We start from the raw sequence: 283,158 nt of genomic DNA on the forward strand, positions 1-283,158 counted from the left end.
TCAATCAGCATAAGCAGAGGCAGCTTGTTCTCAGAGGTACTTCTATTTATCTCATCACAATACCCTCTTGATACCTTCTTTGTTGTAAGAATCCAGTGATTTTTTTTTTCAGGTTTTTCCCCAACTCATTTAAAATTCCCAATGATATTTAGCTTATCTTTCCAAGTTTCTTACCATATGGTCTTAGTCACTCATTCAAGTCTGCATCTGCTCATTATCTAGTATATCATGTCCTCAATATCAACTCTGAAACAATTGGAGTTTACTGTGAAGTAATTGTGTGTTGCAGTAATAATCAACTTCTGCTTCACATTTTTTTTCTTTAGAATTACAGCAGTATACTTAGTATACTAGTGAGCTATATTAGCACATACTTAGTATATTATTGAGTTTTGACATAGTATTTCCACCTGGGAAGTTCAGCTACAGGGAAATTCATCACCACTACTCTTCTCTGAACTCTGCTATCTGAACTCTGAACTCTGACGTTATCACTATCCGTACTTGAAATAAAATGAATAGTATATAAATATATTTTTTCTGTTCTATTCTCCTTCTGGTTCCTGTCAACGAAAATATTTTTAAAAATTGAAAGATGTGTGAATATGTACTTTAGAAGTAGGGCATGCTTAAAGACTTTGCTCTCAATATTTTTCATAAAATGGTAATCTTGATGTGAAAGGAAACAACTGAGCATGAGGCATCAGTTCCCCTTTAAGAGTACTGAGTATTTAAAAAAAAATAATGGAATGCCTGGGTGGCTCAGTCAGTTGGGCGTCCGACTTCGGTTCAGGTCACGATCTTGCGATCCGTGGTTTTGAGCCCTGCGTTAGGCTCTGTGTTGACAGTTCAGAGCCTGGAGCCTGATTCAGATGCTGTTCCTCCCTCTCTCTCTACCCCTCCTCTGCTCTCACTCTGTCTCTCTGTCTCTCTGTCTCTCTCAAAAATAAATGAAGTTTTAAGAAATAAAGTGCTGAGTATTTCATATATTTTAGTTACATAAGGAAAGTTGTATTTTCTAATTAACTAATTTCCAGAAATATCTATCACCATAGAAATTACATTTTTAGATGTGATAGTTTCAATGTGTCATTTTCACAGGTGTCTGCTAACACCTTAAATGGCACACAGAACCTTGATACATATTTGTTGAATGCATGATTAATAAAAGTGTCTTGGGTGATTCGGCTTTGTCTGGAGTCTGGTAATCTTTGAAGTCCTGCATTTGGTGATACGCAAACTGTCCACTTTAAACTGGTGATGCATTGAGCAACCCAGACAATTGGGAATATGAGCTTGTACAGAAGGTTTGGGACTAGGGTGAGACAACCAATGTACTTGCATAAGGTACAAAATTTTAGTGGTTGTGAAAACCTCACTCATCAAGAAAAAGTTCATTGTAATGCAATATTTTTCAAAAATCAAATTAACGCACAAACATCCAAAATGGGAGGAAAAATCAGCATGTTAGATAATGGCTGCTCCCACTGTTTGGAGGATCAGAGGAAGTGCTACTCTATGGTGGCAGGGAACAATCCAGAAGTGCAGAGAATGGTAACATCCAATGGGTCTAACTTTAACCAGTGAAAGAGAGGAGATAGTAAGAAGGAAGCAGACAAACTCTTAGATCTTCCTCCTGTGACATGACTCTTCCAAGGTGTAGTGTTTCCATAAGGCTGTCCTGGAAGACATCCCAGCTATGTCATCTTGTAAAGCTGTGAGGGTCTCAGAACAATGGCCTAATATTTTCTTTACCTCCTTCCCTGGCCCACTTCCTTTTTCACACTCTTTCTACCCTGAAATCACACCTTTCTATAAAGTAGAGCACATAACAGCATCTGTTTTGTAGGGAACCCCACCAGCTCAGACTACAGGTGAGTAAGATGTTGTCCCTGCCCTCAGCGGTTTAACAGCCAAGTGAAATCTACCGCTGATAAATTCACTAGACAAATTCAGTGTGGTGCAATAAATGCTCTGTAAGCCCCTCATGAAGGAGAACTAGGCACTAGGTGAGATGAGTGAGTTTTGAAGAATGAAAAAGAGTTTCCAGACAAAGAGCCAGCAGGTTAAGTATATTGCAAGCAGAGAAACAGAGTAAACAAAAGCAGAGGAGTTGGCAGGAAACAGCACCTAGAAGAGCTCATTATGTTCTCACGTATTGCAAGGTGCTTGATTCAAATACCTTTCTAGAGACCTCATTCTCATTAGCTCTGAAGCAAGCATTAACATAGGTCTACTCTACAGTATTATCTAACAGATTAAATGAGGGAATACGTGAAAAAGTCCTTAGAAAAGTGGCTAATAGCAAGACCTTCCTCCCAACGTCCTTAGGTGGCTGATACACTTTTAAAATCCTGTTTTCAAAGAAATACACTGAGATTGCTACTCCATCGAGTCTTTTCCATCTTTGGACAAATTGTATTGCATGTTAATAATTTGAGCTATTTTAATATGCATTCCGATTTAAAACTGACTAGTAAACATCTGTTGAACCTCCCAGAAAATGGATTTCTGAAAATGAACTAGTGACTTAATTTAATAATGTGCAGGAAGTCATCTAGCTATCAAATCTCAAACTTGACATAAATAAATTTTTTGACATTTGTGTTTCTCCACTTTTACTTTTGTATTAAAAGAATCTATATTTGTGCTTTATGGAACACTGAACAAAAATTACTAATGCTGCAATCTGCACAGTCGTGTCTGAACAATCATTTTCTGGAATTATTTTTACCATGTACCTTTTCTTGTTTGCTTTTTAAGAGACAGAAATATCCAAAAATGTGGAGTTTTTTTAACCTATAATTTTTCTGGTTAAAAATATCTTTAATACATTAATGTATGCACATATTCTTTTCTACTAAAGTGCAGAACATCAACACAAGTTGTAAAGAGGCTTTATGGTGGCTGAATAACTTTTGTGTTTTTATTAGTCCATTCAATAAACATTAATTGCTAGGTTCAGTAAGAGGTTGTTGGGACTTTTTAGTATACATTCCCCTACATCAATTAACTTCCTATGATTTGAAATATGGAAAACTGCTTAGGGAATTTAAAGAAGCAGGATGTCACAAAGATGAATGTTACAAATAATTATGCTTCAAGTGTTTAGAATAAGATACAACTATGGACTGAAGCCCAGGAGGATGATACATGAAAGAAGAGTAACATAAACACAGTTGAAAAGCTATTCTAGCAGCAAATTGTGAATCCACATAATCTCTCAAATGATTATTGTCTAAAGTGGGAAAACATCCTGAAACAATTGTAGGCTGATACTATTTTTATATACATTCATGTTTTAATCTCAAACACACTGGAAATATATATAAATGAATTGGTAAAAGTGTTAAGCACTTCTTTATAAAATAAGTATTTGAATAATCTACGGTCTGTATATATTCTACTAATAGGTATCTGATGATATAAGAAACCAAATAGCAGACACTTAAAAAAGGTAATGGGGGAGAAATTAATTCTGTAACATATCTTGTGGTTTTGAATTTATCTTTCTCTTTTTTCCTACTCCTTTTGAATATTTTTTTATCACATTATAATAAGGAACACAGGAAAAATAAACAACCAGTAATAACACGAATTCATAGATCTTTTAGGCAAACTCTAAGTAATCTATACTTAGTTCCTCCATGCATGAAGAAACAGCAATAAATCTTGCAGATGTTTTTTCTAATATCCCTATCTATACCAGTAATTACAAGCAATATCTCAAAATCACAGTTGCCATGTTTACTCCCATGTTATAATATCAGGCTTCTGTAATCATAGCTTAGTAAGTTAGGAGAGAATTCAAATAGGGTTTTGATTCCAACAAAAATTAAGTTCTGAATATTCCTCTGTTGGTTTGCAAATTGGCCCCTGCACACTGAGCACGAGGAGAGACGTGGGGCGGTCACTCCAGACCGACACACGGCGGTTTTAGTAAGCAAAGGAACTTATTTACAGGTTAGTCTCAGCAGCTGCGAGACGAATGATCTCTGCATCGACACACCAGAAACTTAAAGGTTGATATAGAAGCTTTACCTGGGTTAAGTGTACCGTCCAGATGGTCTCAGCAACACATTGCTCTCTCACAGCTGTGTCCTCAAAAATGGCCCCGCGGTGGGAAAGCGGAGCAGAATGGGCAGAACCAGAACCGGCATGCCAGGAATGGGGGAGGGACTCCCATTCTCCCGCATCCACAGCTTACAGGTCAACCAGCGGTCATATCCTCTCGATGACCCCCCTGCAACATGCCGCGCCTTGGGACCAGCTCTTAACAATCTTATACACACCTCTCTTCAGAAATGTGCCCTGAGCAGTCAAGAAGGGTTTTCATCAGCATGGAGGTGACTACTTTGGCAGCTGACTGTAATGGAAAATACCACGGCAACAGCCACATGCAAGAGAAAACACAGGTAAGAGTGATCCCCTGAATAAGTAACAAGTTTTTCCACCACGAGCCTCATGATCCAAACCACTGATTTATTAAGTCCCCTAGGCTGGGATTTGGTCACTCAGGGTGTTCACTTGTGTTATTTAATGAAGATCATACATGAGCAAACTCATCAGGTATGAACGTACAACACTCTGTTTGGATAATAGCAAAGGTGCGTCCTTGTGAGGCAGTAATCATGTCCAAGGCTGTTCTCTCTGGAGGACAACTTTTCTCATTAGAGACATTTCAGTCTTCAGTAAAGAATGCCTTTGCCAGCTGTCATTTACAGTTTACTGGGTGAGTATTTTAAGGGCTTCTTTGTATGCCACAATGTCCTCCAGACCAATGGAGCAAACAAAGATGGCAGCGAAATGGCTGTACCAGTGGAAAACAGAATGTGCCCGTCTGGCTTTAAGGAGAGGGAAGTTGGTAGCTTTAGGAACTTAACCTGTTTATACATGCCATACATGTTGGCTGAGGGAAGCAGCACTGTCAGGCAGTAGACTGGGAGTGGGACATCCCTGACTAGGACACCCTCTCCCCTCTTTCAATGGTATGTATTCCATTCCAGGGTTAGTACACTGAAATAGCGCCAGCTTACAGCCAGACAATAAGACCTAAATGGAGACTGAGTAGTTCTCCTTCACCTAGAAATGAAAAATAATAACTCACCCATCCCAATGGGACATACCATGGCAAATTCCAGTATATAACACTTTTCCCAGGCATGATGGGGCTCGGTGCTCTCAGCAGCATAGTACATTGACCCAAGGTGAGAGCCTGGGCAATGGCTATTTCCAGAGACTTCCATAACTTTATGGTGCTGGATGCCTCAATAAGGGTCCCCAGTCTGGCATATGAAGCAACAAGCCCTACTGATTGATCATTCATATGTATTAAAGCCTAGAAGAATATATTAGTGAACCCAACCAAGGTGGTTTTATTTGTTTGTAATTTAATCTACTGCTCTAATATTCCATTTTCCTTTCTACCAGCCCTGCTGCTTGTGGGTTATAAGGAAGATGGAATCTCTATTCAATGTTATATTCTTTTGCCAGTCTTGCATACTATGACCTTTGAAATGTGACTGACCCCTGATCACTGTCTATTCTGTATACTAGGGTATCTGTACATGGTACTCAACTTCTCTAATCCCCTAAGGTGGAAGGCTGGTTTGTGCAGTGGTAGAGGAAAGCTTGAGTCTGCCAGACATGGAATTGACACACAACCAGGGCATATTTAGAAACCTTACCTGAGGGGAAGGGGGCAATGTAATCAATCTCCTCATGGTTGAGAACTCCAGTCGATGGCCCCAGACTCCTTTGGCAGTTGCCTTGGGCATTGCTTTAAAAACATACAACATGCTCTTACGACATTAATCAAGTCACTATTTCAAGGACAATCCAGGATCCTTGGCAATACGCCATCCCACCCAGGTTCTACAGTGGCCAGTCTTGCTTTACACCCAATCTGCTCTATCTACTGAAGGGTCAGTTGCCAAGATTTGTACCAAGCAAGGACATTAGTTTCCTGATTTCCAGGGAGTGGCAGTGCCTTATGAGCTGGGACATGGAAGAGCGTGAAGACTGCTTCAGGTTCTTGCGGTTGAACCCAAATGTCTTCCTACATATCCTGGCCCCACAAGGCCTTATTCATGATTATCTATCCTTTGGCTTCCCATTGTCCAAGTTATAGGGTTAATCCCTTTAGAACAGCCCAAATGTCAGCACAAAGGGTTAACGGCCAGAGGTCAGGAGTGATCACCAGTCCGTCTGCTCTGACATCAGCCCACTGGTTGCTAAAGTTTTTTCCTGTTTCCATCCTGATGGTGTTGAGATGAATAGTGACTGAAGTTGCTATGAGTGGCTTGCCCTGAATGAAACCTACCTATATGCCAGGCATCAGCAGGAATTTCCCCTGCTTCCTCTCTGTGGGCCACAGAAGCTACCACAGGAAGAGAGCTGGCAAAACAGCCAGCTTAGGTCTCCAGCCTGTAGTACTGCTCTCCCACCTTATCTGCCAGCTAGCAGAGTGGTAGACACTCACATGCCCTTCTCTGAGCTCAGACCCTCCAACTTTCTAACCCCAACTTAAACTTCTAGGTAAGCATATGTATCCAGCTGAACTGCTCACATACAGGACACCCACGGTGGCACCATTCACTTCCTCCTCTGCCTCAGTACACTCTATGTATTTATTTCATCAGATAAACTCATTAGACCAGCAGGCATGATTGGGGCATCCTTGTACTCACACAGTGGTCCACAGCATCTAACATATGGGCTACCTCTCCCAATAGAGAGATCAATGGCCAACACGGGATTTCCCTCAGGACACTTCTTTCCCTAAACCCATTTTTTAGGTCTCGTGGCTGGCTTGCAAATTGTTGGTTCTCAAACTGGCCCCATAGACAGAGGGCAAGGAGAGACTAAAGGGAGAGTCAGATCTCTCCAGATTGGTAGGTGGCAGGGTTTTGTTTTGTTTTGTTTTTCCTTTCTTTCTTTTTTCCTTTTTTCTCCTTCTCCTTCTTCTCTTTCTCCTTCTGCTTCTTCCCCTTCCTCTTCCTCTCTTTCTCCTTTCTCTCCTTCCCCTTCCCCTCCTCCTACCCCTCTTCTTCCTCTTCATCCTCCTCCTTCTTCTTCCTCTCCTCTCTAGAGAGAAAGAGGAGGAGGAGGAGGGACAGAGGGAGAGGGAGAATAAAAATCGCAAGCAGTCTCCACCTCCAGCATGGAACCTGATGCAGGGCTTGATCTCACCACTATGAAATCAAGAGTTGGACACTCAACCAACTGATCTGTCCAGATGCCCCAGTGGGTGGCAGTTATAATAAGCAAGGGAACTTACATATGAGTCCTATCTTGGGCAACCCCCAGACAAATATATCTCGTCATCCACCCACCAAAATCTTAAGAGTTTATACAGAGGTGTTCAGAGTTCAGTCCTGCATTCGGTCCAGATGGTCTCAGCAATGCCTACTCTTAAATCTGTGTCCTTGAAATAACTTCAGCTACGGAACAGTGGACAGAGGTACATTCTAAGGACAGGTAAGTCTATGAGGAGCCTCTGATTGCCTGGATCCAGCTCATAGGTCAATCAATGGTCATCTTCTCAATGACCTTCTTCAACATCCATCATTAACTATATTTGATCAATCTTTATTTATATATTTGGTTGTTGTTCCATTTTTGTTTCTCCCCTTTTTGCCTTCTTTAAACATAAAATCAACTCCCTTTTGTGAATTAACTAGAGATTAACCATTTTCTCATTATACAAGGTTTTTAATTACCCATCTCCAACCACTCATTTATTCAGAATTTGAAGAGCTCAAAAATAATATAATTGATGAAACCATATATTACAGTTCTGAATTAGACTGGCCTACTATATTATTCATGAGCTGTGTGATCCCAAATTCCTTCACTTCTCAGAGTCTCAGCTTCTTTAATATAATGGGGAAAAGTAGATCTGCCTTATAGTGTCCCTACGAGCAGATGAAATGAGATTACACACACTAAGTAGCACCAGGCATAGCGAAAAGCACAATCAATACATTTTAACCATTGTCATTTTTTTTCAAATATTAAACATGCTAAAGCACTTTGTACTGCAATAGACATGGAAAGTGTGGTACAACTGAACTCAAACAATGGAGAAAATACATTTTAAAATAAAGTTCTGTGAAATATCATAGCTAAGCATCATTAATTTAAATAATCATTTGTTAGCATGTTAATAGCAAATCAATACGTTTTAGCATTATTGCTGTCATTTAAAAATAATCCAAGCCACAGCCACTTTTTTAAAAACAGTTGAGAGCTGAGTACAAAAAATTGCATTAGAGAAAACAAATGGTCTATTACAATTGCTTTGGTAGATTAACATGAACATGTGCATATACATGGATACACATCTGATTGTTGGCATATTGACAAATTAACTGCTAGTAAACACCATGATTTGTCTTTCAGATAACGTAATAAATCTTATCAATATACAACTATATTCATCCATGTTTCAAAAACAGTAGTAAACTGTGAATTCTATCTCTGTACTCTACTGTTTCAGTAAATCTAATCAAAAACAAGGACAAAAACTTCCAATAAACGTTTTTCTCTTTTCCTCTACCTGATTCTGATAATTATTATTTTTTAATTTATTTATTTTGAGAGAGAGAGAGAGAGCAAGGGATGGGTTGAGAGAGAGAAGAAGAGAGAGAGAGAGTCCTAAGCAGGTGCCCCACTGTCAGTGCAGAGCCCAAAGTGGGACTCAGTCTCACAACCATCAGATCATGACCTGAGCCGAAATCAGAGTTGGACACTGAACTGACTGAGCCAACCAGGCACCCCTGATGATTATTTTAGATCTCCACGGTAGCAATGATTATTCAGAACAATCATACTCAATTATCTGGGATATGGGCATCATTACAAGAAAGCTAGAACACTTTTAGCCAAAACACTCCAAGAATTTTTGCTGCTTACTAAATATTTCCAGCTCTCCTCCATGGGTATACATGGTAAAATCTTGCTTCCCAACCCACTTTGAACTTGGTCTGTGTCACTTGCAGATTAAAGCTTGAATGGTCAATATGTGATTCTCTATATTCCTTTTTCCTGACCTGGAAATCATTGAAGCATGAGACTGATTTATTGTGAAGCTAATCAACAAAATATATCTAAGTCACAGTTTTGTGGTGAAATTTAAATGGGATAATCTTAGCAGATATAAAAATTAATGAAAACTTTTAGAAAGATGGAGAACTGAAAACAGGGTACAACCTTTTTCTAGCCCTTCAGTGTACTGTGTTTTACATTTAATTTTTTGCATTTGTGGTAGCCTCCAAGATCATCCCCAAATTATATTTTTCTATCTTTTTAAAAATTTTTAATAATTATTTATTTTTGAGAGATAGAGATAGAGCACGAGCAGGGGAGAAGCAGAGAGAGAGGGAGACATAGAATTTGAAGCAGCTCCAGGCTCTGAGCTGTCAGCACAGGTCTCAAATTCACAAATGGTGAGATCATGACATGAGCTGAGGTCGGACACTTAACTGACTGAGCCACCCAGACACCCCCCCCCCCAAAATTATAATTTTCTGGTATTCATACCTTTTTATATCATTCCTTCCCCCCTACCCCAGAAGAATAAGGCTGATCTGCTTGATAATAGAATACTCAAGAAGTTACAGTATGTGGTTTCTGAAGCTGAGTTACAGACATGAGGCTATCATCTGGTACTCTCTCACACAGTCCATTGTGAAGAAAGCCAGCAGCCAGGTCATGAGAACATTCAAGCAGCGCGAAGGAGAAACTAACAGCTAGCATAGGGAGGAACTGAGGCTGCCTGCCACTAGCCATGTGAGTGAGCCATCTTGGAAGGGGGATGGATGCTCCAGGCATAGAGTCTGCAGCCAAGAGGTCCAAAATTGTAACTGATGACGAAAGGACTTAAGACCCATTGTTTCTACGCATAGATAGCTCTCCACTCAGTAACAACAGTTGATTGAATGCCTATATGTGCGAGGTTCGGTGCTATGTATGTGCTGGGGACCTGACAATCTTAAGGTTCTTTGGTTCTCTTTTCCTTTTCCTTTTCCCCTTTTGTGTAAAATGCAAGGGAAGAAAAAAGAAAGAAGAATTACTTTCAAGTGTATATAAAGAAACATATTTTAAAAAGCCATAACAGTTTTAATAACATGTCTTATTTATAGCATTTATTCTAGTGCCCACTTCCTAACACAGCATCTTTGGGATTACTATAGGTGAGCTGCTGCTACAATCCGAGTGTGTGATCACATGTTGTCCATGGATGGCAATCACAATTAATGCCAAATGAAACCCTAATAGAAAATTGTCAATGAGGTGGGGTTATTTATGACAAAAATGATACAGTCACCATTCTGTGACCGATAAAAATATCGATGAGGTGAGTACAATAGAAAACAACTGAAAACTGTGAGAATAAACAGACCATAAATACTTAAATGGATTTTCAAAGATTTTTTTCCTTCCATGTCTGCAGATTTGATTGATCTGTACTATCTGCTTTATAAGCATCTAGGAATTTATTCTGCTCTTACAGAGGAATCCCATGGAGTTATCATTGGCAGACTTAATTATGCTTTAACATCTATAAGGATGTTGGAATTCACTCTAGAAATATTTAGGATTCTTTCCTATCTGTACTGCAAACAGCAAGGAAGCATTTATTTGCTGATGGAAGATATATCTCACGTCTTAATCTAATGCATGTAGTACCTTATTAAGAAATGAATTTTGAAAGCGATCAGTCATTCCAAAGAAGAACTACTAATTTTCTGTTCTAGCCACCTCAGGAAAATATTGTTGTTGCTGTTATACAAACTATCCAAGCTTAACATCCAAATGAGTATTGCTGGAATCATGAAATTGCTGGTCAGACAGTATGACAGAAAGAAGTAATATTCAAAACAATTAGCAAACTGAATAGTTCTGGCATCAACCAGTCAAAATTGACACTGGCTGTAGCGCTAAAGTAGGGTTGAGATCGCTTGCTATACCGTGAGTTAACCTATTATAAGAAAGAGGCAGCTGAAAAGTTGAGAAACCATATTCAGGGGGATTTAGGTTAAGAGCTATTGGTAATAGGTACAGACTTATTTCAATATTTTAAAACCGACATGGCTATACAGTGTATGAGTGAAGTCAACATGGCTTGATAGGGTGAAAAGGAGTCTTTAAAATTACTCCAGAGGTTTTGTCACTGCCTAAACCATATGTGGGACTCCTTTTTGGTATTGCTTCAGAGCCAGTTTACAAGCTTGTACAAGTAAATGTCTCATTAATTTCATCACAACTCATTTTTTTTTACCAAAAATGGTATTATGCAATTTGTTCATTTATATTATTCACTAACTTGGCTCTGAGTGGCTTTTAGCTATTTCCAAAAATCTGACTCAAACTCCAAAGACGAAGAGATGTATTAAGGATTTATTTATAGTGTTTTATATAGCATCTAAAGCAAATACAAGTGAGGATAAGAAAAATCAAGTTTACTAAGGTCCTATTACATACCATTACAGTAATAGAAACTTCCATACAGTTATCCCATTTAGTTTTACATTATTGTACTTTACACTGCTGATCCCTTGAGATTCTGACCTCCAGACATAAACAAAAATTTCAGAACAAAAATTTACAACTCTTTAGAGAGATTGAGTTTCTCTTGTAGGATATTCTGCCTTCTAATTATAACTTGTGACTCTAATTAGTAGATTCATGGATAATAATATATTAAAAGAAAGAGGACAAAGCTTCCAAATATCTTAAAATAAAAGGAAGTTAAGATTTATTGAGTGCCCATTACATGCCAGGGCTACTACATGCTAGAACTAGTTATTGCACATATGTAACAAATTTTAAGACTCTTTATTTGGCCTGGCAGTATGTTACATTTCTACATCTCTCAGTATTAACCAATTGCTAACTGAAAAAAAAATTTCTATCATTGTATTTCTTAACATAATATTTTTAAGCACCCACTATATACTAGGCACGTGTGAAAGAATTATACATTATATTATTTAATCTCCACAATAACCTCTATAAAATAGGTACTATTAAAATTCCCATTTTATAGATGAAGAAAGGGAGACTGAGTGATGTTGAGAAGATTATCTGTGGTTTCAGGGCAGTACCAGGATTTTAACCCAGATTCTCTGATTCTAGAACTATGTTCTAATCACTATGCTGCATCAAAGGAATTGATGAGAACATTGACATAGGCTTGCTGCTTGTTAAAATCAGAATTGCGGTTATATGCTGAGTACAGAGTTTGTGCTCTTTTGTATGATTTGCATACAGATGGGCACAGAGGAGTTGACCAACCTGGAGGATTGAAGAGAGAAAGATGGAGCTTGCATTATGTGATAGAGTACTCAGTCCTCAACATCCCCAAAGTATCTTCCCTGACATCTGTTCCAAGAATGACTGAAATTCTCTCTGTGAATCCATTTTCTTTTTTTTTTATAGTTTATTTATTTTTGAGACAGAACACGAGCAGGGGAGGGGCAGAGAGAGAGGGAGACACAGAATCTGAAACAGGCTCCAGGCTCTGAGCTGCCAGCACAGAACCTGATGCGGGACTTGAACCCACAAATCGTGAGATCATGACCTGAGCCAAGTCGGACACTTAACCATCTGAGCCACCCAGGCACCCCGTGAATCCATATTCTAGGTAAAACAGTGATTATGCTGTCTTGACACATGCATTGCAAACTACACGTCGCAAATAAGTAGTTACTTATGTACTTCAAATATAGAGTTTTAAAAATTGTTTACTTTTTAAATTTGCTTTTTTCAGAAAAGATTTTGTTACTCAACATACACACACAGAAAAGAAGAAACTTATGCAATCACCACCCAGTTAATAATTACATCATTGCTAGAAACATTGAGTGCTTTTTCCCAATCTTATCTACTCCGTTTTGCACAAAGATAGCTACTAGTTATCCTGACTTTTGAAATTTCATCTCTTATTTTTCTTTAGTTTATCACTCATGTAGTTACCCTAAACATTAACTTTTTTACTTTTGCCCCTCTTTTAACATTACGGAAATCAAATCATCCAGTGTATATTCTATAACTTTCTTATTTTTTAGTATTTCTATGACATTCATGTATGTTAATGTGTAGCTTTGTTTATTTTTGTGCCTATATAGTATTCTGTTGTACACCTCTGTTCACTTTTTCTGTCTATTGTTGATGGATAATTTAATTATCTCCAATGTTTTGTTGTTAAAAAAATGCTACAAAAATATTCTTATACAATGTTTTCAGGTGCACATTTAGAAATAAGTCTTTAGTACATACCTACAAGTAAAATTGCTCTGTCATAGAGTATGGTGAAGATTGTCCATCACTATTCTCTTACGATTCCATAAAAACAGAAGACTACAGAAGACATTTCCCATCCTTCTTACAGCCATTTGTGGCCACGTGACTAAATTCTTGCCAATGGAATCTAAATGAAATGGAAATGAGCCTTTCTGCTCTAGATCTTAACAAGTTGATGTGTACTTCTTTATGCTCTCATTTGCCGTCTCACACTCTGGAGCATTGATATGTCTGCAATCCAGATTATAGACCATGCCAACATGGACAATGGTCTAAGAAAGGGCCAACAAATGAGATAGATGACTCTCAAACGATTGTAGAAGAGGTCACCCCCAAAACTGGACTATTAACTTATAATTATTATATGAAAGGCAAGCAGGACTGGGATTTTATTTTATAGCATCTTGGCCTCTTTACTATGTAATATATAGCAGATGTACATGTTTAATTTGACTAGGTTATGCCCGAATGTTTTTCAAACTGGCTGTGTCAGTTGGCATGCCCATTACTAGAGTATGAGAGTTTTCATTATTGTAACTCTTCCCTTATATTTGGTATTGTCATTCATTTTAACTTTGTTTCCTTGAGTATCAAATGCTAGCTCATTGAGTTTTCAGTTATATTTCCCTGATTACTCTTGAGATTTTTTTTCAAATGATTTTTGTCCAAACAGGCTTATTCTGTGAAGTACATATTTAAGGGTTTGGAGGGGGGGGTGCCCATTTTTCTATTGATTTTCTTTCTCTTAATAATTTGTAAAATCTCTTTATAATTTTGGGGAACATGCTAGTCTTTTGTTAAATATGTATATTGCAAATATCTTGCATTCTGTTTTTGTGGATTGGTGATGGTTTTTGTTTTAACGAAGCCAGATGGCTCAGCTTCTTCCTTCATTATTTGTGCTTTCTTTTTTTCTTTGCAACACTGTGGAAGGAATTCTTTTCTTCCCTAATAGCACGAAGACAATCTATGTACTCTAAGAGCATCAGACTATTGCTTTTGCTTTTCACATTTAGTTCTTTGGTGTACTCACTCAAGTTCTGATATGCTTTTTTGCACAGAATAGTAAAGGGTGGAGTTAAAACTGGCAGATAGAAGTTTCAAATAATCATGGGTGTGCCCATGGATTTGTATTTCATGTAAACAGTCATTAATGTATTTTAAAAGAAAAAAAAGATTGGGAACAACAGGTTGAAGGCATTATCTCCAGAATTTTCTTTAATGTGACTGAAGAGAAATAAGTATTAAACCCTGCTACTGGGTTACTGATGTACAGAACAGGCTGGATGTGGCTTATCAATGCTTCATGTGAAAAAGATGTGGAGTTCTTATTCCACTTCTAACTGTTGACAAGCTAGACATACCTCCAACTATGTGGCATGACTATCAATAAATCTAATGATATCTCAGTCTCCATTAAAAATAGAATGCTCACGGGGCGCCTGGGTGGCATAGTTGGTTAAGCGTCCGACTTTCGCTTAGGTCATGATCTCGCGGTTCGTGGGTTCGAGCCCCGTGTAGGGCTCTGTGCTGACTGCCAGCTCAGAGCCTGGAGCCTGTTTCAGTCTGTGACTCCCTCTCTCTCTGACCCTCCCCTGCTCACGCTGTTTCTCTCTCCTAGAAATAAATAAATAAATTTTAAAAAAAATTAAAAAAAAAATAGAATGCTCACTCATGGAAGAAAATAATATCCTCCCCACACCCCCACCCCCCAGCCCCGTAATTTGTACTAGTTAAAACAACAACTAGGCTCTTGCATCTTTTTCTGGTTTAGCTTTTGAAGAGGTACAGAGGTAAACCAGGTGTCATCATGAGGAGAGCAATCAGTTGGTGATAGAGTGAGAGACCACTACAGGTAAACAGCAGTGGAAGTAATGGAAAATCTTAGCTTGAAATGGATAAGATATAGATGGGTTATAATCATTGTATTTAGAAATTTCAAATATTTCCTTGTGAAAGAAAAGACACGTGTCTTAGTCAGTTCAGGCTACTAAAAAAAAAAAAAAATACCATAGACTGGGAAGCTTCAAAAACAGACATTTATTTCTCATAATTTTAGAGGCTGGGCAGTCTCAGCCAAGGTGCCAGCATTTTGGTTCTTTGTGAAGGCTCTCTTCTTGGTTTGCAATGGCCACCATTTTACTGTGTGTTCATATGTCATTTCCTCAGTACATTTATTTATGAAGAGAGAGCTTTCTTATCTTTTCTTCTTTTTTATTTTTTTAGGACACTAATCCCTTCATGAGAGCACCACTCTCATGACATCATCTAAGTTTAATGACCTGTCCAAACCCCATCTCTCAATATAATCATACTGAGGGTTAGGGCTTCAATATATGAATTTGAGGGCCCACAAATGTTCAATCCATATCAATACGTATGTATACTATGTTCCTCCAAGTTAACACTTGGGACCAATGGGTGGAGACTATAAGGAAGCAGGTTTAGGCTAATTATAAAAGGTCTTTACAGAAGGTAGATAATGTGTCTTCAAATAGAATTGATTAACTGAAAAAAGTGGTGATCTCCTTCCTCAACATTGATGGCATTGAAACTGAGACTGAAAGACCATTTATCAAAGATGTTATTAGTCATAGATAATATTTATTATTGGTTGCTACTGGCAAGGAATTATTCCATGCACTCTCCCTGAATTTTCCTATTTAAAATTCACAGTGGCCCTAAGAGATAAGATCTACTTTGACATCATTTTTAAATGAAGAGCCTGAAGCTTAGAGAGGTTAAGTAATTTGCCCAAAGTCACATAATTTGTAAAAGGCAGAAAGCACATCTGTCTTATGTCCAGAGACTGAATTCTTACCCATACTGCTTTTCCCTTGCCATTGTTGTAGAAAGATTTGCTGCGACTAGGAAAGAAGCTGTACTATGTGATCTTCCAATTCTGAGACTACTTGATTCTGATAAAATAAAAATATATTACCTAGGAAGCATAAAACAGTATGGAAAGCAGATACCAGAGAGAATGGAAAAAGGGATAGGTAAAATTTAATGAGGGAGGAAAAAGTCTGGAAAGATCCTAAGTAAAAGGCACTAGTCCAGGAAAAATACATTCCTGGCTGGGTGTAGGCAGGGGGTATTTCCTGAGGGTTGTGCACATATGACAGCAAAGTGAAGGGGGAGTAGGAGGCAGCAGAGACATGAGACATACAAAAGTACTCCCTGCTCATAGCAGAGACATTATTTGGAGATTCGAAGTTAAATTCCCAACACCTCCTTTTGTTGATACTTAGAAAGAACTAATGGAAACAAGGAAAGGATATCACCTCCATATCAAGTGTCCAGGGACCTTCAGTGAACTTATTTTTATTATTTTTCTTCTAAGTAATTAGTTAGAACCCCTAACTGCAAAAAGCAGTGACAGAAAGATGCTAACTATATCTGAATGGACAAATGGATGATTTTCAAGCATTCGTTCACTCATGCACACATGCATTCATTTAGCAAATGTTTATTGAGTACCTACTATTTTCTAGGTACTCTTCTTGGCAATGGGGATACAACAGAGAAAAAGTGATCCCCATTTGCACCCTCCAAAATATTTTCTTATCTTCACAGAGTGTATTCTCTGCAGAAGAAAAGTACATGCAAAAAACAAGATGAATATGTAAAATGTAAAGTGTGTTAAGTGAAAGTGCTATGGATAAAAAGAAAACAAGGAAAAAAACAGGAAGTGAGGGTGTATAGAGAATTGTTGAAAATTTTGATAGAATTTCAGCTGAATATTCAAGTTAAAAAGGAGAGAGGGAAAATGGTTTAGAAAAGGGATATGCTGTAGTCCCATGTGGTTTTAAAGTTCATGCTTATGAATCACAAATACTGTGAAAGGTTTTGTGGCAAAGTGAAAAGGACAGTGGGAAAATCACTTCCCTTATTGTATCCTCATTTCCTCATCTTTAAAATGTGAATGCTAACAGCCCTCTAGGCAACACAGGTGTGTGTATGTCTCAAATGGATGTGGCCTTCAATTGTAAAACAATGTGTAGGTGTTACTTCACTTTACTACAAAACATAATTTACATTTTTGAAAATGCCCTCCTAATCTCTAAATATACGCACATACACACATTCAACTACACATACACACACACACATATTCTCTGAATCTCTCAATATGAAGATGTATATATGCTCACACACACATACATTGTATCCATTCCATCTCATATCTCATAAAATCCACCTAGTACAAATATTCTGGCAAGGAATAGGCAAATCTTTGGTGGAATAGGATCCTTTGAGATTTCCAGAAGTCTCTCAGCAGACCAAGAGCAACACATTCCTTCCCCACTCAGGTCTTCTGAACACTTTGCAGAAGTGACACCTCCTGAACACCTCCTGAAATGCCAGTTTCCTTCCTCCGTCCAAGATACTCAACAAAAGGGAACCTGTCGTCTGTGTTTATGGTAATAAATCTCCTTTCCAGCATTTCTCCTGCCATTCTAATGCCTTCCTGAACGTAATAAAAAGGTCATTTTCCACCTGAATTCATCTTCTCCAAGTTACCTTATATTTCTGCAAATCCAAGTTTCAACAAGTTTGATTTCATTTCTTCTACAGTATTTTGTTTGCTTTAACCAAGCTAAAAATCCCAGCTGCCACTGCAACCTGTGCTTTCCTCTAATTGCTTGAGTGGGGATTATATTTTATTGGCTGACTGTATAATGTAGATACATTGTGAAAGCTCAACTGCTCCTTTTTCTTGAGTGGCAGAGAATTAAATGCTCGCTTTCAGATGGTGTCCAAGGATTTCTTATGATTTTGTTCCCCACATCAATTCAATAAGTTTCTATGTATCAATTATGCCACGATCAGTATTCTTACCATAAATATACAACAATCTCCCAGAACCACTCAGACCCGACCAGGCCTTTCACCTTGTGCAACCAACTCAGCTATATTGTCAGGTATTTTGCAATCCTGTCTCCCGTTTCCAGAGGAGCAGTTCAGGAGCAGCCTTCCAGAAGCTACACATTCTTGGTTCCGGAGGAATTCCATCCAATAAAAGTAGCTATATTTATTCTTGGTAGGTGCAGGTATTGATTTAAGTGCAATTGTCATTTGTAGGCAACAGTATTTGGAATACAGCGCCGTTTGTAATAAAAGTTTATGAGGTGGGGCGCCTAGGTGGCTCAGGTCATGATCTCATGGTTTGTGGGTTTGAGCCCTGTGACTGGCTCTGTGTTGACAGCTCAGAGCCTGGAGCCTGTTTCAGATTCTGTGTTTCCCTCTCTCTCTGCCCCATCCCCCGCTCATGCTCTCAGTCTCTCTCTCTCTCTATCTGTGTGTGTGTGTGTCTGTCTGTCTTTCTCACTTTCAAAAATAAACATTTAAAAAAAAACTTTTAAAGAAGTTTATGAGGTGCGTGGGGCTACTGAGAGGAGCTCTCCCAGGCAAAGATTTGGGCAAACCTTGGACTCCTTCCTGCAAATGATAATGACAAGACACACACAGTTCTTGTTTGTTCTGTTTAAGACATTTTGACATCTTTGTCTGAAGGCCAGTGCATCCACTTCCGGGGAATGATGAATCAATGACTTCACACCAAGAAAACAGGCGTGGTTCTTGACTAGAGGAATAGGATCTCCGGCCAATTTGAGCAAGACCTCTCCTGCGAGAGGCAGGAGCCACGCGATCCTGGGGCGGACCGTGCCCCAGGCGGCGAGTCCAGAGCGTGCAAGGCTGGGACGCGAGCGGCCTGGCTGTCCCCCTCCCCTGCCGTCAGGAACCTGCAGCCAAGGACCCCGCCCCTTGTCTGTCCCGCAGGATGTAGACAGGACGGCCCTCGGTCGTGCAGAGTGGCTTCTTGAGGAAGGTGGGAGTACCCCGCCAACTCTCCAGTAGTATTGATGTGCCCTCCTTCCGGCCGCTGGGTCCGAGACGAGATAGGGAGCAGGTGACAGCCAGGCAGAGGATCTGAGGGGCCCGCGGGAAGCGGAGGGAAGGGACGGGCAGGGACGACAGAAACCGAGAGGGACAAAGAACTAGGTTAACCTCCCGGGCTCTTCGGGTCTCGGGACGAAACCCAACTCTGATCTGCAGAAAGGATACAGCGGCAGAGGCTGCTGGGGGCCCGGCCAGCAAGCCTTGCACAGCGGAGAGAAAAACGTTAAGAAAAGCCTCGGTTGCAGGAAGGGAGGAGGAAGAGAAGACAAAAGCATCCCTCTTTTTTTTTCCCTTCGTCTTTTTACTGACTTCCTCCCACCCCCACCCCAGTTTTTATCTTTATTTTTTGTGTGTTTGTTTTCCACTACCAAGTGCAGAAGGCAGTCGCGGCGATTCTTGGTCTGGGGAGAATCCATTATTTAACGAAAACACGAGAGCGGTTTTCTTCTTCTTTGAAATAAATGCAGCAGGACTGTTTCTCTCTCTACCTCCTCGGTTCTTCTTCCCCAATTTATTTTCTCCTATAACACCCTCACCCCAGTCCTAGTCTATTCCCCGCTGGTCTTTGGGACTAATTCAAAGAATTTGTCTCAGTTTTTAAGTCCTGTGTATCAGGTTTTTATCTGCTTAAATGCCTTCAGAGTAAGCTATTCCACTAATTTGGGCTTCCACTCTCAATGTTCCAGTCCTTTCTAGTCCAAGGGTTTCATTACTAAGTGAGCTCAGTCCCTCCCTCCACCCCCTCCTTCCCTGCAGGAACACACATTTTCATTCCAAGCCCCTTGCATTCCAACCCCTTGCTGGGTTGCTTGCTGTTTTGCCCTGAGGCTCTCCAAGCACATCAAAGAAGTTTGCTTTGACTGTCCTTAGACCCAGGTGGTGCCTAGTGGTGGGGCTGCTCTCTAGATTGGGAATCCACACCTCTTCATTCTTCCCTCCCTCCACACCCCCCCCCCCAGCCTGTTTCAGTTCCTGGTAATAAAAACAATCAAAATACTTAGACAAAGCTGTGAAGTCGGGTACTTTGACTTGTACTCTGCACTCCCAATACTTCTCTCTCCTCCTTTTCCTCCTCTATGCCCTTTCTCCATCCTCAGTTTCTGGCATCTCAAAAATTCATTCAAAATCATGGACTCACATTATGAGAAAAGAGCTGGTAACTATCACTTTAGCTGGGCTGTAAAGTAGCACAACATTCAATCAAGAAACGTGCATTGAACACTTCCTAGGTGCCAGACACTGGGAAGTCATCCAGGGACTGTAAAGTTAAATAAGTGTGTTTCTTTTTTCACCACTCTTTTTCTTCCTCCTGCTCCCCTACCTCCTCTATCATTATCATCAACATCATCTCTTAGAATATTGATTGAGTCTTTAATGCATGCCATAGAAGTAGCAGCTTTAGGTGCATTTTCTCTTTTAATTATTATGAGGGCTTTTATAATGGAGCGTTCCATTTTATAGGTGAGAAAACTTGAGATTAAAGAAGTCTAGTGGCTTCCTCAAGCTCATATATACAGCATGTGCTGGTGCAGGGGTTTGTAAACCAGACAGTCTGACTCCAGGCTTGTGGTACATTACTTCTAAGGAGTCACTGTTTCAGTGGAGGAGCCAGACTTGTAAACAGATAAATAGAATTCAAAGAGGTAAGTGCTAGTGCGGTAGAAATACGGGAGCTGCATGACTAACAAAGCCTAGGGGGGATCAGGAAAGGCTTTAAAGACAATTTGACTTGTGAGGTGGGTCTTGATTGAAGCAGGAGTATCCCGGGAAAACAAAGGGATGGGGGTGGTTGGTGCATTTCAGCCTGAGGAACCCATTTGCCAAGCCTCAAGTTGAGAAAGGCTGCCTTGGTATGTTTAGGAAACAGTCAGTGCAATCCGATTACAACATAGGGTTCATGAGACAGTGTTGTGATATGAAACTAATATGGTCAAATAGGAAACTAGGGGCAAAAATGTCAAAGACTAGAGATTTGCTGGGAAGTTTAGCTTTTGTGTTTTTGTGTGTGTGTGTGTGTTTTTTTTTAATATTTTTATTTATTTCTAGGAGAGAGAGAAAGAGAGAGACAGCGTGAGCAGGGGAGGGTCAGAGAGAGAGGGAGTCACAGACTCTGAAACAGGCTCCAGGCGCTGAGCTGGCAGTCAGCACAGAGCCCGACACGGGGCTCGAACCCACGAACCGCGAGATCATGACCTAAGCGAAAGTCGGACGCTCAACTGACTAAGCCACCCAGGCGTTCCTTTAGCTTTTGTTTTATAGATAAAATGACTCCAACAGAGATTTTCAAGAGAGGGCACGACATAATCACATTGGTGTTTTTGTCTGTCTATCTTCAAATGACCAGGAGAAGTCTGGAAAAAGGAGATCCTGTTTGGAAACTTGCTTTACAGATGATGGGGGCCTGAGCTAGGCTGTGTGAGACTGGAAAGGAGGGATTTTCTTCACAAAAGAATATTAGCATTAAGTGTTCTACTTGATTCTAGAACAAAGGACTTCAGGCACAAAGAATTTTGTTCAAAATAAAAAGGCCTCATAAGAGAGCACCCAACCAGCCCTTTTACTTTTATAGGTATAGTTAAAGTCTGTGAAGCTTGGGAAGATTAAACCACACATCACCTAGAATGATCATAGCCACCTTTATTTAGAGACTACTGTCCACACACTTAGCATCCTTTAAAACATATGACCCTCCTAACTTTTGAAAGTAAGTACAAAGCTACTCTTAAGTCCATTTAACAGAGGAAGAAGCTGAAGTCAGTAACTTGGTGAAGGCTACACAGATATTTAGAGACAGAACTGAGATTCAAAATTATGGTCATCTGACCCCAGAGTTCATGCAGTTTTTATATGTTATGTATGGAGATTGAAATTTAGACATCCTTACTCCTAAACTAGTGCTCTCTTCGCTAGTTGTTGCTGCCTTCATCATCTGCAATATGCAGTTTAGGCATCAGTGGGCACACATTCCTGATATCTGAATGTCTACGCTACAAATGCTACAAATGTGCCCTAAAGTAGCATTTATTGTGGATTCACTATCGTATACACTAAGCAAGATACTATGATGATCATTTATAAGATTGTGGCTTTTGGGGCACCTGGGTGGCTCAGTAGGTTGAGCGTCCGACTTCAGCTTAGCTCAGGTCATGATCTCACGGTTCCTGGGTTCGAGCCCCGCGTCGGGCTCTGTGCTGACAGCTCAGAGCCTGGAGCCTGTTTTGGATTCTGTGTCTCCCTTTCTCTTTGACCCTCCCCTGTTCACACTTCTCTCTATCTCAGAAATAAATAAAAAACATTAAAAAAAAAAAAAAGACTGTGGCTTTTTTGGTGAAAGAAGGAACAAATACAAGTGACATCAATATGCAACCAGAAACCTAGCTAATCAACGGAACAGACATGAAGGACCAAGGGCTACTGGAGAAATAGCTAATGTTAGCGCTTTTCTGTGCCAGGGGCTTGATATGTGTTCTTTTATTAAAGAGCAGTGACTTAGGTGAAATAACTTACTTAGTGTCACATAATACTAAATGGATGAGCCAGAAATCAAGCTTTAGTTTATCTGACACCAAATGCAGCTCTTAAGCACAATGAGATGGGTTAGTGAAGACTAAAGTTGGTTCCATGGACAGTAGTACACTAGTAAATGTTTAACAACCAGCTCTCAAGCACAAAATCGAAAACAGCTCTGATATGTAGTGTCGCCAATCTCTAGTTTCCAGAAAAACTAGAAAGAAAAAAGGGGGTGTAAATGATCCACAATAGTGGATTTCAAGCTGCCCGTGTGACATCAGTGAAGTCAACATTGGGAAGTGATGTGCTTCAGGAGAGCCTAGAGCATCCAACTGTACTGCAGAGAAGGAGAAGCTTGGGCAGTGTGTTAGAAGAGGCGTGGAAGAGATTTGGAGTAATTCCTGGAGAAAGAAGGGGTGGTGACGGCTGGAATGAGGGTTAGGTTCATTATATTAAAAAAAAAACAAAAAAGTAGATAGACGAAGCTGTGGTTAAGTCAGGTGGAAAGTGTGATGTGATTCAGTGTGATTGACTGGGGGCAGTTACTCACTTAAACTTTTTCCATTCTTGAGGGGTGGAAATTTGCTTGAAAACAAGATCTACAAGTGGACTTATCTGAAACTTTCCACAGGGCCTCATCTAGATGACTGACACGACCAAAAACATGCCTAAAGACTGAAATCAGGGCTAGATGAATCAAAAAGATTGGCCAGTATGGATTTCTGGCTAGTTATCTACTTTCTCTTTCTTTATGGCAAGGACGCAGCAGCCTGATGAAGGTGATAAATTGATGGGAAATGAGTTTTAGCAAATATATGAACAAAAAAGTTGAGAAGAGTTACTCAGTGCTTCCTTTCAAAAGAGATCCTGAGGAAATAGTCTCTTGTTCTGTGAGACTTGCCTGAATGTACCTTACAGTGACCTTGTATCTAGGAGAAATCAATATATTTGCAAATGCTTCCAATATTTATCTTGTCTCTTTAATTCACATCTCTTTTGAGCATAAAGCAACACTAATGCTCCCCTTATTCCCACATAATCAGAAAGTGCATAGGATAGTAAGGAGAAAAAACATTACCAAGGACCTGCAAATAATGCCTGTTTTCCCTCTGTGGCAATAATCTAGCCCTTTAAAAGGAGAAAGAATGAGAATAAAATTAGTTTTCTCATGATGCAGAATATTTCTGTTCTCTCCCACGTCCCTCGATAATCAAAAGCTCTTGTTGTACACAATCTCAACAGAAAACATACTGATCCTAAGAACCAATAAAAAATAATATAAAGGAAATTAAGTGGAAGTCTACTGTTTTTGTCTGCTCTTTGGAGAATGACCCCCATTCCTGTGATTCTGAAGTACTGTCAAGCATGATGCCCGGTGCCCGGCCAACAGGGGTGGACACTAGACTCAGGCCTGGTCATTCATGGTCCTGGATCTTCTAATTCACAGTAAGTGACTCAAGAGATGAGTGAAAGCAATCAAACTCTTTTCATGAATAAGAGAGTACCTCTTCCTTTAGTATTTCAGTCTCTGTGGATATAGGCTTAGGTCTGAAGATAATCATCTTTTTAGTATGTGGGGTGCAACAGAGGAAGTTGAGAAAACAGTCAAGACAAGCAAAAGCATGTCAAGCTGAGATCTGGAAAAAAGGACAAAGAGCCTTGACAACTTTGCTCAAATGCTTTAAACCAGCCATGCCTAAGCATATACATACTTTTGGAATTCCCAGTCACTTAAACCAGTAAGTCACCCCTCTTTTTTTTTTTTTAAACTCTTTGGACTGGAACTGGAATTTTTACCCTTTCAGTTGAAAGTAACATGACCATTACAAAAACTTTAGTAAAAATTCCCCAAACTGATGACAAACTCCTGCTGGCTGACTGAGATTATGAAAATAATGTCACCCTAACTTGAACAAAAAAGCAGGGGAGCCTGGGTGGCTCAGTTGGGTAAGTCATCATCTCAGGATTCATTCGTGAGATTCAGCCCTGCATCAGCTCTGCACAGACGGGGTGCATAGCTTGCTTGACATTCTCTCTCTTCCTCTCTCCCCCCTCTCTGTCCCTCCCCTACTATCAAGCACACTTTCCCTCTCTCTTCTCTCTCTCAAAATAAATAGACTTAAAAAAAAAAAAAACTAAAAAGAAAAAGAATCAGAGGAGAAGGGATGGGAAATACCAAGAGCTACATTTCTTTCTTGGCTTGTATTCTAAGATATGCTAATTTATTTTATTTTGTTTCTCTCATCTGTGACTCATCTCTCTTTGGACATCTTCTTTCATTGGCACACAGACCACAAATACAGTCATTTCTTTATTCATAAATTATCATGGCTTCATTATTTACCTTAAAATGCAGAGCCTTCACAGAACAGGCCAAGGACAAGGTATCAAGTTGGGAGGAAAAGAAAGGAGGAAGAGGTGCCTATCATTTTAGAATTGGAAGAACAAATCAGCACCAGCTCGTTCCTTTTTCAATTTCATGGCAGATATTTGAGCAGATGGTGAAGAATCACCTCAAGATAGAGTAGTTTGGGATTTTTCTTAGTTTTTCTGAGAAGATTCCAGAAGTTGAAGACTGTAGGAGGGACAAAGTGGGACTAGAAGATGATTCAGTTGCTGATCTGAGGGAAACACCCAAGTAACTAAGGCCTACCTTCTCAGGCCCAGTGAGTATAATTCCCCCTCTACACGGGCATCTCAAACTGCCCTTTGACATGTCTCTGCCCTTAAAGTTTGAATTTAATGCTTATTTAGTCCTGAAGTCCAGCTTTGTCGAAACCCTGGAAAAAAAAATCTAGGGAGTATCTGGGACCTTGTACTCTTTTGAAATGTCCTAAGCCTAGGGAAAAAAAAAATTGAGAGTTATTCTTCTTGGGACTTCTCTATTAATTTGATGTTACCCACATCTGGAAAAAAAATATTTCACTCCATAACTTGGATGTTCATATTCTATAAAAAGGCAGACCATTTTCCTTAAGAGATGTATCAATTAGCAAGTTTTAACAGAATTTCGAAACTGGAAGCAATAGCCAAAAAAAATTTCATCCACCAGCTAGAATACATAACAGATTCTGGTGATTTTGATGAAAGCATGTGCATGTTTATGAATCTTTTCATGCGTTGTCTTATGTAGCTGTTTTAATATGTACTGCATTTTCTCACAAGCTTTTCATCTTGAGGTACAATTATTAAGTGAATTTCTTACAAAGAAAAGTAAACACATTAGACACCTCCATAAAAAGTTAAAATGCTGGACATTAAATTAAATATTTGTCCTATAGCACTGTTGATTTCATACGTTATGAATCTATGCTGGTGGAATATGACAATTTTACCAAATCCACCCTCTAAAGAACAAAGTGTAAAGAACACGGAGGCTTAACATCTTGAATAGCGAACTGCCTATATAGACTTTGCAATATTGATACTGCATCCATAATCACGCCTTAGTGGAATATTATACAGAGCATTATTCAGAATGTTTGTTCTGGAGTTTGGATAAATGTACTGTATTTGGAATTGATTAATGCTGTCTGATGTGCATCCAAATTTTTTATTATCCTGAAGATTTGACTAAAAAATTATAGGGTATCTTGTGTATTTACTGTAACTGAAAGGGGCCTATTTGCATTTGAGGGAAAAAAAGTGGTACACAAAGCTGCGTCTAGTTTTGGTTATGTCTTCTGGCTTCTGGGACCTCTGTTACCTCATCTACTGTATGATGTAGTTAGACTGGTCCAGTGGTCTTTCTTTCTAAAATATATTTATTATTGAAATATAGTTGACATACAATGTTATATTAGCTTCAGGTGGACAATACAGTGATTTGACAATTCTGTAAGTTAATCAATGCTCACCACCAGCGTAGTCACTATCTATCAACATATAATGTTTTACCATGTCACTGACTACATTCCTATGTTGTCCTTTTAATCTCCATCACTTATTTATTTTCTAAATGGACATTTGTACCTCTCAATCTCCTTCACCTATTTTGTTCATCCTCCCATCCCTCTCCCCTCTGGCAACCACCAGCTTATTCTCCGAATTTATAAGTCTGTTTCTATTTGTTTCTTTGCTTGTTTGTTCATTTGTGTTATTTTTTAGATTCCACATATAAGTGAAATCATATGGTATTATTTTTCTTTCTCCGTCTGACGTATTTCACCAGCATAATACCCTGTAGGCCCATCTATGTTGTCACAAATGGAAAGATTTCATTCTTTTTTATGACTAATATCCCATTGTGTGTATATACCCATCTTTTTTATACATCCATCTATGGATGAACACTTGGGTTGCTTCCTATTTTAGCTATTGTAAATAATGCTGTAATAAAATAGGGGTGCATATATCTTTTCAAATTAATGTTTTTGTTTTCTTTGGACAAATATCTATACAAATATCTACAAGAGAAGTTACTGGATCATACGGTATTTATATTTTTAATTTTTTGAGAAACCTCCGTACCATTTTTCCACAGTGGCTGCATCAATTTACCTTCCCACCAACAGTGCCCAAGAATTCCTTTTTCTCCACATCCTGGCCAACACTTATTATTTCTTGTCTTTTTGATTCTAGCCATTCTGACAGGTAAGAGGTGATATTTCATTGTGGTGTTGATTTGCATTTCCCTGATGGTGACTGATGCTGAGCATCTTTACATGTGTCTGTTGGCCATCTAAAAAGACATTTGGAAATTTTCTATTTGGGTCTTCTGCCCACTTTTTAATGTCTTTTGGTGTTGAGTTGCATACGTTCTTTATATGTTTTGTATATTAACCTCTTAACAGATATGTCATTTGCAAATATCTTCTCCCATTCAACAGGGTGCCTTTTTCTTTGGGTTTTCTAATTATTCCCTTAAAGTCTAAAGGATGCAGTAAAACTTCAGGCTGCTGATCAAACTTCAGCCAAAGCAGCTCCACCTATATCAGTTTATTAATTACCTCACACAATGATGCATTATTCATCCATGTGTTCATAAATGGATTAAATCATTAGTCAGATAGTATTGTGTTCCTACTATGTGTCTGCCCATTCTATGTATATAGCAGGGAATAAGAAATAGATATGTTTCTGTTCTTGTTGAGCTTTCGGTCTAGTAAAGAGAAGCAGATATTCAATATTCAGTATTCAAGACATATAAGGCTATGTGGTATATGGTAGTAGAGTCTATGGAGAAAAAAAGAAGTAGAAAAGGGAGATAGAGTATTAGGGGTAGGGATAGAGTATTAGGGGTAGGGGGTTGAGATTTTAAATAGTTGTTCATGGAAAGGGTCAATAAAAAGTTAACAGTGAGGAAATACCTTGAAAGAGGTGATGGAGTAAGCTACACTAATAACTGTGGGGGAAAAGAGTGCCAAGGATTAGAAACAGCAAATACAAAGTCTCTTTCATGGGAATAGGACAGGTCCATAGGAACAGTGAGGAGACCAATTTGGTTTGAATGGGTTGAATAAGGGAGAAATAGGCATTTGACTTCAGAATAAGCCTCTATTAGAAGAAACGGGTTTATAATTAAAAAGGATTGAAAAATAGAACACGTGGGTGGCTCAGTCAGTTGTGTCTGACTTTGGCTCAAGTCATGATCTCACCGTGGGTGGGTCTGAGCCACGTGTGAGCTCTGTGCTGACACCTCAGAGCCTGGAGGCTGCTTTCTCTCTGTCTTTCTCCCATTTGCGCTCTGTCTCTGTCTCTTTCTCTCTCAAAAATGAATAAACATTAAACAAATTTTAAAAAGATTGAAAACTATCTAAACTACTTGTCTCTGAAACTCATTAAAATTTTAAGTTTCTTTCTGATAACGCATGATCAATGAGCCTTTATTCAGTGTTATTAAGCTTTTTTTTTTTTTGCTAATTATCATCACTCCTTAGGGATTATATGTTTATCCAAGAATTTCTTCTCAATGCTTTCCTGTAGAGTCAACCATCTTACTTATTTTAAGGGAAAATAGTATGGATGAACCGAAATTAATTTGGCTTTCTGGAAGCCCATTAAATCCATGGTGATTTGTTTGTTTTAAAGAATCAAATATACACTGTTTTCATATTTCTACAGTCATGTATCTACCTCAAATTCCTGAATGAAATTTTCATAGATTGAAATGGCAATAGGTACATGACAAAGCAAGTAGAAATAACCTGGAAAACGTCCTAAGAATTAATCAAGTTAAAATTTCCATTAAGAAAGCAAACATCTGAATAACCACACTCTGAGTCACTTACTAATCATTCAAAACTGAAGCTGCTTATTTCAGTTGAAAGTTGAAAAGATAACAGAAACCTGTGAAGAGAAACTCTCTCCACAGTAAAGTTCAAGGAAATATTTCTGAGCAGGACAGCTAAGCATGTGTCCTCCAATCCTTATGTAGAGTGATTTTCGGCATTACTGAGAAAAGAAACTTTGGGGCTCTAGAGTAAAACAGTTTTATCTTATACTTACATAATCTCTATGACTCTTTCAAAGAGTCATGTCTTCATAGACTTAATATAAATCCCATTTAGCCCTCTGTTTCTATCTTTGTCATCAGCGTGTTAACCCAGGTGCTTGCCCATCGCTTATCGGGTCAATTAGAAACTTTACTAATCAGGCTTCAATTCCCAGCATGCTGCCCACCCTTTTTTTATTTTAAATAAGGAGGCATGGACCTTTTTGTTTTATTCTCAATAGTGGCAAATAGTTTTTATCATGCTCTTCCTCTTGTAGATTAACTTCTTCACTTTATAGTTCAGAGTTTTCACTGGTGACTAAAACTTGACTCATTCTCTACCCTTCCTAAACTTCAGTCAGCCCAGTTGTGACACTGTGATTTATAATAAGAAATATGCATTTGGTCTTGGACCCATTCCAAGCAAGAGCTCCTTAAACCCTTGGAATTTTTTAAGTGATAAGTGTGATAAAGATGTCTTTTGTTATGTTAATGAGTTACTTTGGAAAAGCCTTTGGATAATCTAAGAATGAGTGTTGGTTGCTAGGAGGCCCAATCAGGTGATTAGAGGGTTGGAATTTTTAGTCCCACCCCTCCTGGGTGGGGAGAGGGACTCAGATATTGAGTGAAAATCACTATAGGCCAATGATTTTAATCAATCATACTTATGTAATGAAGCCTCCCCCAAATCCCAAAGGTCAGGATTCAGAGATTTTACAGGTTGGTGAGTATGTGGAGATTTGGGTAGAGTTGTATGCTCTGAAAGCGTGAAAGCTTTGCTCTTCTTCCCACACATCTTGCCATATGTATCTCTTCCATCTGGCTGATGCTATCTCCAGGTAGATAATATCGGAATGGAGTTGAATTCTAGAACATCCAGCTAGTGTCCAAAAATTGATTGGTGGTATGGAAGAACAAAACCCACACATTGGAACTGATAACGGAATCATACTAGTGCAATCATTAAAGACTCAGTTGAAACACCTTTCAGGTCTTGATAGCACTCTCCCTTGTAAGTTTGTTTCGAGGTGTTATATTCTATGAAAAAGTTCACTTACCATTCAAATATAAATATTTATAGAGTGCTCAATGTATTTGGAAAGTATTGGCCAGAAATGTATAATCATCAATGGGGAGATGGAGGGGAAGAAAGTGAATTGGATTTGTTTCATGCCTTTGAATTGCGTACAAGTTTTGTTCAAAAACTAGAATAGCACACAGAACATGATGATATAAGGTGAAAGGAATAAATGTCACCAGCCTCCAATATGATCTTTAGTGAAATTTCATTTCCAGTGGGAAACTGTTTACATTAGAACAACAAGAACAAAATTATCTCAGCTTTTCAAATGTTCACTGCTTGACCTGACTTTGTCACATACTGTGGGTTAATGTTTTAGTACAGGGCAAAGGTTCCTGGTCTGAGCCTTAATGGCCCTGAGTTCTGATCTCCTTAGATTCTAAGTAGGAAAGTAGCCTAGTGTGCTGTGTGACTGCCTAGAACATACTGTCCTGACTGATGATGAAGTCTTTTATATTGATGATGCAAAGCTCTTTTCATGTTCTCAGAAGCATGAAATATATTTTTCTTTGGCTGACCATTATTCCTTTTACCTCTTGTAGTGAGAAGTACCCATTATGATGCTCTGAAGCATGGCTAAACCGTCTGGTAAATATCATTGGAATACTATATATTCTCAGTTGTAACAAAAGCAATTGTGATCCAGATGCAGTTGGAAACGTTTTTCCTCTTTGAGAACAAGGTAAGGTGGATCCAATCTCCCATTGTCTAGTTTTGAAGGACAAATACTCTCTTTACTACATTGTGGGGCTTATATTCTCAAGTTTCTTAACTCTGAGTTTTTGCTTATGGTAAATTATTTCAGCCTATAAATGGCCTTGACATCTCGTTCGCACTGTACCTGGCTCATACAGATAGGATGCACTGCCTGATTAGTTAATTTCCCCAAGGAAAATATGTTTGAGGGTAGGAGACTTTATTAAAGTTTTCAGAAGGTAAAGCAATTTCTATGTAAATCAAGCCCCCCAAACAAAAAAAATGTCATAAATTTGTTAGACATCTCTGATAAGCAAAGTGGATAATAAGCCAAGTGGATAGGGATGAAGCTCTAGAATCAAATGTTTTCCTCTAGCTGAACATTGTTCATCTGACCTCTTGTAGTACGAAGTAGCTATTCTATGCGTGACTAAACTGATGGGTAAATATCATTGGAGTCATCTAGAGTCAAAGTGCCTGAGGTAGAACAGAGGCTTTACCATTACTATGAATCATGATGTGACCATCCTGTCTCTGGGCTTCAGTTCTTCATCAGTGAAATGAAGATGCCAATGGCACCTATCTCCTAGGATTGTTTTGATGGGGCATTTATATCATTAGTTCATATAAGTTGATTAGAATAGCCTAGGGGCGCCTGGGTGGCTCAGTCAGTTAAGCGTCTGACTTGGGCTCAGGTCATGATCTAGCGGTTCGTGGGTTCGAGCCCCGCGTCGGGCTCTGTGCAGGCAGCTCAGAGCCTGGAGCCTGTTTCAGATTCTGTGTCTCCCTCTCTCTCTGCCCCTTTCCCGCTCATGCTCTGTCTCAAAAATAAGTAAAATCTATAAAAAATTTATAGAATAGCCTAACATACAGTAAGTGGTCAATAACTGTTACTATTTAATTAATTAAAGTATATTTGAAGGCCTTCCACCATTTCCAAACTCATAATTACATGGCTTGGTCTTTGTCCCTTTCTCTTCCTCAGCATCATCTCCTTTACTCTATGTTTATTTTTATAATTCCTGTTTCAATTTCTATTATGTTATTTAATAAATTGTCGGATGACCCTCACTTTCATGGTCTTAGCTATATATAACTAATAGCCTTTGGTATGACTGCTCCAAGTGGCTTATCAAGGCATTTTCCTGGACTAGGACATATTCCTCTGTAAAAAGGAACTCTAGAAGCAAGTGACTTTACGGACAAATATGTATATTGCTTTCAGAATCCCACACATGTGCATGTGTGTGCACCATATCCTTAGGTTATGGAATGTATTTTGATTCACTCTAGCTGCACACTTTTGAAGGTGGCACTCTACTCGATCATCATCTTTAATTATGAGAAACTGACTTTTGTTCAAGGTCAGTGGCTGAGTAAGTGCAGAAGAAAGATTTTAACCAGACTCGACTATTCCCCAAAGCCAGAGCTCCTTCTACTATACCTAGCCAGCTTTTTTTTGTGTGTGTGATCTCATTTAATCCTCACCAGTCTCAAGAGAGTGGCTCTACTGTTATCACTTTTTACAAGTAAAGACACTAAGGCTTTGAGAGGTTAAGTGAATTGACCAAGATCATGCAGCTAGTAAATGTCAGAGCCCAAGTCAGTCGGTCTGCCTTTTGCAGATTTACTTTATGCTGTATTAACTCCAACCTGAAAGCAAAAGGGAGTCAAGTAGACAGAGTGGAGGATCCAGGCTGAATATATAGTTAGGATGATTTGTTCTAGTAGGAGCTACTTAAAGCTGCTGTTAAAAGAAAAACAATTTCCTAAAAGAATTCTATGAGATCCCTTTGGAATGCTAGCAATTCAAACTTAGCTTATGAAACACTGAACTAGAAGGTATTTTGTCTCCTAGCATTAGCCTTCCAGTTGGTTCAGATAAAATGTTAATGTTAAATCCAAGCAGGAATAAAACTACTTATTTTAAGAGGAAAAATATAAGAGCTCTCTATTCTAGGATACTGTTGATATAAAGGGAACCAAAGGGACTAGACAGGCAGGAGTTTGACAAAAATCACAACTGAAGGTGGAGCTTGATAGTTTCCAGCATTAAAAAAAAGATAAAAGAATTCAGAGATCACTCTGAGTGTGTGTGTGTGTGTGTGCCTGCATGTGTATTCTTGTTTTAATAAGCTTCCCCTGCCGCCCAACTCTTCACCCTATCTAGTCGTGACTCCAATCCTTCCCATGAAGGCGCAGTATGCGACCATTACTAGCTGGCATTCTCTGCAGGAGACTAGCCTCACGCTGGGTGACCCTGTGATGCACGAAGGGCTTTTTAATGCCCTTGCGAAGTGGTTGAGGGACCACGATTTTATTACGCTTCTGGGATGGGTGGTGATCCAGCATCCCTGATTTAGAGACGCTCAGGGCTCCGAAAGCTCCACCCCGGAGTTCTAGAGGAAAATACTCCTGCATGGTCTCTGCCTGATCTGAAAAAGATACAGCTTCCCGAGGTTCCGCCTGGGAGATGGTTCAATCTTTAGAAATTGCCAGAGAAGCCCGTCCGTCTGCTGGGAAGCCTGGCTTTCTGGAACGGACGAGAAGGAGCTTGGCTTTTCATCTGAGTAACTTGAGGATTTTGTTTGTAACTTAAAACCGCCGCTTAAATCAAAATAAGAAAGACACACGCTGTGGCAAGTAGACACTGGGAAAACCCGTGTGACGAAGTATGGTCTAGAAATTCCTCATTTAATTTCCCCCGGGAAAGAGTAAATATTTTCTCTTTGTTACTGGGGCGGTCGACTCCAGTGATCTGCCTTCAAAAGAAGGTGCGTTCGAGAGGTGGGTTAGAAGGAGCAAAACCGGGAGGAACGAGCCCAAGATTTGGATTGCTCCCGGCTAACCAGAAGCGGCTCCAGTTAACTCTCAGAGTCGTCTCCACCTTTGCCACCCCCTGCACACCATTCTCCCTCCTCCGCTCCCGCCTTCGGACCCAAGGCGCGCCTCGCCCCACCAACCCGGGGAGTTCTCCACCCCCCAACGTCCTGCCCCACTACTCTCTTCATTGAAGATGGAGGCTGCAACACCACCGCCGAAAAATCCCTGAGGACCGAGCCACTGGATGCGGCGTCTGGGGACAAGCGAGTTTTGAACCCTGGCGAGGCTGCGTGGTCACCAGAAAAACCGGTGACCGCACCGAGAGGGCGACCGTAAAGACTCTGGCCAGAGGCAGTCCCGGGGCCCCCCTGCGCGCGCTCGCGGCTCCTGTGTCTGCTTCCTATTGGCTAGCGTGGTCTCGGGGGCGGAGCCGCCGGCAGCCCCGCCCCCTCGAGGGCTCCCGAATCCCGCGAGCTCCTCACCCGCGGAGTTCCAGAGCCGTGCTCTGCCTGCGACTCGGTCCTGCAGCGCCTCTAGGCTGCAGGTCGGTGCTCCAACCACCTGCTCGGCGCTGCGTCCTGGGAAGCGGGGAGGAGAGAGGAGAGAGGAGGGAGGGGGGCGGCGGGGGTGGGGGGAGGAGGAGGAGAGAGGAAGCTTACACACGCCTTCCAGTCCCTCCACTCAGAGCAGCCCCGAGACCGCTGCCGTCGCCGCTGCTTTCGCCGCTACGGCTCTGCCACCTGAGGAGACCGCCTAGACTCGCCGCCCCTGTGGCCACCCCGGCGACTGCCGCTTAGCACCGGGCTTTTCATGCACACCGCCACTACCATTATTATTATTCCAAGAGAGGGCGAATAACACACCAGCGTCAAAGAACCACGTACACCTTTCTGAAATACTCAAGCGTCTCCTGGGAAGAGAGGGTCGTCGGTCCCGGGAGGAGCAGCCGCCGGGGCCAAGGGCAGGCGTTGAAGGGGAGGAAGGAAGAGTTGGGGCACTGCGTGGTGGAAAGTTGCTTGCGGCGGAGACCCGAAGATCCAGCGCCACAGCCCGGAGGGGGCGGTGCGCCTGGGAGAAGCCGCTGCCCCCTGCGTTGGGACCTGCGAGCTCGCGGGCAGCGCGGGGCCGGGGACGACGCCCCCTCCTGCGGCGCGGACTCTGCCGGTGGCCCCCGAGGAGGAGGAGGAATATGGCATCGAAGGCGGGCCCCTCCTGCCGTCTAGTCTTCTGCCTCTTGATCTCCGCCGCTGTCCTCAGGCCAGGTAAGCAGGGGCCTCGGAGCAGCCCCAGGCCGGCGTGGAACGGGGGCGATTTCCTCGGTCCGCGGCGCAGGCCTTGCAGCTCCGGGGCTGTGCGCCCGGGCGGGTGGGGGCGGTGCGGGCGCCGGGCTGGCCCTGGGTTCAGTCACCTGTGCCGCACGCTTGGGCCCGGCCGACCGGCTCAAGTTTGGGCAGGGACTGGGGGCCTTGGGTAAATCTCCAGGAACTTTGGGTGCTGCCGGGGTTCGGGCTCCAGGGGCCCGAGGGCAGGATTCGTCTGGCTCTCTCCGCGTCCCCCCGCCGCTGCGGCTCCCGCCTGGGCGGCGAGCCCTCGCCCTCTGACAGTTCCTCCAGCCTTTGGATATCAAAAGTCCACGTCACTGCGCTCCGGGCAGTTTTCCTTTCGCTTGGCTTTCCGAGAAAATAACTGCCCGCACTTTTTTTCGGGTTAAATCCCTCGGTAACTCCCCCTCGGTAAGAGGTGAGGAAGGGATAGGAAGGGTCGAAGAGAAAGGGAGGACTTTAGTCACTCCTTTTCGGAAAGACCTCCTGCAGCTTAATTCGTGTTTGAGTCCCCCTCCCCCATCGTCTGGGAAGGTAATGAGTGTCAGGATGACGCCAGGCGAAGAACGCGGCCCGAACTGGACTTGGCAGCCAGGGTGGTGAGACCTCAGTGAGCGGCTTGTGGATGTTTCAGGACCTGTGATTCGACCTCAGTGTTCAGTTATGTCCTGAGCCTCGGAAGCAAACAAGTCAAAACCCCCCAGTAACTAAAATCTCTCGCCGGGAATCCCTTTCCTACCCCAGGGACGGCCCCTGTGCTGTCATCCTGAGACCCACCGGTCGGCTGACGCGAGGGGGTCCTAACAGGCACTCTGTAGGTTCGCCGTCAGGTGATGGAGCAGCAGGTTCATTTGCTCGCTAGGACTTGAGTCATTTTTGAAATTGTTCTCTCCCTTTGAAGTTTTATCTCCAGCCCTTCGTACACATTTGCAAGTAAAACTCCTACTTCCTTTTTTTTTTGTTCCCGGCTTCTGTTTGTTCTCTTACCCTTTTCTTTAGTTTTTGGCAAAGAAAGACTCACTTCCTTTTCGCGTCTTTAATTTCTGCGCATACCGTCAGTTGTTACCAAGCTGAGGCCAGAAGAAGAGGTTTGAAAGCCTTCGGGTCTCTCCCAGGAAGAGGAGACAGTGCGGCTGAGGGTTAGAGTCAGAAGATCCCAAGTGTCTGTGCACGGCTGCTGTGTAGTGTCGGCCTCGCGGCGTGGTGCGGAGGAGGGGGTGCCCTCTCTCGAGCTCTATTATAAAGTTCTATTTCTGGGTGAGGTCCTGAGCTCACCTGCAGTTCTGAGGCTGGAGGAAGAGGCAGCTGTGACAAATCTCTGGCTCTGGGGCGGGGCGTGTGAAACGCGAGTTGCACCGGATTTGAAGCAGGTGGGGTAGTGTAAGCACCCCCGGGAGGTGGGAAGGGGAGAGCCGCTTGCTTGACTTGGGCACGTTGTGGATTCACTTTGTCCTGATCCCATCGTCCGATGTGAGAAGGAAGGGCACTCACTCTGGAGCCGAGGGGAGGGGAGGATTGACTAGGGTGAGGTAGTTTGTAAAACGCAGACGCCCGCCCTCCCCGCTTGGTTTTCAGTTTAACCCTCTCCCCACTTTGAGAGTGCTGTCTGACCACACCGGTTCCCCGGGAGCACACGCACACGCCCGGCTTCCTTTTCCGTGCGGTGGCTCCGGGGTCTGTTTTCAGTTGGGCCACTCAGAGGCCAGGTTTTTCCTCACATTTAACTGCTCAAAGGGGAGCGGTTCCGCTTTCAGACTTCCTTCTCGGGGATTCTTTTGGCGCCCCAAGCTCGCGTTGACAGCGCGTTCCCGGCTGCGCGCTTTCGGGGAGCTGGATGAATTCTCGCCGTGCCGCCAAACCTCCGCGGATCTGAGCGTCAGAAACCTCAGATCGTCAGATCAGTGGTTTCCTTGAATTTATCGGGTTGGCATATGCGCAGAATTCTCGGTGCGGTGTCAGGGTGTTTGAAAAGAAAGGTTTGAAGCACTAAAAGTGCCTCGTCCAGACTCAGGACGCAAGTCCTGGAAGGCAAGTGCGCCTCCCTCGGAGCCCTCTGCAGAGCTGCGCCCTTTGGGGATACGGTGCCAATGGCTGGCTTAATCAGAGACCAACCGACTTACCCGCCTGCAGCCCTTCATGTCGGAGCACTTTTAGGAGTGTGTGGTGAGACCTAGAGAACCAAAAATCGAGCCTGTGGATCTGCTCCTGCAGGTCTTTTGGTCTGTAGTCGCTACATAGTCATCGATGTGTTCTGGGCATGGCATGTCACCTGTTTTAAAGGGAGGGGGACAATATGCATGAACCACAGAAACTGAATTCAAAGATGAAGGCAATGAAGTAAGGGCTGAACATCCGAAGGAGGAAGAAACTCATTATCCTTGTAGAAAGAGCGTCAGCCTGTGGTGACATTTTGTATTGCTTTAAAAAATGCTTTCCTTGATTATTTATGAGGAGGTGCAGTTAACCCTTTCGTCTCTTGGATCATTGGTGTGCACCCCTCTCAGGAATTTTTCTTAATTTCTCACTGATACAAGGTTAATTCCCAGAGATAAGCACACTTCAAGCCACACCCTTCCCCCATAGTGGGATATTAGGTTCTCAATGCATTGTTTATCTCAGTAGGCCTTGGGGAAACCATCAACTCAAATAATGTCCTTGCAGACTGCCTGATGTGGGACTATTCAAATTTATTAATTTAAAAATGGCAAACTGCTTAGTAGCCAGTAAATATTGCTTTTTCCTTGATGATTTATTTAATCCAATGGCAATTTACAACTTAATAGGATACTATTTTCAGTAAACTGCTTTTCTAAGCTTGGCTCAGCATCATTCACTTTTGGGCACTTGAGCAACTTATTTCACATATTTGGGCTTCAGCTCTTTCATATGTAAGTAAAACAGTGGACTAAGTATCTACTGTCTGGGATCTCTTTAGCTCAGAACTGTTTGACTTAAGGTAAAATGGTGATTTGGTAAAGGCAGAGTCATTATCCAATTGTATTTTCTAATGCTTTCACACAGACCGAATGGATACAGTTCATATAAATTGTATTACTAGAAAATGTCAGTGGAACCCAATTGCAAAATTTCCATCTCTTTACCAACTTGTATAAACCCAGTATAATACCTTGTGCTTACTCCTCCAGGCCTGAAGAGGGCTATTAAAAAAACAAAAAGTGTGATAGAGAGGATTTAGTCTTCTACTATCCTGGGAAAAAGAGAGCTTTTTAGGCCTCAGAAAACCCCATTAGTGTAACCCATCCATCCTGGAAGACTGCCTCTATGTAAACTGCATATGTGGTTCCTAGAATGAAATGGAAGTGATCGTTGATGCTAATATGTTCCAGTGACAAAGCCTTATATGTACATCCTTAAGATGCTCCTAAACAAGATAATTGATTTGCAAGGTAGTTTTAAGTGCGATATAGAAAGAAATAGAAAATAGTGATGCTATAGTTTTAAAATCTATAGAAATCCAAAATATTTTCATGACACAATTTCAAACTTTGGCTTTTTGGAAAATTCAATTTAGCTTATCTTTTTAAATGGAATTTTGAAAGAGGATACTTGTTTGCTGTTAACTTATTAAAAAGAAGAAAATCAATAAAAATCTACTTTAATAGTCTTGTTACCAGAAATTATTTTTTTATTAGAGTCAGCACTCATGTGTTCAGTTTTCAGTTATGCCATATAGGAACGTTCTGACTTTGGGAAAGCTATTTTCATCCTCTTTCTTATCTCCCATCTGTAAAATTTTCTGTCTTTATAATGCATGGTTCTGATTTTGGTGAGATTAGTAATCCCCTTGCTCAGCATTTGAATTTTTCAACGAAAGCATGCTGTATTATAATAACATGCTATATGACACATTATGTTATTAACAGAAAAGCACTCTTTAATTTGTAACATTTAATAATCACTTTGACCATTTTAAAACTTGATTTTTTATTTTTTATTTTAAGGGAGGGGAAGAGACAGAGAGAGATGGAGGGAGAGAATCTTAAGCAGGCTCCATGCTGATGGGAGACCCCACGTGGGGCTGTCTCACCACTGTGAGATCACGACCTGAGCAGAAATCCAGAGGGGGACACTTAACCAACTGAGCCACCCAGGCAACCCATACACCATTTTTTAAAAAATCAGGCAAAATGATCTCTTTTTGTTTCTTTTTTCTCCTTTTTCTCAGGTTTTCATGTCACTAAACATAGGCCTTTGTAAAATTGATCACTAAGTTGTTAGCATTACTTGGTGTAAGAAGATAGTATTTTGTCATACAATATCTTAGATACTTTATAATTGCCTTGTCTTATATTCTTAACACAAACACACTTCTTTCTCTTCTGGCCATTTATTTAGCATAAAACATCAGCAAAGAGTTCACATCTCTGAAGCTGTTAACTCAGGCAGACACATATATGTATATCCCAAATATGCAGGAATGCAACATAGGTGCAACTGTGATAAAATAGTCTGTATATACAGAAACTTGAATTTAACTTTTCTCAAATTGTCAATTTTATTCTTCCTTTGTTAGGTTTTCACAAAGGCCCATTTCATTTCTTACACATGAATGTATGTGGCATAGTAAGATATGAGCTAAGTCACTGGAATATTAAAGTTTCCTTAAGAGTGGTGGGTGATGACTTAATATTCATTTATGTATTTACTCTTGGATATCAGATCTCGTTTTATTTTCAATAAGAAATGAAAAAAGACTGGAAAATGTTTATATGAATTTCTCATTACTTTTTTTTTAAACTAAAAAAGTTTTTTAAACTTTTTTTTAAACATAGAATTTCCCCTATGGAGTATAAAGTCAAGACTAAAATATATGTTTTATATTTAAGAAGAGGATACTATACGCTATTTGATAAGGTTAAATCCTACAGTTATTACAAGCGTCCTTATAGTGTGCAAAGTATTATATATTTGGAGTTATGTATATTTCCATTCAGCTAATTTCTCTGTTTAAATAACAAGATTTATATGCTTCCCTTCACCTTCTTACTAGATGTAATATCATATATTTCGGCTAGGACTAGTTCCAAATGTGCTATGGTATTCGGTAATTGTTTTATGGTAACCTGTTGTCATAGTCCATTACTGTAGTATATTTTCCAAGGATGAAATTAGCTTTTAGTGCTTACTCTCTTATTTATCCAGTCCATTCAAGGGGAAATCTGTCCAATCAAAAATAGTTTCTAATCAAAGGATTACCTAATTCAACTTTGAGTTGAAGTATTTCAATGAACATGCCTGCCTGTGTCTGATCTTTTAAGAATTCATAGTATTGCCACATAAGGAAACTAAACTGTGGGAGAATAGATTAATCAGAAATCAGAATGCTGTCCAGCTTCTCTGGCTTGTTAGCCTCCCCCCCCCCCCCCAACTCTCTCCTTTATTACTCTGTGAGCCATACATCCTGGTGTATCCACAACAGTCCTGGTTTATCCTGATGTCCTGGATCAATTATTAATGGTACCTTATTTCACCTTTAGAAGTACAGTTTGGATGACAAATTATATGGTCACTGTGACTATTAATGACTTACCTGTTATATGTCTATCTTAGACTACTTAACTGTAAGTACTCTCATCCTGATGAAGTACATATTTCTAATCTTTTTTATTTATAAGTTACAGTGAAATATCAACAAGAGACCACATGTCCCTATAGTGTCAAGTGTAGGAGAGATATAATGTTATAACCCTGAATCTCAGAATTTTGTAGTGGGTATAAAACATTAAGGATCCATGGTTTGGAATGGAAATCAAATTGACCTGAGATACCAAGAGAATAATAGGGTTTGGAATTCACCTGGGAGCTATACTTTGTTTCTAGGGAAGGCCTATTTCAGTCTGATCCTGGAATCCTTTCTCAGCCATTTGCACCATTCCCTTTCTGTTCTTCTATGAGGTTTCTCGGTAGCTCCACTATCAGTTTGGATATAAAAATAATTGCCAAGGATGTCTATAGAATTGAAAGAATCTCTTAAGTCTTTTTGTATGTGTAAGGTACAGTTATATCGGTTTTAAATGGTGAGCTGACTTGGGGCAGCCAGCGATATGGCTAGGACATTTGGGGCCAAGACTGACTTCCTAATTAGACACCCATGTGTTCTTTGGTTCATGTATATCTAAGTGTCTCAGGTTGGTACTCAGAAAACCCCAAAAGGAATGGAGATAGGAAAGGTGAGAGAATACTGTCTAAGCACACAAAGTAAAGGATGCCATAGTTTTGTCCTTGTTGATGCAACAGAATGAAGGGAGATGGCATTGGTCATTGTGGCTAAAACTCTTGCCAGCACATACCCGAGTATTTCCTCTAATTAGTTGGGAAGTTTATTGGTATGAAATTTACCTAGTTCCTAGTCAGGAAAACATAAAAACACATGTAGCTACACTTATTAAAATTTTGAACCATAGTATATCAATTAATTATGCCGTATAATAGAGCACTCCAAAACATAGTGGTTTAAACAGCACCCATTTTAATGCAGTTCATTATTCTTCAGACTGGCAATTTAGAGTGGACAGCTGAGTGCTTTTCTGATTTTAGTTAGATATCTTCATTTTACTGTAATCTGCTGTGGGTCAGCCTAGGTAACTTGCTTTTGGGAGTTGGTATTTGGAAGTCAGGGAAAATTAACTCTTCTCCATGGTCTTTCATTCTCTAATGCTTCCCTAGACTTGTTCTCTTGATGGAAGCAGGGTTCTGGGAGGAAGCAGAAATCTGCAAGTCTCCTTCTGGCCAACCATCACTTTTGCCACATTCAGTTGGTGAGGACAAGTCCCAAGCCCAGCTCAAATTCAAGGGGGAGTGGTGGTGGTGGTAGTGGAAATCATCTCTTATTGAATGGAAGGAGATAAAAACACTTGGCAAACAGTATGCATAAAGATCAGGAGAGAGGATTAGTACCATTTTTGCCATCAGTCAACCAACGGGGGATGTGACAGCAGCTAGTATCCTAGTAAACCCATATTCATAGTTTACACCTTCCTCTTCTAGGTCCTTTGGCAAGAAATATGACATTAAAGAAGTTCAAGCAGCGTCAAGAAAAGCACTTTTTCCTATGGCTGAACCCTTATCTTTCCCTGGAATAAAATTATGGAAAGTTAAGTGTGTGTGTGTGTGTGTGTGTGTGTGTGTGTGTGTGAGAGAGAGAGAGAGAGAGAGAGAGGAGAAGAGGGAGAAAGAGAGGGAGGTAGAGGGAGAGAGCATGCACAATTTTGAAGGGTTAAAGGAATGCAAATCATGGTCAAAAGTAAAATGTGACAGAAGAGGGATTATTGAAAAAAATGGGAAATTACCTTAGGTCCTTAGATATTCATTTTGTATTCATCTCGTTCAGTTGTCTTTTTGTTTTTTGGGTTTTTTTGTTTTGTTTTGGGAGAAAGAGAGCAAGTGCCTATGTGCAGGAGGGGGAGGGGCAGAGGGAGAGAGAATCTTAAACAGGCCCTATGTATCATGGAACCCAACACAAGACTCTGGGCTTGATTTCACTACCTTGAGACTTGAGCTGAAATTAAGAGTTGGGTTCTTAACCAACTAAGCCACAAAAGAACTCCTGGTTACTTTCCTTATTTGACAGCTGAGATAGATGAAGCCACAGGTGAAAAGATTATGTAAAATTCAATAGCAAATTAGCCAGTTTTTTGAGACAACAATGTTCTCAGTTTCATTTACGCCTAAACTCATAGATTCAAGGTTTGGAGCTATACAGGACCATAAAATTACTTAGGTACTTGCCTAAGTGTCACAGTGTTGGCCAATCCAAGATTAAAACTCATATAAATTAACCTGAAACTAATATTAGAGTGTATGTTAACTAACTATAATTAAAATAAAAATTAAAGCAAACTCATGGAAATCGACCATTCAGCATTTATAAACAGCATTCAATAAATATTCAGTGCTCAAATGTGCAAAATATTGTGCTTGGTGCTGAGGATACTGCAACAAACTACTTACTAGACAGTCAAGGTCTTATCATTCCAAGAAATTATGTTCTTTCTGGGAAATAGACATCAATCAACTAATTATATAATTTTCTAGAAGTTTTGCTAAGTACTACAAGGATGAATAAAGAACATTTTACATCAGAGTGGCCAGATGTGGCCTGTGCTTTAGGAACAAGTTGGAAAGATTCTTTCAGGAGGTGATCTGAGGCGTATACTGAGGAATAATTAAGCAGAAGATATGGGCTGAGAGAATAGCATGAGTTAAGATGCCGACATGGGAAGGAACATGGCTTCTAACTCCTGGAGGTCACCAGGAATTTGTTCCTGTAATTTCTCTAATTTACTCACCAGTTGCAGGGTTTAAAGAGGATCTATTTGATCTTATTCAAATATTCACATACAGGTAAATATTTACATATTTACTTTCTCCCTTTAAAAAAAATCAAGTGGGAACACACTATACATATCATTTTGTACCTTTCCTTTTTTCTTAACAGCACATTTTGGAGATTAAGAGATTATCCCATGTTAGCATATATAGCTCTACCTCATTTTTAAAGATATATTGGATTTTATTGTATACACCATAATTATTTTAATCATTTTCCCAGTTCTTGGAAATGTAGACTGTTTCCAGTCTTTTTTGTTATAAACTTGACTATAGTGAACTTCCCAATACATGTTCTTATTCATATGCACCATTACGTTGGTAGGAAATGTCCTGGATGTGAAATTGCTGAGTCAAAGAATATGTGCATTCATTTAGAAAGAAATTCTAAAATTACAGTTCAAAGAGTATATACTGTATTATATATATTTGGAAGCTGCTAAGGGAACACATCTTAAAATTTCAAATCAAAAGAAAAAAATTGTTAACTGTGTGTGTTGATGGGATATTAACTAAACTTGTGATAATCATTTTGCAATATACACATACATTATATCACTATGTTATACACCAAAATAATACAGTGTTATGTGTCAGTTATTTCTCAATTAAAGAAGAGTATGTATCTTTAAAATCTCAACAAGACTGTTGAGATTATACTAATACTATTAATATTCCTCATATTAATAGTACAGAGTTATGGGGAAAGTATAACTTAAAAGAAAACAGGATAATAGGTTGATTCCTTATTTATTTAAAGCTGTGGAAAAAGTGAGAATTATAGAGGTAATAGACATGCACATGCTCACATGTGAGGCAAAAGCTATAGATAGATGGGTGCTTAGCTTTATGATGCATGTGTTGGGACCAAAATTAGGTGAAAGAAGTGCATTTATTTAAATTATTACCATTGCTCTTTCCACATGGCTTTCCAAATATGGCTTTTAGAACATAAACTATGTAAGTCATATTTTCTTTCATTTTGAAAGATTCATACTCTATAGGGTAGGATGAACTAAAGCGGTGGATTAACAGACAACATGTGAACCTTAAGAAAGTTGATATTGGGGCACCTGCGTGGCTCAGTCGGTTGAGTGTTCAACTTCAGCTTCAGTCATGAACTCAAGATTCATGAGTTTGAGCCCTACATCAGACTCACTGTTGTCAGCCTGTCAGCACAGAGCCTACTTTGGATCTTCTGTACCCCCTCTCTCCTTATGCCCCTGCCCAAAAAATAAATAAAACATAAATTAATTAATTAAACTTAATTAAAAAGAATAGTTGATATTGTTTTACATGACACAAATGATTTCCAAATATCTGTGTTAGTTCATTGTAGGTATAATCTACATTGTGTAGGTGGACTAATGCCATTTTGTAAGCCCTGTATAGTAGGTCTTACTAAACAGATTTCACGTATTTTTAAGTAAGTCATATTTGGAACAATTCTTCCAACAAGTTTGTTTTAAGAGGCTCATCAAAATTGTTTACTAGTGGATAAAATGTATCATCTTCTGTAAATTTATAAAAAAGTCCATCAGTGCCATTAAATATATTTTACCCTGGAATTTTTAGATCTATTATGGAAGGGAATAAAATATATTTTTATTGCAACTTCTTTATAGAAAAACCATAACATTATGTTTGTGAAGGATTTTCAATAAGTATGTGATGAAGACATATTTTTTAAACAAGGCAACAAATAGTCATAGTGGAGTTTAAAAAAAGTTTTTTTTAAATGTTTCATTTATTTTTGAGAGACAGAGAGAGAGAGAGAGAATGAGCTGGGGAGGGACAGAGAGAGAGGGAGACACAGAATCCAAAGCAGGCTCTAGACTCTATGCTATCAGCACAGAGCCCGATGTGGGGCTGGAACTGGTGAACCATGAGATCATGACCTGAGCCAAAGTCGGATGCTCAACCAACTGAGCCACCCAGGCGCCCCCATAATGGAGTTAATATTAGTATGCACAAACTGTAATTTCATAAATACGGCAGTTTCTGCCTAGCATTTAGTTTTAAATGTTTCAACTGTGGCATTTATACTTTATTCTACAAGCAATTTCTCTGTCTGGTGATAGGGATGACACTTTTCCAAGAAAAATGCTTATGATAGCTATAAGACATGGGTTTTATATTGTTACAGAGATGGGCATGGCTCTAAATATGAATAATGCTTTTACTATCAGATCTAAGAGTAAAACATAATACATATTTGGATTTACCCTGTTGGATTAATCCTTTACTCAACCCAAGCCCAGTGGATGGTAATTTAGTTCTCAAATAGAAATTTTCTTTAGGAAATGACTGTTTTAGAATGAAATAAAATTTCTTATCATAGTAGAATGACAAATAACTATCTGTTTATTAAAACAAAACCTCCATCTGCTCAGCTGTTTTTCTCTTTGCTGATAAGAAGTATGTCTCCTTTCTAAAATAAATGATACAACAGTAAAAAAGGAGTAGAGTTTCAGGGTATGGTTTAGAGGTATCATTTTTTAGAATTGATCTAAAACGTTTAGTTAGAAAGGATTTGAGCAGCCTGAATAGTGATTTTATGGTAGATCTTATGGTTATACCTGTATGATATTTTAAAAAATAACTCTTTGCTTAATTTTTGTGTACTGTCAATGCTTACAGATTTCACAGACTGTCAGTACATAACCTAGATCCTATTGCATCCGAGTTCAGGGGCATGGGTGATAGATCAGAACCTTAGTTTGATATCCTAGTTCTTGTCTCTGTTTTCTGATTTGTAATATGAGAATAATAATATTTCCAAGTTCATTTAATATGGATATTCCAATAAGGGAATGAGTATATAGCATTCTCAGTGCTTGACATACAGTGGACTCTCAACCAATAATAATTATTATGAATCACATTTTGTAGTAATCATATAATTGTAATAATATCAGTTTATTCATATCAGAAAATATCTCATTTTCTGATTGAAAGATCTATTTCAGTTGCATCTAAGTACATTTTGGGGGGTTTCCATAACAAAGTTAGACTTCATAATCTTATTAGAATGTTTCATAGTCCCAGTATCTGTCAAGCAATTTCAGTTTTAGCAACTAAAGGAAAACAAAAGAAAAACACAACCTGAAAGTTACAATCTTAAATGTGATTTCCTGGGAGCAAAAGCTATTAAAAAATACATGTTCTAAAATTATAAGGACTTTGTAATCTACAATATTATCCTTAGAAATTTATATTGTATACATGTTTCTATAATTTGAAAGATATTAGACCTTAGAAAGAGAAAAATTACACTATTAATATAATGGAGTCATTTTGGTGATGAAATTATGATTTTAAATACAAGGCACATTTTCTCAACTATAATTCAATAGAGGGAGCTCCACTACTTTCCTTTTATGAGCACTGTAGGGTGTTTCTATTTATTCTGATTTTCTGGTGATGTCTAATTTAATAGTGAAATTATTAAGAATTTATAATTTTAATGTTAATGATATTTTAAAAATTGAATAATATCCTCTTATAAATGAGATTCAAAATGCTTCTACAAATAATATATGTTTTAAAATCCTTGGTTTTAATTCTCTGTGTCCTTTGAATAGTAAGTCACTAGAAGAAATCAAAGTAGTTATACCCCTGAAAAACATACTCACTCTAATATAGCAGGGCATCAAAGGGGAACAAGTTTATTTCCAATGATAAAATACTAAATTTTTGACACTACTTTTGTGATATCTATTAAATGAAAATAGCTATTTATTTGAATAGGAAAGGAAAAATAGCTGGTATTTTTCTCCAAATGATTTTTATCCAAATGATTATAGATTTCTCCATGGAACCATTCTGCCCTCACATCTTTCTGTCTTTTTAATTTTCCCAAATGTCCCCTTGATTTAAGAACTCCAACTATATTCTCAATCTAATTTGATTCATCACTTGTGTGTTATCCCAACAATTTATTTACCGTTTAGGAGAATCACCTTTGTCATGGAAATATTGCATCATATGATTTCTAAGATCCTTATAGCCTAAAAATTCTAAGATCCAAAATTATACATGATTTAGAGAAATATGTATAGGTTTGAATAGATGGTCAACAATAACTTTTATTGGAGGTCCAATTAAGAAAGAAATATTTAAAATGATGATCCCTCTTGATGTTTTTATTCAGATGGGAATTATTTTATGGAGTTGTGCAGAAAATTCATAGTTCCACACATTAGACCTCTTAATTTATTACTAAAATGCTATCAGCTAAAGAAATGGTCCAGTTCTCTGGTGTATTTAAGAATCGCCAACAGAGAGACAGGTTTTAAACATTTCATATTGAAATGAGATGCACTGCTAAGAGGGTAGCCTGGGGACTGAGGCCTGTAGCTTATAATTTTAAGCATTCTTTAAAGTAAGTAATTGTTTTATTGTGCTTACTTTCCATTATAGATTAGAGTTTGAGAATGTGGCTTCTAGAGCCAAATTGTGTGGTTTTGAAACTCACGTCTCTACTCTCCACCAAAGAGCCAGGTGGCATTGAGCAAATGGCTTAACCCCTTTCCTATTCTAACCAGTGCAGAATGGATAAACTCATTCATCAGCGTGACTGTCAAATAACAAACTCTTCAATCTCTTCTCCCTCTGCCTCCAAAATGATATAAGGTGAATAGAATCCTATTCTGCTCTGCTTAAAATGATGCAGTGGCTCCCCATTAGAGTAAGGATAAAATACAAACTTCTTAGCATAGCATTTAGGGTTCTAGTTACACTTTTTAACACAAGTCTTTGTTGGAATTCCATGCTCCAACCATACTGCCAAATGTGCCATTGCCTTCTTGTTCCCTGTCCCTTTTTTAAATCCAAGAATGCTATGGTTACACCCTCTCCCATCACCCTTTCTTTGCCCAAATAACAATTTCTTTGCTTCAGAACATAGTTTAGATGCCATTTCCTTCAAAAATTCTTCCCCAGTCTCTCTACAGCGCTCATGTTCTGTACTTTTAAAGCTCACTTCACTTGTTTCCTATTTATTCTTGTCATTCTTCCCTTTGAGGATTTTGAGATCTTACAGGCAGGGTCTATGTCTTCTTAATATTTTTTCAACTCCGTGTGTATTGATACGTAACATATCCCCAGCACATATATGATCATGGAATAAATGGATTAATAACAATTAGAAATCTTGATTATTAATGAAGCCTGTTTATAATTGGAAAATATATTCACTTATGAATAGGAAATATTTATATTGAGATAAATTTTCAATTGCTTTTAGAAACTTAATCAGCAAGTAAGTCCGTATCACTCAAAGCAATCCACAGATGTAATGCAATCTCTATCAAAATACGAACATTTTTCACAGAACTAGAACAAATACTACTAAAATTATTGTGGACCACAAAAGATCCTGAATAGCCAAAGCAATCTTGAGAAAGAAGAACAAAACTTGAGGTATCATAATCCCAGATTTTAAGATACACTACAAACTATAGCAATCAAAGCATTCTGGTATTAACACAAAAATGTAGATCAATAGAACCGAATACAGAGCCCAGAAATAAACCCGTGTACATATGGCCAATTAATCTACAACAAAGGAGGCAAGAATATACAATGGTAAAAAAAGATAGTCTCTTCAACAAATGGTGCTGGGAACCTGGACAGCTATCACAAAACTTGGACAGTTTTATGATAAAGAATGTGATCATAGGAATAGTGAGTATTCTATAACTGGAGAGGACAAGAGATATTTAAGAGGACAGCTTGTCCTGCTGAGGGAGGAAGAGGAAGGAATGAGAGGACCTCTTTACAGAGACAAGAGAAAGATAAGACCTGGAAATAAGCATGAAAGGACAATTGCTACTTAAAAAAAAAAAAAAAAGATACTGCCACATTATATACGTGGACCAGTAGCATTATACTATAAAACAACTTTTCTGCCTTGCTGAGACGCCTAGTTGATAATACATTCTAGTAATTCCAAATTTGAATCTCTCCTGTTAGTAACAATCACTTAATTTCTTCTCTTGAAGAGAGAAGAACAAGGGCTATCCAGAAACTTCTTACAGAGAAATTCTGATGCAAAGCTCTCTTGAAGTCCTGAGAATTATTGGCCAAATTTAGCAGTGCTTTTCAAATTTGACAATGTGTGAATTCATGGTTCTTTATCCAAGTGTAGGTATCTGAATGGCATCAGTTTGCTAAAATTCTAGAGGTAAACTAAAGTTAAATAAGTAATGCTAGGGAATCTCATTTAATAATACAATTAGGTAAATATACAGCATACATATTAGTTTCCAACTGAGCATATATCTGGCATATACTCAGATCTGTGGGGGAAAGCTGAAGGCTTGTCTATACAGGTCCATGGCTGAGCCAATGAGAGTATAGTAAGACATTGTTTTTCAAACTCCCCCACAGATGGATGGAGCATATATTATTAATATACTCTTGAGTGATCTACTCTAAACCCAGTGTTCCTGGGGTAAACTTGAGCATTGAGCCTCTCCTTCCCTTTACCCAAAGAGTGTGGCTAGGGCTAGAATAAAGACTTTACTTCTCAAGTTTGTAGAGGAAGTTAAAATTAGAGAAATGAGTATAAGAGAAAGATAAATGGGTGATTACTCAAATTCTAGAAAGGAAAGTCTGATGAGTGAACAAATTTGAAGGAACAAAAAAAGGATGTTAGAAAAGCAGAATTAGGAAGACAAAAATGAGCCAGTGAGATGTCTGGTTCGAACAGGTGCCTGTATATCTGTTTGGAATCAACTGCACAATGCTTCATGCGTGGGCCAGCTGAGAACTATTCAAGGGCAGCATAAACTGGAGATTTGGTCGTAGTTACAGGTTTTTTCCTTGGTTTATTCACAAATAGAGCCCAATGAAATCCATTTTCATTGGCTATGAGCATTACTCCTCATCCTTAGATTTTGCAAGACATTCGCTCACACTCTACCTTATTACCCCTTTCCCCATGTCCCCTACTCCTCGTTATTGACTGTTTCCTGACAGCTTAGACTTGACCTGCTATCATATTGAAGTCAATATATACAGTTTATATTTATATTTACTTGCTTTCTTAGTAAGTTGTGGATTTTCTTCCTTAAAAAATTAAATTCATGTGGAAAGGTTTGTTATGTTTTCTATCCAGTTAGGCACATATATGAGAAGCATGCCTGCTTGGACTAACAAAGCTCTAGTCCAGGAATTACTGAATGATTAGTATTATTTTTATTCCTTCTTCAAGCACAGTCTCCATTGTTTAGAATACTATTCTTGTGAACTTAATCCTTCAGTGTGAAAATATCAAAGGTTCTATGAGCAAGTCACCCAGTAAACATGATTTTCCCAATAGTTTCCATCTTAGTCTGGTTAATATCATATTAAGTGTTAATGATATTTCAAACTGGCTCTTTTTATACTGGCTCATTTTTTAAATCAAAATTAAAGGATTTCTCCATAAGAGAAATAGAATAACAGAGGAGTAATTACATTTCAACAGCAGTATTAGTAGTCAAACAGGCTGAGCTTTCAAATGAGTTTGCTATAGGAATGGCAGACGGAAATAAAAGTAAAATAATCCTTCCCACCTACAAAAAGAAAAAAAAAAAACCCAAGAAACTATCAAACAAAACCCAGAAACACTTCAAGCATAAGATCATCTTTTACTTTACTTTTCTGTCGGTTATTTACTTTGCCTTCTGGAAATATTGCACAATCTATTAGCTTTTTCTGTTTAGATGTTGCTAGGTACAAAATGCACTAATAACTTTTAAAAAATAAACATTGATTGTCACAACGTAACCAGTGAGGACTTTTTAACCACGTAACTACATTGTTGAATATAGTTGCTTCACAAATAACAAAGTAAAATGAAAAATACCTTAAGAAAACAAGCTCCATTCAAACAGTCCATATACTCCACTATCTTTATTATTTTATGATTAAACTAGAAAACATTTAATACTGAGTGCTGGTTCATTATTGATGAATCAATAGCAGTAACCAGGACCAGGTTTCCTTCATGAGCTTTCCTTCTCAGTGAGGCCTGAATGCCAGTGATCACTGAGGAGGCGGGTGACTGAAGAGGGAATATCGGCCCTATGTTTCAGTTCTGCCTTTTTCAACAGCCCTGAGATTTTGGTTAGTCACTTCTTAATTCTGTTTTCTGTGTCTTTGCTTATTCAATGACGACATTAGGCTAGAACAGAGTGGGCGTCCTTCCATGTGATTATGAGTATTGTGTGATTTTATTCCACTGCCAACTAAAAATGATCTTTGCATTGTATCTTTTTGTATGATTGATACTTCTTTTGTTCTCATAAGTATGCTCAATTAAGAGGTAGCCATGTAACATTTTCCAGATTGAGATTCCCAGTCACAGTGGTCCATTAATGAAATAATTGAGCCATAGAAATAAATACAATGTAGGCAAGTGTTAACAGAGTGTAAAATTATGATAGGCAAAGAGGGATACAACTTCTACTTTACTCCACACTGAACAAACTTCATGAAACTACAGTATTATATTTCATTTTAGTCTCCCTACTTTAAATAAACAGATATAGAGAAGTTGGATTTGGTTCAAGAGGAAAACAATAAAACTATTATAGAATACAGGTTCTGTGAGGAAGGAAGGGTTAAGGTCAAGAAGGAAGGGGAGAAGAGAATTAATAGCTGTGATGAGAACATTGATCCTAGAGTTCCTGTCTCCATAGACCACTGTCCCGTAACAATAATGACAAATAGGACTCAACTGCTGAAGGAAAAATCCTTGACTTTGAATTTGCTACCTTTGGACAAGACTCAGAAATTGCTCTGATACCATTAATAAGTTACAGCCACTTGTTAGTCTGGGATATTTTATATGTATTCCATACTCTAGTCAGATTTTCTGATGTCTCTTTCAATTTAGAGATGAGTATGAGAGGATAATAAATGTGTTGATAAGTGTTTCATTTTTCTTATCTGTAAAGTAATAGGAATCAATGTAACTTACTTGGTTCAAATGTTCTATGACCATTTGAGTGTTGGGATGTTGGATCTAAACCTTAGTTTAATACTTAACTATAAAAATATTCTAGGATAACCTGTTTTAGTTTGAGAAATCAATCTTTTCTTTCTTTTTCTTTTAAAGTATAAAATGGACATATTTTGAACTTAGTAATTGGATTCCAAATGGATCTAACCACATCCTGTGGATCTTTCGCTTTTGAGGGCTCAAGGCCCTGAGACTTTATAGTCAAGATTTAGAGACTATGAACTGAATGGCTATATTAAAGATTTTGTGAAAGAATAGAGGAAGACGAATAACTGAAATAAGTTACTTAAGTGTGCAAGTTATGTAATGTCTCTATGTCAGTTTCCTTATCTGTAAAATGAAGGGAATAATGGTAATTATACCAGAAGTTTGTTGAAAGAACTAAGATAATCTTTGTTAAGTGATTAGCAAAATGAATGACAAGTAACAGGCTTTGGAAATGTTAACTATTGTTATTCATATTGCCATTATTGTCAACATCTTAAACTGAACATTTAATGTATTGTACCTTCCAAGAGAAAGTTCAAATATGACACATTTCAAATGTAATAGAAAAGATGAAAAAATTTCCAAGTACAGTAGAAAATTATCCCACTACAGTTTTCCCTATTCTTATTTATTAAAAATACAAAGTTGAATTGTAAGAAGAAAGGGGTAAAAGAAAAATGTGTATAGTGTGCTCATTTGCATGAAAATGTATTTAAACAGACATAATCATTAAACATGCCTGGGTATACATTGATATTTTCTCCTGAAAAATATACAAGAACCTTTAGTATGGCTATCTGTGAAAGGAGGAACTGAGGATAGGATATAGGAAGGAACCGTTTTTAAAAACTTAATGCTATTTTTATAAAGGTTATTTATTTATTTATTTATTTATTTATTTATTTATTTATTATTTAGAGAACAGGTGGGGAAGGGGCAGAGAGAGAGAAAAAGGAGAGAGAGAGAATCCCAAGTGGGCTCTACACCACCAGCACAGAATCCGACGTGGGGCTCGAGCTCACGAACCATGAGATCATGACCTGAGCCAAAGTCATATGCTTAACCTCCTGAGCCACCCAGGTGCCCCCCAAACTACATACTGTTTTTAAACCAGATCACTCTTTTTATGACATGTGTATTTATAATGTGTGTATTATTTTTAAATAAACTACCAGGGTGAAGATAATGGTAACAATGATGTTACTACCAAAACTGTAGAAGATACATGCTTCCCAAGTAGTAATTTACTTATTTTGAATTAAGAAATTAGGATATTTAATCATATATAGTGCTATCCATGATTATGAAATTTTAGAATACAAATTTTACTCAATTTTATATGTTTCATGCTTTTCTTTCCTTTGGCACATGAAAGTTTTTCAGTTTATTCTAGTAAGCCTACAAACATACTGGAATTAAAATGATCCTTCATGTTTATTAGCATTTAAGGAAACATCAGTCCATATTTAAGTTTAAATCACATTTAGGATGAGATTGTAGAGTGTGCTTGCTGATTGGTGTTTTGAAGTGATTTGAAAATGTAAAATTATAAGCCTGTTTGGTGACTTGTGAAAGATTGCTCAAACATATAGTTAACAGATTTACACCTGTGATGTCAAGCTAGTGAGTATGAGAAGAAAACATACAATGAAAGGAATTTAAATTTTGTATCAGTAATAATTTTTTAACACCAAAGGTTGTTGAACCATGTTTAATGGAATGGGTTATTTTAGCAGCTGGTGACATAGTAGTCCCAGAGAAATGTTTCCAAAATTCTTGTGATCCCAATAATGAGCACATGACCAAATTCACTTGTGGAATGGTGTATATTTATACTTACTGTTGGAATTCACAGTACAAATAAGCTTTGCTAATTTCTGATGTAAAGAAACTTGTTTAACATTGTTTAATCTGATGTCTAATTGGAGATACTCAGAGAACCACTGCGTAAGAAACATTGTTGTATCTATGTCTGCAAATAAAATATATCATATGAAAATATTACACAGATGAAACATATTATCCAGATTTATGATTATTTAATTTCTGGCATCTTCTAGAACTATATTTCTGCATTATAAATAAAAATACAACAATAGAACAAAAGACACCAACTATTCATTTCTATGAGTATGCATGTAAGATTTCTGCGTGATTTGGACTTTATCCAACTTTTAATTTTAAACTTACCTTAATATAGGTAATTTTAAATTTGAGGAAGTGGCTAATAATAAATTGTATTATTATTTTTTGCCTAGTATATTGGATACTTAGTACCTCATAAATGGATGCTAAAGGCCTGGGAAGTTTTCAAGGATATAACATTACTACACAGAATGTAGAAAAATTATGTGGCTTTCTGTTTTGCTAAGCTATTTTTCTCAATCGTAAAACATTTCAAGGCATAGATATCTATAAGTAAAATGTGTTTCTTATTCTAATTTAAGGATTGCTTAGAGAAGTGGAAGAATATTAGATCTTTTCATTAGAGGTTCACAAGAGGAATTTAACAAAGTTAAATTCTGTGAGACAGACTTAACCCTCCTAGAAATCTCTGCAACATCAAGGTTGATTCTTTTTGAGTACAAATTCATAAAAACATGTTTATAACACATCTGATTTAAAAAGACACCAATTGGCCACCATCTCCTGATAGCTATTAACTCTGGCATTTTTCATAAAGATCACTCATAAAATGATTCTTCTAGATTCTGGTGGTCCAGGGGCACCTGGGTAAGTCAGTCAGCAAGCATCCGAGTCTTCGTTTCTGCTCAGGTCATGATCTCAATGTTCATGGGCTCAAGCGTGCATCAGCTGACAGCGCAGAGCCTCCCTAGGATTCTCTCTCTCATCTTCTTTCTCTACCCTGCAACCCCCCCCCCCCAACTATCATGCTCTTTCCCTTTCTCTCTGTCTCTGTCTCTGTCTCTCTCTCTCTCTCACTCTGAAAATAAACAAATAAACTTAGAAAACTATAAATAGATTCTGGGGGTCCAAGTAATGGTATCTTACTTTAGATTGTATTCTGGCATTTAGAAATCCAAACTGTTCTGATTTCTATGTCCTCCTTTGTATCTGAGACTTAGTTTATAGCTAGTTGAGAGCTAATTTAAAAGAGATTAGACTTTTAAATATATGTAAACATGTTTTAAAAGAAACAACTGAAAGAATAAGACAGTATAATTAAGACAGGGAGTGAAAGTTTTTACTGTTGTTGTTTGTTTTAAATTTAAAAATATAATCAACACCTGCCTGTAATTAATCAATAATTCCAGAGTGTTTAAACTGACCTCATTGTCAAGCATTGAAACTAGGCCTGTTTAAGTAAAAGTGCTTTAAATTTATGAGCTGGGATGAATACTTTATGAAGGGCACTATGAATCCCCTCAAATTGCAATAGTAATCCAGCAGCTACAGGAGCAAACAAAAAGGCTTTGTGTGTTTTCACAGGACAGTTCTAAGCCCATTTCCCCAAGAATGCCACATCAGTGGCCCGGGTGCCATGGCACTTTCACCAGCTGTGGTGACAGCCTGTGAAACACCTAAAACTGAAAGAATTAAAAGTAATCCTTAGATAATTGAACTCACTAGGAAAGTACAGAGTAGTTTGGGGCAGAGGTTGATTGTGCTTAGTTCTCCTTCTCCTTCAACATGTGTGCCCACAACACAGGACTCGCTACCTAAATATGTCTCTGTTTGAGATGTCAGTACTTAAGCTGGATATGTGAGGATGGGGAAGCGTAGACATCTTGAAACCTTCTAGGTTTCTGTTGCTGAACACACTGTCATGGTCAGGAAGCCACTGCTCTCACAGATGCCTAGGCTTTTCCTAAATGCCTGATTTCATCTTCAAGAAGCCCATAGAACATTTTCGGCTTCTTTGCTGCTATTTACATTTACTAAGACCTCAGAGATTTTCTTTGACTCCTTCAACCTAGGCAGATTTTATAAAAGCCAACCTTTGTCCTAGAGGATTTAAAAAAAAAATATCACTTTGGGGCTCCTGGCTGGCTAAGTCAGTTAAGTGTCTGACTTAGGCTCAGGTCATGATCTCAGAGTTCGTGGGTTTAGCCCTGCATCAGGGTGTGCTCAGATAGCTCAGAGCCTGGAGCCTCCTTCAGATTCTGTGTCTTTTCTCTCTGCTCCTCCTCTGCTCGCACTCTCTCTTTCAAAAATAAATAAATGTTAAAAGATTGCATTTTTTTTCTCTCCTTTGTTCTCTCCTGTGGAGAACAAGTGGATAGTTACCAGAAGGGAGGTAGATGAAGGGATGGGTTAAATAGGTATTTGGGATTAAGGAGTGTACTTTTTGTGATGAGCTCTGGTTGTTGTATGGAGTATTGAATCACTATTGTACACCTGAAATTAATATTATACTGTATGTTAGCTAATTGGAATTTTAGTAAAAACTTAAAAAACAATTATTATTGCTTGTAAGAAAATGCAAGACATAATACATATTCCACAAAGTACTTCCCACATTATTTCAGAGTTACATTGAGTATACTTAAAACTACACAGCTCTATGTACTTCTAGAACTCATGCATTCATTGTCAGGAACATTTATTTAGTTTGGAAAGTGATTTTTCTTTTAAATTTAAGATTAACTGCCATACACGAGGATGTGGAGAAACGGGCACCCTCCTACACTGCTGGTGGGAATGTAAGCTGGTACAACCCCTCTGGAAAACAGTATGGAGGTTCCTCAAAAAATTAACAATAGAACTCCCCTATGACCCAGCAATAGCACTGCTAGGAGTTTACCCAAGGGATACAGGAGTGCTGATGCATAGGGGCACATGTACCCCAATGTTCATAGCAGCACTCTCAACAATATCCAAAACGTGGAAAGAGCCTAAGTGTCCATCAATGGACGAATGGGTCACGAAGATGTGGTTTATCTATACAATGGAATACTACATGGCAGTGAGAAAGAATGAAATCTGGCCTTGTTTAGCAACATGGATGGAACTAGAGGGTGTTATGCTGAGTGAAATAAGTCAGGCAGAGAAGGACAAATACCATATGTTTGCATATGCAGGTGGATTAGGAGGAAGTTAATGGAGGATGAAGCAGAAGAAGGGGAAAAATAGTTGGGAGAGGGAGGGAGGCAAACCATGAGAGACTCTTGAATGCTGAGAACAAACTGAAGGCTGAGAGGGGATGGGGGAGAGGGGAAGGGGGTGAGGGGCATGCAGGAGGGTACTTGTTGGAATGAGCACTGGGTGTTACATGGAAACCAACTTGACAATAAACTATAAAAAATAAAAAGAATACACACACACACACATACACATACACACACATACACATACACACACAAGATTAACTGCCATAGAGAAAGTGTGGCAAGCCAATGATTATATTTTGGAAAATAATTTAATAATTCATTAGCTTACAGAAATTGCCTTTGCCTTTTCTGAGTTCATCATAGTGGACTGATGAGGTTTTGTTCTATGTTGTTATCCTTTCCATTAATGTGGAATGTAGACATAGTTTTATAATTGGTGAAACAAATGCAGAGTAGGTAATAATGACCATGGTTTATATGGAGTTTTTCATAATATTATAATTGGAAGCATAGTAAATAAATCATGCGTCTCATGCCACAAATATTATACCAAAGCTTATACCTTTATCAAATGACCCTCCTGCCAATTTATTAACAAAGAATTTGTGCTCTTAAATTTTTTTGTGTGTGTTTACTTTGGCCTCTTTATATCATTGCATTCAAAAATATGGTTAGTGGAATGCCTGGGCGGCTCAGTTGGTTAAGCACCTGACTCTTGATTTCGGCTCAGGTCATGATCTCATGGTTCATGAATTCAAGACTCATGTCCAACTACATACTCACAGTGCAGAGCCTGCTTGGGATTCTTTCTCTCTCTCTCTCTCTCTCTCTCTCACTCACTCACTCTTTCACCCTCTCTGACCCTCCCTTACTTGTGCATGTGCTCACTCTCTCTCTCAAAAAAAATAAATAAAAAATATGGTTAGTGGTCACAAAGAAGTATTATTTTACATTTTAGGTTGAACAATAATATTCAATAGAACTTTTTTAGGATGATCTTCCATACATTGTCATTCCAATCCTATCAGAAACTTTTGTCCTTGGTGAATATACAGACATTTAGAGATCCAAAAGAACAATTAGGTCCCACTTTGCACATGCAGATATTCTTTCTTACTAAATTTTTCTCTGTTTATACTGATATGATATATACATTTTTTTCTATAGGATTTCAAGTGGCTTTTCCACATTAGCTTTCTATTTAGATTATTTTCTCTGGAAATATGCTTTTCCCTTATTAAGTTAAAAGCAAATAACTAGAGATGACTCATGATTCTGGCACCTGTGTTATTTAGGATATTTTATGACAGTGGCCTACAGGATCTAGCCTAAGCAAAAAATGGGGAATGTATAATAGTATATTTTACATACTAATGCATTTTATATAATAATGTATTTTATAATATAATCTCTATAACCTTGGGAGATTATATAGCTAGAACACAGGACTTGTGACCTAATTAGAATCAAGGGCATAAATGCTGTCGGTTCTCTCTGTCTCTGATTCTCAGTTCTTTCTTTTTATGTGGCTTCCTCTCTTGCTCTCTAGACTATCATATTTAGATTATAATGCTGTATGACTGTCTATAGCTCCTGGATTTAGTTTTCTTCTGCTAATAAACTAACCATCATGGTTTGCCTAGTTTTGATTCCACATTTGCCCAGAAAAATTTCTGATTGGCTCACTTTAGGTTAGGTACTGACTTAAGGCCAATTAATTATAATTGTGGGAGGGGAAGTCGGTAGATTTCTGTGCAGTTTCAGGAAAACCAAAGATGTGGTAACAGAAAGGACTAGACAGGCAAGATAATACTTGCTTACTATAGACCTTTTTAATTTAACTTAATTAACTTAGTATTTATTAGACATCCACTATAAGCAAGACATTGCCTATAGCTATTGTGCTGGATAAGGATGAATAAGATACAGTATCTGTATTCAGAAAGTATAAGAGAATACAGCCGCTGCACAGATCATTGGAGTACTGTACAGGCAGAGAATGGGGTTTGGTGATGATCATGGGGAGAGAACTAGGAGGTTAAGGAGATGAAAGGTTTCTCCTCTGGAGAGATTTTGGGATAGAAGAGGTCTAAATGTGTGTGGGGCCCAAAAGAAAAAAACAAGCCGAAGCAGCAGAACTCAACTTGAAGCAAATGAGGATTGAGCAAAGTTTTAAAATTGGAAGAAGAGGATGAGCCAATAAATGGAAGAAGAGGGCTTAGGAATTTGTTGGGTTTCTTCCTCTAAGAGGAAAAAGATGGATAAAGGCATTAGCAACAGTCGAGTTGTTAAATAGATTGTAGTGGACTTAATAAAGTTTGGGACATTCTTCAGCAATATCTACTACTTAGGAGTTAAACTATGACCATTCTATCCCCATTGCCTGCTCCTCTGTCTCTTGATTCTTTTATCCTTGACACTCATGGTGTCATCAGTTGTTGGCATAGTTAACCCTACAGATGGCATTCAGGAAAGTAGATTGATTGTTTCCATAAGTTATCATTTCTTTCCAAAGATCATGGCTTCTGGATTCTGGAGTCATTTCTTAGCAGTTCTTTTGTTATATGTTAGCCTGCGAAATGGTAATATTTATAAAAAGGACATATGTATCATTAGGTGTCCTTAAAGTGTTTGCAACTTAATGCATGTTGGCCTCTGGATAATTTTTAGCTCATAGTGACAGGTTTCCTGTTGCAGGAGAACTGAATTAGTTTTTTAAAGTAATAATTTTTTGGTGAGGCTATATCAAATGGTATGTTAGATTTCAAATGTATTACTTTGCCCCATTTCTCATCTTCTGCAAACTTTTAGAATTCTAACAAAAAATATAATAAAAGCGTGTCTCTGAAAATTGTACTTTGAGGAATGGTGATGGCCATTACTCTTGCCTGGAGGTTCATACATGTTCCTCTTGGCATTTGTTCCCTTATTTAACTGACAATATATGTTTACAGTTTATAGATACAAATCCTATTATGTTTTCATTTTCATTTTTGTGCATTTTTAATAAACAATGATTTTGAAAAAATAAAACAGATCTTTTGCTGGCTGTACACACACACACATATATATATATATGAATTTGCCCATGCACAGATTTAAAACTTTATATGTAATGATTTTCACAATACCTTTTTAAACAATATTTTGTTTTCAGATCCGACTGACTCTAACTTTGAATAAGAAGAATTCACCCAATTTAATGAAGCCTTTTAAAAGGTCTAACATCTGTTCCCTAAATGAAATTATTGGCCGTATTAAAAATACTTAAAATTATTTTTTTAAGAAAAAGTTTTCTTTTTAATTAATTCAACAAACATTTATTATTTGGGGTTAGCTATTGTACTAGGCTGGGTGCTGGGGATACAGTAGTGAACACAGTATTGTCCCATGGAGTTTTCATTTCAGTGGAACAGTGGTTCTCAAAATTGGACACACATCAGAATCACCTGGAGAGCTCACTGAAAACCGATGATTGGGCCCAACCCTTAGAGTTTCCAAATCAGTACTTTTGATGTGGGCTCTAGAATTTGCATTTCTCACAAGTTTCCCATATGTTTCTGATGCTGCTGATCCTGCGACCACACTTTGAGAACAGCTGTGCCAGAGGAAGGCAATGCTGCCTATCCACCAGCCTCTGTGTGCCCTGCTGACCCACGCCCGCTGCAGGGTCCCCTTTGTACTTATTTCCTGTAGGAAAAATGCTTTCTATAAATGCAATTTGGTGTGTGGATAGCGTACAGATTATGCAGTTGCTTATCAAATTATCAAGAAATTTACAAGGTCAGATAGACGTAGCTTTCAAAAACAAAGCTACCTTGTTTATTTCAGTGTATAAAAATGTATAATCAGCATTTTGACCTGATTTCCAATTTAATCATCACTTTATTTTAACATAAAGCTTTTCTTTCTGATCGTTTGGTAACCCTCCAGTTTTCCGTAGTCTTTTAAAAGTGATGGCTAGTGGTTCATTTATTGCAATAATTAAGATGGATAGCAGCATGCCAGCTGGAATGACTACACTTGTGTTTGTTGTATAAATTATTTTCCTGGTATGAAAGCCTCTTTTATGGCTCTTTATTTGGTTATATCTTTTGTACCCTAAATCATTAAACATAGCATGTTTAAGGGAGATATTTATAAAGAAGCTGGTAATATTTACCAGTTTTTAATCACTATTAATTCATGTCTGCATTTTTCTTTACACTGGAGATTGCCTTTAACTTTGTTTCTTCTGCCAAGAGGAGCAGAAAGCCCTTCTAAGCCCTCATAAGTTCCCCCCCCTTTTTTTTTTTTTACTACCTTTACACTCCCTTTATTTTGTTCTGATTCTCAACTCTTTCCCTTGTGAATTTTAAGTGGCTTTGGGCAGTTCACCCAAAGTACACAGAAACACAGCCCCCAATGTGAATTTCTTACAAGGCATATTGAAATTCCCCTAAAACACAGATAGCAGTAGACTTTTATCATTAAAAAAAAAAACGCTAGTTGAGTTTGATAGTCTTCTCTAATGAAGTTGATAGTCTTCTCTAGATGCAAAAGTAAATGCATCTTAGATTCAACAGAAATTATTCAGATAAAGTTTGGACACTGGTTGCATATCTGTATCTGTCATAGTACCTAATATATTTCAGTAAGTATTTGCTGACCTATTTTTGTTCCATATGTTTTAGCTTCAAAGGAAATTGCATATCTATTGCCATTCTGAACCTTAGGATACTCATTGTTTCTGTATTTACAACATGCATCTTTCGTTTTAAATTATAAATCTGAAAAGATAAATAAAAATATGATACTCTGTCTAAATATTAATTTAGTTATTATCTATATGTCAGGTAACTAGTTAAAACAATTTAGAGTAGGTAACAAAATTTAGTTATAATAAGTATATATTATTATGTATATATGCACATATTAGACCTAAGTAGATTTATTGTCTGCAACTCTTTAACTGTCCTTCTCAGATTTCAGTATAAAGAAAAACAGTGAATGAAATAGGCAAAGACTATACCTGGTTGTTGTCATTGATATTAATTTCTGTATTTTGTAACTCTCTCTATATTGTGATTTTTGTGCTTTTGGTCCTAATCTTGCAGGTTAGATTTTTCTGAGCACCCAAACCATGAAAATTTGCCTTCCTTGGAAAATGTGAAAGAGCCGGTCAGTTCACACAAAGACAACAAGGGTCACTCTGTTTGGAAAACTTTGGCTTTCTTTCAGCTGGGTGCCATTGGCCTAAGAATACAGAGTCTTCTTACTCTGTAGCTAAAATTAACTTGGTTAGCAGATAGGCTGTATCCCTGTGTATATAAACATTGTTTTTTAAAAGTGGCAAACATTCTCCTAAATCCCCTTACCCTATTCCTACTACCATCACCTACTTTATATTACTTCCTTGCCAATATTTTTATTCTTATATACAAATTTGATATGTTGTCTTTACTCCTATTTTCAAATAATTGAAGTTAAAAGCATAATAGCTGTAAGGAGTAACTATATTGTCTTGTAAAGACTTATAAAGTTAATTTAGGTGCATTTAAAAGTATAAAGGAAGAATGAAAAAAGTAAATATCTCTCTTGGATAATCAATAAGAAGATCGAGTATTTTTCTTATAGACAAAATGTTTAGACACCTGAAAGTTTCTAATTTGCCATTAGTAAGCAGATTTTTTAAAAGATTTTAAAATATATTTATGTATTTATTTTGAGAGATCGAGAGAGAGAGAGAAGCAAAGAGAGAGAGCATGAGCAGGAGAGAGGCAGAGAGAGAGGGAGAGTGCTATCAGCACAGAGCCTGACATGGGGCTTTTATCTCACAGACGTCGAAATCATGACACGAGCTGAGATTGAGTCAGATGCTCAGCCTACTGAGCCACCCAAGCATCCCCAAACAGATACTTTATTATTAGGTTTTGAAAACTATTTTTTGACATCTGCTCTAAAAGTCGCTTAATTTGTAAATGACAAACAAAACATCATCATTTTTACATGCACTACAAATTTTTTAAAATTTTAAAACTTTAATACCATTCATTAAATAGTGTTGAAGGAGAACATTTGAGTAATAAACTGATCGAGCACAGTGTCTCTTTTTTTCCTTAGTTTGATTGAGATATAATCGACACGTAACTTTATAAAGTACAAAACGATTACCACCATAGCATTGGCTACCACCCCAATCCTGTCATGTAGTTACCATTTCTTTTTTATGGTGAGAATATTTGAAATCTTCTCTTGGCAATATTTACTGTATGGTACAGTATTATTAGCTATAATAACATGCTGTACATTAGACCCTCCAACATGTTAATTTTGTGACTCGAAGTTTGTACCCTTTGAGCAATATCTCCCCTTTTCCTTGACCCCCCAACTTTTGGTAACCACTGCTTTACTCCCTGTTTCTCAGAATTTATCTTTTTTAGATTCCACAAATAAGTGCTATTACACAGTATTTGTCTTTCTCAGTCTAAATTATTTGACTTAGTGTAACACCCTCTAGGTCCATCCATGTTGTCACAGATGACAGGATTTCCTTCTTTTTTTTTTTTTTTTTTTTTTTTTTTTTTTTTTTACGAGAGAGAGAGAGACAGCGTGAGCAGGGAAGGGTCAGAGAGAGAGGGAGTCACAGACTCTGAAACAGGCTCCAGGCTCTGAGCTGGCAGTCAGCACAGAGCCCAACGCGGGGCTCGAACCCACGAACCGCGAGATCATGACCTAAGCGAAAGTCGGACGCTTAACCGACTAAGCCACCCAGGCACCCCAGATAGGATTTCCTTCTTTTTCATGCTCTCATAATATGTATATCACTTCTTTATCTATTCATCCATTGACAAACACTTATACGGCAAAACGTCTATCAAGAATTGGCACACTTTTGGGGCACCTGGGTGGCTTAGTCGGTTAAGCGCCCGACTTTCGCTTAGGTCATGATCTCGCAGTTCATGGGTTCGAGCCCCGCGTCGGGCTCTGTGCTGACTGCCAGCTCAGAGCCTGGAGCGTGTTTCAGTCTGTGACTCCCTCTCTCTCTGACCCTCCCCTGTTCATGCTGTCTCTCTCTCTGTCCTAGAAATAAATATAACATTAAAAAAAAAAAAAAAGAATTGGCACACTTTTGGACAGAAATTTCCAATTAGTAAAACCACATCACTAAATTATCTAAGAGTAAGTTGTTTTACTTACTTTTCATGTCTTGGCTATTATGAATAATGTTACAAGAAATAGAGGCGTGCCAATATCTTTCTGAAATCTAGTTTTCATTTTCTTGGCTATATACCCATAAGTGAGATTGCTAGATCGTATTGTAGTTCTGTTTTTAATTTTTTAAGGAATTTCCATAGCAGTTTTCATTGTGGCTGCACCAAGCATAGTGTATCCCTTGCATTTCTATAATGGTTTTGTTAATGTTCTTCTATAATTTGATTATATTCAGAAAAGTAATACAGTGATGATAAGAATGTTTAACATTTTTCAACCACAGCTTCAGAGATGACTAAAAGGCTCTCAAGTTTGATATAGAGAAAGATCTCTTCCCAGACAGAAGTGAAGAAATATTCAAGTGAAAGTTCTCCTAAAAACAGGATGGTGGTGGGTAGTGGAGGTAGTGGCTGGATTTGCCGGATGAGAAAGGAGAAGAGAACAGAAGCTGTTGCTCAGAGATTGGGGTCAGACAGCTCAGGGATCAGATTCCTGCTCAGTCATCAGCTAGCCATGTGCTTTTGAGAAAGTTATTTCAACATTTTGATCCTTTTATTCCCATTTCTAAAATGAGGAAGGTAATACCTTTTTATGATGTTATTATACCATTAAAATTTTTAAATGCATGTTAAAGCATTTTATACATGCATTAGGCAGTCATTAATGAGTGCTACTATTAAAAACTCATATTATTAAATAAAAGAGAATAAGCCACTATTAAGGAGAAAGCAACAATCTTTGAACTGCCAGAAACGTACAGCACATGTAAGATGTTTCCCATGGAAGTTGAACCTTAATCAGAGCATAATAAGGAATTGCTATAAGTATTAGCATTTTCTTAGAAATTGACTACTGACTTCCCAAGCAAGACCTGCATCCTGGTCAGCGGTGATTCCCTTTTGTGTTGACCGGAGTTATGACTGCATTGACACACTAAATGACAAACTGAGATATATATGAGTTGTCTCTCTAGAATTTGTATCTTATATTTGATGGAACATCACTGAGACTTATGAACCTTGCTGACTTCTAATACAACCACCTGGGAAGTTTCTTCAGGGATGACCCAGGAGCAACAGAGCAGAGGTGCGGGACAGAATTTTCAGAACATAATATGCAAATACCTTTGTCATAAGAAATATCTTTTGCTTCCCAAAACATTCATGGTTGCTATCAAGATGGTTGTTTGTTCATTTATTTGTTCAGTGAGTTTTTGTCAAGGGTTTATTTTGTTATTAAGAAGGAGCTACACCTGGAAATATAATATAACCAAGACAGCTATAGTCCCAGCGTTCATCAGACTTATAGTGTGTCTAAAAATTTTTTTTAAAAAAACCATTCCAAATCTTTCAGCGGGTATTCATAGAAGAAATTATGTAAAGTTATCACTCCCTTTCTGTAGCTCTTTTAATGACCACTGCCTTTCTCATTATTAGATATGACCAGGTGCTTTAGATGCTCTGAAGCAATGTAAATGCCTCAAGATCAGTGGTTTTCAACCTTGCACTTGGAGAGTTTTAAATACCAATACCTCACTTTTATCACAGGCAATTGAATAAAAATCCTGGGGCTTGGGGTCCAAGCATCAGTATTTTTAATTTTTTTTCAATGTTTCTTTATTTTTGGGAGTGAGACCAAGAGAAACAGAACATGAGTGGAGTAAGGGCAGAGACTGAAAGAGACACAGAATCCACAGCAGGCTCCAGGCTCTGAGCTGTCAACACAGAGCCTGACATGGGGCTTGAACTCATGAATTACAAGGTCATGACCTGAGCTGAAGTCAGATGCTTAACCAACTGAACCACCCAGGCGCCCCAGTATTCTTTTAAATGTGCGCGCGTGTGTGTATGTATATGTGTGTGTGCATGTATGTGTATATATGTGTGTGTATATACATACATACATATAAACACACACACACATATATATATACACACACACATATATATACACACACACACATATATATATATTTAAGCTTATTTATTTTGGGAGAGAGAGAGCGCGTGCCAGAGAGGGAGAAAGAGAATCCCAAGCAGGCTCTGCGCTGTCAATGCAGAGTCTGACAATGCAGAGCCTGACATGGGGCTTGAACTCACAAACCATGAGATCATAACCAGAACTGAAACCAAGAGTCAGGTGTTTAACCGATTGAGCCACCCAGGCACCCTGGGCATCAGTATTTTTAAAAAAATTGGAGTTGATTCTAATGTGTAGCCATGATTGAGAACCACTTCTTGGGAGAGAAAAACAGAAAAGAGAAACAGCAACAGCTATATAAATCTGGGATAGTGAGCCCTGACAAACACCAACCAAAGAGGATGATAGAAATAATACTTCTAGAACTTTGCCAAACTTCCCTCACATGTGTTTCAAGCATATGGCTTATACAGAAAGGAAGTAAAACAACTTACTCTTAGATAATCTAGTGATTTCATTTATACCCAGTGGAAATTTCTGTCAAGAAATGTGTCAATTCTGGACATTTTGTCATGTTGTTAGGAATTTCCTATCTATACAAGCAGTGGATTATACCTGGCCAACAGGAGCTATATAATTACAATGAATTGAGGTCAGACTGCTCTATATATTTAAGATAATAGTACCTACATGAGTTTGAATTTGGGACTTGTAACTTTAAACTGGCTTTATTTGATTCTCACAGTCACCTTTGATGTTGTAACAGGGCCATCTGAAGAGGGGTAACATTTGCAATTTCAGTTTCCAAGGTTGCCAATCTGGGTCACCCAGAATTAGCACAATGGGAGAGGCAGGCAGAAAAGGCTGCGTTAGAAATTACAAAAGTAAGTCATATTATGCTGGAGGAAAGGAGGCAGTGTCTGTTGTGATGAACACTGTAAAATCCATCAGAGATTCCATTCACAGCCAATTAAGGCAGAAGAGTTAATGTTCATTTCTTCTTTGTGTATGTATGTGTGTGTTTGTATGGTGTGTGTGTGTGTGTGTGTACCCCAATATTGTTTGAACCTCCATGGAAATAGGCTTTGCTAACTTGGTTTATGATCCACTCTTGGCTTATTTGTAAATCTAAATGCTAACTCATTTATTCTGTTTACCTTCCTGAGGCAGGCAGGCTTCAATTCACTTAACAGCATGCTAGCAACTCAGAGACTGTGAAATCTAATCACATTTTGACCCATCCTTAAATTGCTTCATATCCACACTTTAGACTTTTCATCTGTGAAAAAATGTATGATGATGCCATATTCTCCCACAGGGATTTGTTTGAGGAATAAATATTAAAAATGATTGTGGGGCGCTTTGAAAATACAAAGTATTATGAAAATGTAAATTATTTTCAAAATTTTCTTTGACATCAAGAAAAAGCATAATATTTCCCATTATAAGCCTCTTAGGGAAATTTAATATTTGGTTTCTCTTTATAATTTTGTATATACTTGGGTACAATACTTCTCCCAACCCATTAATGGAGTTGGTAAACATCATATAATATTGAGGATATTGCTATTAGGCAAACTTTCAATTATTCATGTTAATGGAAGAACATTAATGCAGCTCTTACAAAATGACAGACTGTCAGAAAGTTCTCAGGAAGGATGAAAGGCCAGAAAACCTAGAGGCCCTCATATGTATAAATTTGCTGCACTGTCTTTGTCAACTGTGGCTAATAATTATGTTGGAGATCATGTGGTCAGGGAGAACCCCTTTCAACTGTGCAGTCAGGAAGAACTGGGAATTGGGAAGAAGTGTGATCTCTACCCCTCCAGGGCATTCCAGTTCACTCTGAATGCCCTGCTTGGTAGAAGAAAGTTCATCTGTCATGGTATAATAACAGTAGGAGAGGTATCAAAGATGTAATAGTAGTAGTAATAATAGTAACAACAGCAGCAGCAGCAGCACAACAGTATTAGGAGTAGTAAGAATACTACCAGTGGCACCAGGAGAAATAGCTAATATTTATGGACTACTAGAGAGCGAGTCTGAGAAGAATAGTAGTGAGAAGTTGAGGCTGTTGTCATTGAATTGATTGAGATAGGACAGGCTAACAAGGCTAACATGCCAGACACTCTTCTAAGCTCTGTATGTGTTCTAACTCAATTAATTCTCACAATAGTCCTTCTAAAATGAGCTATTTCTATTTTATGGGATATTGTCTATGAGAACATTATTCATCAAACCCAGCAAAGGGCCAAAGGGCAAATTGGTATGTAGTTTTCAGTTTTCAAAGTTTAGAGATGCTGGCTGATCATCTGAGGAGAGCTGAACAGGGACTTCTTAGCAATGCTGCCCTTAAGACAGCAAAAGTCCTCAGGTGACTCTTTGAGTACATGGCATAGACAGCTTCTGATGCTAAAGAGCAGAGCATTGTAGAAAGTTCTTCAGTCCTCTGTGTTCATAGGGGCCTCATAACCTAGGAGAGAAATATAACCTAGAATGTAGGAGTATAACATATTTACCCTGAAGATGAAAAGTATAGGAAATGACTTAATCACTTATCAAAACTTATATTGTAAGCAGGAACAAAGGGAACAAAAATTCACAGCGGTAAGGGCATTTCATGTACTGATACAGGTTGCTGAAAGAGGAAATGGAATCTTTTCCCCTGGAGGTATTCAATGTCAGGAGTGATGGCATCAGTATAGCATATACGTAAAACCTAGAGAAAGAAGGGATGAACCTCTCGAGTCCTTTCAGACCTATGATTTTACAAAGTAATCCATAAATTTTTAATATCTCAAAATAGTACTCATAATGGGAGAAAAAGAGGCATGTGTCCAAATAATTAGAACTTCAGTTTCTTTCAGGATTCTACCTTAACAACCTTGAAGACTGTGACAAATAAATAAATAAGAAGGAAGGTCATAAGGCATTAGAAACAAATGTGCTTTATTCTCATTGTGAACTCATATGGGAGATAATGTTTGATTATATAATTAAAATTAATTTGAAATATAGTCCTCAAAGTTTAAATAAATATATCTTTTTCACAGTAACACTGTTAGAGGTAAAACACAATAGAGTGATTTTGTACTTAAAACCAGTAAAATTAGTGATCCATAAGTACCTGTTTTCATGTAAGTTATTAATCATACTTTTATGCATGGGAAATACCAAACTGTAATTAAACATTATATTTTTTAAAGTGCCATCTTGTTTCCTTTATACATGAGATGATTTACAATCTTAAGTCCTATGTTCTTCCAAAGAAAAATGATTTAGATATAGTACAAGAAGTTAACATGAGCAGAAAACAAATGATGATTTTGTTAGTTTAAGAAAAATTTTCCCCAGCTCCCTAATTTTGGAAAATACTGGGATAAAATGTGAATAAAAATATGAAATACGTATTAATGTTCATCCAGTATGTTTAAAATTTTATATCAGATACTCAATAAGAGCTGATGGGTGTGTTAATGAGTATATTAATTAGAATTTTTCCAAAGAAGTATTTTAAAGTAAATGATCATAAATCTCATGCATATATACTTCTCATTACATGAAAACAATAATAAAAGGTTTATGTAAGTGTAACATTTTCAGATCCTTATGATTTGCCTGGATTCTATGAATTTGTGTGTATAGTTAGGAAATATATCTTGCCATTCCAGCAAGCCTGCTTCTAAATCAGTGTTCTACCACTAGCTTGCATTATGACCTTGGATAGCTTTAGTAAGATCTCTGAATTTCCCTTCTTTCATCTGTAAAATGTGTATAATGATAGCATTTACCTCAGTATTCCTGTGAGGACTAAATCAATTAGTAAATTAAATGCTTGGCACAGTGATGTGTAATATGTCACTGAAAATTATATTTTATAATTATATAATTTAAAATATAGCTAATAACAATGCCATATATTTTAGATTAAGTACTACAGGTTGAACAGTTATAGAAATAGTATATTTGTATAGTGATTCTAGTGTTAATTTTATGTACAAATTTGCTGTATAAATCAGTGTACAAAATAGTTTCTCCATCCCCTCTATGCACATTCTCATATCATTTCAATCTTGCAGAACGAGGGATTTGTGCTATAGCCTTAAACATGTCTAGGCTCTATAGTCAAACATACCTGACTTCTAGTTCCTGCCCTGGCACTATCCCATCTCTGACCTTCTGTTGTCAGAGAATTGATATTTAATACATTATTTGAAATTATAAATGTAACAATATCAAGTGTCTCTATTGTTGACATAGACCAGGCTTACTACTGAATAGATATGTGCTTATAGCTGTTCCTTATTGCAACATGTGCTTGATCATTGTAGACTTCCTTTTAATTACAGTCTCTTTTATTGAGGAAACACAAAAGAAAGGTAATTATAAAATTGAATGTGTAATGTATTTGGCTGAAATTTTGCACTCACTAAATGGAGGAAAATGGTATAGTACATAATTACATTTACTCAGGCCTAAAATGGACATGTGCTTATTTATCAAACATTTTTCAGTTCAATTTAGCAATTGTAATGTCTACTGTATGCAAAACATCATGTCCCAATGTTGATGCGGGGGATAAATGTAAATTAGATACAGTTCTGCTATTTAGTGACTTCAAATCCAGTGATGGACAAAAACAGAGAAACATACGTAGTAACATAAGTAATAAAAGTGTTTGAAGAGATGCACATTCAAAGTGCTATGAATTTAGAGGGAAAATACAGATTAGTTCTAATTGGAATGAATTGGGTAACCTCCTTATGTAGTTGACCTGTGAAGGATGGGAAGGCTGCTGTGAAGTTTAAAGACATTCTAGGAAACAACTGAACAAAGACTCAACTGAGAAAACTCAGAGTATGTTTATGGAAATGGAATAAAGAGTGTGTGTGTGTGTGTGTGTGTGTATGTGTGTGTGTGTGTGTGTGTGTGTGTAAGAAATGGGCTAAGTCATTGTGGTGGGAGATAAAGTTCAAAACTTAAGTTGTAATTACACTGAGGAAGGATTTGATTTTTGGGTTCAGTGCTGTGGAGCTTGTTTTGTGAACACATCAAAGGCTTTTTTGGCTAGGAGAATGAAAAATGCCAATTTATATTGGAGAAAAGCAAGTCTGATGCTTGCATTTAAGATACGTTTTCAGAGAGAGAGAGAGAGTAGAAGGAGGGAGAACATTCAGGAAGCTATGGTGAAGGTAAGAGCAAGAGGCAAAATCAATCTGATCCAGAACCTTGTCAGTAGAGCTGATAAAATATATCAGAGCACCCACAAGATCCATGTCCACCCTGATAGTTTTGCCTTCTCTGTAAGGTACTATTTTGCATGAACCTGTCAGGCTAATAGCCTGGAAATGTTGCAAAGTTCTCTTAGAAAGCGCCTTGGAATAGTTGATGGATATCCATTTTTCCATGCTCATTTACTGAGAGACTTTGGGCAGGGTGCCTAAATTTGCTCTTTCTCAGTAAACATGAATTACTTGCCTTCATCACTTTGGTCTCAAAGAGGTTTTAAGGATTAATTAGTTGAGATAAAGTTCTTTGGAAAGAAGAGCTACAGAATACATGGTTGTCCTGAAACAAATAAATCTTATAGATGTCTCTAGATCTGTGCTTTGGAAGTAAATTGTGAAAAGGCAGAGATTGTGTCAAGTGAAAGATAAGCAGAGATCACCAGATAATAAGCCCCCAGGACCAGCTTTTGCATAGGAAATGAAAATTTATGTCCGCTGACAACAGTATGCACATATACGTTTAAGAAAACAGCCTTCTGATTAGCCTCAGAGCCACATTAATGCCAGCAATAGAAACATTTATTGGTTCTCTTTCTGGAAACCATATGAATGAATATATTGAATCAAAGTGGCCTTGTAGTTTTATTTGAATGTATATTCTTTTAGTTATTACTTTTAGAATTATATGTTTTCTTTTTCCTACCATGATATTTGTCTCAACCCCCCTCTCTCTTTTTAAATTATGTCTACACATTTATGCCCAAAGGTATATCTTCATTATACTTTTATCAATAGTTTTTTTTTCTTTGATGCAACCATAAGTTAACACCAAGCACACTTTACAGAGAACATTCATTCTATAGGTTTTACTGTCATTCTGTAGGTTGTATGGTTAAAATGTAGTCAGAATAACAAGATATTTGGGGGCCTAAAGTCAGTCTATGTTTTATTTTATTTTTATTTTCTTATTGATATTCTTTATTGCATCTCCATAAGACAACCATGCACTCTCAATGCACTGTCTACCTGCCAACAGACAAGGCAGATGTGCTTGGTAATTCTCTCCGGGGTAATCTGCCAACTCCCCTGCTTGTTTCCATATTCGGCCCATTTCCATTATCTCTTACCTGGCTCCTGATTCTTTGCTCCATCTGTCATTCCCAATACCTCTCTCTCTCTCTCTCTCTCTTTCTCTCTCTCTCTCTCTCTCCCCCCCTCTCCCTCCCTCCCTCCTTCTCTCTCTCTCTCTCTCAGCTCTCACTCTTTCAAGGATGTAGTGTGGATTCTCCTTATCAATGATTTCCATTGGAGAATAAATTCATTAGGATGTCCCAATAGGACCTGAGACCACTAACAGGAGGCTTTGGCAGTGCTTGAACTATCTTTTTCCAATTATAGCATTTAATCTCTCTTTAATACTTCTTTTACATCCTATCCAGTTGGCATTGGTATATACCAGCTGTGTAAGTTGCTAAACTTTTCAGTTCTTAAGTTTTCTACTTGTAAAATTGAGGTAGTAAGAATAATCTTAAGTTTTCTACTTGTAAAATTGAGGTAGTACGAATAACAACACCTTCAGAGGAGGTGTTGTAAGAAAATTAGATAATACATATAAAGCACTTAGCACAGTTTCTGCCACAGAGTTTGATAGTTGGCTATCATCATCCTTATGATTATTAATAGTAACAATGTTGTTATTCTAAAATTTCCCCATATTGCTTCTCCTTCTTTGTTCCCAATCTTGATAACTAGCCAAGTTTTAGACCAGTATCCCAAATTATCCTTGACACGTCTCCATCTGTCATATCCTACAATCTAATGACAAATTCTGTCATTAGATTTACTTCTCAGATACCTGTTGCATTGCAACACATTTTCTTCATTTCTATACATACTCATACTCTTAGTGGAAGCCACCATCGTTTCTTCCTTGAGCTACCACAAAAAAATTCCTAACTCATTTCCTACATTTCTCTTGTAGATCTACAATTTATTGTCATATTCTAGCTGGATAGATCTTTAGAAATCTCAAATCTGATCATATTAACTTTGCTTAAAATATATCAATAACATCTCATAACCTCTTACAGAATATCACACATCTTTGATATAAGTGATAAGAATCCCAGCACCCTGTGTTCCCTAGTGTCATTCATCTTCTCTATACCCAAGCTTCAGCTTTACTGAACTTGCTTTAGTTCCCCAAGTTTTCCTACCCCTCTTCTCACCAAGGACTTGACACGCACTGGTTCCTCTCTCTCTACAGCTCCTGTTTCTCCTGGCTAACTTTTACCCTTCAGTCTAGTGACTTTTCCCAGAAGGTTTCCTGATACCTTTCTCCTTCTCCACTCTACCCCCTACTGACCTATTATTTTTCTCTTTTTTTCAATTTTTTAAAATGTTTACTTATTTCTCAGAGAAAGAGAGAGAGAGAATGAATGAGCGGGGGGGGGGGGGGGGGGGGCAAAGAGAGAAGGAGACAGAATCCGAAGGAGGCTCTGAGCTGTCAGTACAGAGCCCAACATAGGGCTCGAATACACAAACCACAAGATCATGACCTGAGCCGAAGTCAAACACTCAAACACTCAAAATCACTCAACTGACTGAACCACCCAGGTGCCCCTTAGTGACCTATTATTAACTCTAGAATTTTTATGCTAACTTCTTGGTGTTTTTTTTTTTTTTAAATTTTTTTTTTTTTTTAGGTTTTATTTATTTCTAGGAGAGAGAGAGAGAGACAGCATGAGCAGGGGAGGGTCAGAGAGAGAGGGAGTCACAGACTGAAACAGGCTCCAGGCTCCGAGCTGGCAGTCAGCACAGAGCCCGACGCGGGGCTCGAACCCGCAAACCGCGAGATCATGACCTAAGCGAAAGTCGGACGCCCAACCGACTAAGCCACCCTGGCGCCCCCCTTCTTGGTGTTTTATTTACTTACTCCAGGTCTACTATTCTCCAACTGATTCTTAAGTTCCTTGAGGACAGTGACAGTTCTGTTTTTTTTCCACCACTTTTGCCCAAATACATAACACAGATGAGTAATAAATATTTAGTAAATAAATACTGGATGAAATTAATGAATTATAGTGAGAAGATAATAGACTTATGTTAACAAATCCAAGCGTGATGACTTGCTGACTATTACCCTGAACCCTGAAGGTTGCAAAACCTTAGTCTCAGGTTTTTTGTTTTTGTCAAAATCAGGAAGTTGGGAGATAATTATACTCTCCTCATGATGGTTATGAAAGTTAAATAAGGTAATGTATGTAAAGCATTTAACATAGTGTATTTCTATAAATGATACTTCTTCTTTCCCTATTTATATTTAGAGTTGTTCTTTTGAAGTAGTAGCAGTGATTTTGAAGTGTGAAGCATTCATGGTCTGTTTTGTATACTTTCCTAGGATATGCAGAACACAATTTGCTCCCTTTTTGGGTCAATATTCTTTAAATGATTGATGATAAGCCCTTTTACTGTCTCTGGGAATGGAGGAATTATTATGCCACCTTTTATTTTACAGGTATGGGTATTGTTTCCTTTGCTATAACTTGAGGAGAAGAGGCGCTCTAATGGTTACAAGTACCAGAAACAAATTGTTCTTTTGCTGATTAATTGGAGATGTCTGATTATACGGTCTTTTGGTGCTGACTGACTCCCAGTGAAGAGAAGCGTTCCCTTCTCAGTTCCTCCTATGACATATGGCTCTGCTTTTCCTTTCTTAGAGAAATCTTTACTTTGATTGAAGATAACCTTTAATGAAAATCAGGGGTGTTTTGAAAATATGTCTTACTTTATTTTTTTAAAAGGTAAAACAATAGAGGGGTTAAAGAGGCAACTCTTTTGGTTTTAAGAATATTAAAATACAGTCTTCACCAGATGTCCATTTTAAAATTAGATTTTTCTTTCATTGGGGTACTATGTATATTGGCTAGCTTTAGAGTGAGAATTAAATGCTCAGAGAGCTTCGAAGTTAATTCTCCATTAAGAAACAGCTGAGAGGTTGAGTATGACACCATTTCTTTTTGAATCTGCAGTCAAGCAGATGTGCTTCTTTCAGTCAGTCTGCACTACTATGGGATTAAAAAAGTTAATGATGGCTCAAATTCACTTGATTGAGCAATCTTTTTAATTTATTTTTATTAAGAAAAGTTTTTTTGAAGTGAGAGAGAGACAATCTTAAGTAGCCTTCACACTCAGTGCAGAGCCTGACATGGGGCTTGATCTCAGGACCCTGGGATCATGACCTGAGCTGAAATACAAAGTCAGACACTCAGCTGACTGAGCCACTCAGGTGCCAGAGTCACCCAGGCACTCCCATACAGCACACTTTTTTTTTTTTTTTTTTTAAACCATAGCTTGTGATGGTTGAGGAATTGGATATTGTTTTTCTTCTGCTGTGTTACAGTTTTGTTCATTTAGTTGGTTTGGCTTGGTTTTGCTACTCAGTTAATTTGATGTGCTAAGGCTCATCTGCCTCAGAATTTGGAGGGTGTTGGCATGAGAAAGCTATGGCCAAAATACAAATGAGGCGTATGGTGGTATAAAAACATATTTAGGACAAAAGTTAGTGTTTGACATTTTATGTGTTCAATTGTAGCTTTAGTTTCTTGAGTTTCCTAAATATTCACTTTACAAAAAAACATGCTACTGTCAGAAATGGAATTTTCCCCAAGTTCTATTTTTTTATGCCAAACCCTAAAATATTTCCTTACATTTCTTATGTATTATCAACCACCTACTCTTTGATTTCTACCATTTTCTTGTTTTCTTACAAATAAACTTTTCATATCAATTTCTACTTCTGTGTTTTTTTGATTGATACATTCTGCTTTCTTTTGAGATCATTTCTCTTTTTCTCTAAATTCCAGTGGATCTATAGGAGCTCTAATTTTTATAATCCTCTAAAAGAACGTGCTCTAAGATTAAAAATTAACATATAATGCCTGTATTTTCAAAACAGTAAATTTCTCCTCATTTCTCTTAAAACTGTAAAATGTAATGAGGTGTTATAATTTGAATTATTATTTCCTTTCTTAAAGGTTACCATGAGACCAAAAAAAAAAGCAAATTTAAGGGGAAATTCTGGAAAGTATTTAAGCTCAATAGGCAACTTGATTTCTGAGGCACATTCAGATTGACACCACTGCTTTTCAATCCTTAGTTTGAGAAAATTGTGACAAGTAGCTAAGTTTGGGTTCTATAAGGTATAGCTAATGAAAATGAAAACAACAAAACAGGGATCAAGGAAACACTAAGGTTTCTAGAGCACTAATAGGAAAATGAGGTAATAAGTCAAAAGAACTGTATTACATTTGCCTTGAGAACTGATAAAAGTGACAGCTGAAATTACATTACAGGGAGCACAATAAGTCTGTGATGTTTCCAGGGTCATTTTGACAGGGAGAGTCCAGAAGAAGATAAGGAAAATGAATATAAAGTACTGAATTTTGTTAGGTCTTAAAGTTGATGGTAATAAAAAGTGCCATAATGATTTTTTTTTTAATGTAGCATACTAGAAATTATCAGGGGTCTCCAAAGAGTCTTTTTTCCCCAGTTGAAGTAGTTACTACAAATCTGAGGCTTTGAGGTGCGTTGAGGTAAAAATAAACAGGGATTTATGAGAAATTAAGTTTCCCTAGAGAAATGAGTAAATAACAATGACATGGAAATAAGTGTAGTATCACATGGTTCACATTGTGAAGAAGGTCACATAGTGAAGATAAACTTAATTTCATTTCCCCAAATGAATGTTGAATGCCTACTATGTGCCTGCCACAGCTAGTGGCACTATCCTAACCATCTGGATATGTGTATGGAAGATGGATGGGGCAAAGAAAGACATAAATAAACTTTTTCAGATTGCACAGTACACACACAATAAGCACAATACAAAAGCTTTTTTTTTTTTTTTGCAAATTTTAAAGAATTACAATATTCATTAAAAAAATTTTTTTTAATATTTTTATTTTATTTCTAGGATAGAGAGAGACAGCGTGAACAGGGGAGGGTCAGAGAGAGAGGGAGACACAGACTCTGAAACAGGCTCCAGGCTCTGAGCTGGCAGTCAGCACAGAGCCCGACGCGGGGCTCAAACCCACGAACCGCGAGATCATGACCTAAGCGAAAGTCGGACGCTTAACCGACTAAGCCACCCAGGCGCCCCTCATTAAAAATTTTTTAATGTTCATTTTTGAGAGAGAGACAGAGAGAGACAGAGAATGAGTGGGGGAAGGCCAGAGAGAAAGAGACACAGAATCCAAAACAGACTCCAGGCTCTGAGCTGTCAGCACAGAGCCTGATGTGGGGCTCAAGCTCATGAGCCGTGAGATCGTGACCTGAGCCAAAGTAGGACGTTTAACTGACTGAGCCACCCAGGTGCCCCAACTTCATATTTTAAAGTTAGAAAGATAAGCAAATATTAAATACTTTTTACAATTCTGTGAAAAGTAAGTGCTTCAATTTTATCATGGACGTTTGACTTATCTAATGTCTTGGAAAGAGCCACTGTTGGATGTTCTCCTTTTTCTCTTCCTTTTTTTCTTCTCTTTTTCTTTTTTACCTTACCTTCATTTCTTTCATTTCTTCTAATTATTTTTCATCTCTTATGAAGATGAATTTAAGTTGCTTATATACATATACATTAATGCATACATTTTAACTATATGGTAACATATCAGAAATGATTTGTAAAAAACAAAAAGTAGATATTATTATACCAGGTGTATGTTTATTTGGTCTGCTATGACAAAATCCTGCAGACTGATGGCATAAGCAACAGAAACTTATTTTCTTACAGTTTTGGAGGCTAGGAAGTTCATGATCAAGGTGTCAGCCTATTTGGTTCCTGGTAAGAGCTTTCTTCCTGGCTTACAGATAGCTTATTTCTCATGGTGTCCTCTAATTCAGGGACAGAAAGAAAGAGGGAGAGAGTGATAACTACATTACGGTTATGATATCACTTCTTTTTCCTCTTTTTTTAGTGTTTATTTTTGAGAGAGAGAAAGAGAGAAGGAGACACAGAATCTGAAGCAGGCTCCGGACTCTGAGCTGTCAGCACAGAGCTCAACATGGGACTCAAACCCACTGATGGCAAGATCATAACCTGACCTGAAGTTGGATGCTTAACTGACTGAGCCACCCAGGCAGGCACCCCAATATCACTTCTTTTAAGGACACTAATACTGTATGATCAAGCCTCAATCTTATGAGTTCATTTAATCTTAATTACCTCCTTCTAGGTCCTATCTTCAAATACAGTCCCACCAGGAGTTAGGGCATCAACATACGGATTTGAGGGGACAGAATTCTGCCCATAGCACCAGGGGTACACAGGAGGTAGTAACTGTCTTTGTTCACTAAGTGTGTCATTAGACAACATGCTGTGCTTGAAAGAGACTTCATTTAGTGTCACAGAGAATGTTGAAATGCTCGGCCCTATGCCACATAAGTAACTTTGGACGAACTGCGTAACTTCCCTACATCTCAGTTTTCTCACTGGAAAAGTAGGGTTGACAGAATCTACTTTTTGTGTGTGTTATTGTAGTAACCAAATAAAATTAGGTATGTGCTGCATCTTATGCAGTGCCCTCCAGGCATGAGACATCTGTGAACTTTATACTACTTTCTCTTCTAATTTCTAGAATCTAGTGGAAAGAAGGAAGGAAAATGATTATGTAGATGCCATTTTTTTAATAGATGGCAAAATGATTCATGTAAGGAAAGCATGTTTAGTTCTAATTTTAAGGAAAAAGTAAAAACTATTTCCTATTTTTACTTAAAAAACTTTGAGGAACATAATGAATGCATGATTTTAGCCACAGTTAAGTATATATACATGTGTATAAATTTATATACAGGTATATAACATATACACATTAAACACATGCATATAATACATAGATTTTTCAAAGAACATTTTTAATATTGGTTTTCAATAAAAGCTTAGGATAATTCGTTTACATGTAACTCAAGTTAAGTCTTACTTATGGACACCTAACCTGATGTGATGTATACATGTTTTGGGTTATCCAATGTATATTTAGAGGGGCTCTCAACATTGATTCCATACATAGGCTTCAGAATCTGTTAATTCTTTGAAAATGTTGTGGTATCTTATCATTGCGTTTTTCTGAGGGGAATTTGTATTACTTTTCTTAGTTTCTGAAAGAGGTCTTTACCTCTGAAAGGATGAAAGCCAATATAATAGAGACTGAGCTTCAAGTGCCAAGAGGAAGGGACAGTTCCTACATCTCTGTGGCCTCTTCTCTCAAATACTAGACATTTAATCGTACTTTGGGAAGGACTAGGTAAGAGCTGATTCAGGATTGTGCTCACTAAGAGTCCATGAGGTTCCTTTATTCCCCAAAGAGCATACAACCTAGAAAATCATCACAAGGTGCTCAGATACTCAGGATGCAAATGTAGAAAATGAGAGGTCTCCCCTTTATTTTGCTCCAGAAGGGACAGCTTTCTATTTTTCAACTTACCATATGTAGTCCACTTTGCAGCATCTTAGACAACACGTATGCTTTTCTTAAAAACAAAAGAAAAAGTGTTCCAAAAGTATTCAGTTTCTTAGGTATGTAATGTCATTTATTATATTCTCAGAGTTATTTTTTTTTTTTAATGTTTATTTTTTTAAAGAGGGAAAGAGACACAGAGCACAAGTGCGGGGAGGGGCAGAGAGAGAAGGAGACACAGAATCTGAGCCAGCACAGAGCCCGATGCGGGGCTCAAACTCATGACCTGAGATCAGGACCTGAGCTGAAGTCAGACACTTAACTAACTGAGGCATCCAGGTGCCGCATATATTCTCAGAGTCCTAATTCCAAAATATTGAGAAGACTATTGTAACACAGAGGACAAGGACAAGTTCTACATGCTGATATCCACCAAAAAGGGACCCAAATTTGGCTGTAACAATGATTGTCTTAAAAAAATATTGTGTCTGGGGCGCCTGGGTGGCTTAGTCGGTTGGGCATCTGACTTTCGCTTAGGTCATGATCTCGCGGTTCGTGGTTTCGAGCCCCGCGTCGGGCTCTGTGCTGACTGCCAGCTCAGAGCCTGGAGCCTGTTTCAGTCTGTGACTCCCTCTCTCTCTGGCCCTCCCCTGCTCACGCTGTCTTTCTCTCTCTCTCCAAGAAATGAATAAAACATTAAAAAAAATATTTAAAAAAAAAATATTGTGTCTAAACATCAGTGAAAATGAACTAGCTACAAACTGAAATGGCGAGGAGCTGAATGGTTTGATTTGCTGGATGGGAATATGAGAAATTATATACTTTAAGTTTGGAAATTATGTCTCATCAAATAATAATTTTTGTTGTAAAAATCTTCCTTTGCACCCAGAGCACCTATTTCTTAATGCCACTCCTGGGGCATTGAGTTTGGCAGTCATTTAGAGAGAACCTAGCATGTTCCGGCAGGTACAAGGATTTTTTTTCCTGGATGCACTTACAGTGCAGCTGAAATGACACACATATTCACTACTAACTATAATGCATTGGGAATGAGGGTTATAATGGAGATATTGCTATGGGAACATAGATGAGGGAGCAATATATTTTAGTAGAGGTGTGGAAGGTGTCTGTGCTGGAGAGAGGAAGGTAAGAGGAAGGAGATTTATCATCCCTGTGGGAGTACGGAGTAAAAGATTGAGGGGTTTTAGACACAATTTGGCTGTATTTTAAGCAAGGAGATCAGTGATGGATTCGTAGTAGCTTTAATCTGGAGCAGTTTTTTCAGGATTGGCAACTGGTGAGCAAATGAGTTAGTAAACATTTGTTTATATTCCTCAGACTCTACTTAAACACATTTTTAGATGTTAGGTGTTTTACTTCTGTTATCTCCCTTAATAATAGCAATAACTCTCTGAGGTAAGAGTTGTTAGCTTTACTTTAGAAAGAGAGAAATCGCTTTGGAAAGAATAAGCAAAATGGTTCTGGTTCCACAGTTAATAATCACCACCAGCAGCCTAGCTGATTGAATTAAATGTAAGAGAGAAACCTATAAAAATGAGGAGACAAATTATGGAATTGATAGAGAAAAATAGTATCTGTGTTATGCTTCTTTTGAGACCTATAAAAAATAAATTCAGTCTTTGTGTTGAACACAACATTGAAAATGCCAGATCTTAATGACCACGTAATCTATTTATAATTAACTTTTGTCATGAAATGCCAATAAAATTGGTAACTTGAAGAATTACTTTTCTCACTATTTTTAAATTGAAAAGCAAATAAATCACTTTTTAATAGTATCTATTTTTCTCAGACTCCCATGTCCTAATGAAGGCTCAAAAAGGGGATGGTGTCTGATAGAAAAGTGCTTCTCTGAAAAGTGGGTTGACTTGTCACCCTTAGAAATCCTGGGTTTCCCTATCTTGCACAATCCATAGCATCTAAAGTGGAACTCCAAAGAAGTGCTCTAGTTGAAAAAATTCCTGGGAGTTTTCTATTTTTGAGTCAAAAGCTTGATGAGGTTAAAAATATTTTACTCCACTCCTAACACCTCAGTTTTGAGCAATTTTGGCCTCTACAGGTGACAATACTTTAAAACAACTAGTAATTTCAGCATTATTTTTAGTGGTAGTGGTGTGCAGTTGAGGCAGGATGTGTTGACTTTCTTCCTTTTACTTGAATCAATGCATTTTATGGAGACTGATTAATGAATCCGTGCTTCTCAATTTTTGCTTTGCCTTTGAGATATTTTATAGCCTTGGGCAAAATATGCAGTCTTCCAAACCACAAATGATAAATGGAAAACATAGTTCCTTTCTTCTCTTTATGGGGGCTATAGCAATCATTTAATGTGTGCAAAATGCTAGATGTTATCATTATGGTAAAGTATTGGATTTCTTTGCTATATTATGGAGCAGAATATTGAACAATAATAAGATAGAACAGCTTTTCAAACAACTGGTGTTCTAGTCACTGATAATTCTGAAATTATGCCATATGATGTGTTTTCTCTAGTCAGTTCCTAAAGAGTCAGTGGGATACAAAGTGTTCTAGTTGGGGAAAGTACTAATGGACAGAAAGAACAAGTTTAGTTATAACTCTAGGGAATGCATAGTTCAACAATTGAACACATTTTCTAGGAATTATTAGACTCATAACTGACAGTTGTACTGTTCCATTTGAAAATATAGTAGCCATCCCATTTTACAACATAGTATATAGGTAGGTCATAGAGTTTTACTATAATCTTCTAATGTAAGTTTCTACTGTTAGTAATGAAAGCAACAACTGGTGACTAGTGCATTTTTGAAAAAGGTAGATGAAATAAAAATTTTGTATAAGAGCTTTATTTCTATATTACAGATGGAGAATCAAAAGTCTTTTGCATAATGATTTTATCACAATAATTTATGGCAAACATTATAGTATCCTTAGTTCTTTACTGTAATATCCTTGGTTCTTTGCTAAATCCCACTCCCATACACAAACACGTGCTGTATTTATTTCAGGGCCTATGAAAAAATAAATATTGTGACACATGACTTTTAACATTGTAGAATCTCATTTGTGTATAAATTCCTTCAGTGGAGTACAAACAGGGGCAAAGATTTAACAAAGACATTAGGCTGAATTAGTTATCCTGGGATTTCAGTACTGAATAATTTTTTAAATAAATAACTGCAGGAAGTATTTAATCACATTTTGCTGGGCATTTTTTTCCGCATCTATTCTTTTGGAAAACAACAACATATATTCGGGTATTCTTAAATTCTGTACATTGTGCTTCTAATTCTCTGCCAGGACTATGTTTATTTCTCTTATGACTAGGATTTATATTAGTTCACTATTAATCAGATTACTTTAGTTGATAATACACTATTGTCACAAATTTAAGTAGAAAACTATATAAACATGTCATTTTATTCTATAAATTGATGCTGTTTTAATTCTATAACATAAAGGAAAAAAATCCTCACTATTTGAAGTCAAAGTAATCACCATTTTAGTAAACTTTGAGCCCCTGGTTAAGAGTTCATGTACTTTTCACAGAGGGAAAATAGAGCCTGTGAGGGCCTAATTATATAGTCAGTAACTGATTCATGGTGACTATTTAAAATTGAGTCAAATAAGCTACTCTTATTTGCATAGTTTGGGGAAAATACAACTAATATTTTTTTAAAGAAATGCATTAAATTTATTTTAATGTTTTATTATTTGAGAGTGAGAGAGACAGAGCATGAGTGGGGAAGGGGCAGAGAGAGAGGGAGACACAGAATCCAAAGCAGGCTCTAGGCTCTGAGCTGTCAGCATAGAGCCTGACGTGGGGCTCTAACTGACGAACTGTGAGATCATGACCTGAGCCGAAGTTGGACACTTAACCAACTGAGCCACCCAGGCACCCCTAAAGAAATGCATTTTTATTAAAACTTCAGATTATGCATTCATTTACTACCATTTTTGCTTACCAGGTACACTATTCTAGATACATAATTTTTTAAGTAGTAAGAGTGCCAGCTCAGATGCTGCATTCTGTTTACTAGGAAATTGCTTTAGATTTCTATGCCACAATTCCCTCATGCATGAGAAATAGTATCTTATACACTTCATAAGGTCCTTGTATCAATGTATAGAAAGGGGCCTGAGCCACAGTATGCTCTCACTAAATTATATGTATATGTTATTAGCTATTATTATGCCATTTAATCTTCCCCAACAGCCTGTTGGGTAGGCTTTTTACAAGGAGCCAAGCTATCCTAAATTACACATCTAGTTAAGTGTTGAATTCAGATTAATATTTAGAATTTCTCAAATACAAAAATCATGTTCTTTTTATTGCACTGAAGATGAGAAGGCATTCAGAGCGAAAACATGTTGATATAGGAATAAGAATTTTTATGGTACTATACTGAAGGATTAACTGCTTGATTTTAGGCTTGGAGGTAAATAATATTGAATGGATGTAAGACAGGTTTATAGGACATGTTAAAAGGCATAATTTGGGATTTGTTAAGGTTGGTATTTGAAGGCATTGATAACATTTGGATATGTCTAAAAATGACAGAAAAAGGCTTTTTTTTTTTTTTTTTAAAGATAAGGTTAGTAAGAGAAGTGAGGATGACTTTACAGGAATCTTGATGTGAATCTTGATGTGGCCAGACTAAAATGCCATCAGTCAATGAACCCATGTTCAAGACACCTCAGACATTTCAAAGAAACAAATGCTTTGTTGATAGACTGGATATGACACGCGAAGAAGAGGAAAGAGTAACCCTGGAGACTGGCTTTATTCAATGAGGATGAACAAATCAAAACTGAACACCCGGTATGTGTCTGCCATTGTGTTAAGCACAATGGAGTAAGTGGTGGAACTGGAACTTGAAAGCTGGGATGTTTTACATGGTCTTTACTTTCATTCTGCCTCCAACCTGTGGGTGGCAGCATATTCAGCTATTTTGAGTCTCATTCAAGAGAGGGAGGAGTGAGGCTCAAAGATGCCTCACTCAAATTATCTTAACAATAAAATAAAGGAATCAATGCTAAAATTCAGAACTTTTGCAGTCTTCTTCTGTGCTTCATAATTGTTAAAATCGTCTACAATTCTTTTAGCATAAGTGATATCTCTCTGAAAAAATTAAGTTCTTACTTGACTTCAGGTTGTCCTGTTGCTCATATGTGGACACGATAGTGACACATTGACTCTCTCTCTCTCTCTCTCTCTCTCTCTCCCTCTCCCTCCCTCCCTCCTCTCTCTTTTTTTTTTGTAGTGTGTAGTATCTAGCTAGGCTTGAGCAGGATAGGGAAGCCAGTACCATCTCCTCTTCCCCTCTTCCAGAGTAGGTACTCTCAATCTGTCAGAGGAGAAGCTTCCATTAGATGAATCTGGCACTTGCAGTGCTTCTGCTGAACACTTTTGATTCTAGAGAACTGATTTTTGTTCCCCAGCAATAATTTAAAGAATAATTTATCATAAAAATTAAATAGATTATACTGTAAAAATCATATAATTACTCCTGTAAAACTACAGATGAAAGCAAGCACAGAAAATTATAGTGTAAAGTTTTTAATTAGCTTCTGATTAGCTGTAAGCTTATGTTTTAAATGTACCATGCAGTACCTTATAATAAGTATGCATAAATTAAATAGCCACTAATATGTATGTGGTAAAAAGATTAATACTACAGCTGCAAGGCATTTTTGCTGGCATACTTTTGATACTTTTTACTATAAATGAGGGTAAATTCTGTTGGAGTTTCCATAAAATGATAACTGGGATGGCAAAATATTCTTTCAGAACAATTCTTTCAGGGTAACAGTCTTACCTAGTTGCTTTGTGATTGGTAATTTGTTCATCTCTCAGAAAATGAGGAGTCTGTCTTCCAAAAATGAGATGCTTGGAAGATTTTTTTTCTTTGCATAGGAGATCTGTTCCTCCAGTTGAAGGGAAAATTAGCCTGAGGATCATGGCAAAACTAAGCTCTATTTTTGCTATTTTTGTAGGAGCTATCATGTCTATGTTCCTCACCTTAGGGTTATAACTGGAAGCTTAATTTGAATGAGAGTCAGAGTATTTTTTCACTCTATATTTAGTGACTTTTAACTTGCTGGGTGACCTTGGCTAAGGCATTTAAGCTCTCTGGGCTTTAGTTTTCTAATTAGTAAATTAGAAGGTTAAATTAAATGATCTTAGGGGCGCCTGGGTGGCTTGGTCGGTTGGGCGTCCGACTTTCGCTTGGGTCATGGTCTCGCGGTTCGTGGGTTCGAGCCCCGCATCGGGCTCTGTGCTGACTGCCAGCTCGGAGCTCCCTCTCTCTCTGACCCTCCCCTGCTCACGCTGTCTCTCTCTCTCTCTCCTAGAAATAAATAAAAAAAAAAAAACATTTTAAAAAAAAAGAAGGTTAAATTAAATGATCTTTATAGTTACTATGAAATCAAAGGGAATCATATTTCTACTCCTATTCTAATTTTGAAGATATTTGGTACCTAAGTTCTTTAAATATTATCTTAGAAATCAAAAATATTTAGAAATGATTTTTAAGAAGAAATGCCTCAATATTTTGACATGAAGAAAAACATCCAATTGCTTTTCAGTTATGCAGATTCAATTTCACCTGCTTAAGCAACTGAGATTCTTCTGAATTACACTTGGGATCTTGTTGGGAAAAATACCATAAAATTTATAAACATGCCCAGAATTCAATAAGATTTAGATCCAATCCCTGGATTTATGTACTGGGACAGTGATGATTTTTACATCTTTCTGGTTACTTTCAGATTTAACAGAAAATGGAGGAAAGACTATAACAGCTGACAAACAAGGGTCAAGAGTGTATGTCATTTTATGGTTCTGAAATTGTTTTAATATTTTATTTATTTCTGAGAGAGAGAGGGACAGCATGAGCAGGGGAGGGTCAGAGAGAGAGAGAGAGACACAGAATCTGAAACAGGCTCCAGGTTCTGAGCTGGCTGTCAGCACAGAGCCCTACATGGGGCTTGAACCCATGAACCGTGAGATTACAACCTGAGAGGAAGTCAGATGCTTAACCGACTGAGCCACCCAGGCGCCTCAGTCATTTTATGTTTTTGAAAAGGACTTTCCTCAGGGTCTTAATTGACTTTGGATATGGTAAGAAAAGTCTGGCCAATGTAGACTCACTACTCACTTCAAATATGAAATGTAAATTACCATATAATTGTATTTTTTTCCCTGGGATTATAAATATGGCCAGGATTAACAACAAAAAGTATCATTAGAAAGACTTTTCTGAACTTGTTTTTAATGTTTCTATTATTTATTAAATAAAAGCACAATTTAACAAAATACACGCAGTTTTGTACTTCATATGCAATGACTGGGATATTTCTCTTACATGTGACCAGTCATTCCTTCTGGAGAGATATGGAGATTCTGCTACCTCCTCAGTGCCAGGTGGGATTGTCCTGACCTAGAAGAGATCCTTAAGGAATGGAGAAAAAAAGGGGGAGAAAGCAAATTGTTTTCTTATTTGTCACCACCCCCCATATTTTCCAAAGAACCTTCATTAGTTCTTAGTAATTCCTTGCACATGGGGGAAATCGAAGGAAAGAAAACACAAAGAAGGATAGGATATGGAGGCACTGGGGTGGCTCAGTTAAGCATCTGACTCTTGATTTCAGTTCAGGTCACTATCTCATGGTTGTGAGATGGAGCCCTTTGGGCTCTGTGCTGACAGCTCGGAGGCTGCTTGAGATTCTTTCTCTCTCTGCCCCTTCCCTGCATCCCACCCCCTTCAAGATGAATAAATAAACATAAAAAAAAAAAGAGAGGGACAGGATATGTGGAGAGTCAGAAGTCAGGGTAACTGAAGAGCAGAGTGGCTGGCGAAGGTAGTCTTTATCACTCTCTTACCAAAGACTCCCATTGGCTATTTCTCCTCTTTTTACTGACAAGCTTCAGCTGCACTTGACCTTATTGCAACTTTCTTTAATCTGTAATTAAGAGGTAGAGGAGAAGGAAGGAGGAAGAGCTGGGAGGCAGAGGGGAAAAAAAAAAAAAAAAGCAGAGTGAGGGAAGAAAGGCAAACTCTAATTTAGATTACCATAAAACTTCCATTGCTGCCACTTCTTGCCCTTTGTCTCCCCTGCTTTAACACCTGAGGCAGAAGACTGCCTTTGAGTGATGGGGGAAAGAAACACGAACCTAAGGACCTGAAAAGTCTAGTCACCCTCAGTATCCACTATTCATCTATTTCTTCTGCCTTGTATACAACAAGGGCTCTTAACCCCTCAGCTTCCACATCCTTATCTGTGCTTCACAGTGTTCTTTCCTCCATAGAAATGTAGGCAAAGTTTGGAGTGTCTCTGAGGATTTGGAGGAGAACATATCTATAGAGTTTTTCAGATTCCTAAACGCATTCTGGACTTCATTTTGTCTCAGCATAACCTAACCCGCCAGTGATCGTTAACTCTTCCTTGCCTTCTTCTTACAAGCTCTTTCTCAATCCTTGCCTTGCTTCTGTGGTTCTCCTAAAAACCCAACCCCCGTGTGCACTGAGTTGTTTCCATTGGAAAATGCCTCCAAATGATATACCAGTTTCCAGACAAGGCAGTTCAATATTGGATACAAACTATAATATTCATTTAAAATAAAATAGTAGGGAAACCAAATGCTGGGTTGAGAAAATGTATTATTTCATCCTGCTTCTCCCCCACCCACATGAGAATTTTAAAAAAGAAAGACATTTTAAAATCCTTCATTTGTAATCTTGAAGCATCTGAACTAAATATTTGAATGCCTAGAAAGGCTTGGAGTTGCTATGTGCTTTTGGGATCACACTTCTCATATCCTTTGTAAAGTCCTCAAGATTGAGTCAATATTATCAGACAAACTTAGAATTAGAAGCTTACATGTTTGACCAAAGGATTTTTCAGAGTTAAAAGGTCCTTTTGACAGAATATTCCTCTTAAGTTTTAATGAAACTGGACATAATAAAGTAAAAAAAAAAAGCAAAAACAATGCACATCAAGAATTTTCTATCTTAAATTCTCACCCTTATATACTTGAACTACTTCCTTTTCTTATCTGCAAAGACACAATTTTCCCAAAAGTCCTGACTTCCAAAATATTGTAATATTCATGATTCCTGACACAGGAAAAGATTAGGTAAGTACTCTTTATATATTTTTAACATACTGCATATAATGCATGTATTATAGATGAATACTAGGAATATATATACAAACACCACTATTTAATTTTCTGCTGATCCTGTTAATGAGGAAATTAGATATTGAGTAAAGTGTAAGGACTAGACATTAGAGTTCTGATTTCTAAAAAGTATTTTAAGTAAGTATTTTAAAAGTTAATTTATTAAACATTGCAGTTATATAATTTCACTGTTTATCTTTCCTGTGCAGACATGGTGGTTGGTCAGTAGACCATTATGCAATACAAAGGTAGATTAATACTACTAACATCTGGGGGCGCCTGGGTGGCTGAGTAGATTGAGTGTCCGACTTTGTCTCAGGTCATGATCTCACAATCCATGGGTTCAAGCCCCACGTCGGGCTCTTTGCTGACAGCTCAGAGCCTGGAGCCTGCTTCAGATTCTGTGTCTCCCTCTCTCTCTGCCCCTCCGCTGCTTGCTCTCTGTCTCTGTCTCTCAAAATAAAGACATTAAAAAAAATTTAAACAAAAAAAATACTACTAGTGTCTGAAATGGTAAACCAAAAAATCTTATTAAGACTGGGAAATGTGGTTGTGAGGGCATGCAGCATGCATGAAAAAGCAGTGTTACAATCCACTGAAGATGGTCTCCAGACTGGAATTGGCATAAACAGGCCCTGAGGAAATGAAGAAATGAATCTCTAATCTTTATGACTTGGTAACTTATATTTCTGTATTTATCCTCAACATGACCTTCACACTGGACATAAAAGAGTCTTGGTGAAGTTATATTGATATTCTCATTTACAGAACAGAAATCAAATGGACTATGATCCCATGTTAACCTACCACTGGAAGTTGTAGTTTTGCTTTCACGTCATGCCCAACTTCTGACAATAAACATTAAAGCAATATTTTTAAATGGTTCAGCTCTCTGTTTCTACCTGCATAAAGTCACTTTTGCTTTTGTAAAACTTAATATTAGGTTTCTACCACACTTAGTAGCACCCTTCGTTTGATAGCCACATCAGTAGACATGGAAACTGAAAGCATCTGCCTGACACAAATACACTGCAGTTCATTGCCAAACAGAGATTCCCAAGAAACCAAACAGAGAAGGGATAAAAATGAGAGCCATGTTTTATGAGATGTCTTCTACACCTGCTTCCTTCATCGTTTAGAACTGTATACTAAAGCCCACTGGATATCCGTAATTTTTTTGAAAGCCACAAGGCATATAACTAATGGTTATTTTTGTCACTGCACTAAACACTTGTAATATTAAATTATTAAGGATAATGGCCAAGTATTAAAAAATAATCATGTTCTGTATGTAGGGGAGCTCCTTGAAAGCCTTTTAGCTGAAAAAGGTTATAGTTGCTAAGCAGATTGGTTATTTATTAAGCTAGCACTGTAAATAAAAAGAGTATTTAAACAGCTGGTATCTCTGTGATCCTGCCATTAATCTTTTCCAGAATGAGTGTGACAAGAAATGATTCTTGACAATAGTTTTAGAAAATGATCGTGAAAACCAGCTGATTCTGAAATTTTCATTTTATTTTTAAATTATATTAAAATAGTGTGCAATCTGTTCATTTAAATTCACTTTGGAATGAGTATTAGTTATTTTAACCTACAAAATTTATTTTGGCTTTCAGAGTGAGATGCTATATGTTTATTAATGTTAGAAATTAAATTAGCAACCAGTTAAAATTAATTTCTATATAATACTGTTTGTAAAATTATAATTTTTCAGGTTTGGAAAATAAAGCACCTAAATGTCTGATAGAACATAACTAGATAATGAAAGCTAAAACAAGCAAATCTGGGCATCTGGGTGGCACAGTCAGGTAAGCCTCAGACTCTTGATTTTGGCTCAGGTTATGATCTCACGGTTCATGGGTTCAAGTCCCGTGTAGGGCTGCTTGGCATTCTCTCTCTGCCCTTCCCCTACTCACGCATGTACTCACTCTCTCTGAAAATAAACAAACATTAAGAAAACCAAGCAAGTCAACAATATATAAACAAAGAAGTTGTGTAAAACCAACTGAAATCTTCACTCTGTGCATTTTTTATCATTATCATTTTTTTACAAAACAATGTAGACTTTATTGATATTTTAATGGGCACTATATTTTAAATGAAAGTTTAATTTTAGAATATACTTGGATTTATAGAAAAATTGAGAAAACAGGAGAGTTCCTAGTAAATACTATCAATTTGATTTGTTACTGCTGATGTTAATTTTGGCTACCTGGTTGAGTTGGGTGTTTGTCAGATTTCCCTGTTATCTTTTCCCCTCTTTCTACTCTTTGGAAGGAAGACAGTATGTATAGCCCACACTTAGAAGCGGGTACTTACCCTCCACTTCCTTGAGGGTAGGATATTTACCTAAATCGTTTGGAATTATTCTGCATGGGAGATTTAGCTACTCTTATATATTTATGTATTTACTTATATGTACTTATTTTATGCTTTGGGTTATAGTTCATTACTGCTTTAGTTGCTCAGTTTCAAACATTACCTTTTGAACTGTTTATTTATATTTGGAAGTTTCTAGCACAGTGCCAAAAACATAGTAAATGCTCATTAAATAAATGCTAACTTAATGTGAACCTAAATATAGAAATGTGCTCGGGGCACCTGAGTGGCTCAGTCGGTTGAGCAACTGACTTTGGCTCAGATCATGATCTAGCGGTTCATGAGTTCCAGCCTCACGTCTGGCTCCCTGATGGCAGCCTGTCTGTGCAGAGCCTGCTTCATTCAGATCCTCTGACCCTTCCCCGGTTGCACTCTCCCAAAAGATAAATAAATATTTAGAAATATGCTCGAGGGCTATTTCCTAATTAAGGAATAGAAAATGTACTTTATTGAAGTGAACTAAATCCTTAATTACTGAATTCCACTTATGCCCTTGGAAAAAGAAAATGAGACAAGTATATAGCTTAGATATTGCCACATAATGGCATGTTATAAATAACCACCAAAACTTCACGGCAAACAACAATAAACATTTGTTTAGCTCATGAATCTGTGGGGTTCAGCTGATCTGCCCTGAGTCAGGCTGATGTTGCCTGGGTTCATGCATATGTGTATGTGGCAGGTGTGGGAGGAGTGGGAGAGTGGTTGAGGGGATCAGCTGGCACTAGTTATGCCTCATGTGACATAACAGGGGCAGCCTGGTCCACTTGTGCCTCACATGAAGGAGGATGGCCTCAGCATGTTCTTGTGGCAATGGAAAAGGGTAAGAGAGAGCAGAAACGTCTAAGTGCTTTTTTCAATTTTCTCTTTGCATCTTGTTTACTATCATGCTAGTGGCTAAAGAAAGGCACCAGGTGTACTTGGATTCAGGAAATAGGGGAAGAGATTGTGCTTCCTCAGTATAAAGAACTACGAAGTCACACAGTAACTGTGTATGAAGGAAGGGATAAAGAATAGGGCCATTAAAGCAATCAATCTGCCATGCATAACTATGCGAGGGAAAACGTCTAAGCTCTCTTGGGCGTGTGTTTATTGTTTTTGAAATCAGTTTCCACTCTGTTTTTGTTATGAATTATGACAGTGAGTAGAAGTGTAGCATTATCATTAACTGTCATATTTCAAAAGCTGTTCTTTCCAAACTGAGGGCCAAATCATTTAAAAGTATAAGATGGTAATTTACTTTTCAATTCTACACACATCTCGGATTATAATGAAATCTTATTGAACAAATGCTTTTTAATGGGATGTACTTCCAATATGAATGAGAAGTTCATGCAGCAAAACTTGAAATATAATAATGAACAGGTCTATAAAATGAAAGAATTAGCTAAGCTGATAAATCTCCATATACATTTATGCCAGAATTAGACATATGAATAGTCTATTCTTAGTGAGTATTTAGGGAAGGATAAACTCTTACTTATAAAGAAGTCTCCATGGAAATGCTCTTTCAAATAGTTATTGACAATTGCAAAACATACAGCTTGCAAATTTGTTGTTTTAGTGTTTGTTTAAAATGAAATAAGCCTTTAAGAATTCATGCATATCAAATCCTAATTTTGTCTGTAGAAAAATTGAAGTAAAACAAACTAAAATAAACCTTTTTTTCTCAAAACATTTGAAAATAATGTATGAGCTGTAATTAAACACAAACTTTTATGTTTACATCTTATGTGCTAAATACACTAGTGAAAGAAGCAGTTTCTATTGCACTTCCTTTAGAAAGCTGCTTATGTTTGAGACAGCACTTTGTAAAAGAAAAAAATATATATATAAAAGAGTTTCAGATCCAGAGAGATCTGAGCTGATATACTAATTCTCTCTTTTGGTTTAGCAGGGCTTTTAACTTCTGTGAGCCTTAGTTTCCTTATCTGTAAAAAGGAAGTATAGTGTCTGTCCCATATAATTTTTAATGATACTTTATTGATATACAAAATGTCAAATTTAACACAGTGCCTTACAGATAACAAGCTGCTTACTAATATTTTGATATCACTGACTTCTAAGATAACACATTTTTACATTTACTTAATACTTAATGCCTCAATAGCTACCTTTAAAAAAGTTTTTGTCAGGGCACCTCTGTGCCTCAGTCTGTTATGCATCTGTTTCAGCTCAGGTCATTATCTTAGGGTTCTAAGAGTGAGCCCCTCCATGCTGAGCATGGAGCCTGCTTGAGATTCTCCCTCTCTCTCACTCTTTCTCTTTCTCTCTCTGATGCTGTCTCCATCTCTCTCTCTCTCTCTCTCTCTCAAAATAAATAAACATTAAAAAAAGGTGTATCATCATATGCTGGGATGCTATCCTCACTTTTAGAGTATCTACCATATACAATCACTTTCTAGGCAAATGTAGGCATGGGAAAATGTATACTAGAAAGAAAATCATCCTCAGTCTGAGCAAAACAAATGACTAGCACAAACAAGTTATGTTATTGCAAGGATTTATATATACTCTTGTTCTAATCATATTCTCTGAAACTTAACAGGAGCATACATTAACATTGGTTTGATAACCAATCTGCATGAAAAAGGTTTTTGTATATATGTATGTATACACATACACACACAAATTAAGCTGGTGAACTTTGTTCAGAGCACTTTGAACTTTGAGAAATATCTACGTAGGAAAGAAAACAGGATTGCAAATATTCAACTTCAGTTTAAATGTCACTTTTTCCTCTTTCCAGAGACGATGAAAACTCTTGCTTATGGCTATAATAATCATGCTATACTGTGAGATATATTTCTAAAAACCATTCTTAGCTTAATTCTTTTATTATGGCCATATGCTTGTCACTGGATATCCTAGATAATGCCAGGTCCTCAGCGCCAAAGTCAATAAAGGACAAACAGGTTCATTTGATATATACATGTTCACAATGTGCAGTTTTCAAATCAGAGCTTCACCTCTTGGTTCAATGAAATTTCTGATATCCCAGCCAGGGTGTTTCACTATAAGAGTCTCAATATTACATTGCATACAATCTATAAATGAGAGTTATGTCTAAGCCATCACATTCCTCCTTTACCTCTTTAGGGAGTGATGAGGAAAAACTCGAGGTCTCCAACAGAACTTTACATTACTTCTATCATGGTAAGAAATACACACGCACTGGGCACCTGGATGGCTCAGTCGGCTAAGCGTCCGACTTTGGCTCAGGTCATGATCTCACGGTTTGTGGGTTTGATCCCCCCGTCGGGCTGTGTGCTGACAGCTCAGCCTGGAACCTGCTTCAGATTCTGTGTCTCCCTCTCTCTCTGACCCTCCCCTGCTCACGCTACCTCTCTCTCTCTCTCTCTCTCTCAGAAATAAATAAAACATTAAAAAATTTAAAAACAAAATACACATGCACTTCCAGACAAGCTGACACATTAAAAACTAGACTAAAGACAGTATATTTAAATTTTGTGATGGGCATATGATGAGCAAATCTACCAGATAGTCTTTATCCCACTGTGAAAAAGTGCTCCGGGTCTTTTGCCAGAAAGAAGACTGAGTGTTTAATTAAGAACAACGGAGGTGTTTGTGCTCTCATTTCTCTCCCTCAGCGTCACTTACTTCATTATCCCTCCAGTGGGGATACATGTGAGGGTCTCAATTATACAAGGGACTAGTCTTAAAATAAGACTAAAGTGCCCTTGATATTAAGAATTGCTTATGATTTATATCAAATTTATAATCTATTCTCCACATGAAATGACTTTCCCTTTTAAAATTCTTTGGTATTTATGGAATTAATAATGTGTTGCATTAACACAAAGCTTTTCAACCAGAACTTCAAAGCACTTTTATTTGTCACATCTATGGTTATTTCATGTGACTATAAATAGCTTTATGATTGATATTGAAGTGAGAGAACAGTAAGAAAAACAAAGTATAATTTTGGGAAAGTTTTCAAATACAGAAGATCTCATTTTAATTAACTGTATTAGTTTTCTATAGTGCATGGTACTGAAATATGCTTCTACTTAAAAGTTAGCTTTGCTAAGATCAATTTCTTTTAAATTATATTTTAATTTAAAATAGTTTGTCCTTCCTTATTTAAAAAAATATAATATAGAGAATATTTTGTCTCCAATTTTGAGTTTCCTTCACTAAAAATTTCATATCTTAACATATGTAAATGTATTCTACATTGGCCTTTTTATCCTCTTGGGCAATTACTAAAGTAATTCATAGACCTATTCTTCCTGGTAAGTAGGGATAGATTAAATTTGTTAGGACACTTAAGTAGTATTAGATAAATTAAGTTCCATTGACCTAAAAGACAGCCAGTTCTCTAGAAATGAAGCAGTTTATTTCTTAACTCTTATATAAGTTTATTTTGGAATTTTGAAGGTATTAATGAAGTCATTGTTTAATGAGCTCTCAGTAGAGCACACTATGAAAATCCTTGTCATTCATCCAAGTGATAATACATGTATGCAGAAACCGTAAACCAGTTTTGTCCATGTGAATAGAATTCTCCGCTTCAATAAATACGTATGTGGTTTAAAAGCAAATTTCTGGAGATAAACTATAGTATACAGTATACAAATAAATAAAATCATAATATGGTTTGCTATATTATAGATTTTGGCCTCTGCTACTAGTCAGTGATACGACATTAGAAAAGTCCCTTCACTTATTTCAACAGTAAAATGAAAGTATATGGGTTGATTATTCCTGAAGTCATTTTAGGCTTCAATATGATACAATATATTGTAACTCTGTCTAAAGCATGAAGTATTCTTTCTCTGTTTTTAAACCATGCCATTAGTTGTTTGCTATTGACACAAAAATTAATGATTAATTATAACTTCAGTTCTATAGTAAGCATTGCTGAAATCAGTAGCAGGTCACACAAGGAAAAATGTACTACCTAGAGCTGTTGACAAAAAAATAATGCAATTTTTTCTCCTTTTGAAATTTTATCTAAGTAATTGAAAGGAGGACACAAACATTGCTGGGCTTTCCCCCTCCCCCCCCAAGTTTTTATTTAAATTCTAGATAGTTAATATATAGTGTAATATTAGTTTTAGAAATAGAATTTAGTGATTCATCACTTATATATAATACCAAATGCTCATCACAAGTACTGTCCTTAATATCCATCACCTATTTAGCATGTCTTCCCATCTACCACTCCTCCAGCATCCTTCAGTTTGTTCTCTATAATCTGTTTTTTGATTTGCTCCTGTCTCTCTCTCTTTCTCTCTTTTTTTCCTTTTGCCTATGTTCATCTATTTTGTTTCCACATATGAGTGAAATCATATGGTATTTGTCTTTCTCCCACTGACTTTCACTTTAGTTCCATTCACATCATTGCAAATGGCAAAATTTCATTTTTTTGTAGCTGAAAGTATTCCATTGTATATAAATACCACATCGTCTTTATCCACTCATCATTCGATGAATGGGCTCTCTCCATAATTTGACTATTGTTCATATTGCTGTGATAAACATCAGGGTGCATGTACCCCTTCAAATAAGTATTTTTGTACCCTTTGAGTACAATTGCTGGGTTGTTGTGTACTTCTATTTTTAACCTTTTGAGGAACCTCCAGACTGTTTTCTAGAGTGACAGCACCAGTTTGCATTCCCATTAACAGTGTAATAGGATTCCCCTTTCTCTGCATCTTCGCCAATATTTGTTGTATCCTGTGTAGTTTTTTTTTTTTTTTTTAGCCATTCTGAGAGGTGGGAAGTGATATTGCATTGTATTTTTGATTTGCATTTTCCTGGTGATGAGTAATGATGAGCATCTTTTCATGTGTCTGTTAGCCATCTGGATGTCTTCTTTGGAAAAAATATCTGTTCATGTCCACTGCCCATTTCTTAACTGGATTTGCTACTCAGGTGTTGAGTTTGATAAATTCTTTATAGATTTTGGATACTGACCCTTTATCTGATATGTCATTTGCAGATATATTCTCCCACTCTGTTGGTTTTAGTTTTATTGATTATTGCCTTCACTGTGCAGAACCTTTTTATCTTGATGAGGTCCCAATAGTTTATTTTTAGTTTTATCTCCCTTGCGTCCAGAGACCTATCTAGTAAGAAGTTGCTATGGCTGATGTCAAAGAGGTTATACCTTTGTTCCTCTCTAAGATTTTGATGGTTTTCTGTCTCATATTTAGGCCTTTCATCCATTTTGAATTTATTTTTGTATATGGTGTAAGAAAGTGGTCCACTTTAATTCTTTTGCATGTTGCTGACAGTTTTCCCAGCACAGTTTGTTGAAGAGACTGTCTTTTTTCCATTGGCTATTCTTTCCTGCTTTGATGAAGATTAGTTGACCACATAGTTGTGGGTCCATTTCTGAGTTTTCTCTTCTGTTCCATTGATCTGTATGTCTAATTTTATGCCAGTACCATACTGGCTTGATGAGTACAGTTTTGTGATAATAGCTTGAGGTCTGGAATTCTGATGCCTCCAGTTTTGCTTTTCGTTTTCAAGATTGCTTTGGCTATTCAGAGTCTTTTGTGGTTCCATACAAATTTTAGGATTGTTTGTTGTAGCTCTGTGAAAAGTGCTGGTGGTAATTTGATAGGGATGGCATTAAATGTGTAGATTGCTTTGGGTGGCATAGACATTTTAACAATATTTATTCTTCCAATCCATGAGCATGTAATGTTTTTCCATTTTTTTGTATCATCTTCAATTTCTTTCCTAAGTGTTTTATAATTTTCAGAGTACAGATCTTTTATCTCTTTGGTTACATTTATTCCTAGGTAATTTATGGTTTTGGGTGCAGTTATAAATGGGATTGATACCTTGACTTCTCTTTCTGCTGCTTAATTATTGTTGTATAGAAATGCAACAGACTTCTGTATGTTGATTTTGTACTGCTGAACATTTCTAAGAGTATGCTATGACTATCACTGTTTTTCTCCCATAGTTATTATGTGACTCAACATCAGCATGGGACTATTAATTACTTCTATGTATAGGGAGAATAAGTAATTAAGTAATTAATGCAATGACATTGGAGGATATATTTGTTATAATTCTTTCAGCTGCAAATAATAGGAATACACCTCAAATGAGATTTATAAAAATGCAACCTATTGGATATATAAGTTCAAAATAATAGGTTAGAACTGGCTTCAGGTCATGGAGTCCAGAATTTAGATGATGCCAAAATATACATTTTACCATTCTGTGGCTTGATGTTCTTTTATTTTTATTTCATTTGGAAAATGTCTTGCCATGGTATGTTAAGATGGCCAGAATGGCAGTCCATCCACCCAGCAGCTTCCGTGTAAAAAGCTCTTTCTTAATAGTTTCAATTAGATTCTTTCTGCTGAGTCTCCTCAGCCTGGTGTAGATCACATGCCATTTGAACCATTCATATGGCTCAAGTGGAGGTATTGCTTATTCTGGTAGGATAGTGTTGTATGTTGACCTCTGGTGAAATATTGGTATCTTGGTCCTTTCAGGCTGCTATAATAGAAAGCTATAGATAGGGTGGCTTATAAGCAATAGAAATTTATTGCTTGTAGTCCAGAAGTCCAAGAGCAAAGCATCAGTGGATTTGGTGTCTGGAGAGTCTTATTTTCTTGTTTAGAGATGGACATCTTATGTTCTCACAGGGCAGAAGGGATGAGGGAGTACTCTCTGACCTCTTCAGTTCTGTAGTCAGTCTATAAAGGCACTAATATCATTTGTTAAGAACTCTACTCTCATGGCCTAATCACCTCCTGAAGGCCCCTCCTCCTCATACCATCATACTGGGGACTAGACCGGAACATAGGAATTTTGGAGAGACACAAACATAGGTCCATAATAATTAGAATAATATACTTCATAACATGGGAACCATTTGGATCCAAATTTGATTCAAGACTGGATTTGCTTACTGGATTTCTCACCTCTACCCACTATAATTTTGTGGACAAATGCTAAGGATTAGCAATAGCATTAGAATTGTTATTCTCCTAACAATTGATTGTTGTCTATAAGAGTTACAAACCTCTGAAAACTTAATAATAGAATTTTTAAGCCTACACTATGTCATACATTTTATTAAATATAGTAGGCTTTATTATATTCTTAACATTCTCAATATTTGAACATTATATCAGTCCTTAACTATCTGGCAAGTGTAGATTAATGAAAAAAATGTCAAACTCCCTTCCCTATGTAGAACTGTTAGTGTACTAAAGATACTATTTTAAAAATATATTGAAATATCTTATATTACCAACCAAAGTATATGAAATTGGGATGTTATATGGCATTTGCGACAAGGTGAAAGTGTTTGTTCTTTATGATAGGATGAGATGGTTGGAGTCTTAAGACAGTGAACAGCCAAATGTTAAAAGCAGAGACTTTGGCTCTATGCTTACTGATATCTGGGTAATGGATGAAGAAATTAGGGTGAATGACAGAGGATTTGTACTTCTCAGTAGTGAGGAACAAAAGAATTTTAGAATCCTTAACTTAATGTAAATAGGTCTCTGAGGTTTCATTTAGCTATTTACTAGTTATTACAAACATATATAATTCTGGATCACAAAGATCATTTGAGTGGCTTGTGCAACTGTTATATGCCTCAGTTTCATTAAGAATAAAAAAAGCAAAACAAAAACATTTTATTTGCTTGGGTTTTTTTTTGTTATATCTTAAAAAATTATGGAATTCACCTTCTGTATATTAAGCACTCAATGAATTATACTTACTATGATCTGGATAAAGAAATCTCTTTCTAAAATGAATTTATGATTCTGTTGAGAAGTCATAATACAAGTAATACAAATGAATGGGAATTGAGGATGTGAAGAATTTGGGTTCAGTGTGGTATTTTGAGCCTCTTGGATTCTAAAATAAAAAGTTGGAGCAAGTGTTGATCTAGAATAGAAAAGGCCAGGTGTGCTGCAGTCAGGAAACAAGTAGTCAGAGCATAGAGTGAATCCAATCCCAAGGCAGAGTGAATAACTTCTGTGATCTATTTTGTATTTCCCAAAGGAGTCTTTTAAGCTGATGGTTAGGGCAAAAAGTACAGTTGCCTCATAAAGAATAGAGTCCCTGTGGCCACAAAATTTGCTATTTTTGTTGTTATTCTTATTGCTAAGATTTGGCTATGACATAGAAGGAAAAGGGTGGCTATAGGAAAGTTTTTACAGTTCTAGTCTGTAAATGTAACTTAAAAAGTTAATAAATGTTAACAAATTAATTTCCTAATATTACAACTTAGTTATTTTATCTTAAATCATACGAACTCTTTTTGCGTACAACAGTAATTCTTCCTCTTGGTTTTGAGTTTGTCTTTAAATAAAGTTAGTTATGTGAGAGGTCCTAGAAGAATTTGTAGAACATTGTTGAGTCTCTTTTTGTTAGTTTTCTTCTTTACTGTTACATCATTGTAAGAAGAAAATGCATATAAATAATTACTGTATAAAAACTAAAATAGGAAATGTAATTTAAGGTTTCCATTATTGGATGCTGATGAAAGTAATGTAAATAAAATGAAAACTAGATTAAGTTACATCAATAACATCACTTTTTCTAATTTTTAAAAATTTTAAAAAATGTTTTATTTATTTCTGAGAGAGAGAGAGACAGTATGAGCAGGGGAGGGTCAGAGAGAGAGGGAGACACAGAATCCAAAACAGGCTCCAGGCTCTGAGCTGGATATCCCCACAGAGCCAGACATGGGGCTCGAACCCGCACACCATGAGATTACGACCTGAGCCGAAGTCGGACACTTAACCAATTGAGCCACCCAGGCACCCCTCTAATTCTTTAAAAACACAGATGGACAGGGTGCCTGGGTGGCTCTGTTGGTTAAACATCCAACTTCAGCTCAGGTCATGATCTCACGGTTCATGAGTTTGAGCACCACATAGGGCTTTGTGCTGACAGCTCAGAGCCTGGAGCCTGCTTCAGATCCTGTGTCTCCCTCGCTCTGCCCCTCCCCATTCACTCTCTCTGTCTCTAAAAATTAAATAAACCTTAAAAAAATTTAAAAAATACACAAAGATGGAAAGAAATTAATAAAGTAAATTGCATTTTATGTTTCACTATAAATTTTTAAAATTAACATTCAGGTATTTTTTAAAAATTTCTAAAGCTTTATATGACACTATTCTGAAAAAGAAAATAATTTTATTTCAGCATCTTTGCAGTTTTATTTTCAAATCCTCCTATTTAGTAATTTCTGAATGTGCATGCTATTTCTGTTCTCTTACTTCATTACTTATTTACTTCAAGGCATAAATCAATATGTTGAATTAAAAACCCTCAACCTAAGCACGGAACATCATGAGTATAGTAGTTACTTCCCATGTAGCTTTAGAAGTTCAAAGTACCAAGTGAAACAAACTATCCTGGTCTTTCCTTTTGATTTATGATTATAAAAAATAAAATATTTAGAAATAATTTCTTAAAAATTGATCATTATCCCTGTAAATAATTTTTAAAAATTATTTTAACAATATCTTGTTTTAACAGGAGAGATTTTTAAATGAATTCTGTCAGAAAACACTGCTCTGGTTGATTGAGAGTGCTATCCTTTAGTCTTTAGCCTCATTTGTACATCTTTAAAAAAAAAACAGATAAAAATGACAAAATTTAGAAGGTGCACTTTTCTACTGGTATCATTGTAAGGATGAACAATTTCAAATGTGAATACCTCAGAACGAATTGTCATCAACTAGCTAAGTTGGAGTTTCTGTAAAACTTGAATAATCTTTCACTATTGATTGTATTAAATTATTTTCTCCTTATTTTTCATTTTAAAACAAAGTAAGACTTTTTTTTTCTGTTAGGTTGCAGCATTTGACTTATCTTGTACTCAAAAGAATATGTTATGGTCATACATCGGGTAAACTTGTTCTTTCTAAAGATTATTTAGATATACAATGTTATTTTATTCCTGTGGGGGAAATATCATCTCTACATCATTCATTTAACAGTATGTAAAGGCCACTTAGTAGAGCAAGGAGCTCTACCAGTCAATGAAGATTCAAGTGATCAGAACCAGCTAAAGAGATAAGGAGAGAACACAGCTAGGAGTTGTTCAGCTATGGATTTATAAGGAATAGCACCTAAGTCAACTCCTAAGTCAATCTTGGGGCAGGAAAATCAAGAGAACAGGAAACAGAAAGGGAAAGCACCTTCTAGGAGGTAGCACTTGTAATAGGAAACATAAGTAGACCATTTGCTGAACAATTCTAAAACTAAAAAGCAAAATATTTGTTGATTATCTAGTGTTCATTTTAGGGTAGTACAGGGTGTTTTCAGATCTACTCTGTTTTGTTTTGCTTAATTTTTTTGTAGTTGTGTGGGAGGAGGGGTATGGGTTGGGAGAAAACATCTTTATGTTATAACTTCTCAACTTCAGGGGCTGGAGAGTGTCTCCTTTATGTCCTTGCTTCCTGTACAAAGTTCAGGGTCTAGGAAATAAGCAACTTGCAATTAAAAAAAAAATGCACAGTCTTCAAAAGGTTGTCAAGTTACTGACCTCCTATCTCCAACATGCCCTAGGGAAGACGTTAGCAAAGAACACTAGGACTGACACCTCCTGTCGCTAATCAAGGTCCATTTATGTTAATAATCCCCCCCACCTTTTGTTTTCCAAAAGCAAGTCAGACTGGAAATTTAAGTCTATTCACAGTTCTACATAAATTACTTCCATCAGATAACCAAACAAATTGCTTTTCTTTTAATGTATCTCAGATCTCCTGCCCCAGGATGTGTTTTTCAAGCTGTAGAGGAGAGGTGTGAGTTTCTTTGGGAGTCCTGGCCATTTGGATCTTGGTGTATTGGCTTAGGGAACTGAATGAGGGTGTGGAAACATGAGAGAAGAGTAAAGGTAAAAGAGAGAAAGCACCGAAAGGAAACTTTCTCTGTGTTTCATTTTCATCTAGGGTTTATGTTTAAGTTAGAAAATCCTTTCAAGAACATTTGTTGTAGGTTGCTGATACCAGAACTAACATAAATAATAAGACCTAATTTATGACTTTGTCTTGTACATCAGTCATAATCACTAGAAAATAAACAGGATCCTAAATATCATTTGAACATGTGCCAAAGGCCCCATGACACTTTGTGACCAAATAAGAATAAAAGGTAATATGTAAGTTCTAAATATCTGACTTTTCTAGTGGTCTTACAATTTAAAAAAAAAAAATTTATGTTTTATTTATTTCTGAGAGAGAGAGAGCATGAACAGGAGAGGGTCAGAGAGAGGGAGACACAGAATCCAAAACAGGCTCCAGGCTCTGAGCTAGCTGTCAGCATAGAGCCCGACGTGGGGCTCGAACCCATGAACCGTGAGATGATGACCTGAGCCGAAGTCAGACGCTTAACAGACTGAGCCACCCAGGCGCCCCTGGTCTTACAGTTTTTTACTCAAGAACTAGCATTGGTTCTGTTTTCATGTTTTTTAAAGTATTATTATTTAAGTATGGTAACTAAATGATCTCAATAGTATAGTTGCTACTATCACAGAGAAAAAAATTTTTTTACCTTATTTTCAAGGTTCTTCTAGCTGGACTAAGGATTAAATTGACTTGAGATAGATTAATGGGAGAAAATCAAATTTAATTTCATACACAGGGAATACACATAGATATGAGGTTTCAAAGACTGTCTGGCAAAATGAGGTAAATATGTCATTCTGGACTAAAGGGAAGGGGTAAATGTCTGGGACATTAACTAGAAGGAATCAATTCACATGAAGATAAAAATAAGTAAATGTTTGGCAAACAAATGTTTCCTGAGCCATTCAGAAATGATGGGACCTAGAGAGGACTTTGATCAAATGGGCTTTGCTAGGTTCCTTCCTATCTACCACAGCTATATCATATTTAAACAGTAGTTATCTATGGTGATGACTGTTTTCCTAGAGTAGCTCCTCTATCTAAATTCTTTCAAGCATCTCTGAGGGTTAGGAGAGGTGGGGTTAGAGTGTCTTCCTGAGTCTGTTGGGCCTTGATTGTTTTCAGCCTGGCATAATCTATATGCCAAAGTGGCCCATATTGGGGGGGGCCCACCCTTGGCCCAGACAGTACAATACCCAGAGTACATGGATCAATATTTGTAGTAATGCATTCAATCAGGTTTCTACACACACACCCCTTAAAAAAAAAAAAAAAAAAAAAAAGGAAGATTGACTGAAGAGAACATTGCCACCTTTTTCATTATGTATAGCTCATTAGTTCCCGTGTCAACTTTTCTTTGCTTTTAATCATTTGAAGGAAAAAGTCTTCACTGATTTTCAGTAGGAAACATATGGAGCTGTAACTCATCAGTAATGTGTGAACTTAGATTCAAAGGTGCAGCTGACCTTGACCATGCATCCTTCCCAAGTTGCCTCTTGTAAATCCTGTAATCAATAAATGAAATAGTATTTCAGCCCCTTCACAACTCACCTTCAAATGTCTGTTTTTCCCACAAATCATCTAAGCTTCTGTAAAACATTTTTCCTCCATCTGGAACAGGAACCAATCCTTTTTATATTACAAGTTTCATAAAAGAAGGGGTTAGCGTTTCTCCTCAATATTAAGTTATGACTAAAATAATGAATTAACAGATTGATATTTTAAGAAATCCAACTCTCTTTGAATATCTAAATAAATGCTGCATCTGTCTAAGGAGTTACCATGAGTGGTAACATATTTATTCCAAGGATATTGCAATTGCATATAGGTTTTTGGTGTTCCTTTGGAATGGCATTTAGATCACTTGCAAACTTCAATACTTTATAGTTAAGCTCTAATTTTCATTATTTACTCAAGTGAAGCTTTCCCTTCATCAGCCTTTAAAAATTAACCAATGGTATTGAATACCCACCAGTATATTTCTTTTTCTCTGTATCTATTTGTGAGTGTTCTGGGAAGGGTAAAAGATTGGAGATGGAGTTAATGCTGGATTTGAGACTGGATGAGATTTTATGTTATTAATTTGCATTAGAATATGCCTAGAACTAATCTATCTTGGGCCTTTATACTCCTTTTTTGTCTCCTGGATGTGAGGCATCAGGGTACATTTAGGGTCATCCTAACTCTTAGAGAAACCATGGGCTTAAGTAGAAAGAAATTTATTAATAAAGTATATTAAAACATTGTAGGATGTTGGATAAGTAACTTGTGAAAAGTATTTCTTTCACTATAAGGGAATACTGAGATGCCTTTCCACTTTTTCCTTGGAATAAGGGAGAAAGATATTTAATATTTAAGGATAAAAGTTTTTTTAAAAAGAAAGTTAATTGTAAAATAAGTAAACTTTAAGTTCTCAGGCTAGAAGAGGCATTTAATGTATTAAAACTTACTATTAAAAGAGATAGACAATACATTAATAAAAATAATTGTTTTAACTAAAGATTTTTTCTCATTTCTATTTTGAGTATACTTTAAACTATCACATATACTATTAAATTGTTACATGTATGATTTGGAAAACAAAATTGAAACTTTATCCATTTCATCACTGATTTTTACATGAGGACAAGGATATATTCCTAGAAGAGGGTAAATTATGAGGCTTAGAGAGATTTTTTCAAAATGTTTTCCTACCTTCCCAGCCTGCCCCAGATCTGATATGCCTCCTCCCTGTTCCCTTCACTTCTCCTGTGTTGGAAATCATACTGTGAACATGCAGTATTTCTGAGTGGATTATGTTCTGCAAATAGGCTATTTAAAATACATTGAAAAATAGTAAGACATATACAATAGAATTTATTTATTAATTAACACTATAGCTGGGTTTCCCCCCTAAAATATTATAGACTTTTATAACTAGGAAATATATAATGAAAATCTAATTTAAAATGATTTCTCTTGAAATTGTAATAAAACATATATATGTTGGTTGAATCTTAAACACTGGACAAAAGTAAAATGAAATACCTTTGCTATTTAAAATAGGTATAGACAAGTTTCAAATGACTCTGCATATAAACTTGCTGATATGCAGAATTTTAAATCAAGCCAGTTACAACTTTCATTCTTTGAACTATATTCAAAATTCTGTTAATTTCACAGTACTACAGAGAAAAATCAAATGTTTCTTGAATGCTTACTTTCATTCAGTCCAGACTCAATTTGAGGGACTGCTGTCAACAATGTCAAAAACATGTACTGAACATTTAATAACATTCCTGATATGATAAAGAGAATCTGGGGTAATTGTATACTACAGTCTGATTGCTGAACCCATTTTATATCTTTCAAATAAAACTAAACTACCACTAGTTTCTTTTAAGGGTCTTTTTTTTTTTTTTTTTAAATGTTTTATTTATTTCTAGGAGAGAGAGAGAGACAGCGTGAGCAGGGGAGGGTCAGAGAGAGAGGGAGTCACAGACTGAAACAGGCTCCAGGCTCTGAGCTGGCAGCCAGCACAGAGCCCGACGCGGGGCTCGAACCCACGAACCGCGAGATCATGACCTAAGCGAAAGTCGGACGCCCAACCGACTAAGCCACCCAGGCGCCCCTCTTTTAAGGGTCTTTTAAAAAATTGACTGTAAGAACAGCATGATGTGTTCATCACAGAGCAAGATATGCCATTTTTTATAGTACATTCAAAATAGAGGTGCTTATGTTTGTTTTTAAGATGATATTGTGATTTTCTATGTAAGTAAACAAAAATATTGACCAAACACAATGTAAAATCAATTCAAAAAGCCCCAAAATACTTAATAAAATTTGTTCAGAAGTTAAAAAAAAATAAAAAATGTTGTAACTATCAGGGCACCTGGGTAGCTCAGTTGGTTAAACATTTGACTTGGTTTTAGCTCAGGTCATGATCTCCTCCTAGCTTTGTGGGTTCGAGCCCCACGTTGGGCTGTGTGCTAGCATCGTGAAGCCCACCTGGTGTTCTCTCTCCCTGTCTCTCTGCCCCTCCCCAACTTGTGCTCTTTCTCTCTCCATAAATAAATAAATAGACAGATAGATGATAGATGATAGATAGATAGATAGATAAGTGAAATGTTGTAACTATCTAAATCAGGACCTGCCGTTGTACAAGGTGTTTATTTTAACAGTTAGAACCAAAATGCTTAGTAATATTATTTTAGTTTATATATACCTTTAAAACACATTCATGCCCTTTATCTTTCTATTCTTTTATTTTCCTCTTTAAAAAAAAAAAAAAGATGAGTCAGGTAAGCAATCACTGATGCAGTTTTGTGATATATTATGATACCAGTCTGTTTTATCTTAGTAAATATGAACAATGACCTTTTCTTTGACAATATTTAAAGCATTCCTGGAAAGAAATTATAGATATATGTATATAATTTTAAATGGCTCATATATTCCAAATACATCCAGGAGTCAACAGTGTCTTTGATGTATGATATATCAAACTACTTAACTGACTTTAGTTTATCTTAGCCTAAAAGGCAATAATAGTATTTCTAATAAGTCCAAAGAACAACAACATTAAAAATGGAGAAACTAACATTGAAGTTATAAAATAAATACAGTCATTCTATCGCACAATATCTATGTATTCAAATACATTAAGTGCTGGTTAAGTAATACACGAACAGATGATTTTTATCTTTAAACTTTGGAAGGATTAGCTAAGAGGGAAAGATGTAAAGTGTTTTAATTTCAGCTGAGTGGATTTCAGAATTTTAAAGAGACTGAGTACATTTTAAAAGATAAACTATGACCTGTCCAGTAAAAGGGAGAAAAATCTTTGTTTATAATTTAAAAAAACATATAATTCTGAAAACTCTTAACATGTTTTCGTCAGGGTGTTTTGCTTTTGTCGTCAAATAATGCTGGCATTTGCTCATGGAATAGGATTCAATTTTCTTTCATATCATTGTTACCAATAAATGCATGAATAGAATAAAAAGGTATATTTCATTTTTTCCTTATCATGTTCTAGGAGTAGGTTGACAATATGAGCAGGAAATTGTTTTGATAATTCTGATTTTATTTTTTCATATAGACCTCTAGATTTCTGCAATTGGATGCGTTTAATGTCAGCCTCTGATATACAGTCATCACCATTACCCACAAAAAGCATTTGGGATTGTGAAGTTCTACTAGTATGGAAGATTGTTTTTTGTTTTGTTTTGTTTTGTTTTGTTTTGTTTTTGTTTTGGGGGAGGAGGAGAGGTTAGCTATTTAAAGATCATTTAAAGATCATCTGAAGCTGGACTGTTTGTGTTTCAATGGATTCCTGATATACTTTGGTTCTAATTTAGAGACCTTCTTTTTGTGATCATTTTAGAACATTTTCCATACACACACATATATATTTCTTTAACATATATAGTAATAAATAAATTTGTATATATATAGAAATCTATATGTTAAACATATGTTTACATTTCAGACATTTATAACACCCTACAGTTGAAGTTTTATATGCAGAAATAAATAATATGTAAAATCTTATACACTATAAGATTATTGGTAAGTTAGTGACTGATCTGATTAAATTCCTTTAAGATAAAAGAAAAATGTCACATGCAATTTTTTAGTCTCTGTTAAAGAAACAATTCCAGTAACCTTCTGAAACCCTTTTCAGCCAACAGCTCTGTAACATCTTGCCTTGACACATGAATCTGCCTTTTTAACTAATTCCAACTTAGAGAGCTGAGTAACCATGGCTCCATCCAATTTTCCACCTGACATCTGTGATAGCAGCCGCATTCACGGGACCTCTCTCCTGGAGAATCCCCCTTGGGTGGAGTTTGAATTTCTGTAAGAAAGTCATTGACACAGGAATCAGCCCGGACTCTGCTGTAGGACTAGAAGCTTCCTGGGTTCAGATGCTGACAAGGCTATGTTTCTTATCTCTGAGTCTTCCTGCCCTTCCCCCATGAAGCTCTGTTCCTCTAGGCTGGCAGAGAGCTTGCCTGTGGACAAGAGGGTGACAGACACCCTTTGATAATGAGCATCCACAGTCACAGGGAGCAGACTCTTGCTATTCATCGAGCTGCACAGCTGTGGCAACTGGATCCTGCCTGGGTGTCAAAAATTGGGGGCAGGGCTTCAGTTTAAGCAAAAAGAGAAGACCATTTACGTACAAATGAACTACTTTTGGCTCTCTGAATTTATTGTCCTCCAATTGCCCTGATTTAAGATCCACCCTTTATTTTACTGAAATGTCAGAGTTGACCATCTTTTTCCATAGGCTCGTGGAAAAAAAAAAACAAACTACCATCATGCTTTCACACCTAAAAAGACATTTTCATATATAAATAAGTTGGTGGATCTTTGGCATTAATATTTTCACAACTGTGTGTTCTCTCTTTCTTATTAAACCCTGGATTCAACATGAAATAAATTCTTGTTGATTCATCTTCAATACTATTGCATTGTTTTCCTGACTTCAGGTTGTGTGGAATAATAAAATTCAGTAAATTTTTACTCTTTTTATGAAAAGAAACTTGCACATTTAATGAATGAACGGCTCAAATCTTGAAGGAATACAGGCATGTTCACCAGACATTTTTAGAATGACACTAAAAGAAATCTTAGCAGGTGGCTATTTCTAGCTATGCAAAACTTAAAAACACATAAAGAGTTAATTCAGCTGTACAAATGAATATGCTAATCAGGACATAATTTATCTCTGAAGAAACATATTTATTGTGTCTTCTATTTGATTAGATGGCTTCAATGTTCAATTAATCAGTTACCTTTCAATATCGTTCCTGAGAGCTGCTTAATTAATCTGTTACACTGCAACCCTATTCATTCTACTAGCAATTCCTCGCCCCATTTCAAATGACAAAACCCAGGAACTGTGCCACATAAAGACTTTATGTCAATGTCAGGTGAAGGTTGATAAGTGGCTGACTTTTTTTTCTTTATTAGGTTAGTCAAGCCAATCAGCCTTATAGGATTCACATTTGTCAAAACATTTTAATGCATTGAAACTAATGAGAAATAGAGGAGGAAAATCACCAAGAGAATGGTAGCATTGTTTGTGTGTCTCAATGGCAGTATTCTCCTTTCATCAAATGGATTATTTGCTTGTCTTCTTCCAAATGGTGGATTTTAAAAATAGTGCTAATTGAACCCAAATTAGTGTTCTACATGTTTACTGCCTTCTGGGCACTATTTATTGCTTCCCAAATGCTATCAATAATCATCCCAGTAATAGTTCTATGAATATTTATCAGATAATAATCAGTTTGAAGGTACTCTGTTCACAACATAGAGTAGCCATTACCAAATAATTGTTGAGATAACCCACCTTTAAATTGCAGGTTCACGATGTTTCTCTCATTTGCTCCCCACACTTGGAAGTTCCCTTCAGTTTTCCTTTCTTTGCTCCTGATACTGACTAAGCCTCCACATTGTTCCTCCATGTCACTCTCTTTTGCTCTGCAGAAGCAGAATCATTTTGGTAGAAGCTGCACCAAATTAGTATGCAAATCTCATACCATCTTCTTTGTCTTCCCAATGTCCTAGGCCAACTCTCGCTTCCCAACACTGCCTTACACAGACCCACTTAGCTTTCCAACAAGGATGGAAAATACTCTGAGTCAATCATTTGTTATCCCACATAACTTCTAAAATAAAATACGAAAGTATAGAATAACCTTTATCTTTAATTTTGTGTGTGCCATAAACCCCTTTGAGAGAAATAATAGTGATAATCATAATATTTGTATTATACTTGAGTCCTTTTAGTTTACAAAGTACACTTAATTTTTATATAAAATATGCATTATTTTATTTAATACTATCTGAAATCATCCCTATTGCTATTATTTTTTTTTTAAATTTTAATAGTTTATTTTTAAGACAGAGAGAGACAGAACATGAGCAGGGGAGGGGCAGAGAGAGAGGGAGACACAGAATCTGAAACAGGCTTCAGGTTCTGAGCTGCCAGCACAGAACCTGATGTGGGGCTCAAACCCATGAACCACGAGATCATGACCTGGTACCTCCTGAATGCTATTATTTTACTCATTGTACACAAGAGAAGACTGAGACACTTGGAGGTTAAATAATTTGCTCAATAGCATGCCCCACCTTATTAAAAGGAAGATAACATTAAATTTATAATTAAAAAAATGTAATTCTGAAAATTCTAGCAGGTGTATGACAAGTGCATTGCTTTTGTCATCATCTAATACTATTGACAAATAATATTCTCCTTAATTTATTCATACCCATAGAGACTAATTGCACAAAATTATCCAAATTATTATCTGTTATATAAATCTAATTTACTGGAAGCTAATAGTAAACAAACTATTTTAAGCAAAAAAGAAAATTAATGGTTTGGAACACTAAGAAATACAAGGGTACAGACCTAGGCATTCTTGGATCCAGGTACTGAAATACCACCTTTACCTATCTCTCAATATCTCTCAATAAATCAATCTCTCAATAAATATCCCTTTATATTACCTGCATTTTCTTTTTTCTTTTTTCGTTTTTTTATATTTTTAATTATTTCTGAGAGAGAGAGAGACAGTGTGAACAGGGGAGGATCAGAGAGAGGGAGACACAGAATCTGAAACAGCCTCCAGTCTCTGAGCTAGCTGTCAGCACAGAGCCCGCGGGGCTCGAACCCACAAACCGTGAGATCATGACCTGAGCCAAAGTCGGAGGCTTAACTGACTGAGCCACCCAGGTGCCCCTATTAACTGCATTTTCAACATGGAAAGCTAAATACATCAAAGTTTAGAATACGGACCTCAAGTCACTCAGCTTGTGTTTTAGTCCAGGCTCCTTCATTTATCAATTGGTAACTCAGTGATATCCTATTAGAGAGAGAAGTTCTGAATAAGCTCTTCCTCATTATTTACTGCTAGATAGCAGCTAAAAGGGTATTGACATGTAGGAGATGCTAATTAAAATTTATTAAATGAGTGACATTATATAATAACAAATTCTTGTTCAATTACTGAAAGAGATTGATGCAAACCCAGGTGTTTTAAGTTATTGAAACTAAGAGGCTGTTCATAAGCTTGGTTATATGCAAGGTGATATTTTGCCCAAGGTCTGATATTTATAAAGAATAATTGTTAGAGATGTTAAGTTCAAAATATAGAGGAGGCAATGTAGAAATGGTACACATGAATAACAAACATTAAGGGATACATTGAATGATTTGAAAAGTTACAAATTGCCAATGAAAAAATGCAAATAGATACTGGTCAGTTATTCACCAATTTATGCCCTTAAAAATGATTTCAGTGTTTTATTGGAAATAAAGAATCCCTTTCTGCTGTTTTTCTACGCATTTTCAGTAAAACCATATTCATAGTTTTGTTTTTAGTAATTATTCAAGCTTGAGTAAGACTTATCCAACAACTATGTGGGGTTTCCTTGGACTCCTGTTTGTTTTACATATGGATATACAGTCAACCCAAACTCATTCAAGTATAGAAAGGTGATGTGATATTTTTCCTCTTACTGTGAATGCAATAGAATCCAATTTGGGATTATTTGCCTTTGTTCTAAATGTCAGTATTACCATGACCCCCCCCTTTACATATATATAAATGTAAATGTGTGTGTGTATATATATATGTATATACGCATATGTATATATATACGCACATATATATTTACATATACATATACACATATATACATATACATATATGTCCTGCCTATGCCAAAAGACTTACTGCTCTTTACACCATATATATTAAAAGATTTAAAAAATAATATTAAGAAAGTGAGGAAATCAGAACACAGATGAATTAACTAAAACCAATTAACTGAAATGAGGCTGGGGATGATATTAGTACAGTGTGTGTTATGAGTTGCTGTCCACTTGCTAGAGGAAGGCATAAGTGATTAGCAGCCCATGAAAACAGGATGTCACATATGTTCTGAATGTCCGGTTTAGATGTACTGAAGAATGAGAATCAGATACTGAGAAAAACTTTTAAAATTTCCATGTCTTGTTCCATGTTCTCTAATTCTACCTGGAATGTCCTGCTACTCTTCACGTGGCTAACATGAAACACTTCACAGATTCCCCTATCCATTCCTGGAATGGCATTGTTAGGTGCCTCTCTGTAACGCTATCATTTGAGACATATTGCTATCATTGTGCTTACAATATTATACTATCATTATTTGTTTAATCATCTTTCTTCACCATCATTTTGAAAGCTCTGTAATGGCAGTGCCTATGTTATTATTCATCTTTTAATCTCCAAAACCTTGCACAGTGTCTGGAAAATTATAAATCAATAAATATATCTTGAATGAATGACAGGATACTGGTATTGTGCTAAAAAAAAAAAATACCCTTCTAAATGACATACTCATAATAAAGATAAAACACTAGTTTCTTAGAGCTGTTTCTTAGATAGCCTTCCTGACTAGAATAAAACCCCACAAAAACAAAAAACAAAACTTTATAGTCAAATTGACTCATTTAACTCAGAGATAAATTTCGGAGGAATGGTTTGATTGCAAGTCATACAATCCTAAGAACTTATTTCAGCCAAGTAGTTGATATATGTTAGGCAGTAATGAGTTCAAGGGTGTCTGCTCTGGAGATTTCCTTGAGTGCAGTAGTGCTCTGTTCCCTTCAGTGAAGAGCCGTATGCTTTACACATTAATGAAACTGGCTTTTAGTGAAATTGACATTTATAAGAAAGCCACACCTATGTGGGTCAACCCAGGATTCTACTCCAACATGTAGAGAAATGTTTAATGTCATTAAACATGCCAGAAATAGTATCCTAGTTGTTTTTGTTAATTTTTAATTTTGTTTTTGTCTCTTTCTTGATTAAGCTATTGGCTATCACTTTTTACTGTTCTGTGAACACCTACCTACCTACCAAAAACTTTCAGTTTCTAGTTTAAGGTGTATCAGTAAGCCAGATATTTATGATGATTTTTAAGTTCTCTAAATAAAAATAAGGTGTACCTCAGATAGGTACCTGAGAACTTTCTGCTAAGCATGTGATGATATTAAACCTGCTTTTCCTCCTGGATTTCCTATCTAGAAGAGGGCACCACCAGCTACTCAATTATCCAAATTACAAAATTTAAATATTTATGTTGAGTTTTCTCTTACTTCTTCATATCAAACTATTTAATAAGGTATGCCATTTCACTTCTGAAATAGTTCTGCTCCAGTTTTTCAACTGTTCTTTTATTTGAGGCTCATGTTGTCTTAAATGGACCACTGCAGGGATTTCTGATCTAGTCCCTCTACCATTAATCTCAACCGTTCCAATCCAACCATTACACTCACTTCTTGGAGATTTTTCCCAAGTGTGAATCCTTCTATATATGTCTAACACCCTTAGGATAAAAGTCAAACTCCTTAATCACTCACTGATTCACAGAAAAACTTAACACCTATTATGTACCAGGCACTGGTGCGGGTACTTAACACATGCAAAAGCTTTCCTGGATCATATTCCTTTCTTGGTTCATCTTCTAGCATCTCCCTAGTCAGATCCTGGGAGTACACTCATCATTCAGAACTACAAATTCTTCTTGATAGCAGAATGTTCTTTCATACTTCCAAGGCTCTGCATATCCTAGTACTTTGGTATGAAATACCCTTCTTTCTTTGCCCTTCAAGATGTATCTCCTTCTTCACGAGAACTTTCTTGCACTGCTGCCTTATCTGGGCAGAGATAGAAACTTTTCCTTTGGTCCCCACATAACTGGGCTTTCTATACTTAAATGCTCATTTTAATCATAATTGTAACTGTTTCCTTGCATTACTTTCCTAATAGACTGTGAAGACCAGGGGTATTATCTTTTCATCTCACTATCCCCAGGAATTTACACGGTATCTGACAAATAGTGAATGTTCAGTTAATGTCTTCTGAAGAAATTGCAGAATGGCCACCTACTGCTTTACATAGGCAATAAATTGATGGTGCTTTCATGATCCAAAACCCTGTTGTATGTCATGGTTACTTGTAAAATTGTCTTCCTTCCCTTTCAATTAGATCGTAAGCCCCTGTAAGGCAGGGAGTTCTCTCTCCTATGGTACCTAGTATAAGACCTCATATAGTAAGTACTTAGTCTGTAACTATTGAATTGAATTTTAAAATCACTCCAGTAAATTTCCCTGTAGTCTGTTTGAACTTCCAACATGATGACTTCATTGCTGTATGCTCATTAAAGAGGCATAAAGAAGGAATTGCAGAACTTCCTAGGGAAATCATTTCTCCTCTTATTTCCTGTTCTCCTTTGGCTTCTCCCTACACTGATTGAGTAAGCATTAGGATTAAGAAGAGAAGCAGCACAAAACTGTGGGAGGAAACAGTGTACCATGTAATAGAGGCTCCGCAGAAATAAAAACTCAGTTGGATTTTTTGATGGCAGAAAGTTGTTGGAAATATTAATTCAAGGAGCATCTTGGGTGAGAGGAGACAGAAACAGAGAGAAGTGTTGGGGGAGGGGAAGGAAGGAGTCAAAGTGAGGCAGTTTTGACAGGCTGTGGTGGATACTCTCTCTGGTATGACTAATTGAGAATTGATTGTGCATGCAGAAAGGTTATGTTTTATTAAGGGAAACCTTTTTCCCTTTTGTCTTTATGAAATCTGCTCTTCTGCAGATGTTACTCCCTTCCCATACTAAACCCTCATTAATTTATAATTCACCACATTTGCTTTAAAAGTGCTGTGCAGATTTCCTGTTTCTCTCACATACAGTGCTTCTAATAGAGAAAGTCAAGTAGGATAGAAGTTGAAATGCTACTTGTCTTGAGGGCTGCATGCCAGACCTACTGGTGCCAAAACATCTCACCGATTGTGTCTTAGATCATTGTAAATGTTTCCAAGTACCATTTTGCAAGCTCCATGAAAGTGAATCTGGGCTCTAAAACAACTCTTTTACTGTTGACTATAAATTGCCTCTGGTTTCTAGAGCCTTAATTCAAAGCTAAATGGAGTCTTCTAGTAGGGCTCTGTTAATTTTAAGGACAGGTACCCTCATGCAGAGAGGGGTACCATCTCACCAAATGCAGACTCTCAGGACAGAGGCAATAGAAATGGAGACAAGGAAATTAATCTCCCTCTACCATCCTGACTGTTCTCTCTGCCAGTAGATTTGACAGAATATGGGAAACCCATGCATACAGAGGTGTAGAAGAAACGAAAAGCCTCCACATGCCCAACATCCCATTAGTGAAGATATAATTAAAGAAGGAGTAGGTTTAACATCACTTTTCATTGAATCCCACTTTGCAGATAATAGAGAAAATAAGACAGTTTGACAATTTAGGTAATTTTTAAAAACTTAAACCTCTTAAATAAGAAATGCCTAGGAGATATATATGGATATATAGATAGAGAACTCAGGTCTTTTTAAAGATTTCAAGTAAGTGAGGAGTGTGTGTGTGTGTGTGTGTGTGTGTGTGTATTGGGGTGGTATATTAGCATGGACTATCATGCAGGGGTTAAAATCTCACCTATCCCACAGATTCTGGGCAGAGAACATAAATAAAGTAAACTAGGTGGGGATTGACAGAAACGTGTGCCTGGACTAAAGAGACAGTAGCTGTTCAGCTCAGGTTGATCACTGACAAACAAGAATATGGGCCTGGTGTATCCAGATCTTACTTTTCTCCAAGGGAAACTGGAAAACTAGTTTTTGGTCATATAACCTCACATGAATACCTGTAATTAGCCAAACATTGACATTTTGTGATGGTCAAAAACACACAGAGACAAAGTTAGCTAGAAGTTTGGGACCTCTGGATTGCACTTTTATTGGGGAATAAAACCTTCTAACAGGTGAGGCAATTCAAGAGTAGTATAAACCATTGGATAATGATGTTAAATTGAATAGAATAAGGTGTTGGCCGACAAAATTGTAAATGTAGAAGGGGGGAGATCAGTGTTGGCTGAGGTTAAACAGAATTATGTGAAGAAGTGGGATGTCATCTGAATCTTGAAGAGTGGATAGCTATCAGGGGCAATAAGCAAGGGAGAAAGCATTTGAGCAAGGTAAGTAGTATGTATGGAGCCTAGAGATGGTAATTTGGGGACAGTGAATAGCTTATATGAAGTGGGAACAAAGAAAGGACTAGAACGATTTTTCTAACTCCTAGTCCAAAGAAAGGATGAGAACCATTCTTCTAATTCAAGTTCTGATCTTGATCTAGGAAAAAATAGAGATATTATATATTAAGTAAATATTTACTGAATATCAACTATATGCTAAGCACTACTCTAGGCTCTGGATGACAGTGGATGCTAATGCTATTTAAGTGTTCTCCCATGCATATAGACACAGATCAAATCCAGCTTTATTACAAATTGATCACATGAGCAGTCATATTAGATACATTTTAATTATTCTAGAAGGAAATGGAATCACTTGAGAATTTCCATTATCCTAGGAATATAACCAAAATATGGTATTTTGCATATGAGATTCTATAGTAAGTGTCAAATACTGATTTCAAATATATCTAGAAGCAAATGAATATAAAACAATCTCATGTTCATCAACAGTTTATAAGAAATTAGAAGTGGGTAGCGAAACCAAAATAACAGTTTGACCAGTTAATGAATATATCCCATTCAACAGTCATCAAATGACTACTTATCATTAGGACAAATATTAAGATCAGTATAAAAATATTTTTATATTTTGCTTTCTTGCCTCTCATGCCCTTGGAGAAGATGACACATGAATATGCAAAGAGCTAGGTAGAGAGAATAAAAAAGAGAAAGAGCAACAGTTTTGGATAGGTTAATTCCAAAAAGTATGTCTCCAAAAGATCTTTAATTATACGTAACATTTCATCTTATGAAATAAATACTGTGCATGCATAAATTAGCTTTCTGGCTTCAGCAAATGCCTTTGCACTTTCTAAAATATGTAAGTGATGAATCACTAAGTTCTACACCTGAAACTAATATTGCGCTGTATGTAAAATAACTGGAATTTAATAATTTGGAGAAAAAATATGATAATCTGTTTTACAGTTGAAGTATATTATGTATCAAAGGACCCATTTTAACAGTGTAAAATGTAATCTATTTAAAAAATAATTACATTGTTAATCAATGAATATGAGTAAGTACTGGGAGAAAAATGTATTCAAGTGTTCATTGTCCCTAGCAAAGTAAATTGCAGAACATAAAGCTAACAAAAGACTATGCTGATGTTTCAGACTCAGTATCACTCTTAAAACACGATCAAACATTTGAAAGCCATTCCAAAAGCATTAAAGTCTAGGTGGTTTAACATAAAATATGTACTTAATAGAGCTTGTGTTGCATAGTGACATTCAGTTCAAATATGTTATACTGCTGCCCTAACCTTTCTATCTGTTTCTCATAGTCTTCTTATCCAGGCACTTTTCCAAGACACACAGAATATTAGCTGTGCACTCTCTAAATTTAACTTGAAAATTGAGAGAGATCAGATCCATATGTTCAAGCAAAAGTGTCAGCATGACCATCTTAAATCTGTATTTTGGATATTATTTTTAAAAGCTTCTCCTTCATAGCTGATACACTATGTAACAAATATAATGCAATTGAACCTTATTTTGTTGAATATCTTTCACAAAACCATATTTCAGTCATGAAAAGGGATACAAATCAATATCACTTAATAATTTTGATTAAAAACTATAGACCCTAAAGAAACATCTCAGTATTTGAATTTCAGTAATATTTCACCTCCCTCAGTCCAGTGTCTGCTGCGTCAGCACAACATTATCCAGGGCAGCAGCCATTAGTGTGGTTGTTTCTCTAACGCTGGCTCTCTTGCATGCATTTTACTGCTTGCTCTGATGGAATTTTTATCTTCACAAATATATTTTCTCATTTGTCTGTTTCTGTGTCCTGTAAGTCTATATGCTAAGAAGGTACAGGTGCAGCAACCTTTAAGTTACTTTAAAAGAAGAGTTTTCCAACAGTGAACAACTCAATACACTTTCTTAGGGCACGTTTGATAAAAAAAAAAAAAAAAAAATGAGACTTTCTTGTTAAGGTTTTTCATCTGCATTTCCAAGAATTGGGAGTTTGGAGGGTGTTGAGAAAAAGAGGATTATTCAATGGATACCGGCTGCATCACAAAGCTGGACTAATTCTCTTGAAAAGTTTAACATTTGCAATTACTCTAAAAAAATCCTTTGTTGACTTTTAGCAATAACACAGATGTCTACTGTATTTTTTCATAGTGAATGTGTTATAACATGTTACTGTGGAATGTTAAGGTCATGGATTCAAAGATGCAAAAGCTATTTAGAAATTTGGGGGTTTTTGTTTGTTACTAAAGTATTTTCCCCTGAAGTCACTTAGTCAATAGAAGAAAGAGCAATTTCCCAGGGACTGCAAATTACTTTATCTGGATGATTGGCAATTTATAAAATTCACATCCTTCCTAAGGAAGGTTTTTATAATGCACAGATATTTTTATTCACTGCAAGCAAGATTAAAATAAGCTAACAAAATGTAAAGCTTGTTTTTGTCATATCTACTTTTCTGACTTCTCTCAAAATTGTCAATCTGTTAACCTCCATAATCAGTGCAAAGGAGTTCATGAAACAGAGATAGTCATGTCTTAAATAGTTAAATGCATGTTTGTCTTGTCTAAGTATATTATAAGGTTTTGTTAAATTCAGAGTTTTATGACCAAAATTTTATCTGAAAGCTTCTGCTTAGGAATATTAGACTTTATAAAATTCAGTATAATGGGACAATAATTGAAAACGTTTAGTAATTTAGTAATTGTTTATATTGCACATGACCTTGGTTCCCAAACATAAAATTTCTATGTATAGGTCTTTTAGTTGGTAAAAAAGGAAAAAAAAATAGCAAACATTTTAGAAGGAAAACTTTTTTTGTTTAGCTAATATGTTTAGGAGACTTTGGTTATCTACAGCAGGCAAATTTCAGTCCACAAAGAGGTTACAACTGTCTTTGAGTGAGGGGCCTAGTTTTTCTTTATATTGTCATAACTGTAAGCACATTAGGACAAATAATAAATTTTATTGCTTTTGATGCCCTTAGATTAATACAGGATATTTTCTTCTTTATAGGAACCTGTATTTTATCATCAAAAGGAAAAAAAAAGCCTTATCCAGGAGTTATCCTTCCCAGTAGAGGTGACTACATTTGCTGATTAATAGGGTTTTAGTATGAAGACTCTGGTTGTCTTTGGAAAAGTACCTACAAAATAATATTGTGGTGGAGATAGTTAATTAGAAATGAAAGTATAAGAGGGTAGTTTGGTGGAAGAAATACCAAGAAATACATGCTATACTTTGTGAATATTTTTTGAGACATAATTTGCATTTAGATCTTAATTATACAGTTCGATGAGTTTTGATGAAGCATTCAGCTGTGCAACCAGTAACCTAATCAATATATAGAACATCTCCATCACCCCAGCCAATTCTCTCATGTCCCTTTCCCGTCAATCTCTCCTACCCCCTGCCCAGAGACAGTTTTACAACATCTTTCATCACAGATTAGTTCTGTCTATTCTTGAGTTTCGTATACATGAAATAATATGGTATATACTTAGACTGTTTTGATAGTGAAAAACCTGAGGAAAAAATACTAACATCCTGTCATTAGAAGAAGCAAGGAAAGTTTTTGTCAAGATGAAGGAGACTTGTTTATATTGTTCATAGGCTCAGGGAAAAGAATCTGTGTAGAGAAACACCTAGAAAATTCAATAGACGGCATATGATGTGATTTTCAAAGAGTAGAAACAAACCTTTTCTGAGCTGGAGATAAGAAGAAAATATGTAAATCGAAATTTATAGGGGTGTCAGACAACACAGTTACATTGCTTTTTCCAGAAAATTCCAGGCTGCTAAGGAGCAGATTCTAGGGTATTGGATGACATAATTTAGCCAGGATTGTTTATGGGCAAGATGGGTTCAACAGATAATCAAAAATGTAATGATAATTAGAGCATAGTTGGTAAGCATCAAAGGAATGACAGTTACTATGAGTAACACATTTACATCTACTGGTTATTTGTGGTATGAAGAGCTTGTGACCACTTTTAGGATAATGTCTGAGAGTAGCTACTGGCAGTTCATACCTAATTTCGTATTCCAGCTTTAAAGATGCAATGTGTTTATTTGAACATGCATGGCTGATAATCCTTCAACAACTTTAGGAAATTTTTTGTTTTGGTTTCAAGTCCTACTGTCACTGTAGATACACACAAAAGTGAATTTGTTAATGAAATCCTTCCAAAAATAGGACATTTTGGTAGTTTTTAATCTTTCATAAAAAATACTTGGATCCCAGATTAAACCTGACCAGAGATCTAGACGACTGCATATTACCAAAGAGGTAAATAGATTCTGACTTTAAATACCAGGGAAAATATAGGAAGAAGAGGGCAGTTGGCTTTCAAATCCCAGCCCTACAATCGTTTCACTGACAAAGTGATGCCAGTTTCTAAATTGCCATCTATTCCATAGACATTAATTTTGTATTCATGGTTTGCATTCAGTGAATTTTGCATTCACTATTTGAAAGCAGTCCTTATGCACAATCTCTGATATCTAATTTAAAAAATATTCTTCCGCCATATATTTCTGGGTCCTTAATTTCTAAGTCAAAGAATGTGATGATAGCTGCCTGGTTATCTCTGCTCTATCATCATGCTTTCTTATCTCTTCAACATTTTGGGAGAGTTTCTGCTCTTGTAGAACAAGATTTACCCAATTTTCAGTGCTTTCTATACCTAATGTGTCTTTCTGGTCATCTTGAGTGTTTTCCAAAAAGCATGGATAAAAAGGCCAGAGTGAGAGCAAATAACAGACATTTCACAAATCAGGGGCCAGAGATCAGGCAAAAGCATTCTTTAAAGATTGTGCCATCTTCATGTTTTTATTTAAGGTTACTCATTTATTAAGGTTGCATATTTTCTAAATATTCTGTTCCTTATGTAAGAAGTATTTAAGTGCTTTTCTTATATCCATTTGTTCTTTTATATTAAAAAAATTCTGTCTCTTCCCAGCTCCATTAGTTATCAAAACCATTCTTTTTCATGTGCCAGGGTAGAGCTCAAAGGTTAACTTGTCCATCCAGCTTAATCAAGAGGTGACTGTACTCTGCTATCCCTGAGACATGCAGAATGGAAAGGTTATAAACCCTGAATGTTTAGAACATTGTTTCAGCACATATTAATTAGTGACAAATAACCTGAATTGATTCTGTCTGGATTCAGGTCAAGTGAGCAAGCAGATATTTGACTTCTAGCCTTAGATGCCGGAAGCCTGGCTGTTGGATATTTCCAGCAGTAGATCCAAAGTCTAGTATCAACAGCTTGAATGAGTTAGACTTTTGATTTCATCAGTCCCACAGAGGGCAAATGAGTAGAGTAGGCCCTGCAGAAGTGATTTACACTAAGCAAGCTCATCAGAAACTGATTTATAGAGCAAAATGGCATTTTATCAATCTGCAGTGGAATAGAAAGAGCATGGGCTTCAGATTCACATAGAATGAGGCTTAATTTTCAACCTTACTATTTAACATCTGTGTAACTTTGGAGATATAATTTAATCTCTGAATTTAATTTTCCTATTTGTAAAACGAGTATAATACTTAGTCAGGACTCTTCTGAGAATTATATAGGCCATATATGAAAAGTGCATAGGAACCTCCCTGGAATATACTACATGCCACGTAAATACTGGCTTCTTTTTCTTCATTTCTGTTGAGAAAAGAAATGTTTATCTGAGAAAAGTTTGCACTTATGTATAGATTCCTTCAGGAACTCAGTCTACACATTAAATAATTGTTTCATGAACACAGAATTACACAAAGGGTGATACTTTCTTCTAGAAGTAGCTTAATGAATTGATCGTCTTCAACCTAGGAATATTTCTGGATAGACAGCTAATGCTAGACATTAATCTTAAAAAGTTTGATCTGTGCATTGTGAGAAATACGCAGGAAACATTTTACTATATAGCTCTTCTTTTTCAATTTTCCTTATTAATGCATACTTCTCATAATCTTTCCTAGAAGATGACATTCTTAGCTAATGGGGTCCCTAATATTTTGTGATACATTTTTGATTAGGAAAACATATTAGGATGTTCAATGAGGTTTATACTTACATTAAATTTATCAAGAGTGATTAAGGTGTGGTTTCTACAGATTTATATTTGTTCTTATTTACATCAATTTCAGATGATTTTCAAGCCCTCATTCTGAAGTGAGAACACTTACTTGGTGCCTCCAGTACCCAGTAAAAATTTTGGTTATGGACAATCCAAATGAGGGATCTCATTTTTCAAAACAATACTGTGGTTCTTAAAATCTTATTATGACTACCACTGCCTCAGATATCTTGTGAAACTCCTTTCTTCATTTTTCAGTTTTTCATCTCTCACAGTTTTTTTAGAGACTTTGCGTTTGCACACATTTTTAAAAATGTTTTCTTCCTACATTTACTTAAGTTCATAAGAAAATTTAATTTGAACATCTCTTTTTATGAGCCTTATACTATCAATGTATAAAATATATTTAATTTTTCTTTCTGCTACTTTGTTATTAGTGTATAGAAGTGCTACCTATTTATGGGCATTCAATTTACGTCCTTCTACTTTACTGAAATTGTTTATTACTTCTAATAGGTTTTGGTGGAATTTTTTAGAGTTTTCTCTGTAGAGTATCATGTCATCTGCAAATAGTGACAGTTTAACTTCTTCGTTACCAATAAGGATGCCTCTTATTTCTTTTTCTTGTCTGATTGCCGTGGCTAAGGCTTACAGTAGTATGTTGAATAAAAGTGGTAAGAGTGGACATCCTTGTCTTTTTTCTGACCTTAGAGGGCGAATTCCCAGTTTTCCACTATTAGGTGTGGTGTTAGCTATTGGTTTTTCATATATGACCTTTATTATGCTGAAGTATGGTCCCTCAAACCCAACTTTGTTGAGAGTTTTTATCATAAGTGGATGTTGAATTTTGTCAAATGCATTTTCTACATCTATTGAGATGATCATATGATTTTCATCCTTTGTTTTGTCAATGTGGTATATGATGTTGATTGATTTGTGAATATTGAACCATCCTTACATCCATGCAATAAATCCCACTTGGTTTGGTGAGTGATCTTTTTAATATATTGTTGTATACAGTTTGCTAATATTTTTGTTGAGGAATTATGCACATGTTCAGTAGGAATACTGTAATTCTATTTTTTAGTGATGTCTTTGGTTTTGGCATTAGGGTAGTGCTGGCTTCATAGAATGTATTTGTAAGCTTCCTTCCTCTTTTACTTCTTATAGTTTGAATATGGAATAGTTTGAGAATGATAGGTATTAACTCTTATTTAAATCTTTAGTAGAATTCACCTGTGAAGCCATCCGGTCCTAGACTTTTCTGTATTGGGAGGTCTTTGATTACTTGTGTAGTTTTGTTACTAGTAATTCATTCATTCCAATTTCCTATTTCTTCCTGATTTGGTCTCAGAAGAGTAATGTTTCTAAGAATTTATTCATCTCTTCTAGGTTGTGCAGCTTATATAATTTTTTATAGCAATCTTTTATAATTCTCTTTATTTCTGTGGTGTCAGTTGTAACTTCTTTTTCATTTCTGATTTTACTTATTTCAGCACTTTCTCTTTTTTTCTTGATTAGTCTGGCTTTATAAAGGTTTATCAATTTTGTTTATCTTCTCAGAGAACCAGTTCTTGGTTTCGTTGATCTTTTCTAAGTTTTTCATTTCTATTTCATTTCTTTCTGCTCTTATATTTATTATTTCTTTTTTTCTATTAACACTGGGCCTTGTTCTTCCTTTTCTTTTTTCCTTTAGCTGTAAGTTTAGACTGTTTATTAGGGATTTTTCTTCCTTCTTGAGGTAGATCTGTATCACTATAAACTTCTCACCTAGAACTGCTTTTACTGCATCCAAAAGATTTTAGACTGCTGATTTTATTTTTAATTTGTCTCCAGGTATATCTTGATTTTCTCTTTGCTTTCTTCAATGATTCATTGGTTGTTTACTAACATGTTACTTAGCTTCCCTGTGTGTGTTTCTTTCAGGATTTTTTTCTTCTTGTAATTGACTTCTAGTTTCTTCCCATTGTCAGAAAACATGCTTCAAATGATTTCAGTCTTCTAAAATTTATTGAGACTTGTCTGTGGCCTAAAATGTGATGTGTCCTGGAGTATGTATCATGTGCACTTGAAAAGAATGTGTATTCTGTTGTTTTGGGGTGGAATGTTCTGTATATATCTGTGTAGTCCATCTGACTAATGTGTCATTCAAAGCCACTGTTTTCTTATTGATTTTCTGTCTCAGTGATCTATCTATTGATGTAAGTGGGGTGTTAAAATCTCCTACTGTTACTGTATTGCTGTCAATTTCTCTCTTCATGTCTGTTAATCTTTGCTTTATACAGTTAGGTGCTCCTAATTGGGTGCTAAATACTTACAGATGTTATATCCTTTTTTTGGATTGATTGCTTGACATAATTGTAATGAGCTTTTTTTTGTTTCTTGTTATAGTCTTTGTTTTAAAGTCTTTTTTATCTGATATAAGTATTGCTACCCCTGCTTTTTATTCACTTATATTTGCATGAAGTATTTTTTCCATCCGTTCACTTTTAGTCTGTATATATCTTTAGGTCTGTAATGAGTCTCTTGTAGGCACAATACAGATTGGTCTTGTTTTTTAATCTATTTAGTCACACTCAATATCTTTTGATTGGAGCATTTAGTCTATTTACATTTAAAGGAATTGTTGAGGGGCGCCTGGGTGGCTTAGTCGGTTAAGCGTCCGACTTTCGCTTGGGTCATGATCTCGCGGTTCGTGGGTTCGAGCCCCGCGTCGGGCTCTGTGCTGACTGCCAGCTCAGAGACTGGAGCCTGTTTCAGTCTGTGACTCCCTCTCTCTCTGACCCTCCCCTGCTCACGCTGTCTCTCTCTCTCTCCTAGAAATAAATAAAAACATTAAAAAAAAATTTAAAAAAAAAATAAAGGAATTGTTGATAGATATGTACTTCTTGCCAGTTTGTTAGTTATTTTCTGTTTTTTAAAATAGTTCTCTGTCCTCTTGTGTTGTAGTTTAATGGCTTTCTTTATGGTTATGCTTGGATTCCTTTCTATTCATTTTTGTTTATCTGTTATAGATTTTTGGTTTGTAGTTGCCAAACAACATCCCGTGTGCATGGCAGTCTATATTAAAGTGGTGGCCACTTAAGTTTTAACACGTTATAAAAGCACTAAATTTTTATGTACTCCACATTTTATGTATATGATGTCATATTTTACATTTTTTAATTTTTGTAAACCTAGGCTAATTTTTTTAGATATAATTGATTTGCTATTTTTTAATTTTTTACTGACTGTATAAGTGATGAATATATGCCTTTACTATATGCTTGCTTTTAACCAATGAAATGCTTTCCTTTCATGATTTTCTTACTTCTAGTTGCCTTTTCTTTCTACTTAAAGAAGTCCCTTTCACATTTCTTGTAAGGCTGATTTAGTGGTGATGAACTCCCTTAACTTTTGTTTGTCTGCAAAGCTCTTGATCTCTGCTTCAATTGTAAATGGTAGCCTTACCAGGTAAAATGTTCTTGGTTGTAGTTTTATTCTTTTAGCACTTTGCCTGCAAATTTCTGCTGAATAAACTGGTAGTCTTAAGGTATTTCCCTTGCATGTAGATGGTTACTTTTCTGTTGCTGTTTTTAAGACTCTCTATCTTAAATCTTTACCAGTTTAATTATTCTTGTGTCTTGGTGTGGACCTCTTTGGATTCATGTTGTTTGAGTCTCTCTTTGATTCCTGAACAGGCATGTTTATTTCTTCCTCAGATTATGCAAGTTTGCATCTACTGTGTTTTCAAATAGGTTTTCTGCCCACTTGTCTTTCTCTTGTCTTTCATAATCTAAATGTTACTATGCTTGCTGATATTGCAGATGTTCCATATATATGTATATGGATATGTATATGGGTATCCATATATGTATATATATATATGCTACTCACCTTGGTTTCTTTCTATTATCCTATGTTCCAGAGCACTAATCTATTCTTCTTCTTCTTCTTCTTTTTTTTTTTTTTACAAATAGTTTATTGTTAAGTTGGTTTCCATATAACACCCAGTGCTCATCCTCACAAGTGCCCTCCTCCATGCCCATCACCCCCCATCTTCCCCCCCGACACCCATCAGTCCTCGGTTCTCAGCATTCAAGAGTCTCTCATGGTTTAACTCTCCCTCTCCCCTACTATTTCCCCCCTTCTTCTCCCCCATGGTCCTCTGTTAAGTTCCTCCTAATCTGCCTATACGTGCAAACATATGGTATCTGTCCTTCTCTGCCTGCCTTATTTCGCTCAGCATAACACCCTCAAGTTCCAACCATGTTGCTACACAAGGCCAGATTTCATTCTTTCTCATTGCCATGTAGTATTCCATCATATAGATAAACCACATCTTCTTGATCCATTCATCCGTTGATGGACACTTAGGCTCTTTTTATGATTTGGCTATTGTTGAGAGTCCTGCTGTGAACATTGGGGTACATGTGCTCCTATGCATCAGCACTCCTATATCCCTTGGTAAATTCCTAGCAGTGCTATTACTGGGTCATAGGGGAGTTCTATTGTTAATTTTTTGAGGAGCCTCCACGCTTCTTCATCCTCTAATCTGCTATTGATTCCCTCTGATGCCTTTTTCAGTTCATTTATTGTATTCTTCTGCTCTGACTGGTCTTTTTTATATTCTGTATCTCTTTGTTGAGGTTCTAGTTCATCTACCCTTCTCAAGTTCTGTGAATATCTTTATGACTGTTACTTCAAACTCTTTATCTGGCATATTGTTTACCTCTGTTTCATTTAGCTCTTTTTCTGTGGTTTTGTCCTATTTTTCATTTGGAACATATATCCCATCTCCTCATTTTGTGCAGCTCTGTATATTTCTATGTATTAGGTAGGTCAGCTATACCTCTTGGTCTTGAAAATAGCAGTCTTGTGGAGAAGGGGTCCTGTGATCCCCTGTAGAATAGTCCCCCCTTATCACCAGAACCAACTGCTCCAGCAGTGTCCCCCGTATGGACTACATGCACTCTCTGTTGTGGCTGAGTTATGATTGCTCCGGGTGCTCTGATGGGCAGGACTGACCCTTGCCTCAGCTGACTGCAAAAACCTGCTTTGCTTGCTGCAGCTTACTGCTGTGCAGGCTTTGTTCCCTACATGGCCAACTGAGAGGCTAGGCTACAATGGACATGGGCTTGCTGGTGGGTGGGCCTGGCACTCAGCCTGTCTATTTGCACTTAGCTTCTGGGACAGCAATAGTGCACAGATGGGCAGGGTTTGCTCCCTGTGCAGCTGAAAGGGGCAGCTGTGGGAGCTGTGGGTACACTGGTGTGGAGGGTTAGCTTTCCTGCTCCCCAGGGCAGAAGTCAGTTTCCAGGGGCTTTGGTTTTAGCCAGAGCTGCCTTTGGGTGTGGTGTGTGGGAGCCACCTTTGAAATGCCAGGGCAGGGCACCAGATACTAGCAAGGTAGATGGAGAGTGTTAGCACTGGTTTCCACAAGTGTCAGGCTATCTAGAGTAGGGAAGGGCAAGAAAAATGGTGCTTACCAGCTCCTTCGTTCCCTGAGAAAATGTCTGCACTCTTGCCTCCTTCGCACACATTCTAAAATTAGTCATTAAATCTCCTTCATGTATACGCTAGGTGCTTTTCACTGTTGCTTCTATGCTGTGTCTTGGGCTGAGTTATATGGTGTGCTGGTTCTTCAAGGGTGCAGACTTGTTCTCCTGTTGCCCTCTGGCTCTCCTGGAGTTAATCCTTCCTGGTTTTTAAAGTTCCTGCTATTAAACCCCACTGTTTTTTCTTAAAGCTCCTAGAGTTGATATCTGCCCCCACCAGGTTTTCAAGTCCAGATGTTAAGGGACTGTCTTCCCACTGTGTCTCCTCGGGGCTGGGTGTGCTGGTCTAGGGCCTAATCCCTTCACTACTATGTGCTTGTGATTCTCTCCCATTTGTGGTTAGTTGTACTGGAGATCTGTGTCTCCACCCCTCCCTCCTACCCTTTTTGATGTGGCCTTCTCTCTACATACAACTAGATGTGGAAGATCTGTCTTGTAAGTCTTCAGGTTGTTTTTGGAGTTAATTGCCATACACGGCATATTCATGGAAGTAGGTGAGCTCAGGATCCTCCTACTCTGCCATCTTCCTTCACCAATCCTTATGATATTTACTTTTATGCTAATTTGCTGTTCTTCCAAAAAAATGGGACTGGGGAAAGGAGAAGAAAGAAAATAAGAGCGGTTTATTCTTATACATGTAGGTCAATTTATTGGTTTATCTTTGTTTAATTTGAATACTGCTTGGAAGACTTTATTAGCATAAAGCAGATCAAATTTGATAGAATGGGGAATAAAAGTCTTTATTGTTCAAAATTAAATAATTCTCTTTTGGAAGCCATAATTTAAATCTTACCTGGCCAAATTGTTTAAAAAGAAAAGAAATCATATGAAAAAGAAATTTATGGGAAGGAACAATGTCATTTTCTAAAAACATCTTGTCTGTAAAAAGCCTGATTATTATCCTATAAAAAGGTCAGCAAATGGAAAATGGGTATAAATAAAAGGAGACAATTTTAGAAGGATAAATTTGATGGTGTGGTAAACTTCTACATGAATGCTACTTAATGTTAGAGTAATTATCTCCTGGGGAGAAGGCTGTTATGGTAAGAAAACTTACAAAATTGTTACTGTAATTGGTAAGCTGAAATTTAAAGTACCATACTTCAATAATAATAATTGTAATAATGAAAATAATAATAATTCTTTGAAGCCAAATGTCTTTGCTCCTGTATAGGTAAAGGGTTTTTCCCCTCTGGCTTCTTTCAAGATTTTTTAAAAATTGACTTTCTAAAGTTTGAATATGATCAAATCTCAGATGAGCATTTACCACTACTTAGGAATCTTACAAGATAGCCCTAGTAAGTCCTTTTCTCACATGCTTACATTTTCTCACTGAAGCACATTAGGACAAAGGAATGTGTGTATAAGACTCCCATCCACAGTTTCATGGCACATTCCATCTCCTGCGCCATCCTTTCTGATTGAAGTCCTGGGATGGTATTTAGGTCAATTAAGCCACTAGCCCATCTGGGCTGCCAATAATACTGGGAACACGACAGTTTTTCTTTAAAAGTCAAGGTGGCTGTTTTCAAAGTCTGTTATACCCAGTTATTTAAAAGTTTGCACTCAAGGTTGAAGCCATGGCTTTTAAGTGTCATTGACTACTTCATTACCAACTCCATCATCGTGGATATGTACCTGTTCTGTCAGTACCACAGGCAGTGGTTACGTTTTGGAGCATTTGGTTTCACTCTCAGTAATTGGGAAAGTATCCTTTGAGGTTTTAGCAATTACCCAAAACATATGCTGTTTTTCCAACAGCATCAAATAGATTATGTAGACTTTGTTACAAGAATTTTGATACTGTTCTGTTACTTGCCCTCTCATAATTCTGAATTAAAGAAGTTAGTATGTACAGTGCATGTCAACTCTTCTCTGCAGTGTTCATGATGCAGCTTTATGTGTTTATGTATGTGCTCCAGCTTGTTCTGTGCTGCAATTCTTTGACTATATTGAGGTATTATATTGAAAATTTTATAAAAATGTATTTTCTCCTGTTCTGTGAAAGTGTGGTGAGCCTGTTAAAATTTCCCCAAAACTTGAGGTTAATACCTAAGAGATCTATAGCACCCATCTGTGACTTTCTTTATAATTGATCTCATTTGCTAGGTAGCCCTACTTTCAATGACAAATGAAAATATTTAGACTTAAGGCTTTTCTTATTTAAAAAAAAAAGGAAGAAGGAAAGTTTTATCATCATTTTACATTTAAAAATTATTTTGTCTTTCCGTATTTGGGAGTAAGTGATAGTCTATCTGCTACCTAATTAATGAAAAACATTTGAGATCATTGACAATGGACGAGTCAATAATATAATTCTAAATTATTATATTTCACTTATAATGCATTTATGAGAATTACTGTTTTTAAGTCTCCTTTAACTACCCACTTCTTTTAATTTGTGTCTTATAAAAAATGCTTTACAGTTTCCAGCCAGTTCATTGACTCAACTGGCCAGTTGAAGATCATCCCCATAGCGGCTCAGTTAGAGCAAATAATGTCTGATTATCAAGCAACTGTGTTGAACTGTGGCTGATGGAGTCATCTAATCATATACTTTAGAATAATTCTGCCATATTCTTGTAGATAGATATAGCCAGCGTCACGTACCTGCCCCCCTACTGTGGCTAAAAACCCAGCAAGGCATTTTTTAACCTACTTTGTCCTTGTGTTTGATTACATTGTCAGTAGGCAAAGCGGGTATATTTCCAAGGCTGGATTTTGAATTTAAATCACCAAGCAAAGTCTATTAATGCAGAATTTTTAAAATTTATAGTTTCCTCAATGAATACATTTAAAAATGGTACAGATAGCCCTGTATAATATCCTTCATGTGAGGTTAGCTTGTATGCCAGCAAAATTTTAAAGGAAATTTAAGAAAATCACTCTGGTTGCTCTGAGGAGAAATCACTCAGGTAAATCTGCAGAAATCAACACTAAATTGCAGTATGTATTCTGTTCATCTGTTTCAGTTGTGTACTTGCTTGAAACTAATTTGCTGGTTAAGTTAGCATTTCCTTTTAAAATACTATTTTATCGGAGTAGATAAAACATATCTATAACTTTTCATTAACTGGGGTATAAATTATAAATACAGAAGACGTAACCACACACACACATGCACACAATCTTTTCTAGTAAAGATTTTCAGCATCAAATATAACTACTTTATAAATTTCATGCACAGAGAAATATCAGATTATTTGAGTAATCCTAAGAGAAATCTCTTTTAAAATGTTGTCTCTGATTATGGGACTAACTCTAAAAACTTAAATAACTCCTAACTGTTGTAGCTTCTCCCAATTTCTCGAGAACTTTACACTCTCTTGTGTGTATTCTCTTTTCCCCTGAATTGGATCTTTGACATCATCACCATGCTCAGAATTCTCCATTTTAAAAAATGTATTTCCATAACCCTACTTTCCTCCATTATTTTAACTGCCACTTTCTTTTCCCTCTTTCTTTCTTTCTTTCTTTCTTTCTTTCTTTCTTTCTTTCTTTCTTTCTTTCTTTCTTTCTTTCCTTCTTTATTTCACAGCAAAACATCTTGTAAATAGTTATTTGTAATCAGTTTCCATTTCTCCTCTTTCTATGCATTCCTTTCTCTTCAGGATCTAGTTTTTCTTCAAGCTTCAGCCCTCCTTCGGTCCCCCACCCCCACCCTCCTCCCCACACACAAAAAGATTTCTCCAAAGATCAACAGAATCCTGTATTACTAATGCAGGCTCAGGTCATGATCTCACAGTTGTGAGAAATAAAAATTACTAATTTTTATTTTACATGACCTCTCTGGTGCTTTACAAACTATAGACAATTCCTTGCTCCAGATACTGTTTTCTTGCCCTCCATCACACTACATGACACTAGTTTCTTTCCTATCCCTGCTCACTCTCATCCACCTAACCTTCAAATGCTAGAGATCCTTGAGCCTCAGGTGGCATATATCTATGCCAATTCTTTTCTTTCTCTCATGTTGTCATTTGCAACCATAGCTCCAATTGTCCTCTCTGTGCTGATGATCCTCACATTTATTCCTCTAAACCAAAACATCTCTCTGACATCTCTCTGTATTGAGCTGCATACCTAAAAATCTTCCTCTGAATATCTCATAGCACTCCACTAAAATTCAGTTTGTCCCAGTAAGTGATCTATAATTCTTCCACAGATTTCTACCTTTTACATTTTTTTTTTTCAGCAGTGGCATCACCATCCATTCAGTTGCGTAAGCTAAAAACCTGGGAGCCATTGTTGATTCTGTCCTCTCTCTCATTCTCCAAATCCAGAATATCTACTATTCCTTTCAATTTGCAGTCTTTTGTCTAAAATACCTCAAAAGGTTATCCGTTCTACTTTGGGAAACAACAACACAATAACAACAACAGAAACACCTTTATTTGGTCTACCAGACTCCATTAACTTTGCCTGCTGTACCTGGAGACCATATTCCCTTTCTCACTGTGCTCCACTGACAGGCTTTTACTTGGGTCTTTCAAACACATTTTCCCCTTTCTGATTCACAGCTTCACACATTCCTTTCTCTACTCAAAACTCTCTCTGTTGATTAGTTATTCTCATTTGTTGGGATGAGCACTGGGTGTTATATGGAAACCAACTTTACAATAAATATTCATTCCTCAAAGCTCAGTTTCATTTTCTGTCACTGGAGGCTATCTGCTACATGTTTTGATATCACCATTTACTATACTTTCATTGCACTGTTGTAATTACATAGTTAGCTATTTTTATGTTTGTATTTACTGTCTTACTTCCCCATTAGAATATAAACTTTATTAGAGCAGAGAATATTGATTATATCCCTAACTCATGACATAATGCCTCATATGTACATAGATCCATCAAATTAATAAATACATAATAAATGAAATTATTTTTCTCTCTTTAGATTTTAAAAGATAAATGTTTCAAAAATTAAAACAATACAATATAAAGTTTAATTATATGCTTAATAAAACTAAATGTTTAGAGCTTTAACTATTCAATTTTTTAAAGCTTTCTGCTACTCGCACTTAGAGAATTGAATTAAAACATTTTTGTTGATGAGGTTGCAGATTGTTCAGTTACTATTTTAAATCTTGGAATTAGTAATTTATAAATATTTTCTTCTTTTATTGTACAACATGGGGCTTGATCTCACAACTGTGAGATCATGACCTGAGCAGAAATCAAGAGTTGGACACGTAACTGACTAAGCCACCCAAGCACCCCAACAGTGGTTTCTATTTAAGATTGATTGGATATTAACAAATAGATTTACTAATAGGTACAATCAATGAAAAATACTGAATACTAAATACTAGTGAATTTTTCAAAATTAATATCTTTTTGAAAGTATACCAAAAGTAGACAACAGATTTCATATCTTTTATATTTATATCCCTTTCTATTAAGGTCTTAAAAACACAAATTCTGAAAGAAAATTTACTAGTTCATTGACTCCACATAGCTAAATATCTTAAATATACTTAGGAGACTCCAACCTTTTGTTTACATCTGAGCTTTTTTTTTTTTTTTTTAGCTCTTAAGTACTATGAAAGCTCTTAAGTACTTGAGTATACTAGAATAATACATTATATGTATTGTTTGGGAAGATTATTTTTTTCATAAGTCTGTTTCATAAACAACTAAAGCTTAGCATTTTAAGTAACATGTATTTTTTTTTACATATTTTATTGCTTATTGATTCTAATTCTGTAGTGGTCAGAGAACACATTTTTTTATTATTTTAATTCTTTTACATTTGAGACTTGTTTTATGGGACAAGTCTTATCTTTCTTGCTGTTAATACTATGTGTAGTTGAAGATTGGACATTTTGTATTTGCTGGGTGTAGTATTATATAAATGTCAATTAGGTCAATATAGTATTGTTTAGATTATCTACATCTTTTTTTTTTCCTTAAGTCTAGTTATTCCAGCAGAGAGGATATTAAAAATCTCCAACTATGATTGTAGAATTATTTATTTTGCCTTTTAACTCTACCCATTTTTGCTTCATGTACTTTGAAGGTCTGGTATTAGGAGCATATACATTTGAGGTGATTTCTATGCCATCATATTAAATCTTTTATCATTATGAAATGCTTCTTTTATATTTAGTAATGCTTTTTGTTTGGGTCAACTTTATCTGATATTAAAATAGCCACCGTGTAGTTTCTTATGTTTACTATTACGTATTTTTTCCACATACCTATTTTGAAACTATTTCTTTATATTTGGATTAAATAGCCATTTCTTATGAGGTTAGATGATATGCATTGATTTACTAAAATTCAGTCACATCTGAGGTCTGTATCCACAAAGCTTTGAACCATATTGTATAATACGAGAACTCTACTCAATTGTGGCTAATCTAGTCCTACTCCACGCCAGGCACAATCTGAAATAGAAAGTCAGCCTTTATTCATAGTATCTTTACATCCCTACTACTCATCCTAACAATATGAATATATACATTTTGGCATAGTCTATTAACAAAGATATCTAGAACAAAACGCAGTAGAAGTAAAAATATTTTTAAAGTTTATTCACTCATTGGCCTCAAATTTCTGATTTAGTTAGTATTTTTCAAAGTTCTCGAACTTTGAAAAATATATATTTTATATATAAAATTATGTATATATGTACATAATACACACATATATATAATTTATTGTCAGATTGGCTAACATACAGTGTATAAAGTGTGCTCTTGGTTTTGGGATAGATTCCTTTGATTCATCACTTACATATAACACCCAGTGCTCATTCCAACAAGTGCCCTTTTCAATGCCTGTCACCCATTTTCCTCTCTTCCCCAGGCCCCATCCACCCATCCACCCTCAGTTTGTTCTCTGTATTTAAGAGTCTCTTATGGTTTGCCCCTCTCCCTCTCTGTTTGTAAGTAATTATTCCCCTTCTCTTCCCCTGTGGTCTTCTGTTAAGTTTCTCAAGATCCACATATGAATGAAAACATTTGATATCTGTCTTTCTCTGACTGACTTATTTCACTCAGCATAACACCTTCCAGGTCCATCCATGTTGCTGCATGATTTCATTCTTTCTCATTCCCAAGTAGTATTCCATTGTGTATATAAACTACTAGGAATTTATCCAAGGGATACAGGAATGCTGATTCGTAGGGGAAATTGTACCCCAATGTTTACAGCCACACTTTCAACAATAGCCAAATTATGGGAAAAGCCTAAATGTCCATCAACTGATGAATGGATAAAGTATTTTTGAAAGTTCTTGTTGCTGCAGAGAGAGACTGAGAGAGAGAGAGATGGTGTGTGTGTGCATGTGCATGTGTGTGTGTACTGTGAAATATTTGAAATAGTTCCTAAGAGGTAGTTTGAGAAGGCAGCAGGATTCTGAGCCATTGACTTAACAGAAAATCACAGAGCTCAGATCCAAATTCCTCCAAAGCATGGATTCAACATGGCAGTCACCTGGGATTGTTAAAGGGGCATACTAAGCTAACATGCAGCAAAAGAGATATTGTCAGGGTGAGGACTTTTCTCCATACATAGAATAAAACTTGACTTCAGATTTTTAAAACTTTGTGTGCTATTATTTTGAACCTCTTGTGTTTATGAAATAAAATTTCACATAAAATGTATTTTCTGAAACAATTTATTTATGTTGGAGAATGCTTACTAGAGATATAAATGCTGTCATCTGTTCCCTGGTCTTACACAGTAAGCCAGCAGAATTGCTCGTTTGAGGATTCTTTCCTTTGCTTCCACTTGGGTGGAGGAAGGCACCAGAGAGTGAAATCCTGTTGTCTGATTGATGAGATTTTGTTCAGGCTGTGACAGTGCATAACTCCTCTCATTGCCCTCTCTGTTGACCCCCAGATAGGCTGAGAATAGCACAACCTTGGAACATAAAAAGTTTTGGATTTTTTTTCTAACACTGTTTACAACAATAGGAACCATCAGCAGCCATGATAGTAGAATGTGAAGTGTATTTTTAAGCCAGAAAGTGAAGAGAAAGTTGGTGAGTTCAAGTTGCATAATGGGGCTAATAATGCAAATGCCATTAGACTTGGCAGTTATATAAGACATAAAAATATTCTGTTTTCCCAAACCAAAAACAGCCCATAACTATAGCCCATAATCACCTTTTCAATGTTACTCACGGATTGCAAAGGGAACCAGGGCAAACTTAGATTATGCATAGCTTAATGAGATTCAATTTTCCATATTAGGAAAGAACTGGAAGTTTATTTTTCACTGATGGAAGTGATGGCTTTCCTTCCCTTTCTGAAGGAGAGAGAATTCATAGCACAAAGTTATAGGTCACCAAGTGAAAAATGTAATGTTAGGCATTAAGAGAACTTAAAAGTAAGTGGAATGAGGATAAAAAGTGCTGTGTAATTCTGAATTAGTAGTTTTTTCTTATCTTTTTTCAGAAAGACTAATTCTGCAAACAGTCTAGACTAAATACAGACTTTAAATGATGCTCTTGTCAAAGGGAACCAATAGGGGAGAGTGTGTGTGTATTTAATTTTCCCATGTATTTCATAAAGTGAATTAAGACATAGAGTGGCACAAGACAAACCAGAAGAGATTCTTAAATACAGAGAACAAACAGGGTTGCTGAAGGGGAGGTCGAGATGGGCTAAATGGGTGATGGGCATTAAGGAGGGCGCTTGTTTGATGAGACCTGGGTGTTATATGTAAGTACTGAGTCACTAAATTCTACTCCTGAAACCAGTACTATGCTGTATGTTAACTAACTGCAAATTAAATAAATAAATAAGTAAATAAAACCCAGACATAGAGTGGCACAAATTTAAGGATGAGAGGTTTTCTTGATGGAGAGAAAAATAAAACAAAACTCTGTTTTCCCTTTGTCTATTATTTAGGTATTTCTTACTCTTTATAAAGTTATAAAGGTGTTATTTGAATTGTTTGACCAGTTCATTAAAGACAGTTTGTATGTTTAAATTCAAAATGAGAGTTAAATCTATTGGCTTCCTCAGTATTTGCTGAATCATTTGTACTAATTAAGGGTATACAAACTTATTATTTTATAGGTTTCAAAACTGTAGACTAACTAACCCTGAAGAGACAGTCTAATGGAAAACAAATTTTAAACAAGAACCAAGAAAATACTGCCTGAAACTTGATTGTGTTTTACTAGTATTATTAATTCATATTATAAAGAATGAAAGGTTTTAAATTCTCAAGGGAATTTATTTTACAGGAAGTGTATTAAGAAAAATTGAATTATTATTATTACTGTTCCTATTAGTGCATAGTTTGTCCCTAACAGAACAAATAAACCTAAAAAGACCACTGGAAAACCCCGTTCATTCTGAGTGTCCTCACATAGCTGAGACCCATGCAGAACTGGAGCACAGTTCACCAGGAGGCTGAGACTGAATGGGATTCTCCTATAGCTCTCAGTATGTCTGCGCAGCCTATACTTTACATTAAAATATAAGATTTATTTAATTCATATAAAAGTGTATAGAATAATATAATCTATTTGATTGAAGCCTCACGTTTTATGATTTGTGACTAAAATTTGGGACCAATTCTTTCTCTCTGAGTCATTAATTTTGTAAGATGGAAATCTGAGGTCCTTTAGGAAAAATTGTACCCAAGGTCATCTATGCAGTCAAAGCTACCTGGGGAGTAGAAAAACTAAATTGGTCTATGTGGAAACCACTGAATTTCCCTTTGTCACCCTCCAATTTTCTCCTGTTATTCAATCTAAAGAGATTAACAGAAAACTAATAGAATGTAAATAAATAAATAATCTATTCATTACCTAGGTTTTCATACTTTAGATAGACTTTTTTGAGCCCAGTTAAAAAAATAGAGTTAGATAGATAGTTTAATAAAGTTCATCTCCTTTATAAATTTTCCTGAAACATAGCATGCATCATATAGCTCTTTTGTTAGACAGTGACCCAATGAAGGTAGAAACTCTGTCTTGGTTATCATTCATTTGTTCATTCTTGTTCCATTCATTCATCAATAAATATCTGTGGAGCACTGACCATGTGTTAGGCATTACAATGATCCATGGTAGGATGGGGAAGGTGAGGAAAGGACAGATGACAGGTATTATCTATGTAAGATGTTAGGATGACTCTGTGATTGATTAGGTATGGAGAACTCAGGGTGGTAGAGAAATCTAGAATGACAGCCAAGTGCCCAGTTAGATTGCCTGTATAGATTGTTGAATTAGTAATCAAGTAGAAAATAGAAGAGGAGAAGCTTATGGATGATAGAGTAAGGAAAATGAGAAAACCATTAGTTCAGGTTGGGCTATATTAAGTTTAAGGTATCTATGAAACATTCAGATAAAGAGGACCTATGAGCAATTACAAATATGGGTCTGGATCACAGGAGCATGGTCAGGGCTGGATATAAAGATGGAGAGATCCCTGAAACTAGATGCAGTTCATACAATCTAAACAGCCAGACAGAGAGGGATAGAGAAGGATTACTCAGAGAGGATAAAGAGTCACAGGAGAGCAAGGTACTATGGAGCTCAAATAAGGAATGTGTATTATAGAATACATGTGACCATAAGTTACATTGTGCTGAAAGAGGTGAAACGGACTATGTACAATAATGAGAAGTTTTTATTAGAGTATATATAATATACTCTTGGTATATACTGAATGTCAGAGCTTAGCTTGTCTGGGGTTTTACAAAACCCAATTAAGTTACAAGTACCTTTTTTAACAAGCTTTATGTTCTTAAACAAGCCTCAATGTCTCTTTATCTTTTTTTTATTTGTAATATTTAGAAATTCAATAAAATGATGTGAAAGCTCTCTCTCGGCTCTAATATTTTACATATAGCAGTAGAAATAAGCAGCAAAGTACTCTTAGTAGAAAGCATTTTCTGAGAAAATAAAAGTAGATGAATAGAGCCATCATATGTCAAGTTCATACTGTATATCAGAAAAATCAACCATATAAGAAAAATTTGAAATCATTCAAATAGGAAAGTTACAGAGCAGTTATTGAAATTTTTCTTCTACTGGGTGAGTTATTTTCATTATATAACAACAAAATCGAGTATATCTGTAATTAGGGATTTAGTGATGTTTTCCTTCATAGACTTAAACCAGATGCATCTTATATGATTGCCACACCCATATCCCAAAGGAAAATTGTTAAATATGAATGATTCCAGAATGATGAAGGTCAGTAAACCACATTATTATTACTAATCAATATTAATACATACCTTCATGGGAAAATTTTTAAAAGATCTTTATATTGGATTTACACGGTTAACTGAAAACTGTTGACTTAAACTCAAGCTTTCTTAATCAAAGTCAATGTGAATGACTTTGTATTATCAGGATCATGATGACCCAAAGAGTTTAGTGCATCGTAATACCAGGGTCAAGTCAAACAAGGGAGAGGGAAGAAGATGGATCATTAACATCCAAAGGCATTTTATACATGATCATAATTGTCCCCAGGTGCTCAGATTAATATGCTTTCAGTGGAAACATGTGGAATAAACAGCTGTTGTGGATATATGCCACCAAAATGAAATCTTTGCTCAGCCAGAGACAATTGGGAGGCTAGTGAACCAGTACATGCTTATACCTTAGGAAAACAAACACTTTTCACTGGGACAATAAGCACAATTAGAAACATGTAGGATTTCTTTGGGAAATGGTAGAAATCTTGAAAACATACTCAGTATTACTGAGCATTTCACAAATATTTGCTCAAAAATTAAAATACAACTTTTTATTCACTGTCCAATTTTTAAGAGTTAAATCTTGAGTTATGAAAATAAACTTAGTTTACATATGGAGATAAAAATAAAAGTAGACATTCTGGCAAAACTCAATCTTGTATCTTTAATGAGGCATAAAAAGAAACCTGTGGTTGGTGTGTCCAAATTGCTGACATCAATGCATACACATACTGCTCCTGGTCAAAAAAAATGCCCTTATGTTTTGCCTTGAGTATTCTGTTGAGGTAAGTTTGAAAGAAATCTTGTGATTTCTTGTGAATCCAAAACCTCACTAGACAATCTAGTTTATTTTTGAGACTTCAGACAGGACTGCTGTGTGTGTGTGGTGTGTGTGTGTGTGTGTGTGTGTGTGTGAGAGAGAGAGAGAGAGACAGAGAGAGAGAGACAGAGAGAGAGAGAGAGAGAAGAAAAAGAAGAGAAAGGTAGATGCTAAGACCACTGCATATAACCAGAAAATACAGAAGAAATCCACCTGCTTCTATGCTTCTTAGAATCCAAAACACACACTAAATCAATACAGTTTAACGCAGAAAGTTGGATTGAAGATTAGGTATATAAGAAGACTGAGAGAGGAGTTATGTCAACTACCACCATTTATTCATTCATTCATTCATTCAGTAACTATATAATGCAGACCAACTATCTGGGTTATTAAATGATAATCATGGTTCTAATGAAATTATCTATCAACGTTGGTTGTAGGTTCAACAATATGAAATTACCAATATGTACTCATATTTTACCTCAAAAAAGCTTTCGTATTTTGGAACTTAATATTTATCACTAAGTAATGATAAATGTTAATTGTCAGCTTGTAAGGGAATTGTAAGAAAAGCACAATTTATAGGAATCAAAATAATGGCATGGGAATTTAAGCTTTGGCTCTGCTACTGATTCGCCCAAATTATATCAACTACCAAAAAGACCATTTTTTAGAATCTAAGCCAAGCAACGGCTGGCTCCTCTGGATGGTTTGTCAGCTGCCAAAATAACAAGATCAGATTTGTTATTAGAAAGTTATTGCCTATAGAACTTTCTAGATTAAACAGTTGTTTCAGTAACTTTTAACAAAAACATTAAAAGAGTTACTCTATTTGCAGTAACTTTGAACCTTTCTAAATTTAATGTTTTTAAATGAAAACATTGATCCTCCCATGCTTCATAAAACAGCATCCTGCTGGGCTGTGTCATTCCAATGATAGTTCTATTGGGAGAGACACCAGTCCAGTTTATAGAATGAAGAGCTTAATATTGTGATAGATACTTCTATAGCTCAGCGTGATGTTTAAAAAATGCTTTCATGCCTAGTTGATGCTTACTGTACTCAGCTATTTGAGATGTTGTGGCACTTCCTGAATTTTCACATAAAGTGCTATTCTCCGAGTAAGACCATTATACCAGCTTTTAAGCCCTGCTATATTTTCTACCTTCCAAATGGGCATTCAACAAATTTCAGTTGTGTCTTTATATTATACTGAACTATAAATCAGTAACTCTTTAAGGGGGAGAAGAGTAGAAAGAAAGCAAATCATGTGACAGAGACCATATTAGGGAGAATTCGTTTTTAATAAGAGGAGAATGTGTTCTGCATTGTTTTGAATTCTCATTTTATGCATCGTAGCAAATATGCATATCTGTTATAATTGCACTGGTTGTTTCCTATATAATTTATCACTGGGCAGGATGCATACATGGTTAATTTAATTCACTAGATATGGGGCATTTAGGAAGGTCAGCTGCTGACAATTAGCCAACTGAAAGGCATTCCTAACAATGCAGATGGAAAACTTGCTCTAGGAAATAACTTCCGTTTATCTTTCAACTTTAATTTTCAAGTTGGTTAGCATAAGGTCTAACTTTAAAATGGATGGATTATATTTTGAAAATAAACACTTGCATTAAAAATTAGGTTATTTTTAACAGTGAATTATTCTTGTGCTATCTCTCTGAGCAGAGTACAAGGTATATTTATTTAGTTGCTACGCTAGGCTAAGATTAAAAATAGGTTACTAGTGAAGGAAGATTTTTGCCTAGTTTTGCAAGTTTTATCTATATGCCCTGTGAATAGGAAAGCTTTCACTTCACAAAAGCAACTAAAATTCAAGAGTCATATGTACATTTTGGAGATGGAATAACTATATACAAAAAATCAAACCATAAAAATTGTGAAAGCCCATTGAAGGAGGGCCTCCTCCCATTTTATTCTTCCAGTCACATTCGTCTCCCAGATCCTCACAGAGAGGTATGCCTGAGGGAGGCTCCAGGTAAATTAATACGTTTTATTACTAATTAGGGTTTAAACTTAAATCCCTGTGTAATCTCTGCTCTTGGCTAGCTGAGCTGAACTTCTGCCTAATGGAGTGTATATCTAACATAAGGCCTAGACTAAAATCTAATTTGTGGGGTCAACTCCTGCTCCCTTTTCCCTGGTTTATGTCAGAGGTATATGAGAAGGAAATGAAGTGTTCCTGCTTATGTTCCCCTATTATCTACACAGGAAGAATAGGAGAAAAACAATGCAAAGAGGACAAGCAATCTAAGAGCTGTAGCAGGTCCGAAGAAAGGGACACTGAAAGCAGAAGAGCTCTTGATTTTTTAGTTTCTTTCCCAGAAAGCATGATCTCTCACAATTTTGCCTTCGCCAAAGTGTTACTAACTGTTAAGTAGCTATTCTTAGGAGCTAAGTGTGGGTTCAGAGAAGGGGGTGGAGCTGAGTTTTTTGTGTTTTTTTTTTTTAATCCTAACCTCAGAGAGGAGACTAAAGATTTACAGAGTAGAAAGCAAAACCAGCTCAGGAGAGCTAGGTATGGAATGAAGAAAAATTAAATTGCTCGTTTAAGAAGAGGTACTAGGGGTGGCTCAGTCAGTTAAGCAGTTAAGCCTCCAAATTTGGCTCAGGTTGAGTCAGCTCAAGTCATGAATTGGCTCAGGTCATAATCTAGAGGTTTGTGATTTTGTGAGTTCGAGCCACATATTGGGCTCTCTGCTGTCAACACAGAGCCCCCTTAGGATTTTCTGTCTCCTTCTCTCTCCACCACTCTCCGTAAGCATGCACTGTCTCTTTCTCTCTCTTTCAAAAATAAACAAACATAAACAAATCAGAAGAAGGAGAAGGAGAAGAAGAAGGAGTTCCTAGATTGAGCCAGCAAGATTCAGGAAGTTGGATTGATTGTCACCAGTCTGAATGTGATGGTCAATCCAGGCAGAAATGGAGACCAGAGCTGCAGCGGGGGGAATGAATAAAGCTTTAATTTAGACACAGGCAAAGTAGCAAAGATGTAACTGAGTGGGAGACTTATATTAATGGGAACCTTATTCTAAGCCTTGTTACAGTGTAGAGAAACCTAAGGAGAATAAACCCATTAGATACCTCTGACACTGATGTGAAGAAAAGGAGTGAGCATATGAATTTCAACAGAAAACAAAGCAGAAAAAGAAAAAAAGCAATTGTTACCATCAATGAACATGTAGATGTGTGGTTAAAATAGAATAAATCATATTAGTGCTTGATTATTATGGTAAACCAAGTCACTTCACCTCTCTGAATTTCAGTTTTGTCTTCTGAAAAATGAGAGCAGATTGAGCCTGTTGATTTATAACATTCCTTAAGGACTTAAAAAGCTCATGATTCATGGTTCTAAATGGAATTGAATCTATTTGTTATCTAGTTATCTGCAACAAATTTATTTAAACTCAGAAATTTTTTCACAAAGATAACATTTTTGCCAAAGGTGTGTCATATAATGAGAATATTCCACGAAGGTAAACTAAACAGTATTAGAGGGAATAATTGAGATTCAAGGACAGAACATCCTGTTTTCTCCATAATGAAAGTCATCACTGAAGAGCCTTTTATTGGAGAGTATTATGTTTTAAATCAGTGCTTCTCAAACTTAATGTGCACAAAGAACATGTGGGGACATTGTCAAAATTATGATTCAATAGGTCTTGAGGATGAGGGTGGTGCTAAGCTTTTTATTTCCAACCAGATCCCACATATTCTAAATGAGTACCACTTTTTTTTCATATCCAAGTACATATTATATTCTGATGGATTAAGGTGAAAAAAGAAAATACAAGCATACCATATTTATTAAGCCAAATTACAGTGATACTCATCCAGAACTAACTCTCTATTTATCCCTTAAGCAAAGAGGAGAAAGTGCTACTAGGACTTAGATAATGAAAAATAAAATTTAAGGAGTGTACTGATTTAGGTTTTAATGTGAAAAATTAGGACTGCTGGGTTTTAAATCTCAGTTGTCTGATTCCCTCTTATGATTTAGTTCATTTAGGGGGAAGACAGTTTAGAAGTATTAAAGACAGGAAGCGAAAGTCATTAAACCAGACATACTAAGGAAATGATGGTTGACAGTGAGGAAGGAGATTAAAGAATCAGGATTTATAAAAACACAGCAATCCAGAAGGCACTTAGTGGATGGTTTAATACATTCAAACAACATATTGCCTCCCAGGGGATTCATTCCATTAAATAAAGGACAACAGTCATGACCCTCATATCATCAAAAATTGACTAGATTATGTGCAACATATTACCAAGTTTGATAGATAAATCAGTGGAGTGTTCAATGCATTTTGGAAAAATTGCCGCCCAAAATGTCAAAGCACGCTTTGTTAATATAATTTTATAATTAAATGGCTATATTTTAGTTAACTTGAAAATTTTCTCATCCAGAACATTTCATTCCCCAAGGAAACATATAAAAGAGTGTCAGTGTAGATATATACATTTACATGCTGCCTTTAGGCATAATTCCATCTATTTTATTGGACTGAATATAAACTATGTTCTCTGAAGACTGTGTTGGCATAGTGTAGACTTATTACTGTAAAAAATTTTTATCTTGGTATTTTTTCCCATATATCATTCGACCTCGCTCAGATGGGTCACCACTAAATGATTTTCACCTGTGTTATTTTTCACATTCCAGTGGTTGTGCCAATGGCCTTTAGAAGTAGAGTTAGTGCTACCACTCTCAGTTTCTACCACTTGGATCTGATTACAAGGTACATTTTAAGATATTTTGTTTCCCTAGCAAAGTAACTAAGGAATTTGGAGAAGTGAGGCTCAAAAATATATCTTAGGCTGCAAGTGGCCTCTCTCCTGAAAGTTTCCTTTATAGAGAGTCTTTAGGTCACAAGTGTCTTTCCTATTAAGGCATTGTAGTCAAGTTTTTATTATCTCACATTTCTTAAATACCAACTGTTTGAGCCTCTTCTGTCCCTACCCTTTTACAAACATTCAGATGATGCCTTAAAACTAGAAGAGTGAAGCCAAGGACCATGCTGGATAGAAGTACTTAACACTTAACGAAAGAAATCTGGGAAATAGATACCTGTTTAGCTTTACTTTGACACTGAATCCTCTTAGCGTGTAGTACCTTTCAAAACAGTAGTAAAAGTACTGTTCTTTCTCAGGTACACACTGTGTGCTACAATTCTTTATTTCCTGTGTATTTTGTTATTTGAGAGGTAACTCTCTGGGTGTGTAAATGTGAGGGGGGGGTGTCATTGAGAGGAATGGTTGAGAAGAAAGCAAGATGTAGATTGGGATTTAAATTTTTCTTTTCTAAATATTCTTCTCCAGGTACAATTAAATTAAAAATATACTTCTATTGGACTGTTTCCTTCTTCACATTTACTGAATTGAACTCAATAAATCTTGGATGTTCTTGGCAATAACCTTTCTGGATACCATTATCTTTGACCCTGTATGGGCTCCCATCAATGAAAAATGAATTTCCAATATCTGCAGTTTCTGCCTAATATTAATCTGTAATTTGAATATAAATTAACAAAGAAGCATTCTCCAAAAGAAAGCTAATTTGTAACAGAATAATACATACTTTCAGCATCATGTATGTTTGTGTTTATTCTCAGGACCCTAATCTATTAAGGGATATAACAATGCCATGAGAGGGTATTTTTAACATAGCCAAAACATTGTGGGAAAATATACTTTGCCATTTATCAATCACATGTAAAACCAGACATTTCATCCCCTGTGCATATTTCAAATAGCTGAATTTATTGCTGAATAGGCTTTGTCAAATAATATGGGTTTCCTGGTGATGAAGTAACCTCTTTCCATGCAGTCACAAAGGAAAAAAAAAAAAAGAATGCAGAATTTACAAAAAGGAATAATGATTACAAATGATTTCTTTAGACATTGGTAGAACTTTTCTATCAATGTTTCTCATTATTCAAGTAAATTTAATACAGCTTTGCATCAGATATCTAAAAATTTGAAAAAGTTTGCCTAGGAGGAGCATCAAAACCATGATATTTGTACAGTTATTAGAGGAACAAAAGATAATAACCACCAAATATCTTATAATAATTTGATTTATTTGTGTTAGAGAATAGAAACACAGTTTTTGCCTAGATTTGTCTATATGAAGTATTGCTATAACCAAAATAGAACTGTGGACTGCTGTTAGATTTGTAAAATATCATTGGTCTGTGTTTATTTGCCTCTAGCAGGGTACATGTGTAAGTATTTTCAAACTGTATCCCAAAATATTTTAAACAATTTTGATGGATAGCCTATTTGAATCAACGTGGAAGCTCTTAGAAGAAAAATAAAATAATAGGTTAATGATATAATGCTATCATAAATTGGAAATGAAATAAGTTGTTTTTTTCTTGAGGTGTTAATTTTTCCTACAGGCATATTCACTCAGAACCATAGGAACAACAAAAAAAAGAAAAGGAAAGAAAAATGCAACAAAGGCAAGTAAGGCGTGTGCCTGGGTGGCTCAGTCAGTTGAACATCTGACTCTTAATTTCGGGTCAGGTCATGATCTCATAGTTCATGGGTTCAAGCCCCATGTCAGGCTCTGCACTGACAGCACAGAACCTGCTTGAGATTCTCTCTCTGCCCTTCCCCTGCACTCATTGTCTCTGTCTCTCTCAAAATAAATAAAGAAACTTAAAAAAATTATGTTTATTTAAAAAAAGCAAGCAAGAAAAATGAGAAGCATAGAGATACAATATTTGTGCTCTAAACACTCACTTTTTCCAAATCAAAATTCTAATCTGACTTCAGTGAAGCTTAGCAATTATAAGTATTCTCCCTAATACATTTTGCGAACATTTCTATGTAAGGCAGAAAAATTACTAGTCTGTTTTTCTAGTGTTCTTGGTTTTCCAAATCAAGTAATTACTTTGATATTGAGGTCCTATAGAAAATAAATTTCAAATTAACTTTAAATATTAGGTGTACACTTCCAATTACTGTTCTTAGCAATGTAATATAGGGAAAGCACTGTTCTGAGTGAGGAACTATAAATTGTGGAAAATCAACATCAACTTGCTGGGATAGCCCTGTGCAAATCAGTCATTTCCCATCTCTTGTCCTCTGATTCCTCATTTGACAAATGAGCAGTGTGAATATATACTGGAGGTCAGGGGCATGAAGCAATACTTAGGGATTAAGAGTTTCTAAGTGTATGGACATGTTAATGTCAATAAAATAGTAATGATATTGATAATAATATGAAAGTAGTAAGATTTATGGAGCATTATCCTGGGGTACCAGACTGGGGAAAGCAGAATAATTCATGACCTCACTCAAAAATTTCCACATTCTATTCTCCAAAACCCAAGAATATGTTGCTTTATATTGCAAAAGGGACTTTGCAGGTATGGTTAAGGTTAAGAACATTGTGATGGGGAGATTATTTTGGATTTCTAGGTAGGCCGAACCTAATTAGATGACTCCTTAAAAACAAAACCTTTTGTGTTGCAGTGAGAAAAAGAAGCAATGTTGTTGGCTTTGAAAATGGAGGAAGGGGGGGCACAGGATAAGGAATGTGCTGCACATAGCTTGTAGAAGGCATTGAAAATAAGGAAATAGATTTTCCTACAGAGCCTTCTGAAAGGAACATAACCCTGATGAAACCTTGATTTTAGTCCAATGAGAACCATGTCAGATGTCTTACCTCCAGGAATTGTGAGATAATAAATTCTTATTTTGTAGCCACTATGTGGCAATCTGTTACAGCAACAATAAAAATTCTCATGTATCAGGCTCTCCACCATGGTAATTTAAATGAATTCATTTTGGCCTTACAATGACCCTAAGAAATAAAGACCATTATTATCCCCAGTTTACAAATGAGGAAATTGAAGTTTAGGGTGTTTGAGTAATGTCTCAAGCTCACAGCTTGTAAATGATGAAGCCAGCATTTGATCCCAGGACTATTTTGTCTGGCTAAAGATGAGGTGTTTTAAATCCTCCTATATATCAAAACCATTTAAGAGTTTCCTGTTTCATTTCCTCTACTGTAGAATGAAACCATTTTTAAAAATTATTTTTACTAATTGCTTGCTGGAAAGAAGGGCCAATGAGGATATCTTTGTGAAGATTTGGGGTCCTTTAGAAAAAAATTATTGCATACTTAATGTAAAATTAGTTTTACTTATTTTTCTAAACTCATTAACTTCTTTTCTTGTAATCAGAATGATTTGCTTGTATTTTTGGAAAGAATAAAACATGACATCACTAATCTGATATATTCTAGAATGTAGCAAATAATTTTTGTTTGGTAATGATGTTTTCTTCCTTTTGGGTTTGTGGTTTTTTTGTTTGTTTGTGTTTGTTTTTTTTTGTTTTGTTTTTTTGCCTAAACAACAACTCATTTACTTAGGAAGAAGAGAAAAAGATTTGATCCATCTTTAAAAAGATATGTTTAATGCCAGTTTGCCAGGCCACAGTGCTTTCTTTTTATGCTTCTGATGCCTCCATCTATTTATTTTCTCTTATTCTTTTTTTAATTGTTTTAATTAATTAATGTTTTAATTAATAAAAATGTTTTCATTAATAAAAAAAATGTTTTATTTATTTCTGAGAGAGAGAGAGAGAGAGAGACAGCGTGAGCAGGGAAGGGTCAGAGAGACAGGGAGACACAGAATCCGAAACAGGCTCCAGGATCAGAGCTAGCTGTTAGCATAGAGCCCGATGCGGGGCTCAAACCTACAAACTGTGAGATCATGACCTGAGCCGAAGTCAGACGGTGAACCATATGACTACCCAGGCGCCCCTATTTTCTCTTATTCTTATTGCTACTCCCAGATGTCCCCCTTCTTTTTGGTGCTTTAATACTTTTCTCTTTATTTAAAAATCTTTTCTTTCTCTCTCCTAACTCGTTCAGATTAGGAGAGATTTTTCTTTTCTTTCTTTTCTTCTTTTCCTTCTCTTTCTTCTTCTCTTTCCCTTCTCCTCCTTGTTTTTTTGGCTTGAGAGCTTTGAACACTTACATCCTCTTCATCAAAATAATACCACTTCTTCCATGTCTGGATGACATCTAAGTTGATGAGCTTATGATGAGATCTCTTTACCATTGCACCTGATACCACATTCCGTGTCAAAACAACCAGAAAGTAACTTAGCTCTTTGGTTTCTTGTTTGATGCTTCAAGCCCTTGAAGCCGCTTAGGGATGGGTAGTATCAGAGCCTCCTTCCTTAACAGAGTCCTCTCTGATATAAGATACAGTCAAGAAAGACATTTGGTATAGAGAGGGGGAGAATGAACAGGTGAAACTTGTTTTGTTCTATGAAGGGAGAAAAAATTTTGAAGAAGGGTATAGACAGAAGGAGAATCTGTCAAAGAAGACTCCTGGTTTTTAGCAAAAAAACCTCAAACTCAAACAATAGAAGAGTGAGACAGCAAACTTGTAAAGAAGGAAAAACACGATTAAGAACTTATTTTTGTACGAAAAACCTGAGGTTGTACTCAAAGTATACAAGCAGCTCAGAGCACATTTTACACAGCAAGCATGCAGAAACAGTTTATGTCTGACGTTAGCAAACAAGATCAAAGTGCCATGACTCCCTTTGGCTACGAATAAATGATTAACTGAGAATAGGCTAATGGTTCTACCTAAGGTGCAGTAAAAGTTAAGGGCATTGAAAATCATAGAATTACAGAATACATTTTAAGTTAAACAATGCATATAAACTTTTTACAAAGGAGAACTGAACTATTTCTGCTTTTTCTCTCTCTTGCTTTTTCTTGGCTTCTAACAATTAACTGCTCTTAAAGCCCATTTACCTCTCTTCATGATAAGCTTAAAATGCTTAGCAGAAATACTGATAGTTTTCCTTTAACTCCTTTTTCATGTATGTGGATTTTGAAAATACCCAATCTTTTTTTCTATTAGATCTTAAGGGATCTGTGAAAAAATAAGTATGATCAGAAAAGGTTTTCTACATATGAAACATCGCACAGCCTAACTACAAAGTCCAAGAATGCATTACAGTTTCTCAACGTTAAATAATATTTGTCACACAGAGTCATATATTTAAATTTTGCAAACCAAGTGAACGATTTCCTAATCAATGATTTTAGTTTATATAGTAATGCAACACTGCTAGTATACCTTCATTACATAACAATATTTTATATTATTCTGTTTTATATTCTTATCTTAATGTCATTAAAATGGATTAATAGTTTCCACAAAAATAAAAATTAAAAAAGTTACTTTTGTTCCAATAATTACCAAGTGCTTTGCTTCTTATTTTATATGTACAAAGAAAAGGAGAAAGATGAGATAAGGATGGAAGTAAAGGAGAAGGAAAGTTAATCTTTTAAACTCTGTCACCTAACGAGGCTTTTAAAAAAGTTTTATGTCCTCCTCAGTCACTAAAAAGGGAATGTGTATTTTAGATCTTACATTGTCTTCAGTTTCCTTGGACTTGGTATACCAGTTACCACAGACCTCACTCTGCATGCCCCCTCTCATTCACCATTCTCTATATGGCTTTTTGACATTCTTTGTTTTGAACCACATTAACAGGCAGTGACTGAGATAGATAAGGCTGCCTTCAGTAAAGTTGTAAGATGATTTATTAATAAAAGAGCTCCTTTTTAAGAGATTACTTCTCATTCTGATCAACGAGGTTAGCTATTCTAGTTGTACAATTAAAAAGAAAATCTGTGCATGATGCATGTGAGTCAGTGCGTGTGCATGTGTGTGTGTGTGCATGTGTGTGTGTGCATGTGTGTGTGTGTGTGGCAGAAGTGTAAGGATGAGACCAGAAAGGGCAGTGAAGAAATGTAGTAAAGATTAGCCCTCACACATGAATGAATTGAATGTCTTCCCCATCTCCTCTTCCCTCTATTATTGCTTTCTAACTATTCTTAGTTGCTAAGGGAAAAGGCCTTCTACTCTATTTTTTAATTGAATCAATGAAAAAAGAAAGTTTTATAATATTCTTTAAGGGAAAGAATTCAAATGAAGTGCACTTTTCACCTAAACCCAGAGAACCCTGAGTATGTTTTCTTTTTATTTTCTTTAAACAACAATGAATCATTCTCATGCAGAAAAGGGGACTTTTAAAAGGTCACAGGATATATTCAAGATAAGAAATGATTTCTATCTAGACACTAAATAGAAAGGGGGTAGAGAAGGAGGAAAGGCATTCCCCTGGCCAGTCCAGATATTAAGTTCTCTTTGTCCTTATATGTGAATCTGTATCTAACATATCAGAATTGGTTCCCACAGTTTATAGTAACATGAAAAGTAGAATGCAGGTTTGTTTGTTTTTTTTCAGAGAAAATTACTATCTGGGTATATATTGTGCTTTAGTTATCTCCTCCCACATACCTTTTAAGTGAATACACTAAGTTTGTTAAATAAAATTCTTTTAAAAACAAATGTGCTCAGACGTTCTCCTGATGTCTACATTCCTCATAGCATGATAAACACTCATCGGAGTTTTACAGTGACATTTCCAGTTTCAAATATTCTGTTCTGCTGTCACCATAAATGCATTCATACCCAACAGACGATGTCCCAGTTTTTCATTTGGAAGATATGATCACTGAACTTGTAGGTTGCCACACAGTATTTTCTTGGTTCTTACAGTTTGAAAGGAACAATTGAAGAATCCATTGAGAATACATACCATGTGCAGAGTGATAGATGTCCTACATTTATTATCTACTTAATGTTGAAAGGTTCAGTTATTTCCATTTTACAGATTGTGAAGTGGAGAGGCACACAGGTTAAAAAGTGTATTCACGATTATACAGCTAGAAAGTCATGGTGCTAGGGTTCAAACCCTATTTGAATATCAAACTTCTGCATTCTGCCCCTCCCCCAGTCTCTATTATATTCTGCCTCACTATTCAGTAGTTTCTGGTCAGACAAACTAAAATGTGAAATGTCAACATAAACCGAGAAGTTTTCTAAAACTTAAATGTGTGAATACTGTGCTAAGAAATTTAGAACTTAGGTTCTCGATACTAAAAGCGAAGACTCATGATGCAATTTGTCTGATAACCTTGCATCCAGCCTGCTGTGTATTTGTGCGTGTGTGTGTGTGTGTGTGTGTGATGTGTTATAATTATCTGCCTGTTTACTAACATAATATGTGTTTATTTGTCTTGCTGTCATCTGGTCAGTGTGATAAGATACTAGCTTTGTTCCATTAGGAAAGATTCAAGTTTTGTGCCCGGACCTGGAGGCACTTGGCTTTGAAGGAAATCCAATAAAGCTCTTCAACCTAAAACCTTCAGAGGCACAGAATGATCCAATAATGAAACAAAAGTTCAAATAGAAACATTTTGGTTTAGCAATTAAAATGACCACTTACTAAATCTCTGGTGCATTATTCTTATATACAAGAATACAATTTGGGATGTGGTATAATGCCCTTAGTATTTTACCCATGGATTTAGTTCCACCACACACTGCTGTAAAATAGAGTGAAACAGTTTCTCCAATATATTATATAAATATATACACACAAATAAATATTCAGAGTTTCAATTGTATTGATATGTATTCAAAATGATGTATATGTTCAGCAATAGGAAAGATGCAACTGATCTCACCTTTCTCTAAGTAAATGAATGACAATAAATTACAATAGTGTAATGTCACAAAATTACTTCTGAGTTCATAAAAATAGTGAAAAGATACCAACTGAATAGAAATCATGTTTAAGTCACTGTCAAGTAGGTTTTTCAAAGTGATGTGGAGTGGAGATCCCTTATCTTCAATATTGGAGTCAGAAAACAATTTAAGATGTGTGTATTTTTCATACCCTCTAAGAGTAAGTGACTTTAGAAAAGAGGGGACTAAAAAGATTGATAAGTGAATTACCAGTTAAGACAAAAGATCAGACTAGAATGTGAAATTTTAGCTAAGAAAGAATATACAAATTATGCTGTTTTTCTTCATACTATAATATTATAAACTTAGAAAATGGGCCAGTGATGAGTTATGCTTTATTAATTCACTCCAAATTCCCAGCCAAAAATCTCACGTAACTTTAACATAGGTTTGATTTCCAATCATGCATAGAAAAGTCTTTTTTGAATTACATCTTGCTAAAGAAAGAAGTATTTTTTGCCTTAAAAAATGTGTTCCTTAAATTTGTTTATGTCCATTCTTCTCCATACCAATTAATTTCTGTTCACTGATTAAAACCTTCTGGGGTTTGAAAGGTGGTTGTTTGATGTAATTGACTTATCAAGTATAAATGCTATTGATTAAGTAGGGTAAACACTAGCAGGGATAGCAAGCAGAACCAAACACATTTCCTTATGATCCTTTTGCAGAAAACTGGTGTGATTTCTGGAGAACACCAAGTTCAAATATGGCTACTGCAGCATGCCAGCCCCACTTAATTCTAGGAATCCCAAAGGAGAGCTGCTTTTTAAAATGGATGTTTAGAACTACTATTCAAATAAATTCTGGTCCTTTAAGTTAATACAATATCTGCTATCTTTTCTAATTTCCAATTAGTTTACCTGAAAACCACTTTATTTTCAGAACCCGTTTGTAGAAGGTCAGTGTGTTATTAATTGGCTTCCCTCACAGTCTACTCAGGATCCTCATTACAGGTTTTATTTAGGACTCATACCAATTAAAATATCTGAATTTCTTACTTACGTGTTATACTTGATTTACCAGGGCAATAAAATTCTCTAGACTTCTACTCCCCAGGCTAAATCATCATATATCATGAGAAAATATACAGATATTTAAGTCAGCTTCTTCTGGGGCACCTGGGCGGTTCAATCAGTTAAGCATCTGACTTCGGCTCAGGTCATGATCTCACACTTCATGGGTTTGAGTCCCACGTCAGGCTCGGTGCTGACAGCCAGCTAAGAGCCTGGAGACTGCTTCAGATTCTGTATCTCCTTCTGTCTCTGACCCTCCCCTGCTCACGCTCTCTCTCTCTCTCTCTCTCTCTCTCTCTCTCTCTCTCTCAGAAATAAATAAAACATTAAAAAAATTAAGTCAGCTTCTCCTAACCATGGGAAAAAGTGTACTTGACTTTTTGTTGTTGCTGTCAAGTATAAACATACTGCAAAGTAGGTAGTAAAGAGCTAAACTGACTTTTCTAAAGTGAGATAGACAAATATTGTTTCATTATGTTATTCAAATGAATTGTTTTAATCTCAAGGTCATCAGTTCATTTTCTTTCTATTCCAGTGTGGTCATTTGACAAACAAGAGAATGAACTAATCGGCATCCATTTTTTCCCTATCCTCAACCCCTAAGAAGAATTAAATATCAAGTCAAAGCATTTACTTACTTGAACACCAAAATATTTGGTATTCATTGTGTTCGTTAGTTGACAGTGAAGTATTTAGGGGGAATAATAATGAGTTTTTCATTTACACCATCACTTAGAAGTGACCAATTTAGCCACTCTTGCCCTGCTGCCAAAAAGCTGGAATTGAAATATCTATGCTGACTTAACCACAAACTAATTATAGTTTATATTAGGATGGGAGAAAACTATTGAGTTACAAAAGTTGCCATGTTTCCTTACTATTAATATTGCAAAGAATAACTAACTTTTCCCCAGGTTCTCCTGCCTGTCTTCCTCCTTCCCTTCCTTCCTTCTGCTCGCTCACTTCTTCCTTTCCTCCCTCCTTTCTTTTTTCTTTTCTTTTTATTTTAGGATTCTTTACTTGCAAGATACAAGTTTTGTGTGTGGTGGGTAGTCCAGATGACATTTAAAAAATCAGTATCTCTTTTAAAATGTTTCCTCTCCAATTTTAAAAACTGTGGAGAGGGGCGCCTGGGTGGCTTAGTCGGTTAAGCCTCCGACTTTCGCTTAGGTCATGATCTCGCAGTTCGTGGGTTCGAGCCCCGCGTCGGGCTCTGTGCTGACAGCTAGCTCAGAGCCTGGAGCCTGTTTCAGAGTCTGTGTCTCCCTCTCTCTCTGACCCTCCCCTGCTCACGCTGTCTCTCTCTCCTAGAAATAAATAAAAATATTAAAAAAAAAAAGAAAGAAAAGAAACTGTGGAGAATATACTGATACAATATTTACAGTTTAATAGTGGGAAAACAGTCCTTATATTTTATACTTCTTTACATGTCATATAGTCCAAACACTTGAATATGTGCTATCTTCATCATATCATTTGTGCCTAGCTTCTGAAAACCCAGTATCTTGAAAACACCAAGGTGATACAGAATAAATGCATAGTGTAGATTCTCTTAATAAAGAGAATATTGCATTGAGAGTCAGAAGAGTTGTTTCCTTAAGTCAGTTCTGCCTTTTGCACTAAAAATTATCTAGTCCAGAGCCTCCTTGGTTATATGATGAGTTACCTGTAGTAAATAATCTTTAAGGTTATTTTGCATTCCAATGTACAAAGTCTCTAAATCACTAGACATTTCCTTATAAAGGCATAATAACAGATATATTTCATTGAGCTGGAGGCTTCTTATCTGCCAACCTCAACCTTTCAGAGCCCAGCCAAGAACCCATGAGAAACAAAGGTTCTGGGAAGCCCAAATAAATGCTGATGTCCATGAACTAAACCTTCTTCTTAAGGAAATTCCTTGGGGCCTTCACGCAGAGACTATTTACTCCTTAAATAGAATCTCTTTTTAAGTTTGATCATCTGGTTTTCAAAGGCCTGGCACTTTAGTGGCAAATTGGAAAGGGACTGTGAGGCAATCACAAAATGGAACAATGTCTGGGAAAGTGCTTTGCAGGCTCTGAAGTACTGTGCACATGTGAGCTGTTCCCATTAACAAGAGTGACAGCTGATGGGAACTCTGAGAGAAAAGATCAATCATTTCAAACAAAACACAGCAGTTGCAAAATCCTGTTGGGGTGGGGCTGTTTGGTATACTGGCAAATTGGTATAGTCACTTCAATAGTTCCGGAGATCCTCCCTGAGTTACAGCATAGAATCTGCTTATAGAAATAACTGAGTTATCACAGAAAAGTTCATTCACATTCTAAATAATATTTGGTTTAAGATATCATATACTTGGAAAGTACATGTTTAAGTACTATATAAATATATGTTAGTTATAATTTGGTTTGAAGTCAGGAGACTAGACAGTGTGGTACAAATATTTTCCTTCTAAAAGAATTAAAAATTAAAAATACATATGGTACATAAGGGGTTAGATTTCAATTACATTGGAAATTATATCTAAATAATCTTGAACACATGAAATATTACCCTAATTTTTAAATGCAGTTAATTTTTATTATCCACAATGAAAGTAATTAAGGTAAAATAATAATAATTCATTTTGTTCTACATTTTAAACAAAATGATTCTAATGCTTGGTTCAGAATTTTCTGAACATGTTTTTAAAGTCATGAGCTCACTGTGATGGTTCTTTTGGAGAGATATAAAACATAGTATGTGCTAATACTCAAAACATATATTGAGGCAATGTAATAAAAATTTTTAATAATTCTTAAATGATAGTGGTAATCAACCTAAAGCAAACTCATGTTATATCTGAAAGCATTTATCAATGGATACAGAGATAGAAACCAAAACCAAAGTCTGTTCATTTTCATGTTACTAAAATATTCATCGGAAACTCCAACAGCAAAGTTATAAAATAAAATAAGAAATTTGATATATTTTTAAGCTTTTGCCAGTCCAGACTCCAAAGTAATATGATCTCAAATCCTAGCTGAAAGTTAACTATATGTGTTTCTCATATTGGGAGATGTGAATCCTAGAATATTTAAGGCTTGCTCTATATGATATTATACATGAACAAACTGAGGCCCAAGAAAGCAAGGTCACAGTGATTGAGAGTTGAAGATGAAACAAGAACTCAGGTCTCTTTATTCTGGTATTCTTTTAACTCTGAGTTAGAGAACTGATATTTGATGCTGAAATTTTAATAAAGATGTCTTATCATCTGCTATGTAACATCAATGGCAGACATTTTAAGAGTTAAGAGTATGGTGGACAGTCCATGATCCTGAGGGCTTGAAGCCATAATTTTGTAAATCATTTCCCAGAGTCAGAGCATTTAAGGAGAACACACCAAAGCAACTGAATGGTGAATAGGAGAAAGGCCATTTTGTCAGGCAGATGCAGGTTTGTGGGATGGATTGACTTCCAGGAAGACTGGAGCACAGATTGCTCAATTAACCTTTGTACAACTGGAAAGAAAGACAAGAACACCAGAGGCTGCTAACTCCTGGCTATCAGCAGCTTCCAAGAGAGATATTTGAAAGATATATAAGTAACATTTTCCACTGTCTCCCTGTATAGGAAAGGCATTATGCATCAAGTCAAAGATGAAATTCACTAGTAACAAAAAGTAGCAGCAATAGTTCTTGGCAACTGTTTAGTCATACTTTCACTTGAAGTGGAATATTTATTTGTTTTTTAAAACCTGTTTGTTTTGAGAGAGAGAGAGAGAGAGAGAGAGAGAGAGAGAGAGAGAGAATCCCAAGCAGACTTCATGCTGTCAGCACAGAGCCCTGGCAGGGCTGGATCTCACCAATCCTGAGGTCATGACCTGTGCCAGAATCAACAAGAGTCAGATGCTTAACTGACTGAGCCATCCAGGCACTCCAGGAAATGTTTAAACCTTAATAGCACAGTGGCTTTATACTTTCAATCAGAGCTTTGCATGAAGTCCTTGTTCCACTCATCAGTGCTTTTAGAAAAACTTCTGGAGTCCTTAATAAATTCAGAAACTGCTGTAAAAAAGAAATTTGCTGGTTACTGAAAAGCATGATATTGTAGGTCTTTTTCTTTTACATTTCATCTTGTGCTTTCTTTCTAATTGGTAAGTACAAAGCCTAAAAAGTAAGAAAAAAGACAATATTTCCGGAGGGCTATTTAACTTCTAGCTTTCAGCTTTTCTCTTTCTGTAGTTTGTAGTGTTTACTGAGAAAGGCTTGATTATTGTTAAACCCAAAATTCATGTTATGTTAACAATTTGTGTTTAGAAATCCAGGCACCTCATACCACCAGTTAATATTTGCTTTGGACTATTCTTCTTATTTAGTGTCAAGCTTTTCCAAAGAACTAACACAAAAAGGCAGCTTTTTTATTTGCCTAGTGAACATTGCTTTCACATAGTTTATGATGTGCCTTCGCAGAGACTAAGTATTAGCTATTCTTCACGTGAACAATGTACTTAACTATGTTGGGAAATGAGAACTTTGAATATTTTTTAATGCTTATTTATTTTTGAGAGAAAGAGTACAAGACAGCATGAGTGGAGAGGGTCAGAGAGAGACAGAGACACAGAGTCTGAGGCAGGTACAGGCTCTGAGCTGTTAGCACAGAGTCCAGTGCGGGGCTCAAACCCACGAACTGTGGGATCATGACCTGAGCTGAAGTCAGACGCTTAACCAACTGAGCCACCCAGGCGCCCCAGTGATTACCACATTCAAGCTAATATGCCCATCACTTCACAGAGTTATCCTGTGTGTGTGTGTGTGTGCACGCGTGTGTGTGTGCGTGTGTGTGCATGTGTGTAGGACACAAGAAGCTTAAGATCTATTCTGTTAGCAAATTTCAAGTATACAGTACATCATTATTAATTATAGTTACCATACTGTATATTAAGTTTCAAAAAGTAATTCCTCTTATAACTGGAAGTTCATTACCCTTTGACCAATATCTCACTTCCCCACCCCAACCTCTGGCAACCACCATTCTACTCTCTGTTTCTGTATGTTTGAGTTTTTTTGCTTTCGTTTTTTTTGTTTGAGATCATGCAATATTTTTCTTTCTGTGTCTGACTTACTTAGCATAAAGTCTAGATGCATCCATGTTGTCACAAATAACAGGATTTCCTTCCTTTTCAAGGCTAAATCACATCCCTGTGTGTGTGTATGTGTGTGTGTGTGTGACACATTTTCTTTATCTGTTCATTCATTGGTGGACACTTAAATTGTTTGCATATCTTGACTACTGTGAATATCTATGAAAGTGCAAATATCCCTTCAACAAAGTGGTTTTATTTTCTTTGGACATATACCCCAAAGTGGGATTTCTGGATCATATGATAGTTATAATTTTCATGTTTTGAGGAACTCTATACTGTTTCCTATGACGGCTGTACCAATTTACATTCCCACCAACAGTGTACAATGGTTTCATTTTCTCTACATCCTCACCAACACTTATATTTGATTTTTAGTAATTAAGTCTTCCTAACAAGTGTGAGGTGATATTTCATGAGTTTGATTTGTATTTCCCTAGTGATTAGTGATGTTGGGCATTTTTTCATAATAGCTAGTATTTATTAAATACTTATTGCATGAAAAAATACTCTTTTAAGCAATTACACATTATTTATTTAATATTTACAGTAACACTATGAGCTTGATACTATTGTTGTCTTCCATCTAGTAGTTGGGAAACATGAACACATACAGTTTAAGTAACCCTTTGGAGGTCACCCACCCTCTTAGTAACAGGGCTTGAATTATACCCATGAAGCTTATATCCAACCATGCCTTAACTGATATTTGTTCTACCCATTGCATTTCATTTGCCTCTATAAGAAGAGGCAAATGAATCTCTTTAATCTCTTTGGAATAGATAACTTATTTATGTTTGTATGTCTAGTAGGAATATAGTATCTGACATATTGAAGCTCATCAATAGCTTCATGTCCAATGTATTTGAACTAAAATGAAATGAAATCTTTTGAATTAAAAGAAATTTTATATTCAGATGTTTATAGAAACAACTAAGGATTATGTAAGGAACAACTAAAAAAAAATTAAGGAGTGTTTTACAAAAGTCAATAAATTTGATACTGATGAGATGCATCCCGCGGCTTTTGATGTTTAGCTTAGGCTTTTTACAGTTTCTCAGTTATATCAACAATTATATCAACAATAATCTTAACCCATATTTACTCTATTCTTCTTCAGGCACATGAATTTTCCATTTTTAATACATTATACTGGCTTTCCCGTGTACATCATCATAAATTGTCTTACAGCTACAAAAGATTGAAAATGAATAGCACACTTTCATAAGGATACCTTTCTGAAGCCTGTATGTATCAGTTGTTTTCCTTGGCCGTATATGTGTTTACCTTGGGTGATTGTTAGGTAAGATGTTGCATTGGAGATTTCCTTTGTAAAATAGCTTCCAGTTTTTAAAATTAGAAGTGAGAATCAATGGATTTCCGAATAACAAACTCTAAAGCTATACTGATTCTACACTGTTTACTACTACTGATTGAACATGTACCATTAATCATATTTGTATGTTGAGGCTGCTGGCAATTCAGAAATAATAAAAAAGAAAAAATGTGAAGTTGATATCAGAGATGTTCTTTAAACCTGTTCTATATAGACAGAGAGGCAGAATTGTGGCTAAAGGACACTCACGTAGCATGTTTTTGTAGGACTCTTCAGAGGGAATTTAACTTGAAAATTAACACTGGATTTTCCAACAGTGACACAGTCTAAACATCTCAGTCATTTTTATTGGGCTGATTTCTTTGTTTTCTAATTAATTGCTTCTGGGGAGGGGAAGTTTTAGGAGTACGTTCTGTTATAGAACTCCAATGAGATTCACAAACAGAAGACATACAATCTGAGGCTTTCCTGAGATTCTTATAGCTCATCTCTGTAACCCAGCAATCTTCTAATGTGTAGGAATAATGAACCTTTTTTAACCTTACTGACATTATGGTCTTTCAATGCTGTTAAAAATAGCAGAGCCAAAGAGGTAGTATAATATTCAGTTTGGGGGAATTTTGAGTGTCATTATCTCCCTGAGCAGTAACCATGAACAAATGATCAAAGACGCTGTCTCTTTTAAATGGAAAGATGAACCAAATGCAATAGCAACTCCCTGGGATTGGGAATATGTGGGAAACATAATCATAAAACAGCAGTTGCTGGCTGCAGCACAGCCACAGGACACTGTGCAGCAGAGGTCCTGATGTTGTCAGCACTTGCTGATAGCTGCCTGGGGATTCAGCTGCCTAGACTGAGATCACCTGTGCTGGTGGATGCAAAGCTTTGCCCTTGGTTTTTATGTTCTTTCTTCTACCATAATCAAGGGAATTTCAATAAGATTGTCTAAATATAGAATGCATTCCATAGGCTGAAGAAACTATATGCATCAATTGTTTTAATAGAGTACTTTTTATCTGTTTAGGTTTATAGAACAGAAGTAGAGTTCCCACATACTCCTTCAACACTGACCACCCTCCAGTTTCCCCAGTATTAACATCTTGCATTAGTGTGGTACATCATTACGACTGATGAGTCAATATCAGTAAGTTATTCTTATTAACTACAATCTATAATTTACATTAAATTTACTCTTCTGTGTTGTACATTTCATGGGTTTTGACAAATGTATGGCAACTTGTATTCAACATTATCAGAGTAATTTACTACCCAAAATATTCTCTATGCACCATCTACCTATGCCTCCCTCCCTCCCTTCAAACCCCTGGCAACCACTGATGTTTTTACAATCTTCATAATTTTGTCTTTACTGTCATGTCATAAAGTTGGAATCATACACAATATAACTTTTTTAGATGGGCTTCTTTCACTTAGCAATATGCATTTAAGATTCCTCCATTGTCTTTTCATGGCCTGCTATCTCATTTCTTAATTTCTCCCTTTATTACTGAATAATATTCCATTGTATGGCTGTACTATAGCTGGTTTATCCATTCACCTACAGAAGGACATCGTGGTTGTGTCCAAACTTGGGTAATTATGAATAAAGCTGCTATAAACATTCATGTGCCAGCTTTTGTGTGAACTTAAATTTTCAACTCACTTAAAAGTGGTAATTCTGAAAAAATTTTTTAGATGGAAAGATACATTTCTAAGTTAGCAAAGACTTGATTTGAATCCCAGTCTTTTCATTCTGTTTATCCAAGAAATTTTTCTTGGCAGTCTATTATCTCTACTGTGTTAGGTACATAGATAAAATGTTCCTCTGCCTGTCAACCAAGTATCTTGTTTACATTAAAGAACCTTAATATATTGCTGGTTCCTTATCTGGAATGCCTACCACTTTAGTTATTAGCAGCTTTCTATGTTATTTTGAGGATTAGGTGAGCTCTCGTGGACAGGACTCCGTTTATTCCTGGCAACAAATGGTCAACTGCTACATGACATCACAATTTGTATTTTTTCTGGTCCCTCCAATCTACACATTTTAAATATTTAAGTATAAATATGGAAAATATTTTAATACTTTTCAAATAATATTCTCAGATTAGCCACAGTATAAAATGAAATAGAAACATGTAGTCATTTTTGTGTATCTAATAGTGATGAGAACTGAACATGAGTTGAGAATTAATTTTGAGCTCTGGCTGCACTACATACTGGCTTGGTCATGTTCATTTAGTCTTTTGGCTTTGCAGAGTGAACAGTGTCTTATCAGTAAAGTGAGGTATCATAGCATTTATTCATGATACAGGTTTGTTTGCTCATCATACAGAACTTTTGTGAGACTCAAATGCAAAAATTCACAATGTATATAAAAGAATATTGCAAGATACAAAACAGTCCCTTAGTATTACTATTATTGCGCTAAAGTATCTTTTTTCAAACTCAGCTAACCACTTACTAAATCAAGTGTGCTTTTTTTCACTGTGTCTGTATCGAAATCCCAATTTTCTAGAATCCAATAGTCTACTAATGTCAGAGGGTCAATATAGCTATGTTCTGCCTAATTCCTCCCACGTGTTAGCCAGGATCTTTTAAGAAGCAGATGTCAAAATGGATTAAACGTGTTAGGCTTGTACTAGGGGAAATACCTGGGTGAAGAAAAAAATGAGGAAGGAGACGGTGGGCTGGGAAAATCATCAGAATGCAATGTGAATCTGACCATAGGGGGAAGAGAGACAGAAGGAGGATTGGGTGGACATGTTCTAGACTGTTATACAGTCTAAGAATGTTTCTTCAGGGAATTAGAGAGCCCTTGAGACAGAGTCAACCCCCAGAGGAGTCCCTAGTCTCCAAGAACCTTGCCTGCCTTCGTAGCCCTACTCTGCTCAGCCCTGTCAGCAGCTCAGGTAAAGTGTGGCCTCAGCAAAACTTGGTGATGGATATGAGTGCAGCAGTTGGGGGTCCTGTGATTGGGGGAGTCTGTGAGGTACGTTTTCAGGGCCATCATCCTTCACAGTTTTCCCTTGAATAATAAATAGAAAGCATTTATTTAGTTGCTGGTGAAACAAAAATGTAAGTTTGTGAAACAGAAGCAGGTGGGATATGATGCAAACTTTAGCAACCACAGAAAACCCACCTGAATGCGGGTACTTGCTCAGGCTACAGAAGAAACTTGTTTTTCTGATCTGGATTTTGTTTTGTCTTGTTTTTGAGGGATTACTTTGTCCATGATACCTACTCTTTCAGAAATTCTTCTGGGGGTCATCAAACCATTTCCTAAATTACAGCACATTTAAAAAAACATTTATTTACTGGGGTGCGTGGGTGGTTCAGTTAGTTAAGCATCTGATTGACTCAGGTCATGATCTCACAGTTAGTGGGTTCGAGCTCTGCTTGGGGCTCTGTACTGTCAACCTGGAGCCTGGTTCCGATTCTCTGTCTCCCCTGCTCACATGTGTACCCTATCTCTCCCAAAAATAAAATAAACATTTTTTAAATGCCCACACATGAGTGGGAGAAGGGCAGAGAGAGAGGGAGTGAATCCTAAGCGGGTTCCACATTGTCAGTGCCAAGGCCAACGCAGGGCTCGAACCCACAAATCATGAGATCATGACGTGAGCCAAAAACCAAGAGTGGGTATGCTTAAACAACTGAGCCACCCAGGCACCCCACCCACGTATGGCACATATGTAAGCTACCATTGGCCTCTGGTGCTCTAAGGCAAAGCTTTCAGGAAGTTAAAATCTTTGGGAGTGAGGGAAAGTTTCGAAGCTGGAGGCAATTTCAGGTCCAGATTTTACAAGATATTTAAAGCAATTCTTCCATCTGACACCCTTAGAAATGATAAAACTACCTTTCAATACAGCTTCTTATATTTTTCATCTTTACTTATTGCCTTCCTAAATTATCTTGTTCTCTTTCCCACTTTTCCTCCCACTCATCAATTAAGAATAATGACTGTCAGGGAAAATGGAATATATGAAAAGTTATTGTTAATATTAATAGATGACAGTATTGTCTTTCTAAGTTTATGCATTCCAGAGCTACTCCACTAGACTGCCATGGTGGGTGAATCATAATGGGTATTGTTTTGCATGCTTACTTGGTCCATGAGGTGACACAAGATCTCTCAAAGCTGCAAGATGGTTTCTGTTTCATATAAGACATTATGCTGATTTTCTAAGTGTATGCAATATTTGTTTTATTTCAAAATTTTTCTTTCCTTTGGCTTTATTCTCTTTAAAAAATTACTGTGGACAAATGTTTCTCTCTTTCCTTCCTCCTCAAAATTAGAATACTTACAGTAAACTGAGTTTACTTCTTAAAGAAAGGGAAACATGCCATAAAAAGCGATCATTTTTTTTCTATGACTTTACCTTATATTACAACCCCTCTGGAGAGATGCCAATTAAAAGCATGAAATTTACACAAATCAAATCTCAGAAATCAGCCAGCAATCTGCACTGAATCTGCGGGAAAACCTATTAAGTAGCATTTTAACCTTTATTACTTACCATGTTTGATTGTACAAATCTATTTCCTCAAGAGACATAGGCAATGCTAATTGTGATCTGTATGAAGAAAAGAGCAAAAACTCACTTCAACCTGTGTAAACATTGTTTGGTACCCAGTTAGACACTTAATATGGAAGATACCAGTCGCAAGTATACTAGACAAGATCAGTCAACCAATGAAGAAGAAAAAGTCTACTTGGCTCATTCAGTAGCCCTAATAATTCATTTGCTCTCCCTGGTTAATTCTACCTCAATTATAAAACAAAATTCTCTAATGCTGTTGAATATTAATTGAAATGCTAAAGAAATACAATTAGCACAGCTGTTATTAACAGAAGCTCTCCGTGAAAATAATGGTGATCTTATTGACAAAGTCTTTCTGATACATTTTTCTTCTAAGGCATTTGAGGAATATTAAAGCTATTAGGAATTTGTTGTTTAGGGGTTTGGAAGTGTTATCAAGGACAGCTTTGATTTTCTCAAATCAAGAGGTCTTTTTGTTGTCATGGCATTAAATTATTTGCAGAAAACAAATTTCATGTCTCAATAATTATGAGCTCTTTCTGAAGACAGACTCTAGTCTAAATGCCGAGGAAGTTTCCATTACTTCAGATGATGCAATTAAGGCCTTTTGTGAAGCGTTGTGCCTGTTTTCTTGTTGATAGTATTTTCCTGTTGATAGTGTTTTCATGAACACACTACGGTTATTGTTCTTATTAAAATAATTGATTTGTATTCACAATTTCAGTGCAACTTATATGGCAAAATGCACAGGAAAATGTAACTTTTCACCATTCAAATAGAACTGATAGTTTGAATTAGTTAAATCTAGACTTTCATGCAGAGAAAATGTTCAGAGCAATGGGGCATCAGTGTATTCGTCTCTCCTTTGCATTATTTTAACCTGCAGGAGTGTTCATATATTGGTTTCTTCTATCTACCTCTTTAGTTAAGCTAGTTCCCAAATGAAGTCCTCAAATTCTGGACACTGACAATGCAAGAACTAATGAGGGTAATTGAATTGGGGGTGAGGGAGCAGAAGGAAAATAATATTTTATTGATTTTTTCATTGTATTGACCAATTGTATGAGTGGAGGATTTTCTATGTATAAGCATTTTTTTTAAATTTTTAATGTATATTTATTTTTGAGAGAGAGATAGAGCATGAGTGGGGAGAGGCAGAGAGAGAGGGAGACACAGAATGCAAAGCAGGCTCCAGGCTCTGAGCTGTCAGCATAGAGCAGAAGTGGAGCTTGAACTCCCAAACTGCAAGGTCATAACCTGAGTCAAAGTTGAACGCTTAACCGCTTAACTGACTGAGCCAGCCAGGCATCCCCCACCCCCCAGCCCCCATTTATAAGTATCTTAAAGACACAGCCTCAAGTCCTATGTAATTAGGAGAAGTATGATAGTAGAGAATAGTCAATTTTGTGAACTTCAACTAACATAAATTGCTCATTACACAAATGTTTTAACTTTTATAACGAGTAAGCTATATAGTATAAAAATATGTTTGAACATTCTCCTGTCTAGTCTCTATCACTATAAGTAGCTATATGAAGTAAAACATAAAATATTGTTCTTTTCATATATAAAATTTAACAATTTGTGGTTCAATATAGTCTCCCTGTCTCCCCCCCCCCCCCCACCCACACATACAGAGCATGAAGTGTTCTTAAGTATTTTCAGTTAAGTCTGTCCCCACGAAGGGGCCAATGTTTTGGCATTTTGGCACAGACTCCACAGGCTCGTCAAAAACTCATCACTGGGGAATGATGACTTGGTAACACAGAGGATCCTTTGTGGGACAAATGTGTGGAAATCCTAGTCTCATCCATAGAGTAAAGAATATGAGAAGAATTGCCAAAGAAGCTCTAAATCCTGGCACTTTTAGTGACATTTCATATATAAATCTAGGTCTGTGCACTGGTTTGCATGTAATATTCCATGAAAAAGTTTTTAAAGAAAAAAATAGCATTTTGGGATAGACAATTTTAAGATACTGATTTCTAAACACTACAGCAACCCTCATCCCCACCTCGCTGGGTTCCCTAGAATTTTAAAGGATAGTATATGGTTTTCTGGATTGTTAAGTATGGAGAAAAGAATATGAGCTATAAGAATATGATCTTACCGAGTTCCTTTCCATGTAGTGCCTTGGAGCTTTATTTTATCTGTCATTATTGAACCCTGCAGCCTTCATGATGCTACAGCAAATTTCAAAATGAGAAAAAATTTCTTTCAAATAGCTTGAAGCATAGGGGAAGAATCAAACTGATTATTTCCCCCTTTTTCAAAAAGTAATTAAACATTTAAATACACGAATATATATATGTTTATATGTATGTGTGTATATACATATGTATATATACATATGTATATATGTATATATTTAGAATTTAAACCCATGAGAACAGGTTCTTGTTTTGTTTCTACAGACTGCTGATCGCCCATCCTAGAGCAGTGCTTGGCACAGAACAGATACTCAATAGTCAATGAATGGAAAAATGACAAAAATTATAACTACTGAGATATGTAGAAATGGGTCAAGTAGAGCATTCTGTGGATATACACTTTATTGTGTTTGTAGTACCAAACGTTTGAATCCCACCAGTTCTTCAACATTCAAAATAATGCTGTATTACCTTTGTATACAATCGTGTATTTGTACAAAAACTTTCATAGGATACATTCCCAGTGGTATGATCTCTGGATCAAAGGGCATTAAATGCATTTTTAATTAGAGAGCATCAAACTGTACTTCCATAAGTTCTTCTCAGTTTAGTAGAATCAACCTCAGACATTTTATTTTTTATTCAAGGTTATCTTTGACCATCTGGTGAAAGCCTTAAAATCTTTTTTTATAAAAATAAATATTTTGATATACCACAATTTTGGGGGTCCCTATAGTTCATTCATGGATCCCAAGTTAAGAAATTCTAACAAGCACAGTAGAACCTTGCTATTTGCCTATTTAAAATTCATGAAGTATCGCTCAGAAAATAAAAAATCACAACTTAAATCAATTCTGTTGCTTTTAAATCATTTTAAAATAAACTTTTTGCTTATAATTTAAAAGTGGCCTTAAAAGAAATCCAAATGCTAGTGTTGGTGATGAGAATAAAGAGAAATAGAGAGATCTAACAGTTTGTTGCAGTTTATTGGGGAAATTTTATGTTCAGTTATGAATTTCAGAAAACTGCCAGTCAGGTCATATTCCTTATAAAGATCAAAGATCTACCATGTAGAAATTACTGTAATAAAGAAGGAAGTTTGCCATAAGAGAAAACCAAGTACCACTCAGTGCCTCTGCATGGTCCCTGGCTGTGACATACTGGTAAAGTAGTTCTGATCTTCCTATTCATAGAAACCTTTGTTCAGTGTTTAGGTCAATTGAAATTTCCAGCAAGAGGCCTTTACCAGTATCCTCAAGCTCACTGCAGGGATTCCTTCCTCTGCATTCCCATAGCACTTTGTTTACAGCAGCTCGTGTTCCTGGAGGAATAGACTTTTGTGTGTATATATATATGTATATATATATTATATTGGTGTGTATATATATATATATCCCCCACAAAGAACATTGAGCACTTTGCCTCTAGTCGATGTTCAATAAATACTTGATGCATGATCAAATGTTTAAATAGATGATTCCACAAAGGCCCAAGGGATAATGATAAAAATGAGGCAGAGATAAGCTTTAGGCTTTGCCTGAAGTAATTGGGAAGAACAATGACTTACCCAATCTCATAGATCCTTCCATGCTTATAGTGTGATGAAAGCGTCACAGTGGTAAATTGAGAAGATAGTTTTCAGTACAGTCGTGTAAATACTGATATATTTTAAAAGTTTTATCGTTTCTGTGGATCTCCTTTCTATGATATAATATAGATTATTCTATTAACCCATAGCTTACTAAAATGATAAACATTTCAAGCATTATAATATACCAAACTTTCATGTAAGGAGCCCATATATTAAAACATTTTCCTGGGAACTAGCAGTATTTTATAATTCAGTAAGATGGCCCTTCCCCCTCTGAATGTTATTCCACAGGAATATATCTAAAAGATATAATCCAGGTATCGAATTGCAGAAACCTCTAGAAGAAAGAGAAAGAGTCACTATTTTTCTTATTTGTAGGCATTACATAGTTACACCTATATGAGAACATGTGACCCTGGGGAAAGACCATGCAGAAAGCAAAGTTTAAATAAACATCTTCCTATTGCAGATTCAACAAAAACCAGCTTGGTTCCCAAGTAACTGTTTGTTGAAGGGAAATGGAGAAAGGGAGTAGGAAAACTTTTTTCTCTATTTTTCAAAATAACGTATTCCATCAGATGTCTTCTCCTGCCTGCCATCCATTCTAAATTACTTGCAGACTACAGGTTCTCTCTCTCTCTCTCTCTCTCTCTCTCTCAACCTCCTTCTCTTTCATATCTTGTTGTATATCCCTTGACCTTGACAAAAATCATAAATTCTTATTTAATGCAATAAAGAATAGGAGGAATTATGAGGTAACTTTGTGCCATTGAGTCACAAAATCATAGGTTTGAAAGAACTTTATTTTTTAATTTTTTTTTAAATTTATTTTTGAGAGAAAGAGAGAGCACAAGTAGGGAAGGAGCAGAGGGAGAGGGAGACACAGAATCCAAAGCAGTCTCCAGGCTCTGAGCTGGCAACACAGAGGCCAAAGCAGGGCTCAAACTCATGAACTGTGAGATCATGACCTGAGTCAAAGTTGGACACTCAACCAACTGAGCCACCCAGGCGCCCCATAGAAGACAATTTAAAGGCATCTGTTTCACACTTAATCAATAGAATATGATATTTTATCATATTAAATAAAATACATGTGATATATATATAGCTTAGAGAGCATGTATGGTGTGTATAATTTGTGCTTAGATTATAGTATATGAAGTAGATCTGCTAAAACAGAATATTATTTTGTGGGGCACTGGGGTGGCTCAGTCAGTTGAGCTTCCGACTCATGATTTTGGCTCAGGTCATGATCCCAGGGTCATGGGATTGAGACCTGCATCCTAGGGCCTGCATGGCATTTCCTTTCTCTCTTTCTCTCTGCCCCTTATGCACACTCTTTTTCTCAAAATAAATAAAAATAAATGTTAAAAAAGAATATTATTTTGTAATATCTGTGAAGAGATTGGATCTCAAATCCCCAGAGTCTGGAAATCAGTCTCCCTGTCATAGTTTAATATAATATGTTTCAATGAGGAAAACAAAGTTGATAATAGCTAAGTGCTAATATGTGCCATTTCCACGTCCACCCCTCTATTCACACACAGTGATTATTTAGCCCTGTACTAAGATTCTATTTTACAACAAAGATCTCTTTAATGGAAACCAATTTTATTGATAATGAAATCCAGTAGTTGAAGATACAAATTGATGGTTTTCAACTAGATGGGAGTGTGGTGGGCGGTTCTGCCTTCCAGGAGACATTTGTCTTGTCTAGAGATTTCTTATTGCCATACCTGGAGGAGAGTGCTACTAGTACCACCCAAGGGGCAGAGGTGAGGATGCAGCACCCACAATAAAGATTTATTCAGCCCAAACTGTCAGTAGTGATGAGGTTGAGAAACACTGCTGTAAACTGATGTTACAAAATAGTTACATGTTTAATTGGAATTGTAAATATCTTAATTCATTAATAAAGCACATAGAAACACTAACATGTTTATCTGTCAAAATCAAATAAATATGAAAGTAATTTCTAAGGATAATTTTATAATTTCTACTTAACTGTTCTTCCCCAACAGTTCATCTGCAAAAATAAACTTCTCTAAAATTTCTGTGGAACTGTGATTTAGGTCTTATGTTATAAGCTCTGTGCCAGTTGTCATTGTAAATAGCCCTTCTATGGCACCTAACAGAGCTACAAAGCTCAAAACAATGCTTTTAAGGATGATGATGCTATTGAAGTATCGGTGCAATAAAAAATAATTAACCGCACTAAGTTACAGCATGTAAAAATAGACTCTTTAGTTCTTATCCTATTTTCTGTATTATTTACTGTTCTGCTTGAAATATGGTAGCAGATTGTGCAATTTAAGATAACTTTGAAGATACTCAAATGTCTCTATTTTATCAATGCTAAGAGAATGATTACTCTGAACTTGACAGTCTTTAAGAATAAATTTATACAGAGGGCGCCTGGGTGGCGCAGCTGGTTGGGCGTCTGATTCTTGATGTCATGCCAGGTCTTGATCTCAGGGTTGTGAGTTCATGCCGCATATTGGGCTCCACACTGGGCATGAAGCCCACTTAAAAATATTAGTTTTTATGGAAAAAGCATATCTCACCAATATCACCAAAATTATTACATTTTTATTAGTTCAGTTAGAAATAAACTATGGTCACCTAATTTCAAAATTACACCCAGAGTCTGTTTCAGTGCCTCCTTAAATTATTTGCAGTACAAAATCTATGACTATGTTGTATTTATGATCACTTGTCTGAGATTTTATATATCAGGATTATTGAGCCATGAGATTTTTCTTATGCTATGCTTCTTCCCATTGTATTTTTATTGAATTCTCCTATGTAACCTTTCCAGTGCTTTTGTTCTTTATCTTTAGTTAATAAGTCTTCATTAAAACAATCTTAAATAATTACATACTGCTTCTCAAGTATAACGTTTTTGCATTTTATGTCAGGACATTTTGATAGCAATAGTAATACTAATAATTCATAATAATACCTTATACCTATAAAACATATTTAATACAGAAGATTTTTAATCCAGTTTAAAATATCTTACAACATATATGTATACACATAGACAATATGCGTATCACCCAGAAATGTACACATTTGTGCGCTCACACATTCTTTCCATATTTTGTATCTAGTTTCTTTGGGTGAAGGACATCATAGGCATTCTGTATTTGCAATAGTGTCCAATAATCTCTAGGCTACAAAACCATGAATAATTTAACTAACTAATATCACAGGGAGAAAATTGTAGAGGAATTTTAGTAGGCTAAATTCAATTCAGACTTGGCAAATCAAAGGTAAAATCTTTTCCTTCTATGAAAAGTACAAACAGAACCATTTATGTTGACAGGTTCTTTGGGTGTGGGTGTCACTGACACTTCATCTCAAAGGCTGAGTGAGACATCTGTAGAAATCACAATGCTAATTCATCACCAAATCTCAGTGGTTTTGTAGCCACCCTATCTCTACAGTTTTAGGGATATTAGCTCTACCACACATCCGAGCCTTTAGTCTTTCCATCAGATGAACCTGGGAGTTGGTATATACTATTACCAAAAGAGGAAAGTTGATGTTTATTGCCAGCTTGAAAATGATTTCTGAAATCATCACATCTGTGACTCCTAATACACATTATTAGGACAACTGGTTATTGTTCATTGTGCCCTAAGATGATAGACCAGTGCTTCTGTCTGTAACCATTGGCCTTTTACCTACTGCCCTCATTCTTGTCACATGTCTTATTTCCCTTAGGTTTATTATACTGTTAGGAGTGCTGTGCTGGCTAATTTGGGATATCAAGCTATCATTAAAAGACCCAACTCACGAATTCTTAAATGCTTTTAAAAACAATCCTTTGCTTTCTAGTCATCACAGTAAGAAAAAAAGGCATTTTACATCATTGTTCGCAAATCACAGAGGACAAATAATCCTTACTTTTTCTTGAAATTAATAATAAAGTTCCATAGGGAGACATATTCTCTTCTATAGTGTCATCCATGAATTATTATAAAATTGTTTGCTTTGTGTTTGTTTCTTTTCAAATATGAGTGCCATGTCAGCACAAATCCATGTTCTCTGCACATCAGAGATGATCTAAGAAAGACTTTAGAATCCGCAAAGTTCCACTGTTGCCAACTTTTCCCTGATTTTCAAAGATGTTAATGTAATAACCAAAATGGAAAGGACTTCAGAATATTCAAGTGAGAAATCGAATACGATGTCTGTTCAATGCCAGGCACTGCTCTTGGGGATACAAAGATAAGACTGTTTTGTCCCTTTCCTGTTATTGTGGCACTTCAATCATGCTAATAAAACACTACCTACTTGAAATTCATATAGCTTTAAAATTTATGATGGGGGCACCTGAGTGACTCAGTTGGTTAAGTGTCCAGCCAACTCTTGATCTCAGTTTGGCATGATCTCAGGGTCATGGAATTTAACCCTGCTTTGGGCTCTGCACTGACACCGCAGAGCCTGCTTGGGATTCTCCGTCTCCCTCTTTCTGCCCTTCTCCCGCTCATGTGCACCATCTCTCTGTCTCTCAAAATAAATAAAGTAAAATAAAATAAAATCTATTGCATAATTTGGTATCCATATATCACATTAAAGTTCTGTAAGGAAGAGAACAGTTGCCTGTAAGAAATAGGAAAGAATTACATTTTTTTGGAAAAAGAATTTTCTTATTTTCCCTGTATACCTGGAAAAGGATTCACATCATTGGTATCTGAGCTCTATAAACTGTTTTCACTCCTTGACCAACCATGAGAGTACTGCCAGTTGTCAAAAAAGGTGTGATTTTATAATGATAGGAGATGGTTAGACGTGCGTGTCCTGCCATAATTTAACGTACAGATCTAGACCATCTTAGAGACATTACATATCCAAGTAACTTACTATATTCTGATGAAAAAACAAAACACTAAGTCGGAAACCCAAGTTTTCTTGGGTTGACATACTTGCACCGAGGTAGTACATGAACAAATATTAAAATACATAAAAGTTCCACATCTAGTATGCAAAGTGGTATAGAAAACAAGCACTATATCGAGAAATAATTTCTTTATTCTCATTAGTTTGCATATCTGCAACACATATCTAAACCCTCACAATTTTGATTTTAACAAAGTTGAAGAGACCATTTCTTCATTTACAGTCTTTTGCTCTGCAGTGGTTTTAAGTTAAAAGGAATTAGCATTTCAGTATGGGAAACACTGAACAATTTATAAATTAGTGAGGTAACTTTTTATTATAATACCGTATATACAATAAACAACTTTGGTAAGTTACTTTAATAGCAAGTGAAAAACACATTATTATGACTTATAATTTTTATTCTTTATTTAAACCATGCTAAAAATTCTGGGAACTAGTTGTTATGTGACATGTGACATGTTTATGTGAAGTTTGTGTTTGTTGTAATGATTTTTGTTCACCGGGGCAAAATTGCTTTAAAGGGAAGACCTTCCGTGTTGATAGAATTTTAAAATAGCACTTTTATTACCCTTTTTTCTTTTACTAAGATTAATGATTTTTATCCCCATATGAAAATTTCATACACATTGTGACTGATGGGTAACAGTGAAACATAGTGTCCACTATGTCTTGTTTCCTCAGTAAGTCATAAAACTGTGTTTGTATTGCAGATTGCCTTAGCTTTGCACTTCAGCACCACCTGGTGGACAAAATATCTTTTTCCCCCCTCTACAGTTTAAAATAGCCCCTTCATACTCTATATTCAGTAATTATGACATATCTTAATAGATATCTATTTGAAAACATATTTAATCTTAAAAGCAATTGTGAAAAAATAAGAGTAAAAATATGAGATGTTTCCTGAGTACTATTGCCAAGTTAAATGCCTGACGTTTTTAAACTTCATGAATATATACAGATTTGTATAGTATGTGGGGGTTTTGACAATTAAACTTTTGTCATCTACATTTTTCCATTTTAATAAAAAATTAAATAAGATCAGGAAGTCTTCTGTACCTTAGTAGCAAATTATGGTTTGAGTTAGATTGTCTATCCAAAATTCAGGGTAACTACTTGGTCAAAACTTTACAAAGGATTTTTATAATACAGATTTCTGTCTTGTTAATATTTTATATGTAATTACAATTAAAACTAGTATTTTAACCATTGCTACTATAAGATAAGCCATTTTCAGTTTTGTTTTTTTACTTTTAAAATTTAGTTGTGATCTTATGTATTAGTTTAGTTTTTAATAGTTTTTAAAATTTTCCAGAAGATAAATTTGACAATATTTTCAAATGAAAAACCCAAATATATATAAAGCTAATTTTGAGAATTTTAAAAATTATAATCTTTGTGTAGTTCCACTTGTTTATGAAATATAGTATAATTTGTTTCTATGGCATCTAGTTAAGAGAATATACTTCAGATTCCATTATGTTCCTTTGGGATACACACTTATCTATTCCCTGGTAAAACTGAGGGGTCTATAAATTTGAAATGTATGACATCAAAAGTTTAGTTGCTAAAGAAGAATTGTTGATATTTAAACAGAAAGCATATTCTAGCCTCATACTTTCTGTAGTCATTTAAGATAAAATTATAATAGATAATCTTCATTAAGATCTATATCTTGAACTGAAGTTATTTGCTTGGTTACTTCAAGAAAACATTTAAAATCTCCCTTTTTTCTTCCTTTTCTCTAAAGGCCTTGGATGGTATACTGTAAATTCAGCATATGGAGATACCATTATTATGCCTTGCCGACTCGACGTACCTCAGAATCTCATGTTTGGAAAGTGGAAATATGTAAGTGTAACCTACCCTGGACTTGGTTAACTGCTTCTAGTTTTGGGTGTTTTTTTTTTTTTTTTTATCATATTCTTTTTGTGAGTAAATGTGAATTTCAAATTAACATAATGGCAATATTCAACTGTGAGTACAAATGTAGGAAGGTAGAATTAATGTGTTGAATATCTCAAAAGAGTAATTCCTAAGTCTTACATAAGAAGTGCTATTTTAAAACAAAGCCAATAAACACGTAATTCTTAGATCATATTAGTCTGAAAGATTTAACCTTAAATGTTAGAGGCAGAGGAAAAGTCCGGATTCCAGAGTAAAATCAGTGGAGTATAGGACAGAGCTCAGTGGAAGACAGCAGCCTTTTTCCACCTACGCATGTTCTGTTTGGCGTGGCTATTACAAAGGCAAAATACACTAGTGGCTGGAGTACCACTCATTGGGAATTAGTCATTAGCATTAGAAGCTTGTTTTTGGTATTATCTTAGAAACATATCAATGGGGTAGGTCCTTTTCACATTTAACATTTGTTCATCTTCCTCATTTCTTATAGATAGCAGATCATATCTTCTCAGGTGTCAAGATACAAATGGGTGTGGAAATGGAGAGTAGATATCCTGGTAGATGAATGTGAGGTGGTTAGGTATCATCAACTGATAAAATGTTTCAATTTAGTCAGGGAAACCAACTAAAGGTAGCTGTAATGCTGAATCACATGAGACTCATGGTAGTTTAAAAGCTTAAAGTAGCCATATGCTTCTTGAACACCGTGACAGTTTCCTCAAGTTCCCTGAAATGTTGAAACGTATTCAAAGAGGAAAAAACATCTGATGGTCAAATAATTTTTGAAAACTTTATCACAATACTTCTCAGAGCCTTTCACACACTAAAATGCAGTATGAATTGTCTAAGCTTGATTCATTTCTTAGGTTTTTTTTAACCACAACTTTTCCTCTCAAGTATCTGCAAGAACAAATATTTTGCCAAACACACTTTGGGAAATATACTTAAGATTGCACTTAAGGAAGGATAGAACACAATCTTTCAAAATGTAGGTTCTTAAGTCAGACCGACATCTTCTACCATATACTTGTGGGACTCTGGACACGTGAATGAACCTCCATTGTCTCATCTATAAAATGAGATGATAATAGTCTTCCTTACAGTGCCGTGAGGGTTACATGAAGTAATTCTTACCAGAGTATTGACTGAGTCCTTGGCACAGGGTACCTGTTATGGCTGTGGGGCTGCGGGACTCTAAGCACATGTGTCTTATACAAGGGTCGTGTGGAAGCAGAGGAAGGGGTGAGATGACACAGCACTTCTTTGTACTCCCCTTCTGATATCTAGCTCACACTGGGTAATTTTGAACTATTTCTGGTTTCCTATAGAGGTGGAAATAGGAAGCTATGACCTAAGAGTCTATTCACACCCCTAAAACGCCAAGGGTGACTGCCACATTCTTGATCTGTTGAGTTGAACTTCCTGACAAAGTAAATGGAACACAGATGGTGAAACACTGTGATCATAAACATTCCTGATGATAATTCAGGGAATAATTTTCACCTAAATTGAACTGATACAGTGGTAGTGGAAACAATAATGACAATTTTCAAACTGTTAATTTAGCCAAAAGCTTCAGCAGTAAACTGATGAGATATATTTGAAGTATGTGCTCTAAAAACAGTGTTGATTTGCAGATTAGCTTCTCCCCACTTGCGTGGTAATCCCCTTGTGAATAGAGAGCTTAGTTCCCTGTGTGCATCCTTAGTTCCCTGTGTCCACCTCATCCCCACCTCTTCTCCAGCATCTGCCTCAGTGCCTAGGACAGAAGGGGCATCTGATGGCTGTCAAGAGCGGTATGGTACAGTCATAATGGAGCTAGATGGCAGAACTTCAACCTTGGCTCTCCCGGGATACGCTAGCTGGGCTCTTGGATGATTTATTTAAGCAACCTCTGTACTGTATAGTCTGAAAATGGATCTAATATTACAACTCTAACCTTCAAGGTTGTTATGAGTATTAAATCAGTTAATGCATGCAAAGCCCAAAGAAGATACCTGGCATATAATTAAATGCTCAAAAGTTAATAACTATTATTTATTATTTATTATGTAAATGTTTGAATACAGAACTATAAGGGACTGGTGTAACATCTTTCTCTCAGTGAAGGAATGATTTAGAGCAAGGATTTGCATTGTAAACCATGATAAAATTTAAAAATTTAAAGAGAATATTATTGATATATTCAGATATTCAACCAAATAAACTTTTGGACTCTAAAATTAGCTTAGTAATTATCTTCGCTTGGGGCTCTATAACAAAATACCATAGATTAGAAAGCTTAAACAACATATATTTATTTCTCCTAGTTCTGGAGACTTGGGAGTCCAAGATCAAGGTGCTGGCAGATTTGGCTCTTTGTGAAGGTCCTTCTGATTTGCAGACAGCTGCCATTTTGCTATGTGTAATATGACCCGTGTTTTCATGGAGAAAGAGTCCTGTCCTCCTCTCCTCATAAGGGTACAAACCCATCATAAAGGCACTGTCCCAGGACCTCATCTACACCTAATTACCTCTCAAAGGCTTCACCTTCAAATATGAACACTGTGCGGGGGAGGTTAGGGCTTTGACATATGAATTTGGTGGTGACACAAACATTTAGTCCATAACAGTAATATGTATTAATAATTTAAAAAAATGTAACTCCCCATGGCACCTTGAAATTTGCCTGCACTTTACAATGTTTTATCATATTTTATTTTCTCAAAGGGCTTTTGAGATAAGTTAAAGGGATTGGCTCCTATTTTAGAGTAAATTGCTTATTCGGTAAGAAAAATTTTGTGCGAGCAAAGGAAGAGATGAATTATATGTCTTGGGCTCTTGGCATAATTGTTCCTGCAAGATTATATTTGATTTTGATAATAAGTTTTTATACACAAGCTCTTTGAGCTGAGTTTTATGACTCATATAGCAAAACTATGGATTTTAGTGATTAACCTGATTCTTTTGCTTAATGGACATGATTGTTTCACAAGGGCAAGCACAGTTCCTCCATGAAGGACTCATTACATTATGTTGTGACTAAAGGTCAGCTGTGTCAGTTTTGGCTGAAACTAAAAGGTGTGGACGTTTAAAGTGTGTGGATTAACGTAATGAATATGCAAAAGACAACTGCCCAGGATTTCTAAGTGAGCAATTACAGCCCCTGTGTATGCTTGCTGGGAAGGTCAGCTGAATATCATTTTGTACATTTGCATGCTTGTTTTCATCCACTTTTTTTTCTTTTATATTGGACCTAATACCAGCCCTTGTTGGTTTCGGAACAGTCACTAGCTCTGTCCTTTGGATGCAAGAAAAGCTCAGATTCCAATAGCTTTGTCTTTCCATTTTCACATAATTAAATTGATACCTGTAAAAGAACTTACAGCCTCTCCTCTTAGGTAGAGTAATTTTCTATAACTGAAAAATTTATGTGAAGCTCATATCCACAATTACTCTTCTTAGACAGGACTATAAATATTGGTGGAAGAATATGGCCAAGGAAATTTCGTTACTCTGGATGTAATCCTGAAACATCGGAATATGCTTGTTTTAAAATGTGTTGTTATTTTAATTTTTAGGAAAAGCCAGATGGCTCCCCAGTATTTATTGCCTTCAGGTCCTCTACAAAGAAAAGTGTGCAATACGAAGATGTGCCAGAATACAAAGACAGATTGAGCCTCTCAGAAAACTACACTTTGTCTATCAGTAACGCTAGGATCAGTGATGAGAAGAGATTTGTGTGCATGCTAGTAACTGAGGACAACGTGTTTGAGGCACCTACAACAGTCAAGGTGTTCAGTAAGTAGTCTGTGTCACTGCTAAGTGGGATTGATGGCTTGTACTAGAAAATGTTCTTTAGAAAGACAAGTGAACTCTCTGTGGTGTCTCCACAGGAGGCATCTGTGTTAAGAGGACTTCTAACGATCTTCAGCCTGCTCATGCATGCTGTCAGTGAGGAAAACCAAAAACCTGAAATTCAAATAGGAATTCTGCAGTAAAGAACTAAAAGAGTATTTTCCCTTGTTTTGTTGGGTAAAATTTCCTGTGATATGAAGTACTACCAAGTGAAAACTGGCACGTGATCTTTAACTTTCACTGATATGTACAGATAAATGTTTTGTAATATATACATAGATACACAATACGCATAATCATGCATATCACACATACATATATATGTTTTAGACTGAATCATGTAAAACTAATATTCTGATATATAAAAACAATAAAATACAGGCAAATCCGAGCCATGTTATGAATTAGAGATCTAAACTTTCTGTGTGTGTGTGTGTGTGTGTGTGTGTGTGTGAGTGCGTGCGCGCCCGCATGTAAGCATAGTACTATATATGCACGCACGCTTACATGTATGTATCCTGGCCTTTAATGCTGTTGATACACTTCTTCAAAATGTTCAGTTGTTTTAGAAAATTGCCCCATAAGAAAAAAAAAATTCACCACACCCTGAATATGTAATGTGGAATACACCAAGGGGAAAAAGTAGAGTAGGGTTAGAAGAAGTCGACAGAAGAGACGTGGAATAATTATGGCAAAGTTACTTTGCCTAATGAAAATATATAGTTAATGTTACTGTGCAAAGAGCTATGCAAATGAATGACTTGAGAAGTTCTAATTAAAACATTTTATCCTTTAATATTCAAATAAAAAATCCCACCTCCTGTTATATCATAATATTTTAGAAATTACAGGAAGAAAAATAGGTCGCAAACATTTCAGAATGCCAGAATTTTTAATTAGAGAAGAAGGTCTCACTTTTCAGGTTTTTCTCTCTGTTTTCTGATAACTTGACAGCACCTAGAAATTGTTAAAATAAATAGGGAAGAAAGAAACCCAGAGGGCCTTGCTACTACAGCAAACAACCATGGATTTTCCCCATTTTTCTTATGTGACTGAGGAGAACTGTCCCTAAGTATTTATATAGATTTCAAAGCTTCTCTGGGCTCATGACATGGTTTCAAAGAATGCTTGTACTATCAAAGGAAACCTTTCTTCTCCAGAAGAACCTTGTAAAACCATGTTACATGTTTCAATTGATTACCTTTCAGCTTAGAAGGCACTTTCCAGGGGCGCCTGGGTGGCTTAGTCGGTTAAGCGTCCGACTTTCGCTTAGGTCATGATCTCGCGGTTCGTGGGTTCGAGCCCCGCGTCGGGCTCTGTGCTGACTGCCAGCTCAGAGCCTGGAGCCTGTTTCAGTCTGTGACTCCCTCTATCTCTGACCCTCCCCTGCTCACGCTGTCTCTCTCTCTCTCCTAGAAATAAATAAGACATTAAAAAAAAAAAAAAAAAGAAGGCACTTTCCAGAAAACATCCACCCTTTTCAATCATTTTATGAATCAAACCGAATTCCAAGTATTTGCCAGTCATGCCTTCCCTTAAATAATCCAGATAATCTGCATCCTTTATTTACCAATGTTCCATGCATCCATCTATCTATCTTTCTTTCTTTCTCTCTCTCTCTCTCTCTCTCTTTCTTTCTTTCTTTTATTTCACTTTGATGTTATTAGGAAGATGGATGGTACACTACGAGGGACACTTTTTGTAAAGCAAATAAACCAAAATAATGTTTTTAATTAGGCCATGATGTCATAAATATAAGTACACAACAAGCATGTAGCACAGTAGGTAGAGATTAAGTCACAACTCCCTTAAGTTTACGTGTATTGATTTATCATTGTCAGGTTTCTTGTGCACTCTGTTAAAAATTATCAAATAACAAGATGATCTATAAGAATGTTGAGAAAATCCAGGTTGTTCCTTTAGAAGAATAATTTTGAGAACTTTCAGAATACACTTTAAAAATATCATACAGCAATCTGAAAAAAAATCTAATTGGTCTACTTTGATACGATTTGTATGCTGTTTTGGAGTACAGAGGATTTCTATGATTGTGAAAACAAACTCACACCCCACATACTGTCAGCACCCCTTATCCCCTTCTCTTTTGAATGTTGTTGAAAACAAAGTGATTCTCAGAAACACAATTTGCATTCTAGGCTCCGGGCCAGGGAGAATTTAAACAGACAAGTTACACACTCTTGAAAATGGCATTTTATATTAGAAACCGTGGGACCCTCCAAGTCCAATTAAATGAACAGCACAGCTCATGATAAGGAAAGTGTTTGCAAAAGCATATAGAGGCTTTGCTTAAAAAAAAAAAAGAGAATAATGAATTTACTTTGGGTCACATTTTGTGAAGCAAACAACAGCTGTGACAGGGAGGCTTTTATTCTGTGCATGTATATATTGCAGTCACTTAAGAGTTACTAGGCTCATCAATCAGTCCTCTGTTTCCTTCTGTCAAATCACCTAGCAACATGCACTGTGTACTATAGAATCGAGTATGGTTAACGTGAGCTAATCCCGGATCAACTTGCTGCAGAGTGCCATCCTCATGGGCAAACTCAGACTGTTTTTATTCAAAGTGTAGGCCATGCCTGATGACTCTGTTACCTCTGGTGTAGGTTTGTTTGTTTAGTTTTAAACTATATCTCAGATATAATAGTCATGCCCATAAAGCAACAGATTCAAGTTAAGTCCCATTTTTTATTGCTACTAGTACAGCCTTTTATTTTTTCCCTTTTTTAAAAGTTTATTTTATTTACTTTGAGAGAGAGAGAGAGAGAGAGAGAGAGAGAGAGAGAGGAGGGGAGGTGCAGAAATAGGGAGAGAGAGAATTCCAAACAGGCTCTATGCTGTCAGCTCAGAGCCCAATGCAGGGCTCAAACTCATAAACCATGAGATCATGACCTGACCCAAAACCAAGAGTACAACGCCTCACCGACTGAGCAACCCAGCCCCCCCTTGTACAGCTTTAAAAAAAAAAATAATTGAATGACATCAAAATTAAATTGTGTTTGCATTTAATGTACATTGGAAGTTTAAAAATTTCAGAAACAACAATAGAGCCTTTAAAGCTCCCAAAGATTCATTCTAGTCACTGTACAAAAGTCTTGGAGATCAAAAGGATACTCAGATTGCCTATTGGCTGTCAGTGGTGTAACAGAAAGATCACTGACTGGTCATCAGAAGACCTGGCTTTGTTAGGTCTGCTGCTAATTTCTGACCTTGTTTACTAGCCTGGGATGATTCTTTCATCAACAGTAAAATGACTACTTTGAATTTGTGGGTGGTTTTCCTACTGTGTCCCCAGGATTTTCTTGAGGAGCTAATGAAGATGGCTGGTAGGTAGTGTGAGGCACTACTTCGGTTAGCTGGCATTCCACCCACTCAATATTTCAAAGTTTATTTTTTTTTCATAATTCATTTAAGAACAATAAGAAAAAAGGGAGAATGGCTCCAGCTCTTTAAAAAAAAGGGCATTTGAAAACCACAATCTAGGCTAATCTGTAAACCCTCTTGTACTCTACTGCCTATAGTTTTAAAAGCAAGACTGTTTCCGTGACATGAGTCAGTGTACACTTGGACCAGCTCTTCCCTTAGAGATGGGCAGTGCTGGTTGACTTCACACAGTTACTTTAGAGCTTTCATTTGAATACTATTCTTCATGTTTTACTAGAATTGAGGATCCTCCCTCTTCCACGCCCTGTAAAAGTTAGTCAACCTGCAAGGAATTTGTTGTTGTTGTTTTTAAATGAAGGAGCAGAGAATGACCTATTGAACAAATGAGACCTATGCCGTATATTTTATTTTGATTTTTTAAATATAAAAAATGCTTTTCCCATATCTTGAGGAAAATAAACTATGATTCCATGCTAACAGCTGTTTACTTAAAGTACATCAGAATTTATAAGAGGTAAAGACTGACAAAGTACTGAGAAGCTCTCATGAATTGATGTATCTGGTACACCTTTCATTTCTTGCATTCCTCCCATATCCAACTGAGCTATCCTGTGTGTAGTGTTTGATAATAGCCCTGTATTTTGTGGGTGATATAGAAAAGTTTTGCCTTCATCACTTCATCCTCAGCTGGCTGTGATACTCTTGCAAAATTTATTCTACTCATGCAAATAAATTTGTGGTATGACTTTTCCTTTCAATTCTACACTCAGTTATAAATCCCTAAATTATATTGACATAATTCATGAAAAAAAATTTTTAAACACTTTGGAATCAATATGCAATTTTGCTAAAATAGTATGTGTCCTCTTTTATGGCCCTCCAACTAATACCCATTGATTGCTTCAAACTAATGTAAGAAAATTACATATAGGGGCACCCAGGTGGCTCAGTCGGTTGAGTGTCCAACTTTGGCTCAGGTCATGGTTCGTGGGTTCAAGCCACGCATCGGGCTCTGTGCTGACAGCTAGCTCAGAGCCTAAAGCCTGCTTCAGATTCTGTGTCTCCCTCTCTCTCTGACCCTCCCCCTGTCACCTGTCTCTTTCTCTCAGAAATAAATAAAAAACATTAAAAATTTTTTTAAAAAAAGAAAATTACATATAAAATGCCTAATGGGTTTGAAAAAAAAGTTTAGGAGAAAAGAACTCAAAGAATTGCAGTAGGCATCACCATTACTTCCACAGTGCCCACTGTGACTCTCTTCCAAATAAAAAATGAGTTACAAAGTGTAGTGGCCTAAACTTTAAGCACTCTTTTACCAGGTTTTCTGATTTTTCCAAAATGTCACTTTATTGAAAAAACTATAAATTATAGAAAATATCTATGGAAGAAACATAAACATGGCCATGTGTAAAGGACCAACATTTGTAACACACCAAGTATTTATGATCTTTATGACATCACAAGGGTACAAAACAGAAGAATACATATATTCTACAAAGGAGGATATATGTGCCCAACTGTTTTGGTATATGGTTTTGGCAAACTAGAAAGTAAGGCAGCTTAGCAATACTGCCCACCTATATTTTGTATTAAGAAACTCAATTAAAAAGGAAACTCATTTTTTTTAGTTGATTTTTCAAATCTATACATTACAGGCATAGATACCACTGAAGGGGAAACAGAAACAAAATCCATTTGTTCTTTTTTTCTTCTTAATTTTGACTCTTGATTGATCACATAAATTAATTTAATATCCTACCTCTCTTATGCTCTCAGAGAGGTATCACTAAATAATTGATTTTCATTCCCAGAGAACTTTGGCTTACTTACTTAAGCACCAAGAATTTCATTTTCTTTAAATATTTTGTATGTAGCCTTTTCTCAAATGTTTTAGACTTTGGCTTAAAACATAAATTCAGAATGGAGTTTAATGTTTTATCGGTAACTAAGGGTTGTGACTGTGGACATTAATGACATACTTTAAAATAGTGAAAACACCAGCACTTAACTGATATATGGAAGGCTTAAACCCCTACACTGTGTTTCCCAGAATTTGCTCTTTATTTTTACTTCTTTGGTCAGCTTTTAATAATTTGGTCACATTTCTAATAGTCAGGAAATCAGGTGTCAATTCTTGTTTGTGTTAATGGAATTATCTCTGTTATGCCTTTCCATTCTGTAGTTTTTCTATTTTCTATCTTGCTTATGTTTTGTTTCCAAACTATATATTTAGAAAACAATCATCTTATGAAAATTGAATTAATTATAAATCTAGAGTGTATAGTAAATAGGCCCTCCTATAATTAAAGTGCACAAGTTGGACACATAGGAAGATACACAATTATTGTTCCTTGTTCCAATTTCTAATATAAAATAATTGCAAAAAGGAAATTAACTCTCAATATTAACATGAAGAAGTTTACTTTTTTTTTTTTTTTTTTCTTAACACAGTCTTGGTGATATCCATTTTGCTGTTCCAAAGACTTTTTGTCTTCATCCTTATTTTCTGTAACTGTCTGGGTAGGCAACATGATGGATAACTGAATTCCAAATTGAGTAATAATTATATAGAAGCCAATTTAGTTTGGCAATAAAAATTAAAGGTATTGGAGATAGTAATCCACTAGACCATGAACAAAAGAATAACTGGTTGTTCTTATTTATTTGTGTGTTTATATGAAAATAGAATAGTTTTGCTCCTTGAGGTTCACAAAAATCAATGACAAAGAGGCAGTACCCATTTTCTATAGCCTATTTGTTAGAGCAAATTAAAAAGTAAAAAGTCAATCAGTGATAGATACCTAACATCAAAGAATAAATGACTTAAACTAAGTTTGAATAATACCTTATTGCTTAGATTTTAAATGTTTATTTATTTATTTTGAGAGAGGGAGAGTGTGTGAGCAGGGGAGGGGCAGAGAGAATCCCAAGCAGGCTCCATGCTGTCAGCCCAGAACTGATACAGGACTCGAACCTAGGAACCATGAGATCATGACCTGAGCCAACACCCAGAGTTAGACACTTAACTATTTAACCAATTGAGCCGCCTAAGTGCCCTGCTGAGATTTTTAATCAGTTCTTTCTGAAGGCTCTCTTAGAATGGATGCTTACAGAACCTCCTATATTTAAAATGCTCTGTCCATTATCTCAGTTCCAAATTTGAAGGATTTCCCCACATTTATAGTTTCATAATGTGACTTCACTTTAAGATAAGGTTTGAGACACAAAGAAAACTTGAACTTCTGTATCCCTTAACTCCTTTTAGTTAGCATGATTTTTAGAGCCATGATTCTTAAACTTCAGTGTCATTGAGAATCTTATAGGAAACTTGTTTTAAAAAGCAGATTTATAGGACTTTTCCTAGATACTCTGATTCTACATTTTTAACAAGTACCCATTGTGGATTCAGGTCTTCACCTAAGTAGCTGGAAGTTATTGGTAAATACAAAGTACACACAGTAAACATTTGGAAATAACATTCATATTTAGTATATTAATCTCTGTTTCACTATCAAATCCATATTCACTGAATGTTTATAAAGCATTCAGAAAACATTACCAATGTTTTATTCAAAGGTATAATTAGCATTTAAAATAGTATTTAATATAATAAAGCAAATATTTGAAGGTAGTGAGCTGACCAGATTTCTTAGTTACAGATTATATGGGAATGTGTTCTTTATTTTATTGCTTGTTTTTCTGCTTTGAATAAGCGAGATATTTTTCTATAATCCAAATCATAAATGTCTTTTTGTTCCTTCTTGTATACTTAATACCTTTCTCTACTTAACTTTAGAGCAACCATCTAAACCTGAAATTGTAAGCAAAGCATCTTTTCTCGAAACAGAGCAGCTAAAACAGGTAAGAACTTGCTTTTGATTAATTGCCTTCACTTGGCTTCAGATGCCAGGACAAATAAGACAGACTTTGCTCTTGTGGAGGTAGCAGTGTGGCTGGCGCCAATCAGAAAGTGCCCGAGTTAGAGTGGGAACACGGAGGATGATGTAATCATTTCTGAAGGGAGAAGAGAGAGAAGAGTAGGGAAGAAACAGGCATAAGCCTTTCCTGTTTGAATGAACTGAATGTTAAATGGAGTCATGAAAGATGAGTAGATTTTTTCCAAACCAAGGGTAGAAAGGCTTTCCAACAACATGAAATACTGTGATGCAAAAGGGAATGGCATATTTAGGAAACATCAAGTTATTTGCTCTGCTAGAACTTTGTGTGGTGAAATGGTAGGCAAGAGAGTGCAATAAAAGAAATCTGGAGAAGTAAAGAGAAGCTGGGTTATGACAGCCCTTATGTAATAATAGGAGAGAGTTTGGACTTTATCCTGTTGACAGATCAAACTATTGAAAAGTTGAGGTAACAACATGAGAAGATCAGATTTGAACAATCACAATAGCAGAATTGTGAAGAGAGACTGTACTGAGATGGGACAAAACTGGAGTTTATATTTGGGCACATTAACGGACTAATATTATTTTCACTAACTACAATGCCTAAACTTTCCTTTGGAAAGAAAAAAAACAAACAGTTCTTTCAATCAGATTAAATTTTTCTGCATAACAAGGGTGACTGGGTGGCTCAGGCTGGTAAAGCCTCAGACTCTTGGTTTCAGCTCAGGTCATCATCTTGTGATTTGTGAGTTCAAGCCCAGCCTCAGGCTCTATGCTGACAGTGTGGAGCCTGCTTGAGATTCTCTCTTTCTCTCTCTCTCTCTCTCTCTCTCAAAATAAGTAAATAAACCTAAATTTTTTAATCTTTTAAAAATTTTTACTGCATGACATTATTTAATAAATGCTAAATATTAAAGTTATAACACATTTGAAAAAAATGGTGGGAATTATAGATTTGGTAAGTATGTAAGTATATGTACCTGAACTTTATATAGTATGAGACCAGAGAGGCAGCCCCGCTTTACCACCGTTAATGATTCTTGCATAGCATACGAAGATCTGTGAACCATGGGAAAAGCCAATGTTAATATAGTCATTATTTAGTTAATGTTAAAAATGAATAATGTCAAAATGAATTTGGTAATGCTCTTAAATGAATGGGATTTTATTAAAAGTGGCAGCATCTATTGCATAGTTTTAAATGGGCAAGACCCTAATTTTAAGTATAAGACCTTGTTTTTAATGCAAGAGAGCATTTATTCAGTTCCTAGTCAGTGCTCAGATAATGAATGAGTCAGGAAATCTTTGGAAAAACTGAGGAGTCTAAAACTTTGAAATTGACCACCACTGATGGAAACGAGGTAGCAACATTCCCTCTTCATTTTGCAGTTGGGAGATTGCATTTCAAAAGACAGTTATCCAGATGGGAACATCACGTGGTACAGGAATGGAAAAGTGCTACAACCTCTTGAAGGAGGTGGGTATGAAGTGGGCAATAAATTCAGATGACCTATTTTGACTCTCTCTTCTCTTGGCATTCTTTAGACTGTCCTGCATCTAAATACATTGCCCTCTTTGATCTATGACTCTATGCTTTGTTACTTTAAGTAACCATTAAGTCATTAAATGATTTTTTAAAACATCATTTTAGCCCTTGTGTGGAAGAATCAAGAGCAGAGAAAAATTATGTCTGTCTATGGCATGTTCTAGAAGTTAATTAAAGTGAGTGGGAGATAGGATTCCAAGATTCTATTTCTGTCAATGTCTCTGATTTCATGGTTCTGAAAAGACATTCTACCTCAGCACATGTCAATTTTCCCTCTTGTTAAATACAGTAAAAAGGACAAAACCACTTCTCAAAGATGCTGTAACATTCAATTAAGGATTGTGATTTTCCATTGAAAGATGCTATCATTAATGTTCTTATTTTCTTCAGTGGTGGTTATAATTTCATTAATGTTCTTATTTTCTTCAGTGGTGGTTATAATTTTTAAAAAGCAAATGGACCCAGTAACTCAGCTCTATACCATGACTTCATCCCTGGAATACAAGGCAACCAAGGCTGACATACAAATGCCATTCACCTGCTCTGTGACATATTATGGACCATCTGGCCAGAAAACAGTTTATTCTGAACAAGCAATTTTTGACATTTATTGTAAGTAACTATATAATTAAGTAATTTTAATGCCTTAGAGTATTCAAATGCTATTAATCTTCTATGTCCCAATCTACATGCTCTTTGAATTCTACTTTCAACCCCCCGTTTCTATTCTGCACTAAAATAATCTCTTTCTCCTTGGAAGACCTATAAAATAAATGCTTACATATCTTATGATACCTTTTATTTCCATTTGTCATTTCTGAACATCTCTTCTGCATTCTGCTTAAAGACATGATCTCTAACTTAGTCTGATCCCTTTGGGTAGTCCTCAGCCTGGCACACGGCTACGAATTTTTTAAGAGTTCAAAATGCCATCTGATTACTTTCTGAATGAATGACAGATGAATAGAGGCTTATGACTGATATGGGATTTCCATTTTAATGAAAAAATTTATTTTAGTAATAAGTTCAATTGCATACGTTTAATAGGATGTTGTATTCCAAGACATTTGGTTAACTTTATTTAATAGTTTGAAACCTAGAATATTATACTAAAAAGAAAGCTTCTTGATCATCTGATCTAACTCCGTTATTTTACTTAGCAGTAAAGTGAAGCTCAGAGACTTGCCCTAAATTAGCTGTGGAGACTGGGTTAGAATCCTTTTCTGCAATGCTGTTCTCTTTCCTAAAAGGCAGGTGCCAAGATTCAGAGCAAACATGTTCACAATGGAGGCCCAGCCGAGTGTGTTTCTAGAAGAAGAGCTTAACTACTTTTGGTCTCAGTTTTAGTATCTTGAAATGGGGAAAAAAATAACCCATAGTGTTGTTATGGAGATTAAGTGAAATCACAGTTCTAAAATAGCATCCTATATCATTCATTGAATTCTTGTTATTAAGTACCAGTGTTATTATTAATATATGATCACTATAACTGTGTAAGCATAGAACTAGAAATATTGCTTTAGAAGAAATGTAAGAAAGTATTTCATTATTTTAAAAAATGAATCAAAACTTCTTATAACACTAACATATGGGTAGAATAATACTTCTACTTCTATTCTGGAGAAAGAACAGAAATGCCAGTGGAGCCTTTGGAGAGTTTTATCTCATCTACGTTTCTATTTTAGTTCCATAAAATGCAGAATATTGTATGGGAACAAAACTGAATTTCCACTTGTCCTAACAAGAAGAGATTGTTTTACCTTAAGCATTGTATGTAAATTTTAACTTGACTTAAAAGTGAGGATTTAAAGGATTTCTTTATGTACAGCTTCTCTAAAATCGAACTATTAGTTCTGTAAGTAAAGGCAGAATTCTGTCTGTTCAAAAATATTCAGTTGGAAATAATCTTGGTGTAAGTACAAGAGCACAAGATAGGAAAGAACATCAAGATGAGTAATAAGGATTGGGAAATTGGCTTAAGAAAAAACAGGAAAGTATGTATCAGTCATGAGGAGTTGGGTAGGCAGAAAAGTCCTTGGATGAATAAAAAGGAAATTATTTTACTGTGGCTGGATGTGGGGGGTGCATTTGGCACAGCTTTTAAGAAGGCAAATGTATATAGTCTGGGCTTCACAGTAAAGATATAAAAGTGCTTAAGACATAGTCCTGGCATTCAAGGAGTTTACTACTCCAATAGAGAAATGAGATATCTACATCAGGAGGAAATTGTCAGTGCAAGGTTGCAAGCGGTAAGTGACACTCAGAACTCAGTAAATAGCCCTAAAAGCTCAGATGCCCAAGGACAGTGATTCTCAGGCCTTTATGTGCATCAAAATCGGCAGAAAGACTTAGAATACGGATCTCCGGATCCTGCTCTGAAGTTTCTCATCCAGTAGTTGTGGGGAAGAGTCAAGCACTTTGCATGTATAACAAATTCCCTGGTAATGCTAATACTGCTTATCAGAGGACCACACTTGGAAATCCATTGCTCTAGGTGACTTCAGAGTGGAGAAGGAGGGAGCTAAACAGAAAGGACAGAGAGTACATTCAGAAAAAAGAAATTTGAGCAATTTATCTTGAGAAAGATGCACTAGTCTATACCTACCCTACTCTCCCTTACCCTGTCTGGTGAGTAATGAAGCTTTATAAAATCTCGCTCTTTAATCTTTATGTTTATCTGATTCTGCCTCTGGCACTGCCTAAGAATATGCCACCATTTGTCATTGCCAGTATTTCCATGATTTCCAAAATAATATTCCTTTTGTTCACTCCAAACTGCCCTCCAAGCTGCTGCCAGAAATATCTTTCTAAAAACAAATGTGAACATGTTAGTGCTGTGATGACAATTCTTTAATGACTCCTCAGATCTCTCAGATTAATCTTCACTCCGAATTTTTTTCTCCCATGTTTTAATTTAAATTCCAGTTAGTTAACATACAGTGTAATATTAGTTTCATGGGTAGGATTTAGTGATTCATCACTTACTTACAACACCAGGTGCTCGTCACAAGTGCCTTCATTAATCCCCATCACCCATTTAACCCAACTCCCATCCACCTCCTCTCTAGCAACCCTCAGTTTGTTCTCTATAGTTAAGATTGTTTTATGGTTTGCCTCTCTCTCTTTCTTTTCCCCTTTGTTCATCTGTTATGTTTCTTAAATTCTATATATGAGTGAAATCATGTTTCTTTCATAGTTATCTTTCTCTAACTTATTATTTCACTTAGCAAAATACTCTCTAACTCCATTCACGTCACTGCAAAGGCAAGATTTCATTCTTTTTATGGCTAATTAATATTCCTCTGTGTGTGTGTGTGACACACATATACACATACCACTTCTTCTTTATCCATTCATCAGTTGATGGACACTTCCATAATTTGACTATTGTTGATAATGCTGCTATAAACATCAGGGTTCAAGTACCCTTTGAGTCAGTATTTTTGTATCCTTTGGGTAAATACCTACTAGTGCAATTCCTGAGTCGTAGGGTAGTTCTATTTTTAACTTTCTGAGGAACCTCCATACTGTTTTCCAGAATGACTATACCAGTTTGCATTCTCCCCACCAGTGCAAGAGAGTTCCCCTTGCTCCACATCCTTGCCAACACCTGTTGTTTCCTGTGTTATTTTAGCTATTCTGACAGGTTTAAGGTGATGCCTCACTGTAGTTTTTGATTTGAATTGTTGAGTACTATATGTTTTTATATATTTGGATTCTAATCCCTTATCAGATATGTCATTTGCAAATATGTTCTCCCATTCTGAAGGTTGCCTTTTAGTTTTGTTTATTGTTTTGTTCACTGTGAAAAAGCTTTTTATCTTGATAAAGTCCGAATAGTTCAAGGTTTTTTTGTTTCCCTTGCCTCAGGAGACATATCTAGATGTATCTCTGAAGAAATTGATATGGCTAATATGAAAGAGGTTACTGCCTTTGTTGCCCTCTAAGATTTTGATGGTTTCTTGTTGCACAGTTAAGTCATTCATCCATTTTGAATTTATTTTTGTGTAAGGAGGTGATCCAGTTTAATTCTTTTGCATATTGCAGTCTAGTTTTCTCAGCACCATTTGTTGAAGAGGCTGTCTTTTTTTCCATTGGATATTCTTTCCTGCTTTGATGAAGTTTAGTTGACTATATAATTGTGGGTCCATTTCTGAGTTTTCTATTTTGTTCCATTGATCTATGTGTCTGTTTTTGTGCCAGTACCATACTGTCTTGGTGACTGTAGCTTTATAAATAAAGCTTAAGGTTAAGAATTATGATGCCTGCAGCTTTGCTTTTCTTTTTCAAGATTGTTCTGTGGTCTTTTGTGGTTCCATACAGGTTTTAGGATTGTTTGTTCTAGCTCTGTGAAAAATGCGGGTGGTATTTTGATACGGATTGCATTAAATATGAAGATTGCTTTGGGTAGTATCAACATTTTAACAATATTTGTTCTTCCACTCCATAAGCAGAGAATGTTTTTCCATTTCTTTGTGTCATCTTCAATTTCTTTCATGAGTGCTTTATGGTTTTCAGATCTATACTATGAAAACTTTTACTTCTTTGGTTACATTTATTCTTAGATATCTTATGTTTTTGGTACAATTGTAAATGGGATTGATTCAATGATTTTTCATTCTACTGCTTCATTATTGGTTTCTGTACATTGATTTTGTATCCTGTCGCTTTGCTGAGTTCATGTATGAGTTGTAGCAATTTTTGGTGGAATCTTTCAGGTTTTCTAGACAGAGTATCATGTCATCTGCATAGAGTGAAAGTTTGGCTTATTTGCTGATTGGATGCATTGTATTTCTTTTTGTTGTCGGATTACTGAGGCTGGGACTTCCAGTACTATGTTAAATAATAGCAGTGAAAGTGAACATCTCTGTCTTGTTCCTGACACTGGAGGAAAAGCACTTAGTTTTTCCCCATTGAGGATGATATTAGCTGTTTTGGGGGGTTTTTTTTGGGGGGGGGTTGTATCTGGCCTTTATTATGTTGATGTATATTCCCTCTATCTCTATCTTTTAGGGTTTTTAATCAAGAATTGTTGTAGTTTATAAAATGCCTTTTCTGCATTTACTGACAGTATCATATGGTTTTTATCCTTTCTTTTATTAATGTGGTGTATTTACATTGTTTGATTTGCAAATATTGAACCACCCTTACAACCAAAGAATAAATCCCACTTGATTATGATGAACGATTCTTTTAATGTACTGTTGGATTCAATTTGCTAGTATTTTGTTGAGAATTTTTGTGTCCATGTTCAACAAGGATATTGGCCTATAATTCACTTTTTTAGTGGAGTCTTTGTTTGGTTTCAGAATCAGGTTAATGCTGACCTTATAGAATGAGTTTGGAAGTTTTTCATCCTTTTCTATTTTTTAGAATAGCTTGAGAAGAATAGGTATAACTTCTTTAAATGTTTGGTAGAATTCCCTGGTTAAGCCATTTGACCCTGGACTTATGTTTGTTGGGAGATTTTTGATTACTGATTCAATTTCTTTGCAGGTTTTTGGTCTGTTCACATTTTCTGTTTCTTACTGTTTCAGTTTTGGTAATTTACAAGTTTCTAGGAATTTCCATTTCTTCCAGATTTTCCAATTTGTTGGCATATAATTTTTCATAATATTCTCTTGTGTTTGTATTCCTGAGGTGTTGATTGTTATTTTTCCTCTCTCACTTGTGATTTTATTTATTTGGGTCCTTTCTCTTTTCTTTTTGATAAGTCTAGCTAGGGGTTATCAATTTTAATAATTTTTTCAAAGAACCAGCTCCTGGTTTCATTGATCTGTTCTAGCTGTCTTTTTGTTTCTGTATCATTTATTTCTCTTCTTACTTTTAATATTTCCCTCTCTACTGGATTTAGGCTTCATCTGTTCCTATGCTAGCCCCTTTTCGTGTAAGTTTTAGTTATGTATTTGAGATTTCTTGCTTCTTGAGATAGGTCTCTATTGCTATTTACTTCTCTTTTATGATTGCTTTTGCTGCATCTCAAAGGTTTTGGACCTTTATGTTTTCATTTTCATTTGCTTTCCTATATTTCCTTATTTTTTCTTTAATGTCCTGATTGAACCATTCATTCTTGAGTAGGATGTTCTTTAACATCCTTTAGAGGTCTTTCTTTTTTCCTTATGATTGACTTCAAATTTCAAAGCACTGTGGTCAGAAAATATGGATGGTATGATGTCAGTTTTGTGGTATTTTTCAAGGCCTGATTTATGACCTAGTATGTGATCTATTCTGGAGAATGTCCCATGTGCACTTAAAAGAATGTGTATTCTTCTGCTTTAGGATAAAATGTTCTTAATATATCTGTTTAGTCCATCTGGTCCAGTGTGTCATCCAAAGCCCTTGTTTCCTTGTTGATTTTCTGCTTTGATGATCTGTCCATTGATAATAAGTGGAGTGTTAAAGGCCTCTACTATTGTATTATTATCAATGTATTCCTTTATGTTTATTATTAATTATTTACATATTTGAGTTTTCCAACTTGGGGGCATAAATATTTACAATCGTTAGATCTTCTTGTTGGATAGACCGATTTATTATGATATAGTTCCCCTCTTTATCCCTCGTTATAGTTATCGGTTTAAAATCTAGTTTTTCTGATGTAAGAATTGCTGTTCTAGCTTTCTTTTGGCATTCATTTGCTTGCTAAATATTTCCCCATCCCATCACTTTCAATCTGCAGGGGTCTTTAGGTCTAAAATGAGTCTCTTGTAAACTGCATGTAGATGGGTCTTGTTTTTATTTTTTAATGAATTGTGATACCCTATATCTTTTGTTTAGAGCATTTAGTTCATTTATACTCAGAGTAATTATTGATATATATGAATTTAATGCCATTTTAGTATTTGTTTTGTCATTGTTATGGAGATTTTCTCTGTCCCTTTCTAGTCTTTGACATTGTTGTTCTTTCTTTCCCACTCAAAGAGTCCCCTTAAATATTTCTTACAGGCTGGTTTAGTGGTCACACACTCCTTTAATTTTTGTTTGTGATGGAAACTCTTTATCTCTACTTCTATTCTGAATGATAGTTTTGCTAGATATTCTTGGCTGCAGATTTTTCCCATTCAGCGTGTTGAATATATTATGCCACTCACTTAGGACCTGCCAAATTTCTGTGGAGACATTTGCTACTAACCTTATTGGTCTTCCCTTATAAATTATGGACTTCTTTTGTCTTGCTGCTGTTAGGATTTTTTTATCTCTATATTTTGCTAACTATAATATGTCTTAGTGTTGACCTTTTTCTGCCCTAGTTCTCCCCATGTTTCTCTCTCTTCTTCTGGAAATCCTATGATATGAATGTTATTATGTTTGATGGAGTCTCAGGATTCCCTAAGTCTACTTTTTGTGAACCAAGATTTTTCTTTCCCTCTTCTTTTCAGACTCCCAATTTTGATATGCTTCAATCCCTTGTAGCCATGGTCTCAATCTTTATCACTTCATTGTATTTTCTTCAATCTTGTTCTGTTTTCCAGATCCCTCCCATAGAATACTGCTTACATGCCTATCCATTTTCTGTCACTACCTTACTTTTATTTTCTAGCAAACACCTACTTACTCTTTCAACACCCAGCTGCAACATCGATTCCTATCAGATACTTCCCAGTCTTGTGCCTCTGTAAGATACCAGTGATCATATTATATGCAGTTTTTATGTTAGAGTCATTATAAATAGATTGAAGATCATGCTGTTTTCAACTTTATAAATTTAGCACTTAATGCTTGCAAAAATAAATATTGGCTAAATAAACGAATACATGATTGGAAAGATCATAAATAGAGAGATGGGACAAAGAAAATTTGAATAGACTCTTGCTTATTGTGTAGTGGTATATATAGAGATTTAATTGAACTAGTTCAAGGCAATTATGGGTATCAGGCTAAGAAATTTTTATGTCAGTGTTCACATATTGAGAGTGCATGATGGATTTTGCATGTCAGTGTAATATTCAAAACACTACTTAGAAAACTGACTTAGAGGAAATATATATATGAAGGATTAGAATGAGGGACTAATTAAAGCTTGAGGGCAGTATTTCAGGTAACCTATGAAAGAGCTTGGACTATAGAAACGTTAGTAGGAATAAAAGGGGAAAATCAGATGCAAAAAAAGTAGTATTAATCATTAAGACTTGGTGACAGTGGATAAGAGAAAAGCAGAATACCTGGCAGAATGATTTACTAACGGACAGAGTAAAAATCAGAGTAAAACAGGGGCAATGGGAGAGCAGGTGATGGTTAATTTTGTTCAATGCATGTTTGTTGGACATCCAAAAAGTTACTGTTAAAACTCACGTATCTCTGATCTCATTGTAGTTCTTCAAATCTCTTATACAGAGCAGAGCCTATTGAAAGGGGGCACACAGAAAGGAAGTTTTGAAATAAAGCAGAAAGTCAAACAGATTTGATCTCTATCTGTTCTGATGTCAGCTCTGATTGAGTAGTCTCACAGTGGCATGTGACAGGCCAAAACTGTCAGTGAAGGGCCACATAAAAGAGTGAAGAAGACCTAGAAATGGAAAGTTGGTAGGGGGGCGGTGTAAGAAAACAAATTTTATTTACTTCCCAACTCTGCTGGGAACTGCTGATCAAGGAACTTCCTCAGGAAAATTCAGAAAAACTAACAAAAAGTATATTAAACCAATCACTGTTTGGCTTCAGAACATCCTGGGCAAATATTCAGAGAGGTCCAAGCATGAAGAAAAGGTAACAAAGTATACTAACCCTTCTAAGTTTTTTCTGCATTTTGATTTTGGTAAGATAAATAAATGATAGAAAGAGATAGAAAAAAGAACCCACCTCTGAATCTACCACTTATTTGTTTTTTTAGCTATTAACAAAATAAGTTCATAGATTATTATTCCACTCTTACTCTTATTATATTATTCTTACTCTCCAGCTATATAATAAGTATATATGTTAGAAAGTGGGCCATTTATAATTGCCAACACCCCCTCCTCTTATTTACTGTTTGCTACATATGGTCCTTTGTATCCAAGCGTTTAATTTCTGTAGTATTCTATTAGCAGTAGCCTCTACTAAAAAAATATCCTTTAGACCTGTTTTCTCCATAAAAGTGACTAAAATGGAATGAAAGATGCACCTTTACCCCAGTGGAGAGAACAGAATTACAATACATTTACAATCCTGTTGACTGTGTTAAAAGATCTCCTTCAGTTCACAGGACTCATCTTTTTGAAAAATGATCTACTCTCCTGCATGCCAAAAATCTTGCTGGTACTATTTAGCTCATGTCTCTTTTTTTATTCAATATAAGGTAATTATTATGTAAGATGAGTGTAGGGGTGCCTAACAGTTTTTGCTACTATGCTAGCTGATCCAGTCTTTCCAAACTGTGAGGTTCATAATATAGTTAAATGTGTTTATAATGAAATCATGCAGTGACAGTGTTCCTACTGGTCTTTTACACATAAAATAATTATGGTCATTTCTACCTCAGTTAAAGACATTTTGCTAAGAAGAAATTGGTTTTTATGTAACAAGATCTCTTTGTAGTTTGCTCTAACCAAGATTAGTACTTGTTTTAGCAAGTAGCTATTAACTTCAATCCTTCTGTAAAAAGATACATTTAAGTAATTACCATTACTAGCTTCTTGAGAAAATTGTGTATAATTTAGTCATTTATATTGTATGTACAGAGTAATTTGGTACTTGATGAAAATGGTTAACTTGGGTCTGTGACTCTTGCAGATCCTACTGAGCAAGTGACAATACAAGTGCTGCCATCAAAAAATGCCATCAAAGAAGGGGATAACATCACTCTTAAGTGTTTGGGAAATGGTAACCCTCCTCCTGAGGAATTTTTGTTTTACTTACCAGTAAGTGCTTATGGATTATTACTTGGGCTAGACTACTATCATTTTGTCCTGTTGTGTGGCAGCTGGCTGACATTAGAAATTGTATGTACTTGGGCAGCTAAAGAGAGAAAGATGTTATTTTTGGGGACAAGGGACACCCGTAGAATGTCCTTTGAAAGTTGTGAGAGGTGTTGTTTTATGGTTGTTTTTGGCATCTGCCAGTGACCCTGCCTTTTGTCTCAGTGTTAAGAGATTTTAGGGGAAAAGAGATAAAAAGTTGATCATAGGATACCATAATTATAAAAACTCAAGTTTTCATTATCCAGATAAGCTATAAAAATCTCTTCAAAAATAGGTAACTCTAAAATGAAGAATTGTGACAGCAAATGGCCTGATGTAGATTCTAAGTCTACACACAGTGCCTTTCTGAGCTTCCAAAATAGGACCATTCTTTTTTTTTTTTTTTTTTAATGTTTATTATTTTTGAGACAGAGAGCAAGCAGGAGAGGTGCAGAGAGAGAAGTAGATCCAGAATCAGAAGCAGGCTCCAGGCTCTGAGCTGCCAGCATAGAGCCTGATGTGGGACTCAGACCCACAGACCGGAGATCATGACCTGAGCTGAAGTCGGCTGCTTAACTGACTGAATCACCCAGGGACCCCCAAAGTAGGACCATTCTGTTGTGTGTTATATTTAGCTGGATGAAATAAAGCTAGGGGCTATATCTTGCCATTGTATATGGTCTTGAAGGGCCAGCCTCTCGGCTTTTTTCACTATTGTAGCTGAAAAGAATGATACAGACAGAGGATAATTTGGAACATTCCTCTAGGATGTATTCTAGATATCTAGTGGTATGGAGCCAGATGGAGAGAGCTGTCTGAGGAACTAGTGAGTTCTTCCAGGGCTCTTCCCAGGTTTATATATAGCATAACATTCCATTGTAAGAAGCCATATACAACTTTATATTGCATTTATTGAAGAAATATGTTTAGAAACGTCACCTGCTACATTTCTCAGTAATGTTTAAGAATATCATCTACTACATTACTCAGAAGACTAACATAACTGATTTCTTTTAGACTTAAATATTGGCAGAAAACTTTGTTTCTCCTAATAATTTGACATATTGCTTTTGTCTCATGTGCAAATGAACTTCTGAAACTAATTATGTTTCCACTTTGGCTATCCTAATAGCCAAATTTGACAGATTTGACAGACAAATTTGTATCTTAGTTTTAGCAACAATATTTAATGATTATGGGGTGGTTTTTTTGTTACTACATACTCTTAGTTCATCTATATTCTTTCTATTCTGAGTTTATTAATCTTTTCCTCTTGTTCACTTATTTAAAAAGCGTTTTCCTCTTTCTTTCTTTCTTTCTTTCTTTCTTTCTTTCTTTCTTTCTTTCTTTCTTTCTTTCTTTCCTTTCTTCTTTCTTCTTTCTTTCTCTTTTTCTCCCTATTCCTTTAGTCCCTCCCCCTTTTCTTCCCTTCATTTGTTTCTTCCTTTCTTTTTTTTCTCTCCTTTTTATTTGGATATGTGGTATGTTTTCTTTTAAGCTGCCTCAAATATTTTTGTTGAATTAGGCAAAGCATAAATATAAAATTAAATTTTACAATTAAAAAAACCATCTGCCTTAACCCTCAAATCCAAGCCATGCTATCAATGGAATAGATATCATCAATACCATGTATATTATTAGATCCTCAATTATCTTAGAACCAAAATTGCAGTTATTTTTTCAGAAATCAGATAACACAAACTCTACTCTCATTTGTCCAATCATAGAAACACATTCCCCTTTTTTTCTTATATAACAAAATAATGCCATTTTCATCAAGAAATACAACTCATCTCATTGTAGCTACTAAGTGTAATCATCTGACATTTTACCTCTATCAAAAGGGACAGCCTGAAGGAATAAGAAGCTCAAATACTTACACATTGACAGATGTGAGGCGCAATGCAACAGGAGACTACAAATGTTCCCTGATAGACAAAAAAAGCATGATTGCTTCAACAGCCATCACGGTTCACTGTAAGTCACCTTGCTCTTCATTACCAACTTCACTTTAAAGGCCTCTAATAGTCTAACTAGCTGTCTTTTCAAATAAATTGCAGCTATATTTTTCAAACGACATGCTTTCAATAGGCTTACTAAAGTGCATCGAAGCAAACTCAGCTTTGGTCCAGATTTCCACTGCATTATTGAAATCTTGAGTGGACCTAACAAGTGCAACTTTGGGCAAGGGTAAACTTCCATCTTCTTTCCAAATCTCTTCTATTTGTGGTGTTAACAAAATATTCATGTGGTTCTGAAAGTAATTACTCAGTTTATATTTTCATAAAATACTTAGATGTTCTTGAAGTTTACAGGGTTTGCAGTTGGCCCAGAAAAAAGTGTAGATTAAGTATCTTTTAAAATTTGTATTGCAGAATAACATTAGTGCCCAAACCCGAGCAACATAAAGTTACTATAGACTCAACTTTTGGAAGCAGCAGAGGTACACCACTAAAAGCCATTTATTGGCCTCTGTTTAGAAGGATAGAAAATTTCTGGAAATAGAACCTCTTCAAAATCACCCTAAACATACTTATTTATTAACTTCTAACCTGCTTTTGATCTCCGTATACTCCAATAGTTATCTTTACTCTAGTGTGATAGGAGAAAATATACGCACAAAAAAAGCACCTTAAGTCCTTTATTTTGAAATTTCTGACAGTCTGTATTCTTGATGTACCTGATGCATTATGGAAATGGGGAACTAATTTGAGTCTCTCCCCAGTGACACTACAGTTTACAGAGTGCTTTAGGCAAATGTCAGTCTTGCTTGGAGGTATAGGCCAAATATGTAGAATGGAAGCTAAGACTTTGAGGGCGATACAAAGATATACACTGGGGAATAGAGTAACCAGATGGTTGCTTTGAGTGTCTGATGTTGGGAGCACACCCTGGGGAACCCTATACAAACAGCAAACTGTTAAGAACTGTTCACAGCCAGGCCATTTCTCTGTTTGTTCCATATTCATGTTGTACAGATCTGAGTGCGTCCGCCATCAGAAGCTGGTTAGAAAGAAAGCAGTGACCTCTCAGGATAACAGCAATGCTTCTTTTTCTCTGAGGACCAGTCAGTCCTGGGGCCATTTATCCAGCCTGTTCCATGACACCTCCCTCCCAAAAAAATGAAGTGAGAGAATATAACCAGCAGATAGAACTGTCTGTAAAATAACTCTTTGATATCATTGTCCATGAGATCTGCAGACCAGAAACCAACAATCCAGTGCTTAGAGATGCTACAGTAAGCTGATATTTAAGAGACCCTGAAAGGAAAGAGCACTTACTTGTAATACTTGTAGATCAGCAGGGATGGACACAAAACAGAGTGATAAGGCAAAAGATTTGGGTGCAGCCACACTGTACCTCAATGATCAACTGTGATAAAGAAAAAAAGAAATAAAAGTATGTAACAGTTTAACTGGATTTCACTACACTTAATTTGATTGAAATGCTTTTAGGTTTTGAAAGGTAGACTATCACATTGGGCTTTAAGGCATATATTTCTCTTTGATTACACATAAATCAAGATTTTACTCCAACTTACATGAAATGAAAACATAAAAATCCTTTTTTTGTCCATTTATCCTTGATTGCTGTTTGTTGTCTGAAAACAAGATTTGTCTCCTTTCCAGCGATGACTAAAGGGAATGTGGATAGAGAAGCAGCAAGCCACACTTGCACATGTTTGCAGAACAGACCTGTCATCAGGGCTTCCCACCCCCAGATCCATAGCTGCTGATAAAACATCTACGATTCCTCTGCCAATGCATGCACAGATAGATTGATTCTTCATCAGAGCTTCCAAAGTCCATCATCATCCTTTAAAATCACTTCTCTTATCTCCTCACTGGCAAGTTAACTCTCCCACAAGGAAAAGTTTCTAACTCTCCCTGAGTAGGATTTTCATCTAAGTGTAATTAACCCATATTTTCTGAGGAAACTCCACTTTTCTCTGTGACAATGCATATTTTAATATTAATGAGGAACAGTGAAAGGATGCTTCTTTCTTTCAGTAAGTGTGTTTCAAAGCCTACCATGTAGCAGACACTGTGGATACACAGTGACAACTCAAGGACTCATCTTACCTTCATGGTTCTTAAAATCTTTATTTTTTTTTAACTTTTTATTTCTTTAAAGTTTATATATTTTGAGAGAGGGGGAGAGAGAGAATCCCATGCAGGCTCAGTGCTGTCAGTGTGGAGCCTGACACAGGGCTCAATCCCGCGAACCACAAGATCATGACCTGAGCCGAAATCCAGAGTTGGACACTTAACCCACTGAGCCACCCAGGCGCCCCTATGGTTCTTACAACCTAACAGGAAAAACAAGTATGAAAAATGATGTTGGCAAATAATCAATGAACTTTAGTTATAACATGTGTAAAAACAAGGAAAACCACAGGGTACAATAGGAAATCCTTACTGCCATAGAATAAAGCCTCAATACTTAGCAAGGCAAGCACAGTCTGTTAGGCTCTGGCCTCTATTAATTATATAAGTTTATCTTTCATGTGCTATAACCATTCATACCAGATTCCTCACCACTATTAAGTCTGCCATATTCCCTCAGCTCTTTGCCTTTGTTTATGTAGCAGGAGTTTTCTGTGTCTCCATTTATCAAAGCCCTTCTCAACAATCAAGGACCAAAAGCAGATACTGTCTCTTATACAAAGCCTTTATCAGTGCTTTGAAATCCAGTTGGCTCTGTTCTCTACACTCCCATAAGTCTTTGCTTATACCTCTGTTTGTAGCCCTTCCTTTTGTTTTTCAACAAATATTCATTGAACTGCTGCTGTAATAGAGTCACATAGTTGAGTACAAATTAACCTTACCTCAAAAATCATAAATTATAGGGTTCTATTCGTCTCTGTATCTCCTGTCAGTGCTTGAGACATAGTAGTTACTCAATAAATGTTTGTTCTATTGAATTAAAATTTCCTCATACAGATCATACTGTGATAGTAAGATTTTAATAGAAATTACTATCCATCTGAAAGGTTTTATGCCTACTTAGGTGCTTTTATACTGTTTTTTTTTTTAAATGATACCTGCTGAAAGTGTACCTAATGATTAATATTTAAAATTTCAACTGCATGAGAAATGGAATAGCATTTTAAAAAAATCTAACTGCTATCATCAATTCTCTCTGAAGAAACAGACTACCTCATGGTTTTTCAGATTATCACCTGCTGTCTAAATGTACTTGATTTTCTCCTGGCATACCTTACCAACTCTTTTTATAGTATTTACCTAGTCATGATCTTTCTTTTCTTCCAGAAGTGATTTAAGAAATATTTTTCTTAAGGTAATAGACCCCAGGGAAATACTTATAAACAGTCAAAACATCAGTCATGTTAACTGCAAATAAATGCATAATCAAGTAGATTGACCATTCACATGTCCAAACTGGCCTCAAAGCTGGCTTGGAAGACTAGACTTATTATGCTACAGTTTAGTTATTGTGGTCACATAAATCAGTTCTGAATTTTGACTACAGTTAGAAGGAATTTTTTCCTTTCATCTTTTCTTCTCCAAAATATTTTGACTATCTTCCTTTCCTGGAGTTTGCATTTCAAGCAGATTTTCTGCTTCACAGATTTGGATTTGTCCTTAAACCCAAGTGGGGAAGTGACCAAGCAGATTGGGGATGCCTTGCCCGTGTCATGCACGATATCTGCTAGTAGAAATGCAACTGTGGTGTGGATGAAAGTAAGTAAGATCTTTGTTAATGTTACACTGCTTGCACTGACTCCTTTTGGACTTCTTTTGCATTTTATATGACATCTAAATATGTATACCCATGTATAACATGTTTATATGCCCACACTCATGTTCTTTCTGTACATTATAATAATATAATGATGTCACAATCAAATTTTAGAGGTACTCAACAACAGTGTGGCATCCATAATTGGTTGTCTAAACTTTACCTTGGGGCATTGATTTCTGTGTATCTACTAAGTAATTCTACACATACAAACATGCATACAGTTACATGCTACAGAGCTTAACGATTTTCAGTGTGTTTTAACCGACATTATTCTCACATGACACAAGAACTCTATGAAATATGCAGACACTTATTATATCCTCATGTTATTCATAAAGAAGCTGAGGGGAGAGAAATCAGGAAGGTCTCAAGTGAGAGTTAGAGTCCAACTCAGGCTTCACTGGGTACAATAAATACTGTGCTCTGATCACCCAACTTTCAACTTCCCTGCTGAAAATGATAGTAAGTGTCTGAATATGAGTTCACTGAATTAGTAGCTCCTTGAAGGTAGGGGTCCCTTTTCATCCCTGGGCCATAGTAGCACACCTGGAACACAGTAGAGCTTTGTCAGTATTTCCTGAGTGAACAACTATATTCCTGTAATTGTCCGAAATGTAAGCAATTACTGGGAACCTAATCACTGTTCTTTTTAGAGTGAGATAGTAGGGTTGATAATCAGTAATTTGAGACAAGGTTATCACCCAGTGAAAGATTATAACTATAATCCCACCAGAAATCATTGGCTAGTATATCAAAACCCCCCAGTGCATGTGTTGACAAACATATAAAAACTCTTTCACATAGGAGTTGACATGAATTGTCCTTCTAAAAAACAGTATTGTTAGAATTTCTTCTTGCTGAAAATATACATTATTTTGTATTGCTTTTTGATCACTTTTAACACTAGATCCTCTGTGACTTATTTTTTTTTCCTTTTAAAGCTCACCTTTGTGTTTTATTCTCTCTTAGCCTCATCACTCTTCTTGTGTTCACTCAGATAATTAAAATGTCCCTCTGTAGACTGCATATTCAATAGGATGTATTTGTCGTCATCGATGGTCAAAGGGCTAGACAAATTCTAGGCAACTAGACTACTCAACAAACATATAAACACTCATGTTTATTTTACTACAGGACTAGAGAAACTAAATTTACTTAGCTAAACCAGTATCTACATCAACTGTAGTCACTGTTGTCAATTGAATGCCTAATGCCAGTAGTGCTGATCAAGATTGCCTGGCCATTGGTTAGTTGATGAGGAGTGGAGAAAAATTCATAGTGGGGAAAGACCACATGATCTTAGGATTGTGTTTAGTTGTCTGCTTAGCAGAATTCCCATTACTGGTAATAATAGATTGTTTTCTGTATGTCAAGTGATTTTTTAAATTAAATGCTGTTTCCTTTGTTCATAGAAATTAGGATAGTAAGCTGTTATTAATGGTTTCTTTTAAAAGCATTTTGTCAAGATTGTCATCACTCTGTAATGGATCCCATGTCTTGATAAACTGGCTTTCTGGCATTTATGCCTATCATTGATAACCTAGCATGGTCTCCGGAATCTTTCCCTACTAGTTCATCTACATTTACTACAAGGGGTAGCTGTTATTAATTGAGAACTTTCCTTAATGTTAACACATTTTACTAATTATATCATTGAGTCCTCAAACAATTCAACATGGTTAAGATTATTATCCTACTTCAAAAATAAAGAAACTGAGGGACACCTGGGTGGCTCAGTCAGTTAAGCATCCAACTTCGGCTCAGGTCATGATCTCACGGTTTGTGGGTTCGAGCCCCATATCAGGCTCTGCGCTGACAGCTAGCTCAGAGCCTGGAGCCTGCTTCAGATTCTGTGTCTCCTCTCTTTCTCTGACCCTCCCCTGCTCATGCTGTCTCTATCTCTCTCTCAAAAATAAAAAATTATTTTAAAAATATATAAAATAAACAAAAATAAAGAAACTGAGAAGTGAATGAATTTGTTCCAAATTATAAATTTAGTAGGTGAAAGAGTCTGAAATAAAACTCTGAATGTGTAAAACGACAAAGGAAAAGGGAAATCTATTTTTGAAAACATCTGAAGTTAAGGAAAAGGAACTTGCATTTTCCTTAGACCCAGAATAATAATTTTAGGCTCCATGATGATCTAATAAAAACATTCGGACCGTATGAAGTAATTCACTTTTGATTTAATCAGGATAACATCAGGCTTCGATCTAGCCCATCATTTTCTAGTCTCCAGTATCAGGACGCTGGAAACTATGTCTGTGAAACTGCTCTGCAGGAGGTGGAAGGCCTAAAGAAAAGAGAGTCGTTGACACTTATCGTAGAAGGTAATAAATACCGGCACACCAATTCAAATTTTTCTTTGAAAATTAGGTATCTGGTTTCTCTTAAGATCTCCGTTCAACATCTTATTTTAATTGTAATGATATTTTAGGAAAACCTCAAATCAAAATGACAAAGAAAACTGATCCCAGTGGACTGTCTAAAACAATAATCTGCCATGTGGAAGGTTTTCCGAAGCCAGCTATTCAGTGGACGATTACTGGCAGTGGGAGTGTCATAAACCAAGCAAGTATTTGTCTTCTTGTTATATGCTGCACTTGGTACGATGTGGGTACCTCAATAGAGGTACCTAAACTGTAGGCTAGCTTGTTAGCAATATGAAATTTGCAGTATTTCAAATACTCAGAGGAAGCTTTTGCTAACTTCTTAATTTTTCCAAAGGAAAGAACATAGCTCAAAGAGAAATTTTAAATCCCAGGGCCATGGAGAATGGAAGAATCATTATGTTGTGGTCAGTATCTGTTTTTACAAGAATGTAAATTGAGTGCTGTGCCATGGTCATTAATTTCTGAAACTTGGGTGATTAAAACATTAAGGTATACACTTTTCTGCGTCATAAACTTACACATCTGAGTATAAGTGGCCTCCATTACTTTGCTTACTTACGCACGTTAAGGGATATTTCTTCTTAAAACTGGGCCCTAGGGGGTGGTGAAGAACACAGTCACCGTTTGTAAGCATATGGTCTAATTCGTGTATGACCAAGCTAGGGCCAGAATAAGGCTGGCTAAATAGATAGTGTTTCCTTCTAAAAAAAAGTAGACATAAACCAAACTTTAATATTTTACCTTTGTCAGGACATTTTAATAATAGTAAAGGGCTAAGAACTTATGGACACTGGCAATAATTTTCTGTCTGACAAAGATAATAATAGAATCTGACCTGTCACTAGGGGTTCAGTACTGTCATCCCATTAAATTACCCATCTGCTTGGGTTACTGACATACTTGTTAATTCCATTTTCTCTACGATAGTCTTCATGGCCCTCTTCTCAGTGGAGTCAGTTGAAGACTCTTCAGGAACACCCAGAGGTGTCATTTGATTATCTGAATCTTCTGTGCTGCCTTCTTCCCAGCTTTGGACACAATTGAAATCCGAGAAGGCATTCATAAAGCAGAGTTGCATTTAGTTTTAAGTTAAAATTTCTGCTCTTTCTCTGCCATGGAAGTTGGGCTGCTGGTCCAGCTTATACAACATAATTTTGCAGGGCAAGGTGAATTTTGGCTCTTTTACCTGCGAGTGACGCATATGTATTTGCGTAACTCCAAGTATGGAAGGTCCCCAAAGGAGTGGACATACTTGAAACAAATGACTCCTGATTTGATTAGGTGTGATGGGGACACACAGGAAGCAAACTTGAGGAAAGCAAAATGGCTCAACTCTAAGGAAATGTGGTTTTCTTGCTTCAGAATAAAAACCAGAAATACCGGAATCGTCTGACAGTGTATATAGATCTATGGGTTGGGTTTTTTTTTTTTAAACATCAATGACTGTTTTCTCTTCTATTTTTGCTTTCTAGTTCAAATAAATGATAATTATAGCAAAAAAAAAACCCTTTAGGTACTGGGAAATAGAGAAATAATCACACAATAAATATTTGGTGAACAGATACAAAGATTTAAAAGGCCACCCTTGAGATGAATAAATAAAAAACAAAAACAAAGACTCAGGGAGAAAGTCATGTGAAAACTACTAGTGGGAAGTGGAAAAATAGCATTTGAACTTACTATGAGGATAAAAATAACAATGCTATTCTTCACTGTCAAGGAGAAGGATTGATTCTGGCCCACTAGGTGATATGTTATTTTTCTTGTTCTAGGTTTGTGCTGATCCATCCCTAATCTTTAATTTGTTCCCTCCTCAATCACATGGTGAATCTGTTATTTTATAACTACTGATGCCTCTAACCACTCCTGCCCCAGGGACTAGACAATATCCCTAAGCAGGAGACTAACCTGTGTCCTCAAGGCTCTTACAGTATAGTTGGAGGAAGCAAAGAACAATGTAGGGCATGGTGTGCATAATACAACTCAGAAAAGAGCCCAAGTATATATTTACTTTAATCCACTTGGACCTGGGAGTGAAGTCCTGGGGAAGAGATTAAAGTGAATTGTCTCAGGGCACCTGGGTGGCTCAGTCCAAAAAGTACACGTGACTTTTGATCTTGGATTTATAAATAAAGTGAATTGTCTCTTACTTTTAGTAGAATTAAATTGCAATGATTGTCCTCATTGACACCTCACAAAAAACTAATGAACTTACCAGTCACTGAAAAAAGAATCCATTCTCTGAATTTAGCTCAGGAAAGAAGAAAAAAATGTTTGATTTCCCCATAACCAAATCATACCTGTGTAAGTACTTAGATATCATGTTGAAGATAAAGGAATAAAAGAAGTTAAAAACAATGACAAAATTTACAAATAAAAATTAAATTCTTAAATTTATTAAGAGAAAATCAGTGATTAGATCATCACTGATTATTTTGAGACAAGTACTGTCACACCAAAGTACTAACTAGCCTGAGAATATTAAAAAAAAACAACAGAGTTTAATTAATTTAATTATTGGAATTTTATAGTAGAAGCATAAACAGAAATTCAATTTTGGATCCACTAATCTTTCCTTCCCTTCTATAGATATAAACCTGAATTGGTCTTTTATTGTTGGCCTTATATATACCTTTGAACACTAGATAGCACTACATAGCACCTCTCCTGGTTCACTCAGTATTCCTTTCCATGCTGTTCATCTATATATACTTCTAAATTCATCTTCCTTCTTTTTTTCCAGACAGAGGAATCTCCTTATATCAATGGCAGGTATTATAGTAAAATTATCATTTCCCCTGAAGAGAATGTTACATTAACTTGCACAGCAGAAAACCAGCTGGAGAGAACAGTAAACTCCTTGAATGTCTCTGCTAGTGAGTATTTCATTTCTGGCATTAAAAAAGTAAGAAAATTTGAAGTTATTCTTCATTAGTTTAAAATCTTCAATTCCATCTTCCTGTACTGCATTATGGTAAGTTTTATTTATTTATTTTGCATTTGGTACCATCATCATAGGCTCTTTTCTTTTTCTTTTCCCAGTGTCCATCCTTGTACTATCTTTGTCTTGACAGTTAAATCATTTCATGTTTTATCAGTCAGAGACCTTATTTTGTCCAGGTGTATTTCCCAACAGCAACAGAGGATAAGAACTGAGTTGTTCTCTTTTAATTCAGGTTTTGTGTTCAGAATAGAAATAATTCAAAGGCTGTCGTAAAACATTTTTGTAACAGTCTTAATTTTGGTAAAATTTCAATTCCCCTTAATCTGTTACTTTGCATTCTAATTCTTTGTGGTATTTATCCTACCTTTTTTTGAATAGGAATGCCATATCCTTAGTCATTTAGCAAATTGGTAGAAAACTGATATTTGAATTAATGAAATCTAACGTCCAAAGTTGATGCTTTTGAAGATGATATTTGAGTCATAGCTACAGAGTAGATCAATGAAATTATCATAGGAAAGTGAAAAAAAAATCCGACATGTTGAGCAGCTTCTTCTGAAAACAGTTTTCACTTAATTTGAAATTATCTATCATCTTCAATTCTGTCATTGTTCCTATCGCTATGTCAACTTTAAATCATGACCGGCCTAGAATGAGGCTTGGTTCTGGACTGAATACTAACTGACCTTCCAGACTTTTGTTTTTCAGCGAGTTGGATTCCTGTATGTGACATTAGCAGGATAGGGTAAAATTGGCTGGAAATTAGCTGGAGCTGGGAAAAATAATTGTGTAAAGATAATGGTCCTTAACAGAATATGACTGAAATATAAAAGCCTGAAGGATTGACAGGACAAAAGAACCAAACAAATTTTAACTCTAAAATAGGTGCATTGACTTCTCAAAATTCAATTTAGCGAGTATTGATTTGTCCTACCTAGAAAAAGAACTTATCCTTTCTTCCTGAACACAAGTTTCTCTTTTATTCTAACCCATTGAATAGCAGTTTCTAGACCTTGCAGTGGCTTGATGAACATTTAATACAGTTGTTTTCAAATTTAGTGAGCACCTCCTAAAATTCCAATATGGTATGTCTGAGGACAGACGGGGAATCTGCGTTTTAACAAACGTCACTGGAAGTTCTGATGCAGGCCCATGCACCTAGAATAATATTTATGTAGTTCAGTATTAGATGATAATCCAGCACTGGCAATTCTTAAAATGGGCCAGGAGCGTGGTGCTCTCAGAGTCATTTGGAGGGCTTCTGCAAACATCACGTGTGATACCTCCTTGTCTCTGAGACATACCCAGTTTTTACCTCCACCTCCACCACTGTGAGAACATCTCTAATGACAAGTCCCTGACGCTAGCGGATGAAAATGAATTCTCCACTGAGTCAGGAAAAGTTGAGAAACACTGCTTTGTAGATATGATATATGGCAACTTGTTTTTCTTAAGGAAAAAACATCCTATTAAAAGGTGGTAAATAGTGGAGAAATTAATATGGATTTCAGATTAACACTAAAGCTTGTCACTTGTGAAATTTTCTATGGTAGATTAATACCTTTGCAGTTTTAACGACTCTCCTTAAAACAAGATTAATTTCTTTGTAGGGAAGTTCACGCTCTATTAAATGTAAATTTTTTTTCTACCCTTAGCTGTAGAATAGATATTTTATCTTTGAGTATTATTACATCATACTATAATGGTAAAGGTGACTTTCATATATCAACAAATTTTGTTTTTAATTTCATATTAACATTTTTCATTTCAGTAAGTATTCCAGAGCACGATGAGGCAGACGAGATAAGTGGTAGGTACTATGCTGCCGACTCTTCTTCCTCGACTATCAGCTCAAGATTTATGAAGTGTCATTGTATAAGTACTTTCCTAGCTGCCAAATTTTGACTTGAATTAAAATAGCAAATGAGACCAGATAGTAAGAATGCTAAAACTTTTATCTTTTAAAAGCACAAGTTTGCATGTTACTCATAGTAGTAGTAAGCCTTAATTATTCTTAATGAGAAATAATAACCAGATTGACTTCTTTTGAGAAATCCTTGGCAGTGTCTATAATTGCATGGACTTTTCTTCTCTGTTGTAGATGAAAACAGAGAAAAGGTGAATGACCAGGCAAAACTAATCGTGGGAATCGTCGTTGGTCTCCTCCTCGCGGCCCTGGTTGCTGGTGTTGTCTACTGGCTGTATATGAAGAAATCAAAGTGAGTTATGGAAAAACTAACTTCCCTGGGGATAAAATACAAGTGTGTTAATGAAGCTAACTTCAGCTGGGCATGCAATTTCTGTAACAAGAAAGGCATGTCCCCCAAATCAGGCTGATCGTGTTTTGCTTTCAGCTCACAGTGACTGCTTTGTCAGCATCAAAGAATTCGCTTGGGATGTGATTTCACAGGTGTCCCCTTATTTTTCTCAGTCAATAGTCTAAATTCAGTGCTGGTGGCAGGGAGGGGGGTTGTGGTTAAAAAGCATATGCTGCCAAAAAGTCAGCTGTTCTAAGCCATTTGGCTGAAGTTGGGGGAGAGGAATTAAAATTGGTTAGTACAGGGACCTCTGGGTGCCTCAGTCAGTTAAGCATCAGACTTGGGCTCGGGTTCATGGTTCATGGGTTCTCACAGTTCATGGGTTCGAGCCCCGGGTTGGGCTCTGCACTGACAGCTTGGAGCCTGGAGCCTGTTTCAGATTCTGTATCTCCCTCTCTCTCTGCCCCTCTCCTACTTGTTCTCCCACACATTCCCCCCCATAAGAAATAAGTAAACATTTTAAAGAATGGTTAGTACATCCAGTGGGAATGGCCAGGTGTCTGTGGTGACAGTTCTGGCCAGCAGTGAAACTATTGGTGAGATAGTATTATCTTGTCACTTCTCCCCTATTCTAGTTAAGTCACTTAGGTCCATAACGGGATCTAATTCAGGAAAAAAAAATACCTTTTTTTTTGGTCTGCAATTTCAAAAGAAAATTAGACAAAGTACCAAGGCTACTTTAAAAATTATTACTCATAAAATAATACAGTTAGAACTAACTTCACAAATGATCTGACAGTGGTTAGGTGTGAAATGGCAGAGATGGGGTTCTAGAGTTTTGTGTTTTTAAAGTTTCATTAGTGATTCTGTCGTGTACCATTGGTTTCATACATGAGGAAATTGATTTTTGCTAGGGAATGTGTATAGCTAGTGGCAACTTTGGACTTAGTTTCATATTTTCTTAATGTCTGATAGAACCCCTTTCAGCAACTCAGGTAAGTTAACTTAAAAAACTGAAAAGAAAAAGCAGACCCACTGAGACCCATGATCTTCCCTTGTAAAGAAAGCAATTTTAGTGAAACAATATTCAAATGTAGCTGCCATCAAAGGAAGGTGATAGCTCAGAAATTTTTAAAGTCACATTATATAAGCCTGTCTTTAGCTCTGTTTTGATCCTACAACTCATCTCTGAAGTAAATACTATTATTATTCATATTTTACATTTGGAAAAATTAAGGCAGAGAATAGTTTTAAATGACTTGCTTAAGGTTACAGTTTGTAAGGGATAGAATTGTATTTGATTAAGACAGAGCTGTTTTAGCATCTTTGTGCTTAATTACTAGGTCTTATTCTCTATCATCAGTGTTCCTGGTACGTCTTATAGCTGTACTCATCCACTCTCACATTGGGACACAGTCCCTTTTGATCTTGGCACCTCACTCCTCAATCTTGAGCAGTCCCCTCTATCACAGTCCCCTCTATCACTTGGTAACAAATGTATTCTTTTTCTCAGTGCATATTTTACCTACCAACACTTCATGTGGGTTTGTGTCCGTGGTTTCTACGGAAAAATTTAGAAGATCGCCTGTACCATGTGCATGAAAGGAAATGCAAACTGTTATTCAGAGGCAATATCTAACAAAAAATTCTCCTTCTATGTGTAGAAGTTTATTATGGTCAAAATCCTATTTTCCCTTTAAAATCAATCCACTATAAATTACTCACAAATCTAACAGCTTGGGCTCTAGGGTATTTCCCTTTTATTTACTTCAGATTCTTGATGCATTCCAAGGTAATTTTACTTCTTAAAAGAATAAAAATGAAATTTCTCTGTATCCTGGAACTGAGCTGAAAAATAAACAGTAGTTCTCTGAATTATGACAAAATAAATGCTGAATTTTTGGAGCTTCCCCAATGTTTTTAGTCATCGTCTTCTAATTGCCGGGATCTCATTAGATCCCATTTATCCTTCCATGAATAAAAAATTATTTGTGTAGAATTTTTTTATTCTTACTTCATCAGCTATTATCATATGATGACCGAAAATTAAAATCATGTATAGATAAATTCTAGACACTTGGCCTCATAGTGTCTTTAGGTTAAGGGTTAAGACTTCATGCATTTCCTTTAAAGTGCCTCATCAAATTAAGTGCAGATTTTACCAGCTGACTTGAACATTTGTCTAAATAACTGTTATTTAATTGAAAAGTGCATCAACTTTGCCAGAGTTAATATTATTGGTAATCAAAGTAATAAATTGCAATTCTCAACCCAAACATCAGAGTGTTTTTAGGAAGAATTTGTGGAACTCTTCAGATTTGCTAAGTATTTTGCATTCCTAGTTAGTTATTCCTTCCTAGCGCCCTCTAAGATAAGCCAGCATTTTTGCAACATGAGTTATCGTTAATCCCTGTATCCAGAGTAAGTGCACATTCATAATAAGAGCTTTCAAGTTAAGAACTGCTGTGATCATTTTGAAGAATACTATACTCTCTTTACTTCTTTTCTATATAATAATTTCAACTTTACAAATCACTACAAGGATTTCATTGCTATCATCAGCTAATTCATCACCATTTTACGTGATGAGAGAATGAGAGATTTACGGGAATGAGAGATTTCTAATAAACATACAGTGCAGAGGTTTTCTCCAGATATATACTCCTGTGTTTACCATTTCGAAAAATAATACCATCAACAATCTTGTGAGTCACCATTGCGGCAAACACTCTGAACAAAGATTATGAGTTAAACATTTTATTTAAAAATCCTCAGTAATACAGTTCCCTGAGCAGGAAGGTTTAAGCAGCATTTAGAAGTTCTTTGCATTGGCAGTTTTAAAACTCAATGGAGAGAGAGGAGAGAAGCAATCTTTTATGCCCAAGTAGAACTTAAGAGTACATTTGTTAACATGCCTAGTATCCACTTAGCTAACATGCATTCCCCATTCCATTTGTATGAGCTGCATACTTTTGTATCTACTTCAAATATGAAGAATTGCAGCAAGGAATGCTTAGCAATCGTGCTTGGCATTGTGATCTAGTATATTCACTGTAGAGTAAGGACTCATGATGATTCCTCTGCTGCTTTGAATCATATGACTTCTCATTGCCAGGTTTTTTCTTTAAATTGGATTTTTTTTAATAATGAAAATGGATGACTGATCATTACCCATGTATATAGAGAATTAATTCACACTACTAGGCAAATAGCATTAATTGACTAAGCTGGCTTCATTTCTAGTTGTTTAACAGATAGGAGAACATTAAAGGACTAGAAACGATTCAATTATTATATTTTATTGGGGTGCCTGGGTGGCTCAGTTGGTTGAGCTTCTGACTTTGGCTCAGGTCATGATCTCACATTACATGAGTTCAAGCCCACATCAGGCTGGCTGCTGTCAGTGTGGAGTCTGCTTTGGATCCTCTCTTCCCCTCTCTCTCTCTGCCTCTCCCCCATTTTGTACTCTCTCTCTCTCAAAAATAATAAACATTTAAAAATTATTATATTTTATCATTTTCTCCATTTCTCTTCATTCTGTCCTCTGAACCTTGTTTTTAGCTCCTCAGAAAGTTAAATGTTACTATTTGAGTTCCACGTCCTCTCTTGAATAACTTGGAATACAATAACTCATGAAAAATTAAGAGCCAAAGATAAAGGAAAAATAGAAAGGCAGCATGATGTAGACACTAACCTACTCAGGCATTTAATTTTTTTTAATGTTTATTTTTGAGAGAGAAAGAGTGCAAGCAGGGGAGGGGTACTGAAGGAGGGAGACACAGAATCCGAAGCAGCTCCAGGCACTGAGCTGTCATCACAGACCCCGATCCAGGGCTCAAACCCTCAAGCCACGAGATCATGACCTGAGCCAAAGTCGGACGCTTAACCGACTGAGCCACCCAGGCGTCCCTCAGGCATTTATTAAAACCATAATTTTCAGGTTGTTTGCATTTAAGAGACCCCTGACCACCATTCCTCTTATCACTAAACTTCAAGTAAGCATTAACCAGACATTTGTAATCTCAAAATACACTTTGTATGAATCTTGGAAACTTACCAGAAATTTATCTTTTACAATGGTGGAACTCATGACTATTTTCATGAAGTTTTTCTGTAATATGTAGACAAGCTGTAAGTCTAAAAATCACAGAAATCTTGTCAGTTCTGCCTTGTGTAATGCTATATTATGCCACTACTAGCTCAGAAAAAAACAGAGACAGTCCTAAATTGGCAAAAAGACTAAGGAAGACTTGCCTAACACCCTGAAATTTTAAGAAACAATGTTATTTGTTTCTTAACCATGCTATTAAACCTTTCTAAAATGTTCCTCATTAGTATCTCTTGATATGTAGAACAAGATCTTATAAGAAACTTGATTTTAACTGAATTCTGTTTCCAATCAATACTCACTCTAAAATCAAACATATGTACCCACGAGGGAAGACTGACTCCCAACTGAATAAATTGAGAAGATAGTGCTGAAGGACCATTTATAGCACATTTTTAATGACTTTCCTCATTTATCACTATATAAGAACCTACTAGTCTTTATTCTATTTATTTTTTTAACTGAAATCTTCAACAATTTAATGAGTTAAAAGTAACCCTTTTCACAGTGTCCATGTCCTTGTGACACGAACCTGCTCAAGGTAGTACATGCAGTATATTATTCCATATCCCATATAGTTTCAAATATACTTTGCTGCTTTAAGACTTCTTTGGAGCTAAAATTTCTCTGACTTGGGTTGATTGCTGTAGTTTAATATTGTGTGAGGGGTGGGAAGGTGTGCACTAAAGTGGAGGCCTGATGTGGCCTCTCTATCTGTATGAGAAACTGGGCTAATCCTTGGGCACCTGTGTGGGCCAGTAGGTTGAGAGCTTCCGACTCTTGATTTCTGCTCAGCTCATGACCCCAGGGTGATGGGATCAAGCCCTATGTCAGGTTGTGTGTGCATCCTGCTTTAGATTCTCTGTCTCCCTCTTCCTCTGCCCTTCCCCCTCCTCACTCTCTCTCAAGAAAAGAAGAGGGAAGGGAAGGGGAGGGGAGGGGAGGGAAGGGAGGAGACGGGAAGGGAAGGAAAGAAGAACTTGGGCTAATCTAAATATTGGTTTCTTTCTTTTTCCCTATCTATAACCTAGCAGGCAGCCAGAAGAAGGAAGTAAAGAAAATACCCCATTATTCTATCAAACCATAGATAACAGTGGACTAGAGGGGAAATAAGATAATGTAGAAATGCTACACTCTTCATCCAGTCAATCAATCACAAGGTCATTGGCCATTCAAAGGGCAGAACCATCCATCCGTGATCCTCTTCTCTCCTGCTAGATATTACCTGAAATGTTTCCAGAGGAAAGGGCTTGCATCAAAATATAATGTTTTCAATTTTTTAAATCTTTTCTAGCTGTCTGTATATGTGCATTTCATTTTTTCAGTTTCAAATCTGTTTTCTTTTCAAAGGTGAAGGGAAGCTCTGTTCCCTGAGCCAAGCTCTGTGCTGTACCAACACTACCCACCTTAAGGAGACATTTTGAACAGTGAGGCTGAATGCATGCAGGTGGCATCCTATTTTTGTTGCATATTCAGAATTGTTACATTTATTTTAATTCTTCAATTGTTTATGTAATATATGGTCCCCATATTCACTATTGGCCTAGATAAAAGGTCATTTTTTAAATTTTTACTGAAGTCTTAAGGATTTCCTATTTTAGTAGAGAGTTGTTTTTTTTTTTTAAGGTTTATTTTTGAGACACAGAGAGACAGAGCTTGAGGCAGGGAGGGACAGAAAGAGAGGGAGACACAGAATCCAAAGCAGGCTCCAGGCTCTGAGCTGTTAGCACAGAGGCTGATGTGGAGTTCAAACCCACGAACCATGAGATCATGACCTGAGCAGAAGTCAGACGCTTAACCGACTGAGCCACCCAGGCGCCCCAATAGAGAGTTTCTTTAGAGAGTCTTAGAAATTCTAAGGATATGAAGTTGAAAGTAGTGATAATAAGACAAACTATTTATTTTTCTTCTTTTCCTTCCTCAAACCCAGAAACCCAGATAAGTCATCCTCTGAGAGGCAGGGACTAGAGCCCCCTATCCTCTAACTCTGTTAAACTTGGCCCGGGAGGAAACTCACTCTGCTGAGAGCTGTGACCAGGGAAGAAAGAAAAATAACTATTCTCTTGAATATGACCTTAATTACCTGCACAATAGCCAGTTTGCTGAAGGAGGCATTTCCACACTCTCAGAGTCCCAGACGTAAATGCCAGCAGCCTTAATGTCCTTCTGTGGTGCCTGCCAGGCATGCTAGAAATGAGAAGTCACCAAAAATGGTTCCTCTATCTAGGAAGTTTTAATGATTGCTCATGCTCCCTCTAAAAGAATCTTGCAAAATTTTTCTACGTAAGTCTGCTTTTGAAAATCCTAAAACCTTATGAACTCTTCCATGTGCAAATTATCTTAAATGGGTATCATTTTTATTTTCCACCTGTGTTATTCTATGATAACATTTTATTTATCTTTTCAAATAATACCACCTCGCAAGATTGTGATGCATTGGTTAGGACTGCCACTCTCACTCTCCTTCACTTTGCCAACCTCCTCTATCCCCCACTAAATTATTTTTTAATTGGGGTGTAGTTGACATACAACATTGGTTAATAAGATGGACAACATATTGATTCGATACATTTATATATATGGTGATAAGGTTACCACCAGAGCATTAGCTACTACCTCCATCATGTCACATAATTATCACCTCATTTTGTGGTGAGAACATTTAAGGTCTAATGTCTTAGCAACGTTGAAGTGTTAAAATGAAGGCACACTTATTGATACCACCATTATAAGTTCCCTACCTCCTTAAAGGAGGTCTCAAAAAACAAATCTATAATATTGAGGAAAATCTCACAGGAAAGTCTTCTCAAAAGTTATTTAAAAGAAGCTTGAACCCTTAATAGGCACTACATTTATAGAAGTAACAGAACAAAGAGTTGAGACTTAAGTTTGAGCTCCCTTCTGCTATTTATCGACTATATGGCCTTGGACAGCAGCTCCATGACTCACATCAGTTTGGCATCCTCTGTGGGTGCTGAGGGCTTTGCTTTACACGATCACATTTACCCTCACATCTGCCCTGCTAGCAGGTCCTGTTATCCCCTGTTTATAGGTCAGCAACCATGCTTCAGAAGAGGTATTTGTCCAAACACTTGCAACTTAGACTTGACACATAAGGATGAGAATCCAGGCCCACTGACCCTGTGACCAAGACTTTTCTCTGCCTCACAGGTTAGCCTAGAGGGTCACCTCTAGGGTTTCCTCCACAATTATTGTGATTCTATGATTTAAATGTTCTCTGAAAGTTACATAAAAGCTGAACAATGAAGGAAGTTTAAGACAACCATAATATTGACCCAAGCACTCATTCTTCATAAATTCCTAAACTTGTCCTTCAAATCAATTGACTGGAAAATATTTTGCTAAAAAGAATTATTTAAATACATTTTTATGGAGCATCTGGGTGGCCCAGTTGGTTAAGCATCTGACTTTGGCTCAGGCATGATCTTACTGTTAATGAGTTCGAGCCCTACCTCAGTCTCTATGATGCCAGATCAGTGCTTGGAGCCTGGAACCTGCTTCAGATTCTGTGTCTCCCTCTCTCCCTGCCCTTCCCCCACTTGTACTCTGTCTGTCTCTCAAAAATAAATAAACATTTAAAAAAACTAAGTAAAATTTTCCTCTTCCAGTAATAAAAGTATTTCTAACCTCTATGATTATTTTAAACCTCTGAAATTTTCCAAAATTAAAAAAGTTACATCCATAAAGTTGTATTTGCTTTTACCATATCATTTTAAAAACCAAGCCAAAGCAATCAGAATAATCTTTAAATGTGTTTCCCTGCTAGAGAGAGTGGAGTCTCAGTAATAAAAAATGGAAAAATTAATAATGTAATGTATGTAAATCTTATATACATATAGGCAATAAATATCCCTTCCCCTACCAGCCACACTATTTTTATTTCTATTTGCACATTTCATAGTGATTAACACTTAGGATATTTGTGTAACTGTGTAACGTGGTGCATGGATGCTAGAGCAAGACCCCTGGAGTTTGAATCCTGGCTATGCTACTTACTAGCTGTGTGATCACAAGCAATTTTATTAATCTCCGTGTAATATCTCTACCACACTTAAAACAGTGCCTGGCACATTAAGGTATTTATAAGAGTGTTAGCAGTTATTATTTTGGAGAGTGAAATTAAAAAGAGGGATATTTGCTTTTCATCTACAATTTCTTATTTTTTTTCTTTTGCTTTGTAAACTTTAAAGTAAAAACAATTTGTATGGGGTGCCTGGGTGGCTCTGTTGGTTAAGCATCTGATTCTTGATCTCAGCTCCAGGTCATGATCTCACGGTTCATGGGATCAAACCCCAAGTCAGGCTCTGTGCTGACAATGTGGAGCCTGCTGGGGATTCTCTCTCCCTCTCTCTCTGCCCCTCTCCCACTCGAGGTCTCTCTCTCTCTCTGTCTTTCTACCTGTCTCTCTCAAAATAAACAAACAAACAAACAAACTTAAAAAAAGAAATGAGAAACAATTCATTTGAAGTTACTTAGCTCTTACTCTACAAACATTTTCTGCAAATATTTCATGTTGTCTTTAACAACCCTTTTTTCAAACTGTGAACAGTGATCTTGAGCCTGATATACCTGGACAAATATACTGAAAGATACCGTGATTTGCCCTGAGTACAGCTTCCCTAGGGAGGATTCTGGTCACCCCCTTTCTCTTGACGTCTCTTCCTTCTATTTGATGCAACTTGATGAAATCATCCCTAGACCAGTGTATCCACCTAGAAAGTAAACAGAAAGGGAAATGACAATGGTATGCAGTTTTTCACTGCATAGTTTCTCTGGTTCTTTCTGTCCCTGACTAGAGGCATATGCTTTAGCTCATGCCTCTGTATGTTTTTATATTAAGGTAAAATTTGCTTACAGTAAATGTGCAATTAAATGGTTTGATAAATGTAATACACCTTTGTGACCATTACTCCAGTCACAGAAGGGAGCATCTCATCACCCCAGAATGTTCTCTTGGACTCTTTTCCTGTTTAGCCCCATTATCTATGTTCCCTTGAGCAACCACTGTGCTGAATGTTATCACTGGAGATTACTTTTTTCTAATCTGGACCCTCATACAAGACATACTTTTTTGTGCCTGGCTTTTCTCATTTAACATAGTGTTCCTGAGATGCATGCATTAAAGATTTGTTGAAATTACTGAATAGCGTTCCATTGTTAGAATATGTCACGTTATTTTAATCCATTCTCTTGTTTATGGACATTTGGATAGTTAACAGCTTGGACTATTATGAATAATATGGCTAAAAACATCCTTATATAAGCATTTTTCTGAGTATTTGTTTTCACTATCTTGGGTTAATACCTAGAAATGGAATTGCTAGGTCATAGAGTAGATATTTTTCATAAGAAATTGCCAAACAGCTGTCCAAAGTAGTTGTCCAATTCCCAGTTCCCACCAGCTATGTATGAGAATTTTGGTTCTTCCAATCCTTGCCTAAATTTGGTGTTGTCATTGTGTTTAATTTTAGCCATTCCAGGAAGTGTGAAATTATATCTAACTTTGGTTTTAACTTGTATTTCCTTGAGACCTAATGATTTTAAACTCCTTGTACTTTCTGGTCATCATGTTTTATACAGTTACTATTCAAGTCTTTTACTTATGATTTTACTGGTGGTTTTGTACTTCTTTTTTTTGTGATTGATCTGTAAGAGTTCTTGACAATTTCTGTATAAAGTCCTTTGTTATAGACATATTGTGACTATTTTGTCCTCATGTGTGACTTCTTTTCTTTTTTTAATGCTGTCTTTTAATGAGTAGAAGTTTTTAATTTTAATGAAGAGCAACTTCATTAAAATGAATTTTTTTCCTATTACGTTTAGTGCTTTCTGTGCCCGTGGTACAAAATGTTTGTTTATCCCTAAATAGCAAAGATATTCTTCTATTTTTTTTCTAGAAACTTTATACATTTAAGAATATGATATATCTAAGATTTTGTGTGTGATACAAGACAGAGGTGGTTTATTTTTGGTTTTGCTTTTGTTCTATTTGTCAACTCATTCCAGCATCATATGTTAAAAAGATTTTCTTCTGGCCTTGGGACATTTGTAGTAGTAGTAGTGGTAGTAATAATAATGATAACAATAATAGTAATGTAAGTCTTTCAATTTTGATGCTCTGCTTGTGTTAACAATCTTATTTCTTTGCACTTTTATGCAGATTTTAGCAACTTGTTAATTTCTACCAAATAAATTAAAAGCTTTGTGGGACTCTGTTTGCTTTGAATTTATAGACAGATTCGGGTAGATTTGAATCTCAAATTTGACATCTTTTAGCCTTCCAATATGTGAATATCATTTATCTCTCCATTTACTTTTCATTTTTCTTAGTCATATATTTTTTAAATTTTAACATTATTTTTTGAGGGAGAGAGAGAGCAGGGGAGGTCCAGAGAAAGGGGGAGACTGAGAATCCAAAGCAGGCTCCAAGCTGTCTGCATAAAGCCTGATGTGGGACTGGAACCCACAAACTATGAGACCATGATGAAAACCAAAGTCAGATGAACCAACCAGGCACCCTGCTTAGCAGTATTTTACCTTTCAGTGTAGACGTGAACATGTCTTATAAAACTCATTCTTATGCTTTATGTCCTTTGCAACTTTTATAAGTGCAATTATTTCCCAATTTTATTTTTCATTTATAGTAGTATATAAAAGTATGATTATTTTTTGTTGTTGAAGTGTATACAGCCATCTTCCTAAATTTACTTGTTAATTCTATTAAGTTCTGTAGATTCCTTAAGATTTCTATGTAAACAATCATTTCATTTGGAAATAGAGATAATTTTACTTCTTCTTTTCCCCCTCTGTATCCTTTTTGTATTTCGTTTTCTTGCTTTATTGATTCATGGAAATCTCCGATACAATGTTGAATAGAACTATTGAGGTCTTTACATATGCCTAATCTTAGGGAGGGAATTGTTCAGTATTTGCCATTATGTATGATACTTGCTCTGTGTTTTTCATATATGCCTACCCAGAGTTACCTAGACTGTGAGGCTAAGGCACGATCTTCCCAACTGCCAAAACTGCCCAAGACTTCTGACCCCTAATGCAAGGAGTTAGGGTGCAAATACTAAGTTTAGAGGGAAGAGTCCACATAAGAACATCCTCACTTCTGCTACCAAAAAGTTGAGTGTTTCCCAAAACTACCATCAGGTTTGATCAATTGCTAGAAATACAGAGTTTACCGGAACCTAATATACTCCGTTTATGTTCGTTAAAAGTAATGGATACATTGAAATTGGCCAAAAAAAAAAAAAAGAAATATAGGGCAGAGTCTGGGAGAGTTCCAAATGTGAAGTTTCCTTTGTCTTCAGGGACATATTAGTTTTTGCCACTGATGTGTGGAAAAAGCATGGGCTGCTGCCAATCTGAGAAGCTCACTTGAGCTTTACCGTCCGGAGTTTAAGTTAGGGCTTTGTTACACAGGCATTATTGATTGACTGCTTGTCCATATGGTTTAACTCAGTCTCCAGCCTCTCTCTTCCTCAGAAATCAGGCTGATATCACATGGCCAAAAACTCTAAACCATATGGTTGTTCTCATAGAGTGGCCGGCCCCACCCTAAGACCACTGGGTGTGGATGGCCATACCCTGACACACCCTCTCAGCATAAACTATCAGATGTGATTGGAGACCCACCAGGAAAAAGAAAGTCCCTCCTAGCACTCAGAATATTCTGTTTAAAGATTATCTTCCAGGAACTGAGGACAAAGCCCAGACTTTTCTTTGGGCAAGGCCAAATTCCTATTACACGGTGTCCTTTAGGAGGCTCAAGAAATTTGTAAAATATTCCCAGATTATTAGAACTAATATTTGTGATAAGTTTCTATCACAAATTATTGTTGAATTTTCTCAAATGCTCTTTCGACATCCACATTACATCTTCATTTATATTATTTGGACAAAAAAATCATATTTTCCTATATGCTTTATTCTGATAAAATAGTAAATTATATTGATTGATTATTGAATATTAAGCTAGTCCTGCATTCCTGGCATAAATCCTACTGTATTATGATATACCATAATTTTTATATATTGGTGGATACTGTTTATCAACATTGTATTAAGGATTTTTTTGTTTACATTTATGAGGAAGAGTGATCTATAATTTTCTTACAATATCTCTGCTAAATTTTGGTACTAATTTGAGTTCACTAGAATGGGTTGGAAAGAGTCCCATCCTCTTCTTTTACTGAAAAATTTTGTTAGTTCCTTACATATTTGATATAGTTCAGAGATAAAACCACCTGGGTCTGGAGTTTTCTTTATGACAATTTGCTTTAAAACAAAAATTATGATTTCAGCTTCTTTAATAGACACAAGGTTGCTTCCTTTTGATAATTGGTAAGCTTTTCAAGAAAAATGTCCATTTCATTTACATTGTTGACACTTTTGCAAAAAGTTACCCAAAGAATTCTGATTCTGCGCTGATAACACTTTGCTTTCTAATATTATTAATTTGTATTTTATTCTTTTATCATGCTCAGTGTTTTAGAGAATGAATCAATTTTCTAATAATTTCAAATGACTTTCTTATTTGTTTCATTTTTTATTACTATTCCTTATTTTCAATTTAATTCTTTTTGCTCTTAGTGTTACTATTCTCTTTTCTTCTACTTTACAAATTTAGTCAACTCTCTTTTCCTTTTTTAATTTCATAAAGTGAATTAAAAATTTAGATCACTGCTGTTAGCCATTCTTCTTTAATAACACAATCATTTAAACTATGAATTTCACTCACAGCACTATGTTAGCTGCATTCCACAAATTTCAGTATGTTTTATTTTCATATTCACTCAATTAAAACTGTGTTTAAATTTTCTTTGTGGTTTCTTCTTTGGAGCCATGTAACTCAAACTGTGTTAAATTCCAAACATTTCTCACCGACTTCTGTTTTGTTAAGACAGCCTGCTCTATAAGCTTTTAGTCTTTTGAAATGCATTGAAATTTATTCTCTTGGACTTTCATGCAGCCATGCAGTATTACCTGGTGGATGCTACATGAGCATTTGAAGAAAACAATTTGGTGGTTGATGGGTACAGTGTTCTATAGCTGTATGTCAGATTATAATAGATAATAGTTTGTTTAAATCTCCTTATCCTTAAAGATTTTTTTCAAATTTTATAAAATCACTTCACATGGAAGAGGGTTATATGCCAGTACTTCCAGTACTAGAGCTAGCTCAGTACTAGTTACTTCATCATGATTGCACGTACGGAATTTTTGTCCATTAATCCTATCAGCTACTGAGACAGGGGTATCAGATTCTCTAAATAAGATTACATGTCTATTTACTTTTTCCTTTAATTCTGTCAGGTTTTGCTTTATATTTTCATAAATTACATACACTTACAATTGTCATGACTTCCCTACGTACTGATACTGTTGCAACTACAAAATGTCTCATTGTTGCTATCATGTTCCTCCTGTTGAACTGTACATTGCTTACTGGTTTCATATGCTTCCTGTTCACAGGTATATCTTTTTCTCTCCTTTTATTTTCAATTTTAAATCTCTCTATATTTAAATTTTTTTAATGTTTTTACTTATTTTTGAGAAGGAGAGAGAGAGAGAGAGAGAGTGTGTGAGCAAGTGGGGGAGGGGTAGAGAGCGAGAGGGAGACAGAGAGTCTGAAGCAGGCTCCAAACTCTGAGCTGTCAGCACGGAGCCTGATGTGAGGATTGAACTCAGGAGCTGTGAGATCATGACCTGAGCCAAAGTCAGATGCTTAACTGACTGAGCCACCCAGGCACCCCACAATCTCTGTATATTTATAAAGTGCACTTCTGTACAGTAAAGGTGATCACACTGTGGCTCTCAGGTTGCTGCTTGATTTTGTAAAGAAGTTTTTGGTAGCACAGCTATGCCCATTTCTTTGCGTGTAGTTTGTGTTGTTGCACACTATCACGCCTGCGTGGAAGAGTTGGAACAAAAACCATATGGCCTCCTAGCCTGAAATAGTTACAATCTGGACTGTCCAGAAAAAATTTTAACCCCTAGAATATCGTATTTTCTTGCTTGCTTACGACAGACTGACAGTCTCTCTTTTAATTGGAGGATTTAGCCAAGCTACACTGGACTTAAGATTGATATAATTACATTTAAGGGGCGCCTGGGTGGCTTAGTCGGTTAAGCGTCCGACTTTTGCTTGGGTCATGATCTCGCGGTTCGTGGGTTCGAGCCCCGCGTCGGGCTCTGTGCTGACTGCCGGCTCAGAGCCTGGAGCCTGTTTCAGTCTGTGACTCCCTCTCTCTCTGACCCTCCCCTGCTCATGCTGTCTCTGTCTCTCTCTCCTAGAAATAAATAAAACATTAAAAAAATTAAAAAAAAAAAAAAAAGATTGATATAATTACATTTAAGACAACCATCTCACTATTTGTTTTCTAGTTGTACTCTGTTTTTCTTTTCCTGCCTTCTTTTAACTTAACCAGATAAGTTTTAGTATTACATTTTAATTTCTCTAATAGCCTTTTAACTATACCTTTTTCTATTCTTTTATTGTGGTTTGGTTGCTGTAGGGATTACAATAAGAACTCTTAATTGATGACAATCTACTCATGTAATAATCTAAAACCCTTGAAACATTATAATTTTAGTTAACCTCCTTCCTATAATTATAGTGTGAGATTGATAATATGTGCAGTTGTAATGGATATGACAGCAGAAGCAAAAAGGATGGAGGAAGGTAAATGAAATTATAATGTTTCAAGGGTCTTATATAATGCTATATGAATCGTATTAAATGGTTGGTTGTCTTTATAAAAATTGCTTAAATAGTATTTATATTTTGCTACATGCATGTAATCTGCATTCATTCTTTCTGAGTTTCCTTTACTTCTGTTTCCATCTAGTGTCATTTGCCTTTAACCAAAGAACTTTCTCTGATACATTTTTTTAGCACAGGTCTGCTAGCGATAATTTATTCCAGTTTTCTTTCATCCATTTTAATATATCTTTACTACCTTTACCTTACTTGGGTTGAAATATTTTTCTTTCAGCATTTTAAACATGTTTAGTTATTTCTGACCTGCATTTTTTTTTCCTGATGAGACGTTAGCAGTTATTCGTGTCATTGTTGCTCTGCCCAAATTTTCTATGGCTACTTTTCAAATTCTTCTCTTTATATTTGCTTTTGGTTAGTGTGCTTATGATATACTTAGGTGTGTTCTTCTTTGTATCATTCCTTCTTGGGGATTGCTGAGCATATTGGATCTCCAAGTTAAAGGACATCAACAAATCTGGGAATATTTTTCATTGTTTCTTTAAATATATTTTCTACCCCCTTCATTTTGCTTCTTCTACTGGGACTCCAATTACACATATTAGACTGGTCAATATTATCCCATAAGTCATTGACAATCCTTTTTCTTCCTATCATCTTTCTATTTTTCAGAATTTATAATTTGTTTTTTTGTCTTCTAAGTTCACTGAAGCTTTCTCTGCTACCTCCAATCTGATAATATGACATCTCAGTGAATTGTTCATTTGCAGTGGAATCACTTTTGTTTACATTTTTTGCACTTAAATTTCTTTCTGTTCTCTCATTGTCACCACATTTTTCTTTATGTCATTAAACATGTAATACAGTAACTGATTTGAAGTTCTTCCCTGCTATTTCTAAAGTCTCTGTCATCCAAGAATACTCTCTGGACTTTGTATTACATTTTTCTAGTCTTCATATGTATGGTAACTTTTTTTTTTATTATATATCAGACTTTTGGGGATGATATGTTGTAGAGATTCCATGTTCCATTATATTTTTCTAAAAGATATGGATTGTTTTTCCTGGCAGGCAATTAAACTTCTGGCTGATTTTCTTGATTTTGTGAAAGTTACATTTACATTTTATATGGCACACCTGTCTTAGGTTGAATACCAAGACTCATCTCATAGTCTTTACTTGGTGTTTCTGGGATTTCAGTAGAAACACTGATATGTTTGCCAAAGACTTTTGGCTTGGTGATATTCAACTCCAAACTATGTTCCTCTATGTAGGGTAGTAGCTAAAATCTATGTCACATTTTTTTTAATTTTTTTTTTTAATTTTTGCGAGAAAGAGACTTAGAATGTAAGCAGGGGAGGGATAGAGAGAGAGGAAGACACAGAATCGGAAGCAGGCTCCAGGCTCTGAGCTGTCAGCACAGAACCCAACGTGGCACTCGAACTCATGACTTGAGCTAAAGCTGGATGCTTAACCCACTGAGCCACCCAGGCACCCCTATGTCACATTTTTAAGCTTTCCAGCTGTTGCTTTCTACTTGGCTAAGTGAAATTTCTCCCATTCAAGGGGAGAAATAACATCCAAGGGGTTTATTGTGGTTTACACAAATATTTGGGGTTCTCACCACTCTGTGGCTCTCTCCTTTCTGAGATTTTTTTTCCTCCTTTACTTTCAGAATTTATTTTAGTTAGCTTATGCCTCTCCAGCTGGGAAGTGACCTCATAGGAAAAGTTATATAAAAATAGAGCTCAAATTTCCTTCAGTTTCTACTTAGTTTTTGTCACCCTTAAGTACAGTCAAATAGTTTATTCTTTATTTTTCTAAGAATTTATAATTGTTATAAATATGAGGATTAGCAAAATACAAGGGTTAAAATCACTAGTACCAGAGCTTCTAATAGTCCATGCTTTATTTCAAAGCTGTGAAATCATTATGTCCTCAAGCTTAAACTAACTTCTTCCTTCTCATACAGGTCAAAGAAAGTTCAAAACAATCAAATTTGCAAAATTGATTTATTACATTGCCAAATTTTTTAATTTAAAAGATTTTCTTTTTTAGAATATGCCTACAGAACATTGACTCTTAATGTCACTCTGTCTAGTGGCTCCAAACAAGTTGGAATTTTTACTTTATTTATTTTTAAATGTTTGTTTATTCTTGAGAGAGAAAAAAAAGAGAAAGAGGGAGAGTATGTGTGTGTGTGTGCATGAGTGTGCAAGGGTGGGGAGGGTCAGAGAGGGAGAGGCCAAGCAGGCTCCATGCTGTCAGCACAGAGCCCGACATGGGGCTCAAACTCACAAACTGAGATCATGACCTGACCTGAAGTCAGATGCTTAACTGTCTGAGCCACCCAGGTGCCCTAGAATGTTCACTTTAAAGGCAAAGAGTAGTTAATTAAATGAGTTTGAAAGAACAGAGAGAGAGAGATGAGAAGTATAGAGAAAAGGAATGTAGGAAAATCAGAGGTGAGAGAAGGTGAAGAGAATAAAAGGAGAGGAAAGAAGAGGCTTTGAGACTCATGACATTTCTTGACTACCACAACATCTTACTGATTTATGGAAATTATGGTTATTAGTATTTATTAGAATTTTTGTTAGAAGCTATTAGAATAATCAAGGTACACATTTATGTATATAATTTTGTTCAGTTACATCTGAAATGATTGATATAAGGCATCACTCAAGTACTATCATTTCAACATAGTAGTCTCTCTATTTTACCTTATGTAAAAAAGCAGCTGGGTATGTATGGACTTTATATTGATGAACACTAATATCATAAGGAACAGTGGAAGGAATTAGATATGAGCTGTAATAAGTTCAGTTAATTCAATTTAGTAAAAGAAATACATTTTGGATGCCTACCATATTAAGCTGTGGGTGAAATAGAAATAAAGCACAGTGTTGATTCACTAGGAGTTTATACTTAAGCCAAGGAAACTAAAGAGATTGGCTACACCTTGAAGTGTCAGGGGACAGATGGCTGGAGATCTGGGTGGAGACTTTCCAAAGGGAAGAGCTGAGTCTTTCCATGTTTAAGGATTGAAGAAAGGGAGACTTGCCAGTATCTTTTTTTTTTTACTTTTATTTTTTATTTATTTATTTATTTATTTTTTACAAATAGTTTATTGTCAAATTAGTTTCCACATAACACCCAGTGCTCATCCCCACAAGTGTCCTCCTCCATGCCCATCCCCCCTCCCACCCACATCCATCAGTCCTCAGTTTTTGTCAGCATTCAAGAGTCTCTCATGGTTTGCCTCTCTCCCTTTCCCCCACCATTTCCGCCCTTCATCTCCCCCTTGTTCCTCCGTCAAGTTCCTCCTAATCCTCCTATATGTGCAAACATGTGATATTTGTCCTTCTCTGCCTGACTTATTTCGCTCCGCACAACACCCTCAAGGTCCATCCATGTTGCTACACATGGCCAGATTTCATTGTTTCTCATTGCCATGTAGTATTCCATGGTATAGATAAACCACATCTTCTTGATCCATTCATCCGTGGATGGACACTTAGGCTCTTTCCATGTTTTAGCTATTGTGGAGAGTGCTGCTATGAACATTGGGGTACATGTGCTCCTATGCCTTAGCATTTCTGTATCCCTTGGGTAAATTCCTAGCAGTGCTATTGCTGGGTCATAGGGGAGTTCTATTGTTAGTTTCCTGAGGAACCTCCACACTGTTTTCCAGAGGGGCTGTACCAGTTTACATTCCCACCAACAGTGTAGGAGGGTTTCCGTTTCTCCACATCCTCGCCAGCATCTAGAGTTCTCTGATTGGCTCATTTTAGCCACTCTGAGTGGCGTGAGGTGGTATCTCAGTGTGGTTTTGATTTGTATTTCCCTGATGAGAAGGGATGCTGAGCATCGTTTCATGTGTCTGTTGGCCATCTGGATGTCCTCTTTGGAGAAGTGTCTGTTCATATCTTCTGCCCATTTCTTCACTGGGTTGTTGGTTTTCCAGGCGTGTAGTTTGGTGAGTTCCTTATAGATTCTGGATATTAACCCTTTATCTGATATGTCATTTGCAACTATCTTTTCCCATTCCGTTGGTTGCCTATTAATTTTCTGGGTTGTTTCCTTGGCTGTGCAGAAGCTTTTAATCTTGATGACGTCCCAGTCATTTATTTTTGCTCTTGATTCCCTTGCTTTTGGGGATGTGTCAAGTAAGAAGTTGCTGCGGTGGAGGTCAAGGAGGTTGTTTCCTGCTTTCTCCTCTAGGGTGTTGATAGTTTCCTGTCTCACGTTCAGGTCCTTTATCCATTTTGAGTTTATTTTTGTGCGTGGTGTGAGAAAATGATCCAGTTTCATTCTTCTGCATGTTGCTGTCCAAGTCTCCCAACACCATCTGTTAAAAAGGCTGTCTTTTTTCGATTGGATATTGTTTTCTGCTTTGTCAAAGATCAGTTGGCTGTATACTTTTGGGTCCACTTCTGAGTTCTCAATTCTGTTCCATTGGTCTATGTGTCTGTTTTTGTGCCAGTACCATACTGTCTTGATGATGACAGCTTTGTAGTAGAGGAGACTTGCCAGTATCTTAATTCGAAGCCTTAAAAAGAAGACATGCCTGGGGCGCCTGGGTGGCTTAGTCGGTTAAGCGTCCGACTTTCGCTTAGGTCATGATCTCACGGCTAGTGGGTTCGAGCCCCGCGTCGGGCTCTGTGCTGACTGCCAGCTCAGAGCCTGGAGCCTGTTTCAGTCTGTGACTCCCTCTCTCTCTGAACCTCCCCTGCTCGCGCTGTCTCTCTCTCTCTCTCTCTCCTAGAAATAAATAAAACATTTAAAAAAAGAAGACATGCCTTAGAAATAGAGGTAAATGAGAGGTAGAGTTTTACCAAAACCACAACTGAGCCTTAACCTAGCTCAAGCCTAGACTGCACTGAAGTCATCAGACCCTCACCCTATCTGTTTGACAAAGGAAAAGAGAAACCTTATCTGATGGAGAATAACTGTGTGGAGATGCTACAGTTCATTTATATACATGGTGTCATGGAAAATGAAAGAGGCTAACTATGCAAAGAGTCAAGAAAATACAATCAATAATGAAGAGAAAAAGTAGACAAGCAGACCCAGGCATGATTTGGACATTATAATTAATAAACAGACAAGGACATTAAAATAACAATAGATAATATATTGAAAGTAGAAGAAAAGGTAGTCAAAGGATGAATGGAAAAGAGAACTGAAGTGAACTTTTAAATATTTTAAAATCAAATTGACTTTTTAGAACAGAAAAGTAAGCCTTGGGGTGCCTGGTTGGCTCAGTCAGTGAAGCATCAGACTTCAGCTCAGGTCATGAGCTCACGGTTTGTCCTTAGAGAACATCCTAATCCACTGTCCCTCCACTTTACTGTTGATGTTACTAAGAAGACTTTATCTTGTCTGTTAAGTAACTTGATAGCCAGAGACTAGACCTCAAATCATCTGTGATGCAGAGAATCTGATATATATAGCATATTTATGTATATTTTATATATAAGCATATATATATGTAGTGTATGTATATTTTATATATACAAAATAAGAGAAAAAGTACAAGGCCATTTGCATCATTCTTCCATTTTCTGGAAAATTTATATGATAAAGGTGTTGCCTCTCACCATGATGTACCATTTTACTGAAAGATAGGAATATTTTTTGATAATATAAGTCAAGACATAGACTCCAACTTACAGCATGTCTTATTTACATTTGAAATGTCTGTTGTAAAATGCTATTACATATTTTAGCACTTTGTCATGTTGGCAGAGTTTGAACTTGCTCTCCTGCCTTATGAATGGACTTAGAAGGCTATAGTTTCAGCTAAACTAAGAATTTTTAAGTCACAAATTAAATTAAATTCATACTAAATATAATGAGTGTCCCCAGTTTAAATGAGCCATATGTCTTTATCTTACTTGGGCATATATCATATACCATTACATACCTCTTTCTAGTAAAGTTGTGATTCTTAGCAAGTGAATGAAGCAATTCTATTTCACTAATAGAAATACTTTTATGGGAAAAATGGAATTTTCTCCCCAGTTTCTTTGACACATCTGGATATATGTTTTTTCTTCTTTTTTTTTAAATTTGTTTTGATGTTTTTATTTATTTTTAAGAGAGAGAGAGAGAGAGAGAGCGTGAGCAGGGGAGGGTCAGAGAGAGAGGGAGACACAGAATCTGAAGACAGTCTCCAGACTCTGAGCTAGCCGTCAGCACAGAGCCCGGCACGGGGCTTGAACCCACGAACCATGAGATCATGACCTGAGCCAAAGCCGGATCCTCTACCGACTGAGCCACCCAGGCGCCCCTGCTTTATCTTAAAAATAGAAATATTACTAGGAATTATATGGCAATAATAATTTAAATTACCATATCACTGTGTTTCAGCTGATGAGCTTATAACAGGGAGGAAGTTAAGAAAGGGGAGAAAGGAAGGGAGAGATGAAGAGAGGGAAGGAAGGAAGTAACGGAGGAAGGAGGGGAGGAAGGAAGGAAATGGCACACTTGTTTAAATACAGTTATGATTTCTCCTGGGTCCTCCTAAAACCAAGGAATTTAGCTGTGTGCTTAAGGAAACCTGTTTTCAGCTCTTAAAGGATAGAACCCAGTCATGTGTAACCATGGCAGCCACTCTCAAACTTTGGCAGAAGCAGACCCACCAGGAGGCCTTGTTTATCATGGATTGCTGGCCCTCTCCCCAGAGTTTGTTTCTCTTGTTCTGTTGTGGGGCCTCAGAATTTGCACTTCTGTCCAGTTCCCAGGGGGTGCCGATACTGCCGGTGTAGGAACGCAATTTGAGAAACACCATGTTAGAGCTGCTTTGGCTTCTGCCAGATTCCTGTCATAAACTCGGGTCCCTTTCTAATCTTGCCTGTGATTTATTTGATAAAACAGAATTCATAAACAAAGATACAGGACATGAGCTCAATCTGGATGCATAATAGGGAATGACTAAAGGGAAAGGCCCTAATGAACTCCCTCAGAAAAATGTTGCCAAAAAGTATTTGCACAAAAGGAAATTTTTGATTATTAAATGATAATAATCACCTCCCAGAAAGTGGAGAGACAAATAACCCAGCCAAAACCACGATGTAACTAAGTATGTATGGTCTGTGTTCAAAATAATTGGTTTACTCCTACCATATATTTAATGCAACCCCATTCCTTAAGGTAATCTCATTGGAATGTGTTCTGTTACCAGTCCAGGCTCACAGATGTGGATTTTTTTCACCCCAGTAGATTATCTGTATTAGATATAAAACATTTGCTTTTCAAAGATACTTTCATGTGAACCCTAAAATTAAAATTCAGTTATATACACATGTGTCAGTGGTATGATATTTATTCAATTTTCTTACAGGACTGCCTCAAAACATGTAAACAAGGACCTTGGTAATCTGGAGGAAAACAAAAAGTTAGAAGAAAACAATCACAAAACAGAAGCCTAAGAGAGAAACTGTTCTAAAGTGTTGTCCAGGTGGGTAGGCTGTTTGGGGTTAATAGAAATAATTCCCAACGAAAGTACAAAACACCCGAGGAGATGAAAGGGAAAGCCTTGACATTAAGATGCTTCGTACTTGCAGCTTTCAAAACAGGAAGAGAGTTTTTGCCAAAGGAAACTTTGGTAACTCAGAAAGGTGTTCTCAGAATAATGGAATCTCAACAGTCATACCCATCTTCTAAAAAATAATCATTATCCTGTGACTAATTAAAATCAATGTTGAGATTGTAACATTCAATTAGCATTTTGTCTTCTAATGCCAAAAATTTTGTGGAGTGCAAAGTTGTTGAATTTTCCAGATTGATATTTTGCCTGGATGAGAGCTGATTCTAATACTTTAAGTTTATCTTAGAAAGCAATTATGAGAAAAACTCTTAAACAGAAAAATTTTAATCTAAGGATGTAATATACTTAGAAGTGTCATATATTTATGCAGTCATTCCCCAAACTATTTAAATGAAAAGATTTGTATAGACACACAAAACTTTTGCAGATAGTATGTATATGATATGTGTATGTATATGTATGTCTACACATGCACATACATGTGTGTATAATGTATATATCAATGTTGCATATACTGCATATATTTATATATAATAGCTATATGAGTGTGATTTTTAAAGACAATCTCAAAAAAAAAGTCTTTTCCATCATATTACCACTTGGAATTTGAGCTTTTCATTTTTATTTATAATCTCTTCAGCCAGCCGATCACAGAAGCCATTTGGACAAATTATTTTGTGTGTCTTTGAGAATGACTGTTGCTGTAGTTTACTCATCTGATGTAAAAATCCCCAACAACCACAGTAAAACTGGTTCATTATAAGTAAAGCACAAGTCACAGTCTGAGTAGGTCACCCCAGGTAGCGAGCATGGTAAAGAATTACAATTGGAAGGATACACACAGGAAAGAAAAATAGAATAATCAGGATAACACTTTTAAAATCCGAAAACCAGGATTTCACACTGCTCAGATGAAAGAAGAACTGGTTTCCTTCCCCCCGTCCCGCTATCCATTAGAGGTCGAGCATGAGCATTCCCACCAGATTTTTTTTCTTGTTTCTCTAGGGTTCATGCCTCAATCCTTTGTAAACATATAGTTTGCCTTCTGTTGTCTTCAAAATTAGATAAAGTCTCAGGAAAAATTAAGCTTGAAGACAAAACCTACAGAATGGAATATTTTCCTGGAAAAAAAAAACTGCTTCTAATCGTCATACGAATTAAGCAATTTTTATAAAAATAAAGACTCTCAGCAATTCCAAAACATTGTTTGTAGAAGGGGCTGCAGCAATGCCTGATTCACAGATGGGCTCAGGGACAATGGAGTTTTATGAAAGGCTCCTATAAAGTAATTCCTATCACTTTTAGTACAAAGCATCTGTTGATGGTGAAAAATGATTGCTATGGTAACTTACTAAATTGTGTTTTTTTTCATCATTTCAGAGAAAAAACTATATAGACCAATTGAAGCATGAACGTGGATTGTATTTAATACATATACAAAGACATTGACAGCAATTCATGGTTCAAGTATTAAGCAGTTCATTCTACCAAGCTGTCACAGGATTTTAGAGAATTATCTCAAGTAAAAACAATGAAGTGAAATTACAAACAAAAACAAGTTTTGGCAGCCATGATAATAGGTCATATGTTGTGTTTGGTTGTTTTGTTGTTTGTTTTTTGTTTTTCCTTTTTTTTTCCTGTAAATGTCTGCACTGAGGATTTCTTTTTGGTTTGCCTTTTATGTAAATTTTTTACGTAGCTATTTTTATACACTGTAAGCTTTGTTCTGGGAGTTGCTGTTAATCTGATATAATGTAATGTTTTTATTTCAATTGTTTATATGGATAATCGGAGCAGGTACATTTCTGATTCTGATTGCTATCAGTAATACCCCCAAATTTTCTCACAAGCACCGAAATCCCAAAGGTGGCAGCTTGTGAAGGCTGGGGACACACACATTGCTGTATTCAAAGACTGTGTTTTTTTTATCACGAGGGAGGAGGAGGCAGAGAGTCAGACTGATATGCGGCCCATGAGCAGATTCTGCACATGCACCGCCAGTTGACTTTCAGAAGTAAATCACACATGCACACGGGCGCACATACATAATAATGGTACTCCCAAACTGACAGTTTCACCTATTCGAAACAAGACATAACACAGAATTTGGGCAGCACTTACCTTCAGAGACACCTGCTAGTAAATTATTTTCTGTCAAGAGAAAAATGAGAGACAGTTTGGAAAAATCATGGATAACATTTCCATTTTCATAGATCACAATGTAAATCACTGTAATTAAAAATTGGTGTTAAATCCTTTGGGTTATCCACTGCCTTAAAATTATACCTATTTCCTTTAAAAAAAGATATCAGTCAGAATTGGAGATTTTTAACAGTGGTCATTATCAAAGCTGTGTTATTTTCCACAGAATATAGAATATATATTTTTTTCGTGTGTGTTTTTGTTAACTACGCTACAGATATTGAATGCACCTTGAGATAATTTAGTGTTTTTAACTGGTACATAATTTATCAAGCAGTACATGAGAGTGTAATAATAAAATGTCTATGTATCTTTAGTTACATTCAAATTTGTAACTTTATAAACATGTTTTATGCTTGAGGAACTTTTTAGGGTGGTAGTCTAAATGGAAACTTTTTGAAGTAGATTGGATAAGGGCCAATAGCTACTTGTGACTAGACTTTTAAACTTTGCTCTTTCAAGCAGAAGCCTGGTCTCTGGGAGAACACTGCGCAGCCATTTTTGTCCCAGGATTTATCTAACTTTACAGGAAAAAAAAAAAATGAACATCAGATTTCCAGGTAAAGAACTGTATTCTTAGGAGCGAAAGGGAAAACTGGTGTTTATTTTTTTAGACTGATGGAATAAAAAATTATGATGGCAATGAAAAATAAATAGAAGTTAAAGTCAGAAAGCGATTGGGAATAATATTTTGCCACTTCTGCATTATTAGAAACACATGTTATTGTACATTTAGTAAACTGTTTATTGTCTGGGCAGTAGTGACTCAGTTTAATCAAAGCTTCCTGTAGTGCATTGGTATGGATTAAATACATAAAATATCCTATTAGATTCAATGCTGTATAAAATATTATGGGGAAAAAGAAAATATGTTATTTTGCCTCTAAACTTTGATTTATTGAAGTTTTATTTGGCAGGAAAAAAATTGAATCTTGGTCAATATTTAAACCAAAGTGAAAGGGGAAAAACCAAAGTTATTTTTTTGCATGGCTAAGCCATTCTGTTATCTCTGTAAATACTGTGATTTCTTTTTCTTTCTTTCCTCATTAGAATTTTGTTAAAGAAATTCTAAAATTTTTAAACACCTGCTTTCCACAATAAACCACGAACACTAAAATGAAATTACTTCCATATAAATATTTTTTCTTTTTTTCTTTTGGTGTGGGAGATCAAAGATTCAAAGTCTAACTCCTAAGATCTATTTGCAGAAAGAAGCAATGTCGCAATAGAGAGGGTCATACTACTACAATTATTTCTTGGCTTCCACTTGCTATAGTTAACTAAGTGCAAAAACAGCTGTCAGAACCTAGAGAGCAGAACATTCGAAAGTCAGAGCTCTGGATGGACGGCAGAAAGTTTTCCGGGGAAAGAGGATAGCATTATTACTGTTGAATCAATGCCAGGATAAAAAGCGGAGTGTATTTGTGTAATGGCAGCCATCTGCACAGCAAGGCTGGGAAGGAAGATAATGCACAATCCTCAACTTCTGAGGTTGCGTCTCTCCAATTTAACTCTTTGGCAACAGGAGACAGGTTTTGCCAGTTCAAGTTTCACTTCCTATCTGTGATTACAGGAATTGTATGTGGAAATGGATTAACATACCCGTCTATGCCTAAAAGATAATAAAAATGAAATAATGTCTTCACATCTCTCTCACAGCTGTCTTCTTCTTGTCTAAACTAGGCTGTTTGTGTGTAGAAAGTGGTTGTCTTTATTAAAGAGGGGGGACTCATTGTGTCTCTCCATAGCTCTGGAGAGGGAATGCGGCAAAATGAAATTGTCCGTGCCTTCCTGTTAGGTCAGGAGGGCCACCTTAGCCACTCCTAGATTGCAGCAGTGTCTGGTTCTATAATGTGCATCTCCATCTTAAGTAATGGGATTATACTTATTGCGGGTATCCCATGTGGCTGTCCTAGAAACTTAATTAAGAGGACACTCTTATATTTCTTCACTTCCTCCATTAACACACCATTCAGCCTACCATTTGGAATTGTGTAGGCATGAACTTTCATTGAAATGCTCTCCCTTCAAAGTAAGATAAAACCAGCTATGTATATACATCAGGGAAAGAGATTAGTATTTATTGAGGCAAACTATGTGCAAGGGCCATCCATACATTATTTGATCTTTAGTAGTTGTAAATAGTATTAAATATTCCCCCATTTAATAGCTGAAAACCTTTAGACAGGTTCTATAACTCCCCAATACATTTAGCTTTTAAGTAGATAAGTTGAGTATTAAACCTGACCTGAGGGGCACCTGGGTGGCTCAGTCAGTTGAGCCTCCAACTTCAGTTCAGGTCACAATCCCATGGTTCATGGGTTCCAGCCCCACATGGGTTCGAGCTGGCAGGACAGAGCCTGCTTGGGATTCTCTCTCCTCCCGCTCTCTGCGCCCCCCCCCCACTTGTTCTCTCTCTCTCTCTCAAATAAAAATAAATAAACTTGAAAGTAGGAAGGAAGGAAGGAAGGAAGGAAGGAAGGAAGGAAGGAAGGAAGGAAGGAAGAAAGAAAGAAAGAAAGAAAGAAAGAAAGAAAGAAAGAAAGAAAGAAAGAAAGAAAGAAAGAAAAGGGAGGAAAGAAGGAAAGGAAGGAAGGAAGGAAAGGAAAGAAGGAAAGGAAGGAAGGAAAGGAAGGAAGGAGACCTGACAAAGAAATCCATCTTTTCATAATATATAAAATTGGGAAATATTGACACATGAAAGGCGTACACTATTTTTAAAGAATTATTCTAATATGTTCAAATCATATAATAGGCCCATATTACATAATTTTAAAATATATATTTAGATGATTAGATATTTTATTAGACATATATGGTTATATGTGTATATTTCAAGTGCATATATTTAAAAGTGATATGTACATCACACATATAACATGTGATATAGATATGTCACACTACATTTTTAAGCATATACATATTCCTGTCACACACTAAATACCAATGATGAGACAGGCACTATGTTGATGTCTTATTTATATGGTTTCACTTTAATCCACACACATCCTGCCACAGGAGGTGCTATGTCCACTTTACAGATGAAGACAATATACATAACTTTGTCTACAATCACAGACACTGGAGGTGATTGGACCACAACCTATCTATGCTTAAGTCCAAGTTCTATTCACTATATTGCTTATTATCTCTGTTATAAGAATAAACATCTATCTATGCTTGGGGAGGCCACCAGAAAGATGGATTTGTAGTAAATAACCTACTTGATCCTCTTAAGTAACTAATGTCATTCATATTTAAAATAATATAAGAAATATGTGGACTTCCTTAAAAATAAATTCTATATAAATACTAGTTTCTATGTTAGATGTCTACAGAACCAAATAGAACTAATTCTATTAAAACAATTGTCTAGATTTTGCTTTACAACTAGTACTTTAACAATAAAAATCCCTAAGTTAAATACAGAATACATATTTCTCTAAGCTTCTTCATAAAAAATGCTTTAAGACCACACTATTTAGGAAATATGAAATAAGAAAATGAGCTCATTTTTCCCTAGCATGCTGTCTTCACCTATTCATCGTCCTTATTCTAATCCAATTTATTTTTCCCCCAAATCTATTCTTCTCTCATTTTTCCTTATAAATGCTCCTCAAATGCACAACTGTCCATTGAGGAATGAATACACAGGCATAGAACTCCAAAAGTATATTCCATTCTCACGTTATCCATCTTGTCCCTTTTTATTAGCTAGCTCTGGAAAAGGTTTTACCTTGTGATGGCCAAGCAGATGAATGAGAGAAATGCTCAGTTACACACACACACACACACACACACACACACACAGACTGTGGGCTATTTTACACCAGTTCCTGGAAGGTAGGACATAGAATTTGCTGATCAAAAAAGGAATGTTTTGAAAGACTACAAAATGTTTTTATATAGGATGCAGCTATGGAGTTAAAATACTCAAGATATTTGATGACAGGCATTCGGAAGTGTAATAATCAGGTACAATAGCACATACCAGACTCAGTAGTTGCAGTGAAATGTGTATGAATGAACCTAATTTTATAAATGCTATAAATAGAAATAATTGAGGTTCTCAACATTATAGAGGCTCAAAATAAATTATTAGATTCTTTGAGAAAACTTGTATTATCAGAAAGTAGAGGCTATGCTCTCCAGAAGGTACAGCATTTGCTAAAATTGGAAGCTGACAGCAACTCAATTTAAACTATGAGATAATCAAAATGAAATCTCAACTTTTCCCATATTTTTTCTGATTATATATTCCCAGGTAAGTCAGGATAAAATTAAGCTTCAATTAGCAGTTTAAATTGATGGCTTGATTTGTATACCATCTGAGATGTTCACTTCCACAGAAATAATAGTTAAAATTTTGGCAGCTGTATACATTTCTTTGAATTCTCATCAGTAAGAAAACCTCATTATTAGTGAAATAAGATGTAGTTACTGCTTGGAAATTGATTCACAGCACTCTCCCTGGAATAGCTCATTAAGGAAATGGAATATTTCTGTTAAGAAAAGGTTTATGTCTAAGTATAATAGTCATTCCTTGGATGCTAAACTGTTATTAAAAACTAAATTCACCCAGAAAATTTGGGCTTCTACACTGTTGGCAGTAGCACTAAGTTCCTTTTTCTGAGACTGAGTAGAACTGTCCACCAAAAGCTCTTAAATAGTCTTTGTATTAAGAGACAAATTGACATCACTTGAATCTGATTCCAAGAGGAGAGATTATTTTTTAAAACATTTGCAGATTCCCTTACGGGAGTAATCCTTCTGTAACTTTTCTTAATTTAGAGAGCTTTGTTTTTCATATAGTCGCATATATGCTGTTTAAAAAAGGACAAGGTTTTGGTCACAGAGGCAACACCACAAAAACACATACACAGCACCAACTCCCCCATGTTCCTAACTAATAATCTGTTTTCAGAGAAACACAATTAAATGGTTGCCTGTAGTGACTCTTTCATTCTTTTGAGCTTAATTTTTCCTAAATGCAAGAAAATGTAATAAAGTTATTAAAATACCAGATATGTTCTTCAGTTATCACCACAGGATTCATTATATTTTTGTTGTCCTGATGATAATGCAATGTATGGAATCAGTGTTCAAGGGTTGTGAAGGTGTATAAGTATTAACACTGCTGTTTTTGTGGGATTTCTGCAAAAAAGATCAAGTGAAATTTCCATGAATCTCCTCGGCACCATTGCCCACAGACTGTTGGCACTGAAGAGAAACTGACATTGAGGCAGCTTTTGTTGGTTCAGCTCCATTACCCCCGACTCCTGGCATTGGGGGTAGGGTCTGTGTGTGTATATAGGTTGGGGATGGGGAAATCTACTTCTCAATCTCTCCTTTAAAATGATTTTCCCAAGCATTTGATCCCAGTGGTTGGGAGCAAAGTCAAATGGGCTTTACCAAAATAGTTTACACTCTGATTTAGAAGCAAAAGACCAGAATGGAGCAGCAGAAGTTTGGAAGGTTGGATGAGCACAGGGAGCTGTTCACTTATGATTTGGTTCCCCAAATGAGCTCAAGCTTCCAGATTTAAAGCACATATATCTATAATTACAGTTAGCTGAGCTTTTACTAAAAGATGACTTTATGTGATGAAGCACGTCAGTAACAGTTCACACAGTCTTTGATTTTATCCTTGGCTCATATTTTCTCCTTAGAAGAAGTTACTATAGCTATATCAAAGTGTGGGCCCTTTCCTTCCATCCCACTCTGTGTATTTCAGAAGATGCTTCCTTAAGTTAAATGCTTTTGCAAAAAAACACCCGTTCTGTATCTTTTGTGGTCTCTCTGTTGCATTAGATGCCCTAATTCTCTACCCCTACCTGTCTCCATCCCCTTTGTATGTGTCTTTGCGGTTTTCCCCACAAAATATCAGACCATATTTTTTCACCCCGACATGAGTTTCAGCCATATAGTTTGCTTTAGCCAATAAAATCATGTGGAAGTGATAGTTTTGTAGTTCTGAGTCTAGGACTCAAGTGGCCTGCCATGTTTCTTCTTGCCTCTTATACCGTCATTGCTGTGAGAAAGAGAAGCTAAAGCAAGCCCATTGATGCCAGAAGGAGGGTGGGGACACATGGAGCAGATCTGCGCCAGGTAAGGTGCCTCAGACAAGCCCAGGCTGGAGCAGGGCTCCTAGTCAACCCGTAGCTACATGAGCAAACCCAACCAAGGTCAAATCTACATCAATCTACATACGTTAGACATCAGTTGAGGCCAGTCTACATCAGCTGCCAATCAGATGATTCACAGACACAAGAGCTACAATAACAGATGAGTACTATTTTAAGCCACTGAGTTTTGATATTGTTGTTAGGCAACAGCAGGTAACTGGTACACCTCTTCAGGAGCAACCAACTTTCTTGGTTGGTTGGTTAGGTCTGGATAATATCAAGCAACAGTCCTTCCACAGAAAACCGGATGCATCTTATTAGAGCCACAATTGTAAGACTTCTGTGCTTTTGAAATGTTTCCCTCTTTCGTAAGATTCCTAGGACCAGTATTCACTACTCAGGGCCCCCAAGCCCTCTATATCCTATTAAATATCCTTTGGCATCAATATATAAGAATTATTTGTAGTAATGCCAGGTAGCTCTTTAGAGATCTTTCTTAACTATATAAATCACATACGAGTCTCTTGGCCGACGGGGCTCATAATGTGTTCTTGTCTGGCTGTGGTCCACATTTGTCCTTTTACATTGTTCTGAAAGTTCAGCATTCAAGACAGGTTCATATAATTGCTCTCTCTGTATGCCCCCATAATTTCATGCCAATACCTTTTCCCAAATTAGGAATTATATTCAGGCTAGATATTCTGCTGACACCACATTCCTCACCAAATGTCAGAGTCTCTTTAAAAATATTCTCCGCTCAAAAGGCCTAATTAGGTTTTCAGTAATTCATGTCATTGGTCATTAGGACAATCATACAAATCAGCAGGCTCTCAGGTGCCAAGGCACTACATTGGAAAGTGAATCTTATAGATTACAGGCAATATCCTAAAAGAGATCAAAAGTTTTCTCACTGCTTTCATTAACCTTTTTCTTATGTTTTCACATTTTAGGCATAGATTCTTTTGACCTGTAAAATTGCTCAGCAGGTAGTTTCAATGTAAGAGGAAGGAAATATGGATGGGATTGTTTAAATAAGAAACAGTCGGGAGGAGTTAATAAACATACCCACACATACACCCTCACCAAATTTTCCTGCAAGCCATGCAGCTTCTGACTACCCACTATATCCTGGATAAAGTAAAGGTGGCAGTGGCATGAGGGCAGAGGTGGCTACTTGGTTTTTGTGGCCCCCAAATGGCACAGGACATTTTTGAGGGACAGGTGTACTTAATGGTTTAATGGAAAAATTGTAGTCTTTAGAAACGAGTAGACTTCCAAATGAATGGGGACCTACAATTGATTAGCAGTGAGGCCTTGAATGTAACAACAGAACCCTTGATCCTCAGTTACCTCATCTGTAAAATGGCAGCAACACTAAATACTTCAGAGCTTATTGCCCTTTAAAGAATAAAATGCACATGTGAAGCAGAAAATGACCCTTTGTCCAGCCACTGGGTACAGAGTAGAGACCACCACAGCGTGGGAAAACCCATTTCAACAGAATGTAGGTTACAAACACTGAGGCGGTAAGCAAAGAAACGGGCATTCTTTATGCAAACTAAAAGTATCTTCTCTCACTCTGGAGAAGCCACATCTCCGACAGCTCCACTGAGGTCATGGCACCAGATATGCTCGTGGTACTTTGTCTATTAGGTGAGTCCTTGGGCAAATGCTGGCCTAGCTCTTCATGGGTATTCCTGGAAATGATCTTCTCCTCATACATGAAATAGTTTTCATATTCGCTGAAGTCAGGTCTGCATTCCTCTCAGGAGAGTGGATGGTAATGTCAAGGTTTGATAAAGGCAGAAGGAAGGCAGTGCCTCCTGTACAGTAAGCACTTGCATATGTACGTTCATCTTCCTGTGTCCTTTTCACTGCACTTAACGACAACGTGGATGTGCGTGACCCAGTACAGGTAAGATTGATGGGATGATGTTTGGGGTGACATCACCTCTTCCAATTCCACCTGTTTCGTTACTTGCTTCCTTTGTATCTCAGTATACTGCAACTCTCTGGCCTGGTATGCTGTTGTGCCCGATTCGTGAGTCCCCAGAGACCACCAAGGAGCCAGCACCGATGCAAGTACAAAAGGGTCTTTATTACAAGCTCGAGCAGGGGCTCACCCATCTACTGGAGCAGCGGCAACAGGGTGAAGCCCCGAACAATAGCGAGCAGGGTTTTTATGGGGTAAGGGGCGGGGGTGTTACAGTGCACACGTTGTACTATAGCATCATCACATAAGCACCAATCATAATTGTACGGCACCCATGGTAACAGCTTTGACCATTCAGTATCTGTGAGGTGCTCATTACTTTTGGTGGGACCCAATCATGACTTTTGAGAATCCTTTGAAAATGACCAATTATGAGGTGAGTTCAAAGGGCCCACGTGGAGTTCAGGCAAGTGGTAATTGGCTAGGTTGTACCAAATAACTGTCTGCAGTTCCCAGCCCTGACTCAGACCACAGGAATGTTTTTTTGATTAGCTGATCTGAGGGCGGTCCGAGGATGACTTTAGCCTTGAGCAATCTGAGGCTTTTCCTGAAACTGGAGCTACATGCAGCCTGAGTTTGCTCTTAATGGAGGCCTTAATCTCAAAATAATGTTACTTAGGCTCTTCAATGCTGAGGGAGGGGGGGGAACAATAATAATAAATTAAAATAAACAGCTTTAAATATCCTCCAAGGCCAGAGATCTGGAAGCCATCAATGGGTAAGAAACTTCCTACCTCACTAGCCTTTTCCCTCCTCCTTCCCCATGCTCCACGTCCAGAGAGTTGAAACTTGAGAAACAGAGCCAGCATGGGATGGGGATGGACAAAAAGGCAGGCACACCTCAATTCTGTGCCCAAGTCTTAGAACAAAAAGGGAAAAAGAAAGGCTTTACATCACAGTGGAGATTAAATTGTTAATCCCTATCTTACACCGGACACTGCTACTGAGTTGAAACTACGTATTGTGATTTCAAGTGACAAAGCACTGACTATTATCTCTCAGGGAAACAAAAATTCATGAATCTTGTTTCAGTTTCCATCCAGGGGTAGGGAACTAAAAAGTAAGGCTCTTTCCTGTTTGAGCATCTGGTTCTTTAGACTGAAAGTCATTGAGTAGACAACACAGCAACCGAGACGGTTGCAAATTTTGCCTCATTTATTACTTGGATACCTCGGCTTAACAAGGAAAAATGATCGTTTGCACTGTGGAGTCCATAAATGACATTGCTGAGGCGCTGAAAGCAATCAGGTGTTTGTAGACAAGAACTGTGTTAGTTATAATTGCTTTCCTATGGTCCTTCCACTTTTCCTCTCTTTTGCAAGTCTTACACACACCACCAAATACAGGATAGCACAAATTATCTGATCACCATTACAACTAATGAGATGAGCTTTCTATTGTGCACAATTGCAGATTCGATTTTGTAAATGAATCGGTCTTCTGTTTGTCCTGATAGGAAACTTTTTAAGCAGACTTATAGAATCCTTGCAATTACTGCCAGTGATAGTAGATTGAAAGGATTTGGGGTCATTGATCTAAATTAATGCATGGTCTGATTAGGAAGCACATTGCAATGTAATTCATCCTTTAAAGGATCTTTTCCAGAATTAAAATAACACATGGCTAGAGTATCATTTCCTTGAGCTCCCTCTGCATCTCAGGCAGCTAATAATTGACATGCAAGGGGGATCGTTCCAAATTCAATGTTTAATACCACTGACATGTCCCTCCCTTAGAAGCTAGAAATTTTAACCCCTTTACTATTAATTTGATTAATGCAAGCCACTGTTATGTGGCTGTGAAGGAGCAGACGCAAATCAAATTTAGCACATTGATTCATTAAAATTTAAATTGCTGAAAATGACATGCTCTTTAGCTTGTGATATCAACCAAAGGAGAAAATATTCCCTGTATAAAATAATAGATCTGTTCCTACATGAAGAATCCAGGGAAATATTTCAAATTCAAAATGACGGCGTGCATCTGGGAATGATATATATTCTCTGTGGATTTAAGGGAGGAAAAATAAAATCTGTAATACACATGAATGATGGCAAAGGGATCCCAAAGGCAGCTTAGTTAACCAAGAACTCATGTGCTAAATAAGAGGGTCATCTGGGCTGCGAACAACACCTTAGAGAAATATAACCAAGATCGTTTTATAAACGTCATTTATGTTTCATTTTCCATGCTGTTGCCCTTTTTGCATTTCACTGATCATCATTTTAGGCAGAAGTTTTTCTTCTTCACCTTGAAGAATACATGATATTCTGTAGAAAATAACTCCATCTGTGTTGTGATTTTAAAGTGTCACACATGCATAGAAACACACACATGCACTTATTTGTGTCATATGCAAATATAAGGAATTTGAAGGTCAGAAAAGCAATTCCTAAAGGGTCCAAATTGGTAGCAGGGAAAAAAGTACATTTCCTGTTTCAACTTTGTTGACTTGTGATATTGCATTCATCAAAAATGCCTTCCCCTCTATAATTATCAAATGCTTCTCTTTAAGACTAAAATCAACTGCATAAAGTTGTGATCCTTATTTCATTTTCTTAAGACTTCCAAGCACCCATGCTAATGTCTACCTCATGATAGGCAGTCAATAAACACGTGGAGTAAACATGGATGGGAAGGTGGTGAGGAGGTAGGGAGAGGAGATAAATGGCCACTAGACACACAAGCAAGCAATTAAAGAGAGGATTGAAACCCAGACACTCAACTCGCTGCTTTGATTAGATTCTGCCTCCACATACTCATGATGTTTAAGTGAATCTTTTTTTTTCTCACTACTCAGCAATCCTAAGGTCTGCATTTTACTTTCTCACATTTTAACATCTCTGTAATCAAGATACAAGTTATGCCCAATGATGCTTTACTTTGCCCGGCAGCAATCATGACATAGTTGTCATTTTATGAGAAAATATGAAAAGCTTCAGCATTGAAACATACAAAATTAAATTTCAGTACATTGGAGGAAAGATAGAAGCGTTCTTTTGACCTGCAATAAATAATTGCAGGAGGAGGTAGGAAAGTCATGGAACAAATGAGTTTAAGGAGTTCCAAATGGAACTCAAAGGTAGGCTACCTCTACATCATTGTGAAACTGACTTAAAAGTCCAGCACCAGGGCGCCTGGATGGCTTAGTCGGTTAAGCGTCTGACTTTCGCTTAGGTCATAATCTCGCGGTTCGTGGGTTTGAGCCCTGCGTCGGGCTGTGTGCTGACTGCCAGCTCAGAGCCTGGAGCCTATTTTAGAGTCTGTATCTCCCTCTCTCTCTGACCTTCCCCTGTCATGCTCTCTCTCTCTCTCTCTCTCCTAGAAATAAATAAAAATAAAAAAAAAAGTCCAGCACCATGGGCTTCAATTATATTTTGGTTCTTGACAGCACAAAGGAAAATATGTGGAAAAACATAGGCCTTGATGACTGAATTGAAGAGCAATGTGGAAAGTCATGCCCTGGTAAGGAATTTTAGAAATTCTTTTTTTTTTTCTAATGTTTTATTTACTTCTAGGAGAGAGAGAGACAGCGTGAGCAGGGGAGAGTCAGAGAGAGAGGGAGTCACAGACTGAAACAGGCTCCAGGCTCCGAGCTGGCAGTCAGCCCAGAGCCCGACGCGGGGCTCGAACCCACGAACCGCGAGATCATGACCTAAGCGAAAGTCGGACGCTTAACCGACTAAGCCACCCAGGCGCCCCTTAGAAATTCTTAGTCAACATAGTTTGCTAATATTATTGATTTTATGTATAGTGACATGCGCTTCAAAACAAATGTCTAAATAACACTATAGGAATTCCTTCAGAAGGTAGCAAATAAAAATTCGATATGATAAAACATTATGCTATAGTTTAATTGACGGCATTTTTCTTTTCTATTACATAAAATAATTGTAGGTCTTGAAATTGATGATATTTGAATCAATGAAATATAGTTTCTGATAAATAAGCCAAGGACAAAACACAAAGAGTGATTTGCATTAGTAGAATGGCAAAAGCAATACTTCTTTAATGAATTTGCTGCTCTACAGACAAGAAAGCAGTGACATTGAACCTTTGGAAACTTCCCTATTTGTAAGTGTTGAGTGTCCTTGGGGAAAGTTATTTAACCTTTCCTTAAGCCTCAGGTTCTTCATCTGTGAAACAATAAAAATAATGCCTCCTACAAAAGATTGTTATGGGAAGTAAATGAGTACAAGAAACCCAGTGCCTGGTCCCTAGAAAGCATTTATAAGCGACTGCCATTATTTTTATTTGCTTGTGTCTACATACCTCCCAGACGGTCCTCCAGAATATAGCTCACTGCCTATTATTTCCCATGGGAACTACTTGCTCCTCCTTTCCTCCTGTGGATTAGTACCTGCATCTAATGCCTTCCTCCCATCCCACCCATTTCCTGTCAAACTATAAAATCCTGCTCATCATTCCAAATTCAACTCATCTGTTGCCCTGTACTCCCTGTAAACTGGTAGTTAAATCTGGATGCTTGAGTAGATTCAGGTGCAATTATTTAGGCAAATTCTCGTATAGGTTGTAATATGTGCTTCCTCTCATCACATGAGGAGGCACATGCCTGGTGGTCTCACTTTTATAAAAAAAAATGGTGGTAAATATACATAACATAAAATTTACCACTTTAATCTTTTTTAAAAGTTTTATTTATGTATTTATTTTGAGAGAGAGACAGCGTGAGTGGATAGGGACAGAGAGAGGGAGAGAGAACCCCAAGCAGATTCCACACAGCCAGCCCAGAGCCCGACATGGGGCTTCAACTTACAAACCATAAGATCATGACCTGAGCTGAAATCAAGAGTTGGACTATTAACTGAGCCATCCAGGTGCCTCATCTTAAGTGCACAGTTCAGTCAAATTAAATCACTATCCATTTCCACAACTCTTTCCATCTTATAAAACTGAAACTCCATACCTATTGAACAACATCTCCCTATTCTCCCCTCACCCCAACTGCTGGCAACCACTATTATACTTTCTGTCTTTATGATTTTGAGTATTCTAACTATCTCATATAAGAAGAATCATACAGTATTTTTCTTTTTGTGACTGGCTTATTTCACTTACCATAATGTCCTTGAGTTTTATCCACACTAGAGCATATAACAGAATTTCATTCTTTATGACTGAAAACTATCCAATTCACGTATATATGACATTTTACTTATCCATTCATTCATTGATTACCCCCTTGGTCGCTTCTATATTTTAGCTATTGTGAATAACGTTGCTATAAACATGGGTGTACAGATACCTCTTCACATCCCCGATTTCAATTCTTTTAGGTATATACCCAGAATTGGAATTGCTGGATCATATAGCCATTCTCTTTTTAACTTTCCGAGGAGCCACCCTGATGTTTTCCACAGTGGCTGTACCATCAACAGTGCACAAAGGCAGCCTTTTTTCTACATCCTCACCAACACTTGTAAAGTGGTAGTCCTACTTTTGGTGATGATTAGATTTGTGGTCCAAGGTGCTGATCATGTTTCCTACTGACATTTAACAAGGGGTTGAACATCCATTGCTGATCTTTTCCCAGTTCCATTGATAATTTAGTGGTTATAAAATGACAATTTTCTAATTATATCATTTTATCTGCATTTGTTAGAGGAGAATCTTCTATAAAGAACATTCACACAATAATTACTTGGTTACCCTAAACTAAGGTTTATACAGGAAAGGAAGAACAGATGCCCTGTTCTTCTTTGGTCAGTTTTTTAGTGTAACTGGGTCCATTGAGCTCAAATGGTGGCCAAGGAGTATTCATAAGAATTTTAATAAATAAATTTTTATACATGTTGCATGTTCCAATTCATGTAGTCATTACTTTTTTTTTTTTTTTTTTGACATATTGTCCTATTTTAGGCCAGGGCGAGGGAACCCTTTCCATTTGGTTTTGGTTTTCTTTTGATATGAAGCCATTGATCTAGATAAATTCCTTATTTTCTGTTACAATAAGATGCCCCAATTTCATCTTCCTGATTTCTGCTCAGGTCTGGTGGAAGTCAGCTATTCCACCAAGAGTCCTAGCATGTTTCAGTGGAAAATCATATTTACAAACCACACGAGTGTTCATGGCTACTAGGCCTTTTCTGTGAACAGTCAGGAAATAAATGTAGTTGTTTACGAGAGAAAAAAATGAGTTTCCAATTCAAATATAAGATTTCAGGGTTTTTTTTCTCTTGTTATACTTTATATAGGTATTTCTCTGTTTTCTTATTTTAGGTAAGCTCTACACCCAAGGTGGGCCTCAAATTCATAACCCCATGATCAAGAGTCACATGCTCTACTGACTGAGCCAGCCAGGTGCACTTTTCTCTGTTTCTTCAGGCTGAAAAACCTCAACTACATTAATATAATTACCTATTTTACCTAAATATAACCATTTTATGTTTTGTTTTTAAGCATTTTTCTTTTGTGTGTGTGTGTGTGTGTGTGTGTGTGTGTGTATGAGAGAGAGAGAGAGAGAGAGAGAGAGAGAGCACACACACGCACAAGTAGGGGAGGGGCAGAGAAAGAGGGAGAGAGGGAGGGAATCCTGAGCAGGCTCCCCACTGTCAGCACAGAACCCAGTATGGGGCTTGAATTTACAAATCCTGAGATCATGACCTGAGCCAAGACTAAGAGTCAGTTGCTTAACCAACTAAGCCACCCAGGTGCCCCAATAACCACTGTACTTTTAACATAACAATGTATTTACTACTAAAAGTAGTCACTTGAAGCTTTTTTTAAACTTGAAGTAACTTTCTGTGTTGTTACATAATCAGCAGTTTCTATCACTTGTTTCAGTTCGTTTTTAACTTAAATTTCTTCTTCATATTTAATATAGTTATCTCAACTATATAAAATATTTTTATGTTTTTGTATGTTTTAATGTCAAATTATAACACACAAGTTCATACTTTAATCTTATCTCCTCCTTTACTGTAATGCTTCCTTCCTGAAAGGTAATAGTTGTTATTGAATTTTTAAAGTTTCTTTTGTTTCCTTCTGACAAGTAACCTAATAATATCTATTCCAGATAGATACACACACACACACACTCATATCTTCATATTTCCTGCAGTTTACACAAAACATAGCATATGATAAATAGTATTCTGCTCCTTGCCTTTTTTCACCTGACTATACACCCTGGCAATCACGGCATAGAGGTCAGATCAGCCCCCTCCCTTTTTATAGCTACATTGTATTCCATTCTGTGATTGCACCTTGACTAACTCAATCAGTCCCTTATTGGTGAATGCTTCTGTTATTTGCATTTTTTATATTACTAATAAAGCTTCAGTGAATAGTCTTGTGCACACTGTACTTCATAACTGTTACCAGTGTATATTTAGAATATATTCCTCGAAGTGGGAATGCTGAGCCAGAGGCTCCCCTCCATAGTGTAGTATCATATACCCCCAGCAATGCATGAGCTGTGGTTTTCCAAAACCAATGAGTGTAATATGTAAGAAATATGTCTTAGTTTTAATGCAAATTCTCTTATTTCAAGAAACATTAAATATCTTTTGTCAAATTTCTTTATTCTGTGAACAGGTACAGGACAGTCATTTGTGAGGGGGCGGGGCATGAACAGCTGGGCGCAGGGATTCTGTGCTTTCATTGGCCCAGCAGGCTACTTGAGGGAGAAGAAGCAAGAGAAGTATGTTGCCTCAATGCAGGCAGACCATGCCTGATGGGCTTGTAGGTGGCAGAGAACTTGTCCAGAGAGCAGCCAACCATCTCAGGCTTGATTTTCACCTGGTTGAGGCTTTTGCTCTTGTAGATGCCCACTATTTGCTCAGCTATTCCAAGCAGGATGTTTATAGCAGCAGGTGCGTCCTCACCACCTGGGGCTTCTCCAGGGGCCACACCTCCTACTTAGTCTTGAGCGGGCGCAGCAGCACGACGTGCTGCTATATCCGGCACCCCTCTCAGGCCTATACAGGTCTCTCAGTTGCTCCGAGGACACGTCCAGCAGCTGGTCAAGGTAGGTGAACTTGAGGATGGTCTGCTTCTTCTGCTGTACTTTGGCTCATTTTATTCTTTGGCTCATTTTATTCTTCTCAATTTTAGATATTCTTTCATATTTTAGGGATATTGTTCTAGTCAAGAATCTCCAGAGAAACAAAACCAGTTGGACATAGCTATATATAGAGAGAGAAAGACTTATTTTAAGAAATTGGCTCATGTGATTGTAAGGGCTTGCAAGTCTGAAATCTGTTGAGCAGGCTGGAGATTCATGGAAGAGCTGATGTCACGGTCTTCAGGTCACAATTTGTAGGCTGGAAACGGGCAAGGTTCTACGCTGCAGTCTTGAGGCAGAATTATCTCCTTAAGAAAACTGTCTGTGTTCTTAAGGTCTTCAGCTGATTGTATGGGGCCACCCACATTAGAAATTAATTTGCTTTATTCAGTCTACTGATTTAAATGTTAATTACATCTGGGGCACCTGGGTGGCTCAGTCTGTTGAGCATCTGACTTTGGCTCAGCACACGATCTCATGGTTGGGGAGTTTAAACCCTGCATTGGGCTCTGTGCTGACAGCTTAGAGCCTGGAGCCTGCTTCGGATTCTGTGTCTCCCTTTCTCTGCCCCTTCTCGCTCGTGTGCACACTCTCAGTCTCAAAATAAATAAACATAATAACAAAAAATTACCTTAAATGCTAATTATGTCTAAAAATACCTTCCAACAACCTTCAGAGGGGTGTTTGACAAACAATTGGACACCATAAGCTAGCCAAACTGCCACATAAAACCATCACAGATACTAAGGATGTTTTCCCCAAGTTGTCAACTCTATTTTGACATTGTCTAGCTCAAATCCGATACATAATAAGTATTCAAATATTTGTTGTATTAAGCTGACATCTATTTAAAGATATTAGCCATTTTTAGAGTCTAAGTTGCCCACTAAGAATTATTATATTAAAGTCTTTGCACTTCAATTAGGATATCAGCAATTTGTTTATTACTAATAAAGATTACTAATACTTTGCATTTGCTTTTCAGCCATGAGGCTGAAATTAACTGAAAACTTTTTATATAGTCACAGAAATATTGGGTTTCTTTAAGAAATAAGTCACAAGATATTGCCCCAAAAGGAAATGTCCTTTTAATTCTCAAATCTACACATACATGGTTCTTCAATGGTGAATGAAAACATTTGAAAATCTGAGGAAAAATCCCTACAGAATATTCCATGTATGTGAATTTTATTTCCCCAGAAACACACCAAGGCCTTTCTTTCCCTGGGAAGTTCTTTTTCTCATAATCTGTTAGACAAGTAGCCCCCACCAGCATCTTAAGTACCCTGCCTCTTGGCTTCAGTGACTGGTTCTGATCAAGACAGAATGATTCATGTCCTTTCCTGGGACTTCTTAACCCTGGGAAGAGAGAGAATGAGTTTCAGTCCTTCTCTAGTACGGCTGATGTAATCTTCTGAATCTATGCCTTCTAATGTATTTGAAGAAGCTGATCAACTTTGTAAAAGTAAATAATGCCCACCTGAGGAAGAAACAGAGCCACTACAGAGAGCAAGAACTTAAGCTGTATTCCAAGCCCACCTGATCCCAAGGTACCTACCTTCCACCTGAACTTTATTTAAGCTTCCTTTTGGATAGGCTAGTGTGGCTTTGGTTTCTGTCCCATGCAACCCAGAAAATCCTGGAGTACATAGGTGCTCCGAAGTTTTGCACATTGTTTTAGGAGATTTAGGGGCTTCCTAAAGAAGTCCATCTTTGTACCTTTATCCTCAAATATGAACCTCTGCTCCAAACTACCCATCAATTCTGCCAACATTAGTCTCTCTATGCAGTTTGCCTAGGAAAACACTAATTATCAAACTCTTTCATGAACTTGGTCACATTCAGCTCTTTTCCCCACAATTCACTCAAGTAGACCTCTCCCCCTCATCTTCTAAAGGCCCCAGAGCTAGAAAGGCTAAGTAACATTTTCTAAAGTGGTACAGCTACACTAAACCTAGTATTTTGTTTCAAATCTGGAGTTCTTTCTCCAATTGCTTCTTAGGAGTATTGACTATTGGTTGTTAATCGTTGTTTTAAGTTGCAGCCTTGAAATGTGCCTTTTAATATATAATTTAATGGAAACAGGAAAGTACTGTTACCAACATGAAAATGTAATGATAGAAATAACGTATAAAGTGTACTTGTAAAAGAAAGTTTTAGATTGCTTATTTGCATATCACCTCACCCTATTTTTAAATAAGCTGTGATGATTAGCAATAGCATGCTAAAGCCGCGCTGAATTCAGAAAACCCTTAGGAGAAAAGAGCCATGGTAATAAAAGTGTTATTATAAACAATTAGAAATGTCTGTCACACATCCACCTTCAAAAGTTTCTATGAAATTACTGACAAGTAACCCACCTAGATTAATCTTCCCACTTTGATTTCGTTTCTACAAGAATCTATTTATCCCCGCGGAGAGCGAAATCCACAGAAGTCGACCATGAGAACAAAGCCCATGACTATGTGAGAGAGCTTGGGTTTTTTCCTAAATACAAGCACACGAATCCACTCTTGCAAGTTTGCATTTCAGAAATAATTGAGACAGCAGGGAAAATCATGTTCCACATTAGCTCAAGCGGGACAACCTGCTCTTCAGAGCGTTGCTGGGCCGGGCCGGGCGGAGGGGCGAAGCCACAGCGGAGATCAACAAGCCCGCGCTCCGCCTCCGCACGCCTTTCCCGCCAACCCCAGCCCCTCTCTGGTGAAATAAGATTTTTCCTTTTGCTCCGGCAATATCCACAAATGACACATGAGAATGTGTGAAAAGGACCGAATGGGAGGATGTTGGCGGAGCCGTGGCTGTGCTGTGACTGCTGTCCTAGATTCTGTCTTCTCCGTAGGGCGACTGCGTAGCATCTGCCGGCGCTGGGTTTACAAAAAGGCTTCTGTGCTCCTTTGTGACTGGAGTACATAGACTTCCGGTTCTCAGTGGGGTTTTCAGGTTGCTCAGAAGCTCTGTGATTTACAAGCCCCCCTGGGTGCATTGGATCTGGTTAACTCCCAATTCCCTTACTCCAGAAAGGAATATTTTCTTGGCAAACAGAAAACTTGCAGCTTAAAATTAGCTCCTACTGGGTAGAATGCATTGTGGCGTGACATCCTCTCAGCTAACCTTGACTCCCCTGCTTCTCTCAGACGTCTAAGCACTTGGCGGACACGGCAGCCAGGCAGGAGGCCTGTCTTCTTCCTTTGTCATCCCTCACTGAACCTAATTGGGTGCTTTGAGCCCAGTCGGTGCCCAGAAAATGTTCTTGTCTGTCAGGTCGCCTGTGGTCTCCCAGAAGGTGGGACCAGAGTGTTACTTCTTCCCAGGAAGGCTCCATGCTTCCCATCTCCACCACCAAGCACTAAAGATTTGAAATCAGACAGCCTGGATGTGTGACTGCCACCACTTGCACACCACTGCTCTGAGGTCATGACCGGGCTAGTGGAAATGGGCGCTGGGCTCAAGTAAGAGTTTTTAACAGAAGGTGGATAAAGATGGATGGAGCAAGTCTGTGTATAAAGAAAGAGCATTAGAAAGTTAAACATTGGGGGAGGGGGGATGGGCATGGAGGAGGACACTTGTGGGGATGAGCACTGAGTGTTATGTGGAAACTAATTTGACAATAAACTATTTGTAAAAAAAAAAAAAAAAAGTTAAACATTAACTGCATGCCAGGCATTTTCCATCTATGCATCACTTCATGCTGGTGAAGAATTGATGCTTATTGTCTCTGTTTGAGGCTTAACTGATGCAGTCTCATACAGAAAGACAGCAGGGACTATATCCTACTGCAGAACGCATGCCCTTCCTCTGAGACCATTCTGCCTCCAGAGAAGGAACAGTGCAGGGCTCATATTAGTGTTCGCTTCGCATCTCACAGCCAACATCTGGGTGGGAAACAGAGGGAGAGAAGATTGTGGAAGAAGATTACGAGCAATCCAATAGCTTAGAAGTAGAGTGGCTAGAAATTTCCTAGAAGAAAACTTGCAAAACAAATTTAAGAATATAACTGGTTTTAGAGATAAACATAAAAACTGGGACATTTTAGTATGCTAACTAACTGGAACTTAAATAAAAACTTGGAAAAAGAAAAAAGCAGGGCATTTTAGGTTTGCCATTCTAATGCATGGGCTTTCCCGTGCTATGGAAGCATGCAAAGTTGTGGAAAGGGAGTAGTTAAGGGTATGTTTGGGAGTAGTTAAGGGTATGTATCCGTCCAGGACCATATTCTGAATTGGTTGGTTCATACAATCTCTTTGGGTTTTTTACTCCTTCAGAAGAATGGTCAGCTGACGTGGGCGATCAAGCATCACTATCTGCTAACAGCACATCCAGGGAACACTTGTGTGGTAGTCAATAGCGGCCGCTGCTCAGGAGGAGATAACAGGTTTTCATCAATCACTCAGAGTGCGAAGGAATGTCTAGGCTGCAACCCACGTATTCAAGTGTGGCATCCCCTTCTCTGGAGTGGAGTCTCCCACGAGGGACGTTTGGGAGGAAATGGCAAAAGGCATTGACCCTTATCAGTCCCCTCCTACTTCCTACTATCTTTACATTAATTCCTTATAACTATCCTGAGGTAAAGGTTACTGCCCCATTTTACAGAGGAAGAAGTGAAGATTCCGGAAGGTGAAATAAATCAGGCAGACTCTTCTGGTTGTCAGTAAGTGGTTTCAGACGTTGGCTGATAAGATTCCGAAACTGGCTGTTTGCATTAGATCACCACTGCCTCGTTATGCATAATTGTTAATAGCCAGATTATATACTGCCTTGGAGTCAGACAATAGCAGCAACATCAGTAGTAATAGCAGCAATTTTTATGAGGTTTCCATGTGCTAGGCATTTTATAAAGATGGGCTAGTTTAATAGTCAAAACAACCAAATGAGGTAAAGAATTCTTTTATGATTCCAGACATGAAGAATTTTGTCTTTCCTCCCTTTGAGGCTGGAGTGTGTGTGTGTGTGTGTGTGTGTGTGTTGGAAGGAGGAGGGATACAAATGACTGCTTGGGCTGGTGTTGATAGCAATGGAATAGATCTGATGAACTCTAGGCTCTATCCTTGAAAACTAAACAACAGGAGAGTATCTTTTTTTAACCAAAATTTATGGTGTCAGTGAGTCTATGGAGCTTTTCCAACTTGACATGTCTTGTGTTGTGTGAGACGTTGATATTTGAGTGTGTGCATATCATGGTCTTCCTCATTTTTTCCCTATGTTCTGGGATATGTGCATTAACCTAAGATGTTTAATACGACAGTTATTTCTTATTCTTAGTCCTATATATATAATTTAAAATACATGTATTTTTGAGAGCCAATTTCTTAATTTTTTGAATGTTTATTCATTTTCACAAGAGACACAGAACACAAGCAGGGGAGGGGCAGAGACTGAGAGTGAGATACAGAATCTGAAACAAGCTACAGGCTCTGAGCTGTCAGCACAGAGCCTGACGCGGGGCTCAAACTTTGGAACGGGGAGATCATGACCTGAGCCGAAGTCAGACACTTAACTGAGCCACCCAGGCGCCCTGAGAGCTGTTTTCTAAATAGTACTCACTAAGCACATTCCTACAAGCATTTGTATTGATAAGTGCAGATTGCAAAGCCCAGGGAGTCATGGGAAGCTGTTACCTAGTTTTGAAGAGAACAGATTCCCACTAATGGAGATTCTTCCTTTTCCGTTTCTATCACAATCCAGGTCTCCCCTCACAGTAGCAGTGTTAGATCCCTCCTATAGTCAGTGTCCTGGCTTTCTTCCCCTTCCAGGTGGGTAGCTCTGAATAGGCCTTACTCTTCAGGTCACTTGTATTTTTCTCCGCTAATACAGCATTAGATTCGCATTCAGTTATGTCCATTGTTAACAGCTTAAAACTTCACCATAGGTCATGTACTGAACATGCACTTATCTTTCACTTCTGCCCTAATTCTAGCAGCTGCCTTCTGCTCAGAGATGGGAACTTTCCAGAAGGGAAAGATCCAGTACCCCTCTGAGACTCATCCACGAAATCGATTTTTACTTCCATTCTCGACTTGCCCTCGAAACACAGATGCTGTGCTTAAAAGACTAATTGATCATTTTATTTCAATTGCACAGAAATGATGTTGAAAAGTGAGCAGACCTTAGGCCATTAGAGCTCAATACTTGGCAAAAGCAATCTGCTTATCAATTAAAATTAGAAACTCAAATCCCCACTGTTTTCAATTGTCATAGTAACAAAGAAAAAAATGTGCCTCCAAATGGTACAGTACTGGATACCAAATTCTTATGAAACTATATCTAGTGTGATGTTTATAATATTAGCATTGTTGATTATAAAAGAAATCTCCTGGCTCTAATAGCTAATAATATATCTGTATTTTCCTTCACAGACCATAAGTTAAATGTGCTATTCTTCGTCTGCCATAGATTTGACTCCCCTTTCTACCACACACTTTAAGTGAAACCATTTGCTATTATCATTTATATAACTTAATAACTTTCTCCCTATACTGTTCTTTATATTTTACAAGTGGAATGGCCCTTGGGTCATTAGCCATGAAAGAAGCCCAGGAAATCCAAACTACTTAGGGAAAACAAAGGCAAGAAAACAACTTTCATGGCTAAATTATCACATTTCTTCTGTATTTAATTACTATTTCCAATTGACATTTACTCAGTTTCAATTATGTACTTTGCACTGTATTTAGCATTATAGGTGAATCAAAGGAAATTAAGACAAAGGACTGGCCCACATTTAGAAACAGATGTGAAAACTGAGCGTGATAAAAGGCTAACCAGGATCAATAATCCCTTGCAGGCTGTTGTGGGAATGCAGAAGAAGGGATTCTTTTTCACTAAAGGGTACCGGCACAAATCATGGAGAAAATAAAAGTCTGGTTAATAAATAAAAAGAACTTCAGAATAGAGAAAAAGGGACGTTGGAGCCCCCAAGCTAAGGGAAGAATGTCAGAAAATGCACCTGGGTGTACAAATGCCGTCATATTCAGGGAAAGTGTTGGGGATTTCTAGGTCATTGGACCAGGTGGCCTGGGGAGATGAATCTGGAGAGTAAAGTTTGGCAGATTTTGAATGGTCTTAGATACTGCGGTAGCTTGTAAAAGCAGTCATAAATTCTTCTCATCCTTTTCTGCACACCCTCGTTTAAAAAAAAAAAAGAAAAAAGAAAAAAAGGCTTTTTTAAAAAAGCATTTAGATTTACAAAAAAATTGTGTAGAAGGAACAGATTTCCATACACTCTTTCGTCCCCTCTGCCCAACTCCCTCTGCTCACACATGCATGGTTTCTCTATTAACATCTTCATTGTGTGGTACATGTGTTATGATGGGCCAATGTTGATGATCTTTATAACCTGAAATCCATAGTTCAAATTAGGGTTCACTCTATTGTATATTCTATCAGTTTTCATAAATGCATATCATGTGTCTACCATTTGTGCACTACAGAATGGTTTCACTGCCCTGAAAGTCTTGTGTTCCACTTACTCTTTGCCCTTTCTTGCAAACTTCTGGTATTTATTGATTTTTTACTATCTCTAGTTTTGCGTTTTCAAGAATATCCTACATTAAAATCATGCAGTATATAGCATTTCCAGATTGCCTTCTTTCACTTAGTAATATGCATTTACATTTCCTCCATGTATTTTCATGATTTGATAGTTCATTTGTTTTTAAACACTGAAGAACACTCCGCTTTATGGATATATCACAGTTCATGTATCCACCTGTTAGAGGACACATTCCAAGTTGTTAAATAATTATGACAAAGCTGCTATAAACACTCATGTGCATCCCTTTTCAGTGTGACTTTGCACCTCCTCCCAGCAAGACCTAGTCTATTTCTCTACCCGTTGAAGCCAGGCTTGACCATTGACTGGTTTTGGGTTATGGCCATTAGGAGGCATGACAAACCTACATTAGGACTTGTCTACTTGCTGATCTTAGAACCTTGTAATAACCATGTGAGGAAGCCTGGACTAATCTGTAAGATGAAACTTGAAGGTCACTTGTCCCTGGTTGTGCTAATGGACAGCCTGTGAAGCCATCATCATAAGCCATTCAGCCACAAACTTATTTGCTATCTGACCTCAAACATATGAGAGATCAGACCAGACAAACCACTTAGCTGACTCAATCATTCAACTAAATAAATGGTTGTATTTTAAATCAGTAAGTTTGGGGGTGGTCTGTTCTCTAGTGAAAGCTAGCATACTAATGGCATGCTAGGTATGAACATGCTAGTTTATGATAAATGAGAAGTTAGAGGCTACAAAGAATGACATTATTTTTTATTTATTTATATGAGATAGTGTGTGAACAGGGGTGGGACAGAGAGAGGGAGAAAGAATCCCAAGCAAGCTTTGCACTGTCCATGCAGAGCCGGACACATTGGGCTTGAACTCCCTAACTGTGAGACCATGACCTGAGCCAAAATCAAGAGTCAAATGCTTAACTGATTGAGCCACCCAGGTGCTCCCGAAAAAACATTATTTAGAAAACCGTTGCCTTTAGCCCACATGAGAGAGTCTAAGGATCAACACTTGAATGACCATCACGAAAAGAATGGTGCTAAACAGATTGTGGCAGAGAAGATTATGGAAAAGAAAATTTATCTATTTCTTCATGGAGTTTGAAATCATTCATAAATAGAAAACTCTGCAAATACCAATGTAGTATATAAATATCAGTCTTGTTTTATTTTTAAGAATAAACATGGAACTATAAGAACATTTCTGTGGGACTTCAATAATCATACTAATTTTTTGGATACAAATAGCTGTTTGTATTAGATCTCTGCCTGTCTGGAAATAAACATGTCAAGGCAAGTGTAAGTTATCTAAAAGTGCAGACACAAGAAAGCTTCAGATGCCTACTATGTTATATCCCAGGGACCAGCTCTAGAACAAAGCAGAAGATCAGGCATTTAGTAATTTAGAGAGATTTATAATTAGAAAATTAACAGACAAATTTATGAAGGCAGACTCAGCCACAGGATGAGCGAGGCGAATAAGACAGGTAGAGCATAGTCAGTGGCAACTGACTACTGGTATTTTATTATTGTTTTTAATTTTTAAAAATTTTTAACATTTTATTTATTTCTGAGAGAGAGAGACAGCATGAGCAGGGGAGGGTCGGAGAGAGGGGAAGATCCAGAATCTGAAACAGGCTCCAGGCTCTGTCAGCACAGAGCCCAACGTGGGCTTGAGCCCACAAACCATGAGATCATGACCGGAGCCAAAGTCAGACGCTTAACCAACTGAGCCACCCAGGTGCCCCATGACTACTGGTGTTTTAAAAAGATACCTTTTGAAATGTCAAAGTCCAGCGAGGACAAATATGGTATCCTGGCAAGTAGACAGAGCCTGGTCACAGAGAACCTTGTAGACATTGAACAGGCAGGTAAATAGAATTGTGTTGGTGATAAGGTAACCTCCTTAACAAAAGCCCAGCCATTGGGTCACCAGATCAGATATTGGGTCTGAGAATACCTTACTCCTAAATCTCAGGCTACCTGGAATATCCTTCCCCCACGTACGCACATGAGAACTAAGTAGCCACTCAAATATCCCCTGTCCCAAGACTTTAATTTTAGAATCTAAAATGGTCCCCTAGTTCCCACAGATACATCCTGTATCTCATTCCCTACTCTATTTTCCTTTCCAGTTAGCACTTCTGGTATTTTATATAATTTCCTTTGTCCCCATAAAAATGCAAGATTAATGAAAGCAAGGACATGATTGTCCAGTGTATTCTCCAGGCCCTGTACATTCATTGGCCTTAGGCACTCAAGCAATATTTTTGAATTACTGAGCAAATAAATAAGTTGTTGTGTCCAAGCAGGGCAGGGCATGGAGCTGTGTCCTTCCTTGGGCAGGAGTGGTTCAGGTCCCGGGGTCTTGCAAGCCTGTGTGTGGGCAGCGTCTATGGAACACCTATGATAAACTAAGGCAAGCGGAATTGGGGCCTTTATGAAGGTTGACTAGTAATGATAATCAAATTCTACTCATCAGTTTTATTGTGTTGATGGTAAGATACATGTGAAAAGGGTATGTGAAAGGGTACATCTCAGAATTGGTAAAATGCTATACTACCTATTTCCTAATCCTTAGTTATTATTAACTGGATGCTCAAGATGGTGAGAGAATTCCAACTGAAATCCACTATCCGACTGTAGCAGAGATTGCCATTGTTCTAGGAACTATCCATTCTTCTGTCCTACTCAGTGACAAATCCCTGAGTTTTACCTTGAGTTCCTTGACTCTCAGAATGGAAGGTTATATCCCCCAGATTTCCCAACAGTGCTCCTAGTGAGATGTGGTCACCTGCTAAGTTCTGATCAACGAAACACGGGTGAAAGTGTTGGAGGCTTCACAGAATATTGCTTAAAGGAATCTGACTGAGTTGGGAAGCATCATTTTTAGCAGGACTCCTTAATTCTCCGTGCTACCTTCAATGAGGCATTGATGGTTGGGAACCCTGGAAATGCAGCAATCCTCATGGAACTAATACTGAGTATGGATGGTGGCCACGTGCTAGGATAGAGAGGAAAGAAAGATGGATCCTGGGCGGTAATGATTCCCTAGAGTCCTCCTAGCAGCTCACGGCTTCCTGCCTCCAGACTGAGGCCCAAGTGACAGAGCTGCTGCTGCTGTTGTTGGAAAATGCAGCTGAACCTGATTCTAACTAATGTGCCTGGCTTATAACATAAGAATAACAAATACATGAATGCAAAACAAAAACAAAAACAAAGCACTGGATTTATACTGAGACAACTGTCATTGGGAAAGTAAGTTTTCTGAGAATCTGCTTTTGCAATTTAAATTTTGGGAAAATACTACATACTTGGAAGTTGTGACTTTAAGTGTAAAGCTCTATATGACAGTGTATTATATACTTTAGACTATTAACAGTAATTATAAGTAAGGGGTCTTTGCAAAAAAAAAAAAAAAAAGGTCCTTCTTCTGGCCTATTGAAACATTTCTAAGAAGCAACCAATCAATGTCTCATTATAAAATGTAAATGACAGAACCACCAACTATGTGCAAATCAGTATTAGATGTTCAGGTAAAAAAAATGAATTATGATACCAGCCCCTAGTCACCTGTATTCTAAATAGGAGAAATTTTTACCTCATCATGAGTTACTACAGCTCCTCTTACAAATAGACTAAATGATGCAAGTGACACAAATTAATTTTGGTTTCTGTCCAGAAATCTATATCTGGCTAGGCCTTATTCCTTGGAATAGTTGACTGGAAGAAATTGAGAATCTGCTGATTATTTTCTGACATGCAGGAAAGCTTTCAAACCACATTTTAGAGTGAATTTAGCAACCTTCTCTATTTCAACCTCAGGCTCCTCCATAGCAAAGCATAGCAACAAAAAATATTTTGTTAATACTTAGAAAAAGGAAATTGGAGATTAAGAAGAGAAAAGGAAGGAATAAGCATGACAGAGTAGAAAGAGTTGTTTTTGTAACACATTTGCAAGAAACAAGCAAACAAGGGACAAATGGTGCTGAGACCTTTGACCTCTGCTTGTGCATTTTGTGGAGGAGAAAAATGAGAGGTGGGTTGAGAAGTTACTGACACACTGTTCTAATCATTAGTGATGTTTACAAGTCTTTCTGCCTTTCCACCTTCTGGGCACATAGAATCACATGCTTTTTGGCCCCTTCATGGATAGGTGAGGAGGTACAAGAGGAAGACATCTGTCACTTCTGAACCTAAGCATTCAGTTATTGCTGCCTCTCCCTCAGAGCTCCCTTTCCCCTGCCAGTGTGGCCACCAGTGATTGAGATGGTGGTTTCTTCATCAGACTGGGTTCTGGAGTGTGGTAGGAATGCACAAAACCCCAGCTGATTCACACTAGGTATGTAGAATGAGCGAGGTATATATTTAGATTTTTTCTTCTGTAACTGAGATTTTGGATTTCTTTGTTGCTGCAACATAATCTAGCCTTTCTTGACCAATCTACACAGTACTAGAGAGCTTGCTATGGTATGCCACAGAGAGGCGGTAGGTAGAGTTTGGGCTATACATTAAATAATGCAGATGGAAAAAATATATAACTTGTCAGTGGACATTTGCTGCATTAATTATGTGAAGCTAAGTAAGTTAAAAATATCATAGAAAAAATTATGATGAAAAAATAATCAGCCCTTTACTGGTTCTCAGAGGAATGGAGTATAGGGAGGTGATATTCTTTGCTGAGCAAATAGTTAGGCTGGGATTGACTGTTAGATTGCTCTGTGCCTAGTGAAAAAAGAAAAGGCTGATTTCTATCAGCACTTCGGCATAGGGGTGGGGGGAGGTAGGGAAACTGAAGCCAAGAAGCTGGAAAAGTTGAGTTCTGGAAGGGTGAGAGGGAAGTGATGTGAGTATAGGTGAATTGGAACTCAGGTAGAACTGAGGAGTTGAATAGGAAATTATATTAAGTATTTTTGTGTGGCATGTAAATGCAATCCTCTCCTCCTCCTTCCTATAAAATCTTTACCGAATCCCCCAAAGCAAATTTAATTTCACAGACGCTTAGAAACTACTACAGGTTTTGCCGAAGTGTTGATTCCTGCTTCAAGGTAGGTATAGGATAAGACCATGAAGTCCCCATGGGGCCCAGACATAATTGGTAAACAAACATTTTATCCCTGTTTTTCAAGCATTCGTATTACTCTGTGCTTCTAGAATCACCCTGAGACTTTTTTGAGACTGCAAAAAATGAGTCAAGAGACAGTTTTATAACCTCAAAAGTTGTCAGCTATAGGAGACAAATTTATAACCACCATTTTTATCGTTTTCAAATACATTTTGGAGGAAAAATAGGTTGTCTTCCATTTTAAGTCAATATTATTTCTTAAAAACACAGCTGTGATCTTGCTGTCAATAAAAACTTGAATAAACACTGATGGCTTTCAACAGTGGCAGTTTAAGGGTGGGGAAGAGGCCCAGACAAAGGAGCTCTCAGCTTCTAACATTTCTCCTATTCAATCAGAGTGTCTTTGTTTTTATATGTTTTAAATATTGGTATCCCAGAAATAATCTATAGTGGTTTTTGCTTCGTTTTTTTTTTTAATTTTTTTTAAGGTTTTTATTTATTTCTAGGAGAGAGAGAGAGAGAGACAGCGTGAGCAGGGGAGGGTCAGAGAGAGGGAGTCACAGACTGAAACAGGCTCCAGGCTCTGAGCTGGCAGTCAGCACAGAGCCCGACGCGGGGCCCGAACCCACGAACCGGGAGATCATGACCCAAGCGAAAGTCGGACGCTTAACCGACTAAGCCACCCAGGCACCCCAGTTTCATTTTGTTTTTTAAGAAAAGGTGTAAAAGATCAGCTCTTCTGGGAAGGTTTGAATACTTCTGTGTGTATTCTCTTTATTAGAATAAAGATTTCAAATACTTGCCTATCTGTTCTCTTCTGAAAAACTGCCCTACTAAGTGCTTTGCTTACTCTTTTACCCCCAGTCAACTCTACTTTGTTATGCTGTTCCCTTCATTGGACCCTCAGGATAACTGTGAATCTGCCACACTGACCTTTTGCACTTAGAACATCATGTGGCATTTGGCTTGACTTTTGCATCCTCTTATTTTCTACTCACTATTTTCATTTCACGTTTTGATTTCAGACTTTTATTCCAAGCTTAGTATTCTCCCACATGTCTCTGACTCCTTAAGTATTATGAGTGGTCTGTGAATTTGTCAAAGTCAAGCACCAAGGCTTTAGCGACCCCATCTTCAATTATAGAAACAAACAAAATCAAAATACCTTTAAAGCAGAAATTGCCAGTTTATACGAGCATTTTATGGCTCAAATTAGAGCTCTGAGAAGGGATTCTGCTGGATTTAAAATAAAAACAATTCTAGGACAATTCCGCCAAGAGGAATAGTAATAACGGGGCAAATCTTCCAAATCTTCTAAGGGGGCATCAGTAAAGCAGGCTGCCAATTTTTATTCTTCAGCCACCCCGTCACTGGGACCTTTTCACAGAACCAAAAATGTTGGTTGTGAGAGAAGAAATTAGTGCATCAGGTTTAAGTACCTTGCGATGATCAATCACTTGCTTATGTAAATTTCTTGTGCCATTAGGAGCTACTCGAGTTAGGTCATAGGTAGCACTTCCATTGGATAATGGACTGCTGCTGCACATGCTCAGATACGGCTTAGTGGAAGAGGTGACCCTCCATGTGAGATGGGCAGTTCAAGTTCCTGACTTCACTCTTTACCAGGAATGGCAACAATCCAGAGCTGTATCTCAAATGCAGCGTAGCTGCTGAACAGAGTGTTTTGTTGCTCAAAACTCTGAAATACTCAAATGGAGGTTTGTGGTTGGATCCAGTTAGCATTCCAATAACCCACAGGAAATGTAAGCACCAGTAGGCCAGCTGGGTGTTAAGGCTCAAGTGATGAAGTGTTTGTAATGCAACCTGGGAGAGCTGGGGAGCTGTCACAGGCTGTAGCGAAAGTTGTACAAGTTACTTGGTATGTGGATGGAGCAGCAGATCCAGATATCATTTCTGTTGCATCCAAAGTCAGAGGCCCCCTAAATGTTTAACCTTTCTCTCTGTGGCTGGTAAGACAAAGTGTAGCAATGGTCATTTCTTTGAAGGCTATAGCATGCCTGAAAACTGGACATCCAGAAATCTCACTGAACTGGCATGTTCTTGACCGCCCAGGTTGACCAGCATCTTGTATGCATTTTCTTCCCCAAGATATGGGTATTATGCTGACCTGGTCCAAAATGCACGATGCCTTTACTGTAGAGGATGGTGTAACGTTCTGTGGAAATGTGAGGTGATCAAAATCACTCACAATAGAGAATGAGAAAATTAATTTACTCACAATAGAGAACCAGAAAATTAATAGATGGATTAAGATTGTAAAAAAAAAAAAATACTGTTGGCTCTGCCAGATTAAAGAAGATTGAGTCCGATAGTCTTGGTTTATGATTTTTAAAAAATGTTTATTTTTGAGAGAGAGAGAGAGAGAGAGCATGCACAGGGGAGGAACAGAAAGGGGGAGGGCAGGGAATCCAGAGCAGGCTCTGTGCTGACAGCAAAGAGCTGGACATGTAGCTTGAACTCAGGAACTACCCATCAGATCATTACCTGAGCCAAATTCAGATGCTTAACTGACTGAGCAACCAAGGTGCCCCAAGATTGGCTTATGATTTAAAGACATTTACCTTCTCAGTAACTTCATACAGGTTACTAGAGGTTTTGTTGATTGCTCCAGTCAAGTGCCCAAATCTGGTAAGTCAGCTCCAACTGAAGTTTCCCCTGGGTCTGTTAAGATAGTCCACTGTCATTTATGAAGACCATGTAACACCTTCAGTGATGAAACAAGGAAGTAAAATGAAGACGTGAAAAAGAAAACCACCTGTAATAGCTTCTTAAGGATGTTCTAATGAAGTGCCATAAACTGAGTGGCTAAAAACAACAGAAATTTATCACCTCACAGTCTTCGGGGTAGGAGTCCAAAATCAAGATTGATAGGGCCATTCTTACTCTGAAATCTGTAGAGGAAAGATCTTCTTTGCTTCTTCCTACCCTCTGGTAGTGGCCATCAATCCTTAACGTTCCTCAGCTTGTAGATGCATCACTTCAGTCTCGGCCTACATTGTAACATGGGATTTTCCTCTGAGTGTCTGTGTCTTAACATGGCCTTCTCTTTTCTGTATCTCTCTCCTTTTAAGGGACACCAGTCATTAGATTAAGGGCCCACTCTACGCTAGTAGGATGTCATCTTAATTTTAACTAATTACATCTGCAATAACCCTGTTTCCAAATGAGGTCACATTCTGAAGTATTTGAGGTTAAGACATCAATGTATCTTTTGGAGGAATACAGTTTAACCCACATCACCCCTATATCTTATCAAGACTTTGATGCGGATACTCATTTCTGAAGTTTCCCTAATGATTCAGTATTGTGTTTTGTGGAAAAGGATTATTTCAGGGGCTCCAAATATATTATTTCTATTTTAACACCCTTCATTTCTTTGGTCCAGGAACCAATATGGGATTCTGCTAGTTATAATTTATATATATATACCAATTATGCATTTAGAAAAAAAGAAAATAACCTCAGAGTGTATTGGCAATCTCATTAGGCCTCTCTGATATGGAGTTAGGCTGAAATTCCATTTATCTCCTGACCCCATGTCCTAAGCCCTCACTCTGACTCTTCTCACTGCAGTGGTCTGTCCCCCAGAGCCACTGCCTGAATATTGCCCTTTCCTAGCTGACAATAACTCTAGCAAAGAGAGGCGGGTTCTTTTGGTGGAAGACTGTAAAGAAACTTCATATTATATGCTTATGACAATGTCAAAAGAACATGTTATCTCTTGGTTCAAAGATCTCTAAATAAAACAAGTCTGGGAAAGCGGTGAAAGGCAATGACACTTCATTATAGTGATAGAAATTCAAGTTATATGTACACTGGCCAGAACTATAGTTGGATAGTTTTGTTTGCTTTTCTGTTTGTTTTGCTTTATAAAAAGCTATATGACAACAGCCTTCTGCCCAGATACTTTAAGCCACTGTCGATGATTCCCAATTCTTAAAGCATTTTGATTAACAGTATGGACTTGAATGCTGTTACAGCATTTATGCTTCTTGACTCCTGTGTTGTCATTTGTCTCTATTAGAACCAGTAGGAGAGAAAGTGAGAGATTTCAAGAAATTGGCTTCCTTGATTATGGGGGCTGGAAAGTCTGAAATCCTCAAGGCAGGCCAGCAGGCTGGCAGCTCTCAAGCAGGAGCTAACTATAGTCCATAGGTGGAATTTCCTTGAACTCGGGGACACCTCAATTTTGCTTTTTTCCCCCAGTTTTATGGAGAAATAATTTACATATATCACTGTATGAGCATAAGATGAGCAACATAATGGTTTGATTTACATATATTTTGAGAAGATTACCACATTCATCTTCTCATAGATATAAGAAGAAGAAAAGAAAAAAAATATGTATGATGAGAACTTTTAAGGTAAACTCTTGACAAGTTTCCTACATATCATACTATTGTGTCAGCTATAGTCTCACATTGTACATTACATCCCAAGTATTTATTTATCTTACAACTGGACGTTTGTACCTTTTGACTGCCTTCTCCAATCTCATTCTTTGCCTCTGCTGACTAAACATCTGATCTCTTTTTTATGAGTTTGTTTATTAGTGGTTTGTGTGTGTGTGTGTGTTTAGATTCCACTTATAAATGAAATTTTATACTATTGCCCTTCTGTCTTATTTCATGTAACAAAATGCCCTCCAGGTCCATCCATGTGGCCACAGGTAGTAGGATTTTTCTCATGTTTTTGGCTGAATAATATTCTACTCTATGTATGCCATAACTTAAAAAAAATATTTTTAATGTATGTTTATTTTTGAGAGAGCGAGACAGAGCATGAACAGGGGAGGGGCAGAGAGAGAGGGAGGCACAGAATCTTAAGCAGGCTCCAGGCTCCGAGTTGTCAGCACAGTCTTATAAGGGGCTTGAACTCACAAATGGTGAGATCATGACTTGAGCCAAAGTTGGACACTTAACTGACCGAGTCACCCAGGTGCCCTACTATACCACAACTTCTATATCCACTCATCCATTGATGGACACATAGATTGTTCCCATTGTTGGCTATTGTAATAATGCTGCTATGAATATGGGGGTGCAAATATCATTTCAAGTTAGTGTTTTTGTTTCCTTTGCATATATTCCCAGATGTGGAAATGCTGGATCATATGGTAGTTCTTTTTTAAACTATTTGAGGATATTCCATTCTGTTTTCCATATTGACTGCACCAATTTACCATTCCATCAACAATGCACAAGAGGCCCCCTTTCTCCACATCCATGCCAATATTGTTATTGCTTGTCTTTCTGATGACGTTCATTCTCAAGAGGCATGAGGTGGTATCTCATTGTGGTTTTAATTTGCATTTCCCTAATGACTAGTGATGTTGAACAACTCTCCATGTATCTGTTGGCCTTTCATGCACCATTTTTGGAAGAATACTTAATCAGGTTCTTTCCCCATTTTTAATTGGCTTATTTTGTTGTTTTGCTGTTCAGTTGTATGAGTTCATTATATATTTTGGATATTAACCCCTCATCAGTTTGCAAATCTTTTCTCATTCTGTAGGTTGTCGTTTTATTTTGTGAGGGTTTCTTTTGCTCTACAGAAGCTTTTTAGTTTGCAGTCCCACTTGTTTTTTATTTTGTTGTTTGTACTTTAGATATCATATCTAAAAAAACCATTACCAATATCCATGTAAAGGAGTCTTATTTCTATGTTTTCTTCTAGGAGTTTCATGGTTTCAGGTATTAAGTTTTTACTCCATTTTGAGTTAATATTTTGTGACTAGTGTAAGATAGAGGTCCAGTTTCAATCTTTTACATGTGAATATCCCATTATTCCAGCACTGTTTGTTGAAAAGACCATCTTTTCTTTATTATTAGTTGATCATATATGCTTGGGTTTATTTCCGGGCTCTCCATTCTGTTCCATTGGTGTATTTGTTTGTGTCTATGCCAGTACTATACTGTTTGGATGACTATAGCTTTATTATATAACTTGAAATCAGGAAATGTGATGCCTCTTGCTACGTTCTTCTCTCTCAAGATTTCTTTGGTTATTTGGAGTCCTTTGTCATTCCATGTAAACTTTAGAAGCTTTTTTTTCTGCTTCTGTAAAAATATGCCACCGGAACTTGATAGAGATTGCACTGAACCTGTAGATGGCTTTTGGGGTTATTGATAGAATAACAATATTAATTCTTCCAATCTACAAATGTGTTTCCATTTATTTGAGTCTTCTCCAATTTATTTAGTCAACGCCTTATAGTTTTCAGAATAGAGCTCTTTCACCTCCTTGGTTAAATTTATTCCTAAGTATTTTATTGGTCTTTTTTTTTTTTTTTAACTGAAGTATAGCTGAACCACAAAGTTACATTAGTTTCAGTGTATGGCATAGTGATTCAACAAGTCTATATATTATGCTGTGCTCATCACCAGTGTAGCTACCATCTATCACCATACAATGCTATTACAATACCATTGACTATATTCCCTATTATGTACTTTTTATCCCTGTGACTTATTCAGTCCATAACTAGCTATATATCTCACTCCCCTTCACCATTTTGCCCATCCCCATTCCTTCGTCCCCACTGGCATCCGTCAATTTATTCTCAGTATTTATAGATCTGTTTCTGCTTTTTGTTTGTTGGTTTTTTTTCACATTCCACATATGAGTGAAATCATACACCATTTATATTTCTGTATCTGTCTTATTTCACTTAGCATAATACCCTCGATAAATCCATATTGTCACATATGGAAAGATCTCATCCTTTTTATGGCTGACTAATATTTCATTATGTGGATGAATGGATGGATGGATACCATAGCACTATCCACTTCTTTATCAACAGGTCGCTTCCATATCTTGGCTATTATAAATAATGCTATGATAAACACAAGGGTGCACACGTCTTTTTGGATTGTGTTTTGATTTTCTTTGAGTAAATATCCAATAATGCAATTAATAGATCATAAGGTATTTCTGTTTTTAATATTTAGGAGCCTCCATACTTTTTTCCACAGTGCCTGCACCAGTTTATATTCCCACCAACAGTGCACAAAGGTTTCTTTTTCTCCACATCCTTGTCAACACTTGTTATTTTTTCTCTTTGTGATTTTAGCCATTCTGACAGGGGTAAGGTGATATCTCATTGTGGTTTTGACTTGTATTTCCCTGATGATTAGTGATGTTGACTGTCTTTCATGTGTCTGTTGGCCATTGTATGTCTTCTTTGGAAAAATGTCTATTTAGGTCTTCTGTTAACTTTTTAATCAAATTATTAGTTTTTCTGGTGTTGAGTTGTATAAATTCTTTATATATTTTGGATGTTAACCTCTTCTCAGATATATCATTTATGAATATCATCTCCCATTCAGTAGGTTGCCATTTTGATTATTGATGGTTTCTTACACTGTGGAAAAGCTTTTTATTTTTATGTAGTCCCAATAGTTTACTTCTGCTTTTGCTTCCCTTGCTTGAGAAAAATAACTACAAAAATGTTTCTAAGGCTGATGTCAAGGAAATTACTGCTTATATTTTCTCCTAGGAGTTTTATGGTTTAAAGTCTTACACTTAGGTCTGTAATCCATTTTGAGTTTATTTCTGTGTGTGGTTCAGTATCTCCAGCACCACTTCTTTTTTTTTAATAGTTTATTGTCAAGTTGGTTTCCATATAACACCCAGTGCTCATCCCCAAAAGTGCCCTCCTCAGTGCCCATCACTGCCCTTCCCCTCCCCACACCCCCATCAGCCCTCGGTTTGTTCTCGGCATTCAAGAGGCTCTCATGGTTTGCCTCCCTCCCTCTTCTCCACTATTTCTTCCCTTCTTCTCCCCCATGGTCCTCTGTTAAGTTCCTCCTAATCCTCCTATACGTGCAAACATATGGTATCTGTCCTTCTCTGCCTGACTTATTTAGCTCAGCATAACACCCTCAAGATACATCCATGTTACTACACATGGCCAGATTTCATTGTTTCTCATTGCCATGTAGTATTCCATAGTATAGATAAACCACATCTTCTTGATCCATTTGTCAGTTGATGGACACTTAGGCTCTTTCCATGTTTTGGCTATTGTTGAGGATCCCGCTATGAACATTGGAGTACATGTGCCCCTATGCATCAGCACTTGTGTATCCCTTGGGTAAATTCCTAGCAGTGCTATCCCAGCACCACTTCTTAAAGAGTCTTTCCTCCCCATTGTTCTTGTCTCCTTTGTCACTGATTAATTGACTTTATAAATGTGGGTTTATTTCTGGTCTCTGTTCCACTGACCTATGTGTCTGTTTTTGTGCCAGTACCATACCATTTTGATTACCATAGCTTTTCAGTACATCTTCAAATCTCACTGTGATACCTCTAGTTCTTCTTTTTCAACATTGCTTTGGCTATTCAGAGTCTTTGTGGTTCCATACAAATTTTAGGGTTCTTTGTTTTAGTTCTGTGAAAAATGCTATTGGTATTTTGATAGACATTGCATTAAACTGGTAGATTGCTTTGGGTAGTGAGGGCATTTTAACAATATTCTTCCAATCCATAGGCATAGAATATCTTTCCATTTGTTAATATCATCTTCACTTTCTTTCATCAGTGTTTTATAGTTTCAGAGCACAGGTCTTTCACCTTCTTGGTTAAGTTTATCCCTAGGTATTTTCTTCTTTTTGGTGCAATTGTAAATAGGATTGATTTCCTATTTTCTCTTTTTGTTAATGTTTATTTGCTTTTAAGAGAGAGAGAGCAAGTGTGTGAGAGAGGGGGAAGGGAAGAGAAAGAAGGAGATTGAAGATCTGAGGCCAGCTCTGCGCTGATAGATAGCCCAAAGTGGGGCTCAAACTCACAAATTGTGAGATTATGACTGGAGCCAAAGTCAGACTCTTAAGGGACTGAGCCACTCAGCACCTCCTTAGTTTCTCTTTCTGCTACATTGTTATTAGTGTATAGAAACATAACACATTTCTATGTATTAATTTTGTATCCTATACCTTTACTGAATTTATTTGTTGAATTTTTTTGTTGTTGTTGGCATCTTCAGGATTTTCTATGTATAGTATGTCATCTGCAAATGAAATTTTACTTCTTTCTTGCTGATTTGGATTATTTTTGTTTCTTTTCTGATTGCTGTCACCAAGACTTCCAGTACTATGTTGAATAAAAGTGGTGAGGGTGGACATCCTGGTCTTGTTCTTGATCTTAGAGGAAAAGTTTTCAATTTTTCACCATTAAGTATGTTGATAGCTATGGGTTTGTCATATGTGGCATTCATTGCATTTAGGTACATTCTCTCTAAACCCAATTTGTTGAATTTTTATCAGGTGCAGATGCTGAATTTTGTCAAGTGCTTTTTCTGCATCTACTGAGATGTTTCATTGATGTGGTGTATCATGATCGATTTGCAAATATTGAACCATTTTTGCATCCCAGGAATAAATCCCACTTGATTGTGGTAAATGATCTTTTTGATGTGTTTTTGAATATCATTTGCTAATAATTTGTTGGGATTTTTGCATCTTTGTTCCTCAAGGCTATTGCCTGTAGGTATGTTATTTGTTTTTACCATTTTTTTTTACCCTGGTTTTGCAATCAGAGTAATGTTGTCCATGTAGAATGCATTTGGATGCTTGTCTTCCCCTTCTATTTTTTTTGGAATAGTTTGGGGAGAGTAGGTATTAACTCTTCTTTAAATGTTGGTAGAATTCACCTCTGAAGACATCTGGTCCTGGACTTTTGTTTGGGAATTTTTTGGTTACCAGTTCAGTTTTGTAACTGCTAATTGGTCTGTTCAGATTTTGCATGTATTCTGAATCAGTTTCAGGAGATAGTTTCTAGGATTTTATCCATTAGTTCTAGGTTGTCCAACTTGTTGGCAGTAATTTTTTATAGCATTCTCTTATAATCCTCTGTATTATTGATTGTTACTTCTCCTCTTTCATATCTCATTTATGTCCTCTTTTTTTCTTTCTTGATTAATATGGCTAAAGGTTTATCAAATTTATCTTTTCAAAATCGCAGCTTTTTTTCATCTTTTTTATTATTTAGCCTAGTTCATTTATTTCTGCTCTGGTCTTTATTGTGTCCTTCTACAAACCTTGGGCTCTGGTTGTTCTTCTTTCTCCACCTACATTAGGTGTGAGACTGTATTATTTTTTTGAGATTTGTCTTGTTTTTTGAGGTAGGCCTGTATTGCTATAATTTCCCTCTTTGCACTACTTTTGCTGCATCATGAAGTTTTGGACCCTTGTGTTTTCATTTTCATTTGCCTCCTTGCATTTTTTTAAATTTCCTATTTGATTTTTTTTAATCCATTGGCTGTTTAGTAGCATATTGTTTAGCCCCCTCATGTTTGCATTTTTTCCCCATTTTTATTTTGTGATTAATCTCTAGCTTTATACACAGTGGTCAGAAAAGATGTATGATAGGATTTCAAATTTATTATATTTATTGAGACTTATTTTATGGTATAACATGAGATCTATCCTGGAGACTATTCCATGTGCTTGAGACTATTCCATACTTGAAAAGAATGTATATTCTGTCTATTTTATGGATGGCATGTTCTATACAGATCTGTGAAGTCCATCTTGTCTAATTGTCATTCAATGACACTGTTTTCTTATTGATATTCTACCTGGATGATCTATCCATTGATGTAAGTGGGATGTTAAAGTCCTCTACTCTTATGTAGTACTGTGAATTTTTCCCTTTATCTCTATTATCTTAGGTTTATATATTTAGGTGCTCCAACTTTGGATGCATAAGATATTTCAAACTGTTATATCCTCTTGTTGAACTGGCCACTTTGTCATTATGTTAATGCCCTTCCTTGTCTCTTGTTACAGTTTTTGTTATAAAGTCCTTGTTTATTTTGTCTGATTTAAGTATTCCTATCCCAGTTTTTCCACCTATTCTATTTGCATGGTATATCTTTATCCATTTCTTCACTTTCAATCTGTATGTACCTGTATATCTGAATTGGGAAACTTCACACATAAAATTAACTATCACAATTTTTTGATCCATCAGCAAAATAAGTTGAACCATTTAAAATAGCGGCATTTCCCACCTTAATTTTAGCCCTCAAGGGATAACTTATATACCACTTTCTAATAACCCAGTGCTTCTCTAACTTATGCATTTCTTAGTGCTTTGAGGAGCATGGGTCAGGATCTTCGTACAGACATAATTACAGTTTGGATGAGTAAACTACACATAATAAATCTACTCCTTCATTACTATGTTCCTAAGTCTTTGTCTTCTTTCTGAAATATACTAAGAATGTTCTGGAATGCTTACATTATTCCATGTAAGCTAATAATGGATCAGAAGCACTCCCAGATACTTGAGCTAGCACATTGAATTAAACATCTTTGGATGTAAACACACTGATAAAAAAAAGATGTGATATAAAAATGTGGTCCTTCTTTCCCATTCAGGACCTTAGAAATCCGTTCTCACACATATTTTTATATGCAAAATAAATTAGGAATATCTTGAAAAATTTTGCTGTAAAGTTATCCCATTCCCTATTGGAATTTGCTTTTGGCCCCTGGGCATAGGGGATCTGACTCTATTCTGAGAAGCCTAAACTTGGGGTAGTGTCATGAGGAGAGTTAGCTTTTGCTTGCAAGGTAACTACCTAATGTGTGGACTCACAGGATCCCTTAAATAAAGTAAAATGAGCTTTATTAGATAGGGATGAAGAGCTGCTTCTGCCAACATAGGAGGACTCGTTGGCTTGGAGGACCTGGGACCTCTGATTCCTTTGAATCCACCTAAGTATATTCATTCCACTAGTGAGAATCCACTTTTATATGAAAAATTGCACTAAATTACATAAGAAGCTGGATGAAACTCTACTTCAATCTTTATTTAATTCAGCCTACATGATCAGACTGTACCTTTGATTTGTAGCTACATCATTCTGATAAGAGATCATTTTAGAAGAGGCTCCTGATCTTTAATAATACCTCAAACTAAGAATTTATACCTTGATTTCCTTTTCTTTGACACTCCCTTTCCTTTCCTCTATTCCTTGTTCTGTCTCTCCTTCCTCTCTTTCCCTGACTCTCTTTTCCCCCTCCTTCCTATTTTCCTCTTTCTTCTCCTCTTCTTCCCCATTCTTCATCTATATCTGGTGTAATTATAAGCTACCAGTCCAATTTACAGTCACAGTAGTCATTTTATCAAAACCCATTTTAGAAACCTACCTTTATTCCTGTTGGTATTAGATGATAATTTAAACTTTTTTGTCTTTCATGCAATCTATTTTGTGTGTTCCTTTTCTGATGGTATTACACCATTATTGCCTTTAATCCAAACCAGGTAAAACAATCTCCGATGTCATCCTTCAGTTTTAAATTCCTGCTTCAAATATTGCATTAGTGTTGGAAACAGAAACCACTTATATTCAGAAGAAAATGCTTATTTCAGAAAATTAGGAGATCACAGCATTATTTGAAGGGCTTAAGAGGACTATCCTAGATTTGGTCTATAGGAATGATTTCCAGATATACACAGGATTGACTCACAAGAGCATTGTTTCACTGGAGGCCAATACTAGTGCAATAAGTACAAGAATACTCTAGGGCTCTAATTCAGGCTTTGGAAATAAGCTGTCATGGAAACTGCCTCTTAACACAGAGGAAGAAAGATAATAGACATTTAAGCATTGCTTCTTAGCACTGCCTCTCCTAAGTCTTCTAAATCTTAAACTAGCCCATCCTACAAGTAGAATTTAATTTAGGTAAAGAATCTAAGTTGCTAGGCACTCTGGAAAATAGAGTTTTCACCTTTCCAATCTCACTAAGAGATTGGAGGTTGAGGGAACCTTGCTCAATTTTTACCAAAGATGGAAAGATGACAACATAGGAAGACCCTGAATTTCCTTCCTTTCACGGACGTACAGCTACACACAGAAGTTCCTCTGCAAGAAGTCCAAAAACTAGATGAGTGACTTCTACACATCAGGCAACTGAGAACGATTCACATCAGAATAGGAAGAAATGCATAAGGTACACCCTCACCAAAAGCTCCACCCCTGCCACAGTGCCATAAAATTGAGACAGGAACCTCAGTTACCAGCTCCTCCTTGAGGAGAGAAGGGTATGAACTATACATCCAGAGCCCCCAATTTTTAAAGCCATTTTATGGACAGACAGCTAACATATAGTATTAATTTCAGGTATACAATATAGTGATTTGACAATTGTATACATCACTAAATATAGAGCTTCAACTTTTAAGGCCAGCACCTGAGATGGGGCCCCAAATTACCTAGCTCTGAAAGCCAGTGAAGCTTGCATTCATGAGCACCGTAGAGCCACAGCAAACAAAGCCATTGTTAATGGGCACAGGAGCACTGAGCCAAGGCTATTCCCTCCAGAACTCCATGCAGAGGGAGCAGGCAAAAACACCCCTTTGCCAGACTTTGGAGGGGATTTGAATGTATAGTCTTACAAGCTGCTACCTGAAAGTCTGATTTCTAATCAGAGGACATGTGGGTGCTGACTATGATTCTGCCAGGGACCCAGAAGTCAGTATGCATTTCCCCTGCTTTTTCCTTTTGGTTTGGTCCAATGATAAACCAAGATTCTACCTTCTCCCTGGAAAGAGCTTGTCCACACATCTAGTGGTTCAACTTTTGAGGCAGCCACCTGAGGAAGAGATCTTCAAATCACTTAGCTCTAGTACCCAACAGGGCTTGGCATTCACAAGCCCTATAGGACCATAATAAAAACAAAAAAGCAGTTTTAAAGTGGACAAACAAAAACACTTTGTCTAACTATCCTCTCAGAATTAAGCACAGATGGAAAAGACAAAAATTTCCATCTCCCATTTTCTCGGATAGAAAATACTCGGATAGGAAATACACGGATATAGCTGTATGCTTTCCCTGCTGCTGCCTAATTCTGGCTTTTCATCTCTACACTTGATGACTGGGATCCTCCCCAGGAGCATGATAGAGCTGATGGTCACATTCTTTGCTGTTTTACCCCAGCTTATTCTAAAAATAAAAGCCAAGTATACAGTTTCTCCCTAGAAGGTGATTGTCCATATATCTTACACCCCAAGTCTTATGGCTGTCACCCAACTGTTACTCAAAAATCACCCAGTGCTAGGATCAGACTGTTTTGGCATTCATGAGTCCCCAGGGCTAACACAAAACGAAGAAGCAGTTCCACTTGGGCACATAAGCAAATCCAGAGATGCTTCCCTCTGGCTCAACATGGAGTGAGTAGGAAAATCTATCACCTAGCTCCCAGTTTCCCCCTGATGGAGGCTAAACTACATATATAATATCCTGACTTCCCAGCTGCTGCCTGAAAGTTGAGCCTCTAATCAGTCTACATCAGAAAGCTGAAGTGCCAGTCAATTAATTAGTAGTCATCCAGATTCCTGAATAAGTATATGGGCATTTCCCACACCTTTGGGAAACTGAACATCCTAAGCTTCTGGAAGCCATGAACAATAAAGAAGGCAGCTGCTTCGATCACGAAGGCCTGAGAAGCTCATTCTGGGCTAATTGTTGAGGTTTGTCTATAGGAATCCAATCTGATGAGATACAAGTGCCTGTTTTATCTAATGTGCAGAAATCTACATATAGTGCTAATGAAAATTAAGTGAAAACTAAATGAAAATATTTCCAAACAAGATAAATCTCTAAAAACCAACCTTAATGAAAGAGAGTAGTGATTTACCTAATAGAGTTCAAAATAATGGTCATAAACATGATCACTGAGGTAAGGAGACTAATGCATGAACAAAGTGAGAATTCCAATATGGAAAATATTTAAAAGTACCTAACACTTTTTAGAGCTGAAGAACATAATAATTGAACTGAAAAATTCACCAAAGGGGCTCACCAGCACACTAAACAAAGGAAAAGAAACGATCAGAGAACTTGAGATCATATGTTAGACCACAGAACAAGTCTTAACAAATTTAAGAAGATTGCAATCCTATCAAATATCTCCACCAATGACAATAGTATGAAACTAGAAATCAATTATAGAAAGAAAACTGGGAAATTCACAAATATGTGGAGATTAACCAACATACTCTTGGACAACCAATTGGTCAAAGAAGGAATCAAAAGAAAAAGTAAATGCTTTGAGATAAATGGAAAGGGAAACACAATATACCAAACTTAAGGGAGGCAACAAAAGCAGCTCTAAGAGGAAAGTTTGTAGTAATAAATGCCTGCCTTAAGGAAAAGGAAAGATCTCAAAAAACCTAACTTTAAACATCAAAGAAGTAGAAAAGAACAAAATAAGACCCAAGTTTGGAGAGGGAAGAAAATACCAAAGATCAGAGTGGAAATAAATGAAATAGAGACTAGAAAGGTATAGAAAAGATCAGTTAAACCCAGCCGGTTTTTGAGAAGGTAAACTGAATTGCAAATGTTTATCTAGATGAAGTAAGAGGGGAAAAAAAATCAGGGCTAAGCAAATCAGAAATGAAGGAGGAGACATTACAACTGGTAACAAGAAAAACTAAGGATCATAGAAACATACAAGTTACCAAGTCTGAATCACGAAGAAACAGAAAGTCTGAAAAAGAAGGGAGATTAAATCAGTAGTCAGAAACCTGCCAACAAACAGAATTCTGGGGCCAAATGGCTCACTAATAGACTCTACCATTTATTTCAAGAAAAATTAATACTATCCTCTTATACACTCCTCCGAAAGACAACACAGCCTAACTCATCTTATGAGGCCAGCATTACTACAATAGCAAAGCCAGACAAAGGCACTACAGGAAAAGAAAATTATAGGCCAATATCCCTGATAAACATAGGTGAAAATTTTTTCAACAAAATATTATCAAACAAAATTCAGCACTACATGAAAAGGATCATATACCATGATGGAGTGAAATTTATTCCTGGGATGCAAGGATGTTTCAACATAGGCAAATCAATAAATCTGATATATCACATCAAAAAATGAAGGATAAAAATGATATGACCATCTCAATAGATACAGAAAAAGCATTTGACAAAATTCAACATCTTTTGATGATAAAAATTCAACAAATTAGGTACAGATGATGTACTTCAATATAATAAAGGTCACATATGACAAACCCACAACTAACCTCGTACTCAAAGGTAAAAGCCTGAAAGCTTTTCCTCTAAGATCAGGAACAGGACAAGGATGCCCACTCTCACCACTTCTATTCAACATAGTGCTGGAAGTCCTAGCCACAGTATCAGGCAAGAAAAAGAAATAAAGTGAATGCAAATTGGGAAGGAAGACGTAAAATTGTCTGTTTGAAGATGATAACTATAAAAAGCCCTAAAGACTCCACCAAAAAAACAAACTAATAAATTTAATAAAGTTGCAGAATATAAAATCAATATACAAAAACCAGTTATTTCTATATACCAAGAAAGAACTACCAGAAAGAAAAAGTAAGAAATCTCATTTATGGTGGCATCAAAAAGAATAAGAACAAATTTAACAAAGGAGGTAAAAGATCTGTACCCAGCAAACTAAAGACATTGATGAAAATAAAATGAAAACCCAAATTTAAAGATATTCTGTGTTCATGGAGTGAAAGAATCAATATAGTTTAATTGTTCTTGCTATTCAAGTAATCTACAGATTCAATGCAATCTTATAAAAATTCCAATGACAGTTTTCACAGAAGTAAAAAAATCCTAAAATCTTTATGAAATCACAAAAGACTTCAACTAGTCAAAGGTATCTTGAAAAAGAACAAAGCTACAGATATCACATATGCTGATTCCAAACTATATTATAAAACTATAGTCATGATCAGTATGGGCATAAAAATGCAATGTAACAGAACAGATATTTTCAGAGGCAAACCCATGCATATACAGTTATTATTGACAAAAAGCATCAAGAATATGCAATGGAGAAAAGTAATGTCTTTAATAAATGGGGCTGGAAAAACTGGATATCCACATGCAAAAGAATGAAACTGGACCCCTATGTTCCATCATGAACAAAAATAAAATGAATTAAAGAATTGAACATATGACCTGAAACTATAAAACTCTTGAAAGAAAATATAGATGGGTAGGATCCTTATCATTGGTCTTGGCAATGACTTTTTGTATTTGACACCAAAATCAAAGGCAAGTAAGGCAAGCAAAAATCAACATTAAAAGTTTTTGCATAGTAAAGAAAACTATCAATAAAAGGAAAAGACAGCTTACCACATGGGAAATAATATTTGCAAATCTCAGATATGATAAGAAACTAATATCCAAAATAAACAAGGAAATCCTAGAATTCAAAGCAAAAAAAAAAAAAAAAAAAAA

At 36.7% G+C, this 283,158-nt stretch overlaps 1 protein-coding gene across 2 annotated transcripts; it reads left to right on the plus strand.

The window, feature by feature from the left end:
* Positions 1-34,409: 34,409 nt before the first annotated feature.
* Positions 34,410-238,819, plus strand: ALCAM (activated leukocyte cell adhesion molecule). 2 transcript variants are annotated; one of them, XM_039243217.1, is made up of 16 exons: positions 34,410-35,017; positions 176,488-176,588; positions 180,203-180,422; positions 187,678-187,742; positions 189,170-189,257; positions 189,756-189,938; positions 199,035-199,162; positions 201,046-201,178; positions 204,794-204,906; positions 207,162-207,297; positions 207,405-207,538; positions 210,104-210,236; positions 212,076-212,114; positions 212,406-212,523; positions 234,766-234,882; positions 236,353-238,819. In XM_039243217.1, exons 1-15 carry the CDS (start codon positions 34,945-34,947, stop codon positions 234,851-234,853), a joined length of 1,752 nt encoding a protein of 583 aa, XP_039099148.1. In that variant the 5' UTR covers positions 34,410-34,944; the 3' UTR covers positions 234,854-234,882; positions 236,353-238,819. The 2 variants fall into 2 exon arrangements, with proteins under 2 accessions (XP_039099148.1, XP_039099150.1); XM_039243219.1 differs by lacking the exon at positions 212,076-212,114.
* Positions 238,820-283,158: the final 44,339 nt, after the last annotated feature.

The sequence above is a fragment of the Hyaena hyaena genome, unplaced genomic scaffold (genome assembly GCF_003009895.1).
Source record: "Hyaena hyaena isolate Hyena2069 unplaced genomic scaffold, ASM300989v1 scaffold_225, whole genome shotgun sequence".
Lineage (NCBI taxonomy): Eukaryota > Metazoa > Chordata > Mammalia > Carnivora > Hyaenidae > Hyaena > Hyaena hyaena.

Coding starts and splice junctions, on each gene's coding strand:
- ALCAM (XM_039243217.1), top strand. CDS start 34,945: ATGGCATCGAAGGCGGGCCCCTCCTGCCGTCTAGTCTTCTGCCTCTTG. Junction 189,939..199,034: donor AGCAATTTTTGACATTTATT/GTAAGTAACTAT, acceptor TGACTCTTGCAG/ATCCTACTGAGCAAGTGACA. Junction 207,539..210,103: donor GTGGGAGTGTCATAAACCAA/GCAAGTATTTGT, acceptor CTTTTTTTCCAG/ACAGAGGAATCTCCTTATAT.